This window comes from Embiotoca jacksoni, unplaced genomic scaffold, assembly GCF_022577435.1.
Source record: "Embiotoca jacksoni isolate LCO1_2020_lvr unplaced genomic scaffold, fEmbJac1.0.p SCAF_20, whole genome shotgun sequence".
Lineage (NCBI taxonomy): Eukaryota > Metazoa > Chordata > Actinopteri > Embiotocidae > Embiotoca > Embiotoca jacksoni.
The window spans coordinates 3014450-3263353 of record NW_027185341.1 but is presented as its reverse complement, the minus strand read 5'-3'; the positions used below and the strand labels follow the sequence as shown (position 1 = coordinate 3263353).

At 40.8% G+C, this 248904-nt stretch overlaps 13 protein-coding genes across 17 annotated transcripts; 7 read left to right on the top strand and 6 right to left on the bottom strand.

Moving 5' to 3' along the window:
• Positions 1 to 1901: 1901 nt before the first annotated feature.
• On the bottom strand, positions 1902 to 3502 carry LOC138201819 (neurexophilin-1-like). Its single transcript, XM_069155324.1, has 2 exons — positions 3393 to 3502; positions 1902 to 2828 (listed from the first exon to the last, which is right to left on the bottom strand). The coding sequence occupies exons 1-2, from the start codon at positions 3450 to 3452 to the stop codon at positions 2085 to 2087; spliced, it is 804 nt and encodes a 267-aa protein (XP_069011425.1). The 5' UTR covers positions 3453 to 3502; the 3' UTR covers positions 1902 to 2084.
• Positions 3503 to 10996: 7494 nt separating this feature from the next.
• LOC138201973 (alpha-tectorin-like) lies at positions 10997 to 24893 on the top strand. The gene is made up of 22 exons (XM_069155597.1): positions 10997 to 11444; positions 11667 to 11945; positions 12054 to 12149; positions 12278 to 12443; positions 12750 to 13150; positions 13238 to 13814; positions 13902 to 14485; positions 14648 to 15200; positions 15310 to 15908; positions 16250 to 16407; positions 16659 to 17059; positions 17193 to 17389; positions 18049 to 18444; positions 18548 to 18831; positions 19036 to 19310; positions 19458 to 19577; positions 19782 to 19966; positions 20064 to 20224; positions 20705 to 20956; positions 21136 to 21295; positions 21400 to 21493; positions 21621 to 24893. The coding sequence occupies exons 2-22, from the start codon at positions 11733 to 11735 to the stop codon at positions 21719 to 21721; spliced, it is 5973 nt and encodes a 1990-aa protein (XP_069011698.1). The 5' UTR covers positions 10997 to 11444; positions 11667 to 11732; the 3' UTR covers positions 21722 to 24893.
• An 11487-nt stretch (positions 24894 to 36380) lies between these two features.
• On the bottom strand, positions 36381 to 70914 carry ngfrb (nerve growth factor receptor b). Of its 2 annotated transcripts, none has more exons than XM_069155599.1 (6): positions 70560 to 70914; positions 65693 to 65834; positions 56787 to 57146; positions 43607 to 43835; positions 41990 to 42150; positions 36381 to 40613 (listed from the first exon to the last, which is right to left on the bottom strand). In XM_069155599.1, exons 1-6 carry the CDS (start codon positions 70611 to 70613, stop codon positions 40270 to 40272), a joined length of 1290 nt encoding a protein of 429 aa, XP_069011700.1. In that variant the 5' UTR covers positions 70614 to 70914; the 3' UTR covers positions 36381 to 40269. The 2 variants fall into 2 exon arrangements, with proteins under 2 accessions (XP_069011700.1, XP_069011701.1); XM_069155600.1 differs by having other exon boundaries at positions 43607 to 43754.
• A 10231-nt stretch (positions 70915 to 81145) lies between these two features.
• On the top strand, positions 81146 to 89520 carry slc4a1b (solute carrier family 4 member 1b (Diego blood group)). Its single transcript, XM_069155596.1, has 17 exons — positions 81146 to 81173; positions 82440 to 82620; positions 83202 to 83337; positions 83461 to 83533; positions 83900 to 83942; positions 84076 to 84260; positions 85075 to 85285; positions 85435 to 85608; positions 85708 to 85856; positions 85984 to 86178; positions 86303 to 86551; positions 86714 to 86803; positions 87040 to 87206; positions 87312 to 87553; positions 87686 to 87855; positions 88417 to 88590; positions 88698 to 89520. Exons 2-17 carry the CDS (start codon positions 82464 to 82466, stop codon positions 88776 to 88778), a joined length of 2496 nt encoding a protein of 831 aa, XP_069011697.1. The 5' UTR covers positions 81146 to 81173; positions 82440 to 82463; the 3' UTR covers positions 88779 to 89520.
• A 1197-nt stretch (positions 89521 to 90717) lies between these two features.
• On the top strand, positions 90718 to 96115 carry LOC138201971 (nucleolar transcription factor 1-B-like). Its single transcript, XM_069155595.1, has 16 exons — positions 90718 to 91035; positions 91159 to 91334; positions 91915 to 91992; positions 92254 to 92409; positions 92503 to 92567; positions 92655 to 92712; positions 92926 to 92975; positions 93164 to 93305; positions 93403 to 93444; positions 93525 to 93590; positions 94252 to 94304; positions 94397 to 94586; positions 94680 to 94727; positions 94846 to 94917; positions 95131 to 95199; positions 95287 to 96115. The coding sequence occupies exons 1-16, from the start codon at positions 91005 to 91007 to the stop codon at positions 95332 to 95334; spliced, it is 1344 nt and encodes a 447-aa protein (XP_069011696.1). The 5' UTR covers positions 90718 to 91004; the 3' UTR covers positions 95335 to 96115.
• Positions 96116 to 97996: 1881 nt separating this feature from the next.
• Positions 97997 to 102112, top strand: atxn7l3b (ataxin 7 like 3b). Of its 2 annotated transcripts, none has more exons than XM_069155593.1 (9): positions 97997 to 98114; positions 98647 to 98694; positions 98798 to 98921; positions 99020 to 99152; positions 99322 to 99493; positions 99886 to 99986; positions 100080 to 100102; positions 100260 to 100305; positions 101215 to 102112. In XM_069155593.1, the coding sequence occupies exons 3-9, from the start codon at positions 98871 to 98873 to the stop codon at positions 101292 to 101294; spliced, it is 606 nt and encodes a 201-aa protein (XP_069011694.1). In that variant the 5' UTR covers positions 97997 to 98114; positions 98647 to 98694; positions 98798 to 98870; the 3' UTR covers positions 101295 to 102112. The 2 variants fall into 2 exon arrangements, with proteins under 2 accessions (XP_069011694.1, XP_069011695.1); XM_069155594.1 differs by lacking the exon at positions 97997 to 98114 and adding an exon at positions 98260 to 98526.
• Positions 102113 to 103148: 1036 nt separating this feature from the next.
• Positions 103149 to 114925, top strand: smarcd2 (SWI/SNF related BAF chromatin remodeling complex subunit D2). The gene is made up of 14 exons (XM_069155592.1): positions 103149 to 103377; positions 103531 to 103768; positions 105600 to 105814; positions 107175 to 107217; positions 107310 to 107432; positions 108110 to 108229; positions 108910 to 109005; positions 109627 to 109728; positions 109830 to 109991; positions 111674 to 111771; positions 112028 to 112163; positions 112269 to 112391; positions 113433 to 113534; positions 113648 to 114925. Exons 2-14 carry the CDS (start codon positions 103616 to 103618, stop codon positions 113699 to 113701), a joined length of 1527 nt encoding a protein of 508 aa, XP_069011693.1. The 5' UTR covers positions 103149 to 103377; positions 103531 to 103615; the 3' UTR covers positions 113702 to 114925.
• An 872-nt stretch (positions 114926 to 115797) lies between these two features.
• Positions 115798 to 120423, top strand: psmc5 (proteasome 26S subunit, ATPase 5). The gene is made up of 12 exons (XM_069155591.1): positions 115798 to 115876; positions 117026 to 117097; positions 117196 to 117265; positions 117362 to 117459; positions 117534 to 117590; positions 117737 to 117967; positions 118568 to 118694; positions 118780 to 118970; positions 119549 to 119647; positions 119801 to 119911; positions 120037 to 120123; positions 120248 to 120423. Exons 1-12 carry the CDS (start codon positions 115853 to 115855, stop codon positions 120299 to 120301), a joined length of 1221 nt encoding a protein of 406 aa, XP_069011692.1. The 5' UTR covers positions 115798 to 115852; the 3' UTR covers positions 120302 to 120423.
• A 125-nt stretch (positions 120424 to 120548) lies between these two features.
• On the bottom strand, positions 120549 to 141378 carry LOC138201967 (MAGUK p55 subfamily member 3-like). Of its 3 annotated transcripts, none has more exons than XM_069155587.1 (20): positions 141035 to 141378; positions 133443 to 133628; positions 132994 to 133112; positions 131946 to 132023; positions 131729 to 131809; positions 131078 to 131215; positions 130103 to 130184; positions 129548 to 129633; positions 129358 to 129432; positions 128323 to 128519; positions 128127 to 128191; positions 127464 to 127481; positions 127130 to 127171; positions 125766 to 125831; positions 125292 to 125450; positions 125055 to 125135; positions 124670 to 124763; positions 124419 to 124527; positions 123642 to 123758; positions 120549 to 121191 (listed from the first exon to the last, which is right to left on the bottom strand). In XM_069155587.1, the coding sequence occupies exons 2-20, from the start codon at positions 133477 to 133479 to the stop codon at positions 121012 to 121014; spliced, it is 1824 nt and encodes a 607-aa protein (XP_069011688.1). In that variant the 5' UTR covers positions 133480 to 133628; positions 141035 to 141378; the 3' UTR covers positions 120549 to 121011. The 3 variants fall into 3 exon arrangements, with proteins under 3 accessions (XP_069011688.1, XP_069011689.1, XP_069011690.1); XM_069155588.1 differs by lacking the exon at positions 141035 to 141378 and adding an exon at positions 137869 to 138213; XM_069155589.1 differs by lacking the exon at positions 125766 to 125831 and having other exon boundaries at positions 141035 to 141376.
• Positions 141379 to 143084: 1706 nt separating this feature from the next.
• Positions 143085 to 181021, bottom strand: lrp2b (low density lipoprotein receptor-related protein 2b). The gene is made up of 81 exons (XM_069155586.1): positions 180955 to 181021; positions 179884 to 179994; positions 178328 to 178450; positions 177782 to 177898; positions 177538 to 177648; positions 176964 to 177080; positions 176726 to 176842; positions 176325 to 176468; positions 175698 to 175814; positions 175379 to 175507; positions 174914 to 175083; positions 174528 to 174751; positions 174127 to 174333; positions 173823 to 174025; positions 173509 to 173649; positions 173073 to 173282; positions 172695 to 172887; positions 172311 to 172436; positions 172087 to 172217; positions 171500 to 171637; positions 171031 to 171306; positions 170698 to 170940; positions 170468 to 170590; positions 170231 to 170347; positions 169734 to 170111; positions 169272 to 169520; positions 168755 to 168963; positions 168424 to 168608; positions 168091 to 168319; positions 167586 to 167763; positions 167270 to 167401; positions 166870 to 167036; positions 166401 to 166544; positions 165457 to 165566; positions 165011 to 165188; positions 164528 to 164741; positions 163266 to 163502; positions 162958 to 163149; positions 162314 to 162786; positions 161091 to 161538; positions 160806 to 160971; positions 160525 to 160683; positions 160146 to 160435; positions 159760 to 159963; positions 159378 to 159620; positions 158939 to 159064; positions 158706 to 158825; positions 158377 to 158508; positions 157981 to 158182; positions 157595 to 157890; positions 156686 to 157202; positions 156299 to 156454; positions 155868 to 156038; positions 155507 to 155730; positions 155238 to 155415; positions 154559 to 154755; positions 154111 to 154356; positions 153446 to 153574; positions 152864 to 152983; positions 152384 to 152500; positions 152185 to 152301; positions 151688 to 151825; positions 151176 to 151298; positions 150219 to 150347; positions 149364 to 149495; positions 149012 to 149137; positions 148352 to 148495; positions 148079 to 148244; positions 147672 to 147800; positions 147161 to 147381; positions 146762 to 146944; positions 146165 to 146284; positions 145763 to 145850; positions 145537 to 145601; positions 145262 to 145415; positions 144990 to 145053; positions 144695 to 144826; positions 144267 to 144341; positions 143983 to 144066; positions 143764 to 143823; positions 143085 to 143487 (listed from the first exon to the last, which is right to left on the bottom strand). The coding sequence occupies exons 1-81, from the start codon at positions 181019 to 181021 to the stop codon at positions 143449 to 143451; spliced, it is 13860 nt and encodes a 4619-aa protein (XP_069011687.1). The 3' UTR covers positions 143085 to 143448.
• Positions 181022 to 184046: 3025 nt separating this feature from the next.
• On the bottom strand, positions 184047 to 189410 carry LOC138202343 (mucin-13-like). The gene is made up of 11 exons (XM_069156281.1): positions 188597 to 189410; positions 188259 to 188378; positions 187251 to 187360; positions 187035 to 187090; positions 186734 to 186900; positions 185408 to 185536; positions 185267 to 185309; positions 185125 to 185162; positions 184907 to 184994; positions 184360 to 184621; positions 184047 to 184265 (listed from the first exon to the last, which is right to left on the bottom strand). Exons 1-11 carry the CDS (start codon positions 189408 to 189410, stop codon positions 184047 to 184049), a joined length of 2046 nt encoding a protein of 681 aa, XP_069012382.1.
• A 9334-nt stretch (positions 189411 to 198744) lies between these two features.
• znf281b (zinc finger protein 281b) lies at positions 198745 to 206875 on the bottom strand. Its single transcript, XM_069155585.1, has 7 exons — positions 206719 to 206875; positions 203787 to 204311; positions 203494 to 203607; positions 203221 to 203344; positions 202293 to 202376; positions 202081 to 202199; positions 198745 to 201676 (listed from the first exon to the last, which is right to left on the bottom strand). Exons 2-7 carry the CDS (start codon positions 204237 to 204239, stop codon positions 200096 to 200098), a joined length of 2475 nt encoding a protein of 824 aa, XP_069011686.1. The 5' UTR covers positions 204240 to 204311; positions 206719 to 206875; the 3' UTR covers positions 198745 to 200095.
• Positions 206876 to 210482: 3607 nt separating this feature from the next.
• LOC138201963 (G protein-activated inward rectifier potassium channel 1-like) lies at positions 210483 to 222978 on the top strand. Its single transcript, XM_069155584.1, has 3 exons — positions 210483 to 211591; positions 219356 to 219572; positions 219964 to 222978. Exons 1-3 carry the CDS (start codon positions 210923 to 210925, stop codon positions 220635 to 220637), a joined length of 1560 nt encoding a protein of 519 aa, XP_069011685.1. The 5' UTR covers positions 210483 to 210922; the 3' UTR covers positions 220638 to 222978.
• The last annotated feature ends 25926 nt before the right edge of the window (positions 222979 to 248904 follow it).

Below are 248904 nucleotides of genomic sequence, written 5' to 3'. Positions count from 1 at the left end.
CCTGCAGATCATCGCAGTTCATGCGCCATTTGTCATCAATTTTATTTTTGCGTCATCTAAAACAAGCTCCTCCTACTTTCCCGTCGTGGCAAAGAAGAACGTGAACACCTTAGCTTCTGCTTTGTCGCAGGAATCGCGCAGTTGAGTTAGATCTCGGGCTCCATTTACATTTCTGAAACTCTTTGCGGAGATGTGAGGCTTTAGCTTGGCGCCAGCATATTGTGACATCATTCTAATAGTTTTTGAAGTAAACCCAGTCAACAATAGCGCTTGCGGTTGCAGATTTAAACGTAATAAAAGGCCGGACTATTGGCCTTGGCAGCTGTATGCTCTTGTCTGAGTGCCCTTCCAGTTGGAGATAAAACTACCCAACAGAATAAAAAAGTGGGGAAATTATCTTCACTACCTACAGTCAAATACAAAGTTATGGGAAGTAAAGGTGCGTAGGGTGCTGCAACACCCCCTGGTGGATGGTGAAGGACCTGCGTGTCCACAACCAACAATAATATAGTTAAAAAAAAAAAAAAAAAGTTTTTCATTTTCTTGTTTATGGTCATATCCCATTGATGTTTTAATTTAATGAAGTGATTTATCGTGAATTTGTGACAGCTTTTAAAAGCTTGTCACATTATCCATTGTGTCAAATCTTTGTCTTAAGAAAAACAACTAACGCTACCGGATAAATGCAATGGAGTAGAAGGTACAATATTTCCCTTTTGAGATGTAGAGCAGTGAAAGTATGAAGTAGCATCAAATGTACCTCAAAATTGGGCCTGCTGATCCAAGAACTTTGAAATGCAATAACAATGTTTTAGGTTTAGGCGGTTTTGAACACGTGGGCAGCAACGGACATGCTTTATTTTATTATTAATGTGGGTTTAATGTTAGAATATTAACAACACCTTTTAGGCTTAAACCTGTATCATTTGTGGCCGGCGTGAGGTTCTAAACTTCTGCGTGGACGAGTTTTGTATAAAGAACCATAAATAAATATTTTCTTTCCGCTTTCCACCAAGAAATCGGATATTGCAGTTTCCCCGTGAAGTGGGTTTATTGAATCTGCGATGGCCCCAGAAGGTTTTTAAACAAAAACAAACAAACCAAAAAAAACCGTGCGTTGTCACTCGGCTGCCTCGGCGCAGCGTTTTCTCCGAGGAGCTTTCCAGAAATCATCGAAGCGTCAGCTGGTAGATTTGATTTTAATGGTGTTTATATTTGATTGATCAACATACAGTGCAGATCGTTAGGAAATACATGCGAGAGCGAGGATGACGTATGACAAACGTGTACAACCAGAATGGAAAATTAAGAGTGTTACACGTGCATCCCCTCTAACCCTGTAACACGGTTTGTAAAAAAAAAAAAAAAAAAAAAAAAAAAAAAATGTAAACGCTTCAAACTTTATCCTGTAAAGTGGTGCTGGAGTAAAAGTGTTTGTTTAGCAATATCCTGATTAGCAATAGTACGACTCTCTCAGTGTTACAAACAGGACACTCAAGGACGTTCTTTAGTTCCAGCAAAGAATTAGGGGAGAAATTTTAGGCAGACCAAAAATATAACGCTTGATTATTTAATTGATCGTTAGAAGATGAATCGGCAGCTATTGTAATAACTGATTAATTGTTTGAGTCAGTCTTTTAAAAAAGGAGAAAATTCTAACCTCACCTATTTTCTGGTTTTATTTTTCTTATTTGATGGTGGACTAAATCTCTCTGGACTCGAACAAATGATATAAAGATTATGTCGGATACTTTTTTTGTCATTTCATAAAAACCAGACAATTGCTGGATTAGTCAAGAAAATAATCAATCAGATCAATCATTACGCTGTATAACTAGTCACGCTGCTAATTATACACATTTCATTAAAAAAAACAAAAAAAAAAACTAATACATCTCTTATATGTAATATAAAGCAACATGTTGCACTAAAAACACATTTTTACAGTATTTGGAATATTCTAAGACTAGATTTTCAAGAGAAACGCCGGAATTTCTTTTCAAAACAATGCCCCGTTTGAACAGTGTTTCTGTACGTGTGTCTATTGAAAGCATCCTTTTCGGTGTCCTTGACGTGACCTCTGTTCAACCTGTGGGCAGGTAGGCTGAACTCGGGGAGCCGTAGTCCGGACAGACTTTCTGAACCAGCCTGTAGTCCGTACTGTAGAAAGACACGTAGATGCAGATGACCTGGAAAGGTTTGGAGCACATCCAGGTGACGTGGCTCTGGGTTCGCTCTTGGGCGCATGTCTTCGACGGGTCGTAGTTGCACAGCATCACCTTTTTGTTGCGCTCCGTCTTCTCGTAGTCCACCCTGCAGTTGAACGTCTTCGAGTCCTTGGGATTGACAACGCTCTGGCGCTCCAGGTCGAACTCCACCTCTTTCGCGGGTGGGACGAGACTGACGGACACGTTGCCCACGCCCGTGGTGTTGTGGCGGAAGTAGATGCCGAGAGAGCCATTCCCGTGATCCACAATCTTTCCCATTATCAGCAAATTCAGTTTGACTGTCTTGATGTTTGAGTAGAAGTCACCCCAACTGAACGTCCGGGACAGTCTGGCTGCTCCGTGAACTTTCACGACGGGCTGGATCTTCGTCTTTAAGGATGGGTTGGAGTGTGACGGAGAGTTTCCTCCGAGTATTTCCCAAAGTCCCTGCTTTGAAAGCGGGACGAGGGGATTACCGGGTAGTTTGCTGTTCTGAATCAGACTCCTGGTCTGAAGCACCCAGTTCCTCTGTGCAGAAGCTGCTCGGTCTTTGCCGAGTTCAGGTGATGCTCTTTTGCTGAAGGTGAAGTTGCCGTGCGTTTGGTGATGTCCAAGAACCATCTAGACAGAAAACCGTGGCGGAAATTAAACGTTGACTCCATGAGAAAATAAACCAAACAGAGCAGAGAGGCTGAGCATATTAGCATCAGTTAATACTCACTACATCGCCTTGTAACACCTATTTTAAGCTCAATCTATCACAAAAACGTGTCATATATATTTAAAATTGGTAAATTAAGACTGCTGTGAAAATATTTTCTCACAATTACTTAAATTAGGAATGCCTCAATGAAAAATACAAATGCTGCTTAATTGTGGCAAAAGTACTTATTGTGAAGAACTGTGCCTTTAAAACTATATTAGCATTGATATGTGTTAGCTTTTGAGAAGCATTGTTAATCACGTACTTTATCAAACGTACACACAATACTGTTTAAATTCATGCGGCATAATGTATTTTGGCATTTAAAACGGCAAAATACCTTGCACTTACAAATGGTGCGATAATTCATTGTAAAATATAGCAGGAAATACTTGCAGAAGTCACATAAAATGCACATGATTACTTTCCTAACAATGACTGTGAAGGCATTTGTTTTAAACCCACCATTGGTTTGAACTCACCAGACAACAGATTCCTCTCAGAAGTATCCAAACAAAGCAGTGACTGGCAAACGTCTCCATCGTGCATTTATTCCAACAGCCATCCGCTGTCCTTTTTGAATTTCATTCAGGCCACGTTAGCTGCTGGAAATCCATGTTTAATAGAGCCAGATCCTCATTTGAACTTGAATCAGAAACCTTCTGTGTGTGAGGTCCTGCTTCTTCCACTCACAGCAGACAGACTGGGAGGCTTTCTCAGATCTCAAGATTTTTAACACTCCGTTTTTTTTTTTGCCGTCTCCCCACTTTCTCTCCCTCTCTCTCTCTCTCTCACACACACACACACACACACACACACACACACACACACACACACACACACACACACACTCTCTCACTTACACTTACCCTATGTGACACTGCATCTGCCTGCCTTTAGTCTTCCTCCTCTTCTTTCTGTCACTGAAAAACTTGTTTTACCTTCTAATTCTTGAAAATATTCAATTAACGCTTGATTGAAATCAGTATGTAGTTATATTTTCGTTAAGGAGGCAAACTAATCCCAGATAATGTGATATTGCCATCTTGTGGCCAGACTGGGCAGCCAAATTACAGGTGACTGTCCCCCAGATTTAAGAAGGTGTACATTATATAATATTTCATTAGTAAGAGTTTAGTTATGAAAACGGAAACCCTGATCTGCTATTGTAGAGTGTAAAAGTCAACCCCATTACTGCCCTCATTTATTCGGTTTTTACTAAAGCCTGATTATTGTGCACATAAGTGACATCATCCTTTTCCCTCAGAGAGATGCCCACTTCAAACCTGTGAAAAGAACTTTGACAAAAAGCACAAATACAGAAATATTCCGCGGAGAATAAAGCGAAACTGTTCCAACACTGTATGGAAATAATATGCTCTCACAGGATACTGTTACTCAAAAAAATAAACATCGTTAAAAAAGTAAGTTTTCACAGCTTTTAAATTGTTTCTTTTGCAGTCATTAGGGTCCTCAGAGATTATGGATGATTGGATCCAAACAAATTTCACTCAGTAAGACATTATTCATCAACACGAACAAGCAAACGACCACAGTTAACACTAAGTCTGTACATTGTATGCAAATGACTCTTCATCTTCAGTCACTTAGGTGGTAGTGATCAAAAAGGGTTTTTTTTTATTTAGAGATTGGAATTTTGGAGTTGTAATAGGACTGTTTTGGAAATAATTGATTTAGATTTACTTTTATCTCATATCCACTGTCATTTTGTACTTATTAATACCACAACAGAACTGTTGTCTTAAACTGTGATGCTTAAGTGAATAACTAAGCATACTAAACATGTCTGACATCTTCCGCGGTCCAGCAGGTGGGATATTGATTCTTTCAATAATCCACCTGGTTGGCATGTTTAAATTGACTCATAGCGCCACCTGCTGCTGTGGAGGGCAAACTACATAGGCCGATAAGAAAATCTCAGCACACTGATGGTGGAGAGATTGTTCCAAAAGTCTTGTGATATTTTTCTGTGTTTGTTGGATATATTTTTTTGTGCTTGTTTTGAAGCATGATGTCTGAGAAATATGTTTTTGTATTTGCAAAAAAAACCATATTAGTTTATTTATGGTGTTGTATCAGTGTAGTATTTGCAGACTACACGGCATTTGTAAGCGAATCAGAGGGCATTAGTGAAACATGTTTTGTTTGTTTGTTAGGTTTTAGGGGAAAATTTGCTCAATGGTAGAAGTGATCCTAATCTATATCCAAAAGGTCAGAGGTCAACCATTACACATTGCCAGAGGAAGAGATAGGGAGATTGTGATCATATTTCACATTTAGTCAGATACTGAACTGGTGACACTAATCTTGGGTGTCCACCTTGAGACTGTGTTTACTGCAGATCTTCTGTGCTGTCGGGCTGAAAATGTGGTGAAGCATCCACTTTTTATAATTTGCAGCTTCTTTGCAGCAAAATCCATATTTGAAGCGTTGTCTGCTGTCATGGATACTTCGTGCTCTATCAGAATGGCTAAATTCCTGCAAAGCCTCACGACATAAATGAGTCTGGACAGACATTGCTGTAAATTGCAATTTGCCTGGTTGGTGGAGGCAAACAACCACGAGGCTGTAATTCTAAATCCTCTTGGTCCTTTTCTGGACGAATTATTATTGTTTGTTTAATTAAAAATGGATCTCCTCAGTTTGTGTAAAACGGTGTAACAGTGTCACTGAAATTTTGTTTTGGGCCTTTTTTTGTTTTGTAATGAAACAATAATTTGATAATAATTTGACAAATTAAAGTAAAATAGACACTGAACAAAAAGGTACAGACAGAAGTGACATAAAGTGGAATCATTGCACTCTTCTGCTGATTTCACACACTGTCAACACACATCCAGTAAACTTCAACACGCTGGCTGCCAATCTGCCAGTTTTACTACCAAGACTTTAAGCTTGTTATTTACATTTCTGCTGTTTTGTTTGCAGCTAAATAAAAGTTTGCAATTCACAAACAAGTGCATTTTAAATGTTTTTATGTTAACTTTGAGTTTCCTGCAAGTTGCTTGAATAATGCTATTTTTATTTTCCCCATAATGATTGCAACGGGAAATCCCCGAGCCAACCGCTCACACAGGTTCTACCAGTTTCTGTAGTGCAATTAATAAATCAAACAACCCACCCACATTCAAAGATTCCGTAAGACAAGCCTAGAGGTTCAAGTGTTCTCGATGATCATTTTCCGCCATTCCATTCATGTTTTTCTAATTGCTCTCGATTGAATGTTGTTATTGTTGCATTATCAAACAATGTAATGCGGATAAGCTCGTGTTTAACATTGACAGTCACTGTAAGATAAGGACCAAAGTTGGAAATGGTTTACCATTATAACATCTTCATCAGGGCGTCTGTTTTAAAAATACAACTTTGGTTTTTCCTTTAAAGTTCTTTCTGGTTTGTTGGAAAAACAAATTGCAGAAAACCCTGCACACAGCAAGAAGCAGAAACTGTGAGAAATAATTCCTGCACGTACTCATGTTACTGCACCACTCCTAAAGCTCATACCACAGCTGGTGCCTATGTCATTTATGGCACATTGTTGCTTTGAGTGTCTTTGTTCTGATCTTAACAATTTACAGCTGGTTTGTTTGCTGGACTTTGTTTTTCCAGTAAGCCACAGTTTCATTTCATTGTATTTTTAAAAAAGAAAATTAGGAAGAAAGGAAGGAAGAAGAAGTCTCAGGAGATGATTAGGTATCTCAATGGCAGAAGATTATACCTATTAAGACAAAGATAAATTGTCGTAATGACTGTTTGTTTGACATCAGGAACGAATAGCTTTAAATAGAAGATATTAGTTTTAGCTCATGTCAAGTAAAATTTCTGTTTATATGATTTCAAAATATGCATATAATATTAGAAATTTCACAGGTACTCCAGTGCAAAGATGGGGAAAAAAGTGCATTTACTATAAACTGACAGCCCATAACCTCACGTATTCTGCATGAATTTTATTACATGCCTGTGTTTAGTGCCAGATAATACCTGTGTTTAGTGCCACATAATGAAATAGAGTGACATAAATATATCAGTTGATTTTTTTGTCTTGTCTTTGAAGACGAATGTAATACTGAGTATGTACAGTATGTATTGTAGTATAGAATGATGTGGGTTGCATAGGTATCTCAAAACCTGTCAAAAAAGACAAAACAGTGTGGATGAGTGAGATATGTTCGGTTGTAATTTGGGATTGAAAAGAGACATTTTTTTTGGAGATCTAATAACTTAACAAAGACCAGGTCATGTGCTCTCAACTGTTCACACTGAAAACAAAAACAAATGGTTGCAAAAATGAATCATTGAAAAACAATTTGAATACCGGTTTCAAGACACTTAATTAACTTCTTAAGAACAAGTGCTTAAGCCTTTATTACAGTATTGTCTCTTGTCTTTGACTGACAGCAGTTGTTTGTATCATTTTATTATTCTTAAGGCACGATGGAATGATTGGTTGTTATGAGGAAGCAAAATGGAATCCATCTGATTGTCTAACTGGAAAAACAACACATTTCTTGAACTGTGCCAGCTTTCACTGGATAAAAACTGGCAGCCCTGCAGTCCCACACGAGATGTAAATGAACCAAAGAAGCACATGTAAGAAGGCAATTGTTTTATTTTGTATAATATTAATTTTGTATGTATTGCATTATACTACAGACTTCCAATACAAGGTTGTGCTTATCATTAACGTTTTATTGAGAATTTATTTTGTGAAATCAAAATCTTAACAATCTGAACACTATACTCTAGAAGCTAAAGTATAATTGAAGCAGCGTCTCATTTTCAGCTGAAATGTTAATTATTGGGACTTTTATACACAACTGGATAAACATCTGTGTTTAGTGCCACATAATGAAATAGAGTGACAAATATAGCAGTTGATTTTTTTGTCTTGTCTTTGAAGACTAATGTAATACTGAGTATGTACAGTATGTATTGTAGTATAGAATGATGTGGGTTGCATAGGTATCTCAAAACCTGTCAAAAAAGACAAAACAGTGTGAATGAGTGAGATATGTTCGGTTGTAATTTGGGATTGAAAAGAGACATTTTTTTTGGAGATCTAATAACTTAACAAAGACCAGGTCATGTGCTCTCAACTGTTCACACTGAAAACAAAAACAAATGGTTGCAAAAATGAATCATTGAAAAACAATTTGAATACCGGTTTCAAGACACTTAATTAACTTTTTAAGAACAAGTGCTTAAGCCTTTATTACAGTATTGTCTCTTGTCTTTGACTGACAGCAGTTGTTTGTATCATTTTATTATTCTTAAGGCACGATGGAATGATTGGTTGTTATGAGGAAGCAAAATGGAATCCATCTGATTGTCTAACTGGAAAAACAACACATTTCTTGAACTGTGCCAGCTTTCACTGGATAAAAACTGGCAGCCCTGCAGTCCCACACGAGATGTAAATGAACCAAAGAAGCACATGTAAGAAGGTAATTGTTTTATTTTGTATAATATTAATTTTGTATGTATTGCATTATACTACAGACTTCCAATACAAGGTTGTGCTTATCATTAACGTTTTATTGAGAATTTATTTTGTGAAATCAAAATCTTAACAATCTGAACACTATACTCTAGAAGCTAAAGTATAATTGAAGCAGCGTCTCATTTTCAGCTGAAATGTTAATTATTGGGACTTTTATACACAACTGGATAAACATCTTTAACTATCTTTTGCCTTTAGAGTTGTATAACAAACTTATAAGCAGCCTAGGTGGGGGTATCTACCCTCTGACTGCTTTGTAGTTTTGTCTTGTATTTTATTTATTTCATTGTATTTGGTCAGCTGGTTTGGAAGAATGGCAAGTAAAATCATCTTGTCTGCGCTGCTGTTGGGGATGATGAGTAAGTATTTGTTTAACATCAATTTAATTCACTTCAATTTGTGTTGATGCATTTATGTGAATTCACTATCTGACTTTTTTTTCTTTTTCATGTTAGCCGTCTCAGATTTGTGTTCATTTATATGTATGTGTTTGTTTTCATAGGTGGGGTGAGTCCTCAGTATACAGGTTAGTTTTAATAACCTTTTTTTTTAAAAATTGATGCATTTATGTGAATTCACTGTCTGACTTTTTTTTTCTTTTTCACGTTAGCCGTCTCAGATTTGTGTTCATTTATATGTATGTGTTTATTTTCATAGGTGGGGTGAGTCCTCAGTATACAGGTTAGTTTTAATAACCTTTTTTTTTTAAAAATTGATGCATTTATGTGAATTCACTATCTGACTTTTTTTTCTTTTTCATGTTAGCCGTCTCAGATTTGTGTTCATTTATATGTATGTGTTTGTTTTCATAGGTGGGGTGAGTCCTCAGTATACAGGTTAGTTTTAATAACCTTTTTTTTTAAATTGATGCATTTATGTGAATTCACTATCTGACTTTTTTTTCTTTTTCATGTTAGCCGTCTCAGATTTGTGTTCATTTATATGTATGTGTTTATTTTCATAGGTGGGGTGAGTCCTCAGTATACAGGTTAGTTTTAATAACCTTTTTTTTTTTAAATTGATGCATTTATGTGAATTCACTATCTGACTTTTTTTTCTTTTTCATGTTAGCCGTCTCAGATTTGTGTTCATTTATATGTATGTGTTTGTTTTCATAGGTGGGGTGAGTCCTCAGTATACAGGTTAGTTTTAATAACCTTTTTTTTTTTAAAATTGATGCATTTATGTGAATTCACTGTCTGACTTTTTTTTTCTTTTTCATGTTAGCCGTCTCAGATTTGTGTTCATTTATATGTATGTGTTTATTTTCATAGGTGGGGTGAGTCCTCAGTATACAGGTTAGTTTTAATAACCTTTTTTTTTAAAAATTGATGCATTTATGTGAATTCACTGTCTGACTTTTTTTTTCTTTTTCATGTTAGCCGTCTCAGATTTGTGTTCATTTATATGTATGTGTTTGTTTTCATAGGTGGGGTGAGTCCTCAGTATACAGGTTAGTTTTAATAACCTTTTTTTTTTAAATTGATGCATTTATGTGAATTCACTATCTGACTTTTTTTTCTTTTTCATGTTAGCCGTCTCAGATTTGTGTTCATTTATATGTATGTGTTTGTTTTCATAGGTGGGGTGAGTCCTCAGTATACAGGTTAGTTTTAATAACCTTTTTTTTTTAAATTGATGCATTTATGTGAATTCACTATCTGACTTTTTTTTCTTTTTCATGTTAGCCGTCTCAGATTTGTGTTCATTTATATGTATGTGTTTGTTTTCATAGGTGGGGTGAGTCCTCAGTATACAGGTTAGTTTTAATAACCTTTTTTTTTAAAAATTGATGCATTTATGTGAATTCACTATCTGACTTTTTTTTCTTTTTCATGTTAGCCGTCTCAGATTTGTGTTCATTTATATGTATGTGTTTGTTTTCATAGGTGGGGTGAGTCCTCAGTATACAGGTTAGTTTTAATAACCTTTTTTTTAAAAAATTGATGCATTTATGTGAATTCACTATCTGACTTTTTTTTCTTTTTCATGTTAGCCGTCTCAGATTTGTGTTCATTTATATGTATGTGTTTATTTTCATAGGTGGGGTGAGTCCTCAGTATACAGGTTAGTTTTAATAACCTTTTTTTTTTTTTTATTTATTCATACATGTTGATTCTGTCATGCAATCATATAAAAATTTGTGGATCAAATCAGAAGATTATACCTATTAAGACAAAGATAAATTGTCGTAATGACTGTTTGTTTGACATCAGGAACGAATAGCTTTAAATAGAAGATATTAGTTTTAGCTCATGTCAAGTAAAATTTCTGTTTATATGATTTCAAAATATACATATACTATTAGAAATTTCACAGGTACTCCAGTGCAAAGATGGGGAAAAAAGTGCATTTACTATAAACTGACAGCCCATACATAACCTCACATATTCTGCATGAATTTTATTACATACCTGTGTTTAGTGCCACCTAATGAAATAGTGACATAAACATAGCCGAGCCAAAACAAAGGGTGTGGACGTTAGATGTTTATCATACTTTGGTTTACAGGAAATCAAAACTCTCACCTCTGGTGTCAAACTGTTAGCAGTTGATATTTGTTCTTGTCTTTGAAGACTAATGTAACACTGAGTACATATGTATTATAGTATAGAATGATGTGGGTTGCATAGCCAATAGTTAAATTACAGAAAGCCCTCCTTCAGTTTTTCATTTGAATATCTTTTCATCGTTTGCTACTTTCACATTTTCTGTGGTATTTTGGTTACACCCTGTGCTCTTCCTGCAATGACGTGCCACAATGTCATAGTATGAGAAAGTATGGTGGATTGAATTTAATATTAACGTTGTACAGCATAAGGTGAAGACTGATGCTCTTTAATTTTAAAATGAAATTTAATAAAAAAGAAAGGAACACCTTTTGTTCTCTCCAGGACCCCTCTACAGTATTGCTGGAACGGAAAGCTCTCGATCACTTGATGGCAGTTCTCCTCCAATTAATCTGCAACGACCTTTTGTTTATTTCGGACAGTCATATAACAACATTCATGTACGTAAAATGTTTCAGTTACTAAAGTACTGAAGTTTTAGTCAATATATTGTCACGTACAGTATTCAATATGGTTATAATATACTGCTGCTATAAATATGTTGAAATTTTATAACCTGTGATTGCAAGGTACTGGAGTAAATACCTGACTGTGATTAATACCTACAAACATTTGGTTAGTAAAATCACACATATATATATACATTTTTTTTTTTTTTTCAGGTGAACCACAATGGACACCTGACCTTTGATGGTCCTTGGGATGCCTACATACCTCAACGGTTCCCAATGCATGGATTCAGAGACATCATCGCTCCATTCTGGACAGATCTAGACAATAGAGCCAATGGTGCGATCTACTACAAACAATACACCAGCGGCAATGTTGTCCAACAAGCTACACGTGACATCAACACGTATTTCCCAGGACTCAACTTCAATGCTAGCTGGGTCTTTGTAGCAACATGGTATGAAGTGGCCTATTTTGAAACCGGTAGACCTGTAAGTCATCTCTCTCTAAATTGAGAAATGCAAACGATGTGTGTGTGTGTGTTTTACTTTTGATTATAAATACAATAAAAACAACAAGTCCCTTTTTTTTTTCTTCAGCAAGTAACATTCCAGGCAGTCTTGATCTCTGGTGGCCAGTACTCCTTTGTGCTGATGAACTACGGGAGATTAGAAAACACATATCAAAGTGTACAGGTTAGAAATTATATGCAATACTACAAAACATGCGTTTTGTTTTCTTAAAGTGAAATGCACTAATGCCACTGTGCAAATACAAAAGAAACATCCAATTCATTTTAATCTGAGTGACATGTGATTTCCAGGCTGGATATGACACGATCAATTCCTCTCACCATTTGAGCATCCCAGGATCGTTCTCTGGAAATGCAACAGGCAATAACTCAAACTTCCAACTCGGCAGCAACATCGATGTAGCCGGTCGTTGGGCCTTCCGAACAGACCAGGGAGAAATAGGCTGCACTTTCAATGGTAAGACCAGAAGCAGAGGGTGATCTTAACAGGCTCTTCTTTACATTAATGTGCAAATGTGATCACCATTCCATGAAAATACTTGAAAGTCTGGCGATACATCTGTCATTGTAATTGAGCCATTGATTCAATTACGACTGTATTGTCCACTGAACTGCAGTTACATTAGAATATGATTAGAAACAGACCGTCCTGGTCACTACTCAATGAAAATAACAGCAGAAATGCCCCCAAAAAGCTGAAAAAGTCAGATACAAGTTTTAGTCAAAGCTTTTCAGGAACTTACTCTTTTTGTTTTCTTCAAAGGTGAACCCGTGCAGCTGGGTGATTCATTCTGGAGTGACAATACCTGTGCACAGAGGTGCTCGTGCACTACATCAGGCCTGGAGTGTTACAACCAACCCTGCTCCTTTTCCCAAGTCTGCCGCCCAACTTCCTTTCAGTTCTCCTGCCAGACGGTGCAGAGACAATCCTGCACCATCAGCGGGGATCCACATTACTACACTTTTGATGGCAGCGTGTTTCACTTTCAGGGCACCTGCACTTACGTTCTCTCAGAACAATGTAATCACATGTTACCTTACTATAGAGTAGAGGGCAAGAACGAACACCGGGGAAACACTCGAGTTGCTTGGACACGACTGGTCAAAGTGTATGTCTACAATGAAACCATCGAGCTTGTGAAAGGACGTCGTGGTGAAGCTAAGGTTAGTAATCAGGGCTATGTTTCCACGTTCTGTGATATTTTTGTTTTGTTCGTATTTTTAACCCTTTGTTTCCTGGTGTGCCTATAGGTTAACGGAAACTTTGCATCAACTCCATTCTCCCTCATCAATGGCCACATCCAGGTTTATGAGTCAGGCTTTTCTGTGATCATCAGCGCTGACTTTGGCCTGGAGGTATCTTATGACACAAATCATCATGTCAGGATCAGTTTGCCATACACCTACCAGAATGCAACATGTGGCTTGTGCGGAAACTTCAACAATCGCCATGGAGATGACTTTCGAACCCGCCAAGGCGAGCTTGTGAGTTCTGATGTGGTTTTTGCCAACAGCTGGCAAGCATCTGGGGACGATGAGCCTGGCTGTGAGGCACAGTGCGGAGGTCTGGACTGTGCTGGCTGTACTGATGATCAGACAGCATTATACAGCAATACTGCCCATTGTGGTATCCTCCAGAGCAGTTCTGGACCATTTGCTGCTTGCCATCAACAATTTCCCCCGCAGGCCTTCGTGGAGAGTTGTGTGTATGATCTGTGTGTGGGAGGTGGATACCAGCCTATTCTGTGTCAAGCCCTAAATGTGTACGCAAGTCAATGTCAACGAAATGGTGTCCAGCTACCAAGCTGGAGAAGACCTGGCTTCTGTGGTATGTAAGGCAATCGAAATCATCTCAAAATGGAATTTCTGTGAAATGTCCACGATGTCAACATCAATGTTGTTTTCTCTGGTCTAGAAATCCCCTGCCCAGCCAACAGCCATTTTGAGTCTGAAGGCACAGGATGTCCACCTACATGTGTCAATCCCAATTCCACCGACAACTGCCCTCTCCCTGCCCTGGAGAGCTGCACCTGCAATTCAGGCTACATCCTCAGTGCTGGGGTCTGCGTCCCTCATGCTGAGTGTGGCTGCAACTTTGAGGGTCGCTACTACCGCTCCGGAGAAACTGTAACACTCGACGACAACTGTGGGAGGCGTTGTAGCTGCAGACATGGCTCCATGACTTGCCGCTCCCATGCTTGTGGCCCATTTGAATCATGCATTTTGGAAGAGGGAGAAAGAGGATGCAGACCGAACAGCTATGCAACATGCTGGATAAGGGGTCCAGGGTCGTATCTTACGTTTGATGGACTGACATACCAGTATCCCGGGGCGTGTCGATTGACCCTTGCCAAAGTAATGGGATTGTCTAGTGACCCGCACTTTATGGTGTCGGCAGAAAAAGTGCCAAGGGGCCAGCAAGGTTTTGCCCGGATTCTAAAGTTTGAGGCAGAGGGAACACATGTGTCTATTGAGATGGCAAGGAGCAGCAAAGTTCAGGTAAAGGGCTAAAGTATAGTATATTTCAAGAGACTATGAAGATGAATGTGACAAAACGAGTGATGACACTCGAGAAAGGCTTTACTAAAAATATTCTTTCTGTAATTACCTTCTTCCATGTCTTCCAGAAAACTTGACTATCTCCTTTTACATGCCCTTTAGGTTGATGGCCAGCTGATCAGACTACCTTTCAGCTCTGGGTCCAACCGAATCCGCATCTACCACAGCAGTATTCACAGTGTCATCCTTCACACCTCTTTTGGTGTAACCGTGCAAACAGTCTGGCCTCACTTTGTGCGTGTCACTGCACCTGGTATCTACAATGGTTCACTAGGTGGACTCTGTGGTAACTACAATGGTCACCCACATGACGACTTCCACACGCCCAATGGTGTCCTGGTCAACAGTTCTCAGGCCTTTGGGGACAGTTGGCGAGACGGCTCCCTCAATGCACACTGTGTTGAAAGCATAAATCCTAATTCTACAACTAATTACTCTTCCAGTGAGTACTGCGGCATTCTTACAGCACCGCATGGGCCATTTGCACCGTGTTGGGCCTCGGTGGACCCGTGGCAGCAGGTTAATGCATGTGCAGAGATCATTAGGGGCTCTAGAGATCCAGCATCAACGCTTTGTGAGGTTGCACGAGATTATGCACTAATGTGTCAACAGAGGGGCGTTGCCATAGGGCAGTGGAGGAACGCAACTGGCTGTGGTAAGCACTTTTCCTCCTTTTGATGGAGGTAGCTTGGATAAAGACACATTCCATAAAGTTTTTGAATAAACCTTTTTGAATGTATGTTTTTTTATTTTTTTTTCTCTAGAGCAAACCTGCCCTTTGAACAGCCATTACGAACCCTGTGGAACTTCTTGCCCTTCTGCCTGCCCCAGCCTCTCCTTCCCCTTCTCCTGTGACACTCTGTGCCAGGAGGGTTGCCAGTGTGATGATGGTTTTATCCTGAATGGCAACCAGTGTGTGCCACCAATAGCCTGTGGATGCTACCACCATGGACGCTATCGTCAAGCCGGAGAACAGTTCTGGGACGGTGAAGAATGTCAGAGCTTCTGTACCTGTAACGGCACTGTTGGGGCAGTCCACTGTATCCCCAAGTCTTGTGGACCCCAGGAGTCCTGCCGTGTGGTGGAGAGTGAGTATGGCTGCCATCCTAACCCTCGTGGCACCTGCTCTGCCTCTGGAGATCCTCACTACCTCACCTTTGATCGCAAGGCCTACGATTTCCAGGGAACCTGCCGCTATGTGCTGGCGACAGTTTGTAATGCCTCTCATGAGCTCAATCAGTTTTCTGTGGAAGCTAAGAATGAGCCGTGGAACGGGTTGCCAGTTTCAATTACAGCTGAAGTTTTTGTGAATGTGTGGGGCTATCGAGTGCGTGTGTCCAGACACAACAGGGGAATGGCAGAGGTGAGTTGAACCATTTCTGAACGATTAGTCATGTACTCCATCTTAAAAAACAATATAAATTTGTAACCCCCTAGATCAGAACACAGACTTTTCTTTTCGACGTTAAATATCAGTATCATCGGCCAATCGGTAACAAGAAATACTGTAGAGAATTGCTTAGGATATTTCTGAAGTAGTTTAGAAACAGTGATACCATGACTTACTTTGCTCACCAAAGAGCAAAGTTTATTTTAAACAGTGAAAGGATCCACTCTAATATTGCTATCAAATTTGTTAAGCTCTTACAAATAAACAATATAAAAATATCCTGTTCTTCCTATTTTGTTTTTCCAATGTTACAGGTAAATGGAATAACTAAAAACTTGCCTATTCTCCTGAATGGAAGTCGTGTATCTATCTATGCAAGTGGATCTCAAACATTTGTCAGTGCTGATTTTGGCCTGAGCGTCATGTACGATGGATCGAGTACAGTGTCTATCTCTGTGCCTTCAAGTTACAGGTATGTGCTTTTTACCGCAGCTCAAATTTAAGTACTTTGATGTTTTAATAATTTAAATATTCTACACGATTGCCAGCAACCTCAGCACTAAGGAACTTTTTGTTGACCATAAAGAGAGGACACATTACATCTATTAAATGTCTTAAAACTGGACAATGCTCTAACATGTACAACAAGTACTTTGTAATGAAACTAAAGTTTGGTGCATTGTTAATTTGCTGGCACTTTTGTCTGATCATTATCTTCTTTAGAGGACAAACCTGCGGACTTTGTGGAAACTTCAATGGTAATTCAAACGATGAGTTCCTCACCCCATCTGGACTGGCAGTAACCTCCGCACATGAGTTTGGGACAGCCTGGAAAGTGGCAGGCAACTACACCTGCAGTGATGACTGTGGCTCTTCTTGCCCACAATGCACCAATGAGCAGCCTGCTAGAGCTCAGTGTGGGGTGATTCAGGCAGCTGAAGCCGCCTTCGGCTTCTGCCACGAGCAGGTGGACCCAGCACCATATTTCAACGACTGTGTGTTTGACGTATGTGTGTCGGGAAATCAAGGTCAAGAGCTTCTGTGCCGCGCCATTGAATCGTATGTGAGTGCCTGTCAGTCTGCGAATGCTCAAATCTTCCCTTGGAGACAGAACACCGTCTGCAGTGAGTAAACTAAGATAATAAAGTGTTTTCTAAAAGTTTCCAGATCTCTTTCGTCTGCATATAGTCTCAACGTGTTGACTGAATAGTTTTTTGACCACCTGGCATCCATCATGTCTTTTTCTCACCGGTTTAGGACTTGACTGTCCAGCCTGCAGTCATTATGAGCTGTGCGGTACCGACTGTGGCCACACCTGTGCCAGCAGTACTGATGCCACCTGTGAGCAGGTTTGCTCTGAGGGATGTTTTTGTGATGAAGGCTTCTTCAGGAGCGGGACGAGCTGTGTTCCTGTGGAAAGCTGTGGATGCCTATATGATGGCTTCTACTACAATGCAAGTCACATTTCAGCAGTTTTATCCTCATTTGCCTAAAATGATCTTAACAAGTTATTTCAAAAATATTTCCAAGAGAGGGCCAAAACAACACTACAGTAGTGGCTCAACTGATCATTGGATTGCTCAAAGCAGGAAAGACGTTTTGTTATTTTGAAGGATTAAAGTGGAACTCCACAATAAACTATTTTTACTCCCTATATTCTCTTACAGATTGCTGGTATATGCTAATGCTTTGTAATGTTCAATCTACACACATATTGTGTGTAAATTTCCTTGTTCAATGACACCCCCCTCCGTACCCACACATGTCACAGGTGTTGCTTTCCTTCGGCTCCAAAAAGAAAGAAACACCCGGCTGTGACAAGGAACTTTTTTGGACATTTAGATTTCATCAAACAGTAATGCAATACTATGAGTAACAGGATTAAGTGATAGCTTGGCAAGAAGGAATAACAAATCTGGTTACAGATATTGCAGCTGTCATCACAGTAAATAACGAACATGGCATATCACATGACTACAAATGTGTGATACACAGCATGGAACAGTAACTCTTTTGTTATGTTATTTCCTTTTCAACAAAGCAGCCCTTATTCATGTAGCATACAGTAAACTATACTTTTAATTGAGATGCCTCTTTTTCCTCCATGCTACAGGCTGATGAGTCATTCTGGACAGAAGGTTGCTCCTTCCGGTGTGAATGTCATGCTGCCAATGACCTGCGCTGTTCTCCTGCATCATGCACTCCAGCACAACAGTGCACCGTCAGGGAAGGCCAGCTGGGCTGTTTCGATACGATGTCTACTTGCACCGTGTGGGGGGACCCACACTACATCACCTTTGATGGAGCACTGGCTCATTTCCAGGGCACATGCTCTTACATCATGACTGAGAGTGTGAGCCACCGCACCAATGAGACCCAGTTTTCGGTAGTAGCCACCAATAATCACCGTGGCAACAACCGTGTGTCATTTGTATCAGCAGTGGATATAGACCTCTTGAATGAACTAGAGCACGTGCGTGTCAGGATTGGACCCAACAAAAGAGTGATGGTAAACTTCTCATTACTTTACTCTACATTTGTCTGACGTGGACACAGATAACAACAGTTTCCTCACTTCTTGTATGTCACTCTCTAATCTCTCATCCCTCCAGGTAAATGGAAGGAAGGTTTCTCTTCCCACCGCAGCGGGAACCCTCGCTCAGGTGATGAAGCAGGGAACCTACATAGTGGTCAATGCCACTGACTTCATTGTTCAGTTTGATGGCAGGAGTACTTTATTGATCAGAATCAGTCAAAATCGTCAAAACAGAGTCAAGGGGATGTGTGGAAACAGCAATGGTGACTCAGCAGATGACAAAGTTTTTCCAAATGGCACGTTGGTGCGCAATGACAACCACTTTGGAAACAGCTGGAAGGCACCCACCAGCCAGCCAGGGTGAATTGTTCAGCTGTATTCCCACACATTTCAACACAAATTTTGTACATGGATTGGTACTTCAGCATTTTATAACCATACATTTGCAGTTCTCCACACTTATATCCAAAGTCATGTGACAATAATACACATATTACATAGATATATGTTGTAATAAAGTACACAAAATCCCCCCTCGTCTTAAATATGTAATATCTTTCCTAGATGTGGATCCACTGATGAAGATGGTGATGGATTGACTGACTGTCCCTTTATGGAAGAATTCTCTGAACTCTGCAGCGTCATCACCAACAGCAGCGGCCCATTCAGTGCCTGTCACCTCCACTCTGACCCCCAGCCATTTTTCTCTTCCTGTGTCTACGATCTCTGTCTCTACACTCCAGCCAATGGCATGCTGTGTTCTGCTGTCTCAGCCTATGAGAGAACCTGCTCTGTTTTGGGGTTAAACATCCCTGAGTGGCGCTCTGCTTTGCAGTGTGGTATGTAAACAGATATCCAACATAATGAACGAAAGAGGAAATCCTTAAGTTAATAAAGCTTGCCATTTGTCTTAGAAACGTTTTTGTTTTTTTGTTTCTATCTTTTTCATCGCTCTTTGTCTCATCCTGACCCCATTACTTCTCCAGCTGAGTCAGATCCCTGTGAAGAGCTGAACTGCTCAGAGCATGAGTGGTGTGGTGAGAAGGACGGTGTATACGGCTGCTTCTGTGATGAGCACCACCATCGGCCCAACAATGAGAGCTACGGTAAGAGCAGCTCTTCTTTAAACCCTGCTCTCCTTCCCAGATCATGAAGTGACAATGATCGTGAAGGAGACATTGTTTGGCTACGATGACATCATTAGTTAAATGGATATAGTGATATGTACGTATTGCGGCTTTATGGAGGTTTAGTATTCTCAAACATCATCTCCCGTTTTAAACCTGCATTAATTGATTTATCTTTCACAGACTCGTCCATCTCTTGTATGAGTAGTTCAGGCACCATGTCTGTGTCTCGCTGCCAGCTGTTTGAAGCAGGCTTCCACTCCAGCGCCCTTCATCTTAGAGAGGACTCCTGCAATGGCACTCTGCAGGACGGACGACTGGTGTTCAACTTTAACGATGATGACCATTTGTGTGGGACAGTTCTCAGGGTACGAGTCCATAGACTATTATGACATCAATGCAGACTAAATAACATTATAGATGTTTCTTAAATCCACTTATATGGTTTGTTATATCAAATTTTAGAGCAATGGAACCCATTTCATGTATGAGAACACCATCCAGAGCCATGTGGACACTCATGGTGGTCTAATCCACCGCCAGAAGAGCATCCATCTTCGCTTCTGCTGTGAATATCCTCTGACTCAGGCTCTGTCCATGGCTGTGGGCATCAACCCTATAGAAAGGTGACAACACCATCGCCTCTGCATAGTTTATTTAATCAATTCCTAGACTTCAGCGCAATCAAAATTGCTATTGTTTTTTAATAGCAAACATCTGTACATTGATGTGTCAAAATGTATGCAATGCCAGCAGGGTTTAAATATTTAAGTATTCAAATATCAGATTAATCTTTGCTACATCTGCTCCTCAGATCTTTTTTGAGAACCTATTTGCAACAGCATTAATGACAAATTGAATATAGGAGCCCTTAAATGCTGAAATCCTTTCTAACTACGCATCCACCATTAAACATCCACCTCCGTCTGTGCTCTGTACTGCAAGTGAAATGTAAATGTGTCAGAGGTTCCTAGCCAGACTTGGTCTAACAAACAAATTGTGAATTCTATTCACAGCACAAATGTAACATTTTAATTTAGTAGCTCTTGTGAAAAAACGATTCATCAACGCATAAACACATGACTGTATGTGCTGTTTTTTCACAGTATTGTGAGGAGGAAGCTCCCAGCTGGCCATGGACAGTATCACACTAGAATGATCGCCTACCAGGACGCTGGCTTCCACTTCCCCCTCACCAGTGACAGAAACCTAGAAATAGAAATAGACCAGCGGCTGTACATGGAGGTGCGGACAGAAGGGGTCGATCCACACCAGATCTCCACCATTCTGGACTCGTGCTGGGCCACACCAGTCAACATCGCAAGCCACCCTGTCCGCTGGGATCTCCTTATTGCAGAGTAAAAGGGCTACTGCAACTTCATGTTGTTTGAGACAACTGATTTCTTGTTCTTGATTGACAAAAAAATTAATTAAACCTCATTTGGTTCACCCGTTCTTCTTTAAAAATGCAACCCTCTTACTTTACTTTACAGTCGGCCTGGTGACATTGTAACTTGTAGCACTTTCTGTCCTCCAGGTGTCCTAATCCAGCAGACGGTACAGTGAAGCTTGTTCAGAACGGCATCTCCACGGTGGCCCGATTCTCCTTCCAGATGTTCACCTTTACCAACTTCTCATCCCTCTACCTGCACTGCCAAGTCCACCTGTGTCTTCTCAGACATGACAACTGCACAGCTGTACGTACTACTTAATTTGTGTGTTTGTAGTCAGACAGGAAGAATCACCTTGTATACAACCAGTTTAGTTGCTACAGCTGCTGTAACCCAGCTGTTCCCTACAGCAATGCTACCCGGGTTACCATAGAAGAGTGGCGAGGGACATTTCTCATCATGACACTGCAGCCATCTCACTCGGACCGCTATTTCTGAGACCAGGTAATGTTATCAAAACCTCTTGTAGATGAAAATGTCTCAAGTTATTAACAATCTGTTTGGTGTGAAGAGATGTCTTGTCCTTATTTTACAGTTGGATTCACTTCAGATTGTGGTTGTTTTCTTACAGATGATAAAATTATGAAACCCAGCAGTTCTTCAGCTTCAGACCCGTTGACATCTCTGGTGACCCTATTAGTCAGTTTGCTGACTGCCAAAACTCTGGTGTAGGGAGCTCAAACATACAAGTAAATAAGTGAATATATTCAGATTACCTGGCGACATGTTATTCAGACCGCAGTTGCTTGTGAGTATAAATGTAAGAATCATGGGTTGTTTTTCTCTGTTGTGATCCACTAAAATTAGAATAAGAATATATGCAGACAGGAGCAATGCTGATGCAGGCATGAAAAAGTTGTCGGTGTTAAAGGATATTTGGAAATACAACGATTAAATTGCTCCTAATTTGTGTTCCTCTCTGTCTAAAATCATGGTAGTTTTTCTTTACGACATTAGAGGGCAGCATAAGATAAAATACATACCAAAGTGTGCCTCTGCTTTCTGCTGTCCACCTTTTTGTATTCAGTGTAATGTTCCTTTAGGTCTTTCGACAGATTAGATCAATATTTACTACTGATAACCAGGTTAGGGTGATTAAAATTGTGAATGAAGTTATTTATGCCTGAAATATGATTACTGAATAATGGGAATTTTCGTCCATGTTTTTATAAAATTGTATTGTACTTAAAGTCAGTGTAAAGTAGTTGAGTTTTTTTCTTAAAATTGCAACGCGTTATCTAGAAATACGGGTAACATAGTAAGCAAACTCCACTATGGTGTCACATGTTCTGTACAGGACATGAAAATATAACAATACCCACAATCAATCCAAACCTTTACTACAAGCTGGTTCCCATTTGACATGAAAGAAGCTGTCCATGATGCACGAGGTCAGGTTTCTATCTTTTGTGCTGAGCCTCCTTTGTTGTGCCGAGTGTGGAGAATGACAGAGCCGATATCTCCTGTGTCTTCTCTTATGAGGGTGAAATTCATCATTGTCACTCAATGTTGTCCTCAGCATTATAGGATGAGACCTATAGAAGACATAAAAAAAAACCCACTTACCCCACACCCACAACATGTAATTTGTCATTTATGTTACGGTACAGTCCAAAAACTTAAAAAAGAAGAACAGTATGTCCAATATTGCATCGCTCAATACTGTCACATTCAGATCATATTTCATGTATGTTGGCTTAACATAAAAAAAAAAGTACAGCGTTGATCACCTGTGTTTAAAGAGTTATAATGTACTTGTAAATCCAAATCCAAATATCCACCTGTTCCTCGTTTTAAGGACCAACACCCTCTTTCTATTTGAGTAGCAGTCATTGTTTGATTGCTCTGTGTTTCTCATGTAATAGCTGAGCTTGTCTGACAATGTACCATTGGGAGGTTAATCCTGTGGCTTATGTGGTATTTTCAGGCTTTCAAAGTCAACATGCCAACATGAATGAGAGACAAATACTATTCAGTGGTTCATGCTGGAACTGATATCTGCAAATCATTATTTAGCACCCATCCTTTTGTTGAGAGGAAATCTGGGCTTCTCAGGAGCTTCAGTTGGGATGACAATGCAGTTTTGGTGTGAAAGTTCATTTCTTGCATGTTTATCCAAAAAATTGTACACACAGTTTGACAAATAAATTAAGTACACACAGACAATGGCATTATAGTGAAATTGTACGGTGACATGCTGCTAGCATCACTACCCTCAAAATGAAAGGGGCCCAAAAGATGTCCTGTTGAAGTCCTTCATTCCCTCCCTGGTTGCCCTCATGTCGTCCTTTCACTTCATTTACCTCTCCTCTTTCTTTAGTCATCTATCCTGTATCTAATTGAATTAACTAAATGCAGTTTCTGAAGCTTCACAGATTTTGGTCCCACTATGTCAATCTTAACATCATCCATATGTGCTGAGTGGTGCCTTATCTTTGATTTGTAAACTGCTGTCATACAATCACTTTATTGTTCTCTCCTTAATGTAGAGAGCTCCTGAGTGGACTGTCTTGACACTTAAAAAGAAAAATAGAAGCCAGAAAACTGGTAGATTGCATTTTATTTCTTTGGAACTCTACTGCAAATTTATCTCTGAGCCAACAAACCATCTCAGAACCGAATTGTTTTTAGAAGCAGGCCTGTGCTTTGATAGGAGAGTTTGTATCCCCAGGAAGGAGGTAAGACATAGAGAAGGGGAAGATGGTGAAAGGAAAGGACCCAGCCGTGGATGAGGGAAATATGATTGACAGCTTGTTGACTTTTACAAGATGCTGAGGGCCCAGCAGGCTAAATTGGATTCCTGCATAAAGTCCCCAGTGTGGTCTGTTGGAGGGGTCAGCTAGGGTCCCATCTGATGTTTGACCCGCCCTGCTCCCCTTGTACCACCCGTCATGTCACCACTGCTGACCACTTAGGTCCTGCAGCTCACAGCATAATTACTTCTGAACTTGAGTCGATATGTGCACTTTGCCTTGTTACTGGTTTTTATTACTTATATTTTACATTTTCTAAAATGCTTGTAACTGGTGAGCTCATACATAAACTTAACTGTTATTGATTTGTTTTGCACATTTCCATATTGTTTAATGTTTTCTATAGTTTTTGGGTAATAAAACACAAATCTAATTTTGAGAATTTAACAAAAAAAATAAGAAATTGCCAGGTTTAGACGTTGGGAAAACATCGCAACAGAAAGTAATCAGTGCAGTATTTTAATGCCACTTGTAGAGTCCTAATACTAACAAAGGACAACAAGTTTACTGTTGCACACCTGTACGTTTATCCTGCATACACAGAAATTTGGGGGAATTGCTGTTTTATTTCCTTGTTGTTCTTTTCTTTTGGTAAAACCTTTCTTGATAAAAGACGTATCCGGCTGTTTCTGTGGAGAGTAATTAGATTTGGCCGCTGAATGAATTCTATACTCCTGGGAAGGCTGAACAGTCTTGGGAATGAAGCCGCAATCCTAGAAGTCATGAAATTGACTCGGCAAACCATGTGTGAATAATCAACACTTTGTAAAGTGAAATATATGTACCGTGACTTTCATCCATGCTGTGTTTTCCGTAGATTTACGATGACATCTTTACTGTCCTGAAACTTGTATGTCACGAGAGTGTGATAATACTTTTTTAATAGTTTTCGTTTAAATGGTGCTAAGATATCTCTTGATTTACACTATTATATCCCATTCTAAATGAAATATATTAAACCAGAATCTAACCATTGTTTATCAGCCTTACATTCGTAGTGCACTACTACGTTGTATGCGGTCATGCTTATCCATTAATTAATGACGTAAAATCCATTGTAATAAAAATGCTATAATTATGAATTATGTTGTCTGTCACATGCTGTTTCCATCAGCCTTCCATTTGAAATATTAGATCAGAGGTTTACCGGAGGGCTTCCTCTTGCCATCTGGTTTTGCTGTCAACCCATGACTGCTTCCTTGCGCCTTTAGACCTGTGCAGATTTGTGTCTTGCTCAAGATTTTGACTATTTTTGTGCAATTTGCCTTTCTGTATGTCTCTCTCAAAAACATTCTCCCCAGTAATATTACATCCTATCTGTTAATGTTACATTTGCATCTTAAATTGGGATGTCAGAGTTTCTCCATTTAATGCTTCATGGTGCAACTTCAGGTTTTATATCCTGATCACATATAAGATTCAGGTATCGGTGTAGCATCTGACTACAGGAATGTATATCCTAAGTAGACCTACTTTTGAACACAGTTGAACCTTGTTTCCATTAAAATATAACCGTTGGACATTATTGGAAATATGCTTGTTTGCCTTCTTGCAGGGAGTCCAATGAGAAGATCAATACCACATCTGTATCTGAAACTTTTGCCCACAGCCAGTAGGCTTAACTTAACGTATGACTGGAAACAGCTAGGTAGGCTCTGTTTGAATGTGACAAAAGTCCCTTACTGACTTCTATAAAGCTCATTAATTCAAATGTTATACTCCTCAATCCTCAGAAAAACCAAACAGTAAAAACGATACTTATATGAGCTGTTGGTAGAGCCAGACTAGCTGGTTTCCACTCTTTGTGCTAAGCCATTTGCTTAAATGCGTTACTATTTCACTTTATATGTCTCCAGGTTATAAATTCTTATGCATACACAATGATAAGTGTAGTGAGAAAAATTAAAATCTCATTTGCAGTTTTCCAGTCATTTGGTCCGACCAGATGATCTGCTTTTTGGAGTATTTTCAATTTACTTAAAATGCTTTTAGCTAATTTGCCTACATTCTCTAATTTAGTTTACCCCAGGAATTAGAGGGCCAGATGCTGATGGGGTGAGTGATGGACTGGATGAAGGCTAATGACAACCCTCCTGCTTTCCTTTTCCACTGTGTCACCATATTCGCTTTCCTCTGCCCCGCCCCACTCCACCACCACTTCTCCCCCTCCAACAGTGACTGTTTATCGACTGGCCTCTTCTTCCTGTTTGTGGTACTAAGAGGCTGAAATTAGATCTGCATCGGCGAGGATTTGAGATAAATTGGGCAGCGGATCGGTCCTAACTCAGTTTGCTCTTGTTTTTTTGGGGGGGAGGGGGGCGGGGCTGTCTTTTTGATGCAGCAGATAGGAACATCACCAGGCTAACACGGACAAAGATGGGGTGAATGTGGGTCTTTTGAGTGTAGGATGTGCTTCGATTAACGACTTCAAATAATGTGAAAGGCTATATATTTTGATTAGAGAACACAGCAGTTCTGCATGCAAAAACTCAGAGCTTTGGGGTCTTTGATAGTCGTATTATGTAGTCCTAACAGCTCATTGTTTTTATAGTATTTGCACTATTGCTAAGGTTAGGGATTAGCTACCTGTGGTCCATGAGGTATCATCCCTGGTTGGGTGCTATCCTCTGCTGTGGCTCCCTCGGGTTGGCCCAAATGGTTGTGGTACACAGGGGTAATCGGCCGCTCCCATTACAACTCCCGGGGGAGAGAGAAGCTTGCTCCATAGCTTCTTTGTATGGTTAGGAGTTGGGGTGTGGATCTCACTCTTTTCACTGTTCCACTTTGATCTGAATCCAATCCCCGACAGATGATACTGTAGCTGAACCTGACACTCGGAGCTGCCTGTGTAGAAATCTGGAATGGTGAGAGGAGAATGGGATTGAGAAGAGCGGGGCTGAATGCCAAAGTATCTGTTGTTTTGTGTGCCAGGCAGACACGATGACCCTCTTGGTTAAACTCAGCCCAAGAGGTCACGGCCCTTATTGCAGAGGAGAATAGCCCTGAGGGTAAACAAATGTCTGAAAAGGTTTTTTTTGTCACATTTGTCTGTTCACATAGATGTATAAAATATAACTTGGGCACGATGGTGATCTGGGATTGTATATCAGTACCTGCATTACCCAATCATTAACCAATCAAAGCAATGTTAAAAAGTAAGTAGAGAATTTTTCAGTTCTATTTAGGGACTTGAGAGATATTTTGTGTGATTGCCAAATGGATTGACAAAGTGGGTACAGGCACTTCTTGACATTGTTGTGGTGAGGATAGGCAGGATAAGTCTTTATTTTAAGGCAGTAAATTAAATAGATGGCTCAAAAAAAAAATCATAGTAAGGAGGCTCAGGAATGTGCATACTTTATATCAAGGTAATTGCTTATATAGGACTATGTCTATTAGGATATAAAGATTTATCAACACAGCCTACTCTATGTAAATGCTTTGCCTCTTTATATAATATAGTCTGGGGCGAGTAAAATCTGGGTCTCAGTCTGTCGGATTATACAATATCAGGTGGGAGGTTTGGACCCAGTCTGGCAAAATGAGTTTGAGGTAAACATGTTTTTTAGGTTTCGGATGTATTGTGTGTTATTTTTTACCTCATATTGTGATAGGTTGGTTTCTTAGTGTGGATTGGTGCAGCAGTTACATTGTAGGATTTGGAAACCAAACATCATGTTCCTGCTTTCTAAACTGGGAAAGATAATGTCAGGTGGGAGTAAAGTGACAAAAAACATCATTTATTCAAATAGAAAAAGGTCTCCTCCATTAAAGTCAGTACGAACCAATTAAAGACGGCATAAGGCTTCTTTCTCTCACAGGAAAGTGTTTTCACTGCAGTGTACTCAATGTCTGGTGGCCAGAAGTTACTGTTTTATCAAGTGTTTGTATTCAACAATCTTACCATTTAGGAGAAGCTTGTTGACTGAAATGTTCAAATATACGTCCCTGGATCAAGGATTACCTGCCTTATTCAGTGTAGGATTGAAAATGATCAACTTCAATTTCTGACAACCTAAAATTCCAGTGAAAAATGGCCTAAAGTTTGCCTGAGCCTCAAATCTATTACAGTACATTTTCTGTTAAGTTTAAGTGAACCAAATATGTACAGGAGTTAAAAGACATCATTCTAACATGGAGAGGACTGACTTTCAGTTTTGACAGCTTTATTTCTCCCTAAGGGACGTTTCAGAACGAGTCTGAAGTCTGACTGGCTGGCCCTCCACAGGTGCTACAGATGGGTCCCACCAGCATTAGCTGCAAAGCTCTGCTATTGGCCGAGTGGTCTGGAGCCATCAGCAATTTGAGCCTCTCTGAATTAAATTGAGAGAAAAGCCATTTATACAGTGGCTACCCAAAATTCCCTCGGGATTCAAGGGGGCGTTTTTCGCTGTATTTTCGTGTGATGAATTCAATTCAATTCAATTCAATTCAATTCAACTTTATTTATATAGCGCCAAATCACAACATAGGTTATTTCATGGCACTTAACACATTAATGTCCTTACAGCAAGACGTTACAATCAGCTGTCGTTCAACCGTTCTCACAAGATGGGGGTTTGCCTCTCAGTGTAATATGCTTAACTGAGCTTATCAAATGAGACCGAGGTGTTCTGGCTTTCTGCTTTCCTAGAAATACTCAAAGGCAGGCTTTCCACTCTCGATTCCCCAAATCCTCAATGCTGTTTAGCAAACATCACAAGCAGACAAGCTGCAACTCATTCTGCCTCGGGTCAGTACTAAAACTTGTGTTGACCGAATGGGTGCCTGTCTGTCATCACACACCATGAACATACCTGCATACTACAATGGAAAAAAACCTGGCAATTTACATGTGTGGGGTTCTTCACTATGTTAGGCCACAATCAGGACTGGTTGTTGGACAGGCAGACACTTTGAAGGATTGTTTAGTCCTCAGTTGTTTTTGGAAAATTGTATTTGCATTTAAAACCCATTTGCTACAGCTAAAATACAAATTTTTACTAAATTTGTATAGGAGGCAGGTCAGGAGGGTTACTTTTTGCCTTATTGGCATCTCTTGCACAATAGTTTTCTTTATTCACACGATGTTGTCAAGCACTGTCTTACCACAGTATCAGTGTCTTCATTGGATAAAAAAAAAAAACACGGGGGATGAAACCCACAGGCTCTTTCTCTTTCTTGGATGTCTAGATAAATGTGGGAAAGGTCCATGTTATACTAGAGAGCTGTATTATCTTCTGGAGTAAATAATCTGCTCTTGTGTCCTTTTCCACATCCACAGTGCAACATTACATCACATCACTCCTTTATTTAGAGGCCATATCAATGTGACATCATGACCATCACTCTATACCTGCGTTCATCACAGAGACGGGTGGCTGGGATTGAAACTCAAGCCTGTGTATTATGAGATGCAAAACATCAGCGCTTGTCCTTGGCCATTCTGAAGACTAATCAGATTTCATAGAGCTGAATATGGGGACAGTTCCAGTTTCCTGTATGTTTAGTGCAGAAAGCACAGCCCAGATAGTAGATCACACTGTTAGCATGTTTTGGCCAAGAAGGTACCATGTGTGGCAATCTACAGAAAGGCACTAATTTTCTTTATTGCTGAGAGATTGTAGACTCATACCACTCTCATGTCAAAGCTACTGCCAGTAGACTGTTAGCTCAGCTAATACTGAAAATAGGCGAAACAGGTAGGGTGGCTATAATAAAAGGTAACAAAAACCTATCTATCAACACCTATAAAGCTCAATAATTAACATGCTCCACCTTGTTTGTTTAACCCATACAAAAATTGAAGTTTAAAAGCAAAACGTTACTTTAGTGTGACATTAAAATGACCTTGCAGAGACTTGACGCTTGCTTGAGATCACAAAGATTAACCAACATAACAATGTGAGATTGAATGGAGATTTTGCTACTGTGGCCACGACTGGCAATCACAGCCCGTTCTCATTCCCGGGGCGTCAAATACTAGCCTGGCGTATCCAGACCTGAATTGGTACGACCGATATGGTATCGTTTGCGGCCGTTGCACCATACTGGGCGTAGACCTCAGGATAATTTTGAAATGATTGCAGCAGCTTTATCCCATTGGTATGCGCCAAAGCTCTAAACTGTGACATTAGGCGTGTGTCAGCTGTAGTTGCTGTAGAGTACATGCCGTTAAGCATGCTGTAGTCAGTCTAGGGGGCAGCTTAATAGTTATCCGAAGGCTATGTATAATGTTGGTGGATTAAACAACAGTCTCCTTTCCCCATTTTTCATCACACAATTGTCATAGACTGTAAAATGTTAGTTATTTGGCTACAAGATCCAGAACATTTTGAAACTGGTTTTACTTTCATGTTGAGACTTCCTGTATACTAGTCTGTTCTATGGTACTTGCGCTTGTTCATATTGTCATCATATCCCCATGCTATAATGTGATTTTCTGTTGACATCAGCTGAAACATAAACAATTATCTTTTTATGTTAAGTGGTTTTAGGGTTTCAAGCCACTCTTCTTTGAAATGTACAGCTGGCTCAGAGTATCAGTGTCACTCATGCGGTGTCTGTACCTCTAGGTGCAGATCAGGCTCTGGAGGTATCTTGGCTGTCTTGGTGCAATTGTTCCTGCGCTGTAGATCTTTTTTCTGTTATGACATGAAATCTCTGTTGGTTCAGTGACTCACTTGTCAGGACGAGCTAACAAAAGAAACAAAGGTACGTAGAAGAAAAACTTACAAAATATTCACATGAATGTGTGATGAGGTGACTCAGCTTCCTGAACAATATGCTCTGCCTGCGATTTGTTGTTGTAGCGACGAATGGATGGACTTGCTCTTTCAAAACCGCTTCCTGGCTGAATACTTTCCAATGGCTTGGTTGAATGCACAATGTGGCACCTGGAAAACAAAAAAGAGACAAAAAAATAGAAGCATTGAACATAAAGTGGCTTTACATGAAATGCCATCAAACCAGTAATGTTTAATGGCATTCCCCCAATCTTTGACAAACAAATAAATCCCTTTCCATTCACCACAAACTCACTGGAAGAAATTCCTCCCCAGTTATGAGCTTCTGGAAGACACGTTGTGGATTGCGTCAACGTGCCTTATTTTGTCACTTCCTGCTAAACACATTAAAGCTTTATCATCATTGCAAATAGAACGACTGTGGTCAATTAAAGCCGAAGCACATTCCACCATTAAGATGTATCATCTGCTTTAAAGCCGCAGCCGTTTTATAACCTTTCAGTCAACAAGATGTTGCCTCTTAGGAATGCCTTAAAACTAAAGTGCAGGACTTTTACATATAAATGAACGTCCGTTACATTCAGCTCCTTGCCAGATGAATTAATACAACACTGACTAAGTCTATCACTGTCAGGGAAATCTCTCTGTAGTTCACAGAGTTTTAAATCTGGTGTCTGTTGAGACATTCCCGTGCTGAATAAATGCAAACTGTGCATGCTCCACGGGCAGAGCATGCGCACCACAGACTTTTGTTCCCAAAGCTGGCTTACTTCCGGTTCAGCCCTTTGCTAATTTGAATGGGGATAAAATAATTCTCTATTCTCTCCAGATATTATAAAACCGAATGGATTATAGGGAAACAAGTCATTTGCAGGAGTTGTGACGCTCAAAACGAATATATCCACTGTTTTACAGGTGTAAGTAGATACGGCAGAGACTACGATGTAAGAATGTCGACAATGCGTTTGTTATTACACTCACTGCCAGCAGAGACAAAATTTCTGCACAACATGTCATATATTTGACTGGTCATAAAGTTAACAGGACTCGAATCTACTTAACATTTGATGTTTGTAATCAATTAAAGACATTTTCCTTATTCTTATCATATTTCAGTTTAAGCTAAGAAGCAACTGTGATTCATTGGAGACTGATGAGGTACAATACAAAAAAACAGGAGTTCAGAAAACTGAGAAGGATTTTCCAAGGAGAGAGGAGACACTAAATGAGGTTGCACTGTCTTTAAAGAGGAGAGAGCATAAAGGAAAGGACTGAAGGAGGAATTGTATCATAGACTAATGTGGAAGGAGGTGAAAAATAGCTCTGTTATGGCCCTAATACAATTTCCCCTGATCCCAGAGGAAAACAAAATGGACTCTACCTCCCTCCCACTTTGCTTCTCCATCCCCGCATCCCTCCATTTGCTCATGCCAGCGATATAATTTCATCACTCTTCACTTAATTGTGTGCGTTGCTGGCAGAGCACTACTCTCTTTTCCAGCAAACACAAGCAGGTGGGGGACAAGGAAGAAGAGCAGAATAATAGACCAGAGTGGGAAACCACATCACTTCATTTTTATAGATGGACAGCTTGTAAAAGCGATGGGTTTACATGGTCCCTTCTGAGCAGCCAAGTGTAAACACAGTAGATACTGAGTGGGATCCCTCAGAAACCCTGTGTCATACAGGATAGACTGCAAGATAGAATTACATAAAATTTCAATAATTGTACTTGGCTCAAGTAAATGTAATTAACATGCAAGACTAATAACGCTATTCATGTAATCATAAGATAATCACTGCCTTTGTTTGACCAGTAGAACTTTAGTAGCACTTAAAATGACACTTACTGATAGAACTTTGTAGTTTGGCTTTCTTGAAGAAATTGTATTTTCTTGATTCCTGTTGTTCTGGGTTTTGTACCCTCATGGTTGAAATGCACTTATTATAAGTCGCTTTGGATAAAAGCGTCAGCTAAATGAAATGAAATGTAATGTAATGTCATGTTTGCACATGACTGAGCTCCCCACACAAGACATAATTATAAAATATTTATTACAGCGCATTGATGAAGCTAAAGTGTGGTCAACAGATACTGTAACTGCATGTACAATTACATGTATTATTAATGGTGGATGTCCCAGTTAAGAATCAAAAGTACAAGTGTCGTGTACTCACCTGTCCCAGCATTTTAGTTTTCTCATTGCAGTTGCTGTTTATCACATTGTTCATTTAAAAACGTGGTAAAAACCACATTTGCTTCATCTTCATCATAAATGTGTGACTGTTACTGTACAGATGGAAAAAAAACTTGAAAAAAAGTGTTTGGAATATTGGATTTCAAACCCATCTGGTTCATCCTTTCATGTTTTGTTTACAAAACGTGATACGAATTCAAACCAACCTTTCAATTCACACCTATTTGCCAAAACCCCGCTCTACCTCCATTACCTTGTCAGACCTTAGCCTTTGACCTCACAGGAGATCAGTCACTTCTGCCCTACTGTCCCGCCCGTGTTCACAGTTTGGCTACTTTCAAAGGCCGCCCCGTGCGTTTGATCCCCTGATACAACGCAGCGTGACTTAAGAGAACACGTGTGCCCTCGTCTGGAGTGGTCCATAAACTTGCAAGTCAGTCATTCATCATCACTAGCGTCGCCCGAGATCCTCAGCGCGGTGTTCTTTGCTTGGTTGGAAACATGAAGATGCGTCTGACCTTTGACCTCATCTTTGAGTTCCCTTTTTGAGAAACACTGCGCTAACTTATATGGTATGAGGCACAAACGGTACGGAGGTTACAAAATTGGGGTAAAGTATTTACGACAGTTCTCTTACAGTTGTAGGACTGGCTTGAGCTGCAATATAATTTTATAAAATCCATGAAATTTTACATGACAAAAGGTAAAGTAGTGAATCACTGTATTTATATTTCTGATACAACACATGCAGTTATTAGCCACTGAGAGAATCTACTCACCAAACAGAGATTGGTGTTCATCCTTTCGACAAACTCTTAACAAGAAAGCAATTAAGTGTGTGTCTCAAAAATTCAAACAATTGCTCTGAAGGTTAGATCAACAAATGTTATCTTTGGTTTCAATTTGAACACCGACTAAATGCATTTGACTAAATCCTGTTTTCAAATTTTATTGTAATTTCACCGAGATGTGAAGGTCGGCCCTTCAAGGATCACTATCGGCTCTGCTGTGGACAGGTCTGTTCATGGCAAAGGCTTCGCAACCGCACATTTCTGGACAGTCCTAAGGGAGTCCCGTTTCCACTTTCTCACTTTATCCCAGAGGTGATTTGTAGAGAAAATAAGCATGTTGTTCTGAGGCTCACTCATAAAAACCCACCATTCCATGTTGTAAATTAGCCAAGTTAACTGCACAGCAGGGAGAGATATTACATGAGAATCGTAACTTTCCTATGTTCCCACTTCTGTAACTGAATTATCAGTATATTTTTTCTGATATTTGTTCCTTATTTATAGCTTTTCTTAAATCTGCATAAACAGGTATTTCAGTTTCATAAATTTTATACTCTTAATGTAATTATTTATTTTCTTTTCTGTAAATTGTACTGAGACACTTTGATGACATTTGTCCTTGTTTTGCAAAATAATTTACTCTGCTTTTTTCATTCAATCTTTTCATAATCTCAGCAGAATAAATTGTGACATTATTCCTTAAATGGCAGGTGGCATTAAGCGTTAAAAGAAAAAAGCTTGTGTTCAGATGCTTGTTTTCAGTATAAACCACATTAGAATCCCCACAAGAAGAAATTCTGTAGGTTTTCATAATTACAGAATAAATCAGGATGTAGAAGTGTTCAACATGTTAATGCATAAACAGGTTTTAAGTGGTGTGGCTCTACAGAGTCGATGACTGGAATCGCTCAGTGGGAACAACCTTTCTACACACTCTTTAACATGCACCCAAAACTCAACTGGTCACCCAAACTCAACACAGCTTACCCTCTTTCACCGCCACATGTCACTTCTGCACACATGGTTCTCTTCACACGTCGGGCATTCCTCGCTAACAACTCACTGGAGGTTAGCAGCCGTTAGCCCGGAAATGTGTTTTCCATTTGAACCACGCTTCACTTAGAAACCGATACCGGGTCCCGGGACTGTCTCAGAACCTGTTGATGCCATTTCTGATCTAAATAAGCAGAACCAGATCAGACTGGGAGTGAGCAGGACCACAGATTACAGATTGTTTCATCAAGTTTGATTGGACTGGGAACATAGAGGAGCAGGTTTTTGGAGGGTTGTCTTCTTTAGGTGTAATTTTGACGGTGATAGTGTAATTTTTATTGTGTGAATGTTGTGTTTTATATGTACATTCAAAATATCATCAATGTGCAGTATATTCTGTTGCATATAAACATCCATATTTGTACTATTTATACACTATATTTATAAACTAGAATATTTCTTATAACAAATAAAAAATGTATCTGAAAAAGGCTGGTGGAGTTGCAATAGTATCTACTAATCTCTAAAAATAAAGTACATAACAAGCAGCTAATACAACTATTTGTATAAAGCAAAAATTATGTATTCAGCTCTTGAGTCTTTTTTTGGGGGGTATTTTGTTGTCATTATTATTTCAGATAATATTATGTTAAATTATGTTATGCTATATTATGCTGAAAATTTAGAGAAGTTTTTCAACATGTATTTTTAATCCAATAAAAACAATTCATTTGACGCTGATCTACACTGATCCATCACAATATTTTCACACTTGTAACGCTACCACCGTATAAAGCCAGTGGGAACAGTGTGCTAGCATGTCATTTCACGCACCATTAATTTGCCATATCACTCACCAGAATAAGTCAAATTGTGTTGACAGGCTGAAAGAATCTATTATGATAATACTGTGTTAACATTACTACACTGACCACACGCAACGGCATAGTTCATGCAGTCAGTTTGAACTAGTCCATCCTGCTTTGCCCCCTTTTCAGTCCCCCTGTTCCTCTTTTATCAGTCACTGTGCTCAAACCGTTAAAGCCTCGAGTAATCAGTCTGTCTCGTTTGGCTTGAGTTACGTGTCAGGGGGACTTCAGAAACACTTGAGGGAAAATGTACAGGCCTTCTCAATCCTGGGGGCAAAATACAAAACAATCTAGGGCTGTTTCAAGATCAAGCCAGACTGTGAATGTAAGCGCGAGATATATGGAGCCCCGAAAGTCTAACATGTTAAATAATACTCCCAACGAAAAGTTGGTATGAATTAATGAACACAAAAATAAGAAACTATTTAACAAAGTGTATCATTATGATGTTATCTTAGTTTTCAAAATACCATTCTATAATATTTTAATATAATTGATTTTTGAATTTTTTAAAATTTTATCCCAAAAAGCTATTTCAAAAGCTATGTTTGTATTGCCTAATTATGGTTTAAGAGGAGATGTACAGTAGTTAGCCATCTACCCAGCTAGATGGCTAATGAGGGAGGCTGTCGTTATCTTACATATATTAGTCAGTATTTATGTGAGGAGCCAGTATTAGTTAGCATCAGCCAGCTGGTAGCATTTTGTTTTCAATGTTCCTCAGAGAAAGACACGACTTTATAAGGATCACAACGACAGATTTCTGCCCTCCATAACCAACACACGCTAGTCAACACTGTCCCTTTCATTCAGAGTAATCGTTTGAGCTCACATCAAGAGAAAACTAGGAATGATTGGAAACATTTCCTAAGTTTTATCAATTGTGTCTATAATTTCACAGTTTGTTGGTCTATTTATATATTTTACTGTTCACATTAGTGATCACTTTGGGGTATATTTGTGTGTGTGTGCTATCAGATCAATACAGAGAATGAGTGGATTTAAGATCTTTATTATTGGTTTTACTGCTTGTCTGCTGTAGTAATTTAGCAAATTCACATTAAGTATTGAACAGTATATGAATTAGTATACAAGGAACATTCATTCTGTACAATTCAGTCCTGGTGCACTGTCCGTCCAGTTGCAATGACCTACATTACAAGGGCTGTTCCTGAAACGTACCCTCCAAAGACAGTCTTTCATCCCCCAACCCCTGAAACTGACCTCCATTTCCATGATTATTTTATACTTTGTCTTTCAAGTGCAAAATCCTGACATTTTCATCTTCAAATGGGTTTACTGTACAAGCAATTCAATGTCCGTTCACCATTACTCTATTAAATCTCAAATACTGTCCAAGGAAAAGCTTCCATCTTCAGTTGCAGGGTCTGAGATAAGGACAAACTTTAAAGATATAGTGTTTACTATCCTACGGTACAATGAACAAAGGGTTTTTTAGGGAAGATCATTCTACAGGGATGGATGTTATTGAACACAACCATTGACACAAAAATATTTTCTAAGGGATCAAAAACCAGAGAGGAGATATTCGACCCCAGAGCATGTCAAGTGTCCTGTCTTGCAGTATAGTAGAACTAACTCCTTTGTTTCTAACTTTGTGTTTCATTCTATTACTGTTCACGATAGCGTATCGGGCCAAAGGCAAAGAGCTTTACCTCCCAGATTAGCAACTTCAAATAATGCTGGTGCAAATTTTTCAGACTTTCAGGACAACTGAGAACTGGGATGTGTTTTTCAACTAATTACCCAACCTGCCACATGTTTCATTATGAAATGGGTTGTATGCTTTGGACACATCTATGCACTGTGTATGTGGTAGATTGTGACCTATTTTTATTTGGAGGCTAAACGCTTCCCTGTTTCTGTTCTTTAAGCTGCTGGCAGTAGCTTCATTTATTATATCAAAGGTTGGGTTTTGCATCTAACGTTCTGCAAGAAAAACTAATATATGTATTTCCATAAATGTCAAAGTATTCCTTTGGGACTGCAAAGAGGTTGACTTAAAATATAGTCACTCAAATCAGAGTATAGCCTGTTGTAATGTTGCATATTTGACTGAATTTTGAATGAATTTTGTGGCTACTCGTGGTCTTTATCTAAACAGAAAACTGGAGCGTTTCCAATTCTGATTCATCTTATTAATAATGATAATAATAATAATAATAATTTGGTAATTGCCTCAATGAGGCACCGCCCTTCCTTTTGCCCTTCTTTCCCATTTAAACTAGGACAGCACTGATAGTGTAACAAAGTCCTGTTTACATAGATACTGTACTGTGGTGCCTTCCAGGCTTTGACTGAAATAAAATCTAGAAAAAAATATATTTACAAGTAAAAAAAAAGAATAACTAAAGAATATATATATACAAAACAGCTAAAGGCAAAAATGTAGAACATCAACAGACACCTGAAATAGTTCCCAGGCACTTGTGATGCAAAAAGCACATACACAATTATGCAATTAAGTACTACGATCTAGGACAAAAACAGAACTATAATACCATTTGCAGTTGTTATTTGGGAATTAAAATACAACAACCCTTACAGAGTAGTAAGAATACCTTCATTTAAAGTAACACTACAGTATGAAGCTCAGTATGATAGTGGTTAGTGACAATCTATAGTCAAGAGTAACAGCTGAAGTAGGTGATACAGGTGAGTTTAACACAGTAAACTATTTGTTCCTTCAAATATTTTTCCTATTACAGACACCAAACAAAAATTAAAAAGTAGGTCCTTGGGGTCTTTAGATGGCAGAATAATAATATCAACACAATTACGATAAGAATTACGAATAAGATGCTTTAACAGATTTAAACCAAGTAGGTGAACCACAACACAATATAAAATAAAACATACAGCCAGGAGGAGAGGAATGCATGCTTATACCTATGCAAATGAAGATTCCTGGGTTTCACCTTTACATTTGAGTAATCCAAAACTTTTCTGCTTCCCCTTGTCTGAATTCACAGCACATCCTTCGACTTATGTCTCCACCGACTTGCCTTTTATCCAGATGTGATTGTTCCAAACAAAGAAGAAACTAGACACCCCTTTTTTCTCTCTTTTTTCTCTGGCCCGTTTCTTTCTCTTATTCATCTGTTTGAAGGATTGTCAGTCGCAAGAATCATTGCTTTGGATGAACACAGTGCCTTTTGAACGGTTATAGATTGTTCAGTTAATTACAGAGGGTGCAATAATGAGTGTCATATTCCTGTAATAACACAATCATTTGAGATGCCCTGAGAAATTAAGCAAAAGAGATCAAGAACCCTGGATTTTTGTCTTGCGTCCTGATTTTTTTGGACAGTTTGTTTGTGTATTTCCTTGGAATTTGCGTACTGCCTGACACGGAGTTGCTAATTTTTGCATGCTGTTTACTGTTAAGGTAGCATTTCACCATGGACAGCACACATTACAAATCTGACATACTCAGACACAGACTTACCTTATATTGGCTACAAATAATGACAATAAACAGTATATGGTCCCCACTTGAGAGTGCTCCATACCATACATGTCCAGATGTGAAGTTTCATGTGTCCTCTACAATGAATAAGAATGTAAATGCATACAATGAGCTATGTGTGTGTGCGTGTGTGTGTGTTTGTACAGTACAGTACATGCATGCATGGCTAGATACTGTAGGTATGTATGTGTATGTATGTCAAGTATGTCCACCTGTATTTGGTGTGTGCACTGGTCTGCCTTTGTACATATAGTATACATGGTTGCAACTGAGTAACTTGAGTTTTGAGTTCCACGTCCTTCCCTTTTCTGTGTCAGTATGAAGGAGTCTGTGTGAAAGCTCCTGTGTTATGCAGATAGGCCTAAGTACATAGACTGGAGTCATATTGCCTTGGTCAATGACCTGGCCCTACAGACCACCTAGTTGGCAAAGTCCAGCCAACTGTTCTTATAGTACTTATAGTAGTACTTGTTGGAAAAAGGATAAATCTATAGAAATCCCTTAAACTGAAGTTTAGAGATTAAATCCATGTGTGCTGCTGCTCCATGTCTCAAATCTAATACAAGTATTTAGAATAAGAGTAAATAGTTGGATGTAGCCTTTGCTGTTGCTGAAAGAGAACAGGTTCATTTGAAATGAGTCCAAGCATCCTTCCTCAGGTTGTCATAGTTGCAAAGATCCAGATACTGTGAAGTATGCAGGCCTCGTACAGTAGCACAAACAGACACAGGGCATTTGTCAACTTAAATTCAAGAAGTCTAACAGGGCATGTAAATAATGTCATATGTCAAGGTACGGTATGAAAACACTGACTCCTCTTTGGTAGACAGACATAGATTTAACAAGTACAACAAAGGGTAAGAATGCTAGAAAGTAAGGGCTGCACTAACTAGGCATGTTTAAGAATGAAGCTAATAAAAATAATAATAAAGCTGCAGATCAAGTTGGAGGAATGAAAGAGCAAGGCATTCACAATAACTTCAGTTCAAAGCCCACTGTTGCTGCATTGTTCATTAAGTCAGAAGATGGTAAGCTGGATGTCAAATAGTGTGGGAGGGCAGGTAGATATCCAGGCTCACAATGGAATGATTATAGACGTTGAGACTGACGTTTGTAACGACAGTTTGTTTCCTCATAGGCTGTGTCTTGTGTAGATTGTAAAATGTGAGAATAAAGAAGGGCATCCTGGTAGCATTGATTTGATTTTGTAAATTGATATTATTTCCGTTTTTTGTCTGGCTTCTTCTTGTCTTATGCCTTGGATCATCTTTGTGACTGGTGGCTTCATGAGGAAATGGCTTCAAGCGGTTGTAGCATGAATGATGTGGAGTAAGGGAAGCCATGGAAAAATGTTTTAAGGTTAAGGTTCAGGTGTTCAGGTTTTGCTCACAGTTAAGTTAATCACACTACAGAAGTGGCGGTCGGCTTAACAGCACTTGGGCTGAGCACCAGACTCTGGGCGATGTCGTCACGGTTGATCTTACGCAGCGCCGTGCACAGCGTGTCGATGCTGGCGCAGTCCTTGTTCACCCAGTCAGACAGAAGTGCGCGGACGGGATGCTCGTCCTGCCGGAAGGTCGCGATCCGCTCCTCCTCGTACCCGAGGAGGCCCGCCAGGTTGCACCAGTCGCTGTCATGCATGTGGTTGCATTTGTCTCCTTCGTTGCCCTTGAACAGCAGCTTCTCCACTTTCTCTCTGGTGTGGAGAGGAAGCAGCAAACAAGGCTCTTCATCCATGGTGACAACTGCAGAAGGAAAATAAATCATAGAACTTTTACAGAAATGAAAACTGTTAAGTTACTCGCCACCTTCAACTCAGTTAAATCCATTGCAACTGATGGGTTTAACCCATGTCTCCTACAACTTGCTTCCCCATTAAGCATCTCCCCGCCTACACATATTTTTAAACGAACTCTCTTGACAGGGGTCAACCAACCATCTGGAAATCTCCTCTAGTCTTACCACTGCACAAACAACTACAGGTTAATTTCTTAGTCATCACGGCTGGCCAAAATAATGGAAAATCAAAGTAGTTCTCAAAAAAAAAACTTTCTTAATATCACTTTTATGCTGATGATCCAGTTTATTTTTATATGAAGTAGCTCCTCAAAGTCTTTAGTGACATCAAACTTACAATTCAACTTTCAGGTCATACAACAAACTCTGATCTCAAAATGGTATGAAATGTAAAAAAAACAAAACTGAATGAAGTGTTAATTCTTACGTTAACGTGGTTTTATCATTGACAGTAACATTAGGGAATATTCTGAGAAATCCCGCCGTATTATACTTACATTTTTACTGCTTAATGACCGACTAATGTCACATGATACGAATTTAACCTACTTCCTCTTACTGAGCGTTTAAATTGGCTTTAAATACTTGGACAAGGAAGTGATCGAGTGTACATTTCCTGCAGCAGTAACAAAAGTTTGTTTGCAGTAATCATAGGAAACACTGGGTAGCTGCTTTGCCAAGCAACAGTGAAAAATCCAAACAAAAGATGCTTCTTTGGCCACAATGTCTGAGTGTGTCACTTGGTGTCAGCAGCATTGCCTGGTTATCAACAAATACGTCTGCAAAGATAGATGGCAAATATAGACACCGAACTGCTCTCTAAAAACTGTTCCACCTATTTGCACAACTTTATTTTCTTCCTTTACCATTGCAGACATGTTGTTTCAAAGACCAAAATTCTCTAGAACTGGTTTGTCAGGACATAACTTGGAACTACCAGGCACACTGTAGCTTCTGTCAGTGTTGCAATCCATGTTTCCTGGTTTGCAAGAGGAAGTTTGAAAAGTCATAGTCAAGGTGGAGTCAATGAAGCCATCAGATGGCTCATTCCTTAGGGGGAAGTCTTTTCTTTTGACTGACGTGGTGGGACAGTTCATGGTTTCAGCCTACTGTTTATGTGCATTCACAGAACCCTCAAATTCCGGTTTGCTATCAATCAGACTTCTTCTGGGATTAGAGGAAACTCATTACTGGGTTAGGTTAGGTTAGGTAGGTAAACACAGACTTTGTGCTCAGACATGCTTACACCTACTTCAAACAACATAGTTTGATCAGTGAGTGCTTTTGTATATCTTTGTGCAGGTATAGTGTGCGTCAGTGTTACCTGTTTGTGCCTGAGTCTGGGCCTGCTGCTCCTGTAGACTTTGGCTGTCCACAGAAATACCACTGTCACTGTGCAGCTTCTCCCCCTCAGGTGACGGCATCTGGTTCTGGTTGGATGTGCAGTTGTTTGCTCCTTGCTTGTTCTGCTTACAGCTATTCCACCTGAATGAGAATGAATCAGATGAGAAAAAAAAACAAAAAAAACAAAAGCAATAATTATTTACCAGTTTTGTCAGTTTAGTGAAACTAATCTCTGACGTATTTAAATAAATGTCTGTTAAGTCTCCATCTATTGGGAAATGTGGTAACACAATGTCGATTGAGCTTGTGGACAAAAGCCCCTACATTTGCTGAATAAGGTTGGTGCTGGTTAGCCTGGTGTTACCAGAAACAAATTTGGAAAATAAAAAAATGAACTTGACCATTTGCATTTGAAAATGTCTGCATATCCCGAAGTTAAAGTTGAAGTTAATTGAATTTAATATTTTTTTTAAATCATCCTTTGGATTAACTCGCATTGTTATTAATGCTGAGTAAATGTGTAACTTTGTAAAGAGTTGTGGTTGGTTGCTCTTCCAACAACAGCTGAGTAACTCATAATGCAGTGCTTTGATGCCAGCTTTAAAAGAACATCATACAATCAATATGGTCATAAAATTATAAGTATTTAAATACTTCAGACTTTTCTTTGGAGATTAATAAGGAGAGTCTGAAGAGCAGCCTTTTATCCAGTTGGTCAAATCGCTACAGTGTTTTGTTCTGTCATAAAGCCACCGGGTTTATAAATACATATAAACTTGCAACACTTGGCTTGCCATATAACACAGTGGTAACATATTGTGCATTAAGAATTTAGTAGGAGTGTAAAAGAAGAGAAAACATAGACCATATTGTGACACACAAGACAACAGTGTGCTCTCTCCCAGAAAAGCAGCAGATGATTTCATTAAATATGAAACTGCAGAAATTCTAAATGTGACTTTGTTTTCCATATGCATGTGTAATGACCATCCAATCCATCGCTGTATTTCAAATTTTTTTACAGTTGGTTTGTGTTAAGATTATAATTTTAGATGTATGGTTGGTACCCTCGACCAAGGATTTTCAGCTCCAGGGTCAGGACCGCAAATTGGATCCATAGATAAATTTGAAGGATCAAAAGATGATTAAGAAAATACAATATAAATTCATTAACAAATTATTTTCTTGTGAAAAATTAGGATGCTTGAAAATCCATCAAACGAGGCAATATAATACAGAAAAAAAAAAAACTCGGTTTGCTTTGTTTTAAGGGGCCACAAGGCAAAAATTTTAGCCTGTGATTTCTGATATAAAATTTCAAATCTATTTGCCTATCACAGACTTTGCTGAATAAAACCACAGCTAAATGATTTGCGCAATCTTCCTGGAAAAGATTCACATTTCAAAATCTTTCTATAGTGAAAAAACTTTTCAAAGGTAATTCAACCTAAAACTTAAAAAAAAAAAAATGCCATTTCCATAATTCATCAGTGCTTTTTGCTTGCGATCCAGCAGAGGGTCATCAGGTATCATGAGGCATGATTTTGTTTAATGTGTACTTTAAATGTTTCCTGCTTCACCTCTTGTCTGTTCTCACCTCTTGAAGATGATGAAGGCCACAAGGCCGACAACAACAGCTGCCAGGATGGAGCAGTAGATGGGGATGAGCTTATCGTTCAGACCCTGGTAGAGCCGCTCCTGGGAGTCACCATTGGTGGTCGTGGTGGTGCTGTCTGTAGTGCTCTCTATTGGAGGGTCGACCGACGTAAAGTATTCATAGTTAGGGGAACTAATAGAAGAGGTAGGAGACACTAGGAGGTAGGGTACTGTGAAGGACAAATAGGCATGAAGGGAAATTATTTGTGAGTTTCCTGAATATGTGAAAACAAAGCAGCACTAAAATAACAAGCGGTTACATTTTGGGTCACTTCAGCTTTGGCTACTAGGGTTAAAAAACAACACGGATGTATTTTTTACCATTTAAGCAACTAATATCCAATTTCCCCACCCAGCAGACATGAAGCATTCTGGCCACCTATACACCTTTTGCATATCTCAGAGACGTGGTATTTGATGCCTTGGAATGATGACGGGTTGGAAAGGCACAAAAAACCTCTGAGGAGCTGAGGGGGACTTCAGAGTTGGATGACGATATTCTGTGAGTTTGTTGAGCCGCATTGAATGAATCACATGATCATTATTAAAACAAAATGATTGATTAGCGCAGGTTCAATCTGTGCAGCCATGCTCACAAATGAATACATTGCAGTAATTTTTAAGAGTTTGTAACTCTGAACTCACAACATAAAAACACAATTTCAAGAAAATCATTATAATCAAAACCAATGGCTGTCCCTCCATAAGTAGCAGCAGATGGAGAAACATATTCTTTGACACATTGCTGATCAGGATTAGAAAATCACATCCAAAGTGTAAATATGGCTGCAAATATGACAAGTGAGACAGATTGTCTTTCGCCAATTACTTTGTTAGCTTCTGTCCACCATTACAAGTGCAACCATAAATGCCTCTGACGCCAACAAACAAAACAAGCACACCGGCATACACATTACATCCCACATCCCTTGGTCATTTTCCCTCCTCTCCAGGGAGCCATTAACCAGGATAAGAGCAAGTTTGTCCATCCAGCTCTGCCCACATTCCTTCAAGCATTAGCAGACATGTTCCCCCCTTACCGCGAATGTGGAAACCTATCCTCGCCTGTCACTTACTTACAGTTACTCACATTATTGACAGGAAATCACCCTTTAAATACCTCAGGAGAGGCACTGAGTGCAAGGCGGCCATTTTTCACTAATGAGGTGAAAACATTTTTAACGAGAGCTTATTTAGATGGATGCTCAGAGCTGCTGTGGGGGATTAGCTGAAAGAACTTAGAGGGTGAGCCAAATACTGTGTGGCACCACCAATTCACCAAACATCCGATCAGGTTATTGTGCTGCATATGTCTATCATTCTGAAACATTACTCTGTGAGCTGCTTTAATATTTTTTACGACCTTGCTTTAGAATCACGTCACCCTGAAACCTGTCGCCTTGCAAGGTTGTCTAATTCACTGACACTTTCATTTAACAGATAGCGATTCACTGACACTTTCATTTAACAGGTAGTGAACACATTTAATAATACATATATATACATACATATATATATTAAAGTGTTCACAACTATCATGTATGCCTGTTTGTTTTGCTGATTCCTTGTTAGCACTGGACATTAATCAGTTTTATATTATTGAGAGCCAGGTCCGAGAAGTTGCCTCCTGCTCAGTTTAATAAGCCCGGTGCTGCTGTTAAGTAACCTTCAGGTGCTTTCAGCTCACACATCACAGCACAACGTATTAATAAAATGAAAGGTACAGCCACAAAGATCGTAGTCTTCACACTTTCTCTCCTATGTGTACTGTCTCCTGCTTTTCAGCTTTCAAGTCAAAGTTGACTGTGGTGAAGTTTAATGAGTTTTCATACCTAAGTGTACATAAAGACCTTGGCGAGTTTGACTTAATTTCTAAAGCCTTTTTTGAGCACAGATTATAAACAAAATAGGAGCTGGCTCCATTGCACTCCCATTCAAAAAGCATCAGCTTGTCTCATTAAATACAAAATCAGGCTGCCGGTACAGGTTGGCAGATGCAGTGCCATCGGGTTCTCAGTTAGCTCTACTGCTTGCTCTTACCCAGCTCCAGCCTCTTGTTCAAATAGGATCACTTCTGGCTCCAAAAACCCAGATGTCAATGGAAAAAAATGCCAGACTCAAGGCTTTAAAACTGCAGTTCACAAAAGAATGGATAACTTCACGTTGTGTTGCCACCTGGTCCCTCAGGAATGGTGCAGTTTTGGTGTATTAGTCACACATTATGTCCAATAACTTTTGCAAAGTCTAGATAATTACAAAGTTTGCATGAATAAATTATTCCATCCTGTTAATTTCTGCAGGAAGCTGAAAGGATGCCAGTGGGTGTCTTGGACGAGCCAAGAAACATGAAAGTGTGGGGAAGCCGGCGAAGGCCGATCAGTGCACGCACCTTGTGAGTAATGCGGATGAATCAGTGAATGGACGCCATCACTGGTATGCAGTTCTTTCTAACACCTCAATGGTTTTAACATGTCAGAGGAATACAGAAAAAAAGACAACATCTGATCTTACTGTCCATCATGTGTGGCATGCAATACCAAACTGGTGGATACTATAAATATATACATATACTGTTTGTAACCAGTATATCTATTTGCGGATGAAGTGTGTAAGAAACAGAATACATACAAACAGGCTTGTGAGGAACATATCAAGTTGCTTTCTGCCTTGTTCAATACTACATAGACAAACATGGATAAATACATATACACCACCACCATAGCTTGTCTGTCTCTCCCCTGCTATCTTTTACCCCCCAACACACACACACATGAAATCCAACACCATCCATTGACAGAGATCTTCTTTGTCCAGGACAAATGTCCCCTCCCCATCTTTTCACTTCATCCTTCAACCCTCTGCCAATTTTACCCCCGGCTACGCTTCTGCTCGCTCCCATCGGGCATTTCCTTATCTGTCAATCAGTCATGTGGGCATTTAGACAGCCCTTTTTTTCTTCCATCTTTTCAAGCTCCCCTTAAGCTCCACCAGTAATGATAAACAAAGCATCATTGCGGTCAAACCTCCCTGGTTATATCTTAAATTCCTTTTTGTTCATTATCCATCCATCATTGCCTGTACTCTCTCCATCTCCACATCATTACTGGACTATCCCTGCCTCCCTTCTTCAATGATCAGCTATTAAAAGGGGCCCTGAGTGCTTCTGCTGCTGAACCATTGGCTCAGCCTCGCATGTAGGATGATCTGGCTGCCGAGGGGAGTTCCCCTCTGCTGAGCTCAGCTTGTTGCCAGTGCGCAAAAGTGCTCAGTGGTTACTGGACCATCGCTCTCTGTCATCATGCTGAGACATCTTAATGATCAACACAGCAACACTTCACTTATTCTGTACCCATGAGTGATGATCATGATCATGATTGTGATAGTTGTTTTTTCTTTCTTTTTTTAAATTTTGATTGTTATGCATCACTACACCAAACAAATTCCCTGTATCTGAAAACTGTACGATAATTAAAAGTTTGATTAATTATAATTAATTATGTTACAATCAAAATGATCAATGCCCAAAATGTGTTTTAACATAATGTATGTGAGGTTTTTAAATGACTGATTAAAGGTTCTTCTGCGGCTGTAGACAATACTCCCACACTACACAACACTTGAAACAAAGAATTGACATTTAACAGAAACATAAGTGTCAATGGACAGCGAGAATATTTCATATGACCAGGAAAAGAAAGTGATCCTTTTGTTTTCTTTCCCCTCGACTGTTAACTTATTTTTGTATTTATATCATAAGTGCAAACATTATATCTCAATCTATATCATAGGCCTAAATACAATGACAAAAACATGTTTAGGTTCAGAAACTGTCCTCTTATACTTCCTAATCCCAATACTCAGCTCAAACCTGGAGGCATTGTGTCCAGTATTACAGAGCCACTCTGGTCCAAATATGACAAGTGTGTAATTAAAATCATAAAAACTAAAAGATGTGGAATAGTCAAAATAACAGGTTCAGTTAACTGTGACACCTGTCAACACAACAGTTATCATATTTGTTGTTAAACAGTTTCTGGTTGTGATTATAATTACTGGAATTTTCCTGCTGGCTCTGTGGTCTTATAATGATTAACTTGTGACAGGAAATCCAGACTCATGTGCTGACTAATAATAAGTAATTAAATAGAGAGAACCTGTTGCTCCGTGCCCTTGCATGAGTATATATGTAGCTGATACGGCAGGACTGTGTGTGTAACTGGTGTTCAAAGTGAGTGAGTGAGTGTGTGTATGTGTTTGTGTGAGGTCCTCTGCAGCAGCCACACCTGAGCTCAACTTGTCATTCCAGCCTCTTATAAACAGATGTCGCTGCTGTTTCAACACCATAAAGGCTGACTTTGGAATTATGCACAAAAGGAAAGGAGGGGCTTACTTCTTCTATTTTTTTAATATATGTGATTACACTTGAGCAGAGCCACAACTACTGCCAATCCATGCCCAACAAAACCTAACATGCCCTTAGCAGAGAAAGACTTTCCAATTCCCTGTATTAATTATTGTTGCAACAAGCACAAATGAGAAGATAACAGCACCCCTAAATGTGTATGCATGTGTTTGTGAATTTGTACGGGGTGCATGTATGCGCACATTAGTGTGTGTGTGTGCGTGTGTGTATTTGTGTGTGTGTGTGTGTGTGTGTGTGTGTGTGTGTGTGTGTGTGTGTGTGTGTGTGTGTGTGTGTGTGTGTGTGTGTGTGTGTGTGTGTGTGTGTGTGTGTGTGTGTGTGTGTGCACGCGCGCCTGTTCTGCAGCAGAATGTGATCGGCACTCATAGAGGTCAACCAGCGAAAGCTGAGAGTGCAGAGGAGTAACTCCATCGCTTTTATCGACCAGGCCACATTCTGAGCATCTGCTCCCTCGCAAGCTTTCTTCATCTCTTTCTTTTCTGCAGCGCTCGATTCGCCTTCATGTTCATGTGTGCTGTTCTTATTGTTGTTTATTTTCTGTTGTTGCAGTTCAGCTTGTAATTGTTGTCTTTTTTTATGTACCACTTCTTGAAAAGGCGCCCTTAACAAATGTTGTATTTCTTGTAACTTTATTCTCGTCGACGTTGTAGATAAGCAATAAACTATTGATAAGAACATGTTTTGGGAAGCATTAGCACATTGTTCATAAGCTATTATTAAATCTACTAGTTACAATTTATCAATTCTTTTTAATTGTGACTTATTAGAAAGTAATGCCACTGCAGAAAATCTATTATTCTTCACAACTGGTATATTTTTTCTATCATTTCTTTAGTTAAAGAAAAATAAGCACAAGCATATTTAGAGAAGAAAATATGTCAATAAATAGGGTCAAATAATAAAGCTTGACAGTTTAGTTAATATCCACGAGTCGCATTTGATTTTGTTTTTTTGATCAACCAGCAGAAAATAATGAAAAAGGCAGCTCGCTATGGTGAGATTGCACTTGCCCAAACTGCATGTCATCCACTTAGTAACAGTAAAATGCTAATTTCTGGAATCCTATTATTTGTTAAGATTTTTTAACAAATAAATTGTTGAACACAATAAAACTATCTTTCACTTTGACAGAAATAATGCAACGAATGAGCCAACACCACAAAACTCCTGCAGTAATTCAGCTTGAAGCAGCTACATGGCAGATTAACAGATAGTATCACTGAGAAAGAGGCTTGACTTGGCAGTGACACAATTCCACAAAACATGTCGTAAATCCTTACGAGGACAAAACCTTGACGACCCGAGCAGGACTTTTGGCAGTGAATAGACAGCACGAGCGAAAGCGCGAGTGTTGTGGTCACCCTTGCCACCAGTGTCGCTCATTCATGGCAAATCACCTCTGAAAACTTTCCCTGAAATGCCGAGGGTAAATTCCTGGGAGATGGCAAGCGACTTCAGGAGACTGAATCATTTCCACAAGGGGTTGATTCTAGTTTGGCAGCGGAGAAAGAGACACAGTCGACTTTAAAACGTTCTTCATCGTTACAATGCTCACACTGTGTGGAGCAGGCAGTATAAAGGTTAAAGAGAGAAGGTCAGCTGTGACCATACAGTTGAGATATAAGTCAGTAGATGTGTGGGGACCGAGCAATAGCCACACAATGAGTGACTGTGCAATACAAAGACAGTGAATTGTTTAGTCAACTGGGGTTGGGGATTCCTCACAGCTATTGATGTGGCAATGCTTTGGACGCAAGAAATTGGGAATGCTGATGGCATTTGGCCCTTTATCAATTTCCCCATTTGACTCCCACAATTTATCTCTCTGTCAAATGGTTGATGGAATTGACCATTCACAGTAAGACTGTCCAATCATGGCAGACCTGTCAAGCTTTGGATTTCTCCACATGTTGAAGTGATGTGCATGCGGCTGCTGGAAAAGGGATGCCTAACATTTAAAGAGTTTAGAGTTGGAGGGTGTTGTCCTGTTTTTTAGCCTTTAAAAAAAATACAAAAGAGAAATGTTGAATTCTACGATAAACTGGAAATTTTCAAAAGCCGAGCATTTCATAGTCAGTCATGAATGTTGCTATATCAACATTGAATACCAGCAGCTATGCCTTGCTGTTTATTGGATTTATTAAAGGGTTACTGTTCACTGCACAATCCCCATTTAAACTCATAATTTGACTGTCCTTTACATTTGTAATGTGGAGTATGAAAGGTGAAACATACTGCTTGTAAATGTGAATTAAAAAGCATTAATCTAACCCTTCATTCCATATCCATTCATATAACCTGTGAGCGATGCTTCCAAACAGGGTTATGTTCAAATAAATCAGTCTCATCTAACTATTACTATACTATCACTGTTGCTATACTAGACTGTTGCTCTAAAAAGCTGTTTCTAAATTTCCATGTCTTCTACATGGATTGTCAACTGGTGATACTGACTTTTTGCCTGGTAAACTTAGCATTGGCCTCAATCTTTTATATCAGAAAAGATGGCGCTGTGCTCCAGTTCATAGAATAGTCTTTAGCCAATTATATCTACCAGAGGAAGTTGTCATTTTGTCAAGCAAAACTGATTGTCAAACGGTCAATTGCACATAGTCTGCGGACACAAACCAAGAAAAGAAAGTCGCCCTGCCTTATTGATTCCCATCTCCCCTTTCCTGTCTCTTCTCCTTCAGCCCCTTCATACTCTCCCTTCCTCTTTCTTCCTCCCTATGTTGAACTGGTCTGGCCCTGAGTGCTACGAATGGTGCTGGTTAGTGCTTTTTGATTTCTGGAGGGCAGCCTGTAGGTTGTTAAGGTCAACCAAACCCAGAAAGGAAACAGCTCCGTCCTCCTCCTCGCCTATTAATTCAATAACCAAATGAACTTGGCCTCATCACTCTCCCCTCCCCATTTCTTGCTTTCTCTACACACAACTGCCCAACCTTCATGCTTCCTATTTTAGATCTGTAATGTTCAATCAGTCACCCATCCATCATCTGTGCATAGGAGTATCAGTCCCCGTCAGGGTGCATCTCTGTGAGTTTTCAAACTCATACTCTAGTAATTCTTTGAACCTACTTTTTCTGCGTGAGTGTGCATTAATAATATAATTGCATTTGTGCTGCAAAGCCTTGCCGCCGTAAAACCAGAATCCCAGGTTTTAGGTGATAGGTCAGCCCACATATGTCCTGTCAGTCCTGGGTACAATCTCAAAGAAGAAAACGGTCATGAAGCAAAACCCTGTGTTCCCCACTGGCCTTGAGGGCTTTCAGCCAAAACCTCAGGCTGATAAGAACAGGCAGCATTAACTTTGTCAAACTCAAGCACGTCAGCTTTAAACATTGTATGAAAAAGCCTTGTCATGGTGTGGGCACTCCTATAGATAATGCATTTGAAAAAAAATCTCTCTCTTGCCAGCTATTTCTCTGTAACCAGTATACTATTAGACACATGACATGCCTTCTTTAAGCAAACCACTGATCTCTGATAAGAGTATTTATAGTTACCCACACCAACCCTGTCTCCTTGAAATTACATGTGTAGAGAACTAATTAGGCGTGAAAAACATATGCTGCCTGCATTAGTGATTTAAGTGCTACAGTAAATGAAGGTTCAGTGTTCAAAGTTCAGGACTTTGACATTGCAAAGCAAACATTTGCTTCCTGAGTCAAGTGTGTGGTTAGGTTAACGCAACAAAAGTTCCTTGATTAAGGGTTATTGAAAGATTTCCATTTAGGTTCATAAACACATTATGTTTCTTGTGCTGTACTGCATAAAACACTGGCTATCGTTTAAACATTTCCGATAGTGGTACCTATACCATGACCTGATACTGGTTACTGAACGCTAATTTGTTCAATACTAATTTTTGAAAAATCCATTTTAACAAAGAAAAAAATTACATGACACATTACAGTACAAATCTTTAGTTTCCACGCAGTTCAGAGGGGGAGATTGTAACCCAGGTTATTCAGTGTTGCTACAATTACCAGATATATCGGAAAAGCCTCAAATGCAAGTTATAGCTAAATGCTACAAATTACTGATATTACCTGAGAGTGGATATAGCCTCGGTATCAAAATTTCAGATGACAAAGCATTTTCTGATGGTAAATAGTACTAAGGCATTCGGTCTGTACCATAAAAGTATTGAAGTTCGGTACCCAGCTCGAACTGTGAATACCCAAGTTTAATAATGTTTTAGGAGCTATAAGTGGATTCTTTGTACAAATATTATGGCAGAAAGCAAATTCAATATTTTGTTAGGGAGAAGTTTACTCTGTACAATTGAACATTTCATGACTTGCCCGATAAATTAATTAACATTTTCTCATAGATATGTTAATTAATTGTAGCCCACCAGCATACGATGTTCTTCAAAACATATGAAGTTGTAAATTATTTGTACCTACACATAATTGCTTAGCTTTCTTTGCTAATATATGACAACACTGTAGATGTCACTTTGACGGGATGATTAATAATATCTTTAGTTTTAATCAGCATCACTTGCCCCACTGTTGTTTTGACCCCTGAAAGGATTGAGAGAATTATACCATGTTGTTCAGTGCACATCCCCAAGGGGAACTCAAACTGCTTGATCATACCACACCCACCCCCTCCTCATACAAGACTCCCATGACCTTCAACCTTTGACCTTGCTTGCTGGCATGCGAAAGAGTGGAAGTCATATCACACTTCTTTAGATAAGGATCTTGCCTTCCAACCCTGAACTCTGTGGGTCTAGTCTGACAAAGTCTGGTCAGTATTAGCATGTTTTACCATCAGAGAGATATGAAGAGAGGTTTTTTTTCCTTGTAAGACTCAAAACATAGCATTAATCCCTTTGGAGGAGTAGGAGGAAATTGGATTTCCCCCCCAGATATCAACTGAGCTTGTATCCACATAAAGAGCTGCTAAATCATCGCAAGGACATTCACCACTAAACACAAATATATTCTAAGCAGCAAAGAAGTAAATCCAGTTTTCTCTCTAAAGATGACCTATAGTATTGTTGAGGTGATGTTCTGGTCCATCCACCTTCAGTTAAATTATTTCTCAAATGTCTCTACTTGCTTTTAATGGTAAGTGGCCTTCTGTGTGTCCCTCCACCTTCCTGACTGTGTTTTGCCTTCAGGCCTGTGTCGCCCGACTCCACAACGTTAATGGATATAGACGTCTGGCAGCATTACAGATTTGTAAGAGCTGATAACTCTTGTGCTTCAGTAAAAATATTATACTAGAAATAAAAGGCGCATGATTGGGTTAGAGTGAGGAATAACATATGACAATGAAGCCCAAACACAGTGGGCTGTAAGTAATCATGCCCAGAATCACAGCAAATCCATATTCATCATGATGTATACTCGGTTAGTTATCTAAAGGATGTTTTAGGATTGGAGTTCTGGCTCCTTGTATCTTGATCTTGGATGAATCATCCCTCCAAACACCACACTTCCTTCACAGACCACAATTTAAATCAAGCTGCCTTTAAGCATCATGCTCAATGGCGATGTTTTTTTACAGCAGCCGCGCACTTGTTAGAAAACATCGATACATGTTGTGTCCACTCTTCCTTATCAAATAACCTTTTCTTTTTGCGATATACACTCCCAGGGTTTTTTTTTTCTATCTGGGCAGACACTGCAAGAGTTTTTATTCTTGTATGTTGTAATAACCATTATTATGGTAATCTCTCTCTATGCACAGGGAAAATCTATCACCTCTGTGTTCACATTGTACAGTTTTATGACAGGTTACATTGTTGGAGCCTGGCTTTGTCTGTCTACCACTGAAAGCTTCAGTCTTCACTGTGATTATAGTCCGGAAATCCTGTTTGCACGAAGGTTTTCTCAGCCACTCTAAAGGGCAAACAAATCAGCAACCAGTTGTGCTGGCTGTGTAAGATGACAGTGGTTTGACAAGGGTTTGCTTCGAAACGTAGTTTCAACAATGGCGGTGGTGGTAAAGCTAGTTGAAATGATATAAATAGTTGTAGGAACTGCAGCAGATACTGAGGAGTTGAAGCCAGAGTCTGCAATGTCTGCAATGGTCATTTCCTAACATGGTGTTTCACTTTGCGTACAAAGGGGGAGGGTCTCTGTTGTTTACAGCTTGGTGAGTTTCGGTGTTCAACACACATCATGTTGTCTATCCCCAGTGAAGCATGTTCAGACCCATATATTCACACAGTGAATTTGGGTCTGTTGATACCAAGCTAATGATATTGGACAGGTAATTAGAAAAATGTAAGTATTTACATATGACCTATTACTGCATGGCAAAAACTGTTTATTTTGTGGCTCTCACTTTCAAAAGACCCCGCAATTTCAATTCAGTTTCATTTATACAGCGCCAAATCACAACAGAAATCATCTCAGGGCACTTAAGACAGTAAGGTCCTTACAACAGAAGCTTATAAGATTATAGAGAAAAAACAACAGCAATTCAACAAATCCCACGAGCAACAGCTGTAAGGAAAAACTCCCTTTTAACAGAAAAAAGAAACCTCCCACAGAACCGAAGGGGAAAGCAGAGAGAGAAAAGAACAGCAAATAAAAATATATTAAGCACAACCTACATTCATTTCTCTGTCTGTTTTACTCATTACTAGCTCCTTCAAGTAGCCCCATGGGCTAAACCAAAAGCCCTTGAAGGCCAAACATGATCATGGGAAAGGTACGATAGACTTCCTTTAGCCTGAGACCGACTCGCCACTGTGATAACAACATCCTTCGAACCACTGCTCCAACCGACTGCATCACTAATCAACAGACTCCTTTTATTGTCATCTCACAAAAGCGTTGATTTAATCTGTGAGGCATCAGATCATCGGAATGAGCAGTGACTGCAGTCATAAGGAATTTGTGATTTGGAGTGTGATACCCACAGGGTGCAATGATATAAAAGAAATTCAGAGCCCTGTTCAGAGATATGACCTCGCTCTAAACCCTCTACATAGACAGAGTGTGGTCTTTGTATCTTTGGATGGGATGAGTCGGTGAAGACAATGAGACAAGTGCTGGCGTGGCATTTAGGTCGATGGGCCAACAATGTCTATAGTGTGGAACTGAGATGATCTGATTATGTGGCTGACAAAGTGGATGTCGGCGTGCGTTGTACTGTCCACTCAGTGCTGGACAGCGAATATGTCCTCACATAGATTCTATTCACTTCATCATGACCCCTGGGCAACGCACCCCATCACTCAACTTTACTCTCGACAGAAGTCCATGATAAACTTGCCCAGTGTTTAGATAGGGTCATCCCGCAGCCATTTGTTAAATAGCTGAAAAATAAATCTCTAAACAAGTAGAGTTATTGTCGTATTAAAAGAATAGATCAGTTTTTGATCAATTTCACTTTTTTGTCCGTCCAAATCAAAGTAAGAGTCTTATGAAGGCCTCATCTCTTTGCGTTCTTGCTGAGTTTCACAAACTACTGTTTAATGTTCAGCTCACCAAAATTACAAAAAGCACCAAACCATTCAAAAATACTCTTGAAAACTCATTAATTAATTGTTAATAAGTAGTAAAGTGTAAAGTATCAGCCTAGTTAATACACAGACCTCCATGTTGAAGGTGTTTGTCAGCTGCATTTTTGTTGTTCTATGATGTTGTTGTATAAATGAAAGCCATGCACCTGAGAGTGTGATGTTTTGAAACAGTAAAGCTAAAAGAAACAGGCGAACATGTTGGGAAATATGCTTACTATGCTAAACTAACAGGCTACTGGCTGTAGCTTCATATTTACTATATAGTGTGGTGTAGGATCTTCACATCTAGGAAAGAGTATTTCACAAAATAAGAAACTTGCTTTAACTTTACACATCTAGGTTGATGAAAGCGTCCATATGACAGATTTTGTGTAGGAAGAAGCCTAAAATTGTGGTATTATATTGGTTTTATATAAACAGAACCATGTAGCTGGGTTGTTTTAGAGCAGCGATTCCCAAACTAAGGTACGTGTACCACAGCTGGCACGCGAGGCTCCACAAAAGTCTTAAGGAAAGGCCAATAATTGCACTCCAACTGGCCCACGTCGAAAAAACTTGCCATTTGATTTAATTTGTTTTAAAAAAATGTATACATACATCACATTATAATGATGTAAAAATGAGTTGTTAATCATTCAGATGTTTTAGAGATCAAATTATCTGTGCAAAGCCATCACATTTGACATAACATAACAGTAACGTTGGCTTGATACAGTCAGATTTGAACTCCCCTGTTGTTAATTTAGGCAAAGTGGAATGAGTTTAGTTTTTGAAGAAAAAAAAAACAGTCAAGACAAGTTGCAGTGCCAGACCTGACAGTTCAGAGGAGATGGAGTGAGCAGTTCTGGCAAGAGCTGTAAATCTCGTTCCACTGTAAGTGTATTAATAGGGATACGGTCAGAATGACAAATAAATGAACCTTGAACCTTGAAACTTGAAATGTATTCTTATGTTGCCTTATTATCACTTAGCCTTTCTGGGGCTATTGCATGGTCAAATCAGTAGAATTTTATTTAATAAATTTTTTTTGCTATCTGCAGTTGGTAGTGTTAGTTGAGACATTTTGTTTGGTACAAAGCAGCACATGGTCTAAAAAGTTTGGGAACCTTTGTTTTAGTGTATCGGGACCTTAATTTGATGATACAAGTAAGTACACCATGATCTGCAGTATTTGACTGTGAAAATGTGAGCTTACTGTCTTACCTTGACAAACTGTGTCAGTGACAGAGGTGCAGGTTTGAAGCACTTCATCCTCGTTGTCGCAGGACGCGCAGGGGATGCAAGGGTCTCGAGAACTTTCCTGGTCCGAGTAGGTGTCCCCGGTGCACTCCTCACACATTGTGTCATGGCTGAGCTCACAGCTGAGCAGCATGCCCTGGCCTTCAGGACATTTAGTGCAGGGTTCACAGTGCTGCGATATTTCATTTAGGTAGTAGCCGTAGTTGCACACACAAGTGGCGTCGTTTGAGTCGGTGCAGGGTGTGTCCATGCGCAGTAGACCTGTGCATTGTGTGCAGGGCTGACATTTCTCTGTGTGACTGAGGTTTTCTGAGAAGGTTTCACCTGAAAGTTGAGAGAAGAAAATGGACATTGAACTTTTTATCTGACCGACAGATGTCTACTGTTTCTTTAGCATCCCTTTGAAAGCTAGGTCCTTCTTGAAAAAACAAAAACACATTCAAGAAAGAAGTAATTTTCTTCAAAGTGCTATGACGCTTCAAAGTCATAGCACTTAGCCACCCACTCCTGCTGCTGATTGGTCCGCCCTTCAGAGTGGCTGTGCAAACAAAGAGAACAGGGTTTCCAGACCATAATCATGGTGAAGAAAACTGAAGCTGTGAGCTACAGTTTGGTTCAGCCAGACTATGGACATCTTATGGTAACACCAAAATCACAAGAGCCAATGATGTGAATGCTGTCCACTGTCCACTTTCAATAAAGGCTAAATGTCAATTCTGTAGGCTTGTGCAATTTTTCAATATTATGTCAATATCATGTGACTAGATACCGTCTTAGATATTCTAAGTGATTCTAAGTGCCCCTTTTTTCCATGAGCAAATGTGAATTATCTTTCCTAAAATCACATAAACATAGAAATTCAGTTTTAGGGTTAATGATTCCAAGAACAAACATGAGCAGTGACCACAATTTTTTCAGATAAATAAGTTAATTACATGACATATGTTTCATAAATGGTTTGAATACATGTAAGATTTCCTGGGACAGACATATCTGCAAAGGATGGAATCAATATTGCATGTTTTATGGAATTGTATTTCGACTGGATAGTGAACTGGGAAACACACTAAATTATGCAACAGACCCATTTGTAAGAGCAGCTTGTGTGTATGTGTGTGTGAGAGACAGAAAGAGAGGGAGGTGGAGGGGATACACTGTGAAAGTACGACCTCAAAATGTTTATCATAAAGAGTCTACATTGTTGACAAGCATATTCTGTATAAATTCTGGCACAAAGGCCAAAATATTATCCAGTTTCAGCTTCCGGCTCTCATTGATTTGCTGCTTTTCTTTGTCTAATGCAATCATAAACCTAATATGTTTAGTTTTTAAGTGTTGGTTGTACAAAATAAATAATATGATGCCATAAAAAGTTGGGTCTTTAGAAATGGTAGTTGGCATTTTTACTAGTTTCTTATATTTTATAGACAACATTTTACTGATTAATCAAGAAAATAATTTTCAGATTAATCCACAATGATGGCAATTATTATTAAATGTAATATAAGATACTAAATCGTCTGTTTATGGTCAAATGTAAGTTAAAAGGCGTCTGTGAAATTTTGGAAGACAGTAAAAGAATCACAATTATCCAGAGCCATGGGATATTTTTAAATGTGTCATTTGGCTGACCAACAGTTTAAAACCTAAAGATATTCAACATATTATCACGGAAACCAGAAAATATTCAAGTTTCAGAGGCTTGAACCTGATCATTTTCAGGATTTGGGTTTGAAATCGACTTAAACTATAAAGCAATAATCAAAATTGTTGCAGATTGCTGTCGTTTCAATTCTGATTTCAGCACCAAACTAAACTAAAATAAACTAGTGTTTGGCAGGAGACTTTGAGGCTGTTGGCCTGCAGTCTCCGTGTAGACCCTTTGCAGCGCAGTATCTCGGAGCATATCGAGTTTTACGCTCTGCGTCACTGGCCCACCAACCTTGCCGAATGCTCAGATGATGCAGAGATTGAAACAGAGATGAGGAGAGATAAACACTGAGACAGAGACATAAAGCGAAGAAAAGAAAGCAGAGACGGTGTCATTTGAGAACCAGATGAATCCGGGTGTGCAGTTCCTTCTTAAATTGATGGTGTCAAATGTGGCTCCATCACATTTTTGCTTAATTACATCTTCAGAAGTGGACTAACTGTCGTCCCTTCTCTCTATGCGGGCCTGTTGGTGTCCAGTCATATAACCCACCTCTATTCCAGTGTCCTGCAACACCCTCCCCATCTACTCAAACAGACGCGCGCACACAGACTCCCCTCACTCCCCCTCCCTATGAGTGCTCTCAGAGCCATTATCATAATGCCATGCATCAATAATGCAAGTCAATACATTAATAACACTAGCCTGCAGCAGCGAGGGAGGGGTTGGAGGGGTTGGAAGGGGTTGGAGGAGGAGGAGGGGGTGATGAGGTGCAGGGAGGAGGGGGAGTGCAGATGGTCTCCTTCTGGCTCAGCATATCATATCATAATAGTACTTTCGCTGCTGGTCCAACATTCAATCCCATGCTTTGTTTTCACCACCCATAAAAGGACTCCTGACTTTATCCGCTCTGGCTACTGCGCAGCTTGTGGTGTGTGTGTGTGTGTGTGTGTGTGTGTGTGTGTGTGTGTGTGTGTGTGTGTGTGTGTGTGTGTGTGTGTGTGTGTGTGTGTGTGTGTTTGAGTGTGTTCTCCTGGACATGTTTTTGCATGCGTGTGTGTGAACTATTAACGGCTGGCTGAGACATTCGCCTTGTCTCCATTCCAGCTGTACAGCTGTACTTGTTCTGTTTCATCTCCACTTATCTGCTCATTCATCCAAACTCCTCCGTGTGTTTCCGCCAGCCGTCCTTTTTAGCACTCCAACCAGGCTCCTGTTAACTATCTGTACTAAATAAAGCCTGGACACTTTTGGAAACACAGTCTGTTTCTTACAAGGCGATGTTTGTGCATGAGAAGCTATCAGCTGACAAAGATATGCCACCGGGGGGGTGGAAGTTGATGTTGAGAGAAAATTAGGCGGCAACATTGTCATAAATAAAATGTGCCTGTTTCATTAATTTTTCTAACCCTAGAGAGGAAAACTAAAATATTTCATAGGCCAAAGATGCAAATGAATATTTCAGCTATAGTTCAGGAAAACTGTTAAGCTAAAACAACCTGTTCAGGTAAAACAATCCTGATTTTAAACCTCTGTAATTGACAGTTTGATGAATCCAAAGCCCACCTGTAATAAGCACGCATGAGCGCACCCACAGATGGGCGCACTGTTGGTTGTGAAACCACTGTGGAGGTAAGTTTACTTAAAATAGTAAATAATGTAGCCCAGATTTTTTTTTTTAACACTTTTAGTGCAGTCATCAATATAATCATGCAATTTTCATCAATTATTCTAGATTACTTGTCTAAAGTGTTTTTGTCTGATTTCAGTCACATGTTCTGGCAACTGTTTCACAATAAAAGTCTTGTGAAGGGTTTCTGTCTAATGTAACACTAGAGGGCTTTTAATTTGAAATGGATACATAATGTGTAGTGTTTTAACTTTAACAGAGCAAATGGTAGCAGATAAAAACGAGGCTTTGAGTTGACATCTTAAATCAATCGATAGACCTTAAATGTCAAGATGACAACTTTGATTAATTAATTTGTTTTTCTTGTCTCTATTGCATGACAGATAATTAATAGATATTCATATTCTTAAGCACTTCAAGCACTCAAACAGATAAGGAGAACTAAGAGCATTTTAGTTCCTCACTAAGAAGAAGAGAAGAAAATCTATGGCCCGCCATTCCAGTGCGCTCCAGCAGCACCACATTTGTGATCTTCACGACATGACCCACGTAGAAGACTTAGAAATTTAGAAAAGGCCATGTTTGTATCGCAGTGCAGAGCTAACTGTTATTCCAGCTTGTTTAGCTATAGCTTGTGGTAAGCGGTTAGATTTGTACTTAATTGTTCGTACTTTTAAACATGTTTTTTTGTTTGGGTGTTACGAGAGAAAAGGCTTTTATGATGAACAGTAACGGTTGAAGTTTTTGGTTGAAACTTTCTTTGATTGCTGCAGTTGTACTTCCCCCAGTCTAATAATATAGTAAAACCTGGTCTCTGATTTAGTGTCAGGCCTGGTTACCATGGAGCGGAAATACCACACACTGAAAGTGTTTGTTGTGAAGGGGACTTTTTTGTAACCTTCAACACCACAAATAATGTGTGCAAACCAAACATGCTGACATTTGCAACTTACATAAGAACAGACAAACACTCCTTTTTTTTTCTTTTTTTTTATCAGTTTCATGCTCTTTTAGTACTACTACTGAATTATTGGTTCTGAAGAGGTTAAAAAAAGAAACCAAACATTTCATAGTGTTACCAATCCCTGTTCAGGTCAGGGTGTAGGGTCAAATTATTGGTAGAGGATTGATAACCAAGCTGTAAACAAGTTGTTTACATCCCCTGTCCCATCGTGTTACAGATCTGATCTAATAATGTTTGATGTGTTCTTAAAATGTCATTATGACGTTATCTGATGATGGAGAGTCATCTTAGTTGCATGTCTCTATGTCCCTGAGTGAGTGCAGAGCCTGTCTGACAGTTTTGAGAGCCTGTCGCTGTCTGTTGGTTCACATCCAAGCACAACAGGCATTACAAGACTGATAATTATCACCCCTGAAAAGATCTATGTTGTGCAACAGAAAGCAGCAACCCGCCAAGCCTTCTCTTATAACACTCCTTTTGAGCCTGAATAGAGCAGAAGATCATTTATGATGGGCAGTTCAGAGTTTAACGTGTATAGCTATATTAGTAAGATGTTAAAAAACACTTATAAAAGCATATATCATTTCTAAGAAGCCCTACAAATCCACAAGACTAATTTATCCAAGTCCTCACTCTCTCTGACTTCTCTCACGACCTGCAGACTGAATCATTTCTTGACTGTGGGGCTCCTTGGCTCGTGGTTTGCCATCCTTCACTGACCCACGGAGGTTTACAGCTACTTCCTGGCCTGGACGCAGGGAATTCATACAAGGGAAAACTCTGGGAACCTCGTAGGACTGGCTGTGGACCAACCCTGGCCTCTGTAGGCTGATGGTGACCTTAAACCTCACATACAGTGCATCCGGAAAGTATTCACAGCGCTTCACTTTTTACACATTTTGTTACATTACAGCCTTATTCCAAAATGGATTAAATTCATTTTTTTCCTCAAAATTCTACACGCAATATCCCATAATGACAAAGTGAAAATAGTTTGTTTAAATTTTTTGCAAATCTATTAAAAATAAAGAGCGAAAATATAACACGTACATAAGTATTCACAGCCTTTGCTCAATACTTTGTTGAAGCACCTTTGGCAGAAATTACAGCCTCAAGTCTTTTTGAGTATGATGCTATAAGCTTGGCACACCTATTCTTGGGCAGTTTCTCCCATTCTTCTTTGCAGGACCTCCCAAGCTCCATCAGGTTGGATGGGGAGCGTCGGTGCACAGCCATTTTCAGATCTCTCCAGAGATGTTCAATCGGGTTCAAGTCTGGGCTTTGCCTGGGCCTCTCAAAGACATTCACAGAGTTGTCCCGAAGCCATTCCTTTGTTATCTTGGCTGTGTGCTTCGGGTCGTTGTCCTGTTGGAAGATAAACCTGGGGAAGGTTCATCTTCCGACCCGAAGCACACAATTTAATCAATTTTGGAATAAGGCTGTAATATAACAAAATGTGGAAAAAGTGAAGCGCTGTGAATACTTTCCGGATGCACTGTAATAGAGTTACTAAAAACCTTTAAAGTTAAAGAAGACCTTAAATATCTTTTTGAGCCCTTCAGTCACCAGTCAAATCTAAACCTACAGTGCTTACCATCTTATTCACTGTGATATAACAACTTGTCTGATCTTCCACTGCAGTTTTTTTTTCTGTTTTTGTAACAACCTTTGGAGCTGGTCCCACTCTTGTATCCTCTCAGCATCCCTGTTGTCATTAAGTCTTTCATTCGGACACAGCTTCTCTCCCTACATGGTAAAGGCCAAGAGAAGGGCAGTAATGCTGAAGAGCAGATATATCTGGCATCTGGTTTACTTCAAAACAAGCATCTGAATCCACTCTTTACATTAAAACTAAAATCTGATTCGGGACTTAAGACAGCTTCAGATGCACTGCTGGTTACCCATAGTTATTCCTCAACCTTTAGTCTGATCCAAACTGATTTTGAAGTCTGATATGTTGGGTAATCTCACAATCTGTGATCTTTTTTTAGCTGCACCATGAGACTCTAGGGATGGTTATATCGGTTGCTTTAACACTTAAATCCAAGCGGACACATCTAGACAAATGTTTGATGGAATACCCTTAAATTCAGGGACCCAGACAGTGAATCCTAATGACTATGGTGGTTTTCTGACTTTTTATGAAGTACCTCCGGCAGATCAAAGCTTTATCCCATTAAAAAAATCCCAACATCCTCCGGATGGATTAGCACAAAGTTTGTTACAGAGATTTATCACTCAATATGTCATAATGATTTTGATGATCCCTGGATTTTCTCTTAACCCCCATGAGGTGGATATTTTTGGCTCAGAAATAAATGTCTGTTTCGATGAACAAGGAAATTTGATACAGACTTTCATATCCGACTCAAGATAAAGTATAATAAATCTTTAGTGATATTATACAAATACCTGAAACACTCATGACTTCCTCATCATCTGTTTGTTTATTGCTCACAAGTAAGCAGTAGCATGCTAACAAACTATGATTGAGACCATTGTAAACATGCTGCTTCACATCACTTGGAGGATGTCATGGAGCAAGTGGGATAAATAAAACTGCAGCAACCTAAACTACTGTTAACCAAAGGCTGTTAATGTAATATTAATACAAGGTAGCTTTGCAAAAACTACAGAAGGCTATTATTATGTCCAGATTAATTCACTGTGTTATGGTCCAGCAACACGATTTCTGAATAGTAAATCCAACTTTGGAGAATCCTACATAAACGGCTTTTTGAACCATGTGTTGTCTCCAGGGACAGGAAGTACAGTGGAGGGTTTCTATGAAAAGGAAATAACTCATAGAGACTGTCAGCAATCTAACATCTTTATGTGTCAGATGGAACACTAAATTACAATCAGTGGACATCAGAACTGAAGCACCGAACACATGACATACTGACATGGCTACTCTGCATTAAGGAATGTGGCCACTACAGCTCGTTCATATAAGTTCAAGAAAACATGTGCTTTTGTGTACTGCTGCATGACTGTGCATTTATGTACATCGTAAATTATCTGCCTATGTATATACAGTGGTGTGAAAAAGTGTTTGCCCCCTTCCTGATTTCCAATTCTTTTGCATGTCTGTCACACTTAAATGTTTCAGATCATCAAACAAATTAACATATTAGTCAAAGATAACACAAGTAAACACAAAATGCAGTTTTTAAATGAAGGTTTTTATTATTAAGGGAGAAAAAAAATCCCAACCCACATGGCCCTGTGTGAAAAAGTGTTTACCCCCTCCTGTTAAAACATAACTTAACTGTGGTTTATCACACCTGAGTTAAATTTCTCGAGCCACACCCAGGCCTGATTACTGCCACACCTGTTCTCAATCAAGAAATCACTTAAATAGGACCTGCCTGACAAAGTGAAGGAGACCAAAAGATCCTCAAAAGATAGACATCATGCCAAGATCCAAAGAAATTCAGGAACAAATGAGAAAGAAATTAATTGAGATTTATCAGTCTGGAAAAGGTTATAAAGCCATTTCTAAAGCTTTGGGACTCCAGCGAACCACAGTGAGAGCCATTATCCACAAATGGAGAAAACACGGAACAGTGGTGAACCTTCCCGGGAGTGGCCGGCCAACCAAAATTACCCCAAGAGCGCAGCAACGACTCATCCGAGAGGTCACAAAAGACCCCACAACAACATCCAAAGAACTGCAGGCCTCACTTGCCTCAGTTAAGGTCAGTGTTCATGACTCCACCATAAGAAAGAGACTGGGCAAAAATGGCTGCATGGCAGAGTTCCAAGACGAAAACCACCGCTGAGCAAAAAGAACATTAAGGCTCGTCTCATTTTTGCCAGAAAACATCTTGATGATCCCCAAGACTTTTGGGAAAATATTCTGTGGACTGACGAGACAAAAGTTGAACTTTTTGGAAGGTGTGTGTCCCATTACATCCGGCGTAAAAGTAACACCGCATTTCAGAAAAAGAACATCATACCAACAGTAAAATATGGTGGTGGTAGTGTGATGGTCTGGGGCTGTTTTGCTGCTTCAGGACCTGGAAGACTTGCTGTGATAAATGGAACCATGAATTCTACTCTCTACCAAAAAATCCTGAAGGAGAATGTCCGGCCATCTGTTCGTGACCTCAAGCTGAAGCCAACTTGGGTTCTGCAGCAGGACAATGATCCAAAACACACCAGCAAGTCCACCTCTGAATGGCTGAAGAAAAACAAAATGAAGACTTTGGAGTGGCCTAGTCAAAGTCCTGACCTGAATCCTACTGAGATGCTGTGGCATGACCTTAAAAAGGCGGTTGGTGCTGGAAAACCCTCCAATGTGGCTGAATTACAACAACTCTGCGAAGATGAGTCGGCCAAAATTCCTCCTCAGCGCTGTAAAAGACTCATTGCAAGTTATTGCAAACACTTGATTGCAGTTGTTGCTGCTGAGGGTGGCCCAACCAGTTATTAGGTTTACGGGGCAAACACTTTTTCACACAGGGCCATGTGGGTTTGGATTTTTTTTCTTAATAATAAAAACCTTCATTTAAAAACTGCATTTTGTGTTTACTTTTTCACACCACTGTATATGTGTGTGTGTGTGTGTGTGTACTGTACATCCACATGACATTCAAACAGCTGCTTTTTGTGATACTCACTGTCAAGGCATGGAGCGCAGACGGTCTGTGAGACTCCACATGTTCTGATGACGCCCTCGCCGGGCTGACACTGCATGCAGCATTCTCCACTGGTTGTATACTTGCCCGAAAAACAATTCTCCTTATTGGCCAGAGCCCCGACCTGCCGATCAACAAGAGAGGTCAAGCTCAGTATAATTTACATTCAGCAGCAAACACCCAAACATGACTTTATTTATTGTCTAGAAAGAACCAAACTTTATGTACTGTCTCAGTCCAAGCAGTGTTAAGCATTGTGCAATGTGAGCACTTCAAATAAAGAGTGTTAAACCATTTTTAGAGGCCAGAAAAAGGTAAAAAAAATAACCAGTATTTCACAAGAAAAAGCAATTGAATAAAAGAGAAAATAAACAATACTCTGCAAAGCTTTTTTTTTTTAATCATCTTGCATGTCCTTAGATTTATTTTGGAACCACTAAACCGGTGTTTCCCAGCCAAGTGGGTCAGGACCCTGGAGGAGGGGGGAAAGCTAAATCTGAACCTTTGTGAGATTATTAATGGGATAGCCGCACAAAACGGACCGTTTTCCAAGTTCTCACTCTCTTTTCTATGCTGTTGTCCTATGTTTGTCCTTATCTGGCTTTTAAAAGCATTCAAATGAAACTATCTGCGCAGCCCAAATCCTTCTCTGGTTGAATTGCTTTCAACCTGTAGACACATGGGACATGTAACACAAGGTCATGAAGAGGCACTGCTTTCTTTTAAAGGATCACAACCCAAAAAGTTTGTAAAACTACACCTTTAACCACGTAAGGCTCACTTTAGCCTTAAGCTGAACTTTTATGCAAATACTTTATGTGCATTTATAAAGTACCGGCCAGAGATAATGACAAGAAACAAAATCATACATCCAGACCAAGTACAGCTGGTCCTCTTTAAATTCTTTAAACAGTAACCTGTTGAGTGGTTTATCTCTGCTGTTGACAGGTAAAGATGTTAGTGCATGCCTCTGCTGATGCATAAATGCATGTGTACGCATTTTCACACTCGTGCCAGGACGTGTCTTTTCGTCTGCGTTGGGGTGAGACCTTTAAGTGAGCATGGCCTTTAACATTATATCATACTAAATCTATCCCTTCTCACAGTAGATATGCATCTTGATCTCCAAAGCAAACCTCTATAAAAGCAATGATTGCCCTCTGACACAGAGGAGAAGTCTGCCTTTCATTCTCTCCAGATTCACAAGGAGAGATTGTCTCAGGCCATCATTTATGAAGTCAGGACGTTCTCCTGGCGGGCACTGTATCTCTCTCTGGTTGACAGACAGGCTGCAGATCAGAGGTCAAAAGAAAAACTGTCTTTGACTTGTTTTGATCTCATTAAACCTATCACAAGTTCAATTTCAAAGTATGTCTCATCACATGAGCAACATCTGAGGCAGTAGGGTCTCAGAATATCCTTTGAGGAGAATTTGACTCCCCGAGTGTGAGTAAGAATGAACAATACATTTATTACTACAGTTTGAGGATGTGTAAACACTTATGGTGATGGCACATCCGTTTGAAGGAGGGACACTCAACATAAATTGTCAGGGTTCTGGTGTGTATGGAATGCAGCTGACAGGAGAGAGGAGCTCTACAAAACACCAAGTGTCCCCGCAGGCACCTCTGAGTCAGCTGACAGATAATGTGTGTGTGTGTGTGTGTGTGTGTGTGTGTGTGTGTGTGTGTGTGTGTGTGTGTGTGTGTGTGTGTGTGTGTGTGTGTGTGTGTACGCTTGCTTGAGAACACACCCCCTCTTGTCCTTGATGGTGTCACGGCTCATTCACCTTCAAATCTTTGGTTTTCAATTAAAAAATGTGTCTTAAAATGTTTCACTATTGTTCTCCAGTGACGCCAGCATCCATAATCCAGTACACACTATGCTTACATTTTTTTCAATAACACTTTATTTTTTTAACATCCTTTCTTGAAAACAAATGCTGACAACAGCAGTGCCTGTGTTATTTTTTTGGCTGCATCCTCTGACGCTATGATGTAAATGGGCTGATCAGAGTTTTATGGTCGTGGCGTGTCGGTAACGTTTGTGCCAAGGAACATAAATCAATCTCTCTTTCTTTCTCACTCGCATGCTTACAAGACATATGTGCTGCAGAATAGCATAGCTGTGACTGGCCCTGGTGCATGTATTGTTCTTGGGTTCCTCCCCTCACATTTTCCAGCATGCCTTCATCCTTAGTAACTAAATTAAATAGGTGTAAGTGATTGGTAGAATTTTTTTTTTATAAAACATACAACTTTAGAACCTTTCATTAAAAACTAATTTAGGTAGCCTACACATAGGCTGTGACTCACAACCATAAATGCACAAGGTGGGAAGGACGTATATGTACCTATCACAATTAATAGAGTGGGCATCGTCAAACACACATTACCCTGGATCAGTCAGTATAATAAAGGACCAATCCCAAAATCATACATGAGCATTTGACTGCAAATGATCGCCAGAGCAGATCTAGACATTAAAAGTAACCTATAAGTGGGAGAGCAGTACTTGTGCATACTATGAAATATAATCCTGCCTTGGCTACCGCTGTCCTTTAGAATCGTAGATCTTACCAGACTAACACAAATCCAACTGAGTGTGCACAAATATGGTTTTCTTTTTCAGTTTTACCTGAGAAGTTAGCATTGAAGTTCTGAGACTTTCCCTGCGCAGTGATTTTAAACATTTAAAATGCTTCACTACATGTCTTCCTCAGCTCTTCACTGACCTTTCTCTCTTTTCTTCTCCACACCTCACACTCTACCTCACACTAACCTTAAGCAACAATCATTCATTTAAAGATGAATCAAATCTGTCACTGCACACGTTCATCTCTCTCCTGCTTTCCCTGAGCTGCCCCCCTCAGATGACGCACACACCCATTGGCACAACCGTACGAACAAACTCTCATGTGAACAAACCTGTTCAGAAATATCCAACTGACACTTTTGAAATAAGTCCAAGTTCCATCATTTAGCTTCTGCTTATTTTGTCTTTGACCCTGTTCTTGCTCCGGGTGTGGGCGCAACACTTAAATGTCTTGAAGATCAGAAACTGAGATTAAAGTGCGCTACTAATGTCTGCTATGAGAAAATAGATTAATAAATGGATAATGTGATTTAAGTAAATAGGTTGATGTGCAGAAAAAATAGGATGTGTAACATTTAGCAAGTTGTAGCTCGACTTGCACGTTTCCTGTAATTGGTTTAAAGATGAATTTGCGGGTTGCACTCTTCAATTTTCATCAGCCAGCTTCCCTGCAGCTAAAGCAAGAAGCAAGATGATTACACGGCAACAGGCACACGCAACTACATGTGCAGAAGCATCTGGACACACAACTTCAGCGCACCAACCAATCTTACTAATGCCCCAGTCAATTTTCAGTTGGAGGCACTTAACCTCTGGACCTCAGCTGTCAGCACTTGTTAAGCCATTAGAGTTCCACTAAACCAGCCTTCTAATGAGCTCAGACAAATTTTAATCCAGGCTCTGTGGTCACACTGGTGGCCATAACATTACAACTGATACCTCCCCAAACAACGCTGAATCATCATCTCTCATGAGGTGAGAAGAAGAGACGGATAGAGAAGTAGAGAGTGATGAGGTGAAGAGGAAGAGTGAGGGGGAGGAAGGGGGTAGTTCAGGCTCTATCAATATTGCATGTGCTGAGCCAGCAGAGGATGCATACCCATCAGTGGGAGCAGCTGTCATGTATCTGTGATGCAGCCTGCTCCAAAAGCGGGACCTTGACAAGCTCACGGCTCCGACTGACCGCTTCCTTTCAGATATAAGACTGTGAAAAATACATTTCCTTTTTGGGCCTGCGGAGGCTCGAGGGAATTAGAGATGAACCGCGGCTTCCCAGAGTTTTCATGTATCCTCTTGGGATTTCTGTTGTTGATTTTTTATTTATTTTCTCCTTCTCTTATGTGTTTATGTTATTCTCTCTCCCTCTGTGTTTGATTCCCTCTCCTAAATGATTTATTTGTGTTTTGCCTCGTGTTTCTGTGTGGCTCTTTCAGGTCTTTATAGTCGAGGTGAGGAGGTCATGCAACTCAGGTCCGATCTGTTGGCGACACCTGGAAGTTATTTGATGTCCTGCCGGATCATGTTATGTTTACAAGGTATATTCTTGTCATCTTGATTGGCCATACTGTAAATCTACTGCATGTCTGTTTCAGAAGTTTACCTCATCCGAATCAAGGGTCTCAGGACAGATTTGTCTGGGTGTACAAACTGAAAATCCTCTTGAGCCAAATTTGTGATATGAGAACAAACTTTCACAAACTCTGTAAATTCACCAAATCCCACCCTCACCCGTTAACACACATCTTATCAGTAAGCTCCTCCACAGAGCCCTCTGCGACATTGTTATTGTCCTGCTGTCTGTAGGGCCACATGTAACTGAGAAGGGTGGAACTACAGATCCAGCAACTGGAGCTATAGAGTATCAACCAGAATGACTGCTGCATACATCCGCTCTGCTTTACATTGTCAAGACAGGACAGGTGCAAGGACACCGACTCTTACTTTATAGACCATAAAGCTTTATGAAAGACATTTTACAAGTAGCACATTAAAATGCACTTAAAGCAGTGAAATATAAACTGTCACGAAGTAAGTTTAGGTCTTTAAATCTCCCTCAGATGAAGGAGAAAGTGTACAGATTTTTTCCTGCCATGAAGTGAAGCTGGAAGGAAAAAAAAGAGAGTAAACTTTCTCTCACACACACACACCGCCTCCCCCCCTCTGGGCTGTGTTGATGCGCAGGTTTGCAGTTTATCCAAGGAAAGTTCACGGCAAACATTTAACACACACGTTGATTATGTAAAAGGCTACTCACCACTCCGAGTAACACTGCCATGAAAACGGAATTCATCCTGTATCTCCTTTGCATCTTTCCAAGGGGGTCAGCGATCGGACGCGATTCGGGAGGATGCGGATCTCATTAACTTCGCAGTGGAATCAACTCAGCAGTCATTGTTGCATCTTTTTTTTTTTTTTTTTTTTTGGTGCGATTATTTTGGGTTTGTTGCGAGAATGAAAAAGGAACTCTCCAACTAACTGCTCGCTGACAAGTGTGTATCACTCAGTCCTTAAACACTGGCTGCGGACACAATCCCGTCAGTGAGTAAACTCCCGGAGATTGACCCATTAGATGTTCAGCTGTGTCCGCTTTTCTCCTGCCGGACTCATGTAGCAGAAGCGCTCAGCTCAAAGGCTTCAGGGAAGGACCTCTCCACGCCCACAAGACGCACACACACAAAGACACACACACACACACACACACACACACACACACACACGCACGGGAGCTTGCTTTCTCTTTAACAGTAATAAATTATGATCTTAGATGTTGTTGTTTAGTCAGCGAAACTAACTAGATTTTATTTTATCATCAATCAGACAAATGAAGCCCTGTGTAGATGATTTGTCAGGTTGTCCTGCTGCATTAAAGCGTCACTACAACGTCCAAAGACACCTGATTAAATTGAAATTTTCTCCAACTTCTTTCTAAAAGAAGTTTATTCTCTGATGAGATTGCTGTCTGCTTCTGCCTGATGCTCCCTGAAGCACTGAGCTGACCTTGTTATGTCGAAGACAGAAGCAACAGAGCTCAGCATGACTTGAGGACAGGCTGCATGGATGTACCTTTCACCCAGAAACCTGAGATCCACACAAGTATACATCCAGGGAGATTAGCAGCAGAACAAAAAGTTTACATTAATCAGAGTGATGTTTTTTTATCAGTGAATCATCCCATCACTCCACAAGTCTAAATTCGATGCATAAAAACTGCATGTTTTGCTATACAATCCTTCTTACTTTATCATAACACAAATCTGCCCCATATAAAATATATCTGTTGGAGAGAAGTGGAATGAGAGGGTTGCTGCTATCAGAAACACTGCTGCCTTTATGCATAAAAAGAGGCGATCTAGTGTTGCAAGAGGGCTGACACCTGAGGCGAAGCGTTTGTCTGATATAAACCAGGCAGCACATCATATTCTACTTGGCCCCAGATCATGACTATACATGTCATACTGTTCAGTATTGTACACAGCAGAACAGGCTGTAATGACTAGCAGTCATGTTTGTGCAACTAACCGAACATCCCCGAAGTGAAATAAATGATGCTGGATCTTTGTAATTTTCTTTTAATGGAGTTCACTGTAATTGTTGCGTTACAACACTTGATATGTGAACTGAACTAGTTGGTGCTCATAAAAAAAAAAACTATTCCTGGCATAAGCCTAAACCACATTATGGAGTATTGCTGATGTCATTATTTAAAGAGGGCAATGCAAGCAACCCTTACAACCTTTCCTTTTTCTTTAAAACATGCTCTACTTACACTAAGTTTTAATTTTCCAGCATGACTGTGCTTCTACTACAGAAAGGGTTGCAATATTAGGCTGATCCAGGTCAAAGTCTCTCTAGGCTCTCACTGATCACTATAAAAAAAATTTAAAAAAAAATCCCAACCTGACCCTCATATTAATCATTACTACACTTGAACAATGTGATACTTCACAGCTGGAAAATATTATGTAATGATGATTAAGTAGGTGCAATTTTTCTTTGGAATTTTATGTCCATGTCGTTTGATGAAAAGGTTGCATTTTGTCATAGTGCTTGCCGAAATGTCAGTTTATTCAGCCAACATGACGGGTGTTTATTCCACTGATCTCTACTGTTACAGATTTAAAGCATGTACGACCTTGAAGTGTGTATTGATGTACTGCATCTTTACGATAAAAAGAATGACGGTTGTATCTCACATATTGATGAGGCCCTAATTTATATAGACCAGATAAAGACTAAGGGCAGTGGGAGAGAATTGGGGGGGGGGGGGGGGGGGGGTGCAGCAGATGAGTAAAGAGAGGAAGCAGGGTTGCTACGGGTGGATAAATAATGCATGAGTGCAAAGAGTGAGAGATTGAAAGAGACAAAGAGAACGAAAGAAAGGAAATCCATTCCTGAGTCACTTATTATGGGCCAAAATAGATAAATCATCAGATTCATTAGAGAATCAACACTTATTCTACCTGAATTCATTAATGGAAATGTGGCTTTTTGATGCTCAGATGATATGAAGAACAACACTCTTAGTAAGAACCACTTTAACAGGAATACAGATGAGACATTTGTGTTGGCTATAAAATTAATCCTATTGTAGCCCAATTACCGGGAAACTATAAGTAAATAATGGCACAAATGGTTTTGTGACTTTTTTTGGTTAATGAATGTGTATTTTTTTATCTAGTTAGTGTAACTGATATTATACATCTTGTGGGAAATTTAATTAAACTTGGAAAATTCAAAGATATGTTCAAAAGAAAAATCAAACTGATATAAAATATGTATTGGAAGTGGTCGATTAAGAAAAGAAGCATTGTTGTAAAAAATATTTTGAGTGAGTGATGATTTTTACTGCTCCTTTCTCTTTAAATACGTCTTACAGTTTTGTAGCGATGAATACTAAAATAAGTTGGAATTGTAGTCAACCAAGTTAAAATCTGGATCTCTATTTTATTTTTAGAACAAAGGTTTTACTCATTCGTGTTCACTGAGTAAAAAAAAAAAAAAAGAGGAGAGATTGTGCAGGCATTAGCAGATGTGCATGTAAAAACAAAACTGCATCCATTTCGTCACGCGCACACTGACACACACATGCACACAGTTTTTCTGCAGGGCCGGCCACCTGAAACAGAATCCTTTTCTCGGAACCTGAGATGGGACTGTGAATGTCTCCTGGACCACCCATCCTCTGTCCCCTCACTGGTGACAGATGGGCAGTGTGTTTATGTCCCTGTCTATCTCTTGTTAGGCTCTCCATGATCATGTATGACCCATGCTTGCGTTTTATAAATACCGCCCAATACGTCTTCTATATATGAACACTGTTTTTCTTCTCACCTGCGCTGACCTGAGAAGAGGAGACCACCTGTCATTCCCACATCAGCAATAACAGAGGAGCACAAACAGCGCCGGCAATGTGATCCACAGTGTCCTTGCAAGCTTTCCTTCTAATGTACTGTAATAGCTGCGGAGGCATCGTATGACAAGCCAAGGAAGCCCTTGAATCACTCTGAGAGCACTCACACCAATAACTGGCATGAGAGTGATATCATGTTGTGTATAGAGAGAATCTTTAGAGCGCTGCAGTGGCAGCAGTGCATCCCTGTTATGTATTGCAATCTGAGTTCGGAAACAAGTTCAACAAAACACCATCGTTATGTGCTATCAGGGTTTGAGCTGCTGACTCAGTGCAGATGCTTAATTTCATTGTGTGCTTGCTGTGTGGATGAAATGATTAAACTCATGCCAGAGTGAACCGTGGAGAGGCCAGATGGCACCAAACCCGACTTCTTCCCATGGGAATCCCTCATCTGCACCGTATTGATCTGATCTGATTTCTCCCTTTTTACTGTACATCCTTCCTCCATCCTCTGTTCACCAGCTGCCTCATCCAGTAGAAAAATAAATGGATAAATATGTCATCGCTGAGCATTCTGTACAAAAAGTTTTGCCTGATTTAACATTTGATCCTGATGAAGAGTCTAAAAGATTAATTGGCAGAAAAAATGTCCCTGTTAATTTCCTGTTCCCATTTATTTTCTTTGATCAGATCTGTGTTGAATTGTCTCTCTGACATTTAACTGGATACAGTGATGCACTAAAAAAAAATTAACTGCAGATGACACATGGTAAAACATGGTTTTAATTTAAATGTTAAATATGTTTGTTCAGGCTGTTTCTTCCCTTCTAAGCATCTCTGTCTCCTACAGGTAAAGATGCTCTGATGTTTCCTTCACCAGAAGTTTCTCTGAAAAGTGTTATGACTAAATATTTCTGTTTTACAACAAGCTTTACTCATGTTCCTTCAAAATTCAGAGTGAATGAATGAATATATTAATATGTCTCTTGTTCTGCAGAACCTGATACATGACCTTTCAACTACGGCCTGACCTGAACCCGGAGACTACACTGCCCGAATATCCACAACTTCGATGTAACTGTGAAGGTATGTGTGCCTCCACATATGAACTTCTGTGTGTTTACATACACTGATGTCTGTGCATTTACACTGGTGTGAAACACATTTTCTGATCCCCACAGGATCATTACTAAAAAAAAAAAAAAAAACATTATTTGTCTCTGTGTTGACGTACTGAAAAGACAATTTCAGGACTTTTTTGTGAGGGGTGAATTGGTCTTTGTATTGATCTGATTTAGGCAGACAGTTCGGTTTAAAATACTGAGGTAGAAACATGCCTCGGGCTGATGACTGTCAATGCAGCCCATTATTTATTCAGAGTTCAGTGATGTGGCAGATGATGTCCTCACAGACACAATTGTAACTAAGGAGGAAAAGGATTGTTTATGTTGTACTGAATCACTGCAAAACTTGAACCAATTAATCTAAACAAATATAGAATTATACCTGATTTACAGTTTGTTTCCATTGTTTTTATGGTAGAAACCATGAACTGAACATGAGCTGACACCACACTGCAGCATTGGTTTGGGGGTATAGCAAGTTATTAATAACAAAAGACACTGTGGCTGTCCTTAAAGGCACAATTCTCTTTTCACGCAAGCTTGCATTAAAAACACAGATAAATGTGTCTGACTTTGCACGAGGGTTATCTGTGGAAACTCAATGACTGTTCAGATGGTGTGAAGGAAGTCAACCTCTATGGATAGTATTCAAGAAGAAAACCATTGCTCCATGAAAAGAAACTTGCTGAATATTTGCAGCACATTCTTTGGACAGATTAAGCCAAAGTAAATGTGTTTTGGTCCAATAAAGTCGAGCATTTTTGGCCTGGCCAGGATGACCACAGTGACTACACAGTGCTCACTGTGAAACATAGTGTTTGTTATTGTTGTAGAAGACAAAACTTTTTAAATACAAGTTTGTATACTCAAATACAGAATAAAAAGATGACTTCCAGTCTCAAGAAGCTGGGCAGGAGATTAATTTTCCAAGTTTTTTTTAAAGAAGAAACATCGTAAAAACTAAAAGCTGGCTAAGAATGTCATGAATTTATACATCAGAACACCCACAGATTATTTTAAAGTCGAAGGCCGAGCAAACAAAACCACTCCAGCAGAGATCTGCTAATACGAATAGCCTATGAAGAAAGAAGAAATCTCACTTCAGGTTGTTTAACTTTGTTGCATCAAAGTTGTATGTTCTGTTCTGATGTGAAATTTAAGAGAAATGCAACTTTTCTTCTTCCAAATGGATTCCAACATTTGTATGATTAAACAGTCAGAAGGCTCTACAGCAGGCCTTTACTGGTTCACCCAACATGAAATACCTGAAGTTCCAAAGATGTCTGTAATATGACATCAGTAATATTTTACTAGTGATACTTTTTTTATATATATAATTCAGAAACTGCAGCCTGGAAAATCACTACTGGCTGTCAATGAACAGGAAGAGTGAAACACATCTCATTCAAAGATCTCACCACTGTCACTGTTGATGATGCTGTGATGAATAAAACAATGCTGCCCCCTGCTGAGCTGAAGACCATCATCCTGTTCAGATGAAAACTGCTGGCTAAGCTGTCCATTAGAGGAGTCCTTCTCATGTTTTAAAGAGCTAGCTAATAAAAAAATTAAAAAAAACTTTATCATAATAGATCATATTTTCATGAAATTTTGACCATTAATTATACCACTACCATCTCTGGGGAAGTGGTGCCAATCTTTATTTTCTCCCAAAATAGATGCAACATTTCATGGATGCAGTGAATGATGTTTGCAAGCAGTCAACAAAGATAACAGAACAAAACATTACAGAATCTCTTCTTATGTATTTGTGATTGACAGGAGAAGTAGTGTCTCCCTCATGCCTCACCTGTCCACCAGGCACCTTCAGTGGTTTCTCTCTCTTCCACTGGTCACCTGACATCTCCTGTTATCAGTCTCCTGCTTGCACAGCTGCTCCTCAGCTTTTGGGTTAACAGAGCAGACAGCAGTTTTCCAGATGTTTTTGCCGGATCGTTGTCTTTTCTGACTCCTTCAAACCTATTGAACTGCCTTTTAACCTTTACTGTGGTGTCAAGTGTCGCTATTCATGCTATATAGGGCATGAATAGGGCAACAGAAAGGGTTTGGTCAACTCTGGTGTTTTCCTGTTCAGACCAAAATAAATTCTCAGTGCATGTTAACCCCCTCTGATGCTCAATGACCATTTTCCACTGACGTGATGGAATATTTTTTGCAGAAAAGACACGAAAATGTTCTTCACTTCTGTCTCCATCTTCAACAATTTAAAGAATGGCAGATAAGTATCAAGTTTAAAAGTACACATTATGAAATTAATATTAAGTGTTTATCTATTTTTTTTTCACTCCTACTATAGATCGTATATAAAATGTTGCGACTATGATGGATAAGTGAAGAGTACATTGCTATTTTCACAGAGCATCCATTGAACTGTCTCAGTATCATTGAAAAAACTTGACAGGTAAGACTGGATTTATTAATTGAATCATTATATGTTGTTTATACTATTATTGTTTATTAATGCATTTTTCTTTAAAGAAGAAGAGAATGATTAAACCTTAAAATAAGCAAAATAGCTATGATTTCCTGTTGTTGATCAAAACCAACAAAATAAAAGCTACATAAAATAATAAAATTGGATAAAATTCTGCTTTTTAAATCAATGATGCATCACCATTCATATTCTACTGCTGATGTCCTCTATCTACAATTTAAACATGTATATATAGAACAACTGAGCACTGACATTGGTAGTTTGGTGCTTGATATCTGAAACACACAACACCTTTTGAGGTTTTTGTTAAATTTGGGTTAGCTCACACCTTCTGCAAAATAATCTATAATATCTTGAGGATGTGAAGCTTAAATTGTAACAAACCCTGTACCTTGTACACACATGTAGTATTCTGTATGTGCAGGCACATCGGTCATTTCTTGTGTAATCTTTTTTAAGATATCTGTATCTGCAAGATATATTTATGTTTTCACATGTGCAGCCATGCATATGTAAATGCACAGTGTGTAGTATCTCAGCTAAAATTTCTAACAAAGTCAACATACAGTGTGAAGGTTACCATAGTAACTTATGGAAAACAAGCCCTCTTACACAGTTGTAACACTGGCCAACCCGAGAAGAGCAAACATTGTCATCTATGATTTCATGTTTTGTTCACTGTTCTTAAGGATGAATGACATGCTGCTATGTAATTGCCATTTCTGTTGACAGATCAACAGGAGATCCAATGAAGGATCTGGGATACTATGGCCTCTGCCTCTATCTCGGGAATGTAAGTGAAAACATACACACAGTGTTTACGTGTTTTTCTATTGATTAAAAATGGTCTTTTAAACCTGTAGAAAATCTTTGACCTAAAGTATGCTGTTTGAACTTAGTGTGCAGAACAGCTTTTTCTATCCACTCCAACACATTGCAGAGTCAGCCAGATGAGCTGTGGGAAATTCAATTTAAAAAACATAGAAAGTTGAATGAATACAGAATCACACCAGGGAATACAGATTAGGATCTCTTGGCTCCTGCTTCATTTTTTGCTACTCTTTGTTCATCTGTTTCTGGTGAGTTTGCTGGAAATCACCCTTTGCTGAATAAAACAATCAAATGTTATTCTGTCCTCAGAGTAGGTGTCAGACCACACTTCGACAGATAGCGAACATACTGTTGCATAGAGAGTCAGACGAAGAAGTAAAGTTGAATGAACGTTTACTGTTTGTTTTTCCTCTTCTCGTGTACAACAATCTTTTTTGTAAAACTGAAATAAGGACAAAATAAATCACTCAATCAGTATGTATGTCAAAATAAAATTACATATCTTTTCTGATGTACCACACAGAATAAAACACTGTGCTAAATTACCTTCCTTTTCAACAAACAAGGCATGGCTTGATAATTAACATTTTTGCTGAGTCATCACAATGCTTTACCTTAATTTAGATGCTAAAAAATACTAGCTCCATAAAAACGTCTCTCTTTATGTTAAAGTTCTATGTAAACATTCAATAAGTAGTACAATTCAGCACACCTGATATTTTGGTACTCACAAGCATTGCTTCTCAAGGCACTCAACGTAAGAAAGGCAGAGGATTAGCTGCCCACATGTCATCCCTCACCTCTGCTGTGTGCTGGAATCATTGCTCTGGCCACGTCATGTGACCCTATTGGCCAATGAATGAAGAGAAGACTTCTACTGCTAAACTAACTGCAATAACACATGCAACCACCAGGGGGATAAATTAAAATAATCTAAACATCAACCCAATAGACAGAACAAATGTCATTTAAGTGTTAAAAATCAGATCAGTTAATGTGATTCCATTTGTTTTCTTTACTCAACCAGAACAAAAGTAATCCTGAGGTCTCCATTTACATCCCTTTCAGAGGGTGAGTCACTTTCTATTCAAGCTTTCAGTGCCATACTGAACTACTGTACTAAAGTTGATGAACAATTTATTTCAAAAATGTCTCTTTTTGTCACATCTCAGGTTTTGATTTCAGGACAGTTACGAGATGTGGACTATCTTGAAGGAAGCACAAGAAAAGAAGATGGAAGCCAACTTCAAACAAAGTTTCACTCTCCACTGAAGTTGAAGGTGAGCGGACAGGCCTGGCAGTGTAATCCAAGCCTTTGTTGTCCTCTAAACACGGACATTAAAAGTGATAATATGGTGGTTGAATAATGACACAGTGCGACTGGTTTTCTAATACCAAGTCTCTGTATTTACTATCAATATTATGGGTGCTCCCAGAACACACTGCTCTGCTGGATGTGTTGTAGCAGAGAGAATTAGAGTGTATGTCCACGTGTGTGTGTGTGTGTGTGTGTGTGTGTGTGTGTGTGTGTGTGTGTGTGTGTGTGTGTGTGTGTGTGTGTGTGTGTGTGTGTGTGTGTGTGTGTGTGTGTGTGCACGCATGTGTTAGTCCCACCCATTATCAGACAGCACGCACCGACACATACACCCAGAGGCAGCTTTGAAGAGGTAGTGTTTATAAAGTCATGTTTTTTTGACATTCTGGGGTCAGTCACTTGTCACTGCTGTCGGTTTGACGAGGGCCGGCTGGAGGTAAGTCTCACCTCTCCTGGTACAGTTATGAATGGTGTTTGCGCAATAATACAAGTAAAGCTGTAGGTTTGTAGTTTGAAAAATATGGGAACTGTGCACTTCTTAGAAACAGCACAGTTGCTCTTATTGTCTTACGGTCAATGCTGCAGTAGGATGCAGGATGTTCCTCTGTTTGGTCTTATTCATAAGGAAAAGACTTGACTGACTCCGAAGACACTGAACATTGCAGATTTTGAAACTGAGTCGGCAAGGGGAACGATCTTCAAGACTACGCAGCAGGTCCAGTTGGATTTACCACAATAAATAAATGTATTTGAGTGTGGTGGACCTGACATTTTTTAAGTTAAGGAAAAATAAACATTTTATGCTGTATGAAAAAAAATATTTAAGAAATTAAGAAAGTTTCCTTGGTGCAGGCATATATATTTCAATTATCTTTCAACAACCATGATTATTATCTGCCTACTTGTATTTCAAAATATCTTATATTGTTGATGCGTTTTTGTCTATATTTTTTGTGTGTATGCAAAACCAAACCAGTACAATTACAAATAAATTATCATCCCGATGCAATTTGAGACACTTGGCAGAAACCTGCAAATATATATTTGCAGACACATGCACCTGTGTGTGCACCTTACACTTACACCTACTCATGTAAGCCGGCACATACTGTATAAGAATGTGCATATTTCAGCTGAATGATTCACACATGCACAAAACCACACACACGGTCGAGGAGGGGACATTACGTCGATTTACTCATTTTAGTCTGGCCCTCATTCTCACCATTACCGCTTCTTGCTTAATCCTCATCTTAACCTAACCCTTATTTAACACTAACGCCTGAACTCTTCACCCCAAAATGTAATGATTTATGTTATGCGGAGTTGCTTTTTGTCTCTAAAAGGGAGTAGAGTCCCCATAATGTAACTGTGTAAACACATTTCTGTCCCCACAACATGTGTAATACACACACACATGCTGTAGATGGTGTTTAGTCAGTCTAATCCGAATCTTCCACCCCTTTGCTCAGCTGTGTTTTGGAAATAAATCGTTTTGTTGTCACTGACAACTTCAGATCCAGTCTCAGATAAAAATGGACACTCTGCAGATATCTGACATACTAAAGACACTGAAGTAATCTCACAACTACAACCTCAAATCAAAATTGAACAAGCAAAGTTAAGATGAACTTCATTATATTTTGGATTATTGATATCCGCCCCAAACATAGGTTCTCAGTTAAAAGTATTTGCTATGTTAATGTAAAAATATATTAATTGTGTCAATTGTGTCTGTTCCAGCTGCCTGAAACATAAACACCAACGCTAACCCAAGTGCAGAGTGTCAGGTAAGGGACACACACACACACACACACACACACACACACACACACACACACACACACACACACACACACACACACACACACACACACACACACACACACACACACACGGACACAGTATCCCCACTCCAGACACACGACATGTATTGACAATCCAAACATGTCCAGGGTGCGCAGTCAATCATGTCCACACTGGAAACCAGCGGTGACCCAGAGTTTGGAGCCGGCTGGTTGTTTGTTTGTTGAGGCATGACTGCCACCATGTTTACCTTATGGACACAAAGTGACACCTGGACAGCAGCCTCTCACATTAGCATGAACTGGTGCAGATAGGAAGATTATAGAAAGGACAGCACCATCATGTGATGCTCCAGGTTTGCTGCGGTGGAAAATAACACCCATAATATCAACCGTGTTTTTGTAATGCAGTGATGCATGAATGTGATATTATCTGAGCTCTGAACGGAGAATAGCTCACTCAAAATCTACCCCTGCTCACACACTGAATAATCCTAAATCTGAATATTTTATACAAGATTTCTCGTACATCTTTAAAAGTCCATTTTCAAGTGCTGTGTTTAGGTTTCCACATCACAGCTTCTGGACCAGGACTGGTTTCCAACTCCTCCATTTTAATTTCACTTTCAAGAATCTGAGATCAGCTTTCTGGTGTCAAACTCTGCACATACATCATTCTGCACATCAAACATCCAAACGAAGTTACATTGTGCCAAGCACATCTTTGAGTGAAAGGGTTTTAAGTGTTTCAAACACACTTTGTAACCTGTAACTAAAATGTTTTATTTGACATTTAGTATTGTTATAATTGCAACTAATATTTTATGCTTGTAAACTCATTTCACTCCATTACTACATTACAACTTTTTCTGTCTTTTTAGAACCAAATTTACTTTGTGTGATTCCCTGGATTTTTTGTTCTTAGTGGAGGAACAGTTCGGCAAAAATGGAATGTGGTACAAAAAAGAGACAGCAGGAAACAACCAAAACATATCAATGTATAAAAGATTATGATGCATTTCCCTACTACTTTACATAACCTACTGAAATAAATGCTGTTTAAACTTTTTATTTTTTCACTAAATTCAGGTTAGACAGAGGCACTATGATGTACACTGACAATTGCTGCGGGAGGTGCAGCTTGAATTCATCCACCTGTGCGCGTCCAAATGTTTCCTCACTCGTACCTGCGTCCCACGCTCGTGTCCATCTCAGCTGGTCTTCACCTCTTTGTTTCTCTGTGCCCCTCAGAGGTACGTGAGGCTCAGGGAGCTAATGAAGGACCAGAACCAGCAGGCCTACTGGCAGGAGACGGGGAGATGGGCGGGCTACGAGGAGAGCTTCGACCCTCAGGCGGGGGTGTGGGCGACCTCACACATCTCCTACCTCACCTTCAAGAGCCTCATCCAGCTCCGACGCACCATGACCACAGGTCGGTGAGGAAAATCAATAAAAATGTAATATATATATATGTATATATATATATATATGTGTGTATAATATATATACATATATATATTATATATATGAGTTAATATGTTGCGTATAGCATGACATAACATGACACTGACGAACATTTGTTAATAAATTTGTGAACAGAGTATTTGTGCACTGTAGTCTTACTATTTTTGATTAAGTGAAAGTTCTGCTTCCCCCACTGGTATTTGTCAACAAATGTGAGGGTTACAAATCATATCTTTTGTACTCAGTGTAACAGGTTCTATTCAGTTTACATAATAGTATTACATAAAATACATTTAAATTACATTAAAAAACATAAACAGATTTTCCTTTTCTTGTGATTGTAGTATCATTGTTGTGGTGGTCTCAACTCTACTTTTCCTCTGACAGTATGTTTAACCATTAGTGTGCTATAAATAAACCCTTAAATGCAGCAAGTTGTGGCACTTTCACTCCCTCTGTCAAGCTCTCATTTGGTCTGATCGCCGTCCTTAAATACAACACAACCACACGATGATGTCTGAATGTTTTCCAACATTTCCTTTTCTTCAGGTGTGACAATTTTCGACTGTGAAGAGAAGACACTGGCCACCATCGCCGAGAAGATGGTCAGCGAGATGGTTAACAAGAAGGAGATCAGGCCAGGAGACCGAGAAGAGGTGCTCAAGTCTTTGCTCCAAAACCGAAGGTAACTTCCCAGACATCACCCAACAGTGACTCAAACACAAAGGACCTACTTTTAGGCATTTAGCTGAGACTATTATCCAAAGCTCCAGATGAGAGGAGAAGATTTGTGGTTTTCTCCCTCCAGCCAATCATCTGATCCTGAGAGCCAAACCCTGACTGACGGGATGGACCTGCAGCGATTCTCGGTCAAGGAAAGAGTAAGTTCTTCCACTGAAGTAATAATTTAATTAAGGAGCTGATAACATGACAATAGTGAGACAATTTCTGCAAATGTTCTTTCATTAGTTTAGAAAATCTTCAGTTTTAAGAGCTGCAATACATGCGGTTATCGCAGCGTGCAAACATTCTGCACAGATACGTATTCACAGCTGTAATGTTCAGAATGAAAATTTCTCCCCAGATTAATTGCAAATACTGATATTCACAGATGTGATGATGTAATGAATAGATCATCCAAACATACTGTATCTGCAGTCATTTACAGTAAACACAGATGATCATGGCAGGCTCCTCTAAAAAAAGAAAGAGTGATAATAATGTTTGTTCATTCTGTGTTTCTTTAGAGGGATGAATCTGACCGTGTTGAGGCCTCCATGGTGCTTATAGGTGAGACACTTTTTCCCTTTTTATGTAGGATCCGTAGTACAGTGTTTATTGTTTGTGTTGACGTGTTGAACACACACTTCCATTTAAGTATGTGTTGGCATATCTCTGAATATATATTCCTCTTTGCATCCAGGAGCCTTGGACTTTCTGGAGAAGCCCACAGTTGTTTTTGTGCATCTGAAGGAAGCAGCGGTGCTCGACTCAGCCTTGGAGGCCCCGATGCCCGTACGCTTCGTCTTTGTTCTGGTCGGCCCCAGCAAGACTGACATGGACTACCACGAGACTGGCCGTGCGATGGCAGCACTAATGGCTGATAAAGTGAGTCAGCTGAGACTAAATAGTTCAAACAGATGGTGACAATGAAGAGGTTGAGCCTGTTAAACTCTGGTTGCAGGGCAGTCCAGTGACAATAGTGTTACTGTTGTGCAGTCAAGCACGTGTGTCCAGCACATCTTGAATCGACAGTACTTCAGTTTAAAGCTGAGCAGCCAGTTTGAATCAAAGTAACCCACACTACACAAACACTATTGTCCCTGTGTGTGTAGCAAGTACAGTGTGCACCCACATTTATAGGTGCATCTTACTAATTTAATAATGTGCTCTTAAAATAACAGTAAAATATTGCACCACTGACTTAAGACCAGGTTTCTGTTGGTCACTTGGTCAAAATAGCATGCACCAACAATACGCCCGATCGAACTTCATTTTAAGACCAACACGGTCATGGGAGCAAGTACATTAAACAGAATTGGTGCTGGATGGGAAATATTCAACTGTGTCAGTCTGAAACTCACAAAGACACTTGCGTTGCACTGGACGCTGCTTTACACCCGGTGTAAGATAGCGCCCATCATGTCAAAGTCATGTTTCACTTCCCCCAAGTGGTGAGGGGGTGGGAGCTATCGTGGGTCGCAATTGATTCCAAATTCAAAATGTGAAGTGTTTCGACTCTACAATAAATGACATTTAATAATTTGGAGATTAATAATATGTGTACCACTTGTTCAGGAAAAAGAAATATCTAGAACAAGCAGAAGTACAAACACTCTGAAAACATTACACCCCTCGCGTGATGCTGCTTCCTGACCTCACGATCTTCAGTCCTCACATCCAGCTCCTCTCTCTGTCTCAGGTGTTCAATCAGGCAGCAATTCGGGCAAAGAGCGCCCGAGAGCTGACGGAGGCTTTGGCCGACTTCATGGACTGCAGCATCGTCATCCCGCCCACAGAGATCCAGAGTGAAGCGATGCTCAGCTCCATCATCAACTTTCAGAAGAAACTACTGCAGGACAGAGTCCAGCCCTCTGATCCGATGCTCCGCCTCGACTCCAAACCTCGGAGGGGTGAGTACACACCCAAAACTACACTATCAGTCATGGTTACTAAATATAAATACTCAAAGAAATCAAAGTTATTCACTAAATTTATCGTAGATTCACCTCAGATTTAAATTTCCTCCAAGTTTCCATCGCTTCTGGGCCTCCTCCTGAAGATCCCCTGTCTCGTACTGGTCGACTGTTTGGTGGGATGATGCGAGACATAAAGAGGCGTTACCAGTATTACAAGAGTGACCTCACCGATGCGCTTAACGCCCAGGTCCTCGCTGCCATCATCTTCATCTACTTTGCCGCTTTATCCCCTGCTATCACCTTTGGAGGACTGCTGGGTGTGTAAATATGAGTGTGTCTGGTCTTGTTTTGAAGACAGGCTACTTCTATTTCATGTAATAGATCCTGTAAATATCTTTTAATCTTTGCCTCTGCAGCCGATAAGGTGGACAACATGATGGGTGTTCCAGAGCTCCTCATTTCCACCAGCATTCAGGGAATCATCTTCTGCTTTGTTGCTGCTCAACCCGTACTGGTTATTGGTTTCTCTGGTCCGCTCTTAGTGTTCGAGGAGGCCTTCTTTGCTGTGAGACAACAACTTTCTTTTTAATAGTTTCTGTTCAACTTTTGCATGCAAACTGTTTTGTTTCCCTCATGCATACAACAACAAATTGAGCACCAAGTTGAACTCATCCCCAGTTTCTTTTGTTCAGTTCTGTAAGTCCCAGGACATTGAGTATATTGTTGGGAGAGTGTGGGTCGGCGTGTGGCTGGTCATCATCGTGGTGGTCATTGTGGCCTTTGAGGGCAGCTTCCTGGTGCGCTTCATTTCACGCTTCACCCAGGAGATCTTCTCCATTCTCATCTCCCTCATCTTCATCTATGAAACCTTTGCCAAGCTGGGGAGGGTAAACCATCCATCCTCATCCTCATATTTCATCTGTTAATATGAAATCTGAGACTTTTTATCTTGGTTTGAACACATTAACAGTGTGTGATCCATCTTCCATCGCTCTCTTCTCTTCTGTTTAGACCTTTAGGGCACATCCGTTGATTTTAAATTACGATCATCTGAATGCAACTATAGAGAATCCCTGGCACCCAAAAGTGGATGAGACCGTCATCTATGACAATGGCACTGGCAACACAACTGTTATTATCAACACCATTAAGCCGCCTTACCCTAACACAGCCCTGCTCTCCATGTGCCTCATGCTTGGCTGTTTCTTCATTGCTTTTTTCCTGCGTCAGTTCAAGAACGGGACTTTTCTTCCTGGAAAGGTGAGCCGGTTGTGGAGTCCACAGGGTATTTTAGTCCTTTGAATTTCTACAGAATAAACTGACTTCGTGAGCAGTCCTTTGAACTTTGAATCAAAATTTTTATCACATTGAATCTCTGAAATATTTTTGATTTTTGTTTGGTTTGTGATCTCTGCTTCCCAGGTCAGACGCTTGCTTGGCGACTTCGGTGTGCCAATTGCCATTTTCCTCATGGTACTCGTGGACTACAACGTTGAGGATACCTACACTCAGGTTGGCTCGTGATTCTGAGCTACAAAACCCAGTTTAGCGTTGATCCAGAAAGTATTCAGACACCTTCATTTCATCCATCGATCTACACTGAATGACCCATAATGACAAGTTTTTAGAATATTTACAAACTCGTTAAAAATCCAAACTGAAACCTTTAATTTACAAAAATATTTAAAAAAAAGAATCAATCAAGAAAATGTTATCCGTTTATTACACTGGTGTATTTTTCTTCACAGAAACTGGTCGTTCCTAAAGGTCTGGTGGTGTCCAACCCAGACAAAAGAGGCTGGCTCATCAACCCCTTTGGAGAGCACAAGGGTTTCCCTGTGTGGGTGATGTTTGCCTGCTGTATCCCGGCCTTTCTCGTCTTCATTCTCATCTTCCTGGAGTCTCAGATCACAACGTGAGTCATTATATCTCAAGCTATATCACTCACTGAATCATCAACCTCAGAAAACGTTCCTGGCTTTTAACGACAGTTTGATTCACACTCCATGTCTCTGACTAGTCTCATTGTGAGTAAGCCTGAGAGGAAGATGGTCAAAGGCTCCGGGTTCCACTTTGACTTGCTGGTTTTAGTCGGCATGGGCGGGCTCAGTGCAATATTCGGTGTGCCATGGCTCAGTGCTGCCACGGTGCGGTCTGTCACCCACGCCAACGCCCTCACCGTCATGACCAAAGGTCCAAAACCGGTGATAGAGAAAGTGATGGAGCAGCGGATCAGTGGCATCCTGGTGGCTTTACTTGTTGGTATGTGTCTCATCACCTAGTCTGAATGTTTCTTTTCTACAACAGTATGTCTGGATTTCTACAGGTAGATCATTTACATGTAAATCAGATTTTGAAAAGTACACTATCCTTTATCTGTCTTTTTGTTTTAAGGTCTGTCAATTCTGATGGAGCCAATCCTAAAGATGATTCCCATGTCAGCCTTGTTCGGGATCTTCCTCTACATGGGAGTCACGTCACTAAATGGCATCCAGCTGTGGGACCGTATCCTGCTTCTACTCATCCCTAAGAAATACCACCCTGATGAACCCTACGCCACCAGGGTAAGGGTCCCACGTATACATGATAACTGAGCTGCAAGGTGCTAATGTTAAGAGGGTGAACAGAGGGTCTGCTCCCATTATGGTTACTCAATGAAAATGAATGAAGCTTGATGATGAGATGTCGCCGTATGTGATGTTAAATTATCTTACATCACAGCACATCTCATAACATCTGGTAACATATGTTATTTTCCTGTCAGGATGCAGTTTCATTAAATCATGTTATATGTGAACATTTTGGGGCACACTGGATGGTATTTGAGACATGTATATTTGCATACTTGACAACATTTAAATGAGCTTTAACTCAGGTTTTAACCTTTCAATGTGATACTAAATTTGTCCATAAACATACACATGTTGGCCGACTGCAAAAGCCCTTAAATTGCATTAGCAGGCAAACAATGTCTGAACCAACTCTGGTGCCAATTTCACAAAATAAATACAAGTACGAGCCTCAGGGTGGCACCAGAGGAGCACAAGTGGGGTCACCACAGTCAGTGGGTTTAATCATGGATAATGAACATCATGTGTGCATGTCTCTGTATGTTGCGGACACAGGTGAGCACAGGACGGATGCACCTGTTCACGGCCATACAGGTAGTGTGTCTTGCCCTTTTGTGGATTGTGAAGTCCAGTCCTGTGTCGCTCGCACTTCCCTTCATTCTCATCCTCACCATCCCTCTACGCATGTTTATGACTGGGCGTTTCTTCACTGAACTGGAGATGAAATGTGTAAGTGGCTTGTCACTTCAATGAATACAGTGTGGTAGAAAGTCAGACTTATGTGATGTCCTTTATGCTGTGAGTATCCAACTGTTTCTCTGTCTGTCACGTTTTAGTTGGATGCTGATGACGCCAAAGTGACATTCGAGGAGGAGCCGGGTCGGGATGTATACTGTGAATCTCAGATGCCTTTGTAGACATCTTCCATGACAACTGCCAGCACTTTTTATATTTCAACAAAAATATATTTATTTTATATGTGGCTCAGGTTAATGTCTAACTTACCTGTGGGCACAAACATATCTTAACTGTGTTTTTCATGAAAAATTCAGATATAGATTCTCTATATGTGGTGTCTATATGGATAATATTAATATCTTGTATAAAGCTGCCTTGGTCAAAGGTTCCTGAAGAATTTTCAACTGTCCCTCAGGTCAATCCTTTACATCACTGAAGCTGGAAATATACTCATTTATATGTTTTTAAAAAAAAGAAAGATATAATAAATGCAAATGGTTTTTAAAGTACAATGGGTGTAAAAGAGGCAGTCCAACATAATGTAGAAAATCATGCCAGCATTCCAGAAATAGAAAGCTTGAATGGTGGAAAATGGTAGCAATAACTGAATGTTTTGTCCAAGCAATCGCACACTGAATGTAATGTTAACGTTATTATTGTACTCACTGACTTGATGTGTGTAAAAGCCAAACTCTAAATGAAGGAATATGTGATTTTTAAGGCACGGATGCAATCAAGTATTTAAGAAAGAATGACCAAACTGGTAACACTGGGGAGCAAAAGAACAACAATGCTGTGTGGCAAAGCAGGAAAAGACTAAATGTTGACATTTTTGTGTGTTGTTCATTAAAAAATTACATTGTGTAGTGTTGCTCTCTTCTTGTCATCTCCCTATAAATAATAAAATTACCTTCCAGTAAATCCAGCCCATTATTTTCTCCAGATTTTGTTATGTTTTAGCTATCATTTATTGATTACTTCTCACTCTTATATCTTTGGATGTTGTTGGAAAAATTACTCAGAGGCTTGGTTCAAAATCAAACATATCGGACATTTATTCTTGCAAGAAGGAGCAAATACATCCACCCTCAAAGAGTGGTGTCCAGCAGTGCTTCCAGATCTCCGTAGGGCAGCTTTTAGACAGTGTGACAAACAGTTGACAGTCACTCCCATTCTCTTTGTATCTGTGTATCTGCTTTCGTATGGTAATACTGAGTTGGTTGTAGGTCACAAGATAAGGACACAGGGGAGTCGTCAATTAGATGCGGAAAGTAAAACAAAAAGGAATCACTTGCAAATAAGAGAGAAAACAAATCTTTTTTTCCATCAGATGTCTGTTCTTGATTCAGTTTATTCACAAACCAATTAAAGTAAAATCCCATATGGAAGTATGTGAAACTGGACACCCTGATAAGTTATCTGAAGTTTGAAAATAGGGTCTCAGACACTAAGGAGAGAGCACTTATAACTACCACCAATGGACCACAGACATTCGTCTCATAGGTGTAACTAAACATTGATTAAGAAGAATAGAACAAACAATTTAACTGGACTTCTGGGTAGAACTAGTTTAGTCTGAGACACATGAAAAGGGGGGGGGGGGGGTGTTAAATCCAGTTGATTATTTAATACAAAATTACAGTACATTAAAATAATGTGCCAATAATTGATAGATCATTTGGAAAAACTCAGAATGATTTAGGGGCCTAATGCCAGACAGGGGCCCTGCAAGATCCAAGATTACAAAGTTTGCTGCGCTCTTGAAAACAATAATTTAACATGTTCTCACTGTCATTCAGCAGTACCTTTCCAAAAAGCAAGTTTTAATTTTCTTTTTACTGCACTATCTATAAAGGTAATGGATCATTAAAAACTATTCATGGTATTAGTGTCTTTACCTTTGGGGCCTATAACCTTTCATTTCGTCATATGATATAATTTACGTTGCATTCAGGTTTATTGCTATAATCCTCCGGCTCAATAGGTGGCGCTTGCACCATCAACGCTGGCCAGCGAAGCCTGCCACCGAAGAAGCTCATTGGCTGTTGTCTTACCGCTTGAAAGACGGGAGGCATTTCTGATTGGCTTCTCTCATGGGAAGGCCCTCCTACCAGATGTGGCTCAGCACAGAAATATCGGTTCAGTGAAACGGCACGTGTATTTTTGCTTTTTCGTGTATCGCTTTTTGCTCTACAAGCGACCATAACGGCAAAACCGACAATTAGTTAACATATTGTGGATTAACAAGAACTTGTATATGATTTAGGCTCTTGGCTTGATAAAGGAGCTCACTAGCTCATGTTGCTGTCCAGTTTCCTGGAGTCACATGGTTTAACTTTCGGTCCAGTTTGCACCCAGGCAGCTATTACACCGAAATCCCACTGAAGGAACTTTTACATCGAAAAATGAGTCAAGTTGAAATGGAGACCGAATCTGGTGAGTACAGTTAAATAAAAAGTGATAAAACTCTCACAAAAACAGTAGTTCAAGACAATATTCTGCTTGTTAGTGCCAATCTGATCGATTCTCCTCACTGACTTGTCGTTTCTGTCTCCACAGGATGGAAGAAGGAACACCTCCAGAAGCTTCTGGCTGCAATGAAAGCCAGCATCCCACAACAGAATAGCATGTGCTCTTACACTAAAGCATTGAAAGCTGTAGACTGGGATATCGTCGCTTTCCCCCCTTTTTCTCCAGAGGCATGCCAACAGAAGTGGACTCAGATTTTGCAGAAGGTGAGTCACAGTTTTTGAACCTACACCTCCACTTATGGTTAAGTTTTGATAATATGTCCAATATACTAAAGTGGATGTTTAAATCTTGAAGTCAGCAGCATATAAACCATTAACTACCGTGATGAGAAGCACCGGCGGCCTCACTATACTATACTATCACTATACACCATTAATGTGATTTTAAACAGTTTGTTATATGATGAGTATTGCCATAACGGATTGTGATTTATTGTGATTGCGATGTTATCATGAGGCTTTTCAAAAAAATTGCTGGAGGGTAATAACATTTAGATGTTGTACACAGTAATTATGCCTAGAGAAACATTTTTCTTTCCACTTACTCTCACTTGAAGACTCTTAAGTAGTGCAGAAGATTGAATGTGGATCCACAGATTAGAGGAAGACTTAAATGTCACCAAGATGTTTTTACTGCAACAAACACGACACAACATGACACACTGGTCAGAATGTTTGGCAACTAATTTGGGCAGATTTTCTTTTAAGGATGAAGAAAAGCAACAAATAAAAAATAGCAAAATAATTTGGAAGAGAGTGTAATATCTTTGTTATTGTTGCTCAGATGCGCAAGATTCGGACCCTTCCAGAGCTCATTGTTGAAGCTGAAGATGTCATTTCTCATCCTGACCATAACATAAAGGTAAGCAGAGAACAATCCTTCCATAGTTTCATTTTGTGAATACTAAATTTCTCTGTGCAAAGTTAAATATCATGTAACTCAATGTATCTGGTAATACAGATCTCACCACACAATAATGTATTTTCTGATGCTTGATGGTTGCAAAGCATTATGTGTGAATTAGTGAAATCTGGATGTATTGGATGAAAAAGTTCCTCTGAAAAGCTGTCTGGCAAAACCGCTGTGCATTTAAAGCGGGGCTTTTTTTTCTCTCTCGTGCAGATCCATCCAGAGCTCCCGAAGAAACCCAGCCCTTCAAGTGCCATCTTCTATAAGGAGAACTGGGCCAAGTTTCATAAAAAGCACCCGGATTTTAGCTTCTCAGAGCTGTTTGGATATTCAATCAAGAAGTTCGCTATGCTCTCAGATAAAAATAAGGTAGAGATTATGTATGGCCACTGTTCAAATAGTGCCTATTCTCGTCATTATAAAGCCTCAAATTTTAAAAGATGAACTACTGACTTTTTCCAGGCCAAGTATGTGGAGAAGTTTAACCTTGCATCGCAAAAATACAAGACAAATATGGTGGAGTTCAGGTAGGAAGTTAACACTGTATACACACGATTTGGCCTGGGATGCTGCCTGTGGAAATTCACTGCCTAAGCTAATTTTTTGTCTTTCAGAAAACAATACAGTAACGATGTGTCCAAAACGAAGAAGAAGAAGAAGAAGGCCTCTGATGTAAGTGATGATGTCATTGGTCAATCAGAGTCATGATCTGCAGTTTACTGTTTCCATGCTCAGCTGGGTTTAGTCCTTTCTCATGCCCTTTTCACGTACAGTAACATTCATTAGATTTAGTACAGTAATATTAGAATTGATCTTCTTGGGCACATGTTTGATTGCAATTACATCACACATCTAACTGACCTGTGACCTCTCTTGCAAAAACAGGATAAAGAGTGTTCTGGTGATGCACAGGGTCTTCCTCCCAAGCCTCCTCTGTAAGCCTCACACACACTGCTTGATCATAAATGAACTGCATGCCCCACTTTGACTGTGTTAATCATATTTATGCTGCGTACATTTATGTGTTCATTCATTTTTGTTAAATTAAAGATTTTTTTTAATTTATTTTTTTTATCTCGGTTTAATGGATGAAAATAATGTCTCTCTGTGTGTGTATCTTTAGCAATGGCTATAATCTGTTCTGCAAAGAGCAACTGAAGTCCATGGCAGATATCTCAAATACCTCCTATATGAGCGTGTGGTCCCAGCGTTGGCGAGAACTGAGTGAACCACAGAAGGCCGAGTACAAAACACGCTACACAGAGGTATGAAGACACAAACTAATATCCACTGTTAAAATATTGGATTACATTTAAATAAATAAAAAATTCAAATCTGAATTTAATACTTAATTTATTCCAGATGAAGATAGAGTATGTGAGCAAATTGAAAAATTACCTCGAAGTAAGTAAAATTTTAAGACTATGTTTGCAGTATTGAGATAATGCTGACAGACTGTATGACAGTGCTTTTATGTCCCTCAGAGGTTTGACGTGCAGAAGCAGCAGCAGATCATCAGTGAGAATGACCTCAAAATGTCTGACATACAGGTGAGAAGTAATATTGTGTTTCCTATTTTGTGATACTGTTAGAAATAATCATATTATTAAACATAGATGTGGCCAAAAGTGTTGGTACCTTTCCACTTGAAAAGAAAAGCTCATTTTGTATTTTCTCTTGTTTTATTTTATGGCAAACCAAAGGCAGGTAGGGAGGCATGACAAAAGAGCTTTTCATTGTAGCACTTTTCCGGAAAAACAGAACATCATTTCAATGTGCGGCTGTCAACACCTTTGACCACATCTGTAGGATCTTTTTATCTGTGAGCAAAACATGTTTTTTTCATTCTTGTTCAGGGTTTTCACGAGCATTAAATCACTCGGTGCAGCACCCAAGTATTTTTTCAGAGCACCTAAGCTGTTCAACTGCTGTTCACATGGAACCCTTCTCCACTTCGGCCTTCAAAGTTCTCGTTTGAATATTTGCTACTACCACCAAGATCTGCACCCGCTTTGTTTTACCAAAATTATTCCAAAGTTAAATGAGAATGCATCATTTTTATTCACATAATTGCCCACCATGGCACAGCACCTACAGAAACCTTTCTTTGCTTTCCTTTCCTGCGTCAGTTGTTCATTGCCCATGTTGTTAAGATAATCCTCCTCCGTGGATCGATATCCTCTTTTAAAAATGTTTTTTGTCATTGTGCAGAGGACCCGCAAATGGGTGAAGAAACCTCCCGGCGAGCCCATGATGCCAACGCAGTGAGCGCGACCGTCAAACACATGAGCCTCTAAGGATTTATTTAAACGTGCAAAAAAAGCCTCAATAACATGTGATTTTTCTTTTTCCTCAGATCTGGTCATGCAATTTTTACCACAACTCAGTTGGCACATTTGAAGGACAAAATGCCAAAGGGACGGACGTGCCTCAGGGAGATCAACAAAATGTGGTACGACCTCTCCTATAATGAGATGGAATATTATAATGAAATAGGACGGAAAAGGATAAAACAATACTCAGCGGACCTGCAGAAGTGGTTTAAGGTATGGAGAAACATTCACTTCTAATGTTAAATCCAAATATTTTTTAACTTTCAGCTGGATGTTAAGAAATGTTCCACCTTTTACAATCTCTAGACGCTGACAGCAGAAGAGCAGAAGTGCTATCAGACACATAACCACAAAGTAAGCACCTTGAAATTTAACTTTTCATCCGTTGTTTTTGTTTTTCTGTCATGTTTCTTTGATGTTCTCTTTTTTTAAATATTGTTTTCTTAAATTTATGACATACTTGTCTTTGCAGAAACTTTTCTACCTCAATTCCAAAAACACAAAAGTTGAGGAGAAAAAAGAACTAAGTTTATTACAACCATCGGTAAGTTTAAATATTTATACAACGCACAGTAATACACTCATCTAATCCACATATTCATGATGTAAATGCACTTTAAGTTTATTCATGAGGTTTACTTATGATTCAGTCAATCAGGGAAGTTATGGTTTAGCAATGTAAAATATGCAAAGTAAATGATACATATTCTTGAAGCTGCACTGTTCTTTTAATCCACATTTGTTGTATGTCACACAGGACTCAGAAGATGAAGATATCGAGGACAGCAGCAGTGATGAAGAAGAGGACAATTCAGACTGCTATTCGGTATAAAACTGTTACACTTTTATTTTTTGTATTATTTGATTTTGATTCAGTGCATCCTGATGTTAAATATCAACTGTTTATCCACAGGATGAAAAGGAGGGAGAAGACGATGATGTCATGTTTGAGTTTGATTAGATGGTGACAAAATGGACATCGGAGGCTTTCGGAGATGAATTCTGGATTTGAAAAGATGGATTTCTGCTCTTGTTACTGACTTAAAGGACACATTATTTAGTGGCCATGATGGCTGCCATCAGTGTTTACTTCTGTGCAGTGTCGCACATCCAAGGCTGAATTACAAAGCGCCCTGCAACCAGAGACCTGGAGGACCCCAGACTCTTTATGGGGAGCTACTGGTGTGTCATATTATGATTGTAATACTGTTTGGGAATGTGTACCACAAAAGCAAAATATCAACTGATGAGAACCTTAAAGGGCCTGAAAACTGGCTTTGACAGGAAAGTATGTCTCTAATATGAAAGTGCTAAAATGGTCCAAACTGAATAATCAAAATGTTTGTTTGTAAAAGAAAAAAAATCACCCTCACATATCATATACAGTTTAACAGGCTAAACCTCGGGGAGGGGGAGAGAGAGACTGTGTCGTACTCAGAGAGTAATTATTTGGGTCTTTAAGGTCCTGCAGTGTTATCAGTCTGACAACAATTTAGCCTCATGGGGCAACAGCCAGTATTTAGGTGGTCAAACTAGTGGATATTAGGATAACAAATATGGATGTTAGACTTACTTTGGCTTGCAAGGAGGGGATCAGAATGAACATCAAGTTTGGTTGTATTAACATGTAAAATGTACATAGCAAATGTTTTTTTTTTTATTGCTTTCCTGTACCTACAATGCTGCTGTAGTGAAAAAAATGTATCCCTTGTGGGATTTAATAAAGTAACTATATCTATCTATCAAGAGGAGGACTCTTCCACACGCTGGTACCTGTTTACAGTTCCATGAGCAGCATGTGATGATGAAGTTAGAGTTGCGAAAGGACATCTCCAACTGGACTGATTCACAAGTAGCCAGTTTACACTTGGCTAACCCAATAGATTCCAAGATTGCATGTAAGTCCATTCGTTCAGCCTGTTTTGGTCTCCGCACAGACTGTTTACCAAAGGCCGCTCAAACGTGATTGGTCAACACTGCTTGTGTTACAGACAGACTACAAACAGAAAGAACATTTCCAGTTCCAAAATCTTGTCCTGTTGTCTAAAGACTCCGCTTTGTCATGCAAATATTTGTCTATAGTCCTGCGTTAGACCAAATCTAGATGTCCCATTGTGAACATGGGAGCCTCTGCAAAAACTGTGTTTTAAGTATCCTTTAAATCTGCTCACACTGAGTTTACAGACGTTCTGAAGGGGTCCAAAGCCACAGGTTCAACCATCACACCGTGTCAGAATGAATTGACACAGTCGCATTTGGCTACAAATGTTTGAGGTTAATTGTGCCATTAAAGCTCAGTCTCAACCAAGTTGGACCGTGCATTATTTGCTAATTATTTGTCCCTGTGTGAAAATGCAGTTGTTAGACCTCTATTAATAGATGACACAAAGTATTGTTTGAGCACAGAAGTTCTGGTTTCAGGACTTAATGGGAACAAGAGGACTGCAGGGTTCATATTCAGAGGGAGGCAGGTTCAAATTACCACACAGCAAATCTGTTTTATAATCTACCATAAGAATACAGTTCACAATGATCATACATACAGGGAAAAAATGGGGTCAATTGGGGCCATCAAATACTACTTAATCTGGTTGTCTATAAATCCTTTTGAATAATGGAGGCAACTTTTAGACTTTTATTGTACCCATGATGTGCTTTTTTTAATTACTAGAATAGACAAATAGAATCAGTCACTTTTTATTTTGTTCACTCATTAATATGGTTTCATGGTAACGGTTTAACATGAATCCTGTTTGGGTGAAAAAGGTTTTGGGTTGACAACATCAGAAATAGTTTTTAAGCTTTATTCCACCGATATTGTTTTTGAATGTGAACATTTTATTGGTAACTGCAAGTTTTTTTTTTTAGTTGTGTAGAGAGCAAATGTGCTGTATTTTCTGTTTTCTACGTGTAATGATGAAGACTGTTTGAAGCTTTGTTGCAGATACTCAGATGATGTGCAATAAAAATGTAAGTCAAACGGATGTTAGACTTACTTTGGCTTGCAAGGAGGGGATCAGAATGAACATCAAGTTTGGTTGTATTAACATGTAAAATGTACATAGCAAATGTTGTTTTATTGCTTTCCTGTACCTATAATGCTGCTGTAGCGGAAAAAAAAAGTTCCCCTTGTGGGATTAATAAAGTATCTTATCTTATCTTATCTTATCTTATCTTATCTATCTATCTATCTATCTATCTATCTATCTATCTATCTATCTATCTATCTATCTATCTATCTATCTATCTATCTATCTATCTATCTATCTATCTATCTATCAATGAAAACATGTATGTATAAATTGGTTTTAGAAAAATACAAAAGCCTACCTTAAGTTTTTAATGGATTATTTGTTGAAACAATATGATTAATAGGATTACTCATTTGTTTTTGCATTAGGTATTGTTGCAACAGCTTATTGTTGGTTAATCAAATAAAGTCTTGTTTACAATAAACTTGTTTACAAAAATGTGATTCGTGTCGATTGCAGTGAAATTTAAATAACAGGGCACAATCCCAGAGCAAGGTCTTAAAATACCGTAGCGTGACAACTACAAGACAAACAAAAGGCCTAAATTGCGTGGGGGAAACACGGTCACATGCTGGCCTGACCGATAAATCCACTGAGTCGGAGTCCCAGCAGTGCAGCAGCAGAGGAAGCGCTCGGTGGGAAACGCGTGCGGCGATCGATTGCTCCTGTCTGATGTCTCTGATGTAAAGATGGATGCCTGCCCAAACAGGTAAATAAACACAATTAGGGGATTCTCCGGGTTTAGGGTTGCTTTATTCATCTTAGGTGGGCTTAATGTGGGGACAGGGGCGTCGTGGGTGTTTTTACGGGGAGTTGAGAGACGGACAGCCGCAGTGCAGCAGCAGCAGCAGCAGCAGCAGCGCTGGGTCCGGGAAGGAGCCTCGCTGTAGTCAGATGTGTTTTACCAGCAGCAAAACCTCTCCACTCACCGCTAAATGTGTCCCGTCGTCTCTCTACCTCGTCTGATGCACCTTACGTGTTCATGTGGTGGCCGCGGCTGCTGCTGACCTGGTGGCTTTGCGCGCAGGATTTCGCCTCTCCTGTAACCTCTTGGCATTTGCAGCTCCTCCAGCAGCCTATTCATAGCCAAGCTCTTTGTTTTCTTCTCCTCTCATTAGATGGTAACGATCGCAGCAGCCGTGTGTACTGTTCAGCTAACGTCATGTTCGTCTCCGTCTGTCTGTTTATTGAAATGTTGCAGTACTACGACGCCAACTTCTCCTGCTTTGTGTCATTCGTAGCTTCTAAACGTGGGAAGGGACTCCCTGGTCGAGATTCAGCGTGCAGTTGTGAGTACATGATTCAATGCGTCAAATGTTTACCAAAGGGCTGCTTGTGTTTACAGGATTTAATGTCTCCGTGTTGCTAAACTGTGTGTCCCTCCTGCTGCAGCCCTGTTCTGGCCAATGCTTGCTGCGCTACAGCATGACCACAGCAGTGTCTGCTCATCTGGTAGTTCTGGCAAATGAAAATGGAGGAGGTTTCAATGTCCAGCCTGGACAACAGCAAGCTGGAGGTACTTGGGACATGCACATTACCTCTGCAGAACCGTTAGATACACACTCGCACAGAGAAATGGGACATCCCTGAGTGCGTCTCTCTCTTCCCTGCCAGGCCCTAGCTCAGGACATCCTGTCTGACCTGGTGGAGGATGCATGCCTGGGTCTTTGCTTCGAGGTCCACCGGGCCGTTAAGCAGGGCTATTTTTTCCTGGATGACACGGACCAAGAAAGCATGAGGGACTTTGGTGAGCACACGGTCAACTCCCTGCTGACACAAAGCTGGATTATTACTTAAACACGCCATCATCAAATGTTGAAAAAGCAGTGTGTAACAAAGAATAATACATTCAGGCTATGACATCTCTCAGTTAACCATGCTGAGTGGTGTGTTAACCTCTTGATTTCAATCTTCAGAAATTGTGGACCAGCCAGGATTGGATGTGTTTGGCCAGGTGTACAACCAGTGGAAGAACAAAGAGTGTGTATGTCCCAACTGCAGCCGGAGCATCGCGGCCTCACGCTTCGCCCCACACTTAGAGAAATGCCTCGGGATGGGACGCAACAGCAGCCGTATAGCCAACCGCAGGTAATTATTATAACAGGCCCCTAGCTGCTCCAGGGCCCTGGTGCTTTACACTGGTTGCACCGTCAATAGTTACGCCATTGCGGGTAGATGGAAAATTAGTACTGCTGAGGTATACATCTTAATTATCCTACTATTAGTCTGGAAATTAAGACGAGGTTAGGTGCTGGAGAGCACATAGAGTTTATCATATTCCTTTTATATATGATGTAAGTGTTATGCTTCCAAACAAAAATAGAGTGATGTATAAAAACAAAACAAAAAGCTGCATGTAGCTACAGAAGCAAAAGGTCATTTCAGCCCAGAATGTATTCGTTTTATAACCGAGCTGTTATTTGCAATGAGTAATGCTGAGTTATTGTGTGTGTCATGCCTTACTCTTTCCTCTTGTACAGAATAGTCACCGGTAACAACACCAACAATAAGTCAGAGAGCGACCAAGAGGATAATGACGACGTCAACGACAACGACTGGTCTTATGGGGCAGAAAAGAAAGGTGATGTTCATGTACTGTTTGAAGTTTCACAGATACGAAATCAATGAAATATTTTTTTTTTTTTATCTGAACTTTATTGTCGTTCTTTTACAGCCAAGAAAAGGAAATCTGATAAGGTATTTTTTTTTTCTTCATCTAAATGTGTCACTTAATATCTTGGGGAGGATTTCGTGTACCACTTTATTATCCCCATCATGTCTTCATTCATTAAAACACATGGAGAATATTTGTGCTGATTTGTCAAACTAAATCTGTTTTCTCTCTCCACCTCAGAATCCAAACTCACCAAGAAGATCAAAATCATTCAAGCATAAGAGCAGTAAGTGGAAACGAATCTTTAAACTTGATCGCCAATTGTCTTGTTTTCGTACTCTGTCTTTTTGTAATCAAATACTTTAAAGTCTGTGTAAAGCAGTAATATATTATTAATTGCCACATATTAAAAATAAGGTTTTTAAATTAATTGTAAAATCCAGATCACGTGAAAGGTGCAGCCCCTCTAAAGTGTCAAATACCACTACGACCTGAAACACGGAGGCTCCGTCTGGCAGCTTTATTGGACTGTTCAGCCTCATATGTTTGAACCACCACAGCTCAAAACACATTTGTATCATGAAGATATAGCTTGCTAGCAAACTGTAAGCTGTAACATGTGTAGTAAGTCACAATCTAACAACAGAACCACTGATGTTAACGCGTTCTAGTTTTTATCATGTTCTCGTGTTCAGGAAGAGTCATGGAGCCGTGATTTCTGGCCCACTAAAAATCCTGCACATGAAATGATATAATACAGATAATGTATGTCAGTCAAACTAACACTTTGAAGAGCAGCTGCTGATTAAACTTCACGAAGACCCACTAACATATGTACATTTTTCAGATTTAATCATTGTTTGATTTTTCAGGATTTTTGTTGCTGTTTTGCCACCATTGCTATTTTTTTGGCTATGACCAGCACCTCTGTTTTTTTCTTGTTGCATTGCATTGTGGGAGATTAGGCTGCATAAACGGCTGCATTCAGTACATATGTTTGCTTTATACATACTTTATTTTTTAAAATTTTGCTGTGTGGACACACCATTCACTCAAACCTGCTTGGAATCAGTCACGGTGTGGAACTGGGACACTGAATAATGATGAAATGAGCAGTAATTTAAATCGGCGTGTAATCGGATGGCAGGATGAATGAATGAATAAATGACATATCCCACTCTTTATTGTACCCCAGGCATGATGGGTCCGAGGCGTCGAATGGACAACCAGGAGAGCCCACGCATGCTGATGAAAGATGAGGCGTTCTCTCAATAACACACTCAAACCACACACACACATTCTCTTACCATTGTGTGTGTGAACATACGCACACGTGGGGAGACCAATAACACTTTACCTTCAGTTCTTTATGTTGTGAAATCAATGGACGTTGATGTTATAGGTGACATTTGTGGTGTTTGCTGCTCTGCAGAAGCAGTCCAGAACTCCCACTGTATACTTGACAGATTTATTTTCATTCACAAAATCATCGTACCAAGTCTCATTCTTTTATTTAGTTAATTTTTAAGTCCAAAATAATGAATATCACCAAATACGATTTCACTGCTCAGAGGTTGTGATTCATTCAGCGGCTGAGCAACAGTGACAGCGTGCACACACAGTATTTTGTTTCTCATGATGTAGAAATGATTAGGATTAGGTGTTCTTATATGTCCTCACCTTTTAAATTTTTTTTTTTTTTTAAATAATGTCAAAGACAATCATTGCTAATGGTTTGTCTTTTAGTTCAACATTCACCGTCAGGTTCTCAAGCTGAATCACAACACAAGCAGCTCTGTTTGACAACCACCTGTGTAAACTTGTAAAATGTTCAGTGAATGAACCCTGAAATATACACGCAGGTATATGCTGCAGGAAGCAGGTTTTTTTGTTTGTTTCATTTTTGGTGGATAGATCGGCTTGTTTTCTAGCATTCAAATATGTCTTTGTATCATGTGTTTACATTGTAAAGGGTTACATACAGTATGTCCTTGGTGTGATGTGATAGTGTAAATATTCTAATAGTTGAATTGCTGCTATCATGGCTCAGTTTGTTTCATCTGTCTAGCATAATAAATGATTTGTTACCTGTCCTGGGGTTTTGTGTTCGAATTCTTAATGAATATAAATCAGCCAAGAAAAAAAAAAATCAAAATGACCAACAGAGGATGCTGTTGCTCAAATAACTGAGACCTATTGAATTTTGATTTGTTCAAAACACCCATTGGATGAGACAGTAAATGTTGCCTTCTTCACATGTATTGTTGTAGGTCTTATTAAATAAAAAATAAAAAAGAGAAATGATAAACATACGGTTTACACAGTTCTGCCTGAGGGATCCGTTTCAGTTGCCTTTGTGTACCCTTCCCAAACTACAGTCTGAGAAATGCTTCAAATTCAACTTTTATGTCTGGGGTACTGATATGGACTGTATTATCACAAGTAATTGAGATTTGTTTATTGTATAAGTTAATATAATATTGAAGTACATTTATTTGACTGCTGTAATTGCTAGTTACTTATATGATTAGGATCCTACATTAAAAATAAATGTGTTTATCTTATAAAATATAATACATAGGTAAAGGTCAAAACAAACAAATAGGGGTTCTAAACCTTTTTAATTATAAAACTAATGTTAGTGTCTTGACAGGGCCACGTGTCACGGTTCAGAGTTGTTAGGATTTGCAACAAAAGATGTTTTCCCACTAAATTTCTCAATTAAAAGCCAAAAGAGGTTAAAATTACAATACAAAACAACTTTTAGTTTTCAATAAAGCAAATATTAGAGTAGAATTTAAGATGACCTAATTATAATATCAGTTAAAGTTTTTTATTAATACAGCTATAATTACATGCATTTTTTTTTTTTTTTTTTTTTTAAGATAAACTCATTGGTATTTGTATTAAAATAAATTAAAGTAGTCCCGGCATTGTGTTTGGCCACAAATTGTGTTCTCGCCACGAGGGGCAAAAACTTCGAAGAACTGTTATTGGGCGGTGACATATAGAACTTGTAATTTCCAAACGTCAGTGAAGGCAGCATTTTTTTATTTTTTTTGTAATGTGCGCGCGCGTGTGTGTGCGCGCGTGCGGGCGGGCAGATATAAAGAGTATTTTTTTTTTTATTTTTTTTTTTTTGCCTTAAATCCTCAGTTTGTCGTCAGTCAGGCGTTTATCATGTTGTTGTTGTTGTTTTGTTTTTTTTCCCCCCCATTAGACCTTCCAGTGAAATAGCCGCGAAGTCAGCGATGCTCTGCGGCGAAGACGGGGGCGGGAGATTAACAACCACCAGTCGGTGTCCAGAAAACGAGAACAGTTACGAGGTTTAAGAAGCAAAATCCCGGAACTTGAAACGGTAGGAGACGAGCTAACATTAGCTAGCTTTTTGTTGGACTGTCAAACCAAGAGTCCGACCAGCCAGCTTTACTTTCCAGACCGGTGCGAGAGAGGAGGAGGAGGAGGTGGGGGAGGACGGGCATTTTTTATTTATTTTTTTATTTTTTTTTAGAGCAACCCGGACGGGACCTTCATTTGGACCTGAATTCGTTCGAAGTCACTTTTTCTTTTTTTTGAACCACTTGTGGATTCAGAAGATGGCATCGAGAGGAAGCTTCACGGGTTCCCCGATGAATCCCAACGTGAACCCCATGAACGTCGGACATGCTGCGGGCATGAGGATGCCAGGAATGCCGCAGCCTCCCGCTGGTTACCCCCGGAGCATGAACAACTCTCCCCACTACCCCCAGGTCGGTGTTTTTTTTTTTTTTTTTTTTTTTTTTTTTTTTTTTCTGATTTCACTTTATTGAATAGAAAGGAAAAAAAAAAAAAAAAAAAAGAAAAAAAAAAAAAAAAGGTGCGGTTACGTTAACTGTGTCTTCTTAAAGTTTAACTTACCCCCGGCTTCTTTAAAGAGTAAATTTAGCCCTAAATGTGGGTTTAAATCCAAACCTGACCGATATTAACGTGTTGTTCTTAAAATATCATCATGTGGACTCTTACTTCAAAGGCGGAAGTAAGTCGTTGTATAGCCTTTGGAAAGGCTATGCGCTTACTTACTTCTTTCAATTATTTGAGTTAAACGTTGTTTGATATTACCTTTATATTGATTGATCACGGCGTTACCTTTAAAGTGTTTCACGTTTATTATAAATTAATAAAGCCGAGATAATGGTCTGTGCTGGTGTGTGAAAGAAAGTCACGTGGTTGCGCTCCTGTCAGTTAGCGTGAAAACAAAAGTGAGTTTTTATCATCACCGCCATCTGCCCAGAGGTGAGGCTGCATATATTATTACCCCGGTTTTGCCACCATCTGCACCATCAGTGTGGTCTGAATAAACATGCACCAGTACAACTGTCTCCTCTTCGTCCGTTACAGCCATATGGGTCAGCTATCTTCTGTTAAAGGAGACACCAAACAAACAGGAAAACAAGCGATTACACCCACATGCACACATGCGCCACATCGCAATCCAACTTTAAAATTAGAAACAGAAATCATCCGGTATGCACTTACAGTTCATTCACGATTTGACGTGCTATTTATGCTGATTACGACTATCACTACGATTTGTGGTACACACAATAAATAACGTGCAGAGCGAGGGACAGTGCAGCCTCCAGCCTCACTCTCTTTTTATACATCATGGATGATCACATGATGTGAAATTTATGTCCAAACAGCGTAACTGAAGCACATCGTTGGTTTCTAAACAGTTACGTTGTTATATGCGGTATATCTGTGTATACCGTTGCTCTATTTTCACATGATCTTTACTTGTTTTTTTACTGATGAACGTCTATGCTGCCCACTTTCAAAGAGCTGCTAAACTGATTTTCATTGATCTGAGTACAGTGACAATAAAGATCTATTCTATCTATTAAATCATCTGTAAATAAGTGCCCGAGACCGGCAGTACTCTGGAAATATTAATTTCTATCGACCTTCCACATTAAATCGGACATCAAAATCAACTCTACATTGGTGTTTTATGTTAGGGCAGCAACTATCAATTATTATTGATTAATTGGTGGATTTTTATTTTTTTTTGCTTGATTATTTGACTAGTTGTTTGGTCTCTTAAAAAAAGTGGTGAAAAATGTCGACGAGAGTTTCCCAAAGCTGCAGCTGAAAGTTAGAAGTTTTGTTTTATTTTTTTTTAAATAATCCTGAACAACTGTCCTCAATGAAAACATAAGCAGTTTATATTGATAGAGGACTAAAGAAACCAGAAAATAGTCATATCAATAAAGCTGGAATCAGAGATTGTTTTTTTTAGCACAACTAAGCAATTATCAAATTTGAAGAGTTTTCTAGCCATCATCTTATCGATTAGTTAAATTGATCCATCTCTATAAACCTCTGTTGTAAACCAGTGCTGGACAAAGAATATCTGACTAAATCATCCTCACAGACTCATATGTTGAGATGTTGTTTTCTTTTCTTTTTTTTAAGGTAAAGAAGTGAGTAAAAGAAAGACATGCACAGAGAAAAGTGTTTTGACACAGTGTTTTCGGTCCTTAAACTCTGTTTAAACCCGAAAGCTGCCACTTTCCCTCCTTTTTTTTTTTTTTCTCTCAGCGCTCGGGGATGCCACTCAACAGAGTTGGGGGCCCCATGGGGTCAATGGGGGGTCAGCTGCCAGGCCCCTCTTACGGTGGCGGTAACATTACCATGCGGCCGGGCATGGGACCCCTGAGCATGGACCCCTCGAGGAAGCGGTTTCTTCACCATCAGCATCAACAGCAGCAGCAGCAGCAGCAGCAGCACGAGGCGCTGGGAGGCCTCAGACGAGGGTAAACGATGGCGGCGCCACAGTGTTTGTGTGACAGCAGCAGAAGAGAGCGAGCGGAATAATACCGAGGTCGACTGACTACGACAGCCGGGGCACAAACGTTAGGGAGCGGCACGGTCCGCGTTTGGACTTTATTGTCATGTAAAATGATTAAAACCCGATTCATATCTGTGGATTCTCTTCTCAGTGAGTCCCAAAAGTTAAAAACAATTTTTTTTTTATTTTTTTTTTTAAATAGCAATTTCCCAGAGCTCAAGGTGACATTTACAAGTTCTTTTTTTTTTTTTTTTTTTTTTCACATATGTCGAGTTAGACCCCGAAAATGTTTTTCGTTTTCATTTTCACTTATTAAATGACTCGATTAATTAGTTATCTATACTGCCAGCTGGTAACTTCCTGTTGACTCAGCAATCATTTAACATAGTTTCAGCGCTCTACATCTAAAAACTTTTGCCAAGCCTTCTTTTACCGGTAGCAACAATTAGTAAACGACGCCAAAATTAAGACCGTAATTACCCCAAGGTCTGTACTTGTTTTCCTCAATCAGGACTAAATGATCGTAGTCTTACAGCTATAAAACGGCAGCATCAATTTGTTCCTGTTGTGGTTCATTAAGATCATAACAGCCCCGCTTTCCATCCAGCATTTATTTTCCCCTCAGCAGCGGTCTGTTTGTGAAGTTGCTGTACTGTTAGATCGTGGTATCTCATGACTGGCCTTTGCTTTAAAGGCGACGGCAGACACTGGCGGGTATTTTTTACTTCAAACCGCTCGGTGACGCCAAGCTCATAAATGTGGCTGGCCGTGATGCGAGGCACGACGATCCACAATGAATCAGTTGTGTTGTGAGCTTTATCTCGCAGCAACATTCTCGTCACAGAACGATTAGAGAGCCGAAGCACAGAAAGCGCTCTCGCTAAATTAAGTTTATTTATAATGAGCGGGAACTGTATAATTTAATCAAAGGAACAAAATTGCTTCTAGGAAGACGGTAGCTATGATAAGTGGAAACCTCATGCGGTCTTCAGAGAGAGAAAACATTGGCCGAGATTGTGTTATCGGACTGTGAAGTTTTCCGCAAATAATCAATAATCAAATGAAGTGAATGAGGTCTTTCAGTTAATCTTGTATCATGTGTCGGTGTGCAGACAGTTCCTCACAAATTGGTTATCTAAGGTCTTACTAATGAGGGCAAATGCTAAATGACGACACGCACTGAGACACAACATACTGTGGCAGGCGGATCGTTTTCAAATTCAGGTCCTCTGTGTTTTAGAGGCTGAAGTTCATGTGGTCATTTAATGCTTTCTTTTTAAACTGAACTGGAAATCGTCCGTGTTTTCCTTTCTGTGTGATTTTAGAGCAAAAAGACGAAAGATGGCTGACAAGGTTCTGCCCCAGAGGGTAGGAAAACTTTGACCCTCTGAATCCTTAAAAAAAAATTGAATTACGTTTGTTCCGTGTTCCTTCAATATTCACATGCTGGTGTTCCTCAGATCCGAGACCTGGTCCCAGAGTCGCAGGCCTACATGGACCTCTTGGCCTTTGAGAGGAAGCTGGATCAGACCATCGCCCGAAAGCGTATGGAGATTCAGGAGGCCATCAAGAAGCCCATTATGGTATCTAGCCTTGATGCATTGTCATGGTTTTTGATATAATAGAAAATATATTTTAAGAGGCTTTATGAAGAGCTGCCTGATTACAAACTCTCACGGAGAGGCTGTTGCAGCCCAACACGATCTGTTTACAGTGTTTACAGAGAAAATACGCGAGTCGGTAAATAAAGAAGTCAGTCAGACTCGATCACAACTGGATTTTCTGCTGTGCTCAGCGCAAATAACTTGTCACACAGCAGCAGGATACAGCCAGTGACAAATACATTGAGTTTCCTGTGACGTGTTCACAATTCAAGTGACTGCGTGTACACTTCAGCAATAAGAAATGTTTGCTCTGCATTACGAGAGTGAACAATAAAAAGAAATTGAAACAGTAACACTGGATTACGTGTAGACCTCTCGTCCTGTGCATCTCTCGTTAGGTCGGCAATCTGCATTCAGGGCTGGACTGCCAGAGTCCAAACTACTGAGGATATAAAATCGAAAGTATTATAACATTGAATTGTAAAGCAAGTGAACCCATTGAGGATTCCTTCAAAGCCTTCAGGACATATATCAATTTGGACAGACGTGAATGTAAACTACAACTTGAGTGGTTAGTGGAGGTAAACAATTGTAGCTGTTTGACAATCAGTTATTACAAAAATTCTCAATTTTTATTTTTTCTCTTTTTGATACAGCAAAAGCGCAAGCTCAGGATCTACATTTCCAACACTTACACTCCCAGCAAGCCTGAGGGCGAGGAGGCCGAGAAGGTGTCCTCCTGGGAACTGAGAGTGGAGGGCAAACTCCTGGAAGAGGTGCGTGAATCACGCCGTCGCCACTTTTGATTTCGCTTCTTCCCGTTTCTCCATCGACTCAGTGTGGTCAGACTCCCGAGTATTACAGTGTCTGTTACTGTGTTTCTGAAAACTTCACTTGGCCTGTGTCCTTGGCTCAGACCACGCAGCCAGATGTGTGTTTACAGCTTTCCCCATTCCACCCCACAACTGCTAACACACACTTGCACACAAGAGCTCATGTTCTCTTTTGAAACACGGAATTGAAACCACTGGCCGTTGCATACCATGAGCTGACATGCCTCCCCTCCCTCCATCAATTCCAGCTCAACTCATTGTGTCATCCGGGGCCACATGAAGGAAGGTTTTGTTTTTTCCCCTGTTCATTTTTCTCCTCCGGCTCATTGGTTTAGGCATGCGTAGGAGTATTGCATGGAGCACCGGGAGAAGAAAAGGGACGTGAGGGAAGGAGTGAGAGGGGTCATGTTGTGCAAACAGACTTTGACAGGGCTGGGGGAGAGAAGATGGGGGGGGGGGGGTGCAACAGCCTTTTCTAGTCTACGGTTTTGTACTTCACCACCCCCAATGTGGTCAGAGCTAAACGATGCAGCTGCAGTCTGACACGGCGCAGTAAGAAAACCGAGATAGCGGTCGCGTTTGCTCTGTATTTTCACACTCTTTTCTCAACTTTGTGTTCGCAGCCCGGCAAGCAGAAGAGGAAGTTCTCATCCTTCTTCAAAAGCCTGGTGATCGAGCTCGATAAAGAGCTCTATGGACCTGACAATCACTTGGTAGAGGTATGACATACGGGCGTAAGCCTTGGATGTGGAGAACTTTTTGGGTACACTGACACCAAAATCCTCGGATATGGTTCTGGTTAACAAACGTAAATCTGTTTTTCAGCTGTGGTCGAAAAGCTGAGTTCAGCTGGACTCACTAAAAGTTTTGGAACCAGTTCTTTGTGGGCTTGTTCGACAATGCAGGGGGAGGGTTATTATGACTGAATTCATTCCACAGATAAACCAGCCTTTTTAAAAAAAAAAAAAACCATTTGATTGCAGCTGCTTTCCTTCATGTTTAATTGATCTAATAAAGAGGGGGGAAAAAAAAAAGCTTTTGCATGGTCAAGAGGCCAACTCACATAAATCGGCACTCAAAACCAACAGTGGTGACGGAAGTATTTAACGTCATATGTACCCAACGAGTGCGCCGGTTAATGAAACTGGCACCGGGCCAGTATTGTCTTTTTACTTGTTTGTGTTGATCTGTGTTCGTATCCGGGAGCCACGGGTAAGAAAGAGCATGAAGGAGGAGTAACTATGAGGCTTGAACGAACATATTTTTTCGTGCCGTTTTAGTTTCAACCAGACAGAATTTAAAAGTCTGTTCTGATCTCTTAACTCTCGTTCATCTCTCAGTGGCACAGAATGCCCACCACGCAGGAGACGGATGGTTTCCAGGTGAAGAGGCCCGGCGACCTGAACGTTAAATGCACCCTCCTGCTCATGCTCGACCATCAGGTACCTCATACCCTCTCAGTGGCCATCTCCAAGAATAGTCGCTCGATGGCATGACGGGCTTTTCATCGAACGCTTAAGCCTGTCGCAATGCTTCTTTTCAGCCCCCTCAGTACAAGCTGGACCCGCGGCTGGCTCGTCTTCTGGGTGTGCACACGCAGACGAGGGCCAGCATCATGCAAGCTCTCTGGCTCTACATCAAGAACAACAAGCTGCAGGACAGTCACGAGAAGGAGTTCATCAACTGCAACCGCTATTTCAGACAAGTAATGATGATAATAATAATAATAATAACTTTATTTATACAGCACCTTTAAAAACAGAGTTTACAAAGTGCTCTACAGAGAGACGAAGCATAGTCGTACATAACGTCAATACCGGTAAACATTTAAGAAAACAGGAGGCAAAAAAAAGACCATACCATTAAGGTAATGAATACGAGAAAACCAAACGAATAACCAAAACGAGCAAATGGAATAGAAAACAAACAAATAAATAAATGAATAAAATAAACAAACAAAAACGGGGGAACAAAAGAACTGCATGAAAGGACGACATCACTTAAAAGCAATTCTATAAAAATGGGTTTTTAGAAGTGATTTAAAAGAAGTTAATGATTCTGCAAGCCTTATCTCCTCAGGTAGGTCGTTCCAAAGTCGAGGGGCCCTAATGGCAAAAGCACGGTCACCCTTTGATTTAAGTCTGGACTTTGGAACGGCCAGAAGGGCCCCGCCGGAGGATCTAAGGCTGCGAGTTGGCTCATATGGGGCTAACGTTTCAATAATGTAGCTCGGGGCCAGACCCAGGCGGGCCTTAAAAGTGATCAACAAAATCTTAAAATCAATTCTAAAACCAACCGGGAGCCAGTGGAGAGAGGCCAGAGCTGGAGTGATGTGATGTCGTCTGTTAAAACCAGTAAGAAGCCGAGCTGCTGCATTCTGGACTAGTTGGAGGCGGGAGATAGATTATTGGTTTATGCCAGAAAGGAGGGAGTTGCAGTAATCGAGTCGAGAGAAAATGAGTGCATGAATTACTTGTTCCAGGGCAGAGTGTGGCAGTATGGGTTTGATTCTGGAGATGATTCTTAATTGAAGGAAGCAGGACTGGACCTTTTTTTTTTTAAATTTGTGTTTCAAAGCTTAACTGAGAGTCAAACATTACTCACAAGTTTCTGGCAACAGGTTTTAAATAAGCAGACAGAGGACCAAGTTCACTCTCAATGAGACTGGTGTTATTGTTTGGGGAATTGAACAATATGACTTCTGATTTTGAGTTGTTGAGCTGAAGAAAGTTTTGTGCCATCCAACAGTCAATGTCAGATGTGCAGCGTCCTTGATGCCAACCCAGGTTTTGAGGCGATCGATTAAAATGGTGATCTACGGTGTCAAAAGCTGCACTTAGGTCTAAAAGAATTAAAACTGCACTCTCCCCCCTGTCTGCTGCTAAAAGGAGGTCATTAGTTACCTTGAGGAGGGCAGTTTCTGTGCGATGTAATACTCTAAAACCAGACTGAAATTTCTCAAAGATGTTGTTATGATTCATAAAAGCTAAGAGTTGATGATGTCGTTCTGAGGGAGCCAAGTGGCAAAAACGCGGGCTTACAGTTTCATATTGTTGCTTTAACATTTTAAAAAGATTTAAATCTCTTTTTTTTTTAATGTATCTTATGAAATGTTCAGACTCTTATTCTTAATTGTTCTTTCGAACTGGTAACAGAGGGGAAGATTTTCAATTAACGGACACGTGCTGTTGATTTCAAGCATGAATTTTTAGTCGTGAATTGTTCAATATTTGCCCTAAATTTATCATTTATACTATCGAGTTCGTAATTTGTAGATTTGAATTTGTGAGGGAAGTATTATTAATACAAACCTGCGCAGGGCCTCCAATGTGAAGCGGAAAACGTAACCTCTCGGGGTATCTAACTGGCTCTGTTTTTGTTGTTCAGATCTTCAGCTGTCCACGAATGAGGTTCTCTGAGATTCCCATGAAGCTGGCGGGTCTGCTGCAGCACCCTGACCCCATTATTATCAATCACATCATTAGGTAGGGGGAGTGTGGACCATTCTGCCTCGCGCTGCGTGGGTGTTCCTGTTCTGGCACTTTCATCAGCATCTCAGTTATTCTCAGTAAAACTTCTAAACTGTCGAGGTGCTTTCACAGCGGCCGTCTGAGCTTTTATTCGTTTTGTTTCCTCGGCTTTAGGATTTTGCCGTTCAAGTATTCACTCTTGTTCAACATCGCTCGTCCTCCCTTATTGCGGTCCAACCGGAATTCTGTTTTGCTTTCTTCCCCCGGGCAGCGTGGACCCCACAGATCAGAAAAAGACAGCGTGCTACGATATCGATGTGGAAGTGGACGACCCACTGAAGGGCCAGATGAACAGCTTCCTGTCCTCTACAACCAACCAACAGGAAATCGCTGCGCTCGAGATGAAAGTACGGCCACGTCTCAGGAAATGATGGGGGGGGGGATAGTAATAGAAGATCCAAAACAAGTGTTGATGATTAAATATGCCTTGTTCCTGTTTCTGTTCTCTGCAGATTCATGAAACGATCGAGTACATCAACCAGCTGAAGACCGAGAGAGACTTTATGCTGAGCTTCAGCAATAACCCGCAGGACTTCATCCAGGACTGGCTGAAGTCTCAGTGCAGAGATCTGAAGGTGAATGTCTTCCCCGGCTTCTCACTGCGAAAGCTTGTCCACAGGAGTTCCTACAGGATGACACAGAAACGCAGTATCGTTTTCAAGTCTCCCAACATGAGTTCATATTTCTGAGTGTTAATGAGTTCAGTGTCATTATTTTTACTAAACTGTAGGTATCTTATCGCAGGGTTTTTACCTCCCGTTAGAACACTTTAGTGCAGCACCACGTTGTTGTTTTTTTCACAACACCTATAAGCCTCTATAGCTTCACTCGAACCTTTGTTTTACCCATGTTTGATTGATGTGATTATTATTTTCACGGCAGACAGTGCATTTTTAAATAAGTCTTGCAGTAATAATAGTCCAAAGTAACTTGAAAATCCAGAGTTTATAGTCAAATAACTCGCACCAGTACTACACAGCCCCCAAGCCCTCCAGAAACCAGGGAAACCATGTGTCTGTACTGATATCTGTGTTTTCCTCCACTCCCTTAAGCTCAAACAGCTGCTGCATCATCACGAGAACCCAAACACACATTTTTGGTTTTATTAATTTTTTTTTTTTTTGAGCTGTCAGTTTATTACAAAATGTTATAATTTTTGCCTGCCATTTCTTTCTCAGTGTTTTACAAAAAACACGCTCTGAAATGCAAATATTTTGTGCGCAGCAGTGGCGCTGCATGTCGTCAGGTCACATGACAGTTGACGGTTAAAAAGCTGCCCGGGACTTATAATGCCCTGCAGGTATGATGAACCTGGACTCCTTTGGTTCCGAGGATTTATGCCAATACACACTGAATGAATAGACATATTAAAACATACCTTTAATAGTAAGATGGAAGCAAAAACATCAGTTATCTATTACTTACGTCACATTGAGAGACTTCAGTACCTGGATAAACGTTTGGTGAGTCGACGATCCGAGTCAATCCAAAAATGTATACGTGAGTCTTTAAAGTACTTATTTTTTTTTTGTTGTTGTTATTTAGGAATAAAACCATGTTCTGTATTCATGAATTTGTGGTTCTCCGTATTCATTGACATATTTCTGTCTCATCAGTTGATGACAGATGTGACGGGAAACCCAGAGGAGGAGAGGAAGACCGAGTTCTACCAGGCACCCTGGGTCCCAGAGGCAGTGGGCAGATACGTTTACTCAAAGGTAAGTAAATACAGAGGCGAGTGCACTGCTCTTTACTTCTGTACTGTTTAATTCATTGGTTGTTATTTTTTTATGAATGCGGGGACAAAACATGAATTCCTTCTTGGTTTCAGGTGCAGCAGAGAAGACAAGAGTTGGAGCAAGTGTTGGGTATCCGACTCACCTAAACACATATTCCAGAGGAGTCTAGTTTACTCGCCAGATGTTAATGTCTGCTCAGTTCAAACTGGAACCTGCATCACGTCGCAGCTTAAATGTTCACGAAGCCATCCTCACTGATCGAGTATATGGGACCAAAGTGATGATTTACACGTTCTTAATAAGATGTTTGCCTTGCATTGTCTGTCATTTTGAGCCTTTAAATAATCTTTTGCAATATGTTCTGTTCATGGTACAAAATGCTTAAATCTGTTTAAGCACCGGTGCTGTTTGGGTGTTGTTGTTTTTAATCCTTACACTGTTTTATTTTGAAAGGGTGTCTGTTTACTTTCACATTTAAAAGCCATAACCTTTAAGATAGGAACAGATGTCTGCTAACAAGAATTCGGAGGCATATATAAATATATATATTGGATTGAAATGCTCAATTGTAGCATATATATATATATATAAACAACCAGCACCAAAACAGGAAGTGTGTGTACACACACACTTCCTGTTTTGGTGCTGGTTGTTTTTGTTTTTTTCCTGTGGATTTTATTTGACAAGAAACATTTGCTATGTGAGAGAGCAGGATTTCCAAGAAAAGCTCCACTCTGGGAAAAGATTGATCTCTGTATTTGTAAAAGGACGAGTCCACTCTGCCCAGCTGTTAAACAGCAGCCCTTTTTGTGTGTGTGTGTGTGTGTGTGTGTGTAAGTCTTGAACGTTTACATGCTGTTTTCATTTCTTGTTGGGGTGTTTTGTTGTTTTTATGCCAGGAAGAGGAACTGTGGCAGCCTTTCTCGGAGGATCCATACCTCCCTTGAACTGGTGTTGATAATGAAATAGGAAAGCGACTCTAGTGTATCGACAGAGCGCCAAACCGTTGTGTGCAGTTTATAGTTTCACAAGTAAACGTTTGAATGAAATGCTTATTTTGTTAGTTTTATATGAAACTCTTGAGAAATTCTTGAAACATTCCATGTTAACGCCTATCACTGTGCCAAAATGTGTTTCGTGGATAAGGCACTCATGCTTATTTGTTTTTGTACAGGCTTTTTTTTTTTGGTAAAATGTCTGCATGTTGTGTATCAATCAAAACCCTTTTATCTTTTATACATTTGGAGTATTTTTTACAATAAATGTACTCACAAATGTTTGTTATTCTCGATTTATTACATTTGACAGAACCGATTACAAAAGGGTACATATTTCATAGAAAACATTGTTGATTAAATCATTTTTAATGACGCAGGCTTGTATTAATAATGTTGTTCGGCGCAGCCCGAGCTAAATAATAGGAGAGCAGGAGTCCTGCCACCGATGCGTGTTCGGGCTGGTCAGACCTCAGGTGCTTTCTGAGAGAAGCCGTTTCAACAGGTATGTCTGGTCTTATCACAATCCTCAGGGAAAAAGCCCACATCCTACACGTTTCACAGAGCGGTGTCTCAGCTTGTAGGCTCACTGATTCAGAGCAAAAGTCAACACTGAATTTTTATGTTGTACTCGAGCGACTAAACGGGGACTTGAAACTCGGGTTACGTTAAGCATGAGAAGGCCTTATGATAAAGGCTGCATAGAAACTTGAAAGAAATGTGTAATTTTATTTAAAAAAAAAAAAAAAAAAAAAAGGGACGTTTATAAATTATAAATAATTAAAAAAAATAAATAAAAAAAAACACCCTCGAGGAAGTCTGCCAGAAAAATTCATCAGGTGATCTTTCAGGAGAAAGGTAGGCTATTAGATTTGTGTGGTTACCGTTAAACTTGGGAAATGAAAAGCCAATTTTTATGATATTTTAAATGACATATGCCAATAGTAGGGAAACTTCCACCCTAAATGAGACGGTCGAGCGTGTCCTGATTTCACGCAGGAAACACGATGAAGAGAGAGAAGGTGAATTTATCAGGATTACAGAGAAAAGAACCTGTGGAGGCCAACAATGGAAAAAAAAAAAAAAAAAAAGGACTTCGGTAGAAGAAAGAACATGTTTATTTCGGTTTTAAAGTCGACTGGACTCTATTAAATAAAGACCGCAACAAAACAGCAGTAGACGTGTACCTCCAGAAGGCGGCAGCATTGCAACCGAACCGGCCTTGACATTTTTTTTAACAGAGAAGAAGAAGAAGGCCACCGGAAATACGACAGCTAAACAAGCGGAAGCAGAAATTTCAACATGGAGGTGGACGGGATCGATCATGTAGGTGTATTTTTTTCCCCCTGTCGTTTTGTCGCTTTTCCTGGCAAATTACGAAGAAAACGTCGCTTGTTGCGCTTTTATCGGCCTACTTTCTTTAAACCGGTGGCGAGATGGGAAAGCGTTTGTGACTCGTGTAAAAAAAAAAACAACAATTAAGTGTTTCTTGATTGAAAACAATGAACGCGTTGGTTCGCTGCCGGTTTGCTGTCTCATCGTAGCTAACGGTGCTAATGTCAGCTGAGCGCGGTCAGCCCGAGCTTCAGCTGCTATCCGTCCCCCCGCGCTTCGACGACATTATTTATTATAACCCTCCGATAAACAGTTAGTAGTTTCAGATCCGTGTTGTTTAAAAAAACCGGGACGGTAAAAAAATAAAGAAAAAAAGGAGGTGTTTTCTCGCTACGTGCGCTCGGCTAATGCAATTTAGCAACACTTCAAAAAGACTTTGTTAAATCGTTGTTTGTTTTTTTTTTTTTTTTTTTAAATTTATCTCGTAAAATCTCTCCCCAATTATTTTCACATTTTAGCTTCGTCGTTTGATTTGTTTTCGGGTTTCTGTTGTTGTTGTTGTTGGATTAAAAACACAAGCCTGTGGCTGTTTGAATCCGTTTCCTGACCTTCGTCAGGCCAACAACCTCAAACTGAAAAACGACAAGTCAGCAGATGTGTTGAAAAGGAATTCAATGAAAACGGCGTCGATATTAAAGTCGTCTTTAGTTGTTGTATTAGTATACGTCGCTGGTGAAGAGCTTAAAGGTCGATATTGAATAAAAAATTTAAAAAAAAAAAAAGTAATATCGCGATATTTTTATTTTTTAATTTTTTTATATCAAATACTTCAATATCGATCTTGTAGGAACGACTATTGGTGCTTTCGCAAAATACTTGCGGAGAGATTTTTTTTTTTCCCATAAATAGTCATCGGACGTCTGAACATAACGACTGTGTAAATAATAAAACGGTTGAAGAGTCTCGCCGAGTTCAGACTTTACTGCAATGCATTTCTTTTAAAGCAGGAAAGTACAATATTAATACGATATCTACGATGTAATATCTCGTTTCACGACACCAAAAAAAAAAGGTCAAATATCGAAACAAAAACGGAAGAAGTCGGCGTCGCTTAAGCTGGATGTTTTCCGCTTTTAACAGATGGAAATGGGGGAGAGTAAAGGAGGATCGGGTCTGCGGCAGTACTACTTGTCCAAGATTGAAGAGTTGCAGGTGAGACGACGATGATGATGATGATAACACATTCGAAACGCTTTCGGCCGGTGAACTTCTGCCCGCCTGTCGATACCGACCTGCTGTTTTCTTACCAGCTGACGGTGAATGAAAAGAGCCAGAATCTGAGACGTCTGCAGGCGCAGAGGAATGAGCTCAACGCCAAAGGTAAGGAAAAAAAAAAAAAAGATTTATGACTCGAGCGAAGTCCTCCAGACACGTTCCCCGTCGGTGAAAGCACTTAAGTCGTCTCTGTCTCTCAAGTGCGTCTCCTTCGTGAGGAGCTGCAGCTGCTGCAGGAGCAGGGCTCCTACGTGGGAGAAGTCGTCAGGGTTATGGACAAAAAGAAAGTGCTGGTGAAGGTATGCCGCGCGCCGCGCGTTACGCTTGTGCTCGGCGGTCGACGGTGTTCACGTAATGTATTCCTCATTTTCAGGTGCACCCGGAAGGAAAATTTGTCGTGGACGTGGACAAGAACATCGACATCAACGACGTAAGTCTTCATCCTTGTTTTTGTTGCTTCAATGACGGTCGTGAGTCCACGGGCGCACGGACGCCTTTCCTTGGCGACCACGCGCGCTCGGGAGCTTCACGTTCCCCGGCGGTCACGCGTCGTCTCTCTGGCCACTTCCGCTCCAGGTGACGGCGAACTGCCGCGTGGCTCTACGCAACGACAGCTACACCCTTCACAAGATCCTCCCCAACAAGGTGGACCCCCTGGTGTCTCTCATGATGGTGGAGAAGGTGCCCGACTCCACCTACGAGATGATCGGCGGCCTGGACAAGCAGATCAAGGAGATCAAAGAAGTGATCGAGCTGCCCGTCAAACACCCGGAGCTGTTCGAGGCTTTGGGCATTGCCCAGCCGAAGGTGAGTGATTGTTGAGAGAGCTGATCGGGTACAAGAACTCTAAGAGGTTGTTTTTGTCGTTGTTGTTTTTAAAAAAATTTTTTACTTTATTTTAAGATAACAATTTTCTTTACGGGTTGCTATTTTTTTTTCTAACATCAGCAGACTCGCAATTCCTTCAAAATCACTCCGATAATGTCCGAGCTATTTTTTTTTTTCCATCCATGTAACGTAAAGACAAGAACAGTATTTGTAGGTTGTTTTTTTTTTTTTGGAGATCCGAGCGTCTCATTTAACAAGAGCACGAGAGGAAGACTGCAACTAACGATTGTTTTATGAGCCATCAAAAAAAAACAAAAAAAACCCAGTGAAAAATGACCCAACACAATTTCCTGTCTTGTTTTTCCTGTTCAACCTCAAAGATATTATTTTCAAAGTGCTCTAAAAAAAATTTTTAAAAAAAGAGCAACACTTTACCCGGTTAGGAAAATCAGTATCGTCGAAGCACTTCCTGATTAATTTAGTCGACTACTTGCCGCACCGTTAACGTCGTATCCATCCATCTATCGGTGCGTAGACCATTCTGATTTTTTCTTTTTTTTTTTTGCTTCGTGTTTGCAGGGTGTGCTGCTCTACGGCCCCCCGGGCACCGGGAAGACCCTGCTGGCCAGAGCTGTGGCCCACCACACCGACTGCACCTTCATCAGGGTGTCCGGCTCCGAGCTGGTGCAGAAATTCATCGGCGAGGGTGAGTCCCCTCCCGTGTCCTCTTTTTAACGCTGCGACTTCGGCGGTTTGCGTGACTTTTGAGACTTGTCCCGCTCCGCCTCCAGGTGCCCGCATGGTGCGCGAGCTGTTCGTCATGGCGAGAGAGCACGCGCCCTCCATCATCTTCATGGACGAGATCGACTCCATCGGCTCGTCCCGCCTGGAGGGCGGCTCGGGTGGAGACAGCGAGGTGCAGAGGACGATGTTGGAGCTGCTCAACCAGCTGGACGGCTTCGAGGCGACCAAGAACATCAAGGTACCGCGGACGCGCAACGCCGGGAAGTCGTTCGGTATTTTTTTTTTTGAACACGGGAACTTGTCACAAATATCACCTACAGTTCATGCAACTGTACTCTTTGTTTTTAGTTCATTATGTATTTAGTTATATCGTATAAAATGTGGTTTTATACTCTGCAAAGGCAGCCAGTTACAATATGTTAATCTAGTCTTACTTCACTCTAACCCCCCGTATATTGTTCGTTTGCACAACTGAAAACAGATTGGATTTTTTTTTTTTTTTTTTTTTTACAACTGCTGCCATTCTTCAATGTGTAATTATTCCAGCATCAAGTTACAGATGCTTAACAGGAAGTTAAAGTTGATCACAGCTACAAATCCAACTCTTTGAATCCTTTTATCTGCTAACAACTACTTTGTGGTTATATATATATATATATATATATATTTTTTTTTTTTTTTTTTTTTGAATCCTCAAAAGATGCTCACGTGGCCAAATTAGGAACTTAAACAAAGCGATAGAAGCACTTGCAGTGTTTATTTATACACCTGAATTGTCCAGGTTACCCGATCAGTGTGTTCACTGTGTGTCTGCAGGTCATTATGGCCACAAACCGTATCGACATCTTGGACTCGGCTCTGCTCAGACCAGGCAGGATCGACAGGAAGATCGAGTTCCCTCCTCCCAATGAAGAGGTAAACTAATTACCATGTCACGCACGCTTTTTGAAAAGCGTGTTGCACAAACGTCCATAATTATTACCGGTGTGTAACGTAGCCTTACACGCTGCGGAGTTTTTTTTATTTTTATTTTGGCATTTGAACCACCTCTTAATCGTGCACCGACAGGCCCGCCTGGACATCCTGAAGATCCACTCCAGGAAGATGAACCTGACCCGTGGCATTAACCTGAGGAAGATCGCAGAGCTGATGCCCGGAGCCTCTGGTGCCGAGGTTAAGGTGAGAATTAAAAAACATCAAGCGGAAGCAGTCTGGTGTCAAATGAGGTAGAACGTGATTAAATGTGCGTACTGTGTGTGTGTGTGTGTGTGTGTGTGTGTGTGTGTGTGTGTGTGTTTTTTTAGGGAGTTTGCACAGAGGCAGGGATGTATGCTCTGAGAGAGAGGAGAGTTCACGTCACTCAGGAGGACTTCGAGATGGCCGTGGCAAAGGTTCGTACGGCAACTTGTCCCGACAAGACCGAAGCTAATTTTGACGTTGCAGAATGCGAGCGTGTTGCGGTTGGCTGCCCCCCCCCCCCTCCCCGTTAACGCCCGTTCCCGTTCTCTTCACCAGGTGATGCAGAAAGACAGCGAGAAGAACATGTCTATCAAGAAGCTGTGGAAGTAAAAGGCCTTGTGTATTCTTGCACACGATGCACTCACATATGTATATTTTTCCTTTTTGTTCATGGTTTGTAATTGTTACATAAGTCACGGTCCACAAGTAAATGGTTTTCCCCCCAAAAGAAACACCGGATGACTCGAGTTTTATTTTCTCAACAAAACGCAGACAATTCATACTTCTGTCGAAAGCCCCGTCAGGTAAACGGCAACCGCAACGCCATCAGCAGATTTCCCCCCCCCCCCTCCCCTCCCCCCCATTCATCGTACAGTTCAATATGGCACTTCACATTATAGCTGCTATGATAGTAAGCGTGTCACAGGGTTGATGCTGCCGAGTGCAGATCTGCGACCGCGACTCGCTTTAGGAGCTTTGTCCCGCATGCTTTGTACTACATGCCCGTCAGAGCTGTTGCACTGCACTATTGAGATATACAGTTTGTAACACCAGCACCGCAGCTGTACGACTACTGTGGTCATTTTACGCTGACCGATCTACGACAGGCTTCAGACGAAAAAGCTCTCGGGTCACTGCAGATGTGTTCTTCTCTCGCGATGGCGACTCCACTCGACTTGTCACGAACCCACGGCGGTGGAATGGTTATGTGTGGCAGCGGACAACACCGGGTCACTCCGGAGGAACACCCGCAGTTTGCGCGCGCCCTCGCACGGCAGCCCCCGCCCCCCCCCCGGCAGCGAGTGGTCGAGCTCGGCCGACTAGCGCCTCACCCAGCGCACGGGTACCCACTGCGGCTCCATCTGCACCCTCTCCAGCACGACCTGGAGCTCCGCCAAGGCGCCGGCCGGGTCATCTTTCACCAAGACGTAGTCCAGCCAATGGCCGTAGCACTCGTCCATCCGCTCGGCCGCCTGCTTCATTTCCTGCAGGTCGTCGTCCTGGTGGCGAGGATGTTGATTCAGAGTTTAGATACTCGCACACGCACACGCACACACACCAGCAGGTGGTGAAACACCATTTACAGGACTAACCTTGGAAATAATTTGGCATTTCTGCAACCTATCAGCTGATGCTTACACTGAAATATCTGCTCTGAGCTACAATAAGAGTTTACAGATTCTTGGTTCTACATTGCAACAAACTGACATTTCCGAGTACTTATTTACAACAAGGAGCAAATTAGCACTATTATATTCCGGACGACGTGCTATAGTGTGACTTTTTTTTTCTTCCACATTTTGGATGATAAGTTCAACTGATGTTCACATGGAACCCTTCTCCACTTCGGCCTTCAAAGTTCTCGTTTGAATATTTGCTGCTACCACCAAAATCTGCAGGGTTAGGGGTTGTTTTTCACATTTTGGATGACATTAAAGAAGTATGACTTGTTTGGGCTATTTCTGATGACATAGTATAAGTATGACTTCCATTCAAGTCATGGTAGGCAACACCTACCGTGAAGTTGTCAGCGTTGTAGTCTAAAGGTCCTGGGTTCAATACCTTTCTGGTACTTTCTATGTAGAATTTGCATGTTCCTGTAGTATGACTTTTTTATGATATTTCGGACGACATGCTAAAAAAGTCATACTACAGCATGTCGTCCGAAATATGATCAAAATGTCATACTATAGCATGATATATATATTTTTTTACGACATTTAATAAGCATGACTTCCGTTCAATTTATGTAAGCCAACACTGGTGCAGCTGTCAGCGTTGTTGTCTCCCAGTCTAAAGGTCCAGGGTTCGAGTCCCGCCTTTGACTTTCTATGTGTAAAACTAATAACCTAAAAGTTGAATTGTCATCCATAATTATAATGATGACTAACTTATGCATGTTGTCCATAATGTAAAACATTACATTCAGGCAAGAACATGCAATCCTCCACACTAAGTTCCAGGCCCCCTATCAAACCGAGAAGCTCCTGATTGTGAAATGACAACCATTTTGCTGGCTTTATTGCATGCTTGTCTGACTTATATAACTTTTAAACATGTTAGGGAAGAGAGATCAACAGTGTGGTGGTTGGCATTGTTGCCTTCCAGTCAGAAGGTTGCAGGTTCGAGACCCGCCCTGGAAAGGATGAAGTTAATATCTCTGATGAAAAGACATGTTAAGGGCAAGAATCAAACCTGGAACTCTCTGACTGGAGTCAACAGCACTAACCACTGCACCACTGTTCTTTCTTCATTAAAAAGTTTAAAAGTCATATAAGTTATATAAGTCAGACAAACATGCACTAAAGGCAGCACAATTTTACAGTTGCTAGCGTTGTCATCTCACAATCAGGAAGTACTCGGTTCGATCAGGGGCTTGGAACTCTGTCTGTGGAGGATTGCATGTTCTTGCCTGGAGTGTGACTTTGTCATATTTACGACTACATGATGTTTGTTTTACATCATGGACTACATGCATGATAACATGCATAAGTTAGTCGTCCATATTTTGGACGACATATTTTACTTTTACTTATTATTTATGCAGGAACATGCAAATTCCACATAGAAAGTCCCAAGCAGGGATCGAACCACAGACCTTTAGACTGTGAGACGACAACGCTGACAACTGCACTATTGTGTTGCCTGATGAAATTTGAACGGAAGTCATACTTATGGCATGTCGTCACAAAAAGCGCAAAAAAGTCAGTTCTTTAATGTCGTCAGAAATATGGCCAAAAAAGTCATACTATGGCATCCATCCGTTATCTATACCTGCTATACCTGAACAGGGTCACGGGGGGCTGGAGCCTATCCCAGCTCACTTAGGGCGAAGACAGGGTACACCCTGGACAGATTGCCAGTCCATCACAGGGCCACATAGAGACAGACAGGAACAAAGACCATTCACGCTCTCATTCACACCTAAGGGCAATTTCTAGAACCACCAATTAACCCGAGGTGCATGTTTTTGGATGGTGGGAGGAAGCCAGAGTACCCACGCAGGCACAGGCAGAACATGGAAACTCCGCACAGAAAGGCCCAGGCCCGGATTCGAACACGGAACAAATGCTAACCACCGCACCACTGTGCCGCTGTATACTATGGCATGTCATACAAATTTATGCAAAAAAGGTCATAATATAGCATGTTGTCTAAATTGATGTAAAAAAGTCATGCATGTTGTCAAAAATATGAAAAAAAAACGACAACAAAAAAAAAAAGTCATACTATAGCATGTCATCTAAATTTATGTCAAAAAGTCATACTATTTTTTCCCCATCATTGCCCGAGTGGTTTTATCCTCTTTCTGTTCGTCAACCTGGAGCAAGCACAACGGCAGCCTGCTTTTCTGTTCGTTATAGGTCACGGAATTTGAGGTTTTTAGTCAGTGAAAGTCAGAGAAAAGTCAGGGAATTTGAAATTTGACTGGGAACCCTGTGGAACTCACCGTGATCCCGGCGCTGAGCGAGGAAGACGAGCCAAACTTTCTTTGACTGTCATAGATGCGAGGCCTTACGAAGATGATGTATGGTTTGAACTCAGCGGTCCGTAGAGTCTTCAGTGCCTGGATGCAAAAAAAAAACAACAATTTGATCATCACACCAGTCAGCTAGAACATGGATAAACATTAAAATCCCATGGATGTTTATCTACATAGAGATGTAGGTATAGATGTTGACTGTTTGGACAGACAATGGAATAAATAATGAGACTTTTTTTTTTTTGAGAAGCACACAACAAACACCTTGTATGTTAATTGAAATTAAGGTACATTTAGGTCTAAGTGAAGATTAAGTCATGCTTTCAATGTGACATCTAAAACTCTTAAACCTGATTTAACTATTCATTAATAAAAAATTCTTTCTGCCACATTTTGGAATAATTACCAGAATAAATGAGAAGCAATCATCCCAGTGTGATAAAATAAAATGTATATGGAAAGGTAAATATATATATATATATATATATATTTTAAGGTTGGTTATGCTTTAAAATAAAGAAAGGGAACATTTGGATTTATTTTGTTAGATATATATATAAAAAAAAACCCCGCATCATCTTTAAATAAAATGTTATTCAATATTTGATGTTTTATCCTACATGTGGAGTGTACAGGCTCAAAGCTCACTTACTGAATTAAAACTACACTCCACTGTTTGTCAAGTGACACAGTTGAAATCGGTGTATTTGGTTGGCGGTGCTGCATGACTCTTTTGATGCTCACCTCCGGTTGCACATCCACCAGACAGACCTTGTTTTGATCCAAAATTCGGTGAATGGACTCCAAACTGGTGCCGTACAGATTCTCTTTATACTCCCCGTATTCAATGAACCTGCAGAGACACAGCGTCTTCATAAATTATTCAGACAAAGAAGAGAGCGTGTACCATTAACGTGAATTAACATGCATTCTTCTGGAGTAGGAAGTAAGTCATTTTTGCACCTCATCAGAAAGACTTTGTGTCCAACACTCACTTGCTGTTCTGGATGTCGGTCTCAAAAGCTGCTTTACTAATGAAGTGGTACTCCACTCCTTCTCGCTCATGGCACTTCTTGGCTCGAGTGGTGTCTTCGGGCCGCGCGTTTCAAACAGGCAGCGGGAAGACGAGGTGGAAAATCAGACACTGGCTGAATGCTTGTGTATTTTGATACGCGTGAGCGAGAGCGTCTGTACTGTATGCAATGTTGTGTAAGAAAAAAACTGCGTGTTTATTGCGTCATCCTGCAGAAATGCTTTGCAGAAACAATACAGTCTAATACAGAGTGCCACATGTCATGCGCACTGAATGCATAAAAACATTAAGAGTGACGTTAAAACATCAAAAGAAATATATTTCATAAAGAAAGCAGAAGGACTCACGAGGCACAGCCAAACCGAACTGTTGAGGGTTCTCGGCGATCACCTTCTGTTTGAGCTCAGTGATCCGAGCGCCAAGTGAACCTGGGATAGTACAAATACCGGAGTAATTAACAGAATAATAATACAAAAAAAATAATCACAAACTAGTTATATTATATGAGCTTGGAAAATATCTGCATGAAAACTTTAAACTGTGGCGTTTTCTTCAGTGTCAACAAACGCCACCGTGGACCTCACCTATCAGTACTATGAGGCGCGGCCTCTCGCCAGGCCGGGGCGAATATTGTGCGACTTCCTCATAAATCAGGAAGTCTGTGTGGCTGCCATCTGGAGTGTGCGCTTCTCCTGGTGAACTCTGACGATCTTTCCTCAGGCGGAAACTTCTGCGCAGGCTGGCTGTGGTCAAACACACGCAGGGTGTTGGTACTGCAAGATGGCTTAAAATGCAGAGGTGATGTGCATCCAACATACTTTTTCCTGATACAAATAAATATGAATTGACTACATATACAAAAACCCCGTCCGTTTACTACAGATCACACTGCCACCGTGACACATCGACATTAAGGAACACAAGTTTGATGTATCGCAGACTGAAGATTCGAAGTCAAATCTGTATTTGTCACTCGGACCGATTACATTCACATCCTGTGTCACACATCCCACAAGACAGACACAATGAACAACACCAGTAGAAATCAGTAAGAGTACCTGAGTAAAAATCCCATGAGAAAGCATGGCCACAGAAGGCAGGAGCTGCCTTATTCTTGGGAGAAACTACAGCTCATATTAGACCATTTATTCAACCAGCTGCAATCTTTGACAGAACACAAGCTTGGAAGCCATGCATGCTGCGTCTGCCTCTCAATCAAACACAAGGACGGCACCGTTAGCATGTGGTGTGACGAGCACGATGAGATGCCGCGAAGCGCCACAAAGACACTGAGAGAAGCTGTGAGTGGCAGCAGCACACAGGACAGAAAGCCTGCCAGACTCACATCACACACACTCAAATAAAGTGGTTTTTTTTGTTTTTTTTTTGTTTTTTTTTCTTCTTTTTAACTATAACACCCGCTGCAAACACACAGACACCTATCAATATGTTGAACTATAAATAAAACGGATCAGTTAAAATCAAAATCATCGCAGTTCAAGTCGGCCAGTTTGAGCTGATGATGGCACGAAAGGAAAAGCCTTTACAATTTATCCTCTGGGGAGCATGAAACTGCACGCCAAATTTGATGAAAATCCATCCATCCAATTGTTGTCGAGACATTTCTTACAAAACCACGAGAACGGTTTTGGGCGGCACGAAAGAAAAAAGTCAGAGGATAAATAAAGTCATAGGCTGCATCCTCTGAGGACCATGAATGACTGTACAAAATGACAAAAAGGATTCATCCAACAGACATTTCAGTTTGGGTCAAAGTCTCTCTCTCCGCTGCATCAGTTGTCATTTCAGTGCGATTTGCTGCGACCCTCCTCCAACCCGTCGACCTCCAGTCTTCCAGGTTCTACATTACTCACCCCTTTCAAATACGGTGACATCATGATGGGGTCTAATCACCAAAGACACTCAGATATCTCACCTTTCTCCTCTTGCTTGTGTACATAACAACAAAAAAACCTCAAATCATTTATATTCGTTGGCTCAGATTTAAGTCTGCCCTGATTGAACTTGTCAAAAGAATCAAATACTGTGAATCTACTGTGACATCACGTGTAATATGTTGGGCCTTATTAATCCATATGATATGAAATGAAAATAAGAATCAGGTCAAAATGACGGCAAAGAAAAACCCACAGAAGCACGGAGTCAGTAGGAGCAGCAGAGAAGCCCTACGAACAAACGGGTGACATCACTGTCAAGTTCAAAGAATACACCAGGCGTTGTCTGCCCTAAAACTCAAACTCCACTGTTGATCTGAACCAATAAAGCAGCACAAAGCAACCCATCATAACACCTCGAACAACAGTTTGCAGTCTCTAAAAAGAAAGGATGAACTACCACACAGACTGAGCAAACATGTGATGTTGCAGTGATGAGTTTAAACTCACTGATTGTGCTTCCTCACCTATGTCCTTTCCATTCAGAGTACCTTTACTGTCACACTCTTCTGTAGGACGGCAGGCAGGGAGAGAAGACAGGGTGAGAGGACGGAGGAGAGGTTCAGGGCGCTTTCACGTGAGAACACAGCAGGTTAAGTTACAGTTAAACATCAGGAGCTCTGTGGTATAAAAGAAAAAAAAGAAAAAAAAGAAAAATGGCACAATGCGGGGGTGAAAAATAAAGACACCAGAATCGGTGTTTTTGAGAGTCACTGATCAGAATTTCAGACAGAAATTCTGCCATGAAAACACGGTGCGGGGATGAGATATGTTTTCTAACACGAGGGTTTGTCTACGTACCTTTCTCGGCCCGATCATCTGAAGTTAGCAATGCAAGGAATAAGACACAGTATCACTGTATGGACCGACAGAAATATTACGACCACTGATCTGGTCCTCCGTAGTGTTTATGATAATAAAGTAAGCTTTTTTTTTATTTCACTGTGAAACCTCAACGCTGTCTTGTAATTTTCACATGTAAATCGTATCAATACTTAGAAATCCTTCATCATCTGCTTTTCTTCACCCACTGTCATTCCACTGAATAGATTTCTTTAAATAAAGTCTATACAGGGGCTTTGATCTGTTCACAGAGTTCTTCATGAATAAAAAAAAGTACCCAAAGAAAAATATAAACACAACACTGTGCTGCAGCATAATTACACCTTCATTAAGCTTGGTAAAAGTTAGTTTGATTTTATACAATAGATACGAGACAGAAACTGACCTGTTTCATTTTACTTTTGAATGGGAAATGAAACAAAGGATTACGCTTCCATTTTTTCACCAGAGATTAACCTCCGATCTCCTCTTCTCTTTTCATAATCTCTCTATGTGTATCTTCTTGGATAGATTAAATTTGACCCCCAACAGGAGCTGCATGTGTAGATCTAAGCCTCTTGTACATTTGTGGGTGTAGGTCAAGGGATATCATTTGTACTCGCAGAAGTAAGTAAAGCTTACATGTGGGAGCTTGGGGGGAGATCAGCGCAGGGAAGGAACCCATTTTCAGCCGGTATCTCAGACGCCTGAGAAGAGACAAAAAAAGAAAGAAGAAATGTATTTTAGATAAAAAACAAAACAAAAAAAACAGGCAGTGTAGTTTCAAATCCTACAAAAAGATAGTTTAAAACATCTTTTATGTGACGGCATAGTTTACCTCTCCTGAAACTGTGTGGAGGGGATGAGGGCGGCGCGCAGGTTGCAGTCGCCCACTCTCTTGGCCTGCCACCAGGTGGCGTCCTCCTGGCTGACAACCTGAAGAATGTTGCCCCTCTTAAAAGGAAGTCCTGCCTCTTGGCACGGCGTGGCCTTGTCCTCAAAAGGTGTGTAGTCAAACAAAGCCCGCAGGTAAACCTTTAATGAGGAGGAATATCCTGTTAGTTAAACTGCAATACCACCGAGGGCCACTAGGGGCTGGCTCGAAAAAGCCTTCGGCTCCATAGACTCCCATTCAACTTCTTTCATGAAATACGTTTCAAGTCAATAAATGATTTACACAAATTCTTATGGTGTCATTAACTAAATTAGCTCATTATTATATTTCTCATGGTTCATCTGAAAAAAAAAAAAAATCCCGTTATTAATTAAAAACAAGCCTCAAAAAGCTGTGTTTTTGGACGGCGTATCTGTTTGATTGACAGGACTGTGGTGCAGTCAGCTTTCTGCTAACGGTGGGAGGGATGTAGTATTATCGGGTTTCCAATCAGATCGAGTCAGAGCTAGCAAGATGACGAAGGCCAAAATCTGAACTTGAAGCCTCACAACGATGTTCACAAACCAATGGATGACATCACTGTTGTTTGGCACTTGGTTAGCAGCTTTGTTCAATTTTTTTCAACTTGATTAATTAAATACAGCAACATTTGATACAGCAATACACGGGGACATGCATGTACCATCTACTTGCCAAGCGCTAGTTGAGAAGACTAATACCACTTGTGAAAATATGAAGCCAGCTGCCGGTTACGAGGAGGATGCTAGATATGTGGATCGAGACTAACCGTCTCCCTATTTTCAGCTAAACTAAGTTAACCAGCTTCTGTTCAGGGATGAAAGTTGCAAATTCTAATGCAAACTCTCATTATCAGTTAAATAGAAATCTTCTCCCAGCTTATAGCAGTGGACTAACTGGTTGTCGAGTCTTTCAGAGGTAGACAGGCTTCATATTTAGCCAGAAAAAAAGTGTCCTCACCCTGCTTTCCTTCAGTCGGTCTTCCTCTGCGACAGCTGGGATGATTTTCAGCGTGATGGAGCCTTGTGACTGAGACTGATAAAAAAACAACAGAGCATCATCATTAATCATCCTCTGGCAGTAATCAGTGACTGATCATAGAGTATCTGAACTCGTGTGATCCCACGTGGATAAAGTCTTTATTCTTTACCAGAATCTGACTTATTTCATCTGGCCTCTTGTGGGTTATCAGGTTTCCATTGACCTCCCGAAGCTCATCCCCGACATGAACCAGACCTGGAAACACAAAACAAGTCTACTCGCAAAGGAAAACAATGCAAAAGGAATCCCCTGTGAGTGCAGTGGTACTATGAAGTTCAGATGTGCACCAAAAGAAAAAAAAAATGTATTTATCATTTTTAGTTGGCATTAAAGTCAACAACATCTCCATGGCAACAGTCAGGAGGAACACTTGTCTGTAATCTCGAAATATGGAATCTCGTGGCTCTAATCTCAAGGATTTGATCTGTGTTGACAGTTTGAGGGGTTACACAACGTAATCTCCTCACTTCTCTGTCAGTGTTTCAGTGGTGATAAGAAAGTCCTGTTGGTTTGGAAGTTCGACGAGGAGCAGAGATTATTTCCCTTTGGGTCTATCGGCAGATTATTTTCTCATGGCCCTCGGCTGCGGCTGTGCCCTTTTTCCCAGATAAACCAAAGAACTAAAATTTGAATTGTGATATGTGTTGTATGAATACTGTCTCACCACTGCGGTCCGCTGCCCCTCCTCTCATGATTCGGGCTACAATTACAGCTCCTGTGGCCTCATCTCTTCGAATGGTCGCTCCCTGTTGAAAGAAAAAAAAAAAAAAAAGCAACAATAAATCAGACTTCCAAACACGCATATTATCTTCAGATCCCCGAGCTGATAAAATCCTGTAATAGACCGGCAGAAGCTGCTCCCAATGTGCAGCTGGTTGGGTTTTGCCAAATAGATCAATGCCTGAAGCTTCAGAGTTCATGCAGTTTGATGCTGTTTAGATGCTTCTTATGACTGTATGTAAGAGGAAGGTCTTGCACTCCACTTTTTTTTGTATTTATCTATCTTCCGACAACAGGTTACACCACCTTCAGCCTCACACCAGATATTTTATCAGAGGTACATGTTCAAGGAACTGATTTAAAGTTTAAATCGATAAATGGACATTTTGGGAAAATGCACTTATTTGCTTTCCTGCTCAGAGATGAGAGGATGAATACTATTGTCATGTCTGTATACTCAGTATGAAGCAGGACACAGTTACCTTGGCTTAGCATAAAGACTTGAAACAGGTGGGAACAGTTGACTTGGCTCTGGATCAAATACTTTTCGTGTGTGAGGCTGTTGCAGAAAGCTGAAAGAGAAACTGAAGGCTGAATCAAAGACTTAATACTTTCAAAGCTCATATTTTGTGTCACCTTTGGATCTGACTGGAATGGGTTTCAATCTGAAGATATTTAACTTGTTGATGCATGCTTCTTGCTGTGAAACAGGCATCACTTCACGAAATCTATTTTCTGTCCATTGCTTGTAGGATTTTCTGGATTTTTTTTTGGAGGCCAACATTCACACCTCAGAGCTCTCCAAAGCCCCGAAGCTGCTCCATTACAATACAGGGACCTTTAAAGCCTCACTTGAGGGCATAAGAAAAGTTGAGGGAAGGAAGAGCTCGTATTTTTTTGTCAGGTCCTCAGCTCTCACCAGTGGCTCCTTGTTCTTCACCAGGCGGACGATCTTCACAGACTCTTCGTCCAGCTCGTCGTCCAGATCGTCCGGCAGCGGCGGCAGAACCGGGTCAAACTTCTTTTGGGCTACTGTGTCGTGAGCTGACAGCACTGCCTGCGAGAGTAATTTACAAACAAATACACAGACATGTACACAGATAGGTAAGATTTGAGAACATGAACAACCACCGACGAGAGAGTCAGAGAAATCTGGAGCAAAGAAAAGTCAGGGGAAAAATAAATATAGACAAAAGGAGGAACAACATCTTCTTCACTGGCTGCTTTTGCAAAGGAGTGCTCCAGTTTCACAGCCGTCGTCTCTTCCCGGAAAGCTCCCCAGAAAGCCAATAACTTGAGCATAATCACTTGATCAGAGTAATTAGACAGTCTTATCTGTGTTTTGGGGAAGGGGTACAGACAGCTCTGACGCTGGTGTTATGTAATATATAATCAGAAAATCAGAGCAGTGCAGGGTTGACGTACTAAGCAGCAGCATTTTTAAAGAGACCAAACCTACAGAAGGAACGAGAGGGTGCCTTGAGTCGTACAGGAAAGAGACACAGCCCGCCATTTATCAGCTTGCTCATGTGTGATTAGAGAAACTAAAAGCATGTGCGTGTACGTTTACCTTGAGGTGAGGAGTGCTCAGCAGGAGGAGCAGCTCTCGCTCGTCGTCCTCCAGCGGTCCATTCTGAAGCTCTTCTGCCAGCTGATGATTGAAATCAGAAAATTACTGCCTAAAATACAAATCTCCTCAGAAAACACATTTACTTTAGAAAATGTCATTTTGAGACATTACAATTGATGTTTACTTATTCATTGAATAGAAATTTGATTGCACCTACATCCTCTGCCAGACAGGAGGCGCTGTGTAGGACTGGAGTGGGGCTCTGTTTCTCATACTGCTTCAGTTTATCGTGTATCTGGGATGGACACAAATTAGCATCAAAGGTGTGTACACATCCACAGGGAAAAAAAAAAAATCAAAACTTATTCCGATGAAACAATTATAAACAGACAGTTGTTTTTTCCAAGAATAAGTTGGTTAAATCTTACTGACACATACAGAGGTGACAAATTAAAGGGAATAACCTAAATGATTGACCTCAACGGTGAGGGGATCTGGTGGCTTTAAGTTTTTGGGGGGTGTTTTGCCGTCACGGTTCGGGTTCAGTTGATTAGTTTTATCCTTCACAGTAAGCTTCGCCTGCTTATACTTCAGCATAAGAAACGTGGTCCTCAATTCATGACTTTTTCATTTAGCCAGAAGCAGTCCAACTTTGTAATAAAGTAATGCGAGTGTTTCTGAAAGCACAGTTATCTCATTACTAATGTAACGTTTGCTCGCTAATTACTGCGATTACATAGATGACAAGCCAGTAAATTATCAGTGTATTTATCGTCGCTTTATAAAATGTGTGACATTTTTAATCTGCATTTGCTGAAACGTCAGCCAGACACTGGGCTCAGTAGGCCCGGCCGAGGAGGATGGAGCAGGTTTTTTCACAGATCATCTGTGTCATGCACTACGATCAGTACAGAGACAGTTTTAGCAAATATGACAAAAAGTCATTATTTTCCTACTTTGGTTAAAGTTACCTCTTACAGCGTTAAACTGAGTACAGTAAATTTAAGTTAAGTGAGTAAAGTAAACTTGAGTTAAGTAAGTATGGTTCCATTCAGTTTTTGAATAAAGATGATTCATGTTAAATGGTACAATTTCAAATTATGTGATTTAAATTAAATTCTACATTGCAATTATTCAAGTTGAGCGATTTAATTTCAGTTTCTGGTGACACATATTCTGCTCATAGATGTAGCACATATTTAATGAAACATGTCTGTTTGAATCACAAATCACACAAACTGTACTTCTACTGACATCTGCTGTACCTTCATGAGGTAACCAATGCTTTTCTCACTGAAGACATCTTTGAGGAACACCAGGTCCTCTTTGTGGTTGGCGTCAGGGTGGAGCTGAGAGGTGAGAAGGGCCAGGGTCTCATGCAGCCCTATGAATATAAGAGGAGTTATGTATTAATCACCCATTCAAACACCCATATCTATCATGAACCAAGAGAAATATTGCATCATCAACACGTAACAAGCCCCCTGCATCTCCAGATTTCACTAAAACTAACCATGTATCAGTCATTTATGGTTCTTTAAGCTTTTGGATTTTTCCATCGACACTAATGCCGTTTACAATGAAAGCACTCAAGCTCCAGTAGTGCATCCATATTAATTTAATAATGCACTATCATAGCACATGCATTAGTTATAAGCACATTCAAAGCATCAGAGAGCATGGGCGAGTAGCTTGAGCACATGTTTGGCTGTACCTGTGCTTGCAGACATGATGGGCATGGCTTCAATCATTCAGAGGAGGCAGGAGGATGCAGAGAGGGGGGAGTGGGGGGTGGGGGTAGCAGGGAGGGAGAGGAAACAAAGCCGGTGAATTCTGTCAAACCCTCTCTGAGTTCTTCTGTTCCTCACGTGTGGCCGAGGTGGAGAAGTCACGGACACAACTGGGAATGAGAACAAACACCACATTGTGACTCCAAACAACGGAAGCAGCTTGGATTCACATTTTTAAAAAAAGGAATACTGTAATACAGCTGTAGTATGTACAGCAAATGTACGGGCTTCTTCTGGATGTGGCACAGGTTTAATAGATATGCACACGACTACTCTTACTGATTAATGTAGTAGTTCCCATTTATAATTACCCTCAAAATTGAGTTTTTATGATCTGAATGTATTTATGTACACAATAATCAAAAGAGATCTTTTAAAAAATGTGATTTGTTCCATGCTGGTGGGAGCAACAAACTATTAGGGGGTTGTACTGATGACAAAAAATAAAAAATCTGATCTCTTGCCAACAATGAGCATCACATCATTTCTCATTCAAAGCAAATATAAATACAATGTTGAAATTGCGCCCGATCAGCCGTGCTCTGACAATGATGGATCGACACATTACTGTGCTGAAAAAGTTCCAGTATGATTAATAGGGACTCTCATTACCGAGACACAAAGCATTATTTTCATTTCAAACTGTGTGGCTGCCGAACTGGAGCAAAGCGAGGTCAGATAACGCCAGCCACTTTTCTCCAATGGGATCTTTTACCTCGTCACCATGGCAACACTATAGAATCATAGCATTAGTAGAGCGTCGTATAGTGTTCCTCCACAGTTGTCAGTGTCGGTTAGATCATCTTCAAGTTTCTAATTAACAGTCTCTGCAATAGCACATCAGCAGTACGTCCCCACAGCCCGCCCGCTGCACACCAGCTCCAACCTCGCGGCTGCTCCTGGAGCTGCTGTCTGGGGAGGTGGGAGGCCAACACACAAATCTGAAGCTCTAACACACATCTGTGGGAGATGTCTGGTGAGCACACTGTGTGTATCCCCTCACTATCTGCAGAGCTCACGGGCCATGCAAATGAGAGCAATGAAGCACATCTATAGCAGGAAAATGGCCCCTCTACTTAAATACACAGAGCCAAACCTGACTTAAGGATTTCTACAATCAGCATCGGTAAAAACTGAACACCTTCTGATTTTTGAGGTATTTTAGCTTTAGTTTATTTCTTATTTCCGAATGTTCCCATTCCTTGCACAGATTGACAGGAGAAAGATTTACAGCCAATTTTACAAATCTAAAACACTGTGATTTGTGTTCGTTTTCCACCTACAGTGGACCAGAATTCATTGCAGCCACCCGATGACGTGTTTACTGCCAATTTAAGATCCGAACAACCGGGCACGACACAAACCTTCATCTCTCCCCGTCACTATTTCAGGGTACGGCAGGGTTGGTAAAGGATGAAACCGTTAAAAAGAACAAATATGAAAAAGTTGGAGATTCAAACAAACTGATTACAACACTTGAGTGAACACCACATTAGAGACACTTTCAGAAATTTGTGGGGAGCAGAGAAGAGTGGTCTATGAAAAAACAAAGTAAGTGCTTTTCCACTTTTGGAAGCAACATTTCCTTTGAGATGGAAATTACAAAGCAATCCTGCAACGATTTCTAGTCATTTCCAGGGCTGGCAAATCAATCTGGCTCGTTGTTAAGACATCCACAAGGACACTCCTGATGTCCACAAACAAAAGACAGAAGCACCTGATCAGCATGTTGGCAGTGTAGCAAGCTGTTGATCTCCGGTCTAATTGGAGGACTGTTAAGACAGAGAAATGGCGATCTTTTATCCTCATGAATAATCGCTGATTATATTTACAGAAAGCACTTACAGCCCTGAGGGTTTGTCTTTGAATACAGCACGGGGGAATCTTTTCTTTGGTAGAGTTGTTAAGACGCAATCACCACTTTTTGTTGTGTTTCTGTCATCCTATGTCATAAATTTTGACAAATTTACAATAGACTTACAATAATTATTTGTTTTTTTTCCCGTGACTTCATTGTCACGTGTCTCCCTGGTGGGCTGGTGACAACATACTAGCTGCCAAGCAAATGTCTTTTCAGGAAAAATGTTGACTGAAGACAAAATGCCACAGTGCCAAAGTGGCAATTAGAAGAAACGGCCACAGCACAAACAAACCTTCATTTAGCTGGTGACAAATCTTCATCAAACCCGTGTTGGGACCATGTTTAAGATGTGCAGCATTTAATTGGGCCCGAGTCTGTCGGGTGGTGATTACATTACATTTACATTACATTTCATTTAGCTGACGCTTTTATCCGAAGCGACTTACAATAAGTGCATTTCAACCATGAGGGTACAAAACCCAGAACAACAGGAATCAAGAAAATACAATGTCTTCAAGAAAGAAAGTGATGAAAAACAAGCTTTTCAGGGAACTCTGAAAAGAGATAGTGATCATTTTAATGGAGTGCCTTTTATTTTCCTGTTGACCTTCAACAACACATGGAGGCTTGATTACTAACAGAATACATCAGGGAGGATAAATCATCTGTCTGCATCACTTCACGTCAAAGTATTTTATCATTTAAAAAAATATTTGATATCTTGAAAGTACTGATACCTTTGATTCAAAGATAAAGCTGGAGGTAGCAGCCAGTTCGTTTGACTTAACCTAAAAACAGGGCTAAACATTGGGCCTGGCTCTGTTCAAATGTGACACATTTCACTTTTAGTTCAACTTCCCGATTTCCAGGAAGTTGTTGGCCAAAGAAAACTTCTACCTGATGAGCAAAGTCAAACGTAAGAACTTCCTGCGAAATAGCTGGAAATATTTTAGTCCTCATCGTTTAAAAAAATAAAAATAATTCTGCCCTATTTTTGAAATCACTGCATGAGCGTGATATGACCTTTGACCTCTAATCATGAGTGACCCTAAATCAGGCATAGAAATAATACCAGATTGAGTCAGTGTACTTTTTTTTTTGCTGCTGGTTGACCATCACGCTGCACTCCGCTGAGAAAACTGGGTTCAAGCAACAAAGCTGACAGTTCTGTGAGAAAACCTCATCTCCCTCTTCCTCTGTGTTTCCTTGCCTTCATTCAGCCCTCCTCCCTGAACACGATCCTGACCTTCTTTCTCTGCGCCTCTTCTTCCCTCCATCCGACTCTTTGTAATTACAAGAGGCTGACTAGAGCTTAAAGCTGACATCTTTCTGTTTTTTTCTCGCTCGCTGAGCTCCATCGTCTAAATACTTGAGGTTCCCACAGACCATATGGTGGTATTATCTAGCCTCTTTCATTTAAGATGGTGGTGCTCACAGCTGTGTGGATTACTGAGGATTTCAATGAAAACAATGAAGCCGATTAGAAAAGCTAGATAAGAGAAACTCAATATCAGCGAGGACGTAGTGGATATGGCAAGAAGAACTCGATGAACATTTAAAAAAATGGATTTGTGATTGACAGACACTTAATCTACAATGTCTTTTTACACTTTCAAAGTAATTTTCTGATCCAAATTGTAAATGTGTAGGTTACAACTTCTCCAGTGTTGGGATTTTCAGCTTCTCTCAGGCTTTTTAATAGAATAATCATTTGGAGGAGATGTCCTTAGTCTTTGGAAACGTCTGATGGGCATTTGTCCTCCTTTTTGGACACAGTGAGAGTAGACTTTAACAGACCAAACCCTGGCAGCAAACAGTTGCCAGGGAACCAGAAAAAGACTGGAGGATGTTGCGCTGCCTTTAAATTGATCTCGTGACCTCATTGTTACGACATGGGAAGTCCCGTGCATGGTATGCTCGGCTTTTAAATGGTAAAGTCACGAGAACACCAGCTAACAATTTAGCAAGCCAACATTACGAAGGAAAACTCTTTACGACTAAAATTACAATACATTAAATTAAAACTGCAAGCAGTGATATGCGGGCCCTCGCAGCTTCACGAGGGCTAGTGCTATCTATACTCTATACAAAAATGAATTTTAGGTCACTTTTTGGACAACATACTTTGGATATTTTGGTTGACTTTTCATGACTTTTTGGAGTATGACCTTTTTCTGAACAGACATGCATGCCTCAAGTTACTTCTCACACTCAGCAACTCTAACACCACTATGTGTCATACTGTGTCATGTTGTCCAAAATATGAAAAAAAAAAAAAAAAAGTCACTTTTGGACTTTTATTTTTTTGTATTGTTGTTGACCTTTGGTATTAGTATGACTGCATGTACAAACCCGAAGCTGTGTGGCTTACCCTTAGAGGGACTCACCTTAGGAGGTCTCACCCTCTGTGAGCTTACCCTTAGAGGTCTCTGTGAACCGTGAACCTTGCGCGTTACCTCGGCGGGTAAACCGCGAACCATGTGCGTTACCTCGGCGGGGGTCGAGCCCGTGTCTTCATGAGGTCGTTTCCAGCTCGGAGTCGGCGTCGTAGACCCGCTGGACTATCTTCGGCGCCGGAGGAGGAGGAGGAGCCGCGGCAGGAGAAAGAGTTTCACGGCGTTCACTCCAGAGCTTCCAGCGACTCAGCCGACAGTCTGGTTAACTCAACGGGTAAAAGATTCTACTTCGCCAAGGTTGCTGTGAATGGTTCAGATTCCACCTTGGCCTGTGGACGGTGGAGTTATAGGTTGCAGTGAGCCAGAGATTTGTCACAACGCTGTCCAACTCCTGGGAAGATTGGTGACGCGGTGGTTAGCACTGCTGCCTCTCAGCCAGAAGGTTTGGGGTTCGATTCCCCCCCCCCCCCCCTGTCATTTATCAAAAATACAAATCATAAGTCGTTCTTGACTTTGAAAATGCCGATCATTTTTTGAACAACACGTATGACTTTTGACCTCAAAAGTACGAAATCTTTTCCGACGTCAATCAACGGTACGAGCTGGTTTATGACTGGGTCAGTCAGCTCCCTGGATGATTCATCCTGCTGCCAAACCCAACATTGCCACAATCTACAGTCAAACCATCACATAACTTCATTATAGTGACATTATGTTGGGAGAGCGTAACCTCACGTCTCTGTCCTCTCCACTCACACGTACATGCCACCTGCCTGCCAGACCCATTTGCTGTTGGACGGGTCCCGAGAGGAATAAAATCGAGGGGCGAGGTCGCCAATATGCTGCTGCTGCCATCTGCCCACCACTCTGCGTTTGTGTGTGCACTCCATCCACCACCTCGGATGCCACCCACATGGCTGTTTTGACACGTTTGGATTTGACAGATTGAATTCCGATATCCGTTTGGAAAACTAAAGGCAGCTGCTGCACGTTTTTCTAAAATAACCTCATTACTCCCAAAAAGATTTAATACCGTGTTTGGCAAGTAAATAATCAAATGATTTTGAGTCTCTATTTAAAGTAGGAAAATAGAAGGATTGTACGTCTGCATCAAAAATAGGATCATTTAGTCAATGAAATATTAAAAAAAAAACAATACATATCCATCACTCCTTCACAGACTTCAAGGTGACATCTTGAAATCTCTTGTTTCGCTCAAACAATAATTCAAAGATATTCTGTTAAAAATGACCTCAACAAAAACCTGTCTGAGAATGCATCTTTTTTTTTTTCCCACTATTTTTTGCTTCCGCGGCTCAATAAATTGGTACGGCTCTAATCATAAAGTAACTGTAACAGTGTGTGGGTTCTATATGTAAGCAGGAATTTCATTCAATTAAAGAATGCTTGAATAAATGATTCTGTCAGCCACATTAAAGGTTCATCTTCATAACAGTGCAGCTACCTTGAGATTTAGTTTATATTTGAATTGTGCTTGGATAAAAAAAAACAAAAAAACCCGCTGGAAATAAAATAAAAAGTGTTGCGGAGGAGGTCGGGGAGCCAGACGGCTCCTAAGAGGGTTATAAGAAGAACTTCTGTTCAAAAACACCTTCAACACGCCCACTCCGAGACACAGCAGGATAAAGGATCTGGCTGTCCAGCAACGTCCAGTGTCGTGAGAGTGAATTTGGTTGTCGTGTGTTGAGGGAGGAAACCCGACGTGCGAGCGCCTCGTTCATGGAGCACTTTCACAATGTCAACAGCCAAAAAGCTTTTGGGGTCAGAGGAGGACCTTGACATGATGGTTGATAACGTGCCAATCTGTCTGGTCGGGAGCCAAACTTCAGAGTGTTTTGACTGACGTTAAACTCCCACTGAGCTCATTACGATGTGTTCAAATACGGTGAGACGCAGGGTGTGAAGGGGGACACGCATGGGTGGATTATCAGACAATAAGCCTCTGGGTATAAACATGAAAAAGGACCCCCCCCCCCCCCACCCAAACCAACATGGGAGCAAGATACCCGGACTGAAAGAGACACAAAGTGACTGCATGCAACATGCTTGTTGTTGAGTCTCTAAATAGGCCCTGTTTCTCTTCGTGGTAGGTCTCTGTGCTCTTTTTGAATCTATTTTTTTTTTTTTTTTTGCTTCTTCTCTTGGATTTCTTGCCTTTTCTATTTGAATTTGTTGGCACTTTTATTGGCTTTTTTTTGTTTTTGTTGTTGTTGCAACTATGGGGTCTTCCTTTGTACCTGTGGGTCTTCTTTCGCCAATTGTTGTGGTTGTTTTGAGTCTTTTGTTTTGGTCATTTTTCCTCTCACTGTGTGGTCATTCCGTGTCTTTATGGTCGTTATTAACTTTCCTACAAAACACGTTAATATTTGTTTCAAAGAAAAGCTCAGGCATCCAAGGGATCATGTACCTGCTGAGTAATCCTTCCTGCGGAGTCAGCGAATGCAAAAATGTGCACCTACCGAAAATAAACCTCTGACCAATCAGTTCAAACCTGTTTCACTTAAATGACATGGCATCATCAAAATAAACCCAATTTCTGGATTAAAATCGCCCCTTTGTCTCCTGAATGTTACTACATTAGAGCACAGTTCCCCGTCTTTGTTTACTGGCACCACTGTGCGTGACCCTGACCTTCACGGAATCTCTGGCTCTTGTGCTTCTCCTGTAAGCCAATAATGCCATAAAAAAAAAGGAGCCCGTCCCGTCCCGTCCCGTCCTGCAGCAAAGCGTGACCAAGTCCTGCTTTAAAAGCAGGTCCGGTAAGCCACCTCTCGCGCGCCGTGTCCTCTTTGTATTGACCAGCCTTCCTACTTTCATTGATGAAATGTTGTCTTCTGATGATCTGACGTAGGTGACGCGAAACCTTAACGCATTGCTCTCCTCCGTAACAGTTTAATCCCAAAATATCGGTGCTCGCGATCAATCACAGGTGATATACACCCCCTAATCAACATGCACCACAGCCAGACACCACCACATGGTTTTTTTACTCGGGCGTGTGATTGCAAACCTGAATTTACACAAAGCCTCAAACGAAATGTGAGTTTCGCAGAGCTTGTTTTTTTTTGGCACCAAACTAAATCAAGGTTTTCCGTTTGGCTAAATCTGGAGTTGAGTAAATTAAAAAAAATTGTTCCCGGAGCTGCGGATGCAGCTCTTTTCTCTGTCAAGACACACGCAAACACACGCTGAAGAGCTGCTCAGAGGTAAGTCAGTGCACGCCGGAAAGCATCCTTACCTTGTCGAGGCTCCTCTCCGCCACGGCGTGCGCGTTTCTCTCTGTTGTCTTTCTTTCTCTCGCCTCCTCCACGCCGCTTTGTGTCGTTGTAACACCAGTCTGCCCTCTTGTAGTGTTTCCTCCGTCTTCTTTCTCTCTCGTCTCTTGTCTTTCTCTCTGTATTTCTGTCTGTCTCCAGCTGACTGGCACACATCAGGCTTTATCTCTCTGCTCCATCCAATCTATCGCTCCGTGAACCCCCCCTCTTGTTTGCCAGTTCACTCTCGCCTCTCCCTGCTGCCTTCAGGTGCTCCTCGTAAACTCTACGCTCCATTAGGTAGCGTTCAAATAGCCTATTAGTTGGCAGGGAAATACGGGTGAAAAATGTCGTGTTAAGGCAAGGCCCCGCAAAACCCGCAATTTGACTTTTTAGTGAATTTTTACCACCAAAACACGATGTCAATCGTCACCTTTATTTATAACGGTGTTGTGTCACCGTTTTGTGGAAGAGCCTCATGTCGGTTATTTCAGTTTTATTATTTCACCGAGAGTATACTTCAAAAGGGTCCAAACAACAAATTTTGCCCCAAAGCCTTCTGATGAATTAGTTTGGCCATGACCTTTGACCATGACTCGCATATTATTTAGATGTTGTAACAGTTTAGCTTAGAATTAACCAAAAAACAGATCAAATTTATCCACTGAAAAATATGCATTTCAATTGGAAAAAAATTATAATTAGGAACGGCAAATATACTCGCTGTAAGTCAAAATTGTGAGGTTTTTTGACTTATTCCATCAGATTTTGACGTTTATCCCAATGACTTAGTGTCTCATAATTTAGATTTATAATTTGACTTTACTTCAGTGTTTTATCTAAATCATTTTTTTTTTTTTTTTTCAGTTTCCTATGCCGACACCAACGGGCCTCAATACAAATTATACCTGATGTAATATCAATGATTCCATCATCCACTGAGCTATTGAAACATCAACTAAGAACATCAGTGCAAGTTTTGTTGGTGAGAGATCTGACATAAATTTAGTTTTTGAATGAAGAGGGAAAAAAAATTAATGTCTTTGAGTTGTTCATTTCTATTGCCCTCTAATTTGGATGTACTAACACGAAACAAGAAACTCAAATCAGCAGAATAATTAAATAAAAAGCATTTTGAAAAGATTGTGTAAAACATTTGACTGCATTTTAAATAATTGAATAAAAACAATGAATCCTCCCTTGAATGCAGGGATTCATTGAATTATTTAAATTTTACACAACACTGACATTTTACATCAATGAGTCATGGAAAATTCATTGTTGTATAAATTATAAGAACCGAACCTATCATTCCCCGACAACCCTTGAAGGCAGCGCTGTGTGCACACATGCTGTAAGCTGCATGCCTCTTTGGTCTGCCCCTCTTAAATCCATCCACCACCATTCATCCACCCCCCCTCGATGTCTCCATCAAGCAGTGAGCGGTAAAGTCTGCACTTTGGCTGACGCTCAGAGATGCCTCGTGGGGAACGACTAGTTTGAAAACATCATCATGAAAGCACAACACAGAAACTCAAAATCTCACAGCTCCCTATCCAGTGCACCTTTTTTTTTTTTTTTAATTTTATTTTCTGTGTCTTCACTTGTTCACTTCCCTCTTATCTGTCTTTTTTAAATGTTCCCTTTGCTCGTGCGGCTGGCCTAGTTGTTGCCAGCTCAGAGAGGCCTTGATGTGTTCAGACACTTGTGACAGCGGGAGAGAAGAGGAGCAGAATCATTACTGTTGCTCTGTGATCACTCTCAATTCATCGCTGTGATTAAATGGATGATGACAAAGCATTCCATCTTAGTCCAGTGGGTCAGATACAGTGATGAGTGAGCGGGTAACACCAGTGGGAGCCTCTGTCTTGTAAAACCAGATCCTTCTGTGATATAACCGCCGTCGCATAAAAAGAGAGGTATGAGACAGACTGAGTGTTAAGAATAAAGGGGGGATGAATGTGTGTGTGTGTGTGTGTGTGTGTGTGTGTGTGTGTGTGTGTGTGTGTGTGTCTATCTACGGGGGAGGAGAAAGGGTGATGGAAAACACAACCTGATGATAATGGAATTTTTACGATACAACTTTCTCACAATCAAAATTTACTAAAAGATACAAACTATTAATCATAAACAGAGAAGTTTACATATTTTGATTCACTCATTGAACAGACCTCATATTAGGTATGTTAAATCACAAAAAAAGATTGTTCTTTTTACACAAATAGCTACATCGAAATTAAAGTTACACCTGTAGGTGACACAAAATATATTCTTCTTTTACAAAATGTCTTGGTTGATCTGTTCCAGGTCTGTAAGTGTTCGATTGTCCTCCAATCAGAATGAATGAGGTTTTAGTCCTGAAATGTGGTTCAGTTTAATTCCTGATGTAGTTGTCACATCAAACTTCAGAATTAGGATTAGGCGCATGTTTGGGTTCCTATTGGAAGATCACAACGATTAATAAAATATCAAGATATGTTAAGCTGGTTCATGTCATATAGTTACAATATTTAAATCTTCTTGCCTGCAACTTAAACTGCAGCTACAAAGTTTTAAAATGAAAGATATACAAAAATTTCAAGACCACACGGCCATCATTTGCGGAACCTTTCCAGCTCTGCGTGTCAGAATAAGATCCACACAGCAGCCTGTTCGTCCCGTTTAGTCTCCCTCTAACACAATCACTCCGTGATCACAGTCACTCTGGACTCACCGTGTACGTGGGATTTTGGATAGACACAAAACTGTCTTCTCCAGCGGCTTCAAACTGCTGCTGCAAAAAGAAAATAAATGCTTAAAAAACAAGTGCACACATGTACTCCAACCAAACAGTCCACTTAAATATTTAGTTTCCTTTCCTTGCATATTTTCACGTTTCAGCGACTGAGCGGTAAACCTTGTGTAACATTTTGATACGCGTCTCCATGGTTACCTGCGTGCTCGAAGCCACAGGTTGTGCAGAAGTGACGTTGACATCTTTCATTTCCGTGTCGCACGCTGGATTCTCAAAAGCTCCCTGAAACGCCCACGAAGCAGGAACATTTTAAAAAGGTTTGAAGACATGTTAGACTAGATGAACATCGTCACACGAGAAAACAAATTCGACTCTCAGGGGGCCTCATCAGGAGAGCTGTGTTTCTTCAATGTGGTACGACTTTCTTTAAAATAAAACAAATGTGGTGAGACTTTAAACTTGGTGACGAACGTGAACCAAACCTTGTTGGATGCACTTCTGGTGGGCTCGCCTGCAGCTTGATCTTCATCCACGTACAAGGGATTATTGATGTTTACCTGAGGAAGGTTAAAATACTGTCACAAAACTGAGCTCAGAAAAAGTAGAAAACAATGTGGCACCGGTTCACAGTGTCATGTTTTTACATGTGTTTACACTTTCTGACAGAAAATCCCGGTGAGGTGACAAGAAAAGGTTTTTCTTTTCTTTCTTTTTTTCCACAAAGAACAAATAAAACAGAAGGTAGAAGAATGACACTGAATATTCAAATGAATTTGTACACTGCAGCAGCGAACAAGGCAAAAAAATACCATCGGGGAAACGTGGCATGTCATATGCAGCCACCAAGTGAAAGGACGAGTGAGCAAAATCAATACGGTGTATAGGGGAGCACTGATTTTTGTTTATCGACCTTGTTTGTTCCAGCAGGAGCAGAGGTGGCAGCCGACATGCTGTTGGCGGCGAGCTGTTCTCCAGCTTCATATGCCGGGTTCTCAAAACTCTTCCCGTCCGTGTCCACCATGGATACAGATATACTGGGAATCTGGTATTAGACAACATAGTGCAGTATTGGTATGTTCTTCGTTTATCCACATGGATTAACAGAAAGAGGATTAGAAATGACTAGAAAAGACAGACATGTACACATATAATCTATGTAAATGTCAAGGGGTCTATTTGGGCAGTTGAAAAGTATTACTACTCACCTCCACTGAAGTCTGCCTCGTGCCACTGGTCTCTGATTGCAATTCATTGGGGGTCGAACCATTCCTGAAAATAACCAACGTAACAGTCATTCAACTGTAAATAACATACAAACAAATAAAAATAAAACATATTTTTTTTACTTTTAATCAAATTTTATAGTTGTTACTTGTCACAAACTGTCAACATGTGATTTAGGAAATAAACCTTTCCAATACTGAATATATGAAAATAACAACCATCTACTGATGCTTCTATTGGCTCAACATCTCACCTGAAGCTTGGCATAGATGGCATGGACGGCATACTGGGCATGGAGGGCAAGTTGTTGCGCAACGTTTCCAGCAGGTTCGACTTCATCCTGGAAGCGTAGACCAGAGCAACCAGCAGAACCACGATCAGTATCGTCACCCCGATGCCTATTCCAACTGCCATGGAGGGACGGGGACGGAGGAAGGCAGGCGAGAAGAGGGACACACACAGACACTCGTTAAGAATTTCAAAAGTAGAATTTTGTTATCGTTTAATTTTTCTGGAAATAAAATTTACTTGAGGATGCGATCACGTTGTACACGTTGGTTGTGCAGTATTCTCCCTGCCACTGTGGAGGGCATCTGTGAAACAAAAAGCAAACATTACTGTGATAACACTGCGTATGATTGAAGCCTGTCCTGTTTAAATAAAAAAAATAATAAAAAAGCATTAATACTGCATTGTATTTACAAAACTATGTGCAGTATCTCATGTCTCATTGTGACTGAAACCACACTCTTACTTGCAGAGAGCCTTGTTGTCATCAAAGTAGCAGGTGCCTCCGTTTTGACACTGGCATGGAGGCGGCATGGTGGGTGGTGGATCAAAGCCTGAACAATCATCCAAACATGGAAAGCCATTTTAACTCCGTTGAGGCAGAAAAATGATCATCACCGAGACGTCACAACCGATGATAGGATGTAGTATAATGTGTGACTTTCTGTCGACGCCCCCTCTTTGTGTAATTAAAACGCGTCCCACACACACGTCTTGATTCGATTAAATCTCTGCCCTCGTCCACTTTACTGACTTCTGTGTGAATTTGACTGCAGGTCAAGATAATGCGCGAAGAGGGTCACAGATGAATTAATAGAACTTCAACAATGAACTTTAGAACATATACTGAGTGAAATCATTTTCTTACCTGCATCACATTCAGTGCTGCTGCCCGGGAGGAAGCTGGTGCCCTCAGGGCAGGCGCAGGTGTATCCACCCGGTCGCAGCAAACACAGGTGGCTGCAGGTTCCCTTACATGGATTCTTCACTGCACGAACAAATGAAAGAGTTTTAATTTCTTTCATTTTAACCAACTAAAGAGCATGACTTACATGTTTTAAGTTTTTTTTTTTATTTTTTTATTATTTACAAATAACAATGGTTAATACAAATATGTATTTTTGATGTTATCATTGCTGTTCCTGCAGTTATATTTTGCTTTTCTGCACATCATCGCTCACGCCAGAAACGTAAAAAGCGTACAAATCTTGAGCATTGAAGCACTCAATATTTATAGTGCCAAATGGCATTCTAATGTAATACCCAGTTAATAAGGAAATAGAGGGAAAATAGGCAACTATTCATTTACAAAGAAAATTCACTGGTAAAATAGAATATAAACATTTTTCTCTCAGGGTGATGAATACTGTATATTAAACAACCCCCCACACATATATTATACAACGTGCTTTAAAAAGTGCAGCATCTGTTATTGTATTTGAATATGCATGAGTGTGCAGCTCACCAGCGATGGAGTTGTATCTCTGCTGCTGGTACATAGACACCTGGGTGAGCCAGGGACCAGCAGTCAGCAGCTTGGTCTTGATTCCACGGCCAAACTTGTCCTGTCGAAACACCTCGCCTTTCTCCTGAGTGCTCCAGTAAACGTGGTCCTCGAAAACGCTCACACTGAAGGGGTTCCTCACATCTAGACAAGGAACAAGTGCAGGAACATGTGAACAAACTTGACTGAGCCCCAGTGATGGAAACTGGTGCTGAATGGAGGGAATACGGATGGATCATCGCCAGGATTGCTGAAAACCATGATCACAATATGAACACGTTGTCCTCTCGAGAAAGTCTCAGTCTCAGATGTATCGTCTCATCTCAGGCCTCTCTGTTTACAGTCCTTCCTCATCCTCACCTATGTATACAGCGGTTCTACGCTGCTCTCCTGAAGGCAGGACAGACTCTATGCGGCTTTCCTTGGAGTCAGACCAGTAGATTCTGTCACCGTTGGTGAAGTCGATTGACAGGCCAGTGGGCCAACCCAGACCGTCGCCTACGAGAACTTTTCTGTCCTGACCGTCCAGCCAGGAGCACTCGATCTTGGCTGCCTCCCCACGGTCTGCCCAATACAGCATCCTGTAGAAACATTTCGGATATTAGAGGTGTCTGCATGGTGGGTTAAAGTGACTGCTACTGAGGTTTTCCATGAGAAATAAATACAACAGCATAGCAGCTAGATGCTCCATCATTTCTGCTGAAGACTGATCGTGCATTTTATGTTTTTATTATATTGTAGAAAGCAATCTACAAATGTGGAAACACAATTTCGCAAGCAAATGTTTTCCCTCATACTGAGCAACACAAAGAGACAAAAACAAATTACTCAAAGTCAGATTGGATGATGGCAGCAGCTCTGTCTGTCTTACCCCAGGCGCGGGTTGACGGCCACAGCAGATGGGTGACCCAGCTCCGTCTTAACTATATGCTTCCTGTAGCGTCCATCTAACATGGCCACCTCTAACCTCTTCACCCTGGAGTCTACCCAGTACAGGTTTCTAAAATGGGGGAAAGAAATGCACAACTATTCACCAAATATGCTATCTTTCTGACAAATGCAAAATCTCTATAAAGAAGCAGTATGTTAAAAAGATGTTCTATGTTTCTAGTGCTTTACCTTAATTGACAAAAATTGTTGATTTATTAATTCGATTTTTTTTTTTTCTTTAATGAGCATCCCATTCATTGTAATAAAAAAAAAAGTTTTAAATGATTAACGAAGCTCAAGACAAATAACAATTAAAGAAAGGTAATTATAAGTTCAGCTCAAACCCACCTGCCCACCCAGTCCACAGCGATGCCGTCAGGTTTGGTGATATATTTGATGCCGATGTCGACAGCAGTGCCGATGTTATTACTGCCATCATCCACTGAAGGTATGTACGCTCTCTTAATCGCTCCTGGTGCAGAGTCTTTACCAGCCACAGTGTAGTACACCATGCCTGTAAGGACACAAATAAGATTGAAGATATTTGTCATGACTGTATTTTATGTGAGCTCAGCTGCTTCCTGTCTCTTGTATTATCTAATGTTGGTCTGTGTGTCTCACTGTATCCGGTGTTGTTGTGGTCCCAGTCGTAGTCCAGAGCCATGATGTGCTCCTCTTCCTGGAGGAAGTCGTGGTAGGACTCTGTCGCAAGGCTGAACCTCCGGATACGAATGTTCTCTGGTAGAAGCAGCAGGGGAGACGCTCCTGTGGGGGAAACAGATATTTACACCTCACCTGTTGTTGACATTTAACTAAACTAAAAATAAACAGGAAAACAAAGCTCAGTCTCAGACATTTCTATGATGGAAACAGGCTGTTCTCTGAGATCTTTTATGTAGGAGTGACTGTGTCTCTCCTATGCACATTATGTTTGTTATGTTTTGCACGATTGAAATTATGACTGTACATTGTAAAGTTAATAATGAATAGTAAACATGAGGTCTGCATCATGGTGATGAGATTAAGGGCCATTTTTAACAGCAGCAGAATAAAGGATTATTTGCCACAAAACCGCACTTTTACTAATTCAAATTTAATAGAGGAAAACAAAACTGGAGCTACAATCAAACCATTAATCGGTCACTGACAGAGGTAGGTTGCGTCTGCTCCCTCTTGTTCCTCTTTATTAAATTTAAGAGAGGTCAGCACATCTATTCCAATATACCACCGAGTTAACTGGATCTGTATTTTCTTTAAAAAGTCAAATTGTTGTTGTCTTACCCTCAGCCTCGCACATGTTGCCATCGCCCACCTTCCTGTAGCCGGCGGCACACTCGCAGTCGTAGCTGCCTTTGGTGTTCTTACAGACCTGAGGACAGGTACCAAAAACATCGCACTCATTGATGTCTGAAAGAGAGGAGAGACGAGAAAGAGAGTTCAGAAGGGGGACAGAAATTGGTCATGTTTGTCATGTCTGTCATTTTCTCTGCAGATCCAATGGGTGTGGTTTTCCTCGCCAGATATTTAACAAGTACTTTAACGAGTGTTCCTGTTTATCTGTCTGTGTGTGTGTGTGTGTGTGTGTGTGTGTGTGTGTGTGTGTGTGTGTGTGTGTGTGTGTGTGTGTGTTTACCAAGGCAGTTGTAGGTGCTGTCTGGGTTGACAGTGTATCCGGGCTTGCAGGAACAGATGAAGCCGGTGCCGTTCAGGTTGGTGCACTCGTGCTGGCACAGCTTCTCCTCACAGTTGCGATCTTGGCCAAAATCTGTAGCCAGACGACACGGAGCGTGTTCTCTGACATTTAAAACAGCTCTTGTCCCGAGCCCAATATGAGAGGCTTTGTTTACAGCAGTGCACGGGCAGATTAATTCAGATATTGACAATAATCCAGTGATAATAATCTGGTCCCAACAACTCACTGCACTGATCCTAATGTGACCATAAACACGTCAGACAACAGGACATTTCTGCTGTGAAGTGTTACATCTGCAGACAGAGCAGTTCAGCAGCAAAAAAAACGTCACTTGATTAATGTTTGGATTAACTGGGTTATTCTGGGTATGCAGATTATATAAAAAAAAAGCATTCACGAATTATAAATATATCTATATATGATAAAGAAATTGGGTGCATTTACATGTGCAGGTGGTTGGTCATGATCTGTTTTTTGTTGTGCATGTAAACATTTTATTCTGGTTTCAGAAACTTTGATAATGCAGGTTTGTGCCGTGAGTAGTGCTTTGCTGCATTCTTATTTGTGTACATGCAACTAGAAATATATTTTATGACTGAACCAAAACAGATCTCTGCTTAAAATGTTTGAATATGCCCTTAAAAGATGCCCCCAAATATTCAAACATTTACACATGGTCATCGATAAAACATTCATACTGCTTTTCCTGCAGAACATTTGAAAACAGACATAAAATTCACAATAGAGGAGGATCCTGCCGTTAAGTTGAATACAGAGTTTTGCTGTGGCACTCACTGCAGCCCATTTCGTCTGTGCGGTCGCCGCAGTTGTCGTTGTGGTCACATACGTACGGCAGGGCCACGCACTGCCCGTTGGTGCATTTCAACTCTTCCAGTGTGCAGGGGGGCAGTGTGGGCTCGCGGCCTGTGAAGGACACAGTCCGAATGAATCATCAACTCAAACATGCGGAGAAGGTTGAGTGGGTGAACAACCCATCTGCACAAAGGACACTTCCACTATGATTTAATTCAGAGGTGTGACTACTGTGTTGCTCTTCACTACTCAACTAATAAAAAAAAAAAGACTGTGAGTGCACTGCACACCCACTAGCATAAATATAGATGCTTATATGCCCGCACATGTAGACTGACGTGTACACACAAGGACTGTTTCAGTCATATACTTGTATATCATAACCTGACAACATATCTGCTGCCTACAAACAAAAGGATTTGGATGAGTTAGCCAATTTCCACCTCCGCTCTCAATGGAACTATTTAATCTCCTCTCAAAATAATTGCTCTGATTGATGTTTAAGCTGATTGTGTAATAATTCCATAAAACAGACTATATCCTTATCCCTCAGAGAGAAAGGCTCAGGAGCATTAGCGTTGTTTGGACAAATGCTTGGAAATCCTAATGATAAGTGGTGCATTTGTTGAGCCTTAACTTATTATAAATCTGGTTATGGTTAAACAGAAAAAAGGGCAACATTTTTTTTAATTAAAATAAAAAGAGTAGTGCACGATACACTAAACATAATTTATTGGATGTAGAAGCACAGCGTATCTGCATACACATATCTGCCTATTGGTCCACATTCCACATCTCTGCTCCATGTTTTTATACATGTATACCTGCTCAAACGTCTCTCTCAGGAACTGTTTTGATTTGTATAACTAATTTTTGTTTAGTTTAGTCCTGATTAATTATATAGATTGTGGCATGTGTGTGTTTGTAGGGGAGTCATACAGAGTTCTTCTTTCTCGTCACTGCCGTCTCCACAGTCGTCCTTCTTGTTGCACATGAGGCCGGAGTAGATGCAGTAGCCGTTAGCGCAGCGGAACCTGGACGGCATCTCACAGGTGATGTTCACTGGTCAAACACACACAAATGAGACCGACCTCTTTCAGTTTACATGTTAAAAAACACACAGCGACTACTTAGGTTGTCTTAATTGCCTTACTTTACCAAGTCTGTAACTATCTTCTCCTCCCCTATGTATGTCTTGGATTACTTAATTATCAAGGAGGTTTAATAAGAGAAGCAGTTGCATGGCTTTGCCATGATTCTTTATCAATAAACAGTATTTCGTGAAAGATAAAAATCAGTATTTGTCAATGTATGGCCCAAATTCCCAACATGGAAATCTTCATTAATAAAGTTAAAGAGGTTAATGACTATACTGAAGGAAATGTAGACAGAACACAAACACAGACTCTTCACAGGACTTTGACACAAATACTAAACAACATGTTTCTCACAGCATAAGCTGAGCTGTTCGTCCGAGCGGTCCCCACAGTCATCAGTGCCGTCACACACCCAGCTCTGGCTCACGCACAGATGGTTCGCACACTGGAACTGACTCTGAGGGCACCAACGGCCTCCTGGGAAGCGAGTAGCTGGAAAGGTTGGGAGAATGAAAGATTTTTTCTACATCACTTCCAGACAGACAATTTATCTTGTGTGGTATTTAATTGCTGTAGTAAACTGCTGGTTGTGAATGCAATTTTGCAACTATTTTAATGGACATTTTGAATGGTGTTCCCTTTTAATTTCATTTCTGAATAAGCGGATTTAAGTAAAAAAAAAAAAAGAAGTCTTTCTGACGGCTTTGCTGTTTTCCCGAATTACCCTTTATCATAATTCCATTGAAGACTTTAAACCTGAATAAATACCTTCTATAAATACGTACAAAAGCTGCACTAAACGACTGTAGGGGTCAGGAAGTTTGCGATCAGTTTTTATGTTGTTTACTTACGACATCTGGTCTCATCTGACAGGTCCTGACAATCGGGCTGGCCATCACACTGCAGAGCAGCGGGGATACAGTGACCTGAGTCACACTGGAATGAACCTGGACGACACGTCTGCAACTCTGGAAGAGAGCCAAGATGTTAACGAGTGTGAGCGTTGTCTAATATTTTCAGGAGGTGAGTTTGTGTGCAGCGTCTGCTCACCGCAGTCTCGCTCATCTGAATTGTCCCCGCAGTCATTGTCATGGTCACACACCCAGTTTCCAGGGATGCACTGCTCATTGTCACATCGAAACTCGCTCTCCGAGCAAGGCCTTGGCTCTACAGACCACAGTCACAGAGATACAGATATGAGTTCAGATTGAGGTGTCACTGTTTACAAAAGCCACATGACCTCAAACTAGACAAAGTCACAGTGCTTTAAAACAATTTAAACCTATAGTACAGTATGAGACTTGAATATAACTATATGAAAAGCATAACTACAACCAGATAAGGAGTTCGCTTAGCATTAAGAAACGTGCATTTTTACAGTTCCGATTTTTTTTATCCAAATGAAAACACAAATCTGAAGAATTAGAAACATTTTGTAACTCTGGTGGACATGCAGGTCTCATTTTAATGTTTGCTAGTTTGCAATAGTTTTGAAATGGACTGAGTTATAAATAATAGAGTGACACTTACGGCAGTTCCTCTCGTCTGAGCCGTCGCCACAGTCGTTGTTGCCATCACACTGCCAGCGGATGGGAATGCAGCGGTGGTTGTCACAACGGAAATCTCCCAGAGGCTCACAGGTCACCTCCTCTGTTCGAGTAAAAAACAAAGTGTTTCAACATGTGGTCTGAAAAAACGGATTACTAGTGACTACATTCTGGTATTTAAGATTTAAAACAAACTAAGACTGAACAGTGAAATTAATTATTAATCACTTTGAGGTTTTTTTTGCTCTCAAAATCTCATAAAATTGTCACTAATAAAATCTGAAACACATTAAACTGTAATTCAGAAGTGTGACGCCACAGAGATATAGGTAGAGTGGCGTAAAGGGTGGGGTACTGCACAAAGGTCTACATTTCTCAATAAACTGATTAAAGATTTTGTAAGACAAAGAAAACACAGTCGCTTTTTTTTCCCTAATATGGTATTGGACCTGTTTTTTCTTTAACCTTCAAAAGACTTGGATTAAATTGGATGTGGATTTAGTGCAGTATTTATTGCAGCCCTGCCTTCACAAAATAACACATCTGCTGACACACAGGCACTGACCACAGCCTTGCTCATCGCTGTTGTCGATGCAGTCATTAGAGCCGTCACAGCGGGCCCACTGAGGAATACAGCGGTAGTTTGTCTTGCAGGAAAACTCGGTCTCCTTGTCGCACTTGTAGTCTGGACCCACTGGAGCGGGAAAGACAGGAGAGACGTTAGGCAGGAGATGTGAGGAAAGAGGGGAGACAGAAAATAAACAAAATGTCACACGGTAACAGGAACATAGTGGATGATAATGAGGAAGACAGAAATTAGACAAAGCAAATAGACAGTGATGAGGAGCAGAAGGTAGAGGGTGAGAGGGGAAGGGACAAATACTCTGCCATTTAAATTTAGAAAAATCCACAGTACGTTCAATACAACATTATCAATTCACTGATTACTCTTGGGACATGGCTGAGTCTACAATGATTATACAGCACTGAAAAACAGATAAATCTATGCTTGATTAAACTGTCAAGTTGTTTTGCCCCACTGAACCGCAGTAATCAATTCTTGCAGTGTCTATTTGTGTGTAATTCCTGCCACAGCCACTGAACATGACGTCATACCACTACTGGCTCACCGGTGTGGATATGGTCACAAGTTTAACTTTATATATCATATAATGTTCCTGTATCTCCCTAGTTTTCTCATAAGCTGCCATTTCCTCCTCTCCCACTTACTGCAGGTTTCAAATGGCTCATCAGATCCATCTCCACAGTCGTCCTGGGCGTCACACACGTAGCTTTGGGGCAGACAGCGGCCATTAGCGCACTGGAATTGTCCCGGTCGGCACGTCCTCTGGGAACAAGTCTCCGCGTCCTCATCGCTGCCGTCCGAGCAGTCATTTACTCCGTCGCAGTGCCACGACACCGGGATGCAATTCTTGTTTTTACACTGGAACTGGTTTTCCTGGCATCGGTGGTCACCTACAAGGACACAAAACAGGTTTAAGAATCGGAGCAAATTTCAAACTGAACCCTCTGTCCGCAAATTGGCCTGAATTTTTACCAGAAAACAGTCTTACCAGACCAGTGTAAAACAAGCTATTCCCAAAATTCTGAGGTTCAAACTGAATCATTCAAATTTCAGCTTCCGGTTTAATTGTAGTAAGTGTGTTTATTGTCTTACTGCAGAGAGCAGCGTCCTCGTCGGAGCTGTCAGGGCAGTCTCCGTGGGTGTCGCAGATGAAGCCGGGGTATGTACAGTTGCCGTCTTGACACTGGAACTGGCCAACGGGGCAAATACGGGGCGGGCAGGTCTGAGGCTCATCAGAGCCGTCACCGCAGTCTGACTGGCCGTCACACTTCCACCATATAGGAACACACCTAAAGACAGGAGGAAGTACAAAAAGGGTTTATTATAACTTATAAATGAAAAATAGCAAAAGTTTTTATAATTTACCTTCCATTTCTTTGCATCTTAAGCTTGATTCCCAACAATCGTCTTTCATGATTCAATGTATTTTTTTTAATCATTTTTACTTTTTACTTGCCTGCTTTTATCATCTGTTTCATATGATTCAGTTTTATAGTTATTAAGATTAAGATTAGTCATTAAGTTTTGCAAAAAATATTAGTGACAGACACTAAATGTGTGAATTGGTGAATTGTTAATCTGAAAAATAAAACTAAATATAACCTAAACATGAATCACCATCTGTTTCCTGTTTTCTTACAAATGTACCAACACTGATTCTGCCCTTCCAGCAAACAGTCCTCATTTCAAGTGTAATCTCATACAATTAGTGGATGATCGGAGTTGTGAAAACGATGAAATGGAAATACAAATGATTTTCTATCAGACTAACTTCTCATTGTCCCCACAGCGGAACTGGGTGCTGGAGCAGTCAGCGACACACTGGATCTTGAAGCCCACAGACAAACCGATGAAGTGATCTGGACACTCGCAGGTAGCTCGCTGCCCACCAGGCGCGATCAGACACAAATGACTGCAGGTCAGGTGATGGGACGTGCACGGGTTTTCACCTAGAGATAAATGAGATAAATTCATAAAAAATAACATATTTGCTGCAGTCTATTGAGACATTAGGAATAAAAACAGTTGTCATTTACATACTTCGAGGCTGCCTGTAGGGGTGGTACACGTGAATGTCAAAGGGCCGGTGTGTGTTGTTGCCCATGACTGTGCGCTGCTCGCCAGTGTACTTGTGGGCTTTCTCCACAGTGTGTGTGTTCCAGTCTGTCCAGTAGACCCAGTCCTCAAACAGGGTAACTGCAAATACATGGGGAAGTGTGCCAGCAATGGCCCGGTGTCGGTTCTGCCCGTCCATGTCTGCAAAGCTGAGATACTTAGGAAGGTTAGTACATATTGTAGGTATTTCACTGGTGCTGCCATAAACAGAAATGTGGGCATAGATAATTCAGAGGAATAATTAAGTATAATTAATATGGACTTGTGTCTGAGTCTCTAAACTCACTCCAAAAAGTTCAGATGGGAATCAGCAAAGAAGATCTTGTTGGTGGTGTAGTCTATGGTCAGAGCATTAGGCCACTCCAGCTTGGTTGTGATAATGGCACTGACATTTTTTCCATCCATGCCAACTCTGCCGACATACGCTGTGTCACCCCAGTCGGTCCAGTACAGCCATCTGGGAAAAAGAGGGCATGAAAGGAGGAAACAGGAGGGAAAAGGAAAAATCCAAACAAAGGATTAGGAGACAATTGAGGCGGATAATTACCAATAATGAATCTTCACTAAAAAGTAAACTAGTAATATAGTTTAGTAATTATTAGCTAGCAATGCCAGATATTGTATTTCTGGAGGCACCTTATTACCTTGGTTATCCTTGGGCCTAACTAGATCTGTTTGTGTGTGTGTGTGTGTGTGTGTTTGTGTGTGTGTGCGTACCCATATTTAGGGTTGACAGCCACGGCACGAGGTCGGCTGATAACATAGGTGTTATTTCCATCTGTGAAATCCCCTGAAAGCAGCCTCTTTTGGTAACGCCCATCCAGCTCCATCACATGAACTGAGCCGTAATAACCATCCACCCAGTACACCTTCCTGCAGGAGAGACACATAAAACTCTCACTGACCTCCTCGCAGTCAAGCTTTCATCAGCTACATTGATTTGACTCATAACAACAGAAAACAAAAATATATTACTTATAGAGATAAACATCTCCTACAAATTTAAAATAGGTTGTTTAATAAACTACTTAACAGCAAAAAATGAAATATTTATTATTTAAGACTAATTAAGACACATTATGAGCTTCCTCCCATCTTACGCACCTGCCGACCCAGTCCAGAGCCAGGCCTTCAACTCCTATTACATCTTCATCCGCCAGCGTCTCCCTGTCGCTCCCATCAAAACGCATCCTCTCAATCTTCCGGGCCCCTGCATCCAGCCAATACAGCCTCTTCTCATTGTGGTCGAAATCTAACGCCACCACGTTGGACAGCCCCTGCAGGACTATACTCAAATGTGACCCGTCGGTGGTCAAATTACGGATGTAGTAGCGATTACTGTACAACAGGTACGGGTCGATGCCGCTGTTTTGACGACAGGTGCGTCCATCCGCCTCACGGATGTACCCGGGGGCGCATTTGCAGTGGTACGAGCCGACAGTGTTCTCGCAGATCTGGCTGCAGACGGCGGGAGTGCTGACACACTCGTTGAGGTCCTCGCAGGCTTTGCCATCTGGCATGAGTTGGTAGCCTGGGTGGCAGGAGCAGTAATAGCCGGTGAGGGTGTCAGTGCAGAGTTGGGCACATTTATGGACCGACGGGCTGAGACACTCGTTGACTCCTAAACAGAGTGAGGGAGAAGTGGAGAGAAGAGGGTTTGACATAGTAGTTGTCGCGGAAATGTGGGTACTATATTTTCTCATATTTAAACACTTGTGTGAACAGTTATATATTTATCATTAAGAGTACAAATAAATGAGTGGAAACACAGCATTTCCAGAAAATTTAGAACATACACTTTTAGCATTGTCAATGATGTTCTGAAGATGTATATTCGTTGGAATGACACATTTGTGTCGGTCTCCACTGGAGTAAAAAAAAATACAAATCTATCTTTCTGAGAGTTTTTGAATCCAAATATCCTCTCTGATTGGGTTTGACAGGCAGATATGATTCATAAATCATAACTGAGATCAAGAGTGTGACATAATATCACTTTTCTGTGTCTCTCACCGCAGCCTTTTTCATCGCTGTTGTCCTGGCAGTCCTTCTGTCTGTTGCACACTTTAATGAGCTCGACGCACTCCCCTGAATTGCACATGTACTGCTGAGGAGCGCAGGTGGGATGAGGCGTGACGCACACGCTGTCTGCCTCATCTGAACCATCCATACAGTCGTTGTCGCCGTCGCAGGTGAAGGAGGAGAGGATGCAGGCTCCGTTACCGCAGGTGAACTGGTTGCTGCTGCATGTGTCATAAGTGCAGCCCCGCTCGTCGCTGCCGTCTCCGCAGTCGTTCACACGGTCGCAGCTGGGGGAGAGGAGTGATTTATTACTCACTGACAAGAGTGGTAAACAAATCTCTGCTTCTATTCACTCACAACAAACATTTTATATTTACTGGAAAGGGATGAGGATGCAGAGCCCGTTGGAGCAAGCAAACTCGTTCATATGGCAGGTCCGGTTGGGACAGTTCTGGAGCTCGTCAGCCGCATTGGCGCAGTCTTTATCCCCATCACACACAAAAGTTAAAGGCACACAGCGAGGGTGGCCGGGGTACCAGGTTGTACAGGTGAACTGGTTGGAACTGCAGGTGCGTTGGCCTACAGGAGACACAGAAAGGGTTGAATATATCAACACAATTAGCTGTACAGATTTTTTTTATCAACTCCAAAACGCAAAATGGGACAGAGCGGAGAAAAAAACCCAGCTCCAACATCGTCTACTTTTCAAGCCTTTAACACATCACATAAACTAAATATCAGTGTAATAACTAAATGTCTGACTGCTGTCTCACCACACTGCAGCTCTGGAGCCTCGTCACTGTTGTCCCAGCAGTCATTGTTGCCATCACAGACCAGAGACTGAAGGATGCAGTTCCCGTTGGTACAAGTGAACTGGGATGGGTTGCATGTTCTGATTTGATCTTCTGCATGAGAACAAACAAAAAGAAATCATTTGTTGAGTTACTGTATATACTGTAAATGTGACTTCTAAATGCAACGGCTTGGGTCATTAAACAAACAAAAAAATCTAAATGGCTGGTAACAACAATTGTAGAAGTTTGAAATCCTTCAATCACAAACCGGTTCTTTGAATTAAGTTGTACCTGAGAAGAGAACTCACCACATGAGGGAGGTTCGTCTGTCCCATCAATGCAGTCTCTCATGGAGTCACACACCCAAGACTGAGGGATACACTTTCCAGCATCACAGTGGAACTGATTCGGAGAGCACGTACGACCCACTGCAATGCAGCCACGTGCAAAAAAAAGTTGCATACCAGCTGGTAAACCATGAGCTTTATAGGTGGTAAAGGTTTTCATAAAGCATAAGCGTGTCTCTGTGTCTTTTCCTTACCGCAGAAGAGAGGATTCTCGTCGCTGTTGTCTCCACAGTTGTTGTAGCCATCACAGAGGTTTTCAGGGTAGATGCAGATGTTGGTGCCATCACATTTGACCTGGCCAGCAGGACACGTGCGGTCAGCTGGAGAGAATCAACAAGGGTGACAAAATTATACACAACAGGTCAGCAACAGACCTTTGATACTACAAACATGTCTCTTTTTTAGCAGCATACGATACATTTAGGTGTCTAGAACAACCACAACACTGGGGCACTGAACAATGACTAGCTTCAACTTTAGTTACTGAGGAAGAGGAGATGGTTAATCATACTGAGGAACCACAGTCAGGAGGACTTTAAAACGTTTTTTATAATCTATGTGTAGTAAATATCTCATTATCCATCATGATTAATCCATCAGTGAATGAACTTGATCGACATCATCTTCACTCACGGCAGTTGATCTCATCAGATGTAGCGTTGTCTCTGCAGTCGTTGTGGCCGTCACAGACGAAGGAGGCGCTGATGCAGCGTCCGTTAGCGCAGGTGAACTCAGTGGCAGGGTTGCAGGTGGGGAAAGGGCAGCCGCGCTCATCACTGCTGTCACCGCAGTCATCTGTGTAGTCACAGACGTAGCTCAGTGGGACGCAGCGCCCGTTGTCGCAGGTGAAGTCAATGGCTGAGCAGGTATGGAAGGCTGAGGAGGGTGAGAGGAAGCTACAGTTGTAGTCTCACAGTAGAATAAGTTGCCTTCTTGTGTTAACAACGTTACAAACCATGAGCAGGAAATTAAAGGTTTGAAATGTTTGCTATTCACTAATAAACTAATTTCTTACCGCACACTCTTTCGAGCTCATCAGAGTTATCCAAGCAGTCATTGTCGCCGTCACACTTCCAGCGGGGTGAGATACAGTTACCATTCAGACAGGTGAACTGATCTGGCGTACAACGTTTCCCTGTATCTTTAATGCAATCTTTGCCGTTGTTGGCCAAGAACCACTCCCCCTGATGAGGACACTGGCACTCTGGGCCCACTGGACCTGCAGAGGAGATTATCAGGTGAGTTTAAGAATGCAGAAGAACCGGAGGGAACAGAGATAATTTTGTCTTCTTAATTAGAAGTAGAGTCTGTCTCTTTGTGTGGCTGCTGTATAACTTTAGTGGAATATTGGAAGGATTCAGTGCCTTTTTAGTTGCAATGCAAATACGATTCTGCTCTTACCAGGAACACAGACATGACTGCAGCCACCGTTGAACTGCTGACAGGAGCTGGTGCAACTCTCCTGCTTAGATCCAGCATAAACGTGGATGTCATTCGGTCGGAATTGCAGGTCCTGGGCTATCACAGTGAAGCCAGAGCCGTCGTTCTTCCCAGCCCTAAAGACGCTTCTCTCGGTCCAGTCTGTCCAGAAGATGTCCTGCTGGAAGACGGTCATGGCGTACGGGTACTGGACCCCCTGCACGATCACTTGTCGGTTCTGACCGGTCAGAGTGGCTCGCTCAATCTTGTCTCTGCAGAAAGAAATGAAACAAACAAAAACAATTGCAGCAAAAGCCCTCAAATAGTTTTTAATATAGAACAGGGGAAAAAGTGGACATACAGTGAGGCGTCGGCCCAGTAGAGCATCCTCTCCTCATAGTCCAGAGACAGGCCATTCGGTGTTGTCAGGCTGCTGTTGATGATGGCGGTCCGGAAGTTTCCACCGAGCGTGGCCCTCTCAATCTTAGCTGGAGCCCCCCAGTCAGTCCAGTACAGGTACCTGATGAAGAGATACCCATAAGAAAAGAGAGAAGGGGCTGTGCTGAATTCATTATCATTTCTTAAAAAACATCTCTAATCGATAAGACGTTTGCTTATGAAATGAGGGTTTGCTGATTTTACCCGTAGCATGGATCAACAATGATGCCCCTGGGGCGGTTTGCATGGGCGACGATTGAGCGGTTCATCCCATTCACCCCAATCGACTGGACATTACGCCTGTAGGAGTCGGTAAAGTAGAGACGCTTGTTGACCCAATCATACGCCAGTCCCTCTGGATTGTCCAAATCTGAGCAGGATATAGAGGAGAGGATATTAAATGAAGTGAAAAACAGAGATTAGATCATAAAGGAAATGAGGGAATGAAACAAGGTGAATGTGAAAAGTGACAATTGATGCTAAACTCACCAGCGGCAATAATAACAGGCGAGATGTTGATGGCTGTTGTGGTTAAAAAGCCAATAATGCTCTGACCTATCCCCTTGTACTGGGTGAAGAAAATTCGCTTATCCTCAAAGTCGTAATCCAACGCCATTAAAGTGTATCCCAAGTTCTGTGTTGGATAGGGAGTGCTGTGATCCGCTGGGTCTAACCTCATGCTATTCAGTGTGAAGTCTGTGGTGAAGACCAGAAATTCGTCAAGACCGTAACCACATGTTACTCCGTTACTAAGGAGTGACCCATGTGCACAACCACATTTAGGTTTATCCTGCTCGAAAATGGCAAAGCAGAGCTGCTGGCAGCGTCCATTGTCCTCCTGGCATGGGTTAAAGCCGACCTGGTTGGCAGATGTAGGCTGGACGTGAGCATCAAAGATGGTGACATCCATCGGCCCATCAAGATTGTCTCGGATTACCTGATACAGTCAGAAAATTGTTGTTGTTATTTAGTGACATAGGCGTAGCTCATTTTAAAGCAGAACCATTAATCGTCCACCACTATCACAAGAAACAATTCAGTCAATCTGTTGCTTGTTGTTCGCTTAAAATTATTCTCTGGACACAACTACGAAAACATTATTGATGCTAACCACCCGCATTGACCCATGTTATTCCTAACCCATATCAAGTTTCCCATTGTTAACTGCCACTGTGTCAACAATACTGCTACTGCGGCGTATTGATAATGATTGCTCAGTTTTAGTGGAGCAATCAGTGGAGGGGTTTTCTGTTCCCACGCAAACATTATTTTCTAAATGGACAGAACAGTGGTTTTGACATAAGTCACTTTGCCATGAGCATATTAGATCAGAGATGAAACAATTAAATTAGTCAACAAACAAATGAGTCATCAACTGTCAAACACACAAAATGGACAACTTGTGTTAAATTGCACATTTGAAAGACGGGAATCCTCACTGCACGTCGTTAGTAGATCAGCTTGAACATTTGTGACGTGGAGTGTAAACGTGATTTTACACACGCAAACCTTTAGTAAATCAGTAGCTTCCAGTATTCATTTAAATGTGGTTATGGCAGGAGGAAAGTTTTGACAAAAATGAACTAGAATCCTTGTAATATATATTTCACCACTAAAATGAAGTAAGTAATAAACATGATTTAGTTATTTCAGTGAAAAATGGCCAAACAGCATCACCCTGAACAGTAAAACTGCGTGTGTTTAACTGTCACCTCAGGCTGGTCGGTATTAGCTGGGTCCTTGCTGGCCTTGAAGAGCTTCCTGAGCTTTTTATCCACCCACAGCATGTAGTTTCCAAATATAGCCATTCCTGTTGGAGATGGATACCGGCTCCCATAGCGGATAATCTGCCTCTGTGTGCCGTCTACGGCCATGCGGGAGACCATATCAAGAACATCATCGGTCCAGTAGAGGAAGTCATTGGTGTAATCAACTGTGAGGCCACGAGGAGACGCCAGGCTCTCTGATGCCAACACGGTGCGGTTTGTGCCATCCAGCAGGGCTCGTTCAATCTTGGGTGTTTGGCCACCATCCGTCCAGAAGAGGTAGCGAAGCTTGGGGCTGACTGCCAGGTCACGGGGCCGGTCAAAGGAGGACTTGAGGAGAACCATTCGGAAGGTGGTGTTGATGGCCAGCACCTCCAGGAAGGTCTCGCTGTCAAATGCATTGGTGAAGTACAAGTTACCTTAGAAAGGGAGCGGAGAAATGTGAAAGAAGAGAAGGGTTATATATATGAATCATTGATGCTGAACATTTTTCATAAAAAGTTTAGTTAATGTTTGCTATTTTCCCAGAGCTTCTTTGTGAAGACAATGGATGAATGAAAGGATGTTTAAATGGCCGAGCGGCTTTATACCTGCAATCCAGTCTACAGCTAGACCGTGGATGCCTCCTCTTCCAATGCCCGTATCGACGACACTGCTGTAATGCCCTCCATTCGTTTGGGCCCTGAAGATGCCCATGTACAAGCTGGACGTGCCGTTCTCAGTCCAGTATAAAAAGCTGGATTCAATATGGAGGTCCAGCTTGTCCTTAATGGAGTAGGATGCTGAAAAATAAAAACAGGGGCCTCCTGTGGTTAGTGGAAAGTTGGTATTTATAGTCAATGAAAAAGCTATATTATTTGCAAAAATGGCTAAACAAAACAATACAAAGCCAACATACTTCCTCCAACAGGCACCATCGCCTCAGAGTGGTCCAAGCTGTTTATGTGGAAGCCTCGGATATACTTTGCAGTGGAGATGATGGCGTAAGATTCATACTGCTCACAGCGAGAGCCGTCTTGAGATGGGATAAATCCTGTGGTGCAGGCACAGGTCTTCTGACTGTTTGGTTTGGGCAGACAGAGATGCGGACAGCCCCCGTTGTTGGCACTGCAGGCGTTGGTGGTCCCTGCTGAGTCTGAGGCGGGAGAAACAGAGTGGTGGAGGTAAGCAGTACTGGATCATATGAACATATATTACTGTCATGCAACTGGGCAATGGAACAACATTCAAATGAACAACAGAAATAAAAAGTTTTCTCCTCACATTAAAAACATTTGACAAACGCCATAGAATATATTTTGTGAGGTGCAGAATCTCTGACTTACAGCTTCAATAAGGGAACATCTTTTTCTAAATAAATCTTGGGATTATTTTTCAAAAGATTTGCTCAAATAATTCAATCTCACTCCCTGAGATCCTGAAATGATTGTTTGCCTCTTCTTTCGAGGATCTACACTGTAACAAAAAGGTGACAGTATTTGTTGTCACATCTCCGTGTCTTACTAATTATTTATTTTTTGTAAATATTTTCTTTACAGCAGAGAGATGACAGAAAGTGAGACAGCAAAATCCAGCTCATGGTTGCGGTCTCAACCCCAAAGCCATTAAGAGACCCTTTGAAAAACAAATCATTTTATGGTTTTATTTTTGTATTTTGATGCCATTTTGACTTATCTTATCGCGATACAAACTTGAACTGTCAGTAAAACTATATAAATAAAGTTTATCACTAGTATAATTTTAGAATTTTTTTTTTCTATGTAGTCCGAACACAAAGATGAAATCACACAAAAAGAAGTGAAGAAAAGCCTTTTGTATAAGACGCAAAATGTGTTCAAGAAACCACAGAAGTCCAGTTACTTTTTGATAAAAACCAACATCACATGAGAAAAATCTCTCTATTTTTAACAATAGAATACTATTTACTTATTGTGATTAAAAACAAAGAATAGCACAATGGTAAAAGTCCTTATCGACACAAAAGCTACATTCAGAGGATGAAATAAAAGTAGTACTCAATCCTGCTGTGTGCTGTCCTTGAGAAGGACACTAAAGTCCCACTCACTGCCAGCACTTATGTAATACTCTGGATGAAAACATCAACGAGCTGAAGGACAGACACCTCTGGATTGAATTAAAAAGAACATTGAATCCACGTACTGTCTCTGGCGTGCACTTTGAGAGCACGCAGGCCAGACATGCCGCTCCTCATCACCACCATGTCGGACCCAGTGTTCTTGTCCACCCTCTCGATGACCTCATAGTCCAGGTCAGTGTAGTAGAGGTAGTTCTGGTGGACTGTCAGACCCCATGGATGGGACAGGCCTCTGACCACCGTCACCCGGGTTACGCCATCCATGGTGCCGCTCTCGATCTGGGCGAACAAGGCAGGAGAGCAAAGTGGAAGAGTTCAGTGAAAATAGTTCAAAAGACCCTTAACTTTTGAACACGATAACAAAACTACAAGCAAAATAACAACAGATCACTGAGGTTCATAATACTTACTGACAGTGTGACAGTGAGTATTTCTCACAAATGAAAAGGTCAGTAATCTCAGTTGAACATTTAAATCCTCAAAATGTGAAGTAACTGACTACATTTTTCTATCATAGTCCACATGTTGAGAAGGTATTCTGTACATACCACCCCTGAGCCAGAAACACCCCAGTACAGTTTGCTGGCAGAGATGTCGGCAGTGATAAAGCCGATGTTAGCCAGGTTGCCTGTGTAGAGGTTGCTGAGGTTTCCTCCATCCATGTCTGCGCTGCCAACCTTTGGAGGAACTCCGTTGTCTGACCCCTTGTCTGTCCAAAATAACTTCCTGTGGAGGGAAAAGTGTTAATATGAGAAACAGCTGAATAACTTTTAGATATGGCAGAACAAATGAGTCAGTCCTCAAATGTGGATCAAATATCAAAATATGCCATCAAAAACACAGAAAAACAGAATACGAACATCTAATATATTTAGTCATTTCACGCACAGAAACAGACACTTATTTGTTGCTTTTATTATTTTGTCCATGCTAATGAATTCATAAAAGATAGTTCATTCTACAGGGTTGTTCGTTCAATGAACAGATGCTTTACCCTCTGCCTGGATCCAGGGCGATTCCATTAGGCTCTCCTGTTCCCGTTGGTTTGCCAGTTGAGGTGATGACGGTCTTCCTATAATTCTCGGTTCCATCTACACGGATAACCTGAGTGAATGTATAGTGTTGTTGATATACTTGCACAAAACTCAAACAAAAATTAAGGGATAAACAAAACAGGGCAAAAAGGCAACTTAGATGAAAAACACTCCATGGTAAAACACAGTACTGTGCAAATGTTTTAGTTTAGATGCAAGCAGAGAAATCTAAATTAAAACTGGATATTAGTTGTGACCTCTGTTTAACTTTAAAAGTGCACTAATTCTCCACACTTGGTTGTTTCAGAGCATCTTGGAGAACTTGCCACAGTTCTTCTGTGGATTCAGACTGTCTTATCATGTGATCCCAGACTGACTCCATGATGTTAAAATTAGAGCTTTGTATCAGGTCATCTGTGCCTTTCAATGAAGTTCTTAATGGTTGTATGTCTGGAATCATTGTCATGCTGCAGACTGAATTTAGGACCTCTTTTATGGTAGTATTATGGAGGATATGAATTTAAAGGGCCTAAAGTTTTTGCACAGGACTGTTTGAAATGCACATGAATATACACTCAATTAAAAAATACATCAAATCTGACCAACAAATTACTGTAATGAATGTAATTAAGACTGAATGTGCTATATGTGCAACATGTAGGTAGGTAGGTAGGTATTTACTTTATTAATCCCCGAGGGGAAATTTTTTTATTATTTATATATATTTATGTAAATATATATCAGTGTTAATTGTTCCCCATTATAATTCCAGTGTCTGTTTAATGTAGTTTAATGTAGTTCAGTGTTGCTTAATGTTGTTTAATGTTATCTTGCCTTATCATCCGAGGCTAGTTCTGGCAATGTATTGTTGCTATTCAACAATCAATAACCAAAAGGTGCTTACTTCGATGGTTTTGGCAGTGGGATTGGTGTAATACATTATCCGGCCGATCCAATCAAAAGCCAGACCGGACGGTGAGCCCATGAAAGCAGCTGGAGCAAACTCAGATCTGTTGGTCCCACTGGTTTTTATCTGCCAAATTGAACCCTAATGCCAAAGAAAAATAAGAGGTTGTGCATCAAAACAAGCCTTTCAAAGACTGGACATACTCAGGTAATAAGCAAAAACAAAAAAAACCTGAAGAAAATATGAATTTAGATCACCATTACAAGCTGTGATATAACCAACTCAAGCATGACATATTGCAAAGCCAAACCTTTGTTCAGGGATGCTTTAAAAGCTTAAAATGGAATACGATTTATGTTTAATATAATGAATTACCTGTACTAACAGTTTAATAAAAAATTATCCTTGTATCAGGAAATTCATGTATAATGTCACTTCTCTGCTTCAGTTTACGACCTCCACTCACAGAGCTCTGCACCCAGTAGACAAACTGCTCCTGGTCATCAAAGTCAATGTCCCGACCCTGGCTGACGCCAGACACCGGGGCCATGGCATTGTTGGAAGGGTCAGTGGGGTCCAGAGGAATCCCTAATATCACAGAATCCCTCACCACCATCAGGAAGGGAGTTTCGTCTGGAAAAGAACAGATGTATAAATGAGTACTTGCACAAAAGGCTGCCAGGCCGTTAAGAGAGACTATAATTAATAGCAGAGACACAAAATCACCATCAGTACTAGAAATTTTATATTCACTGACACTGATTTAAAAATCATTTTAAGATGAATTCTGTGAACACTGGTGCCTGTAAAAAAAACCAAAAAAAACCCTAAGCTGATGTACAAAAAAAAAAAAAAAAAAAAACAACCTTTGATGCAGGTGCGTTTGTCAGCGTTGTCCAGCTTCCAACCAGACTGGCAGTGGCAGGCGTAGTACCTGGGTCTCAGGCCGGACAGCAGGCACAGCTGGGAGCACAGGTGTTCTCCGCATGGGTTGGTGGCTAAATACAGAACAACAGTGTCACCTTCAGATTTAAAATGACATTTCACCACTTCAACAAAATGTTAACTTTATCACACTGAATGAATAATTTGGTGAACCCACTGCAGGGGAGTTTGTACATGCAGTAAGAGTTGATTTGTGTGTTGTGATGGGTTTTTTTTTCTTCTTAGTTAAGAAGCTACCTGTGGGCTGTTTGATGGGATGGTTCATGACTATGCCCATGGGCTGGTACACATTGTTCATCAGAATGGTGATGTTGCCACCGTGGAACTTGTTCGTCCTCATCACTTTGCTGGTGTAGCGCTCTGACCAGTAGATGTTGTCCTCGAAGATGGTCATACCGTGTGGGTGCTGGAGAACCTGGTGTGAGGAAAATAGGGAACAAGTGAATGATTAAATATGCACTAAGACAGAGAATAAGGAGATGAAAAACAAAATGAAATGAGCTAGTGAAATAAATAAATAAATTCCCTAAAATTGTATTTTTTAAAAAGGAAATCATGAGAGGGAAGGGGTAGAAATATTCCTCTTTTTCCAAATGTATATTTATATTTACAGTTAAATTTCTATCATTTAACTTCTGAGTACTCTCTGAGGTAGGAAATAATTTAATAAAAAAATGTTTAATGATTTGTTAGTATTCATAATAATTAGTTTTATCTCTTAAAATGATCAAATTAAACCTACCATGTCACTCGCCATGACCTGATGACGGTTGTTGCCATTATAGTCACAGTAGTCAATATATTTGAGGTAAGCGTCGGCAAAGTAGACCCTGCGTGTTGTGTAGTCCAGAGCCAGGCCGTTGGGCCAGTAGAGCTTAGTGCTGACAATGACTTGCCTCCCGACTCCATCCATGTTGGCCTTCTCGATCCTTGGGTTCTGACCCCAGTCTGACCAGAACATCAGGTTGGTACTGCGAGGAATGACAGTGATAGAAAGTTAATTCAGCATTTCTTAAGTCTGTTTGTTAAAGACTGAAAAAACACCTAAATAAAACCATGTTCAGAGTCTCCTTACTGGTCACGGGGGTCTAAAACCAATCCACGCGGGCTGGTGACATTTTTGGCTAAGAGGACCTTCCGAAAGCGACCGTCCAGAGTGGAAACCTCAATGTTCTCCATGACAGAGTCGGTCCAGTACAGGTTCCGACCCACCCAGTCCACTGCAACACTCTCTGGTACCATCAGACCAGAGGAGAACACCTACAACAAGAGAGACACAATGAACACTGAGAACATGGCACAGTTCAGTTTATGCTACAGTTTGGGTTCCTATACATCAAGAAAGTTCAACTTCTACCCAGAGAAATTCTCTTGCTTTAATGCACGTGCCCTAAGATTTGTCTTACTTCCCGTCTGTCGGTGCCATTCTGGTAGGCACTCCATATCTTCTTCTGAAAGGCGTCAGCCCAGTAGATCCTGGAAGTCACGCTGTCAAAGTCCACAGTCACAATGCTTGACCCGCTGATCACTGGACGCATCACAGGTGGTCTCATGTTGATCTGGTTGGCGATGATCTGGTTACGCTTGGCAACCAGAAGTACAGCTGCGGACGGGTCTAAGGGGCAGAAAAATATCATGTTTGCTTCCAACATTTTATCATAAGCGTCTTTGTGTAAACAGCTTCATGCTCCAAGAAGAATTTCACATATAAACATTACACGCAAACTGCGGAAATGAGTAGTAGTCAGCTTTGTTTGTACTGTATAACTTTGTATTATCTTATTATGTTATACTTTGGTTAAAATTCCTGTAATAGCTTCATTTAGGGATTTTGATTCAAGTAATTTATTGGTTTCATTTGTTTTGTATGGAAACAATTTTTTTACATGCAGCTTTATTGATATTGAACTGCTTGTTGCTTACCTGCAGCTTTGCAGGTGCGTCCATCAGGCTCAAGGAGGTAACCATCGGAACAGTAGCACCTGAAACTTCCTCTCTCGTTGAAGCACTCCTGGCTGCAGAAACCAGGGATCAGACACTCGTTGATGTCGTTACAGGTCTTGGAGTCATTGAGGAGCTGAAATCCTGGTTGACACGTGCACTGGGCCCCAAACGGTCCCTGGACGCAACCGTCAGTGCAGCCGCCGTTGTTCAGAGCACAGTCATCTTGGTCTTCATGAAAGTATAGTGACAGTGAATAAGTTTTGTACATTTATTAGGCACTTGGCTTTACTTTGTACTGTAAGGTAACGTTTCTTTTTTTATTCTCGTACATTAAATTGTCCTTCGTTTGCACTAATTGATGTTGCCGTAATCGTTTTCATTTTTCATTTTCAATACTCTTTACAGAGGCTTAAATATATGACACAATACATGAAAACTCACTGCAGATTGGTGACTCATCGGCTCCGTTGGGACAGTCCCTCTGGCCGTTGCACACCTTGTCCAGGTCGATGCACAACTGGTCGCTGGGGCACTGCCACTGTCCGGAGGGACAACTGAATGGAGGGGGGGGGCAGTTCTCTTCATCGCTCATGTCCTGGCAGTCGTTGTCACCGTCACACAACCAGCTTGTCGGGATGCATCTCCTGTTGGTGCACTGGAAATAGTTGGATCCGCAGGTGACAATTGGGCACGAGTTGTGTTCATCGGATCCATCCTCACAGTCTGGGTGGCCGTCACACTCCCACTCGTCCGGTATGCAGAAACCGTCGTTCTGACACTGGAACTCGTTGTCATGGCAGAGGCCTGGACCTCGAGTGGCTGAAGGTGCCGGAGACATTTGAAAAATTACTTTTAAAACTGCAAGAACCCATCAGCAGAAAGTGAAACCATGAACATCACTGATTCGCACAGTTGACATGTCTGTGTGGTTAACGTACGACAGTCTCGTTCATCTGAATGGTCCCTGCAGTCAAACACTCCATCACATTGATAACTTTTACTGACACATTGGTCCCCGCTGGCACAGGCAAACTCATAGGAGCCACAGGAAAACTCTTTAAGTGGAAAGAAAGAAAAAAAAAAAAAAAAACAGTAAACAAATTTTTTTTTTTTTAAATCTCTATTGTGCTACGGCAAATGTGTATTTCGTATCCTAAAACTTTACAGATTCTCACCGCAATTTTTCTCATCAGAGCCGTCCAAGCAGTCCTGGTCTCCATCACACACGTAGGAGCTGTAGATACAGCGGTGGTCGGGACACAGGAAGTATCCAGAAGTGCATGTAGTGATGGTTGAATCTGACAATCACAGACACGGCTCATTTATCGGTGGATTTAAAGGATGACATTTGTATGTGCAGCATTTCATAAAAATACAAAAGTGGTGTGAAAATAGAGTGACTTACTGCAGTTGTGTTCATCCGATCCATCGCCGCAGTCATTGTCACCGTCACACAGCCATATTTTAGAGACACACCTGTTGTTATCACAGGTGAAGTAGTCAGCTGCGCAGGTGGGAGGAGGGAGACGAGTGGGACAGTTCATTTCATCAGAATTGTCTCCACAGTCGTCCATGCCATCGCAGCGCCAATAGGAGGGGATGCAGTGCTTGTTGTTGCACGTGAATGCTTGTGGAGAGCAGGTCGCTCCTGGTGAAGACAGTCATCAAATTGTTTGCTCGTTAGTATTATTTCCTTTTGCCACTTGATAAAAACAAACACATTTTGTCACACATTCACCTGTATCCGTGCAGTTGGCCTCATCAGTCTTATCTACGCAATCCACAGTCCCGTCACAGCGGTAGGAGTTGGGGGTACAACGTCCTTCATCACACTCGAAGGCGTAGTCACCGCAGTTGTCAGGTGGGGGAACAGAGTCGTCCTTGACGCAGTTCCTCTGATTGGTCTGAAGCTTCATGCCGTACGGGCAGCCACACACTCGATTGAAGGGCGGTGTTGGGAAACAGAAGTGGCTGCAGCGTCCATTTGACAACACACTACAACGGCTGGTGAAGGCTGTCGAAAAGACAACAAAGAAGCTGTGAGGAGGTTTCTGCGTTGTTACATCTCACTGCTAAACTATTATCCTGCCAGTCATTGACCATCGCGGTTTAACAATGCAGTTTCCCCTTGGCCCTGTTCACACATCCAGTTGTCTAAACTGGGTAACACTTTGTTGACTCCAATGTCTTGCTGTGTGTGAACTTACCGCTCTGCAGGTCAGCTGTGTAGGCCTTGACATTCATGATGCTGTTGATTCCTTGTCTAACCATCACGCTTCCTCCTCCATCCCTCTTCCTCAACTCGAATATTGCGTTGGTCCTTGTGTCAGCCACATACAGGTAGTCTACAAAACAGAAAGAGCTGGTTCAGCATTTGGTAAAAAAAAGACTAGTTCAGGTACTAAAAACAAATCTGCATTCACAAAGTGTTATAAATGAGTTCAAAGCGGTTGCAACAGAAATTTGAGGACAGTTAGAATAAGTGTACAGAAAAGTGTGCTATGGTGTGTGTTAAATATGCACAATAATGTGCAGTAAATGTGGAAAAAAAAATCATTTTAAAAGTGGCATGGAGGCCATTAATCAGGATAATGAAGTGACCTCAAAACTTTAAGTAAGTACTGGGAAAAGGTACTGTTATTTTTAAAACTTGCTTATGATATTGAGCGTGTATAATCATAACAGACTTTTATGTTTGTCAGTGCTGCAGAAAAAAAAGAAAAAAAATCATACATACATTATATATTATTGTAAATATGTGTAATATATCTCAGGTGAAACCATGAAAATGAACCTGAGTAAACAGTCAGCGAGTAGGGTTGAGTGATCTGTCCGATATTGGTAAACGTCTGTCGGTCATCTCCCTCAATGTCAATGTGACCGATCTGATCGAAGAGGGAATCCACCCAATACAGCCTGTCCATCCTGTCCGAGAGAAACCACAAGTAATCAGCCTAATACGAAGGAATACCGGGGTCACAGCATCATGTAGCGCACACAGGTCATCACTGTACTTACATATAGTCAACAGCGAGTCCATTCGGCCATCCCAGCGTTGTGTTGACCAGAGGAACTCCATTGCTGCCATCCGTGAAGCACTTCATTATGACTGCTGGACGATGCCAGTCGGACCAGAACAAGTAGCTGAGGATCAACATTTGGTTGGAGAAACATGAGGACAGACTGTTTAGTGTCATTCAGAAAGAAAAAATAACATGAAACTGGTTAACTCTGATGTCATTATATGCATAAATGCATACCTGACCATAGACAGTAAGTCGAATAAATCTAAATTACTGACCTGGAGTAATGTGTGGTGTGAACTGGGGTTACTTCCCTTTCTGCCTTTGCTCAGAGCAAACCATTCTATACTAACTACATCTAATAAATCTGAGCACTCACCCAGCACTGGGATGCACTGCAATCCCCTTTGGGATCCTCAGTCCAGTAACAATGTCTTTTCTGGACTTGTCTGTGACTCTGAAGGCCACCACCGACTTGTAGGTGGTTGTGGTCCAAAACAAAACTTTGGAGGTCCAATCATAGGCCATGGAATCAACTGTTCCCACTCTGTCACCTGTCAAGATCTGTTGAACTGAGAGTGCAAAAGTAAAATACTGTGAGGACGTGTGACCCATACGATTAAGGACAGAGGTTTACAAGACAAACTGAAACATTGTGATTACATGCTACGTTTAACTAATTAATGTTGCATAACATATCATCCAACCGATTGCCCTTTCAGTGGTGCTTGGTTAAGTGAACGTTATAAAGTCTCACCAGTGCCATTGAGGTTGGACTTATAGATGAGCCCTCGGGACCTGTCATTGAAGAAAACAGCCTCCTCTTTGCCATCAAACTCCACTGCAGAGCCAGAGAAAAATGTTGACAACCCTTGGAGGGGCAGAGTGACATCTTCCTGGAGCGACAGGTTCAGTGGGATTCCCCGCACTGCCAGAGAGGTGGCCACCAACAAGTAGTCCTTCAGCTCTGTCCAAAGAGTGAGTGGCAGTGGTTACTAGCAAGTAATCATACTGTCTATACAACTGAATCATAAATCCATTCATTTCTTACTGTGTGTTGTCGCAGAAATTATATGTACAATACTGTCAATTTATTTTAGTGTGTTACAGCTAATTAAAAGGACAAACACACAGACCATAAAAAATACTGTGAACTTGAGTTAGAGAAACTTTTGCACTCAATCGAAACTCACTGAAACAGGTCTGACGGTCAGAGTGCAGGTCGTAACCATGGCGACACTTGCAGCGGAAGCCCAAACCATCATTGTCGGTGCGGTGACTTAATACGCAAATGTGCTGACAGCCACCGTTGTGTCTACCACAGGGGTTCATTACTGCAAGACAAGACAGATGTGGTCATTTCATGAAATCACTGCCATCTCTCAGTTGAAGTCTGTAGCCATTATAGAGAAGACTGAGAGACTTTTTTTTCCTTCCTCGGCAATGAAGGAAAACAGTAATGTGACATCAGTCGGATTTGTCGCAGGTTGAAAGCGTGTCTCCTTACCAACAGGCTGCAGGGCACGGTGTGAGACGACAACATGGCCTGGTCGCTTGGCGGTGCGATAGAGGAGCGTCGGGTTGCTGCCGTTGAAGCGATTGGCTCTAACTACACCCATCTTGGTCCAGTCGGTGAAGAAGACGTGGTTTTCAAACAAAGCAACTCCAAAAGGATGTGGAGCCTGCGTTCCACCATTGAGGACCATTTTCCTGAAACGCAACAATAATGCAATTCATCAAAGACCATCAAGGAGAACACAACGCAGCTGGATCATTTGAAGATCAGGAGACATTTTGAATGCAACCTTTACCTGTCCAAGCCGCTGTATGTGACAGTCTCCACCGTGTCAAAGTGGCTGTCAGACCAGTAGACCCTCTGGGTGACAATATCGAGGGTAATTCCTCTTGGTATTCCGAGCCCGCTTCTTACCAGCTCGACACGATTACTGCCATCCATGAAGGCCCGCTCAAGCTTTATTTGCTCACTGGCAATACCCATGTCTGTGAAGAACATGTAGCTGCAAACAAACAAAGAGGGAAGAATTAAAGGGATGCTACGTGAGCAAAATAAAGCCACGTGGATGTAAAAAAGTCTGTAACAGAATTCATGCGGAATCGTGTTGAATCGCCACAGTTTCGGTCCCGACTCATTAAAACCAGCCCGTGTTATGATGGCTGACATGGCACACCACATGCGAGCATTTAAACCCACCCCACTGTCGGGTCCAGGGCGAGACCATGAGGACTCTGCAGGTTCTCAGCCACCAGCGTCACCCGATTCTCTCCATCAAAGTCGCACATGTCAATGCGCTCCACCGTGACCTCTAAGACATAGAGCTTGAAGTTGATCCAGTCCACGACGAGGTTCTGCACACTGTGGACCGAGGCAGTCAGCACTTCCTTAATGTTACCCCCATCATAGTTGGCAGAATAAACCTGGCAGAAGAATAAAAGGGTTGGAATGAATGGGTTCTTCCTGTGACCTTGAGAAATGCGCAAGCACCTTGTTTATTGCAACCACGTAAAGAAGCTATGATGAAGGTGACGGAGATCAAATGCTTTCATCAATAATGTCATCAGACAAGGAACCGGACTCACCTTTTTGGTGTATGTATCGCTCCAGAAGACTGTGTCGCTGTGCCAGTGGTAGGCCACCCCAACAGAGAAACCTTTTCCCTGGGATGGCACCAGAGTTCTGACGAACCGTCCGTGTATGTCGGCCATCATCACATCACCACCGTTAGTGAAAATGAGCTGCGGCAATCCAGCTGAAAAAACACAAATACCAGACAAACTGGATATAATTAAGAAACACACATATTATTTAAACCGAAATAAACATGCAGGGATCCATCTGTTTTATTAAGCATTAGAAAAAAACGGAACTATGCAAATATAGAAATCTTGGCTCTTTTGAGTTATGATGTCAATTTATAAGCAACACACCAGAAACGGCACTATTGTCTGCTGAACCATGTGAGGATGATCTTTTAAACACCTCACAGACTGCAGCAGCAGATAAATATCATATAAAGCAACTATGCCATGTGTCACTCTCCGTACCTGACACGTTGGCTTTGCAGACATAACCGTGCTCCAAGACGTATCCGTCAGCACAGCTGCACTGGTGTGTCCCCGGACGATCCTCACACAGCTGGTCACAGATCCCCCAGATCTGACAGTCATTATAGTCTGAGCGACAGAACAAGCAGACATGTTTTATGTTGTACCCATTACGGTGAGGATACGGCGACAGGACTGAAGCTTAAAACGTTTCCCCAAAACGGTTCATGCTTTCTGTACGTGAAACTCCACCACAATCAACGCTGCAACAAATATTGATTATGTTGTCAAAAAATTGATTATCGTATCGGGCACTCACCAACACATGAACGGCTGTCATTGGCTACAGTAAAGCCATCCGGGCAGTGGCATGCACCACCCTGAGGAGATGGGTGGCACAGGTACTCACAGCTCAAGGTGGAGCACCGATTCAGGCCTGTGAGTAAAAGTCATACGCGTCAACATCATGGTCAAGTCCAGGTTACATTTTAAGGTTTTGAATTCCTCATCATTTCGAGGTTGCCAGGATATCATTATATCGTGACCGGCATTATAGCCATCATCAACAGAAAATTACCTGGAAAAAGTTAATCTTAAGCCAGGTGTGTGTGAAGGTAGTGATAAGGAAGACAAAAGTTATGACTGTATCACAGCCTCAGCAGCTGACCCCGGAAAAAAATGTATGAGTCTAATATACTATGTTTAAAACCCTGGCACCTACATTTACAGTCTCATGAAACAGCTGCAAATGTACAGCATTCTACATCAGACCGGATTTCTCTCGCTTAGACGTAATATCATACAGTTTATTTTCATTTAATTCAGTTTGATTCCTCTCATCTGCCAATTTACACTGTAAGAATCAAGGCAAATATGAGTAAATAGTAGCATTCTCAGTGTGCAGATTTCTCCAATCTATGTGGAAAAAGTCACATGAGAGACTTACTGCAGGTTTGCTGTCCTGTGGAGTTGGTCTCATCTGTACCTCCAGGACAATCAGGTTTGCCATCACACACTTGTCCCAATGGTACACAGGCTGTGGAGCCCGGGCATCCCCATTCACCGGGGTAACAGTCTCGAGAGTTACTATCTAAAAACCACAGAAAACAAGACGTGTCACAGGTCCAGTGAACCCCAAATACAAACACATCTAGATTCACCTTCACATCAGCCTTCCACCACAAATGTCTTTGAAATTGAGTTATTACTTTACCGCGATCAACTTTCGGCAAAGTGTTTATCCTCACAGTTACAGCAGGGCAATTTACACTCCTGATGTTCAAACTGAATTGAATTTCCTGTAAGTCCATTTGAAGGAATACTTTTTTTTTTTTTTTTTTTCCTCACCGCATCCTCTCTCGTCACTGTCGTCTCCGCAGTCGTTGAACTTGTCGCACACCCAGCGCTGAGGAATGCAGCGGCCGCTGGCGCACGTAAACTCACTGCCGCTGCAGCTCTGGTACACTAAACAACAAGCAGGGTCAGACGAGCAGCGGGTGCGCCGATCTTTAATTATCAAATCAAGGAGCCTCACTTTGTAGTGCGAGTGCGGACTGAAAGACCGTTCAGTGTAATTCTCTCTCACCACAGCCTTGCTCATCACTGTTATCCCCGCAGTCGTCCCAGTGGTCACACACGAAGGACTGCGGGACGCAGTAGCCATTGGCGCACTGATACTGGTGGATGGGACAGTGTTGACTTGCTGGAAATGAAACACGGTGACTGAGTGACGTACCCTGACACAACTTTTCACTGACTACACTACAGTAGATATTACACATTCCTGGTTTCACAGAAATTAGTCCGAACTTACAGAAGTTGAAGCAGTAGTGACATTACACTGTCCTTAATGGTACTTTGATAACACTTAAGCCTGTTTGGGGGATGGTTTTTTTTTTTTTTATTATTATTCTTTTGTCAAGCAGGAACGACAAATGTTCCACCTCGTTGCTGTACAACAACAAATATTTGCTGCCAAGACAAATACGACACTTGACTTTAGCGAAAGACAGGTCTTTTTTCCTTTTTTTTTTTCCTGACGTATTTTCAATTTCGCTTGGACGTCAGTTTCTCCCAGATTATTTGTTTTCAGTGTATCAGACAGAAAATATTGTTTATTGCATCTCTAAAACGTTGACCGCGACATGTTTGCTACTTACTGCAATTGAATTCATCAGAACCGTCTCTGCAGTCCCGCAGCCCATTGCAGTGCTGAGAGTTGTCGTAGCAGGCGCCATTAGCACACGTCTTCTCAGAGCAGGGTGGGTAGTCTGCAATATGAGACAAACCGACTTTAATGCCAACAAAGTGCTTCCTGTTAAACAGAAAATAAGAACTAACAGACATTTGACCGTATCTGTGATGATTTTTTTTTTTTTTTGGAGGAGGATTTGGAAGTCTTACTGCAGTTGATCTCATCGAAGTTGTCCACGCAGTCCTTCACGTGGTCACACCTGTAGCTGCCCGGGATACACTGACCCTCCTGGCAGGTGAACTGGTCCGAGCTGCAGGTCCGTCCACCTGAACCAAGATTGTACGAGTGGGTTTTGTTCATTGTTGTCGTCGTTCATGATTAAAGTGAAGTGTGTAAACTCCTGCTAATATTTTATTGCATCTTCATTGATCGGTCCAGAATTCTTGTTGTCACACTGACCTGAGACAACCCTAACCCGCAAAAATAAATTACAGTAAAACCTTAACTAAAACCGACTTCTTTTCAACTAAAATACTTTGTCTAACGGTTTTTTTTTTTATTGAGTTGATGTGGCCACCTAGTGGTTATATTCTCACTACTACACATGAACAGGCATCTTTTGGTACTTTGTGATGTACCCGAAAATGATGTTTAGATGTTAAGCCAGTTTTCTGGCAATACACACATCATTCCAAAGAAAATTCACAAATTAAATCTCTTTTCCCTTACAGAAAATAAACATTCACTTTGCATACCACAGGTTCTTTGTTCATCTGAGCCATCAACGCAGTCCTCCTCCCCATCACAGACAAATCCCGCCGAGATGCATTCACCACTTGTCACACACTTAAATTCCTGTGAGGTACAGGATGGAGATGCTGCCACAAGGGAAAAAATCAGTCAAAAAAATGTTTGTACATAAATAATTTTTAAACATGCTATGGTCCAACCTCTTTTAAAGAAACCCAAGCTTGATCCTTCTGTTTTTTTCCAATTTTAGGCCAATTTCTAAACTCCCATTTTTATCAAAAGTTTTAGAAAAAGTGGTTTCAACACAATTCTTAGCTTTTATGAATCATAACAACATCTTTGAGAAATTTCAGTCTGGTTTTAGAGCATTACATCGCACAGAAACTGCCCTCCTCAAGGTAACTAATGATCTCCTTTCAGCAGCAGACAGGGGGGAGATTGCAGTTTTAATTCTTTTAGACCTAAGTGCAGCTTTTGACACCGTAGATCACCATTTTAATCGATCGCCTCAAAACCTAGGTTGGCATCAAGGATGCTGCACTTAGCTGGTTTTATTCTTACCTTTTAGAAAGAACCTACTCGGTCACCATAGGTAATTACTCGTCTTCCGCAACACACATTACTTATGGTGTACCACAAGGTTCAATTTTAGGTCCAATTTTATTTTCTATCTACATGCTTCCACTCGGCCAAATCCTCCAATGACACGATGTATCTTTTCACTGCTATGCAGACGACACACAGATATACCTTCCGCTGAGCCCTGGTGACCCAAAGAGCCTGGATGCTGTCTTAGATTGTCTCTCTGACATTAACTGTTGGATGGCACAAAACTTTCTTCAGCTCAATAACTCAAAATCAGAAGTCATATTGTTCAATTCCCCAAACAATAACACCAGTCTCATTGAGTCAACTTGGTCCCCTGTCTGCTTATTTAAAACCTGTTGCCAGAAACTTGGGAGTAATGTTTTGACTCTAATGTTTGAGACTTAAATCGAAAGGTAACCATGCTTTTGCCATTAGGGCCCCTCGACTTTGGAACTACCTACCGGAGGAGATAAGGCTTTTTTATAGAATTGCTTTTAAGTGATGTCGTCCCTTTATGTCCTTTTATGCAGTTTTTTTGTTCCCCTGTTTTTCTTGGTTTATTTTATTGATTGATTTATTTGTTTGTTTTCTATTCCATTTGCTCGTTTTGGTTATTTGTTTGGTTTTCTTGTATTCATTACCTTAATGGTATGGTCTTTTTGCCTCCTGTTTTCTTAAATGTTTACCGGTATTGACGTTATGTATGACAATGCTTCACCTCTCTGTAGATCACTTTGTAAACTCTGTTTTTAAAGGTGCTATATAAATAAAGTTATTATTATTATTATTATTATTGTAGTTTGAGGACTCCCTACTTACTCTTTAGTCTGCTGTTTATTGTGTTTTTATTTCTTATTGTATTTTCCCAGTTAAGAAATGATTGCACATACATTGTGTGTTGAATTTATAGAATCAAAATCATTGGGTTCATATAATAATGTATGTTTTTCCAGTCATTAGTTGTAACACTTACGGCAGTTCAGCTCATCTGAGTCATCTGTGCAGTCTTTAGCTCCATCACACCTCCAGGCAATGTTAATGCATTGTCCACTGGTGCACTGAAACTCATTACTGCCACAACTTCCTGTAGAAAACCGAGAAACAGAAACATTAGTTTGAATACCATACATTTACTGGTTTTAACAGACCAGTTAAATGGGCTTTGTTTGAGCTTGACCTGCACACATTTGGTTAAAGTCAATCATTTACATTATTTAGCACTGTTTAAAATGCATTCAGTGACAGTCACATTGTACTTTAAAAGTACTTAAGGGAAAAGAAGGGGTATTTTATAGTTTCCTTGACAAATGAGTTACTATGTTTATGACATTTATAGTTACTCTTATTTCCTCTGTGTGGCATTTGAACCTTAAAGCATGTGATTCGGCCTTTAAAGGATAGTTAATTCTTCACTATGAATAAACAGTCAATCATATGACCCTGGAGATGTGCAACTGTCATTTCAAACCTATTATTGATGTCTGAATTAGCACGGTAACTCATTCTGTGTACTTTGTTCTTGTATCTGTTGTGCATTCTGTTGTGCATTCATAACTTTTCATTATTTAGTAAAAATTTACATTAGTTTTAAAATATAGAAAACAACTTTGAATAATTAAAAATCTCTTTTTATTTTAAATTCATAACTACATAAAATGTTGCTTTGCTTACAAAAAAAATATAAATTTACCCTCTGCCTCTTACCCTTTGAAAAGTCAACAATTTTTATAGTTTAAAAAAACAAAAAATGTCAATATTCACATAATTTTAATTCACGTAATAGTTTTCTCAAAGTGGCTATCAATCTACTTCAGTTAGATTTGAGTAGTTTTTATACAGCTCAGAAATGACATTAAAAGGGAGACATTTAAGCCCTGAAGTAATTCATTTTGGTGAGATTGGCTGTTTGATGATGCAAAAATCCCCAAAATCCTGCTGCGATCACTTACAATAGTACTTTTATTCCTTTCATTTGATCCCTAATTGCTTTAACATGCTGATTTCTATGTATTGTTTTGAAATGAAAAGGATAATGTGCACCTACCTTGAACAAGTTGAATCCCTTGGGACAGCAGTAGAAGAGGCAGAAGATGAAGACCTCTCAGGCCCATAGTTTAATGCTCAGTTTTCCTCCCCAGTGCTCTTGTATTTCACAGCTCAGGTATTAGTTTGACAAACTGTGTACAGACATGCTAAATCTGCACCCCTGACTCTCTCGACCCGAATGAATTCAAGGACTAAAACGTCTGGAGCAACCAGCAGAGTAGTAATGTGACATGGAGTGTTACAGCTTTTTATGGCTTGCTGCTTTACATAAACTTCATCTAAGATTAACTTTTACGTGTTGGTATGTTGTCTACATCAGCAAGAAAAAGTAACTACTCACATTTCCATAACAATGTGGCAAGAAGGTAACCCTGTATATAGCTGAAACCGGAGAGAATATACACTTTGATGTATTTGAAAATAGTATATTTCTGCATCCACATACTAAATATCATTACATCTGTATATTTTAGTACAAATCTGTTTATTGTTTACCTTATAAGCCAATTAAAACCAGACTGTTTGTCTTTTTAGGTCTGATTCTGATAAATCATATACATTGTACACTATACTCAAATTTGCAATAGATATTGATGATAGTGCTTTTATAAATGTACACACTTTGCATTGTGCGCAGCCAAACATGTATGTGTAGAGTAGTTTTTCAATTTAATTCATGCAGACGGATATTTAATATTATATATATGAATTTTTGGTTTAAGCGAAGAATAAAAAATAAAAAAAAACTGTCATTAACCTAAAGATGTTGCATGTTTTGTCAAATTATTGAGATGCTATCATATTTACAGTCAATCATACTGACGATGGTCAGCTTCCGTTGGTTTCCTTATTGTATTTTACAGCGTACGACCTTGTCACAGCCATCCCGCTCAATTGGTTTATAGCACAAAGGAGTATTGCTTTGTGGCTGAAACAAGAAGTGGTCAGTGTTCTTCCAGCGCAAATAGAGCTCCAGCTTGATGAATGTCTACTGACTAATAGCGAATGTGAGTGAAAGGCTCGAAGTGGTGCGTTCTTGGTCCACTTCTATTCAGTTTATACTGTATATGAAGGATTTACCACAATCACATCTTGGAGCAGGTTTTCTGATATATGCAGATGATACAGTTATTATTGTATCTGTAAAAACTACTTTGTTAGTTTCCACACAGCTGTCATATAATTTATAGACCATAGCGCAATGGTTTAAAAACCAATGTCCCACAATCAACATGAAAAAACTGTCCCTCCTTTTCTTCCAAGGCTCGGCCCTCAATAGGAGCTAATCACTTGAAGCTAAACATTAATGGACAATGTATTGAGCCGGTAAAATATCTGTGTCTTAGATAGTTTGATTCCCACCTAAAATTTGAGAAGCACATGAAAATAGTGAGCAAGGTTGCAAAATGAAACTTGCACGCACTTGACCTTCTCAGAAACGGTTTGATCTTTTCACAGTTAAGTTACTGTGTAACCTGCTGAAGAGACAGAAGAAGCATCAACAGCAACCAAGTCGCTTGTGATATGCAATCGAGCAATTAGTTTTTGACAGGAAGCTGTACACTGGATCCTGAATAGGAGAAGTTTTTAAAGAGGGTTCAGTCATGTAATCATGAATGATGTTGTTTTATGGTGCTTTTATTGTATTGTAATTTGTGTCTTGTGCATTGCACTGCGTTTAGAGTTTTTAATGCTTGTATTTATTGTTGAGTTTGTGTTCTATGTTGTTAAATTTAATGTATTTTACAGGGTCATCTCAGTGACATTGGTTCATGTTTGTCCCTTTACAAATAAAGATTAAATAAATAAAACACTGTATGGTTTGTTAACCGTCTTCATCACATGCACAATTGCTTTAAAAATGTTTGTCTGTAAAACTTTAGTGTCCTCTGGTGGTACAAGAAGATAATAGCAGCAGTACACACTGGAATCAGCACAGAGTAAAGATTAACATATTTCCCTTGACAGAAGCAGTTATTAATAACAATAGAAATCATAACTCTACACAGTAGGTGCTCATTAAAAAAGATGAATGAATTTTATAAAATTATTGCATTGCGTTTCGCATGTGTGTAAAACAAAAGTATCAGGGTAAAAATTATTTGATTGTTACGGTACTACAACCATCCGCAAACTCCTTGTTAAAAGACACAACACAAGAACCAGCAACCTGCCTTCTCAGTTATTATTTTCCTTTGTGGGAGAATCCATGAAAACTCATATGTCGTGGAACGTCCAATTATTTCAAAATAGGGTTTAATATACAGTATTTCAACTTTTTGTAAGGTTAGAATTCATAAAATACTATATTAAATGAGTGGCAAAGGAAAGATAATACAATACAAAACTGGTAAAAGATTTTAAATATTGTTATTTTAATTTACTCTAGGGAATAACAGTGTAGCATTAATCAAGCATCAAAATAAACAAAATAGTATATAAATAGAACATCAAGCAATTTCAATGTAGTAAAAGTTATACTAAAATATATATAGAGGGAGCTAACAAGCCCTAATTGGAAGAAATAAGACATTTTACATTTCATTATAACAAACTCGTCTCATTCAGAAAATGTTAGTCTGGAACATTTTACATAAAGTAATTACTTGTAAATTCATAGATGAGGGAGACATTAACAGGCCAAGAGTTCAATATAAAGCAAATACAAATTTCTAGGTTCCAGGCTGATATCTAGTTCAGTGCTTTTGAAGAATTCTTAAGTAAGTAAAATTTCCATTAACTGAAAATATCGAGATGGAGTGAGACAAAACCTTGAAATCATATCCCAAACTACATATAATGTCGTAAAGGACAGAAGGGATTGATTTAAAACTGCTTATAATTGGTCCGAATAGAGTTCACACTATACAAGTCAAAGTGATATCAATAATATTCATTACAGCAGATTTCTTCAAGCCATTGCACAAAAACTACAGTATGCAAAGATTGCGCTTCTATTTCTACAACGCTTACTATAAAGGAATACAGATGGTGTGCAATATTTGGAATACAAAAATTATAAACAACAATAATTAATAGGTTTGTGATCGAAGTAAATGTTACTTCAGTCTGAACCTTTGTGGTTCTGCATTAATTGAACCGTCTTCCATCATCTTGCATGTAGTAAGGGTTGCTGTGGCCTTGGCTCTGAGCGTAGGGGTTGTTCTGGGGTCGACTCTGAGCGTAGGGGTTGTTCTGGGGTCGTGCCTGGTCATAGAGGCTGCTCTGGGGTTGTGCCTGGTCATAGAGGCTGCTCTGGGGTCGAGACTGAGTGTATGGGTTCATGTCATCCCGGTCGTTATCTGGGCGCTACAGTGAGGAAAAAAGAAGTTACTTTGTGAGTGATATCTGAGTGAAGGTAAAGAAAACACAGAGATTGATGACAACACAGTCAATTTCCCACCAAGTTCCTCCTATTAGGGATCAGGTTTTGCCGGCTGTTGCTTGGAGTCATCTCCAGGTTGGTCCTGTTGTCCAAGCCGCTAGTGGCCCGTGGGATCTTTGCCATCCCGCTATTGGCAAAAGATGGACGGCCATCATTAAATGAGCCTGTCTGGCTGTTGACCAATGGTGCCTTGGCAGGAGAGTTGTAATGGCTGTTGTAATGGCCGATGTCTTGTCCCTTTACGGCATTTCTATTCTTCTTGGAGCTTTTGTTTGACAATCTAATGAGATAAAGTATAAAAAGTGTTATGGTCTACTGTTACTGTGTCTACATTACTGTATTGTATTTGCAAAAAAAATTATCTTTGATTACGAGTATTTGCAAACTGTTTTTGTGTGTCAAATAAATTGTAGATTTACAAACCATGATGTCTTATAATAATAGGGGTTCATAACTGACATGCCTCATTACGTAGGGGTAAGTGGGTTGCAGAAATATAGAAAAAATATGACAGAAACAATATGGAGGTTTTAAAAGAGGGTGATTGAATAGGTGAGAAACTTACTTCATAGACACTATTGGCAGAAGGATGAGGGTTATGAGCAGCAGTCCCCCAAGTACAGAGCCGACGATTACCAGCATGAGCTGCCACGCTAATAAAACACAATGAAGGCGATATCTAATCATTTTCTGAGGACAGAATTATTGCATGCATTTTCACAAGGACTGTCATTTTGTACTTGCGTTGTTGCTTTCACAGTTAAAAGTGTTCTGTGTACTCACATTCATTGCAGTTAAAACCAGAGTAACCAAATGGACAACTGAAAGACAAAAACAAGGTTCATTGTTTAATTTCATTTTAGCAAACCCTCAATAGGTAGTTAGGTAGTTAGGTAGGTAGGTAGGTAGTTAGAGAAGCACTTACTTATGACAGTCAGACCCCTTTGCTCGTTGCCCACTGGGACAAGCTGCAAAAAAAAATTAAAAAAAATTACAGTCAGTAATGTAGTTAAAGACAGAGTAACACACACACTTTCTCTCTCTCCTGCTCATAAAATTATCCTACCAAGGCACAATCTGTTGACGAAGGGGCTCTGAATGTAGCCGTCCAGACAAGTACAATTGAAAGATCCATCTTTTGAGGCGCAGTTTGTAGTGCTTAAATGACACGGTCCCCTAAAACACAGATCTTTCTCTGTAATTGAAGGGAAACAAGAAGGTAGTTTTAGTACAGCTTAAATCAAACACACAGACACAAACATGTACAAAAAAACCACAAAAAAAAAAACAGAACATGACTGGGTATGAACTGAGATGTACAGTATGCTGATAGCAGTTTAGAAATATAACTTTCACAAAGATATCATTACTGATTAACTGAAGGATACTCTGCACACTGTGCAAAGATCAGCATGTACAATGACAGAGGGCAGAGAGAGACGTGCACAGAGAACAACTGGCAACAATAATCACTAACTATGCATGCGAGTGAGAGCCGTAGTCTGCCATCAAAACAAAATTTGGTGTACACCATTTTCATGGAGGACAATTCGACACGTGACACCAGGATAGCAGAGTTATTACTGATAAGTGAGTAACATTTAGCTGCTTCAGTTTCAGGGTCATGTTCCAAGTGTACATTCGGGATCACTGTCAGTTTCATGGCTCACTGACACATGCAAGTAAAACAGAGCCATGGTGTTATTGGAGCTTTTCAAGTCAAAATATCTGTTATTAAATGAATCCTAATGGAGTGATAAAAATGTTTGACTATAAGGGCAGTAGTTGCATACCTTGACCCCCTAGTGGACAGTCACCCCAAACTACACCAGCTTTCTGGCTAGGTCCCTTTCAAAATCATCTGCCTAGCATCCACCAATCATTTTTATTTTTTCTCTTCTCCTTCTTTAACAATAAAAAAGAAAAAAAAAAAGAAAGAAAAATAAAAGAATTAAACACTTGCAGAATCCTCCTCGAACTGGTACTACAAACAAATTAGACTGATTGAAAAACATCTTATGCCTTGCTACAAATGACTACACTGACATTTCATTTCTGAAACTCGCCAATGTCTGCACAGACTTGTTAGTTAATTTCCTTTTGAGACACATGCAACAAATAATAAAAGAAATGGTTACCCAAAGAAACTGCAGGTCTTAAAACATCACAGGAAAACATTGCATAGCCCTAACTGTGATATCTACCAGCAAAACAAAACCATTTAAAAAGCACATGTTTTACAACCAATTAACCACTACTGTACAACATACAGTACAAACCATAACTCTATTATATTCTGTTTGCGAACAAATCTGTCTTGTTTAAAAATTATTTTCACATTTCTTACCATAGAACTGGATATAGATTTGACATATATAAGTAATAAACTTACCTTTAAAAATTGAATTGGCCAAAAAACAGCCAGAACAGTTTGTGACAGTTTCCATCTGTTCCGTAATTTTGTTTGTGGTGATCTTAGAATTTGCTGTGAAGATGATTTCTATGGATGCGTTGACTGTGCCCTCTGACCTCGACCCAGCTCTGCTTTCTGTAAATGGCCTATATGGAGAAAATTCACGCTTAATGATGATTATATTATGCACCTTGTATAATATGATGTAAGGGTACTGTAAGTGGTTGGTTCTAGATAGATAGATAGAGAGATGGTAGACACTGTTGTCACAGAGACTTACTCCAGTTTCAGGACTATAGATCCAGAGTAATCAGGATCAGTAAAAACCTTCGACAGCTGTGATTTGAAAAGAAAATGACGTTTTGTTTAGTCCATCATGTGATGACAAATGGATAAAGTTTAATACCTAAGTGGTACACAGGTGAGTTGAACTGGTCAAGTCAAGCATTTACAAAAAGCCACGTTAAAATATAGATAGGGATAACCAATTGCTTACCTCAGCAGTAATGGCTAAAGAGGCACTTTTAAATTCTGTCGATTTCTTGTCCTTCATGCTGTCCACAAATGGTAAATTAAGCAAGTTCAGTTGTCCAGGGAAGACTTTGGCTAAAACAGGACAATATCAGTGTCAGAAAGTTGTACACTTGGAAAAATACTTTTTCAATATGGAAATCATTGTTCCGCTTTCTTGCCAAGAATTAGATTAGAAGATTGATGAATATGAAGCTACAACCAGCAGCCAGTTCACTTCACATTAGGAATGGAAACAAGTGTAAATAGCTAGCCTGAAATGTCCTCAAGGTTACAACAATGTTGTTATGTCTATATATATATATATATATATATATATATATATATATATATATATATATATATATATATATATATATATATATATATATATATATATATATATATATATATATATATGTATATGTACATGAGATCCTCAACATAACCCCCAGAAAACAAATATATTGTTTTCCCTTTTGTTTTTTATAATTTAAACAAACGGAACAACACATGTTAAATAGTGAATTTAAGTGTTGCTTTTAGGCAGATTTGGTACCTTTCGGCTGAGCCAAGCTAACTGTTTCCTCCCATGTCCAGTCTTTACATTAAGCTAAGATAAAATAAAATAAAATAAAAATAAACTAAACTAAACTAAAATAAACTAATATAATATACGATAAACTAATCTAAGATAACCATACCACAACACACCATAGCATCTCCTGGCTGTAGTTTAAGAGAAGTGCTGATTCTCATTTAACTCTATTCCAAATGTGTTTATAGTTAGACCTGTTAGAGTGACCTGAAAATACTGTAATGAAACTGAACTACTTAAAACTAACTACCTTTAGTAATACTAGGTAGCTGGGACTTGCTTTCCTACATCCCGCAGATACACACTGCCCTACCTTCTGTTATTACATAGTTTTCATTATGTCACTTTCCCATGGAGTAGAGACCTTAAAGTGATGGTACGCAAGCAAATACTTACCATTCTGACAACGTTGCATGACATAATCGTAGCTATCACCAGGCAGACACAAGCACGAAAAGGAATCACCCAGAGGCTCACAGGTGCTTCCCTGACCACATGTGTTTCCAATACAGGGATCTTTAAAGTTCAAGGGAAAGAAGCACACACACACAAACGCACACACTCAGTAATGTAAACATTTAAAGCATTATGTGAGCGCCTAAAGCAATGGACATTTGGGTACACAGGACATGACAATGTTTGGACACTGGTCAAATTACCTGGTTGTGTTGTAGGTGGAGGAACTGCTGTAGCTGGAACAGTCGTGTTTGTATCCGGAGCAGTCGTGTTTGTACCCGGAGCAGTCGTGTTTGTATCCGGAGCTGCTGTTGTTGTGGGAACCGGAGTTGTTGTTGTTGTGGGAACCGGAGTTGTTGTTGTTGTGGGAACCGGAGTTGTTGTTGTTGTGGGAACCGGTGTTGTTGTTGTGGGAACCGGAGTTGTTGTGGGAACCGGAGTTGTTGTTGTTGTGGGAACCGGAGTTGTTGTTGTTGTGGGAACCGGAGTTGTCGTTGTTGTGGGAACCGGAGTTGTCGTTGTTGTGGGAACCGGAGTTGTCGTTGTTGTGGGAACCGGAGTTGTCGTTGTTGTGGGAACCGGAGTTGTCGTTGTTGTGGGAACCGGAGTTGTTGTGGGAACCGGAGTTGTCGTTGTTGTGGGAACCGGAGTTGTTGTGGGAACCGGAGTTGTCGTTGTTGTGGGAACCGGAGTTGTCGTTGTTGTGGGAACCGGAGTTGTTGTGGGAACCGGAGTTGTCGTTGTTGTGGGAACCGGAGTTGTCGTTGTTGTGGGAACCGGAGTTGTTGTGGGAACCGGAGTTGTCGTTGTTGTGGGAACCAGAGTTATCGTTGTTGTGGGAACCGGAGTTGTCGTTGTTGTGGGAACCGGAGTTGTTGTGGGAACCGGAGTTGTTGTTGTTGTGGGAACCGGAGTTGTCGTTGTTGTGGGAACCGGAGTTGTCGTTGTTGTGGGAACCGGAGTTGTTGTGGGAACCGGAGTTGTTGTTGTTGTGGGAACCGGAGTTGTCGTTGTTGTGGGAACCGGAGTTGTCGTTGTTGTGGGAACCGGAGTTGTCGTTGTTGTGAGAACCGGAGTTGTTGTGGGAACCATAGCTGATGTTGTTGTTAGTGCAGGGAGAGTTTTAGTTGAAGTACCAGTGGCTGGGACTGTAATGGTTAAAACAGCACAATATAGCAGTCGGTAAATGAAAACCTGTCGACAAAGTATTCAGCTACATCTGACTCATGCATGTTAGCAAGTTAGACACCAGAGAATATCAATTAAGTCTATTAACAAAAATTGTTTTACAAGTTGAGTGAGTGGACATAAAAAGGAGGAGAAACAGATAGAGTTAATGCTTCCAAAAATGAGAATGACTTTTTCAAATGTAACCTGCTTCATGAAGTTATATCCTTTCTCCCATTGAATTATTAACAATAGCCAGAGCATATCATGATCAAATAATATAACATTTTATGGAACAGCAGTATGATTTATGGGTTTATTGGCAGTTTTCCTTTCCTTTCTTTGACGATAAAAAAGGACTAATAACGCAATAACAATTAAAGCTGAAGAAGTAGATGGTGCATTAAATGGCCCCGCCATACTTTATATTGATAACATAAAATAAGTGCAGCTGTTCACTGTGTAAATACATAAATAAATACATAGGAACTGGTGAAACTACTCATGTTGTCCACATCAAGGACAGTGAATTCATAGAATCGACATACTGTTTTATTCTGCTTAAACACATTGGCTGTGTGGTGTGAGCAGCTATAAAGAAATTCTAGCTCTCATACAGGTGTTCAGATTTAGACGTATAGTTCAACAATGTCAAAATCACTAGATCACAAGATTTTTTTTTTAGAAAAATGACCCAAAATGCACAAATGAAAACAAATCAAACAAAGAAATAAAGTTAAATCCCGCTTTTTTTTTCTTTTTTTTTTTATAATAATTTTTTATATACCATTGGGATGAAGAAAAAAAATGTAGGACCAAATAAGGTCTTTCACGTTAACTCATCCCCATAACTTTTCAACACTAAAACCAACAGGTCTAGCACCTGCCCCCACAAAGTTCACTTAAATCTCATTTAGGTTTCAAACATGTAACGCATCAACCAGACAAGAGGACATGAATCAACAAAGACACTTCGTTGATTGGAATGGGCTATTCAAAGGAAGGAAGGAAGGTAAACAACGGGGTCATATGGTAAAATCAGATTGTTGACATGAACACACTAGTCAAATACATAATTTTTTTTGTTTGAGTGCCAAACTAATCCAGATTTAAAAAGGTTGCGAGGCAAAGCTTGAAACAAACATGCAAATTTTGCCTTTATTGGTACCTTTTGATTGCATGATAATCAAATGTCTGGGTTTTTAATTTGTTTAGAAACAAAACTAAGATAAAGAAAAAAGAAATACTTAAATAACTGAATGTTAAAAGATGGGGTACTCTGATGATAAAGGAAAAACGTTTCAACAGATGAAAAACGTGACACTGGGACTAATTCCAGTCATTGTGACTGAAGGGGAAAAAGGACGAGATGACGTTCATCCAAAACCCGTGGACCAGACATGAACAACTTTAGAAATGTAGGATTTAAAGTCGAGATAATAAAATCAGATTACTTACCAACAATGGCCACAACTATCCAAAGGACAAACAGGAGTGTGAATTTTTGAGCCATTGGGAAAAATAGGACGGTAAATCTCCACCAGGAGTAAGAGAGCCAGTGAGGGCAACGAGTGAACGAGGCTTTATTGCCCTAAAAGCTTGGATGACAAGAGTTCAGGTGTTCTCCACTGGCAGTTTTAATCATTAGCCACTCCTTTAAGGGTTGTACCGTGTGTGAACCAGAAAAGGAGACTCAGGGGCATACTTTCCATTATTTATCTCCTCATCAATCTTCCACGACACATTGTATAGCTCTATGTTTGTTTTTGTTAATTGCCAAAAAGTGTGTCATAAATGTAATAGCTGTAAGTTTAGGCTGAAACGGGTATACACAGATACAAAATAAGAGCTGGCCGCCCTGTGAAATGCAGGGTGAAAATAAGCATGAACTGACTTATCAAAAAACATTTTAAATTAGACAGGGACACGCCTGTTAAAACCATATTTGACCATTCAAATGTCTTCAGTTTAATACAACACAAGACTAAGAAAAGCAGAAGATCCTTATTACTGAATAGCTAGAACCACTCTGTGTTAGGCATTTTTACTTCAATTAAAAAAACAATAACAAATGACATGATTAATACTAATTAATAATATTCTCCCTGGGCCTGCGTGGGTTCTCTCCGGGTACTCCACCATCCAAAGACATGCATTTCAGGTTCATTGGTGATTCTACAAATTGCCCTTAGATGTGAATGAGAGGGTGAATGGTCTCTATTTGTTGGCCCTGTGATAAACTGGGGACTTGTCCAGGGTGGAACCTGCCTTCGCCTAAAGTGTGCTGGGACAGGCTCTAGCTCCCCCCGTGACCTTGTTCTGAATAACAGATGGATGATTAAAAACGTTGCAGATTCATTTCTGTTGACTGATTGATATTGATTGTTTCACTGCTGCAGAGGTCAGATAACATTCCTCTAACATCAATTAAAAAACGTTTCCTACAGAAAATATTTGATTATTTCAAAATAAAATGAAACAAAACCTGTCATTAAAACACAATTAATCACACAGATTTCAAACAGTTCATTTCTGTGGTTTGCTTTGTTTTTTTGATTAAAAGAGTAAAGATACCAAAACAATCTTTGGTATAAAATCAGATTTTTTTTTTTCAGTTCTCAGAACTGACATTATTTATAAGTAGTTATGTTCAGAGTCCTGGGTTACTTGAAATCTCGTCTTCCTTTGTGGCTATGGGTAGACCAAATGTATATACACCATATTGGCACTCAGGAGTACATGAACACTTCTCCACAGCTGAGAAGACGTTGGAGAATTTGTAGAACCAAAACAAAATCAAGATACCTGAAGAATAGAAACATATAATGAGAAACCGGCTTATTTTAAATATTCATTCAACACATCTGGTTGTTACGTCGAGCTCCATTTCTTAAGGATATCTCAGTCTCAGAGTTTATAAGTTACCAATTGGGGCAATAATAAGGAACAAAGATTACATTTCTTGCCAGTCACTTTATGAATTTATTACACTTCCACTGGTCGCCATTTAGCCCTGAAGCACCGTCTTCAAACAATATTTTTTTTCACAGGCCCAGTTAAAACAGGAGTGTCCACAAAACACCATGGAAAGAAAACTGTGAAGTCCAATGTGAAGTCCAATAATGTTTATTCTGGAAGTGACTCAACCCACTTACAACACCGTTATCGGAAACTGAATGGCCAATAAAAGAGGGTGGAACCAAGGATAATGTGACCTTTTGTTTGAAGACGTCACATGATGTGTGATAACACGATCTTGGTGTAAACACTTAAAAAAGTCTAAAGAAGAGTCTGACAAGACTTTTACATTTAAGTTAAAACGCTGGAAATATCAATATTATTTAAACTAAATCTGGACTAATGGTCCCAAAGTCTTTTAAAGTTCAAGTGGGAACCAAACTATCATCCCATCACCACCTATAAAACAATATCATCTCCGAGTTGACCTTGATCCCAGTTGCAAAGTGTGAATCAACACAACTCTTACGCCACTTCAGCGTCATCATGGGTGTCCGTGGAAAAAAGACTGAAATGATCAAAAGATACAAACAGGTATGTTTTACTAAAGTTCAAACACAGGTTATGTCGGTGAAAATGAAATAAAAAAGAGATTAAATCGATAAACAGAAACATATCTGTTTAATGAGCTGCCATTAATGCAAATAGCAAATAGTAATGCTTTGGAAAATATATTATGATATTGATATTTATTTCTCTAATGGACTTACAAGTTTTTAAATATATGAACCAGCACTGGTCAAAATATGTACAGGTAACAGCATTAAACAAATATAAATCTGGGCCCAATCTGGGAATGCTAGTGAAAATGAAATAAATATGTTTTTATTTGGAATTTAAACTGGGAATATAAATCGACGTCATGGGCGACAGGGGAGGCTGCTTCAAGTTTTTTGAGCTGTCACTAAGAAAACCTGGTTGGCCCTCTGAAAGAAGCTGGATTTGACAACATATTTAAACTGCAGGTCTAATTTAAAAGAAGTCTCCAAAATGACACCCAGGTTCTTTACATGAGGTTTACAGGACATAGAGTCAATACAAGATAAAATACTATCAAATTACAGCGCTGGTAGGCGACAGGGATTAAAGTCGATATGCGACATTTTAACAAGTCATAAAAAAATGCCCCTGTAAATAATAACATTCATGATAACAGTGTCAGTGGGCTTTTTTTTTTCTGCTGATGCTCATCACTGACAGTAACGTGGAGTCGTTAGTATGTAACAGCTGTACTTTTCCGCTCGGACAAATCAAAGCGTCTGCTGAGAACGAAGGTTTTTTTTCATCAGAAATGGTTCAACAGATGAGCACCTCGGTGCCCAAATGATATAAAAACAGTTCATTTTTAACTCTCGATTGGGAGTTCGGCTCATTTTCACAATTCGGAGCAGGTAAATGGCCGACTCCTTAAAATAGAGATATCTCGAGGATTTTTTTTCCTAGCTCCTTTTTTCACCAGCAGTTTTTATGAACATTTCGTGAGGAGTGTCAACAGAGGTGTGATTGCAGAGCAATAACTGCCTCTCCTGCTAACAGTAAGTCCAAAGTCACTTGTTATGCCCATCCTTAACTCCACGCAACAGGCTATTCCTGGCAATGAGGCATACTCATGACGTCCGTGATTAGACTAAAGAACACGATGTTCAAAGGCGACAGTCTTTCTCATGAAGGCCCTGAACCCTGAACTCAAGGCTTTTTTTTTTTTTTTTTTTTTTAAGGAATAATGCACAAAACAAGCAGAGCGACGGGTACAGGAATGAAAAAATATTTCACATCAATCACGCGGCGACATGATTCATACCTCTGAAAGTGTTGTAGGCAGCTGAAGTGCCACCATGAACATCCACAATAGCTTCAGTGCTCCTCGGCTCACAAGTCTGAAAATCCTACCAGAGGGATGAGGATCATTCTTTCAAAACATGTTCCCAAATTTAGAGTTTTAATGATGGTGATGAAGCGTGTAATCATGTTAAGATCCAACGACTGTAAAATGAGATCCACTTTCACACTCATCAGTCCATTAATTGGTATGGAAGCATCTCCATGTGTTACTGTATGTTCCTCCACTCATTTATTTAAGGCTGTCCCTTTAATTTGTCAACCAACTGACTTCCTGTTGTTCCTCGTATTATGCTTGAAGCATTTCCACCATAACAGCTATTGATGCTGAGGCAGGAATCCACCAATCTGCATAATTTCTTTTCACTGACTTTAAATGGTAAATGGTCTGCTCTTATATGCATGTTTTTAAAGCGCTTTACAGTTTGCCTGCCATTCACACAGCAATGGATGGAGGTAGAGGCATGTTTGCCTGCCATCGGGAGCAACTTGGAGTTCAGTGTCTTGCCCAAAGACGCTTCGGTATGTGGACAGGAGGACCCAGAAATTGAACCGCCAACCCTATGACTGGTGGGCAACCTTCTTTACCGTCTGAGCCACAGCCGCCCCATTAACATGGTTGGATGTGTGTATAACTGGTGCAATGTTATTGGACTATTCTGCAAAAGCCCGGATTGCGAAACAGTCAATGCTAATCTTTTTATGCATTCGCAACATACATCCATGCTGGTTTTTTTTGAATGCGACATCTCAAGAACGTCCTGATAGGAATCTCTTCAAATTTGGCACAAACATTCACTTGGACTCGAGGATTAACGGATTCGATTTCGGGGTCAAAGATCAAGGTTAATGTCAGCTCACATTGACCCACGTGCGCGAGCAAAATATCTGGGGCAGCTGTGGCCAAACAAAACGTAAATGTGCCAAAACTCAATAATTAAAATATCTAATTGGATCAAATAATCGTTTTTCTTTTCTGACCATCATTTAACACAAAATTTGAGGGGCAGACGGGACAATACGACCACATTTCACATTTATGACAGACACTAAATTGGTGACATTCTTCTGGGGTGTCGATCTAGAAATTGTGGTGATTGTATAGATCTTCTATAGATATAGTTGTGTGTGAATCATCCATGTTTTGGAATCATTAGCTTCTTTGCAGCAACATCAACGTGGGTTTGGACAGATATGCCCATAAACTACAACTTGAGTGGTTAGCGGTGGCATACAACTGATCAGCGGTAATTCTAGTTTATTCAATGTATTCAATGGAAGAGATTTTGATTCTTACTTACTCAACATCTGCATGCGGCAACTACAGTATTGTTTAAGTTAGGAAAAAAAAAATCATGGCAGAATTATGGCAAAAAAAACCCACCAACTACAGCTATGTATGTTTGAGATCAGGAAACTAAACCATTTGTTACAAGATGAATAAAAGATTGTGATCATGGGATGATTATAAGTGATGTGGATCGTGATGTTCGGGGCTGAGAGATAGATTCACACACATCGAGAAAGATAAACAAGAGTGAAAACACATCTGTTCCCCCTCATCGGACGCTACCGACAGACAGTATTCACACAGCACAAAAGGGTTGACGTTGCTCAGCTGTTCCATACAAAAGATAAAGAGTCAGTGGCCATAAAAACCAAGCAGATCTCCAGCACTTCTGCAGTGTCTGGGAAACGGGTTTTTCAGAGCCATGGAGGCCCACGATGTGAAGTGGATGTGATAACAATACTCTTTGTTGACATTATATTCAACTCTGACAGCCCAACACCCACTAACAAGGCCACTCGCACAGCATATGAAACATCAACTGTATTTGAATATCAGTGTTGTTGTTAGTATTCCACCCGAGTTTATGTTGGTCAGGAGATCCTGGGTCACTTGGGAGGAAAAACAGCTCCATCCTCTGGCAGCAGGGGCTCTGGCATGAATAATAGAGTCACACAAATATATTCTTCACGGCGGGATCACGTGACAAGACTGTAAACAGGATTTAATTACTCAGGTGGAGCAAGCTGCATCTACTTGCTCCATCCAGTTCAGTGTTTGGTGAAATGCGAGCTGCCCCTGCAATAAAACAGACAACCGAAGTAATAAAGTCATAAAAAAAAAAAAAAAAGAAAAAAAAAAGTTTTTGACTTCAATTGTGCTGCCACATACCTCATCTAAACTGAGTGGACTCCTGTTCTCTCTGTCCCTGTGTGATGTGTTTCTGGGCAGGTCTATCGCTGCAGAAGTCCGGTGAGTAGTCGTGTCGTCATGGAGATTCAGCTCACCTGGCCTGGCTCCGCTACCATAGTGAGGTAGCAGCCGGTCCCCCTGTCTTCTTCTTCCTCCTTGTTTGGACTTCTCTGTATGAACTCGGGTCAATTTCCCTTTTAGCGCTGTAGTTCCGGAACGAGCACGTGTGGCCTCTCCCTCGTTTTGTCCAGCGTTGAGTGAGGTTGTGACCGTCCTGTGTTGTCGAGGAGGCAGCCGTGGCCCCCGGGGGGGTCCCCAGTTTGAAGGAAAACATGCTGAAATCCCCTGAGAAAGGCACCCAACTGTTCCCTCGGGGCTTCGGCTGAGGGTTTGAATGCGGAGATCAAGTTCCTGTGCGTAAAAAGAGAAAAAAAAAAAACATCCGGGCAAATACTCGATCCTTCTTCTACGCAGGTTTGGGGAACGGCGTATTTTACTGATTTCAGCATTTTTTTTTAAAAAGAGTACTCGTAAAGGATGTGTTGTTTAAGTGTTCCCTTTATTTTTTTGAGCAGTGTAAATATATATATACACGCACGCACACACACACAAACACAAACACGCAAACAATTTGGAAATCTGAGGAATTTTCAGTGCTTTTGAGTGACAAAAACACACATTTTTTTTTTTTTTTGTAACAAAGTTTTTATTGGCTTCTCTAATCCGTTCATCATCTCAATAACAGGTACAGCCTGGGAAATCATATCACAAGGGGTCTAGAACAAATAAGACAAAGGAACGGGGAGGCTTCTGCTACAAAATTTGGTATTGAGGTGACAGTCAGAAATAAAAGCCGTACAAAAATGTCTTTATCATGCATACTGGAGAAAAACTCCCCCGCCCCTCCCAAAAAAAGAAATGAACACACGTTTTTAGTGTTTTTGTACATTTTTGTAAACAATATCCTTCTAGCGATCATATCAAAACACATTATGGCAAGTAACAAAAATAAGGGATATAACATGAGAAAAATGAATGTTCTATGAGGCATCTATAATGCAACACTGCTTGGCGTGGATGTCTTTACAGAAAAAAAAAAAAAATACATTTGCATTTTGATGAATCATTTGCTCTATAATTGTAAACACAGGCAGTGTTAAATGATTATACAATATGTCGAACCTATACTACAAATATTTCAACTACATACATGAAACGCGTCCCTGCTTTCTTACGCTTTAGGTGATATGAGGTATATTTAGGTCAATCTTTTTGTCTTTTTTTTTTTTTTCTTTCTTTCTCTTTTCTTCTCCGTCTCACCCACTCTTTTTCTCTCCTTTTAAAAGCATAGTGTGTGTTTGGAGTGAAGTGGCTGGTCAGTCAGTCTTTGTTCCCTGTGATCTGAGCAGCTTCAAAGTCTCTTGGCTGTGGAGCTCACAGACATAGGAAAAGGAAAGGGGGTGGGGCGGGGCAGGGGGGGGGGGGGTTACGGCTCACAGGAAATCAACTAAATTAAATATCAACCCTGGCTGCCGGGAAAGAATGGCTTTAGCCATGGAAGACAAAGAAGGCCATTGTGTATTCTTGTGAGTGCAGGGCTGCATTTTGGGAAGGGGAGGCGGATCAAACTTAACTTTTCTGTTTCTTAACTGTATGACTGAAGCCGTTTCTAGCAATGACTAAAACGGGCCGTTAAGAAATTCATAAAAACACGAAGGATCGGGAGTAGGTCCGCTGATTACTTGCCTAAAAATGATCTGCTATCGAGTTCTTTTGTGGCTAGTGGAGAATAAATAAAAAGGGATTGGGTATGCCTCCAACATACCAGTGGGTTTAAAGATATAAGGGTTCCAGCATGTCAGCCCATCTCTCAAAAAACACTTAAATACAAAGAGGTACTCTCAAAATATTGTAGAACAGAATTATGGCAAATCATCTTTTTACAACATCACCCGAAAAACCGTAATAAAAAAAAAAAAAAATAATAAAAAAAAAATAATAATAATCGCACCCCCCCCCCCCCTCCCATCACTCCCCTATCTTCTACCCTTGAGAAAAAACAACAAATACATTTAAAATGCCCATGGTCATGCCTAGTCAACCCCCGTCAGAGCCCAGCAAATAGCCCGGCCCACTTCCCCCTCCCTCCCTCCTCCCCCATCATCATCATCCCTCCCTCCCTCCCTCCCTCCCTCCCTCCCGTTCACAGTTTTTCTCCTCTTAAAATAATAATAATAATAATTAGCATAAGAATCACTTATCACATATGCAAATTGAACGGGTTATTGTTGTATCCAATGGAGATTTGTTGAAAAAAAATAAAAAAAAAGTGCTCGTTTGATTCCGCTGACACAAAAAACAAACAGCAAAGAGCGGAGTAGAAAAGTGGTGACTTGTTTGAAAATAAAAAATAAAAATCACTTCAGCAACAGCACGATGAAACGATCACCGACCGGCGCTCATTGCATTCTGAAACGGACAGCTGTTATCTGGGACGCGCCGTTCACCTCTAGGTAGGATTTCTTCTTCTTCTTTTTTTTTTTTTGAATCCTTTTTTTTTTTTTTTTTTTGCCTACGCGGCATCTTTTCTACGACCAAACTGGCGCCCGCAGGCAGAGGAGGGCGCGGTCGCGCGGGCTTCGTCGACGGACGCCGACAAAACATACAGCCGGTGACGCCGGAGCGTCCTCTTCACCTCGGAACGTGCCGTGCGAGCACCGAAGGCTAAACTCGGCTACGACTCGGACTAACTTGTGTACGCGTAGCTTTCAAAAGGATTGTGGATGTCTTCACAGTAACGAAACAGTACCGTAATCTCGTCAAAGCTACACGCAGTAGAAACCAAACATGAACACGTTTTGAAATTTGTTGTTCTGACGAGTTTAAAAAAAACAACAACAAAAAAAAACATCCCAAAGAAAAAAACAAAAATAAAAACAAAACAAAATCAAAGCTTTGTAGTCTCAAAGTACACCTGTAAAAACTGTGCTAATTGCATCTCATAATACAAAGTCATATTACACAATTTTGCCTATTTTCCTGAGTTAACATGTTTCTTGTAACAGACAATATATACTTTTTTTGCCATTTGAAATCTGGGCCTTTCCCTGCCACAAATGTTATTATTGAAATCATCAAAATTGTTCATTATTACTTTACAATGGTATGATGATGATTGATAAAACACAAGGGTACAGACGACGAAGAAAAACAAAACAAAAAAACAAGCAAGTTCATAGCTACCCTCTAAATGTTTTAAATTACATTTAAATCTACGGTACGTTCATATCAAAATCACTACTCTTAAACAAAAATCGAGCAACTACGTAATAAAAATGAGAATATTTTAAAAAATTGCATTTGAGGCCATGGAAGACCCTCCCTGGTCATTTTTTTATTAACAATTAATGGCAGTGTTTAAAAAACAAATCTTTGCTACAAGAACAAAATTAGGATGGTGTGTGTGTGGGGGGGGGGGGGGGGGGGGGGGGGAGGGCAGGGCTGTATGGACAGTAACAGAACAGCCCCCTACTGGATTCACCTCGTTTGACCCTTATCTGAAACTTTGGCTTGTCGGGGTTTTTGATCCTGTACTCACTGGCTCACTGACGTCAGCTAACAAACTGGTATACCCTGAGAATTCTGACACTGGAGTCCGTAGTCGGTGGTCTACCTCTGTCCCAGGATCGTTGCCGTAGCTCAGAGGGGTCCGCCGTCCTGACTTGAACTGGGAGCCAAAGGCCTGGGCGAAGTTCTCAATCTGGTATGTGGTTTCTTTAGGGGGGTTCAGCGGGGACAGGTTTGGGTAGGTGGAGCCATTGGTGGGTGCGGTGCTCCCACCAGCCTTGGGCTGATGCCCCTTGGGGCCCTCTGCAGGAGCAGTGAGGTCCTGGGGAGGTAGGTTGAAGGTGCCGGGGGAGTGCTGCTTCTCCAACTGTTCAGTCAGCTCCTGAGATGGAGTCAGCTGCTGGTGGCTGGCAGTTTCCAGGCCGAGGTGGTAGCCCGTCAGGGAGGAGGAGCCGATGAGCATGCCGTAGTGGGACTTGGAGGAGGACGAAGAGGAGTTGGATGAAGCGGCAGCGATAGGCAGGTAGCCACAGTCCATCGGGGATGTGGTGTAGATGTGTTTGTCAGAGAACAGGGCCCCGGTGGGACTGGAGCTGATGGACAGCAGTGGGAAGGGCCCCGTGGGGCCGAGGCTGGGGAAGGGTCCATTATGGCTGGTGCGTTCCAGGGCCAGCAGGAGGAACTTTGAGTACTCGCTCATCACTGTTGTTTTGTCCCCGCCGTTGGGCGAGTCGTCCTCCAGCTCCGGGGTAACGGGGGCTGCTGGCTGGAGGTCTACATGGTGCGGGTGGTCGGGCAGATCAAAAGTCACATCATGGTGGTGCGATCCCTCGGGCTTATGGCTATAGTGATCGAGCAGGCTTTGCAGTACCTCATCTGGAATGCCCGACTTGTCGTGCTTGAGGTCCAGCGGGGAGGAGTCCAGCATTGCCAGCGTGGGCTCGGGCCCCAGGGAGCCGTGGATTACACTACCGCCCTGGGACGCCATGTGCAGTGAGCCGGCTCCATAGTCAATGTTAACTGCATGGAGGTAGCGCCGCTTTTTCACAAACTGCATTGCATCGTCGTAGTTGCTGCTGGTGGTTGGCCCGGGCTTGTTGCCCCCGGGTCCGTGGAGAAGACCCATGTTATCAAGGCCACAACCCTCCACGTGATCCATGGAGCCGGGCTTCGGGCACAACAGTTTTTGCCCGTCGCCAGCGACTTCCAGAGAAAGCAGACCCTTGTCGAGTCCCTTGCGGCCACCTTTTTTAAAGACCAATTTGGGAGTACGTCCCTGCATGGCGGGGTCAGAGCCCGAGGGCTGATCCATGCCGTAGCCCTGCATGCCCATCCCTCCCGAAGACGAGGCTGCTGCCGCTGAGGCGTTCTTCTTCCTCTTGCCCTCACCGTTTTTGGACTTTCCCCTCTTGCGTCCAGAGGTGGTAGAGTTTCCCTGAGTGAGTGAATAGCTGCCCTGGCCTAGCTCCGCTTCGCTGAGCTCCAGCATGTTCGGGTCTAGGCCCTTCTTTATGGCTTCTCCACAAGTCCGTTTGTGCTTCAATAACCGGTCTGTTCTTGAGAAAAACTAAGGGAGAGAAATACGGTCTTAAGTTTCCGCTGCATGAACAGAAGCCGGTTTTTTTTTTTTTTTTTAAATTTGCGGAAATGCAGCTCAAAAGTATGGGCGTTGAATTTCACGAGAAAACATTATATAACCCGACGTCTTCTGACACCACTCGGCTTAATAAGGAACTTTAGTGCGGACGTTCAGACAAAATGCAGCACGACTCTCATGCTAAGGATGATAATGCACGACCTTTACACACACACACACACACACACACACACACACACACACACACACACACACACACACACACACACTTTCCGATACGAGACGATTCTAACTGCAAATAAAGCCGACGGCGACGTCGGAGAACAACAAAGCGTTGCGCGCGACCTGGTAAAACCAAGTTACAAACGTCTTACTTGTTGGCAGGTATCGCAGCGATATGGCTTCTCGCCACTGTGTGTCCTCTTGTGCCGCTCCATGTGGTACTTCTGGATAAAGCGCATGTTACACTGGTCGCAGCTGAAAGGCTTCTCCCCTGCAAAAGGCAGCGGTGACGGTTTACAGAATAAACGGACACCTTTAGTCGAAATGACTTCGGCGTACAGTACAGCCGCGTGCAGAAACTCACCGCTGTGGATCTTCTCGTGCCGCTGGAGCAGGTACTTCTGTATGAAGCTCATGTTACACTGACTGCACCGGAAAGGCCTCTCACCTGTGCGATCAAGAGTACAACCATACGCTCACCACATTAATTAAAGCCCGGCCCGTCGCACCGCTGTGTTCACTGTACGAACACAATGACAGTGAACCTTCGGCGTTGTGTGTGTGTGAACACCCATCAAAAATGGAACCCAGGAGACTCGCAAAGCTGACCGGCCTCACGGTAACAGTGGAAGTAAGAGATGTGTTGAGGAAACTGAATGACCTAATTAAATAAAGGTTTAGGTATCCATTGTTCATTCAGAACAGCAAAGGGCCACATTCCAGACAAAATATTTGTACAACAACAATGTATTTCCTATCTGCAAAACAATGAAAATGTTTTTTTTTTTTTTTAAACTGAGGCTGTAAAAATGTTTTTCCCTTAAAATCTTTATGAGTTCAAGATCAAAGAAAGGAATTCCCAGCAACGGGAATGACTAAGACTTCCAGAAATACATGAGTAACCATAAAGTCATTGCTGACCTCAGGGACGGTCTGGTTGGAAATAAGGTCTCAAGCGCTCGTGGGGAAGTTTTAGTGTTCATTAATCATAAATCTGCTTTTCCATGTTCTTGGTCACACAGCCTTACCCACAGCTGAACATTCAGAATATAAGAAGACGGACTTGTAGTTGTGCATTTCATCTAAACTTGCCGGCTTCATGGCAGTTTGCCACAACATTATGTTAAATAGCAAAAGGAAAGCAGAAGCTGCCTCTGCTACTGACTTTTTTTTCTTTCTCCCAGCAAAAAAGCTCTGATCAGCAACGCGAGCGTTACATTTGAACCGCGAGACGTACTTTAATGTATTAAATATGACGAATAAAGCACCAACAAGCAGCGAAATTCTCTCACCTGTGTGTATGAGCACGTGTCTACGCAAGTGGTAGGAGCTGCGGAAGGCTGCATTACAGTGCTCACAGATATGTGGTTTCGAATTGGGGGACAGACAGGATCCATCTGCGTCCAACATCATGGCCTGCGAGGAGAAAACCAAGAGTACGAGTGGTACACGTCAACGTCTCTTGTCTTTAAGAGACGGCGAAACACCGGCCTTTTTCACGTGCCGATACTTTTCAGCGAAACAAACACGATTCGTTGGCGTCGTGAAGCAGGCGAGTGATTTACCTTCGCAGCATCATTGCGTTTCCTTCGAACTTTGCCTCCCTGCCCGTCCCCGTTGCTCCTCCGTCCTCTTTTACCCGAGGACTCTTTTGTCTCTTTAACTGGTCTTACAGGCATCTAAGGGCAAACACAAATATTTATACCGCAGCTAATTGAAGGCAGATAAGGGACAATCGCTGGTCTACGAGTCAAAAAGGGTCAATAAAGCCAAACCCGGCACATTACAATCCCTGTCCTGGCAGCAAGGGGACAAACTAAGCAGCTAAAAGTCAACTGGCAAATGACTCAAAACTCACCGGTTCGCCAAGGGAGCGGATGTTGCTGAGGCTGAGGTCATGCAGGAGCATGTTCTGGTGATTTTGGTGGTGGTTGCCGAAAGACATATCCCCCATGTCAGTACCACTCTTCCCCGCGCCCCCTCCGCCACAGTTCATCCCCACTCCTCCACCCCCGCCGTAGAGGGGCATGCGGTAATCCAGTTCGCTGAGACGCTCTTGCTTGATGCCCATGCTGTGAAGGAAGCCCCCCGAGTTCACAGCGGTGGCGTCCTGGTGTTCTGGGGGCGAGTCGCGCTCTTTCTTCAGGATCATCTCCTGGGGCAGCTCGCCCATGACGGACTGGGAGGCCAGCCGGGTGAAGGTGGTGACTGGTGGCAGGTGGCTGAACATAAGCATACCTGGTGCAAAGTTGGGGTCCATGCCGCCGTTGCGCAAAAACTCATTGCCTAACTTGTCTTGGATAATACTCATGTCGGTGGTTTTGCTTTGTGCAGGGGAGAAGGAGGGTAATTAATCTAGAGAGGAATGCAGGAGGAGAATATCCTGAAAGACAAGACGGATGAAGAGCCGCGTTACATGTTGAAGACGACAAGACACGAAAACAAAAGAGACAAATCGAAAACAACCACCACGTTTCGTTGCGAGTCTGATCCACGATCGCGCGTTCCAGTGAAGTAAATTTGGTCTCAACCACAAAGTAGGGATGCAACTAACAATTATTTCTATTTTCACTTCATCTGTAATTATTTCAATAAATTGGCACGTTGTTCAGTGGACAACATGCCACTGTAATGCCCAACCAATGATCAAAAACACAAAAATATGAAGCTTACGATCACGTAAGATATATATATATATATATATTTTTAATAAAAGGCATTATTGATATTATGATATAGACAGCAGGTACAGTGTGTCACTTCCCATAATGATCTCTGAATTTCCCCAAAGATCCCCATTAATTACCGAGTAGGCTCGGCTTTATCCGACTGTAGCAGTGGTACAGTAACCGGAAACCTTAAATGATCACTTAGGACAAAACACATTTAGTTTGCACTGAGGAAATAAAAACTAATTTGAAATAAACACCTCACTTAGTGAAATACAATACAGCATAATGGGATTTAGCAGGTAAATGGATACATATCACATCAGAACTTAAGTAATACTTAGAGATAGTATGAAAACATTCAAAATGAAGTACTTGTCATTTTATCTCCACCATAGCTTCAAGGACTTTTGGTTTAAATACTGAAATAGATTTAATCTTTACCGCAGACTAAAACACACATCATTTTGAAATGAAAAAACAAAAGTATTTAAGGCTTGAATACAAAAGTAGATATGGGTGTTTAGATTTTAAGTAAATCTGGTGAAAAGCACCAGATAACATTATTTAAAATAAATAAAGAAAAGTGTAAGAAGAAGCTTAAGCTCTGTCATGTTTTTGTAAATTCTGTTCAAGATGAGAAAGAAGAAAAACAAAAGAACTATCAAAGGCATATATTTAATCCACCTCACTATTGTTCTACATTTAACACCACATGTGACTTGGACCAGAGCCAAAATAAAAAAAAAAAATAAAAAAAAAAATCTGGAGAAGTAGCTTGATAGCTTTCAGACAAGACGTCCCTTTGGTTTGCGCACTTTGATGCACGCTGGACCGATTGTCATCTTTTTGACTAATAACCCCGCACGAACAGGAAACCCGGAAGGGGAGAGCATCGGTTGCGGTATCGGCAAAATGAATCGGTTCAGCTCACTTCCCCCTTAAAACAAACGATATATATTTAGGTCAAACGCAGCGAGACATCTCGACGCTTTTCATGCCGGGCGCGGTGGGGACGTGCAGGAGGGGTTGAGGGGGGGGTCGGGGAGGGGGGGGGGTGGGGGTCCTGAACAAGCACAGAGGAGCGAGCCGAGTGAGAATTTATTGTTTGGTCTCCACCAGCTGACCATTTGGCATTTCAACAACAACAGAGAGAGAGAGAGGATGAGCTTTTGTGATGCATAATAGTTAGCCGGCTAGCGGGGCTAGCCGACGAGCAACAATGAGACGCGATCAGCGGATTCAGTTCTTCAAATCAAAGTCACACCAACACTAAAAGTCGCGAGGCCCGCTAACATCTTACCTCCTGCTGCTATCTGGAGACAACCGTCTATTAGATTCGTCATAAGCCATATAACATTTTTTTTTATTTTTTTTTTTATTTAGCACGTTTACCTGCAAGCTGCTATCAAACCAAGCTAACGCTAAATAACACGTATATTAAAAAAAAAAAAAAAAAAAAAAAAAAAAAAAATTTACACGGGGTCATATTTTCGGAGTATCTCTCTGAAGAGGAGAATAAAAGGGGAATAAAAGAAAAGCAACTTTAAAAAAAAAAAAAAAAGAGAAATTAAAAAGAGCTTTGCGGAGTCAGCTGAAGCTTTTGATGACGCTCGTGAAATCAAATCTGACCGAGAAGCAGCGCTGCCGCTTTTATTTACTGAGCTAACTTTAGCAGTAAATACAACCCCGGGGGTAAAGCGCTTCACCGGGAACATTTAGCCAGCAAAAAATAAAAATAATAATAATAATAATAATAATAATAAACAACAATCCACCCGGAACACGTGGGACTGGCAAGGTATATAAAAACAACTCGCGACGCTCTCGCAGCGCGAGCTGCTGTTTTTCTTTTATTAACAATCGAGCCGCCACGAGCTGTAGCTCGTCGTTAGCTCGTCGTTAGCTCGCTAAGCTGCGACCCGACTCGAAAAGCCGCATTACGGCCCGCTGAGACCGAAACAATGATGCTGGTTTCTCGGTGCGTCGCCGCGGACACACAGACGATCGGTTCGCCTTGTAAAAGCTTCGACCTCCACAAAAAAAACCAAAACAAACCGCAGATAATAATAATAATAATAATTTTAAAAAAAAGTCCCCTTCGTGGGGGTTTCCACTCACCTACGCATGACCGCAGTTGTTTCCAAACGTGTTTTTTTTCTCCGAATCCGCCGCTTTGGGTTTTTTTTTTTTTATTTTTTTTTTATTTTTTTTTTTTTATTGCCAAAACATTGTTCTCCGGCGGCCGCTGCTTTCTTCCATCTTGTCCAGGCGCGGGGAATTGTGGGTGCGATCGGACGGGTCGTCGGAGGAGACAGGCGAAGGCTCCTCGGCTCGGACCGGACTGCATAAGCAGCTCTTGTGCTTTACGTACAAAAAAAATAAATAAATTAAAAAAAAAATAGTGCATGAGTGTTTATGGATTATAATGCAAAGCAATTGCTCTGCCGCAAAGTTTTCCTCGTGCTATTGTTTTTACAGGTTGTGTCAGACAGGTATTGAGAAACACTAAACACTGTGCACTTTATTTTGCTTCCATATTATAGTTTTTTTTTTTTTTTTTTCATGTTTAATGCATTCCAAGTGAGTCTGAAGTTAGCCTATTGTGGGGCTATTTATTTTTTCAATTAGAAGCCAGTACATAAAAACCCACAACTACTACCACTCCAAAATCCCCAGGATGTAAGCAAAAAAAAAAAAAATCTAAATATCACACTCAAAAAATAAATAGTAGACTTATCAGTCCTCTTGTCTCAGATTTCCTAATGTGGGACAGTTCTGTTTGAAATGTGGGAGAATGTGAAGAGGCCTAAATCACCTAAATTCATGCAATAAAAACGTCTTAGGTCAGTAACATTCGAGGCTAAACGTGTCATCCTTTGTTCATGACAACTTACAATGTTATTGCTGTTACAAAACCTCCGCTTACAGTCTCGGTGTGGATGTTACACAGAGAAACCTTCATGAATGAACTGCAAACCTAACTAGGAAATGCCATTGCCTCGCTGAGTGTCACATGTTCTCATGTTGTCATACCATGAACCATTATCGTTGCACAATGCGTGCCATTGCCCTTTGGGTGGTCTTCACATGGTGTGTTCCCTGTTTGAGGAGAGCGTCATCCTAAATCTATGATCCGACATTTGAGAATTCATGTGCTTTTGATTACATGATATCACAGCTTGTGTTAAACTTAGTTTTATTGACATTCATTTGTCCGAGGAAGACCTACACCAAATGGAGCTTACGTGTCCCACATTGTGGCAATTCACCCTGCTTTACATGTACAAAGTTAAAAGTGCATCAGCTCAATTTTCTGCCAAATTTAAAATCTGTATTTAGGACTTTAACTCACCTAAATTTTTTTTTTTTTTTTATCAGGTTAGACAACAAGATACCACTACTGTGACTTTAAAATGCATTTTGATTTATTCTGTGGTTCAGCTCTTTATTTGTTTTTAATGTTTTTTCTTGTGTTTAATTTGATCTGTTCTAATGCACTTCTTCTTATTTTTGAATTACATGCTTTTATGTTCCTTTATATCTGTTTTATGTGATGACATTTTCTTGTTGTAAAGTCCTTTGAGCTGCATTTCTTGTATGAAAGGTGCTATACAAATAAAGTTTATTATAGTTATTATATTAATTAAGTTTGAATAGTGTCATATTAGATTGACTTCTCCTGATGTTTAATGTTGTTGATGATCTTACTTTACTGATATTTCCTGTGAGGTTCAATAATTGTGTTTAACTGGAAACTGATTTAGTAAATTGTTTGTTGCACTGTTTGGCTTGACTGAGCGATATACCAAAAGTCATTATAAATTATAGCTGCTGTCAGTTATTCTGAGCTTTGAGACCTTTATTGTTTTATTTATATTGTCCCCACAGTGTGCATATTTCTAAATAAAAGCTGGTGGTTAATCAGAACACGACAACATCTTAGCATAAAGTACAGACTGTGTCTCTCGCTGTTTTATTACCTCTTTAAATGTTATTGCCAGGAAAGGGGTGAACTTTGAAATCTTGTTTTCTACATTGAATAGTAACAGATTGTATTGGTGTTTGATGGATTCACAGTGATGAGTGTCCTTTCATTTAAACTGTCGAAGCAGTACATTTGTGGTGGAGTAGAACTGGATATTTTTGATTGCTTGCACAATGATTCTTGAGAGCTTTTCTTTTTCCACTAATGCATTTTTCATTTGATATCTATTATTGCAAAATATAAAAGAAGAAATCAAGACACTGTTTGGGTTTTTTGCAGTTCATCGTTTACTTCAGGTGCTTTCCTGTCAAGAGCCAAGAACAAAAACCCTGTCACAGTACATACAGAACAACTCATTTTTAATTATTAACTGAATGTAAACGTGTTTTTCATTATCTGTTTGTAATTTCCCGTTACTTGCTTTATGTCTTAAAGTCATGAGATGATGGTGAGAACAGTCGATCATGAGACGTCAATTACAATTTGCTTCGGAAAAGTGGATTTCAAATTTACTTCTGTCCAATTAGTGAGTTATATTTTCTTTATCATTTGAGCTGATTTACCAGATCCAACTGCTGCTGTGAAAATAATGATACTAGATACAGACATGTATCGTGTGGGTATTATAGGTAAATCATAGTTTTTCCGCAGGCAATGAAATGATTGGGCAGATTGTTAAATATACACAGAGTTATCAGTTTATAAAATATCAAATACAATTGCCTTTCGATAAATCTCCTTGTGTGTTCACACTGCATCAGAAAGATGTTGGTATATTATATATTCAGAGGTGGTGTTTTTTTGAACTCACATTCATGTGTTTAACATTCCCCCTTCTTGAACATGGAGTGACTGGGTAAAAACTGAAAGTAATTTGTGCGAATTGATTTGCAGTTAAAGACAATAATTGAGAGAGACAGAACAAGAATACGGAGGAAATCCTTTGTGGGGGATTTAGATGTCATCCCACGTGATCTGTCCCTTTGTGGCCTCGGCTTAATTAATTTCCCGTGTCTTTTGTTCATACCAAAATAACAGTATTATTATGAACCTCTGCCAGTAAAAGTGTTTTAACATACTGTTGTCATTGACATTTAGTTTGCATGATGCTGATCATTTCATTCTGGAGTGCTTCATTTCCTGCTGTCCTGAGACTAAGTCCAGCAGGACGTTTCCTAGTTTCTCTCCCATCAGACTCCTACATTCTCAGTTAATTAAAAACAACGAGACGAGTTGGTTGTTTTAGGCGTGATAAATTACCAGTGATGACTATTCAAACTTGATATTCCTCCTGGGATTATGGTGCCATTACCTGCTGTCACGATAGCAAACATCTGGTCTATTGAAGAAAATACACATAACAGACTTGGAGCTACTCACCCGCAGAGGATTACAGGACTGATTATATATTGCAATTGTGTCGATAGCTTTTTGCAACAAACAGGCTAATTATTAACCACTCAAGTGATTATTCTGATTTATTCTATTTTCTGAATAAACCCTCAACATATCTACGTTTGTTGAGATACTATAACTTTACAGATATTGGCACTGCTTCAGGTTTACTTCCACTGCAGTAACACTAGGGGGAACTGAAGAGCCACCAATAAGCGGCCAACAGGTACATGTAATAATCACTCCAGTTTCATTGTGCAGTATTTTCCTTGAGACTGCATTGCCCATTGATATTTGGATAATAGGTAACAAAATTTCAAAGCAATATGTAAAAAACAAACAAACAAATGTAAAGACCTAAAGGCTGCAGACGCTTGATTTCACTGTTACATTGTTTGCTGATGCTTTCACCTGAATGGGTGCAGCGCAAATTTCACCAACCCCCCTGTGAAAGTGAAATTTGCCACTCGTGCTGCAGTTCTTCCATTCTTTAATTTGAAGTCACTCCTACCAAAACGCGTTCTCTCAGGCTGGAGTGCGCACTGAAGCATGCCACGCACTCACAGGTTTATTGAAACGGAGCAACAACAAGAGGATCCATCAAGGACATCACCTTTGAATACAGATATTTAAACACAGCTTCAGCTTTATGTGCTATTTTTTTTAAATGTCCCCCCCCCCCCCCCTGTATAGATGAGACCTGAAGAAAAGTTGGCACTTGGAGGAGACCCCCTTTGCGTAAAGTCTAAATCATGTATTGCGCAGAATCTGTGCTCACTTACGATTAATTTACAGGAGACAGGCGCATCTCCATCTCATAGGATGCGAGTGGCGCGTTGAATGTAGTTGCATGGTTCTGGGCAGGGAGCACCAAAGTTGCGCAAAGAGCCTAATTGTGTACAAGTATTGATTGTTTGTCACAAGTCCTGGGTGATTAACACAATGTCAGCCATACGGAGGAAATTTGGCGAGGACTATCAGGTGGTAAACACCAACCGGAGCATGACTTTTTCCGCACCGGTAAAGAGGAAGAGGCAGCGGTTTGTGGAGAAGAACGGCCGCTGCAACGTCCAGCACGGTAACCTTGGCGGAGAGACCAGTAGGTATATCTCCGATCTCTTCACTACGCTGGTGGATCTCAAGTGGCGATGGAACCTACTCATCTTCATCCTCACTTACACAGTCGCGTGGCTGGTGATGGCTTCAATGTGGTGGGTGATCGCCTACATCCGCGGCGACCTGAGCCACGCCGGCCACGACTCGTCCTACACTCCGTGCGTCGCCAACGTCTACAACTTTCCCTCCGCGTTCCTGTTTTTCATCGAGACGGAGGCGACCATCGGCTACGGGTACCGCTACATCACGGAGAAGTGTCCGGAGGGGATCATCCTCTTCCTCTTCCAGTCGCTGCTGGGGTCCATCGTGGACGCATTCCTCATCGGCTGCATGTTCATCAAGATGTCGCAGCCGAAGAAGCGCGCGGAGACGCTGATGTTTAGCCAGGACGCGGTCATTTCGCAGCGGGACGGGAAGTTGTGCCTCATGTTCCGAGTGGGGAACCTGCGGAACAGCCATATGGTGTCCGCGCAGATCAGGTGCAAACTCATCAAGGTAGGCTACAGGTTGAGCGCAATACGGGATATAAAACCCCCCCCCCCAATAACAACACTTTACGACGAGCCAGCTCCTCTTTCCTCTCGAATTCGCATTATCAAGGCAGAGACTAATAGTTAGTCACTTCATTTGTTCTGAAATTGCTCATTATGTTTTCTGAATGCGCTTCAAGTCATGCATTAAATTTCTATTCATCCCCAGAATTGACTGCAAGCTCTACCGTTTAAACACTCAATCATACCATGTATTTTAAATGAGTGCACATTTTCATTTGCCGCCTGAAGCATTTTCTTTATGTGGTTTTATCCTGAGAACACAGTCTTGTGTTGCTGCTCTTCCTTTGTGAGCTGCTGAGTGTGATCACTAGAGTCAGGGTCATCACAAACGGTCCCCCCCTCAGTCAGCAGAATGGCTGTCAAATGGGCTGTATATCTGACTCTGGCCTCTGCTTCAACTGTCCACACAGGAGATGAATGGGCCCCCAGGGGACAGTAGGTAGGAAACTATGCTTATTGATTAAAAGATCAATTGAACCAATTCCTATATAGTGGTGCCCTGACTGTAATTCCAGAGGCCACTCTATCCAAAAGATTAAAAAAAAAAAAAAGAAAAAAAAAAAAAGAAGCTACAAATCTGACGCACTCACAACTGGATGTGATATTGTTTTTTTTTTTTTTTTTTCCAAATTACACCGGGCGGGTTTTCCACCAGGGAAATGTGTTTCTCAACTGCTCTCAACAATATATTTTGTCCTCTACAACATTTATGACTGATATCTGGACAGCACTCTCCCAGGTCTTCATTTTTCAGGTGTTGAGAAAGCTGAGTCCATGCACCACAATATATCACACCATTTAGTTCAGGTCTGTTCTCCAGTTCAAAACTTTGTGGATGTCTATAGAGCAGCGTTTCTTTATTGTGACAGGAAGAGTTAGTCTTGCTTTTGTCATCTCTGTGGAGAAGCGTGATGATCTCAAGTGACAGTTCACTTTCTGAACCTTGAGGGAGAGTCGTCACTATGTTACCCTTCGTGCATCAGTGTGGCTGTATGTAATGCTTTGTTGTGCACTCAGATTTGATCCAGGCAGGCGGCTGTCATTTAAAGTAATGTCTTCTGGTCAATCTCTGTTATTTTTCATCTGATTAAAGTAAAAAAAAAAGAAAAAGAAAAACTGAAAGGTTTTACACTCCAGAAATAAAAGTCCCTAAACATGTTAAAAGCCAAGATTTAATAACCTATTGTAGCCTTTTCAGCTACCTTCAGGATCCTTTTTTAGTACATTATATTATCATTTGATTTTAAATAACAGCCAAGAAAGGCAAAGATAAATATGTCTAAAGCACACACAATAACAATCATAAAAAAAAAAAAAAAAAAAAGAAGAAGCAACATCATCAGTTTTTCTCCGGGCACAGAAGACAGTAGTTAAATTCTGAGTTTAACACAGTTGTCTCTGTTCTGTTTGAACTACCAGAATAAAACAGGAAGATAAACACCCAGAGGGCACGCTGTATTGTTTTGACCTCTGTCAGATTTGTGTGTTCAATGCCAATATTACAGGTACATAGACTGATGTGTTTTTATGCCATACAGAGTCGCGACAGAGTTGTTATTAAAGAGGAATTTTTGGCTTAGTTTATGTTTTGTTTTCAATGCCCTAACGCCTTCAAAACTGAGCTCAAATTTATCGCATCATCAGTTCTGATTTGTAACGTTTAAAGCGGAACGCACTGCAGCGACTGCTGCAGCGCTGTTACACAGTCCTTCCTCAGTCCTGCCTTTACCTCTCAGGTCAAAGAATCGAACCTGTCTTAGTGCAACATAATTATTGCAAGACAAACTACAGCAGGGGCATTTGCTGTTTGAAGTGCTGTCATCCATCTGTTCTGTATTTAAACAGTTCTTGGCTTTCTTTCAGAGAGCAGTTGATTAGATTTAGGGGATGATCCTGATCTGGGAATTCTGCCAGTGAATGATATATATTTTTTAATGATCATCAAATTACCTTTTTGAGCCACAGCTATTTATGTATTTGAGGAAGGTCCGACATCCAGGACATCCTAATCATCTGCTAAAAAACATCATCTTCCCTGCCATCAGTTATGCCCTGGGGAGAAGCAGTAAAACATATTTTCAAACACAGCTGGATGATATCTTGAAACAGATGTAGTAAATTGTAATATTTAAAAATCAAGCCTATAAAATCAAGCCTATATATATATATATATATTTTTTTTTTTTAGATAAACGTGCTGTGAAAAACTGCGTGCAGGAGAACAGCGCAGCATTGCTGCATTGCTGCTTTAGAGCCCATAAAGCTCCATCTTTGTGGTGTCACATTGTAAAGTGGAGTATTGTTCAGCAAATTGACTCAACATCACCCCGTAGTACTACACGTGCACTGTGGAAACAATGCCAAGGCTTGTGTTCAGGTAACACACAGCTCAAGGTCACTGTCAGATGGGCTGCCCACAAAGCTGATTGGAGAAATGAGGCATGCTGCAGTAAATCCTAATGATGGAGCTGTGTAAACGCACTGTGACATGGCCGAAGCAATCAATTATTGGGAAAGACAGGGATAGGCATGGGCTGTAAATTCACGTGGGACCTGGATACTCTGGATTTTAGCAACAACTAAAGTTGGTGTGTACAATTAACTCAAATAAGCACATTATGAGGAAGCATATTTTAGTGCAGTATTTGAACTTTAGATTGAGCACAATTTTACATGATGATGCAAGAAACAGTAACTCAAATGCACTGAATATTCCCATTGCCAGAATGTCTCTGTTGGCTATCACCATCTCTCAGCTTTGATCTCCTCAACTCATCCAAAATAACATTTTATGAAATATTTAGTAAGAAACAAAAAAGTCTTGAAAGCTGTTGAAGATTTGCAATCAATTTATCAGCTTCCAGTATCCAGTAGGTGGCGCTGTTAGTGCCCTTTGATTGATGATTTTTTTCCAGGACATGATTGTCGATTTACCAACATCATTTTTGAAGACACAGAACAGCTTATTGTAACCTATACACTCTATACTGAGATGGTTTTAAAACCATCAAAATACTGTTTCATCTTATTGATATAAAGAACACAAATAAAACACCCAAAAAAGAGTGAAAAATAGGATCTACATTTTATAAACAGCATAATCTTTAACTTTTTCCAGCATTTCGCAAACGTTTTCTTTTTTTTATATTAATTTATCTTTTAAATTATTGTTTTTCAATATATCTCAGCCAAAATGCTTCGTTTTAAGGATTTTTAAAGTGAAAAAATAAAACAGACTACCTGCGGAACCAGCAGTGCTCGAAATAGCTCCTCCCACTTTCAATGTCAAAAGTACTTCACACCTGCAAGAAAATATGAAGATGCATGTCAAGGCACTTGTAGACAAAATTGATGTAGATGTAGCCAGTCAAAAGAAAAAAGGAAAATCTGACTTTTTGTGAGTGAATTACACTTCATTAGCTACTGTTTTTGCAATTGAGGTTAAATACAAATTTTGCTCCTGGATGTACCAAATTTTATTGTCAGCAGAAACTCCATTCTCTGGCAGGACTGCACACTCTAGATCCATAATGCATGTTAACTCAAAGATAAAAGTCCTTGAATTGGCATTAATATTAATGCAGCATTCATTAATAAATCAATAGAATGCAGAGGTGCAGTGACCCCTGCAGCACTGGTGGGATATGACTTTAACAGAGAAACATGTTTGCATCTGATTTGCCAGAAGTGCATGGAGGCTCATCCTCGAAATAAAAAACAAAACAAAAAACAAAGAAGCAGTAAACAACAGCGATGTGACAAACGGGACACAACAAAAACACAGAGCGAGAGAGTGACAGCTGGGTGGTGCTCGTCAGTGTCAACAGAAGTTCGTCTCAGTAGGTTGGTCCACAGCAGGAGATAAGTGATTGGGCCTAGCAGCAGACAGACAGGCATGGAGGCAGGCTCAGACAAGCAGGCAGACATGTCAGCATGACTTACCACGTCTGCCAGAGCCTAACTCTGAAGGACAAGCAGTAAAAGGAGAAGAAAGAAGAGTAGAAGAGACAAAAAGAGAGACAGTTGAATTGGCTTTGGTGTTGCTGTGGAGATGTTGGAAATGGCAGCTCCAATTTGACGGCTGTGAGCATTATGTCTGATGTCCCGCTCCGAGCTCAAAAGGGGGTGAGCTGGATGTACGCACGTATGTACCCATTTTCCATGACAGACCTGAACTCAAAAGGACCAATCTGCACAGACACGTGCTTCTTTTTAACGTTCATTGTCACTGTTTGGGTTTCCTCACATCTTTCTCACACACACACACACACACACACACACACACACACACACACACACACACACACACACACACACGCACACACTTGCGCACACAATCACTGTCACTGAAGAGGAAGTGAGTCACCAGGGATAGCGCCTGCTTTCACTCAACTTGAATCTCAGGTGGCTTGGTAAATTAAGCACTCCTTCTATATCAGGACTACTTCCAAAGGCCATTAATTTCCCCCTTGTGGCACTGACTGTTTAGCAGCAGTAAGAGAACACACAAGGGTTTTCACCCTGTTGAAACCATTCAGTGTCAAGCAGGCTCCTCCTTCCTTAGTGGAGGTATAATGTTGGTGCCAGTCGAGGCTCCAACAGAGTATCTTAAAATCAGCAGCTTAATTTTTATAACCAGAACGTCTTAAATACGACTTCTCAGGAAATACGTTTCCAACCTCATTGACTGGTGGATGGGCAGGTCAAACATGGGACTTTCACCCCGAGTCAGAGGGAAAATTAAAGGTTTAAGTAAACCTACGTAACGTATTTATAGGCGGGTTTTCTTACCATTGGTCAGAGCCAGGATAGTTGTTTCCTGCTGAACTAAGCTAAGCTAAGCACCAGCTGAATGTAGCTTTATATTTATCATAAAAAGAACAAGAGTTGTATCATAACTCTCAGCCAGAAAGTGAAAACTGTTTCCCAAAATGTCAAACAATCTAAATCTATATGCTCGGGAGTGAGAATGAAAGTAAAAAGGGAGGGCTTTATTGGTTGAGGTTACGTTGTTTACGGTACCGGTGAAACAAAGAAATACGATACAGGAAGTCAAGTCCGAGTAAAAAGATGAATTCACTTAAAGGCTTATCAGTAGCCCAAACATTTCACAGGAGTTTGGCTCACAGACCTTGAGACTCTGGAAAGTATCACAACTGTGATTACTGTGTCTTTTCTTCATGTGTGACGACAGGAGACTAACAGCAGAATCTGTGCTTGTTTGTGATTGGCCAACTCGTGTCATCTTGGAGGATGACATCGTGTTGCAGCGAAAGTTGGCACCCCCATTCAAGGCCTACAGACTGTGAATGAGGAGGTTTTCAACCTTTTCTTTTTATAAATACCAAAATTGAATGATAGTTGTTTTTTTTCCTTCATTATAACAATATAGCCTGTAGACTGACAGAATAAAAGCCGGTGTGGCTTCTCCTCTCTTCATTTTAACTCTCTTTCCGGACGTCCACACATTGTTGCGGATAACATGTGCCTTTCCTGCGTTCTGAGGTTGTGATTTATCCACAGCCGACATGTAACATAGGCTCCCTGTCTGTGTATTGTGGGAGCACCCATCGCTGATGCAGCATGATGGGTGACACTTTCCCTCTTGAAGGCGAGCCAGGGATCTGTGGGCACAGACGTCTTCCTGTGAAATGTCACACTCTTCTGTCCTCAACATCACTGTGAATACAAATGACAGTCTGTTTGCCATCTGTGGACCAAGCAGTCACTCCTCACTCAAAGGGCCCACTCCGCATTGAAGTTAACATTTTCTTTTGTGTGTCGTTCACTCCTGACATGTCAGCGGGAGCAAGAGGCTTGTAAGTGACAGAAAAGGAGGTTTTAAAAAAAGCACAAACTCTCTGTTCCGCTCACTTCCTTAAACATCCTGTTAATTCCCTTGTTTTCATTTTTCACCTAAAAGAGCACTTTATTTGATTAGGCTTGGTCTATTAAGAGGAGACAGCAGAGTCTTCTCTAACACGTCTCAAAATCAAATACTTGTTTTTGAGCCGAAGCAACTGCAGAACTTTAATGTACTCTAATGTGCTGGTAATGAGGAGGTGTGGAGAGAGTAAAATAGTATCCCTAGTGTCTTACAATTAAATGAATATTACCAATGCTCATGTTGTCTAAAGTAGGCAGACGGAATATGGGAGATCACTGTTTTTAAATTTTTTTACTCACACCTCTATCTTGCATGTCCAGAGGCAATTCTTTTGTTTTTTTTCTCGCATCACTAAAATATGTCAAACTATTACTTTTTGTGTATTTTTATATAAAATCCACCATTTTCCCTCACCAAAACTAAGAATTCCATCCAATAAAAGGTCATCACAGATTATTGAGGAGATTCAGCGACTTAACACATGTAGGTCTGTCAAACAAACCAGCATTAGCAACTGTGTCAGAGGTATGGATTTAAGAGGCATCATTTTGCAGAAACACCAGTACGAGTGAGATTAAGACCAAAGAAAATGTATCCTCCTTTATCACCATCCTCTTCCTCTGTAAAAGGAAGCAATCCGCAACAGCTACGATCACTTCTAGTTTACAGGCTTCGCCCCACCTGCTGTCGAGCACTAAAAACAACTCTCCCACAAACATCTCATTTCATATGGTGCCATGCCAAATCACGCAGGGAAATTACCTTCTCAAAGCTTTTTTCCTGAGACCCTAAAAACTGCTACAGTTACATTCGCGTCATAGTTTAAAAAAACAACAACACGTCCACAGATGGAGTAGTTGGAAGGGGTTTTGGATGAACAACGTCCACCAAATTGGTACTGTCCAGCAGAGATAAAATGAAATCTGGCTGGCTGGCAAACTGGCATCAGACTGAACACCAGCCAACATTAGTGTCATAAAACCTTGTAGCCATGTGGATTCGAGGCATTCACATTTTCTGGGCAAATTCAATTTTGGAAGATTTCCTTTCATCCTCCTCTTGCACTCGATTATCCTTGGGTTTTTTTCAGAGGAATTTGCAGCCAGATTTTGGTTTTGTAAAAAGCTAACTGAAAATGTGTTACATGTTCTTGGAGGAGTGAAGGAGTAAAGTTTGATATTTGTAAGAGAAATACTCAATTTACTTTCCTCAGCAAGAGCTCCACAAAAAGATTGGTATCGCTCTCATATCTGTGTGGTTAATATGAAGCTGGAGCCGGGAGACGGTTGCCATAGCTGGGCAACTTTGGACTGATAAACAGTGAAACAGAACAGAACAGACTTCCTCCAGTCTTTGTTGGTTGCCTGGCAATTAGTCCCAGCCAAGAAATGGTCCAACCATAACCCATCATAAAAACCGTGAATTGGCAGCAAATATTTACACTTTGAGTTTTGTTTGCTTTAAACAAACAAGATATTATGTGTAATTACTGAACTTTAGTGGCACTTGGAAGCAGATTCAGTTACCTTTGGAGAAATGCCAGGTGAGCTGTTTCTCCCCACTGTTGTTGCTATAAGCAAACTGGTTTCTGGCTCGAACAATTCTTCGACCACTGGCATGATCTTGTACAATTTTCTGAAATAAAATGAATTAGAAAGACACATTTTTCCAAAATGTAAAATTCTTTGAATACTACAACCTGGAAATATGGAAATATTTTACCAGCTGTGTGAATTTAATTTAAAAGATTATCCAGAATTCTCACTCCTGTTAAATCAAAATGTAAATGTAATTTGTCTGCATAATTTGTGTTCCCAGTCCCGGCAGACCCCAGAGGGAGAATTCCTGCCCTTGGACCAGTGTGAGCTGGACGTAGGTTTTGGGACGGGGGCGGACCAGCTTTTCTTGGTGTCGCCTCTAACCATCTGCCACGAGATCAACACCAAGAGCCCGTTCTTCGATCTGTCGCAGCGCTCGCTAATGAACGAGCAGTTTGAGATTGTTGTTATTCTCGAGGGCATCGTGGAGACCACTGGTGAGAGCAAATTTTATTACTTAATTTCTTCCTAACATTGTTTCTCTATTAACTTATATCTTTGGATAAGCATTTCCTATTCTGTGGTACGGAGCATTTCCCTGTAATATAAAATAAAATATTTAACAGACGGTTTAATTTCATGCTCTTTAATTATTCAATAGCGCAAGCGGATCTGTGTGTATTTTTTTTTTTATATCTCTGTCTTCCTCTTCCCCTGAAGCAATTCACCACCTTTTATTTGTGTTCCCCGTCTGTCTGTTCTTATTTAAATAGTCCACTGTCTACACTTTTCTTTGTAATGTTACAGTGTTTTTAGTCATTTCTTCTAAGTCTTTTACTTGTTTGCATGAAAAATATTCCTCCGCTCTGTCTCTTCACTTCCTTGTAGGTATGACATGCCAGGCAAGGACATCTTACACGGAGGATGAAGTCTTGTGGGGCCATCGTTTCCTCCCCGTCATGTCACTGGAAGAGGGCTTCTTCAGAGTCGACTACTCGCAGTTCCACAACACCTTTGAGGTCACTACACCTCCTTACAGCGTCAAAGAGCAGGAAGAAAAGTCCTCACTGACGTCACCCAACCCTCTGCCTGTTGCACCCACCCCCTCCTCCCCTCTGCTGGGTAATGGCGGCCGCGGAGGCCGCAGGGAACGGCTCCTGTCGGCCGACTATGCAGACCATGTAGAGGAACAAGCCTCCAGGCGGCCCAGCAAACTCCAGCGCATGAGCTCCACCAAGGACGAGCACCTCTGGAGGGGGCTGAAGACAGGGCCAGCGTTGCCTGGGGGGAAGGCCTCCAGCACAGGAGACCTGCCACTTAGTATTCAACGGCTGAGGTCCAGCTCCATCCCGGCCGTGAGGCAAGGGCAGCTGGAGGAGCAGGTTCAGCTGTTGTCCTTGGATGGGGATGCCGAGGAAGGTGAGCTGGAGAAACACAGACTGCCAGCAGCGTTTAGCACCATCGCTGCACCGACTACAGCACCAGTCCAGTTCCCCTTGGTAGGTGGTCGGCCGGAGGACAATCTGCCCCCTAAACTGCGCAGAATGAATGCTGACCGCTGACTTCTGCAGACTACCTTCAGGACTACAAACACTTGGAAAATTGAATCAGGCTTGATGGGCATTGCATAAAAAAAGACAACTGTGATATAAGTGTATTTTACTAATGGGCTCTCTACTAAGTTGTCCGTTGCCACAAATAGAAGGACAACGCCAATAAGCCATCCATCCGCTCATACTGTGAGTCAGTTTTGATAGATCACCATCTGTGCCCCCACCCCTGACTTCGAACACTTCTGTCCTTGTGCTTGTTTCTTTCATTTCTGTCCATAAAGTTCCAACAAAGATTTTCTTGTTATCTCCAACCACTGTACTTTTTTTTTCAGTTGAACAAGCACCAAAGAGGCAGTAATGAATAAGACTGACCTGCACTGACCGTTTGCTAAACCAACCCCAAGAATAGTGATTGTCCAGTGAGTGGAGCAAAGAGTATGCAGTGTTGTCTTTCTTTAACTTTTCCAAAACAAAAAAGTGCCAAAAACTAGTTTCAATGGTTTGCAGCAAGAAAGGAGAGACCTGCTTATGTCTACCTCTGTCTGAAATTCAGGACCCATAGCTTTGAAAATTACCAAAAATTTGGAGCGGTAAATCTGTTTTCACTGTGCAAGAATGAAAGCATGACAGGCCCAGCAACAGTATCTACTTTGTTTGGTCCGGACATTTTGACTTTTCGGTTTGGTTTGAACCAAAATATCAGGTGTGAAAGGTGCCTCGGACCACAGTCCACACAGAAGGACTCATATTTGGTCTCAACTAAAGAGGTGCTCTCAGTCCGGATTAAACTGAACCGAAGTTCGTTTCATTCGCAAAGTGAAAACACTTTTTGGACAGTTTGGACTAATTACAGGAAATCGAGGCGGCTTATCATCACTCATTAAACAATTAAAGACGTTAAAAGAACCAAAAAAAAAAGAAGTAAAAATAAGATGCACTAGCACATGAAGAAGAAGAGGAGAGTAATAAACTATAATCTGGTCCGACGAAACGATCAGAACAAAGTTTTTATTTTCTAAGGGGAAGATAAATTCTGGTCATGACACCATAATAATAATAATAATAATAATAATAATAATAATATTAATAATAATAATAATTTAGTGCCAACAAGATGAATCTGTACATTAATTTTCCTCCTTTCGAAAGGAAAAGGCTATTGGCTAAATAGACAACACGTCGACATTAGATACATGACTCTACAAATCAATCAATTTCAATAATCGGGATTTACTGTAAGCGTGTGATGCAAAAATTCTTTAGTCTGCTTGCGAAATTGCAACGTGAAACCAACATAGAGCAAATGAAATGTAAACAATTGAACAAAAACATGAACCCGAGTTCAAACATTCAGGTGTGAAAATGGTAATTGCAGAGACCATGGACGCCAAGCTTTTCTGTTTGTACTACTTTCTTGAATTCGCTTGCAGCAAGTGTTGCACACGTGTGCAGTAGATCAGCAAGGTGTGTTACGGAAATCTGGGTGTTTCCCTTCAACACATTTTTACACATTTGAATGTCGTTACATTGTTTTAAAGATTAATTTCAGAAATACAAATAGCAATGGACCTGTTCACACAGCTTCGCTTCAAATTCAGCATCAGTTGTGGTTTTTGGGCACGCGTTACGTTGCAGTGTAGTGGCTGCGCGGACACGTTCACCTGGCTACATCAAAATTGGAGGTACATGGAAGTCCCCACAGAGCCTCGGGGCAAACCCCTCTCATGACAAATTCTAGGTTATGCTGACGCTAGTGGACCTTTGTGTGCTCACCTGCATAAATTATAATACTGCCGCAAGGGAGGTGGGGTTTAGCAAATGGTCAATCAACCTGAATTTGGTAAGAATTCATAAAATCCTTGACACAAAAGTCAGTGTGATACACAGTATATATTTATCACTTGTACTAAATATTTATTTGAATGCTCATCTGAGTTGTGTGTTTACTACTGTACAATTTTAACTATTTTTACCTCTTGGTACAGTATTTGACTTTGGCCCGTTACACATGGGAGACCAAATGCAACCACAGATCAATTTTGGACAATGGACTTGCTTTATTCATGAACTGATTTATTAGGAATGCAGGGATGCTGACATCAGGGGATACATGTATTATTACCAATATAAAGGTATGATAAAACTTCATATTGCAACTGCTAAATAATAAATTCTTTGAAAACACAACTGTGTCTGTGAGTACTGATATGCTGCATCTACTGTGAGATCCCAGTTGTGTATTTTCTTACCCCATTCAGCATCCAGAGCCATTACAGTCGGCAGAATGCATCAGCAGCTCATGTGTCACCTGCTGCGGTAGTTAAACCAACATTCATCAAATATTAAAGCCTTAAATGTGTCAGTTGTTTCCGTTTTGACATTTTTGGAGAGCACAAGTTCACAGTAAAAGAAGCTACTGACAAGATTTTCAGGTAGCAAAGAGCATCTGGCTGGAAGGTAAACTGACTTTATTTCTTTCTCTGCTCACTTGAAATCAAAGCTCTTAACCTTCTACCCTGGCTGCTGCTTCAGCTAATTATTGTCGTTGTCTTCAATGTGACATAAGTCAAGTTTTCTCAGAGCTTTACTTTGCCTTGATTGTGAGAATCATGATTGAAGTACTCGAAAGGAAGGCGATTTTCCAAAAATTAGACATCTGAAGACGTCCTTAGCTAATTAGTCATACGGCAAAGAAAAGCACAACAATGAAATTTGATTATGCAACTAGTTATCAGTACAAAATGACCTCTGTCCAGCTTAAGATAAAATTAACTCAGATAAATGATGGTGAAGAAGAATAAATTACAGACCATTCCTCACAGAAATAATACTGTAGAATGAGGGATTCAACTGGAAAGGAAATCTGCTTTGCTTGTTCTTCTATCATTAAATTGTGCTTGGGAAATAGATTACCCTAATTTTCATTCAATGGGAGCTTCCGTGGTGGAATGAAGGTCATCATATCTATTAAAACAGAAACAACATGCTACTTGTAAGCATGGGCCAATTTCTAAATTATGCTATGACATAAATTATAAAAAAAAATAAAAAAAAATCAAAGAGTCCTTAAAAATAACTGAAATGTTAATTTGCAGGTTTTGTTACCGTAAGACTTCTTTATGCATGTCCTTGAACTTCATAAGAAGCTGCATCCATAATAATGACGTTTGAGCTCAGACAATACCGTTCCAAAAATTGTACATGAATACAAACTCATTAAATTATAACTAGCAACATCTATTTATGCACTGCACATAAATTGACCATTAATTAATTTATACTTTGTCAATAAATATGTTTTACTTTGCCACATGTATTTCACGACAACACCCACAGCTACTTACTTTTCTGGGTAAGATTTTAAAAATGATAAGTTTATAAAAAAAAATGTATCATCGCCTTTTGGTTGTATTTCTTCACCAATCAGTCAGGTTGCAGTTTGCATTTGTGTCTGTCCAGACTTATTTCATGTATGTAGAGAAGACTTTGAACGATTTGACCAATAAGGCTGATTCTGACAGAACACAGAGTTGTAGCCTTGGCGATAGACAATGCTTCAAACATGAATGTTGCTGCAAAAGAAGCTACAAATTCTAAAATGTGAATGTTTCCCATGTGTTCTGTGAGGTCACAGTCAGGTCACCTTAACTTTTGACAACAGAAATCTATTCTGTTTAACCTTGACTCCAAGTTTTTGAGCCAGATTTGAATACATTTACAAGTTTTTCAAGAAAATGGCACTGATGGATAAGAGAGTCGCGAGGTCACCGTTAGTTTGACCTTTGAGTACCAAAATCTATTCAATTCCAGTCAAAGTAAGCATTTGTGCAAAGTTTGAGGAAAATCCCCTGAGGCGCTCTTGAAATATCATGATCATAAGAGTGGGTAGACGTGAAGTAACAGTGAACTTAACCTTTGACGCCCAGAAATCCAACCAATTAATCTTCGGCACCAAGTGAACGTTTGTGCCAAATTAAAAGAAATCCCTGTAAGGCATTCCTGATGTATCATTTTCACAAACTTTGAAAGGATGAAACCCCTAAAACATAACACCTCTGCCCGTGACTGGCATCAGCACAGAGGTCTAATAATGGATTATCATAAGATGAACTACAAAAAAGTATCTAAAGTACTTAAAGAACTCATCTCAAGCACTTTTGATACTTTAACAACATTTTGCTGCTAATATTCGTGTAAAGTTTACAGTGAGACCTAGCAGTCAATAGTAATCTAACGTGGTATTGATACACTACATATTGATTCACTGACTGTCAGCAATTGTGCCAAAACAATCAAAAGCAAAAGTATTCATTAATGAGTGAAAATGCCACTTTCAAAGTCATATATGTATTATTACATTATTATTTAATGACCACATTATCATGTATGCTGTGTATGAATGATGAACGTAGCACCTACGTAGCAGAGCTTTTTAAAAAATGTTTATACGATATGTCAGGCACTATAATTTTTCACATATACATACGTATAAAATCATAATCTGCAAAGTAGCTAGTTGCTATAGGTGCCAAATAAATGCAGTGGGATAAAAAGAACAATATGGCCCCTTGAAATGTAGAAGTAAAAACTTAAAAGTAAAGTACAAGTATCTCAACATTGTACCTGGGAACAGCGATTAAGTAAAAGCACTTATTTCGTTTTTTCTATTTATTGGAAAAATAAGCTATATGAAAATACGCAGGTGTATCCCATTAAAGTACATGGTGGGATTATCGCAGTGATGTGGTGCGAAATACACCGACATCATGGACACACCAAAATCATGACTCCTCAGTGTTTTGTGTTTGAAGTGCTTTTTAAACCCCCCCCCCCCCATCTTCTACACTCTTCCATGTTTTACCACAGCTTGAATCCTTGGCGCGGCAGTCTAAAGTTGCATTTGTATGCCACCACGGAGGCAGATGTGGGAGTAGAGCGTGACTATAAGGGCTCTGGATGCCTGCATGTTTATCTTGTGCATCGGGAAACACAGCAAGATGCTCTAAGGAGGAGCACAGTGATCACATCACACATCCACATTGACCAGATGCTCATGCATAGTCAATGAGCACCAAAGTCGTCGCTTCTCTACGCTGCCGTTCGCTCTGAGAGCTGGATGTTCTTGTGAATTGGGAGATCATCTGGGATGCGAGGATTCAGCTCAGTTGTATTTTGACCTCTTGATATGGAAATACTCGTTTACAGGTGCACAGCAACTAGAAATAAATCTCCATTCAGGAGCAAATGTCACTGTAAAAGTGTACACTGAGTTTTCTCTCACCGATGAAGAGACTGTTAAACTACAGTGTTGAACAAGGTGGAGTGGGAGTTTCCCGCCCTCACTACACCACTTCTATTGTTCACACATTTGAACAAAACCTGTCACGAAACAAAGAAATAAAAAAACGAATTTAATTAAAATGTCAAAGGGAACACTTTCCATCAACACGTGATGATTTATTCAACACATTTCAAAACGGTCATAAGATAATCAACCCGAGTTTGAAACATTTCCTTTTGATCACCATGAGCCAGCATTCATTTTGTGTTGTGCCCACAGGCTCGCTCTGGGCAACATAGGTAAACAGTGCTCAGCTCTCCCCTGCAGAATCTCAATTGCTTTTCTTTCTCGGCTTTCCCCATGAGTCACCAAACATCAACCCGAGTGCTTTCTATTGGTGTGGTGTCCTTTCAGCTGAAATTCCAGGATGGGGAGTTTAAGAATTTGTTTCAGTAACTCTTCAAAGAAAGCATTCTCCACCTGAAAAATGGCTGTTTGCGAGATCTTTCACTGGAAAAACTGCTTAAACACCACATGACAGCTATGCAGTCTCAGAGGTCACTGTCTAAAAGCTCCTCTGAGAAAACCAACGACCAGAATCATATCACATGGAGCTAATGCATCAAAATATCATTGTTTTTTTGCTGATAATCCAAAGAGTATGATAGAAAACGTGGATAATAAAAAAAAATTCATGTAAATTGTCAATGCTTTGGCTTGCTTTAAGAATGTCATGGGAAAAAAATATAAAATATAATAAAAGTATTTTGAAGTGCCTGGAAAATTTGGTTTAAAATCTATTTTTTTTTTCCAAAAACATTAAATATGCTACAACAAGTGCTATTGTTAGAATAATTCATCACATGACTGTGTGTAATGTAAAAGAGGTCCCTTACAGCAACAAACCCAGACACAGCTATTGACTGACTGCAGTTCCCCAGTTCTGCCCAACAATTAAATAAGCAATAATCACATTCAAGTTATGAAAAAACACATTTATGAATATTTTGTTAGTGTAATAATAATAATAATAATAATAATAACAACTGTAGTTTTGCTCCGAGGAATAGATCAAAAGAAACCACAGTACCGTTGCATGTATACATGATATCCTGGTAGCGATAAAGAAACATAGTTTTGTCTTTTGGTGAGGAAAGAATCCAGTATATTTGGCAGTTCAAGATGGCAACAGCATCAAAATGCTAATCTATTCAAGTCTGTATTTTCCCAACACGTCCAGTGGAGCATGAGGTAAAAAAATATCGAAGAAACTTTACTCCATGGCCAAAATCAGGGCGACCCTATCTCACCGGCCACATCTGCCTCACTTCATCCACTGCTCCCTTGTTGGTGGCAGTGACAGCCTGACGCCGATCAAAGTGGAGGACATGTTTAATATTTCCTGTTGCTCTCTTCTCCCACTGCTTGCAATTAGGTGGAAAAGACGAATCTACAACATGATGTTGTTAAGCCTGTTATAAACCAAGTGGTCTCATTCTCAATAGCCACAGTAAAATCAGATTAACCATTTCAAAACTGCTGCTTCGTGTTGTGAACACCACAGATGCAAAGCTTGTAGTGTTCAGTAACCAGGATATAAGAATTGTTAATGAATACAGAGATATGAATAACCAGATTTCTGTGTTCCATGTAAAGGTCATGTCCCGAATATATTCCAGACATGAGAAGTGTCATAACCGGTCCGTGAAAATGCACTCAGACAAAAACACAGCTGATCTGGTTCTCCAGGACTTTGCTAAACTTGAACTTGAACCCTGCTAAACTGCGATTGGTGCACAGTCTGAAGTGACATCCCAATTTTCCAACTGAGCACATCCCACTTCAACTGAAAGGAGACAGGACAAAAAACCAAGACAGAAATCTCTTGTACTGTATATAAGAGCCAAAAATGTTTAACATGGGACCTAATCGCTTACAGTAAGAAGCTGATAGAGGAAATGTGTTTTTAGGGCCTTTAAATAAGGTGATCAGATGATGACATGTACTCAGAAAGTACTGTAGAATTGGTATTATCAATCACAAAGGTACAGTGTGCGTGTCGCAATTATGAAACCAGCAGGGGAGGATGTTGTAACCTCTTTTTGAATCAAGTCGTGCCTCCCATGACAGCCCTGATTAAAATGTGCTCAGTAAGAGCTCACCATGTGCCCACCTTATTACTTGCCCTGTCACTCCATTACAGAGTGACAGAATCTGATTACGTGCCCCTTCTTGGCATCCTAATTGGGTTTTCCCACCAAGACTTTTCCAAACCCTCTGAATTACAATCCCTGTGAATACAAAATCACTCAGCGCGCCATTAGCGCACGATGCACCTCGGGGGCGAGCTCTGCTTGAGTGATCGTCTTCGCAGGGTTTGTCTTTGTCTTAAATGGAAGAAATACTGAATTGTTTAAGACTTTTAGCGAAGACGTAGCGGCGCTGGCGGAATCATTTATGGTCCGAGTCAAACAGCTAAAAGACTCAAAATTTATGAGCATGTGCAAATCTCTTGTGAAAAGCGTGCTTGTCTAATAAATATTTGATTGATCTTTTAATAAGTGAGAAGCACTGCTTGGGGAAGACATTCCAGCTCAAATGTGTGAAGCTATGAAGAACACAACAGACAAAAAAAAAGATTACCTAAATATATTAGGTTAAATGCTTTGCCTGACAGCCTTATTATTACAAGCTTCAACGGTGCAAAGATAGAAGATTTTTGATTCGATTTTCTGTGACAAACTTAAAGATTGGGTTACTTAAAAGAGGTATGTTTTGTCTGCTTTTTATCCGTACAACCTGTAAACTCATTTCATTTCAAGGTGTGTATTGTTCTACTTTAATTCCAATTAAACCGAGCTCTATATACTGCGCCTCCTGCGACGAGCCTCGTCTCAGATGAGACCTTCAGCGAGTGATAAACACATCATCACTCGGTCTTCTTTGTCTTTGATATGCGGACGAAAAAAAAAATGCAGCTCAAACACTTCCGCCAAGTAACACTGAAACCTTTCATCTTCCAAAAGGCCTTGCACTTCTCACACAATTTGCAGTCTTCATCATATTAATTTATCTTCCCCCTCTGGATTACCTAAGTAACACATTCAGTAAATACCATGTGGGATAATTTAGTAATCTTCAAAGAGAGGCTCCAGAAAGAAGACTTGTTAATGTCCCAGAAAATTTACATATTTTCAGAAAATTTACATATTTTCTGGGACACGAAGAAGACTCAGCTCCTTTTTTTTGATTTCCATCTTCCTCACAACTTTGAAATAGCAGTTTTTGTCGAGCCTGTGGCACAAAACATGTCAGCAAATCACTGTGTTCTTCGCTTAAAAGGGTTAAAGTGTACCATGCAAACTGTTACATATGCACACAAACATGTGCAAATGAGAGGAACCCAAAATAATAAAAAAATACTACAAAAGACACAGTTGGTTTCTTTTCAAACTTCCAGTTCACCTCACATTGATCAACCCACACCATGCTGGCTTTAATATTCTCCAACACGTCAGTATATACGAGCTTTATTCTGGTGTAGCCTAACAAATGAAATTGCTTCCAACACAAATAAATGCGATTAGCTGGGCGCACGGACCGATTCAGCGCAGTGCTGTGACAGCAGATTGAGTGTTGGCTGTTTCACGCGCGCTAAATTTGATACATAATTCAAACTTTTATGATATCCAGATGCTACAATGCAATTCCCAGAAGAGCTGAGATGAGACACCGTTGGATGCCGGAGTGAGGCTCCAAACTGAGGAGGCTGTAACTAAGTGCTTATTCACTTGTGAGTGGCAACAAACAACACGTATGCTTTGAAATGTGGCCCAGTGCTGTTTGAAAGCAGAAATAAGAGTTTTTCATTCAAAATTCATTCAGTTTACAAAAATAGTCAGTGGTTCCTAGTTGACGTATACCCCACAGCCCTGTCAGATTAACTTGTCTTCTTCAACATCACCTGTCAATTTCCAGATGTGTTCCTTTGAGTTTATTTTTAAACTCAGATTTAACCATTAAATATATATATATATATATATATATATATATATATATATATATAACTCACAGTTTAAGTTTTCAATATGATTATAGTCTGGAAAACCCTGTTTGCATTATGGTTCACACAGCTGAAGGGCAGAGCGATCGGCAGTGAGTGGGCGTGGCTAAGTGTGTTAGTGTTGAAGTCAAGCGGTTGTTTCTAAATGTAGTTCCCATATACTGCATATAAAAATGGATGACTCTTCCGGCTCTGAAAAATGAGGTCGATGCGGAAGTGCGTTAAGCTGCGATACCACCGGGTGCTCCTGGAGGTCGGCTCCAATAAGCCTGCGGCTCCATAGACTCCCATTCAATTAGTCTCATAAAATTCGAAGTCAATAACATTTCTCCACGAGTTACCTCCGTTTTGCTGGCTAAAGTCGCTCCTTCTTATTAGTTTTCTGGCCGTCCATGTGAAAATAATCCCATCAGTTATAAAATAAACTTCAAAAAGCCGGATTTTTGTGGGCGTGTCTGTTTGATTGACGTGCAGTGAGGGTATGGCTATCGGTGGGCGGGAGGTAGCATCGGCAGGTTTCCAATCAGATCCCCCCGCTCGCTCCCCCAGCTCGAGTAAACATGGTCACTCCCGGCTCCAAACAGCTCGGGACCAGCAAGATGGTGTCGGCCAAATTACGAACTCGCGGCTTCATAACGGCTGGTCACAAACCAATGGGCAACGTCACTGCTGGTTGCCGCTTGGTAGTTCCATCAATGGCAGCGGGGGTAGAGCCAGATAAAGTGATACTAACAGTTGTAGCAATGCTGGTAAAGAACAATGTCTAAAAAAAAAATTTCTTTTTAAATCTGCAATTGTCTTTTACAGATAAGAGCATTCTGCTCACACCGGAGGAGGGTCTCTTCTTTTTTTACAACTTGGGTTTGTTTCAGCGCACGACATTCAGTATATGGTGCTCAGTGCTGATTGGTTAAAGGCCGATTCAATAGTTTCAAAATTACTCCAACACTGCATTTGGGTCTAGTAATACCAGGCTAATATGAGAGTGGATTTGCAGTATTTGTTTTTATTGTTTTTTAAACAGTTAAACTGTGAGCCTTTCACTTACTGTCATTATACTATCACTTCAGCCTTTCAGCCATTGCTTCTATTTGATTAATTTCAAACATCCATTTTTTACCCATTACTTTTGGCTACTAATTAATTTACAACTACTGTTTATCTATTGCTTTTAGCAATTTCAACTATAAATCTGTTATTTTTAGCCAATATCAACAGCTACTTTGTGATATTTCAATCACCTTCATACTTTTAACCATCTATGTCAGCCGTTTATCCATTACTTATTTCAATTATTGAGTCATTGTGTGAAACCTACAATTTCAATGATTTTGGATTTATTTCTTTTTACTCATTATGTGACTATAAGCTACAGTATTTTAAAAATCAAATTGTGAATTATATTGTGTCGGATTAGTTGGACTACTCAATCTTTCCGTGTCAACGAGAATCACTGATACAGACTGTAATTCTCTACAAAGTGTTTTTTTGGGTCACTTAGTTATCGCTGAGGGTTTTTGGACACAGTACTCCTCACGACTACAAGAGATTAACTGGGAACAGATTTGCTATCAGTGCAGCTAAATAGTGACAAAAAAAAAACAAACTGCTGTCTCTCACATTCACCAGTTTCAAGGCAAAAAAAAGAAAAAGCAGCTGAGCAAACAGGCTCTTCAGTTTGGCAAACACACAAATGTTGAGTGCACATGTCCCAAACCGGCCACAATGCTAGTCTGTCTTCAGGGGAAATATATATTTATATTTATAGCGCCCTGAGCCTTCTTTCTTCTACAGCTCCTGCCAGGCTGATTTCCAGCCGCTGGGTGAGGTTAATCACTGCATGGTTTGGGGACAAATTGTTAAGGCAGAAAAGTGAGTCATTTGCACCATGCATGCTGACCTCTGCTTCCTCGTCCTACCTGACAAGCAGATTATTCGCTTTTCAAGGTAATAGTTGTAGCACAATAATAGTAATAGGTAATAGTAATACACAGCAGTGACACTGAAAAGCCAGACACTTTGAAGGAGAAACATTCGTATTTATTTGGCCAGCAGCTCAGGTTAAAGTTGGGAGAAAATGGGATGTCTGGCAGGTGTGAAAAGGGAGATGCTTTAGGTTTGATATTGTACTGCTCCTGTGCACTACTTTCGATATAGAAATGAAGTGCTTTTACTGAAAATGTCCCCGTCCTACAGCAATGACACTGACTTTATTACACCGGCTGCAGTATCCCAATCAATTGGGAGTAGCTCCAATCAATTAGCTCTGCATTATTTACCTAGAAATTCCCTATGGGAATCACTCTGACAACAGCGATTATTGTATCTCTCGTCCACTCCCTGGCAGGAAAACTGATTGCAGGCCAATACACGCACGATTCCCGCAAGGTACATACAATTCAGTATTACTCAAAGCTGAGGATTTCGTCCTCAAGATTCAATTCCTTCTCTCTACTAAAAAAAAAATATGCATTAATTTTAATATTGGTAAAGAAAACTATATATATATTTTTTTTCTATTTGTAATTCTGACATTCTGTTATTTATACAATACTCTTGTACACTTTGTTTATTGACCATCTGTGATTAGATCTCCAGCAGCGTGTGTGTGTGTGTGTGTGTGTGTGTGTGTGTGTGTGTGTGTGCTGGTAAAGCAGCTAATGCAATGACAAGACTTGCACTTAAGGGAATACCACTGGTCTCCAGTTAGAGGGGGAGATGGCCATCTGTGATTAAAAAGCAAATTTGAGTGTTTCTAGTCCTTTGGCGTTGGTGGCAAAACCGCCTGTGTGCATCCCATCCACACACTGTACTTGGAAACGGAACAATTTTTCCGCTCACTTTATTTTTAAGGAAACTAAAGCGGAGCAGAGCGACTTCTTTTAATAGAAAATGTAATGGTTTAGTGAATATAGTTTAAATTAATCAAAGAACACTACAGGAAATAGAAGCAATAAAGCACAGAATAATGGCGGGACTGCTACAACGCGTGCCCTTGCTTTCACTTCATTTCTGACGCAAAAGTCGAGCCAAGTTTGTTCCGGGAGACTTAATAAAACTTAAACGAGCATTAAAGTATGTCCTCGGGGAGGTTTGGTGACCTTCTCGTACAACGTGCGGCATCTTGTGGCACTAAAACGGATCAAGTGGTCTCCTCACAGCAGGATATGGCAGAAGTCTTTTCCTCACACGTGTCTTGTGTCAGTGCTACTGCCACAGAGCCTATAAAGGTAATTATCAGCTGATGAGTGGCTCATGTTAAAATGCCCTTGAGGGGAAAAAAAAAAAAAAGCCGCACGCACAGTTTACACGTGTGAGTTTATAACAAGACAATATGGCAGCTGGGATGCTGTTAGGTGAAATAGGAGCTTTTTCATGCTAAATGCTTTTCCAAAGAGCGGTTCGCGGCCATCTGGCTCTATTGGACTGTGAGGTAATAATTTCAAACAGGCAGGTTTGTATGATTAGCACAGGAACAAAACGGTTTGGATCACTGTAATTGTGCAACCACAACCTACTCGTGGTCAAACTTCAAAAACACCATGTACTGTGATTCTAGGAATTAAATCAGCTGACTTCCATAACTGCTTCGTTATCACGGAGGCACGGAGTTTTGATGTTGTGCCGCTTGTTTCAAGAATCGTTTACTTGACGGTCAAAGCTTCTGTGCTAATTTACTTCAGGCTGAAATTCCTGTTAAAAGTGAAACAGATGGGCTTTAATTGGCACAAATGAACTCTCGCTCATTACCAACTGACTGCATTGCAGATGTTTGCAGCTCCTACGTTGTTACTTTTGCAGTTAAGTGAGGGTCAATCAGAAATTTCTCATGATGCGCATGAATGGATCACAGCACTGTGATGTGCACACCGCAGAGGGAAGTTATGACCTTCTTGATTAAGTATTCCAAGTTTTTGTCGCTTGATCAACATCAAAACACGTTACACACGTTTTTGTGACCACTGGTATCTGCATATTTGAAATTTCCACATGGATCTGTGTTGGAAAAATTACTCAAGAGGCTTGGTTCAAAATCAAACACATCGGACATTTATTCTTGCAAGAAGGAACACATACAGTGGGTACGGAAAGTATTCAGACCCCTTTAAATTTTTCACTCTTTGTTTCATTGCAGCCATTTGCTAAAATCAAAAAAGTTCATTTTATTTCTCATTAATGTACACTCAGCACCCCATCTTGACAGAAAAAAACAGAAATGTAGAAATTTGTGCAAATTTATTAAAAAAGAAAAACTGAAATATCACATGGTCATAAGTATTCAGACCCTTTGCTCAGTATTGAGTAGAATCACCCTTTTGAGCGAGTACAGCCATGAGTCTTCTTGGGAATGATGCAACAAGCTTTTCACACCTGGATTTGGGGATCCTCTGCCATTCTTCCTTGCAGATCCTCTCCAGTTCCATCAGGTTGGATGGTGAACGTTGGTGGACAGCCATTTTCAGGTCTCTCCAGAGATGCTCAATTGGGTTTAGGTCAGGGCTCTGGCTGGGCCAGTCAAGAATGGTCACAGAGTTGTTCCGAAGCCACTCCTTTGTTATTTTAGCTGTGTGCTTAGGGTCATTGTCTTGTTGGAAAGTGAACCTTTGGCCCAGTCTGAGGTCCAGAGCACTCTGGAAGAGGTTTTCTTCCAGGATATCTCTGTACTTGGCCGCATTCATCTTTCCTTCAATTGCAACCAGTCGTCCTGTCCCTGCAGCTGAAAAACACCCCCATAGCATGATGCTGCCACCACCATGTTTCACTGTTGGGATTGTATTGGGCAGGTGATGAGCAGTGCCTGGTTTTCTCCACACATACCGCTTAGAATTAACACCAAAAAGTTCAATCTTGGTCTCATCAGACCAGTGAATCTTATTTCTCATAGTCTGGGAGTCCTTCATGTGTTTTTTGGCAAACTCTATGCAGGCTTTCATATGTCTTGCACTGAGGAGAGGCTTCCGTCGGGCCACTCTGCCATAAAGCCCCGACTGGTGGAGGGCTGCAGTGATAGTTGACTTTGTGGAACTTTCTCCCATCTCCCTACTGCATCTCTGGAGCTCAGCCACAGTGATCTTTGGGTTCTTCTTTATCTCTCTCACCAAGGCTCTTCTCCCACGATTGCTCAGTTTGGCTGGACGGCCAGGTCTAGGAAGAGTTCTGGTCGTCCCAAACTTCTTCCATTTAAGGATTATGGAGGCCACTGTGCTCTTAGGAACCTTGAGTGCTGCAGAAATTATTTTGTAACCTTGGCCAGATCTGTGCCTTGCCACAATTCTGTCTCTGAGCTCCTTGGACAGTTCCTTCGACCTCATGATTCTCATTTGCTCTGACATGCACTGTGAGCTGTAAGGTCTTATATAGACAGGTGTGTGCCTATCCTAATCAAGTCCAATCAGTTTAATTAAACACAGCTGGACTCCAATGAAGGAGTAGAACCATCTCAAGGAGGATCAGAAGAAATGGACAGCATGTGAGTTAAATATGAGTGTCACAGCAAAGGGTCTGAATACTTATGACCATGTGATATTTCAGTTTTTCTTTTTTAATAAATTTGCACAAATTTCTACATTTCTGTTTTTTTCTGTCAAGATGGGGTGCCGAGTGTACATTAATGAGAAATAAAATGAACTTTTTTGATTTAGCAAATGGCTGCAATGAAACAAAGAGTGAAAAATTTAAAGGGGTCTGAATACTTTCCATACCCACTGTACATGCACCCTCAAAGAGAGGTGTCCAGCAAAGAAGGGGCCTTTTCCTCCTCCGTAGGTCAGCTTTTATACAGTGGGACAAACAGCAGACCATCACCCTCATTCCCTTTGTACCTGCTTTTGTATGGTAATACAGAGTTGGTTGTAGGTCACAAGATAGTCCTCAATTAGATGCGGAAAGAATCTCTTGCAAATAAAACAGAAAACAAAGGAAACTTTTTGGGGCCTGAGACTTTCCGGAGCCACAATGCAAACAAGAGGAAGAGACAAATCTTTCCTTTCCATCATATCCCTCCTGTTTATACAAAGTATAACATAACATGTACATAAAAAGGAAAAAAACAAAAGAATCTTTCCATCATATAAAAGAATCTTTCCATCAATCTGAAACTTGGGCAGAGAAAACACATGCAATTTTGTGTCAAATGTTTGGGGAACAGAAAGAAGTTGCAGGGAGCCAAATCTGGCAAGTAAAGGTGGGAGTAAGTTTGAATACTTACTCCCACTCCGTGCACATTACCGTCTCGCGCTCCATTCACGCACAACGGGAGCAGTCTCTGAACATTTTGATCGGCCCTCCTATAATGATATATTGACTAATAAGTAACATAGAAAACATCCACAGGATCAATAACAGACCAAACTGAGCACTGACTTTACTTAATTACAGATGACTTCCCACAGTGAGTGGAATTACCCTTTAAATGACTCCAGTTTTGGGGTGGCGACGTTGCACCTCCTTTTCTCTCATCAGTATTCACAGTGAATCTCCTGTCCTGAAACGCATTTAATAAGACTTGCCACGCTCTAATTTACCTTAAAGGGGAAACAGGCAGATGAAATTTCTCCTCGGAATATCATTCCCATGACGAATCAATATTCCACTAAAAAGTAGTTTTTGTTTAATTTCTTTTCCCCGAGGGTGACCTTTTGAACTATTGTAAACAAAAAAGTGTGAAACCCATTCGGTTAAAGCTATTTCACCGCTGCGAGGCTGCAGAGAAATGACGTGCTTAATTACATCGGGCCAAGAGGCAATTCATTCAGTTTACATGATCTTTAAAAAGTGCTGAATGGTGGAAATGCGGTAAGTATGTGAGAAGATCCAGAGAAGAGTCGAGGGCTCTTCTTGCTTTGTTTTATGGGCTTTTACACGATCTGCCCCTGGTGAATTTACACGGAGCCTATGCTCCAATAAAAAAATAATAACTTCTGTGCCCATAATTGCTGGAACGTACTGTACTCAGAGCCCATTTTATGACAGTCCACAACATGCTTATCTACGTGTGAAATGTGTGCACTAAACAGCCCGCGGCTCCCTTTGCAACACTAATAAGTACACGAAAATGTTGTTTCACAGTGAGTGCAAGTTGCGTAAAGAGCTGCGCAATGAGTGTCATGCTTCCCCAGATCCCATCGCCTCGTGTTCTGACCTCGTATTTCAGGACATCGCCTACGACTCGGTGAGGTAATCCCTCATGTCAAGCGCTCCCTGCGCTCAGCAGTGTCAGTGAAATCTGCGAGTCGAGACCCAGGATGCTTGCCGACTGACTCCTTCCTGCGCTGTCATTACCTGTGATTGGCGAGTGTGTCATCGACGTTATGACAAGTGTGTCCATCAGTGGCTCACGCACACACACACACACACACACACACACACACACACACACACACACACGAACACACACGAACACACACCTCTAATCTCGGCAGCATTTACCCCCTTTAAGAGGAATCTCATCTGCGGTTACATCGATGCCTTTGGTGACAGGTGTGTCAGAGCCATGACAATAAGTAGCTGAAGGTGTTATCCGACTAAAACCTGACATCATATTGTGTAACCGCCGCTTTTCTCTTCCCCGCGTTTGGATGAGAGCCTCGCGTCTAAAAGATAAACCGGGAAATGAGGTGATACGGGCACATAAACGCCTCACTGAGAGGTAATGTGTGTTTACATTGAGGTCAAAGCGACTGGACTAATGCCGCTGCTCTGTATCCTCACTTTCCTCCTGCTGAAACTGTGTGTGGAGGCAGCTTGCATTCATTTTCATTAACAGCGGACAAATTGTGTTTGGGCGGGACTTAATCAGATTGCCTGTTCTGTGGAGGTCTGTGCCTTCTTATACAACTTTGTGCTCCATCAGTTGGGGACGGTTTTTTTGATTTGATTACTTGATTGATTTGATTATTCTGATTTAATCAACAGAGTAACTACTAAGAAAACCGGCACACTTGCTCAGCTTGTTTAGACCGACCTTCATTTGGGCAGGTAACAAGTGAACAGCATAAACAGTAGGTCAGCATGAATGTGATGAAAACCTCACGAACGTTTTGCTCTACAGGAAGCAGAAAAGCAACCAAACCTACATATTATTCCACCATTTATCTCTTCCATTGTTTCATAATTATGTAATTACATTTGCTAGGCTTAATTTGTGGTTCATTGATCAAATTAGGAATTTTCAAATATATCAGAAGAACTTTATTAAAATGCTGCGACAATTAAATGTCAACACGCAGAGTGGTGAATACTGAAGAGTGCCAGCCAAGATTCAAGGATATTTCTATGAGCAGGATAACTGGATTGTTGTTGATTTTTGTGTCCTCAAGGGAGTTTACCTCGAGTCTGGACTTATTGTCAAAGTGTTCAGGGACATACCGCATGCAGGTATTCCGTGGCCTTTTTCTACCTGATTAAAGCATTAAAATACAGTTTTAATAAACAATTTAATTATGACCTATGTGTATTGCTGTTCTTGTTACATGTGAGAAATGTTTGGTGTTTTGGGGTGCAAATTAGGTACAATTAGTGTAACTTTAAAAGATTGTTGATTACTGATACTTGATACCTTGAATTCGATGCCAGTTCATGAATAAAACTTTTTTCAATACCCATTTTCTAAAATCCAATTTAAGAGAAAGGATATTACATCCCACATTACGGTAAAAACGTTAAAATTTTCATGTAGTGTAACTCAGGATATTTTCTGTCTCACATGGAGGCGTACATGGAAGCTATCGCTAGACGCCACAATTTGCCAAAGTTCCCTCAACGTCTCACGTGGAACGTATGGATAGATGCTCGTTAGCTGGCTAGCTTCCAGTTAATACGGCACGCACAACTCAAGACAGGTATGTGTCCAAAGAATTGGTTGAAAACAGTGAAATAAGGTGTTCTAAGGGGAAATTGACCATATTGAAAAAGAGTAATTTTATCCTCCTGGGCAAGCCGAGCAAGTGTAGCCTATATATGTTAAATGGAGTCATGTCAACGGATCAAACCAAGTCCCAAATGAGGGCAAGGAGAGCGAGAATAAATACGACGAGGTCTGATTCTGGCGCCGGTCTGCAGTTACTTCTCACGAGGAAAGGAATGAATTCCTCCCAAAACTGAAAGCTCACTCTTTCAAGCCGACTCGTTCAAGTGCTGGTCTTCAAGGTCCAACGAGATCAACCAATCACACGATTACTATTTGTACTGGGGTAAATCATTCCCTCTCTTGTGGACTGACTTTAGCCCATCAGTGAATTAGAAGCACTTTCTCTCGCTGCCAAATCAAAGTGGTGCTTCAAGTTATGCAGTGTCATATATTTAGTAACAAAACTTTCATTAACCTCAACAATGTCCTTCTGTATTTCCATCATGTACAGACACCGACTCACCTCGGCTTCATCTTCATTTTGTGTTTTCAGATTTCCCCAGGTGTTTCTTTGCTGTCTCATTTATAAAAAAAACATAGCCCTTTCTAAATAAAAACCCCAGCGTGCTGATTGTCTGGAGAAACTTTCCCAATTTTGCCTGCGTGGAATTTGTGTCTTAGCTGACATTCTAGAGGTGCTCACATTGCATTTTACTGCATTGTTTCAAGGTTAAAACCCCCTTGATTCAGCTAAAAAGAATGAAAGGTCATGAATCTTACCCCAAGCCCGGAGACGGTTGGTGATTTCTGTCCACTATTCATTTCCCCAGAGTTAAAGCAATATGCTGTAGCATGCTAATATCTTAATCTCTGTACTCGCGAGCAAACAGACATTGCGACATCCTTGAGAAAAGCTGCTTTGACAGACAGAGTGAAAGATGAACAAATATAAGATACTAAGGCACTAAAAGTGAAGAACAAAGTAATTTTAAGATTTAGAGGACCCAGGGGATGATTATGGGATCTCTGTGTGGTGTACAACAATAAGTCCTCTGTTTCTGATTAAAAATTTCAGTTTTTATTGACAGTGTCAGAGAAGTGACGGTAAGTGAGCCTGAAGTTTGGGAAAGTGTCTCTCTCAGGTGAAGTGTACTGAAAAGTAATTTAATAAGAAGTGGTGCAGCCGTTTAAATACACCAGGAGGTAGAAGATTAAAAACACTTCTAATAATGGTTTCGAATGAGATTTCACCACTGCCTGAGTTCGTCATTCGTTGTCTGTGAATGTGTTCACAGAAATGCATCCAATAGTTTTTTAGTGATTTCATTTTGGTCCAAAGCGATGCAACAACATCACAACGCCTGGAGCCACGGCAGGTTTGTACTGACTTCAAACGTGACATCAAATTAGACTAAAAGACAGCAGTGATTGATTGCCAGTATCGATGTGCAGTGATTTATTGATGATCCTGACCTTTCAGGCAGAGGAACCAATGAACTCGAAGAGGAACACAAAGAAAACCATAACTTGGGTGATAAAGGAAAACAACACAAGCGTTGTCGCGCATGAACATACAAATGCTCGCACACGCTCACATATGGTCTTTGCACAACACTTGGTGTACGTCGTGAACACCGGACAGAAGATCCCCCCCCTCCCCTCCGCCCTTAAAGGTCTGAAACTGCCGAACTGAAGTGAAAGACACAGATGAGACTAGAGATATGAAAAACAAAAAATTAAAAATACATTTGGAGACTCTTGCACTCAGTACAAGAGATGTTGTTTAAAAATGCATAAGCCATTAAAAGTAAAACATGTTCATTTGTACCTTTGGCCCCGAGAAAACCGGCGTGTTTTGCTGAAAGCTTACTGCTGCCAGTGCTGCTCTGGCCCTGCAGCAGATAACAGAGGATTGCTCAAGCGAATCAAACGATTCAGCAGAATTTCAGTTGACACTGGTTTTGTCTCATTCTGTCAAGAAAATCTATTTGTAAGCCCATTATCGGATTTCTGCAAGGTGGTGAAGTGAAACACAGGGCGGCTATGTCAATGTAGTTGGACCACTGCCGATGAGAGGGGACAAAGCTTCTGACCGATAGTGTGGATTGATTGAACTGACTTGCAATGACTGTTACAAAACTTGGGGAAAAAAAAAAAAGTCTTCTCTCACAGAACTATCCTAAAGCTTGTCTTTATTAAGAATTTTAGAGTTAAACTTGGACTGACAGATTTGTTTTCTTCGTACCAGTCATGTCACCCAAGCTAAAGGTAACTACCACACAAGAACAGGGGTGTTGCACAACGACTGCTCTGTCGAGTGTGTTTTCTCACAATTTTGTAGTAAGCTGAAACTCGGTGGTAGACGCACATATTGGTCTCGGTTCAATCAGATCACAAAAAAAACAAAACAAAACAAAAAAAAAAAACGCTCTTTTTCTCTCGTTTGGTTTGGAGACGTTCATCTAAGATTTCTGTATTTATCGCAATATTTTTCACTTGTATGGAATTTCCTTTGACGTGTTCACGGTACTGAAAATGGCACTTAAAAAAGCAATAGCGACGCCATTTTCTATTTTACCCTGGATAATTCTCAAAAACACCTCGTCAACAGTTTTCACAGGAACTTTCTTGTGAAAAGCGGCATGCTTCCAATGGTAATCGTTCACAGTGGTTTTCCACAGTAACTGGGACACTCTGAGAGGACACGGTGCTGTTAAAGTTTAAAATTTTTCACGGTGCCCGTGTGGAATACTGGTCAAAGGTGCACACCATGTGATTGCAACATCCGATTGCATTCCAGTTGGTTGCCTTTTTGCAATCGCCTCGCTCAGTCTTTTGCAAGGTTGGAGTCAGGTTGTAGAACTCACAACATTGTGGCTCGCGTCCCCTTAAAACAAAACCGTGTCCTCTTGAGACACCTCGTTAGTTCGGACATGTTTCCAGATTGTGAAGAGTTCCCACTGGTTTAATTTGAGAAGAAAAAAAAGCCCCGGAGAGGTTCAGTTATCCAGTAATTAACACAAAATGCTGCTCGGTTTGTGTCCAAGTCAACTTTCAAATATTACACAAAAAAAAACCCAACTCTTTTATACTGGAGTAAATCTGCAAGCTGTCCAACACCACCTGTGTTCTAATCAAAACTAAAAGCAAGAAAAGCAGTTTTGCTGGCATTTGACTAACCAGACCCTTTAAGCTAATTGGGGAAGCACTGTCAGTCGTGGCCATTAGCCTGCAGGCAAAGTCACACCATGCAGGTCTGAAGCAGCATTTGTTAACAAGACACCAAAACGAAATGACCCCACAAATCTACACTTTCATTATGAGACGAGTGTTGACATCCGACAGCAGGCAGTCTGGAATGCCATCAACATGACAATGGGGTGCAAAGAGCGCTCTCAATCAACGCAAATATCCCAACATCCACGTTTATCAACTAGTATAAACGCCGCGAAGGTGAATTCTAATAGTCCAGTGGCGTGAGCTGAAGTGGTACCCCAAAACCATGTAGCACTACAAGGAAACTACAAACTCTCAAGCTTACAGATTTCGACCATTTGAGGCAAAAACGACATCAGCAGGAGCAATCACTTTAAATACGATGCCGAGATGTTGCGCAGAGGACGTTCTGAAGCCTCGGCAGTTGAGGATTTGTTCCAGATGCATCCTTCAGTGGTTAATTAAACAAAGGAATCAAGGCCCCGTGTCTTCCATAAGACGAGTGATCCGAGGGCTTAAGCAGTGCTAGTCACACACCCGGAGCTTCAAGACGGCGTGCGCGCGTGTACTGCCGAGGTGAACAAACTGCCTCGGGGGGCCTTTTGTACGTACGAGCATGCGGGCCACAGTACGCGAGGAACAGACGCTCATCCATGCGAAACACATGCAGTACGTGCACACGAGCGTTTCCTCTCGGGGGTTAGCTCCTGTCGACCGCAGCTCATCCGTGCGCACATAAAAGCTGTCTCCGAGGCATCGTGCACGACTTTTAACTCCACCAGAACGAGAAGTGTCTCGCACTATGGGCAGACACGAAGGGAGGGGTGGGACTCGAGCCGACCTTCGCACCCGAATGCCTCATTACGGAAGTTTGGATAAAGGAGGGGAAGTGAGGGATAAAAGTGGAAGGGACACGTGTCTGAACATTTCTTTCATCTTCTTCGCGTGCATGCGTGCGCCCGAATACGCGCGCTGCTCGTTAATAATGCAGCGAGAGCCCACCGTGCCGTACACACTGATCACAGCAGAGGGGCTTCTATCATATACTGTATTGTCAATATTGAACAGATGAACCCCCTCACGCGTACATGGGAGGATATTTCTCACGTCTATCTTTAAAACATATAAAATTCAGGTCTCATCTCAACCCAAGAGTAATTCCGACTTTAACCCTCGCTGGTCCTTAGAAATGGAGAAAAACAAGGAGCACATGCACAGACACTGAAACATCCACACGCCCATCCCCATCATTTGGGCTGTCAGCCGGTAATTCACCACATCTCCACTGGTCATGCTTGTCGCCGCTGATTAGCAATATTCATCACAAACGTTGAAGCTCTAATCTGAGTATGTACATGTCTAATATCTGTATTCTTGATGATGGAGTGGACAGTTTTAAATACTGTGCACAATAATTTTGAAATCTGGATATATTAAAAATAAATTCACTTTTCTTCATATGAGGTAAGTTTTTCGTGAACAATTCGATGATTAGAGTCTTTGTCCACAAGAACAATTATAGCAATAGTTCAATTTTGACCCGATGAGGACTTCTGGTTCTGGGTTTTTGCCTCACTGGAAGATGCATGGAGCTGGGATATGCAGTTTGCTGCATACCTCCCCGCGTGGAGGACCAACAGTTGCTCGTGTGAGACAGTTGCAGTCAAAACCCCCCCCACCGTGAGTGGGCTTTGGTCCCGACCGGACAACCGGTGTCCCCCACCACCTCCACCTAAGAGACACACCTCCTCCGCACCTCCCCCTAGGGCCGACGGACTCGACACCAGGCTGTGCACAAAGGCAGGTTCCACGTGCAACGAGCTGAGACAACCGACGCCTGCCTGTACACAACAAACATTACAATCAAGTATTATTTAAATGAACTGCCTTCGACATATATCAACAGAATATTAATAACAAATGACAGCTCTGAAGCCCTGCATTACGATGATTAATAAGTAGGATGCACTGATTGTGAAGCATTGAGGAAACGTATGATGAATGTCTGCAGATGCAAACGTGACTTCATTGCTTTGCCTGGACTACTTGCAGATTAGAAAACGGTAATATGAATAATTTTAGAAGGCACGGATAAACAATATATTTTTTCCGTTTCCATTGCACTTTATATTGAGAAAAAGGTCATCACGAAAAATGTAATTATGAAAAACGGCTATAAAAGAAATGCGAGGCCTGCAGTTGGATTTTGTTTCATGCCAACAGAAGAGTGCAAAGAAAAATGCTGCGAGTTCAGCAGTGAAACAGCAGAGCGACGTCTTTGCAATGCGACGCTGCATAAAACTGACAACGCTGACCTGGAACTCTCCACCAGGGGAGCTGTTGTGTTCAATCTCCACAGCAATTATTCAGGCGGCACAATCTGAGTCACCGCAGCTACTCGTCTGAGAGGCGGATGGGGAGCTCATCCACATTAAAGTACAGTACAAACCGAAGCAAACACACACTAATGCGACTGTAACTACACAAATAAATAACCTAATTACATCCTCAAGGCAAGTGACAACAATTGCACGAGCTGGCATCGGAAACCACCAAACGCACATGCAATAACGTGTATTTCACACAATAGGATTACAATAAGCATGGGATGAATGAACACACGTATTCACACACGCGTGCCCACAGTTAATTTTCTCTTACTCCCCCTCCACCCCCACACTACTTGTCGAAATGCAATTAGACAAGCCAGTGTTCGACGAGGCACTTGGCGCCCACACGCTTCCATTTCAGAGCGGCTTTCATAACTGCAAAGCTCAAATCCAGCGGCCCACTTTGACCAAACTCTATCAAACGGAGCCCCTCATCCCTCTCCAGCACTGGGAGTCGCATCCCGCACACCCACTCCAAACTAACTCATTTCCCCTGCTGTCGCACAGTGTCTAACCCTAATGGGGGGGTGCCCCTCCCTCGCGCGCGCCCCGCGGCCCTGTTAAATACGCTTCCCTTATACTGCGCAGCTAGACCTCGTTCTGTTATGGAACAGCTCAAAAACTCCTTTGAAATCCCATTTCGCTCTTTTTCTGTAGTGGGTGTAAAAAGGAAATATTAGCGAGTTGAGCAGTTGGACGATTTCGATTCGGTTTTCATTTCCAAATGTCAGCACTGACAACATGTTCTTGAATAATATTTTGGAAATGAGAGTGGTTCATTTAACGGAGCAGTCCACGAGAAGAGCTGACTAATCGTTCAGCAACTGACCAATGAAAAGAACGAGTCGCTCTACCTTCAATATTTGTAAAGAAAACAAGTGACGGCTATGACTGCGCTGTGACTTTAAAATGGTCTCTACACCATTATTTAAGCACCTGTTTTATTTCTCTTCCTGCATTTGCAGTAAAGTAAAATAAAACTACTCTTCCTCAATAAGCAGACTCTTACCTCCGAAAGGATAATATGCCATTTGAATACATAAACCTTAAAAAAAAATAATAAAAAGAATGACACTGGCGCGCAGACGTAGTTTAACATAGTTTTCATAAAAGTGTCAGTATGACTCAAACTGTTCTGCTTCGCACTCGTGATCGGCTTCTCCTACATGGAAATGGCACCCATGGGTCAGGTGTACATTTAAACCCATCTGCGATGTCAAAATGATGGACAAACTTTGATTTCTCAGATGCAAAGCTGAAATAATTATAATTTCTAACCTCAACATGAACCTATAAGATTGTTCCATTAATCAGGGGAGAGCAGCAGATCCTCCCCCTCGTCTGACAGTTTTTTCTAACTTCCAAGCAACTCTGACAAGCACACAGCCATCGGGCAGAGTTTGACAGGTGAATACATTTGCAGGATTTGAACTTATTTCTCCAAAATTCTTCTGGTTTTTCTTTTTGTGTGATTTTTCATGTGACACAACATGAATGCATTTGAGGACAAAAAGCCTGAAAGTGTGTGCTGTTGTCCCCATTCGTATCCTCCACGATGTCTCGCCGCTTCATTACGGCAGTTCTTCTCCCGCCTTTTGTCCCAGCAGCTATAAACAGTTTTGTCTTCAGGTGTGTTTCCACAACACTTTATGCAAATGATTTTGTTTGAAGCTCTTTAAACTGACTGCAGGTGCTGCCGCTGCGATATGATGAGGACAGTAAAGGAATACATTTATGTTACAAAAATAGGCTGCGTCTTATTTAGCTATATGTCAATACCATCAGGGAGGCATCCAATTAGTCCTTGGGACTTCTATTCTGCAGCATGACATAAATAACTATCTTCAGTCAACAAGGAGTCCAACAGCAGAGTATGCAGAGTATGATAACTCATCATCATCGAGACGGATGAGACGGAGACGGACGGGATCCACAGATCTTCTTCAAGATACTCAAAACAACCTTTCTTTCAAGTAGCTTGAAAAACTGTGTTTAAGTGTGGAGCTCGGTAACAAACGGATACTTTTGTGCTCCTGACAGAACTGCATCGATACTATCTGCTTTGGGAAAATATAATATCAATTAAAAATCAAATAGTTCAGAGCGAAGAGTATTTTTGCTTGAAATGCCCATCCCTACAAGGAAGTTAATTGACGGATGAAAACTATTCACTGCATTATTTTTTAAAGCACCTTTGTTTGACTATTTGCCTGCTGATTTTATTTTGAAATGCCAACGCAGCTGAGAGATACATATATGATCCATAAAGATACGCAGGATAGGGTGACCTTTTTGCAGCTGCAGGTTCTTATCCGACTCCAAGCAGACCCGAGTCACCAGCGAGTCAACCGCAACACATCGCCTCCTCAGCAAACCCCTTGGAAAGCCTCGCCGCTCATATTCTCTCCCCCTCTTCTTCACTTCCTCCCTGTTAAACCAATCAGACCGCTGTCCTCTTAGCCAGTCATTCCTCCGCTGTCATTTTAAAACCAGTCCTTTCTCTGCTGCCGTCAGCCGTCATTGCAGTGGCAGGTCGACCGTCGTCCAATCCAACTCCCAAGTTTTCATCGGTGTCCATTAGCTCAGCAGCAGTTCTGCTCCACATCACATCCGTCCAGATCGTCAGCAGCATTCTTCATGTGTGCTCCAACACCACCGCCATCTAGACTCCATCAGGGGGGGAATGTACCTGGACAGCTCAAGTCATCATTTATTCCCATCGCAATCCCCTCAGAATGATCTGGTGTCACTGTTCGGTCTAACTGGTCAAGGACTTGCATATTTCTTCAACCTTTCCCTATTGCGCACACCATGTCAAATAAGTCTTTGAGCCTTTATTTTCTTTTAGTCTTCCCTGACTGAACTGTGGTTACCCACAAAAAATGATCAAGTACTTTAACGTTTTTTTTTTTGTCAAAATACATTTTCACAAGATTACCCGATGACGGATGTCATTCGGGACAAACCCTAAACTATGCTGATATATTTAACTGTAGTTTTCACAGATAAACCTTTTTTATTATTCTTTATAATTAAGGGTTGTTGGGATAGGTCATGATGTTCAAATTTATATACGGTCATTAACAAATAGTTTCTGCGACAATATTGTTCACTTTCCTTTTGTTTTTAACGGCAGCTCGCATGAATGCGTTTCTACTGCCAGAAGATGACAGTAAAGCACCCAAAAGCCCAAAAATCACATCAATACCAGATTTCAGCTTGTGGTGCTGTAAGACCAGATGCCACAGGACCAACAAAGGAAACACACAAAGACAACTAAAGCGGTCGAAAAGTTCCGTGTGGGATATTTTCGAATAATAGCTGAAATAGTTCCCAGCGAGCATCAAATAGTATTTTTTGCTTGAAATGCCGTTCTCTCACAAGTTCAATCCCTGGAACAGCCACATTCCTGCTTCAACTTCTAACAAGCCTCTGTTGACTCTCTCTCTCTCTCTCTCTCTTTAAGAATCTCGTTGGATAAGTCAGCATAAAATGATTCCGTTTAAAGGTTTGATTCCTCCTGCAGCCAACCCTGCTCAAGGTGGCTACACCGTGCTGTAGGAAACAATGAAATGTGTTAACTGTGCTCCCCGGAGGCCCCCGCTGCATATTTGCTCCAGAAGTTTATTCCACTTGTGGTCTGGATCCTCGCCGTCGCAGCTGAATGTGTGGAAGGGCACCTTGAGCATCGATGGAGGGCCGCTGCCCTTCCAGAGGCTGACAGAGTCATTTGTCAAACGGCGGAGGAAGGCATGAATTTACTGCACCCGCTGTCTTATCCGCATGTTTAACCCCCTGTACTCCTAACACACACACACACACACACACACACACACACACACACACACACACACACACACACACACACACACACACACCACCTGCCCCTGCAACATACGCAAGGGGATCCGGATCTGATGGAATTAGAGTGAGACAGAGTGAGAGAGCGAGGTAGAGGGAGATAGCGAGTTTATCTAATTATGGAGAGACAGGAAGAGGACTGAGTGACATCATTTCAATGTCGCTTCTAAACCCCCTTCGCCCCCACCCCCACCCCCACACCCCTCCCACACCTCCCGAAACTGCTCACTGTCAAGAGCTCCATCTGGTAGACACATGACCCACACACACACATTTATGTCCTCACACATATCCACATGGACACACAAACGCACATAAGCTGCATGCTCCCGCACTGAGTCAGTAGTTTAGATAAAAAATAAATAAATAAATAAAAAAAACCAATAAAAAAAACCTCTCCTCCATTTCAAACATCCAACCTATTAATCCGCTGGTTCACTGGCACCATATGGGTCTGACATTCCGCCCGTGTCACTGTTCATGCAGGGGTGCATCAAACCAGCACTCTCAGCCCCGTCACATGTAACGCATTTCAAAAGGTACAATCAAATCTTTTGGAGAACGTCCTGTCAGTGTTGAACTACTAGTACCGAGAACATATTTAAAAGACTCGGTGA

Excerpts from the sequence above, each read along its gene's own strand:
- znf281b (XM_069155585.1), bottom strand. The coding sequence starts at position 204,239 with ATGAGTATTATCCAAGACAAGTTAGGCAATGAGTTTTTGCGCAACGGC. Across the intron at positions 202,200-202,292 it reads GCACGAGAAGATCCACAGCG|GGGAGAAGCCTTTCAGCTGC; the intron begins GTGAGTTTCTGC and ends TGCCTTTTGCAG. Across the intron at positions 201,677-202,080 it reads GCTGCGATACCTGCCAACAA|TTTTTCTCAAGAACAGACCG; the intron begins GTAAGACGTTTG and ends TCTCTCCCTTAG.
- psmc5 (XM_069155591.1), top strand. The coding sequence starts at position 115,853 with ATGGAGGTGGACGGGATCGATCAT. Across the intron at positions 117,098-117,195 it reads CCAAGATTGAAGAGTTGCAG|CTGACGGTGAATGAAAAGAG; the intron begins GTGAGACGACGA and ends TTTTCTTACCAG. Across the intron at positions 117,460-117,533 it reads AAAAGAAAGTGCTGGTGAAG|GTGCACCCGGAAGGAAAATT; the intron begins GTATGCCGCGCG and ends CCTCATTTTCAG.
- LOC138201819 (XM_069155324.1), bottom strand. The coding sequence starts at position 3,452 with ATGGAGACGTTTGCCAGTCACTGCTTTGTTTGGATACTTCTGAGAGGA. Across the intron at positions 2,829-3,392 it reads TGAGAGGAATCTGTTGTCTG|ATGGTTCTTGGACATCACCA; the intron begins GTGAGTTCAAAC and ends TTTTCTGTCTAG.
- ngfrb (XM_069155599.1), bottom strand. The coding sequence starts at position 70,613 with ATGCAAAGGAGATACAGGATGAATTCCGTTTTCATGGCAGTGTTACTC. Across the intron at positions 57,147-65,692 it reads CTGCGCTCCATGCCTTGACA|GTGAAACCTTCTCAGAAAAC; the intron begins GTGAGTATCACA and ends CTCAACTTTCAG. Across the intron at positions 43,836-56,786 it reads CACTGACACAGTTTGTCAAG|TACCCTACCTCCTAGTGTCT; the intron begins GTAAGACAGTAA and ends TGTCCTTCACAG.
- LOC138201973 (XM_069155597.1), top strand. The coding sequence starts at position 11,733 with ATGCATGGATTCAGAGACATCATCGCTCCATTCTGGACAGATCTAGAC. Across the intron at positions 14,486-14,647 it reads CAAGGAGCAGCAAAGTTCAG|GTTGATGGCCAGCTGATCAG; the intron begins GTAAAGGGCTAA and ends CATGCCCTTTAG. Across the intron at positions 21,494-21,620 it reads ACCGCTATTTCTGAGACCAG|ATGATAAAATTATGAAACCC; the intron begins GTAATGTTATCA and ends GTTTTCTTACAG.
- smarcd2 (XM_069155592.1), top strand. The coding sequence starts at position 103,616 with ATGGCATCGAGAGGAAGCTTCACGGGTTCCCCGATGAATCCCAACGTG. Across the intron at positions 103,769-105,599 it reads ACTCTCCCCACTACCCCCAG|CGCTCGGGGATGCCACTCAA; the intron begins GTCGGTGTTTTT and ends TTTTTCTCTCAG. Across the intron at positions 107,218-107,309 it reads ACAAGGTTCTGCCCCAGAGG|ATCCGAGACCTGGTCCCAGA; the intron begins GTAGGAAAACTT and ends GGTGTTCCTCAG.
- atxn7l3b (XM_069155593.1), top strand. The coding sequence starts at position 98,871 with ATGAAAATGGAGGAGGTTTCAATGTCCAGCCTGGACAACAGCAAGCTG. Across the intron at positions 99,153-99,321 it reads AGAAAGCATGAGGGACTTTG|AAATTGTGGACCAGCCAGGA; the intron begins GTGAGCACACGG and ends TTCAATCTTCAG. Across the intron at positions 99,987-100,079 it reads TTATGGGGCAGAAAAGAAAG|CCAAGAAAAGGAAATCTGAT; the intron begins GTGATGTTCATG and ends GTTCTTTTACAG.
- lrp2b (XM_069155586.1), bottom strand. The coding sequence starts at position 181,021 with ATGGGCCTGAGAGGTCTTCATCTTCTGCCTCTTCTACTGCTGTCCCAA. Across the intron at positions 167,402-167,585 it reads TCCCATCAAACAGCCCACAG|CCACCAACCCATGCGGAGAA; the intron begins GTAGCTTCTTAA and ends TTCTGTATTTAG. Across the intron at positions 160,972-161,090 it reads GCCTGTTATTATTGCCGCTG|ATTTGGACAATCCAGAGGGA; the intron begins GTGAGTTTAGCA and ends TATCCTGCTCAG.
- LOC138202343 (XM_069156281.1), bottom strand. The coding sequence starts at position 189,410 with ATGGTTCCCACAACAACTCCGGTTCTCACAACAACGACAACTCCGGTT. Across the intron at positions 187,091-187,250 it reads CTTTAGCCATTACTGCTGAG|CTGTCGAAGGTTTTTACTGA; the intron begins GTAAGCAATTGG and ends TTCAAATCACAG. Across the intron at positions 185,537-186,733 it reads GGCCAATTCAATTTTTAAAG|AGAAAGATCTGTGTTTTAGG; the intron begins GTAAGTTTATTA and ends CTTCAATTACAG.
- LOC138201963 (XM_069155584.1), top strand. The coding sequence starts at position 210,923 with ATGTCAGCCATACGGAGGAAATTTGGCGAGGACTATCAGGTGGTAAAC. Across the intron at positions 211,592-219,355 it reads TCAGGTGCAAACTCATCAAG|TCCCGGCAGACCCCAGAGGG; the intron begins GTAGGCTACAGG and ends TTGTGTTCCCAG. Across the intron at positions 219,573-219,963 it reads GGGCATCGTGGAGACCACTG|GTATGACATGCCAGGCAAGG; the intron begins GTGAGAGCAAAT and ends ACTTCCTTGTAG.
- LOC138201967 (XM_069155587.1), bottom strand. The coding sequence starts at position 133,479 with ATGATTGAAGCCATGCCCATCATGTCTGCAAGCACAG. Across the intron at positions 129,634-130,102 it reads AGGGGCAGCGGACCGCAGTG|GTCTGGTTCATGTCGGGGAT; the intron begins GTGAGACAGTAT and ends TTGTGTTTCCAG. Across the intron at positions 123,759-124,418 it reads TGGTGGATGTGCAACCGGAG|GCACTGAAGACTCTACGGAC; the intron begins GTGAGCATCAAA and ends TTTTGCATCCAG.
- LOC138201971 (XM_069155595.1), top strand. The coding sequence starts at position 91,005 with ATGAGTCAAGTTGAAATGGAGACCGAATCTG. Across the intron at positions 91,036-91,158 it reads TGAAATGGAGACCGAATCTG|GATGGAAGAAGGAACACCTC; the intron begins GTGAGTACAGTT and ends CTGTCTCCACAG. Across the intron at positions 91,335-91,914 it reads GGACTCAGATTTTGCAGAAG|ATGCGCAAGATTCGGACCCT; the intron begins GTGAGTCACAGT and ends ATTGTTGCTCAG.
- slc4a1b (XM_069155596.1), top strand. The coding sequence starts at position 82,464 with ATGAAGGACCAGAACCAGCAGGCCTACTGGCAGGAGACGGGGAGATGG. Across the intron at positions 83,534-83,899 it reads GATTCTCGGTCAAGGAAAGA|AGGGATGAATCTGACCGTGT; the intron begins GTAAGTTCTTCC and ends GTGTTTCTTTAG. Across the intron at positions 85,857-85,983 it reads TCGAGGAGGCCTTCTTTGCT|TTCTGTAAGTCCCAGGACAT; the intron begins GTGAGACAACAA and ends TCTTTTGTTCAG.